The 257,679-nt window shown below is 38.0% G+C and overlaps 6 protein-coding genes and 1 long non-coding RNA gene across 8 annotated transcripts; 3 read left to right on the top strand and 4 right to left on the bottom strand.

Moving 5' to 3' along the window:
• Nucleotides 1-47,911: 47,911 nt before the first annotated feature.
• On the bottom strand, nt 47,912-54,925 carry LOC137279051 (uncharacterized). Its single transcript, XM_067811531.1, has 2 exons — nt 54,775-54,925; nt 47,912-48,321 (listed from the first exon to the last, which is right to left on the bottom strand). Exons 1-2 carry the CDS (start codon nt 54,923-54,925, stop codon nt 47,912-47,914), a joined length of 561 nt encoding a protein of 186 aa, XP_067667632.1.
• Nucleotides 54,926-73,730: 18,805 nt separating this feature from the next.
• Nucleotides 73,731-176,472, bottom strand: LOC137278508 (arf-GAP with SH3 domain, ANK repeat and PH domain-containing protein 2-like). 2 transcript variants are annotated; one of them, XM_067810873.1, is made up of 30 exons: nt 176,233-176,472; nt 165,791-165,863; nt 142,838-142,924; nt 128,351-128,412; nt 123,148-123,272; nt 117,533-117,608; nt 116,258-116,311; nt 113,990-114,075; nt 111,988-112,147; nt 111,745-111,786; nt 109,252-109,431; nt 108,526-108,573; nt 107,013-107,064; nt 106,396-106,444; nt 105,839-106,008; nt 105,478-105,611; nt 100,313-100,401; nt 99,862-100,042; nt 98,881-98,972; nt 96,940-97,126; nt 96,684-96,752; nt 95,983-96,030; nt 91,521-91,686; nt 90,511-90,564; nt 87,010-87,330; nt 86,371-86,413; nt 86,198-86,229; nt 85,828-85,922; nt 84,286-84,417; nt 73,731-82,405 (listed from the first exon to the last, which is right to left on the bottom strand). In XM_067810873.1, the coding sequence occupies exons 1-30, from the start codon at nt 176,350-176,352 to the stop codon at nt 82,328-82,330; spliced, it is 3,105 nt and encodes a 1,034-aa protein (XP_067666974.1). In that variant the 5' UTR covers nt 176,353-176,472; the 3' UTR covers nt 73,731-82,327. The 2 variants fall into 2 exon arrangements, with proteins under 2 accessions (XP_067666974.1, XP_067666975.1); XM_067810874.1 differs by lacking the exon at nt 111,745-111,786.
• A 5,677-nt stretch (nt 176,473-182,149) lies between these two features.
• LOC137278495 (mitochondrial fission factor-like) lies at nt 182,150-188,559 on the bottom strand. Its single transcript, XM_067810850.1, has 4 exons — nt 188,433-188,559; nt 187,574-187,781; nt 186,974-187,172; nt 182,150-186,188 (listed from the first exon to the last, which is right to left on the bottom strand). The coding sequence occupies exons 1-4, from the start codon at nt 188,457-188,459 to the stop codon at nt 185,960-185,962; spliced, it is 663 nt and encodes a 220-aa protein (XP_067666951.1). The 5' UTR covers nt 188,460-188,559; the 3' UTR covers nt 182,150-185,959.
• Nucleotides 188,560-188,815: 256 nt separating this feature from the next.
• LOC137277091 (meiotic recombination protein REC114-like) lies at nt 188,816-196,339 on the top strand. Its single transcript, XM_067808753.1, has 7 exons — nt 188,816-188,937; nt 190,145-190,354; nt 190,580-190,663; nt 190,792-190,875; nt 191,354-191,506; nt 191,780-191,863; nt 196,096-196,339. The coding sequence occupies exons 2-7, from the start codon at nt 190,277-190,279 to the stop codon at nt 196,276-196,278; spliced, it is 666 nt and encodes a 221-aa protein (XP_067664854.1). The 5' UTR covers nt 188,816-188,937; nt 190,145-190,276; the 3' UTR covers nt 196,279-196,339.
• Nucleotides 196,340-203,444: 7,105 nt separating this feature from the next.
• On the top strand, nt 203,445-253,108 carry LOC137278514 (rho GTPase-activating protein 18-like). Its single transcript, XM_067810892.1, has 18 exons — nt 203,445-203,714; nt 223,537-223,687; nt 230,845-230,910; nt 232,059-232,228; nt 232,959-233,112; nt 233,984-234,105; nt 236,502-236,534; nt 241,416-241,578; nt 242,591-242,682; nt 243,399-243,476; nt 243,871-244,030; nt 244,893-244,975; nt 245,295-245,507; nt 249,472-249,537; nt 249,798-249,863; nt 250,635-250,789; nt 251,672-251,787; nt 253,017-253,108. The coding sequence occupies exons 2-18, from the start codon at nt 223,573-223,575 to the stop codon at nt 253,106-253,108; spliced, it is 1,944 nt and encodes a 647-aa protein (XP_067666993.1). The 5' UTR covers nt 203,445-203,714; nt 223,537-223,572.
• Nucleotides 224,443-226,678, top strand: LOC137278520 (uncharacterized). The gene is made up of 3 exons (XR_010956662.1): nt 224,443-224,531; nt 224,849-225,070; nt 226,567-226,678. It is a non-coding gene; the product is annotated as an uncharacterized lncRNA (long non-coding RNA).
• LOC137277246 (uncharacterized) lies at nt 227,662-230,096 on the bottom strand. Its single transcript, XM_067808908.1, has 7 exons — nt 229,992-230,096; nt 229,590-229,690; nt 229,389-229,486; nt 228,901-229,146; nt 228,538-228,709; nt 228,179-228,330; nt 227,662-227,849 (listed from the first exon to the last, which is right to left on the bottom strand). The coding sequence occupies exons 1-7, from the start codon at nt 230,094-230,096 to the stop codon at nt 227,662-227,664; spliced, it is 1,062 nt and encodes a 353-aa protein (XP_067665009.1).
• Nucleotides 253,109-257,679: the final 4,571 nt, after the last annotated feature.

Here is a 257,679-nt window from a genome sequence, read left to right as displayed (position 1 = left end):
AATACTCTAACAGATCATGTTTTTTCGCTTGTTAAGCAGAGGTTTAATTGAAATGGGTGTGGGAACACGTGTTTGTTTTTACAGTAAACTCAAGCTGAAGTGATCCGAAGGCATTTCGTTTGTTAAGAAGCGTACTGTATCTATACAATGTATCAATGCATATCCCGCATACATACGCGAACTGAATGCGAACGGCCTCAGTCTAAGATGTTCAATCTTTACCAAGAAAATGTAATTCCAAATAAAACCTTTATGTCACATGCTCAGTTTTCATTTCAAGAAAATACAAATTAATTCTAAGCCAAATCTAAACTTTTAATGATAAAAACACATTTTAGGAAATTCGGTTGGCAGATGATGCATATAATGAGAGCATCACGTGACCATAAGTCCTTGAATTTGCAACAGAACACGTTGTGTCTTATGTTACTTTTGGTTGTCTACAAACTGGGTTGATTTTTAACAATAATAAAATAATGCATTAAAAATGAAGAAATGCCCCCAAGGCATTCGGTTGTGAGGGAGGCTCGATCTACCCACCCGTATACAACCTTCAACTAGATTTGAATATCTGGTGTTCTGTCCTGTACGTTAACTTTTTCTTCTTAAATGGATTTTTCAGAAGAAATATTTTTAACACAGCAAATTCAGTGTCACTGATGGTAACAAGGAAGTAATCATGTCTGTATCAGTGTTAACCCTTATGCCTAAACTCTGCATAATGTCTCGTTTAAAATGTCGAGCACACCGTGTATCCTCAGTCAGATGGAGGAAATCAAATAATGAATTAATCAAGAATTATGGTCCTTTCCAAAGGGAGATGAGTACGTTCAGTATGTCCCTTCGATTCCCAGTCTAAGTAAACTTAGTCTCAGTGTATTTCGTTACACTCCACCAGTGGTGGAGCATAACGAAAAGTACTGAGGATAAGTTTACTTAGACTGTTCGATTCCCAAAATGCAAAGAGTCTTGTAAGTGTAGCATGTGCGAAACAAAATGAAACTCAAGTCGTCAGTGCGAAGCCAGTGAAACCACATTCTGTCAATGCAGTATTTCTTTCCCACTAACTACAAAACATTGAGCTGAGTTACTGAAATGAGGACAAAGGTGTCTCCCTTCATCTTTGACGGAACAAACCCCTTCACGTAGGCTTAGCAACTTCGTGAATATTTCTTCACCAAACTTGGCACATAGATACTGGAATACTGGTGCCATTTGGTAGTTTTGTATTTCTGAATAAATATTTTTTGCGCTTCCATGTCCACAAGATTGACTTCGAATGAATTTGATGGTAGTGTTCCTTTCCCGGGGCAGAATTGTAAAACCTTACAATACTCCCCTTCCGCTTTGCCATATACACAAACATTGTCACAATCATAACGTTGCACAAAAAATAGATGTTTCTCGATCACATTTCTTTCAAAAGTGACGAGGGTGGTTGGACTTCTTTTTTTAATTTTTGATAGAAAAAAAGTGACGAGGGAGGAACACATTTTTTTCTCTCAGAAATACAGGTTAGAAAGTTTAGAACGTGTTAATGGGTTCTAAATGGCATCGTGTAATCATAGCTTTCGGCCGTGGGAGCCGTGCCAATTTGCACTCATCAGAGGGGTACACAAAGTACGCAGTCTAGACTACCAGTTGTCATTTTTGGAAGTCGCGGTGGCTGAGCGGGCTAGGCGGCTGGCGATTAGGTGCCTGACTCTGAGGGTGCGGGTTCGAATCCCGGATGGGACTCAATCGAAAAAAGTACTAGAATTAGTACTTTACTAAGAAAGTGAAATCCCAAATATGACATATGTTGCGTGTTAATGGGTTGTAGATTCAGTCACACTCGTTCTTACAGACACTCATTCTCATAGAAGACAAATGGATGGTCGTGACGCGGCCAAGTCAAAATTATTTTCTTAAATGGCAATATAATATTGTTACGTACAAATAAATGTGACGCGCCAATGCCCGAGAAACATTTAACTTTTTTCATTTAGCCTAACGAGTAGACTTATCCATGAAGAATATTTTGCGGGGGATGTTGATGACTTAGTAATCTTGTTCTTCTGGTATCACTGTTCAGTTTTAGCTACGTGAATATCATAACCCGCATTTGATACAAGATTTTTCTTCAAGAATGGGATTTGACATTTGAAAACACATCGCAAAAATCGATGCTGATGGTCCCACTTGCAGTCCACCACACGGGCGAACATGAACCAGTCGGTGTTCGTCAACAATGGGTTTGATTATGGTCAAAGGGAGGTAATCGTGATTTTCGGGAGTTCACGCCCTTGCCTGAGCTTCGCACATTGCCTCGGAGAATGAGCTCACACTAGATTGGTACTCTGCTAGTACACACTTGTAGTAGTAGTACACACTTGTAGTGCAGCGATAGCGCAGCGCGGAATAGGGCAGGGGAACCAGTCTAGAGCTCACACACACATGTACACTTAGTGGAAGGGAGATAATAATGAAAATAAATCCAGAATTGTGTCCCTTTTTAAAGGGCGATAACTACAGATAGTAAACCCGGGTTACAGTTATGTCCCTTAGACCACGAACCGTTAGAACCTTAAATCGGATCTTGTCGATAAGATTTAGGGAAGGACTGAGATGTGAACATCCGAACCACAGAAAGCGTCTGTGTTAAGAACACGTGAACTCAGTTCACTTTCCGCTCACTACAAAACAGGAAGAAGAGTTTCCACTTGGGTGACTGGGTTGTCTCCCTTTGACCTTTGCACTATCACTGAGCGGGTAAGATTGCTGATTTAGCATTATACAGTAAATGAAAAAGAAATGCAGATGGCATTTACGTCGATTTAACACCAACACTGATTAAATGTTCATACAAACATGCATTACCCAGACAGTAAAAAATATCGCAACGGACCTTAAACCTGCACAGAAGATATTCTTTGCATAAAGGGCAGTTGAACCGCACAAGGATAACTTGGATCTAAGCACAATATCAGTCGAGGCGGAGTTGTACAAATAACGGAATAACAGAACACAAACTGATACACAATCAAACGTTAAGGTTCGGCAGTACGGGGGATTTAAACACCTCTCCCAAAATGCCCATTGCCACTTGACCCGCGCGAAAAGCCGCACACACTCGTGCACATTATGACAGACTACCAGTCCCTTACCAATTCGTTAACCCGCGAACACGAGGATGGATGTGGCCAACCATGAAATGAAGTTCTGTATACCTTGAGACATTGATCAGCACACATCCAAACTTTATCCCGTACTGACAAGGCCACAGGCCTATAGTACATACAACATTCATACGTATATTTTCTCCCGAGTAATATTTTTACAATTTATTTTCAGATATAATTGTTGGAATATAAACGTTGATAAGTTCTGAAGAAATAAACAGCACACATCCCAGTCGACTTAATCCAAATCAGAGCTTAGCCATTCGATCCCGCCACTCGTCTTTGTATCGACATATCAGTCAAATCAGAGGCTAAACTACCTTGGTTCACTCCTGTCAAGCTGAAGCTCCCGTATAATCCCCCAGGTACAAAACTAGGTATATCACTGACGTACATGGACACTGGAACCGGGACGTGTCAGAATGATCAATAATTATGTACATCCCCAGTTCGTTTGTTTCCAATGCCGTGAATTTGAACATTGACTGGAAGCGAGTACTTCGAGACAGAGATTATGACTTCGGAATAGCAAACAATGAATACACAATGCACAAACACTGACTTGTAAAACACAAATTGAAATAGTATTATATAAACTATCGACATTACTGCAGTAGACAGTTTTGGAACAATACACCGATGCTATCCTGAATCATTCTCTCCTCCACGTGATCATGTAGTTTACACGTCTTGAATCTTGCCCTGTCATCAGGTCAGGATGCAAATCTGTTCCATCTTCCAATAACTTGATTGATGGTGTCACAAAACTGACTTGGATTTGGCCATGAGGAAGGCCATAAAATATCAAAAAGCTATGAAGAAGGCCATAACCTTCAAAATCAGCTAAAAGAGTATAAAGTGTTCATGTCATGGTTGATCATAAATAGAGCATACTTTCTGACTGACTGAGTTATCTTGTTAAGTTACAACGAGTAAAATGATTGTGTGACTAATGTTGAACAAACCTGAAGTTATCATGTATATGATGTACATTCTACGTGCAATTTCTGGACTGTCGACTGAATTCAATAACCCAACTATTGTATATTAACGCTTAAACTGAACAGTTGTTTTGCATATATGCACTGACATGTCTAAACATATTTTTAAAGTTTAATACAGAACGATATGTGCAGCTGCTTCAGTTTTGAACGATGAGCCTATTTGATAAAAACAACCAAAAATTGGTCAAACGTAACAGAAAAAAATAAGATTTAAACAAAATTGGAAATTTTATAGTTTCTAGTTTTATAAACAAGACGATGGTTTCACAATCCGGTTTCAAACACCTTGATACCTCCCACAGCATTATGCACATTGCCAATCTGTTTGGTGTTTCAGATTCCACAGTTTCAAAATTTGTTTATGATGTATCCGGGAAAGTCTTTGAAAATTACAGAACCAAGTGTCTTGTCCGGCCTCCACTTGAAGTCATGCAGGAGTTCGAAGCTAAGAAAGGACTAAAAGGTGTTACTGGATGTCTTCATGGAATTCATATAGCTATATCAGGTCCTAAAGATGATCAGAATTAACAGAAAAGGATTTCATCCAGTGATCTTACAAGGTGTATTTCCGCCATGTTTGTTGTGAGAGAACGCGAAACCTGGTTACGATGATGATTACGAAGTTTCTGAACCCAGTTTTAGGTTTCGTCGTAAACGAGTGCATAGTTTTCCACAAACCAAAACCGGGTTAGCATAAACAAATAGGCCCTAAGGTGCTTTAACATAATTAATAAAAAGTCTATTGAAAGCTCTAAAAATGGTTTGGACTCACTTTTGGCTGGACCGACATTTTACCTTTCAGATTTGAACAATTATCAACTCATCGCACATCAGATATAAATATACAGCAGATGTTGACACTATCTAGAAACACGATGGTCCGCTTCATCTGACCACAGTGAGGTGTTATGGAGGCAGTATCTGTTTTGCACTGGTGCGTCACCAATCATATATGTACTACAATGTGACTGTTCAGACTACGAGCTGATGCAAACCTTGTCAATGAATAGAAGTATCGAAATAATGGACGGTGAGACTTATGGAACACATGAGTGGTACTGTCACCCTCTTGGAATCCATACTAACTACACCCTCTCTTGACTCAAAAGAAAATGATGAAAGGGTGTACTCCTCTACATGTATGCCCTGAAAAATGTGCTTGTTAAGCTAGTTCAGTCCATTTATCAGATTGCTGTTATCGATATCTGCTCTCAGCCAAGTGAAACGCCCATCGACAATGTCGATCCTGAGAATGACTTAAATCGCGATTTGTGATTTCATTTGTGATTCCTTGACCACCACCCACCCCAGATTATTTGCCCTCCGATCTTCCAGCCATTCCTACGTCTGTGCGTACAAGTGTTATTACAAAGATGGAAGATGGAGCCTTGAGGACGCAGTGGGGTGACTGTTCCCTTTATAATTTCTAGGTTCACTTAAATGAAATATCTCAGTCCCCAGTAATGTCCATATTCTCATAACTGAAACAGCTACGTCATCTCTCCATGTCAAGGTTCACGTAAATGAAACATTTTCATCCTCAGTACACGTCGAGATTTCCGACCATCTCCAGTATATGGGCAGTATGTAAAATATAGCTTCTCCCACTGTCCTGGAGTGTCTGTTTTTGTGAAGGACGGTGATATTAAAAAGTATGGATGTCCCTTAGTCACTTGAAATGTGTGGAAAAAACGAAACTTAACTTGGTTTGAACATGTATTTTAAACTTTTGTTGATTTTTTATTGTTTTAGTTAAGACAAGATATTGTTACTGATTTTGATTTTAATAAGAGAAATGCAGTAGAAACGATGTATTGATCAGATATGTAAGACCTCTATTCACTTAAGCTAGACGATCACCCATTCAAAGTGTATTTCTATTATTCTTTCTTTGTATAAATTCGTTGAAATAACTACAGTCAAAATGTGAGATAGAACCTGATCACAGACATAAGGCAGACGCCAATGGTGACTGTTGTATGTAACTGCTCAATCCTTGCTCTAAACGTTGACAACCATTTTACCCTTTTATGGGTATCCGGTCGTTCGCGTTTCTGCATTACGCATCCTTGTATGATTTATTAGAAAACTTATTGTAACCTTGAAAGTACAAATAATCACTGGAACCCTGTAGTTCTGCTCTCTTGTAAAGAATCCTTGGCTTTCGAGTTGAGTAGAGTAGTTTCCCCACACTCAGTAATGCAGGCACCAGGGGGCGTTGAGACATAAGCAACTTCCGGCAAGTGTGAGAGTCTGCGAGAGATGCGAAAAGCGTCTGCTTTTATGACAGGTGAAGGCTGATAAGTACACATTTCATATCACTGATTCTGGATAATTGGAGCTACTTAATCCAGGTAAGTTTTCGGACGTCGTGTTATATACCTATCCATTGTTACTGTGGTAGTATGAAAACATCAATCTTACAACTGATACTGATAGATAATGTGAAACAATACCTAAATTAATGTTTCATTAAACTTGACAAGAACTGTTCGACTGGTTAAGATAAAAGATTCGAATTTTGTGCGTTTACAAATTACGCACAGAATATAAATACCCCCACTCTGAAATATTTACAGATGATATATTCGGCAAAATATGGCTCTCAACTTTGTTATCTTCGACGTGCATACCCTCGTTGTAATACCTAACAAGAGGAAATTTGCCTATCACATGGTAAAAGTTCTCTATGATCAACTCCCTAATTAAATTTTGAGTACTTGCGAATCCTAACGTGTAGTTGATGTTTACAGTTATTTCAGCTCTATAGGTATTTTAACATCTCGGGAGTATTCCATATTATTGTTTACCACACTTAAGTCAGGTTAGGTCAGATCATTGCTAAATATTCAATTACATATGTAGCAACTTGCTGCATTATTAATCAGTTTCTAATAACATCCATTCTAATTAAACCGCCGCTCTATTTTGTGTAGACATATACCATATCGAAATTCACTCTCAGTGTTTGAAATTAAGTAGAAAAGTCATGGTAACCTTTCCTTATCCTTTACGTTTTAAATGAAACCTTTGAAGTCCAAAGGACTCCAGATAAAACCCCATATAAATCAAGGACTACCTGTAATTTAATGAATGACCAACTCATATATTTGCAGCTATAGTGCATGGGTTATAGTGTACACCTTTACAATATGGCCTTTTGTAAATTGGAGAATTGGCTCTGGGGATGGTTGGAATTATTGTGCAGATTTCTAATCAATCATTATCATGGTATAACATTTATGTTGACATACTAGAAATCTTTTTTATATGGTCTAGGGTTCTGAAGTCCTGTTACCCTACCAATTTATTGATAGAGTTTCGTTAGTACTAGAAGTTCAGTATCAATGGAACATTTGTTGTTTTAAAATGTTTTTCACCCAGACCTACACAAAATATCCTATTTTCAGTAGATCATGTTGAATTTAATGCCCATGTATTGACATTTTGAAACTATTGAATATTTTGTAATGCCACTGAAAGATGTTTAGTTCCAGAAACAAACACATCACAGCCAAGGTATTGCAGCACTGTCAATAAACAAAAATAGCTCATCGGAGTTGTGATGACAAGTGATAATTTGGTTATATTGCAAACATGCAGCACTAGATGTCTGCATAATAGGTTTTATTTTGCTTAAACAACATTACAGATATTTTCTAAATGTATTTATTACCCATGTGGTACTTCTTAAAGTTGTTTCATAACTAAGTGTTATTACACGTATGTGTCATAACACCTTCGAGTGATTTGATTGGCTAATATGTGAACTTTGACATTACTGGTACTACTTTCATCACTCATTCCATTCATGATTTTCTTTCAAAAGTTTTCATACCTGAGAGCATGTAAAACAAAAACACTTCTATGGAATTAGATAAAATTTATTTCATTTAGTGTGGTTACTGGCATTATTTTCAATTCTATAATAACTCAAGTTTCTGTAATAAAAAGGAAAATAAAACAATTTATAAAAATAAGTAAACAAATACATCTAGTAGGTCTCTCATAAGTGTAAACAAATATGGCTTCGCCCATAAAAGTTATTGATTTTGTCAAAATTGATGGACTATTGTTTAGAAGAGTTGTGAATATTATCAAGAGATTGAATACCTTCTGCGTGTATGTTGTCAGGACTGCACAGTAACATGCAACATCAGAAGACGAGCAGTGCTCTTGTATCTCTATCAATGGGCAGCACTGTCAACCGCATCCATTCGCGTCCTCCCGCACAAACATACTGTCACTGCCATGCCTCCATGGTTTCTTATGTAGAGGTCAAAAGCACTTCCCAGAATCTGAACACAATAGGCTTGAAATCGTCTTTGTCCGAGGTTGTAGGCTGTGTTTTCAGACCCAATTTTCGGTGGAGTCTTCAACATAAACATCAAATGTCGACAATTGGGAATTCCAAGCCGAGATGAGAAGGCGTCACTGGCATCCTGCGCAAAGCGTTGCCGAATTATTTACAGTAAATCGTCCTCCGATGAAGAACATTAAGCTCAACTATTTGAGACATACAGTTCCCTGTTATTCACATTCATGTTTGCTGTTGAGTTTGCTCCTAATTAAATGCTCCCTATAATCTTCTTCTTTGTGAACACTTCTCAACATGACGACTAGCCCGACAGTGATGGCCGATTGACATTCAGGCAAGATTTAGGTCACATAGTCAAGTTCAAAATATTTACACTTCACAAGTGTTTTGATGAATTACATTATTGCTTTTGAAAACAAATTATCAGCTGAAAAGAATTAAATTTTGATTACGACGTGATTCTGTCTTAATTTGTTTATTTTCTTGTGATAAGGTGCCGTATAGGCATTGCCTCTACGCAGCGTACGTTTACCTGGAGTGAAGGGGTTGACATTCCAATCACCAATATGATGTATTAATCCGTGTTACATGGTTCTATATAGGAAAGCAAAATATTGCTTTATTTTAACGATATTTTCATTTTTTAGAACGTGGATGATAAATAGGATAGAAAATGCTTTCCCCTTTCACATCAAGTTCATGTCCCTTTTTAAATAATTTTGATTTGTCACAAGCTTTAGAAACCAAAATTATTTCAAAAGGGACATCAACTGGATATGAAAGGGGAAGCTTGTTTAATATCCTATAATTATCAGATATGTTAGGTGAACTTGAAATTGTTAAAAAAACAAACAGATGAGTTTGAGTTGTGAAGTGCAACTTAAAAAAAGTGTTATGACATTTTTATGTGTATGATACAAGGGAAGCATTCATGTGCATCATTCATGAATGATTCATGTGATATTTGAGAAGGTAACGATGATAACTGCATAATGAAATGATAACTAGATATATGTGCATCGGATACATTGTAATGCCAAGGGAAAGAATATTCCCTTTGTCAAGGAAAGAGAACACAGTTGGCATTATCCATGATCAAAACGTACTTATGTTCACTATAAATTAATGTATATTTTCATGTCGACTCAAATCAATTAACTATAAATATGTTTGTATGTTTTATGTACATGTACCATATTATGTGCACATGAATGATGAATGCCATAGTCTGTAGTTTTAGACAGTAGGTAACGTTGCTGTATTAAATCCTTTGTTGTCTAAGAATTGTGTTTGCAGTATTACATGAAAAGTTCATTTACAAAACTCAGCTGCATGTGAGTTGTGTAAATGAAATGTTGTTCAGTGTTATGTTATCCATATCTTTCACATATGACAATCTGCTGTTAAAGCTGAATATCCTTCTCTTGTTACAGGTATGCTTCAGAAATATATCCTTATAACAATAGGTAGCAGCACTGTCACATGAGAGGAGCCACTTTCACTTGTATAATTCACCGAAGATAATCACTGAAAGCTTTGGCACCAAGTAGCTAGTTGAAAGGTCAACCAGTGCGTGATCAGATGGAAAAGGTATTCTTATAATGCCAAATTTCTGACAAGTGTTGTCAGCTTGAGTCAGTCGTTGTGTTTTTGGTGTTAAGCAAATTGCAGGATGTTCGATGATGTTAATTGCATGGTATCTTGACAACTATTTCTTTGATCACAATTTGGCCTACTCCATTATCCACCAAACCAGGAAAGGGAGGATCTTAGAACTATTATATAATTGGCAGCTAGAAATATATAAACACAGCAATAATTCTTCTATAACAGACTCCAGCTGTCTTTCATCTTCATCACTTCCATCACACATGCACACCAATTACTCAACATTTAAAGGAGTCACCCATTTTAAGTGATTTATAGCATCTATAATTCTATGCTAGTCAAAAAGTAAACCGTATAACTAGAAAATTGTTTTTGCTATGGCCCTTATTCTATTTATGTGCTGGGAATTAGATTTATTTCTCCATTCACTGTTTCGATGAGTTCTATTTGTCATGATTCAGAGTGTATAGTTTCATCTGAAACCCAACAGGTTAATAAGTTCATGGAAACTTCATAAACTCTTGTGTGTATATACTGATAGAAATGCAACTTTAGAATGTTGATTCTAACTACATCCCAAAGTGAGCAATTTTTAGTATTGTCTGTTTTCATGGCTTTTATGCACTAAGATTAAACAGCCCACATTAGTGTAGATCTGTATTCAATATTGAAATTTCAGTGTGAAAGACAATATCATGGGAGAACCCATATCAATCACAATGTAAATAATTAGTGATTTTAGGGGTCAGTCAATAACAACAAACAAGACTTTTGGACCATCCCTTATTTCTGAAACTGTACTTTGACTGTATTACTCTAGATAATCCAATCTCAAAGCAGACCAACTAACTTGACCCTTAAAATCAGTGTCAAAATGGTACTTGATACAATAGATACCTGAAGGTTGCCAAGACTCTCAGTATTCAGGAGTTATGCATTTCTTTGAATAAAACACCATGCTTAAAATGACAAATGGTTTATCTATGCGCAGGATGGACCAGTGGATGTTTTCAATTAACTGTTCGTCTTTCTTAAACAATAGCCATGTGATCAAAGAAGTAAAAGAGCATGACTACCATTTTGTTTGTAAGCTTTGTTGATTTCATCTTGCAATATTCATTCACAACTAATGTGTTAACATTCATATAGAACTAAATCCTAAATTGAAGTGGCTTGTTACATACTGGAATCCATTTCAGTAGAATGAATAATGTGATTCATTGTGCATCAGTTGTGTCAACAATTTGCTAAATGTGCGTAATTTGATGGTGTTGGTTGTTATCAAGTTCTTGACGAAAACAATTCCAACTTTATGAGTTTACTTACAACTACTGGTGTAATATTCCGCTTCAGTGTATATTGTGATCCACAAGCCTTGAAAATAGTAACTTTATCTTTGTGAAGCTGTCTGCAAACACAGCTGTTCTTTAATGGTTGACATTTCATCCTCACAACTTGTACTATTTGTAGTTTGAAAAAAGATCAAAAGACATTCAGAAAATTACTTGATGGGAATGTTATGTATAAGTAATAAGGATCTCAAATCAAGCAGTTTACCTCTAGCATTTTAGACAGCTGAGCACTGTACTAATGTTCATTTATCACTTAGCATCATCTTTCTGATTCAGAGTTATTATGTGACTGACATTTAACTGTCCTCACTTTGTTTTCACAAGTCTCACTTGCATGTCCTGTAATTGTTTTCATCAATAAATAATGTGTTTAAAAACATTAGACTGATGGCGAGAATGACCCGTTGTGCGAGATGCCAAGAGAGGTAAATCTTGGCATGACTGGAATTTTGTCTTTTATGGACTGCTGTCTATGCAGGTCTTAAATTCCAGTCCATATTTGTCCAGTTTTGGTAAACTGCATTGTATGGTAGGGTACAGATTCTAGCTAAACTATCATGCTTGCTGTCTAGTAATAGCCAGCACTCTGTTGTATACAGAACAGGTTAGGTATTACTGTGTTGAAAGCAACTATGCAATGTTGTTGTTTTGACTGAATGTCTTTGTTGATGTTGATGGGCTTCAAATACATTTTACTATGTTTGTATTAGTTCAGCTTTCATGAAGTGTAAGAAATGTCACTGGACAAACAGTATCATTCACTTGAATGAGGGCTGGAGGGTATGGATATAGTTGTCTTATGTATCCACCATGCAACAATCATTTGAACGGCCCTGATTGTAATCTGTGTTTGTCTGCATAATATACATGTATATACATTTGGGGTCCCACGGTGTCTCAGCTCTCGGCCTGGAGACCGTTGACATACATCATTGAACTGAAATGTTGTGGAAGGTTGAAGTCCACTTAAAGGAGATATGTTGAATATAAACTTCTTAACATATATTAAGTAGTCAAAATAATAATAAAAGTATACTTACTCACTCAGAAAGAAAATTCATAAGTGATTTTATTGCAGCCTAGAAAGCACCTAACAACTGCTCTTATCTCACAACCTGCACATATATGCAGATCATAATTGCAGTATTTGCAGAGCTCAGGCTGTGTCATCATAGTGGAAAGACATCTGCACTTTTATTTTGTATACAGTGCATTTGTCCACATACAATGGAGTGATGTTTCCATTAATTTTAGTGTATAATGGACGTGAGATGGGATGTTGTGTTTGTGGGGATATAACACTATATCCAAAACAGTGCCAACTACCATCTGACATTTCTTCCTACTTCCAAGTGCAAAAACTGATTTAGTAATAACTGGTGTTCCTTAATGCATTTAGAGAGATCCAGACCAAAAAACTAAAGAAACTTGCTTACGAAAATGCAAGAGCAAAACTTTAAAAAGATATTGTACCAGCTAAGTTTGAAAAGAAGTTTTTTAATGACTTGTTGATGGGAAAGATTCTCTGATTATATTGCAATACATGCACTTCTCAACAATAACACAGATAATAACAAATACATTATAGTTTGTGCCTCATAATGTACTCTTTGTGGATAATGACATAGGGGAAAAGATGTCAGTTTTATTGGATATGCATGGTTTCAGTAGGCCACAAATAATGCTTCTGGTTACACTTTCTCAGTAAAGTACAGATTCTGGTACTTTTATTTTGTCCAGGTGGCTGAGCAGATTAGGCAACTGACTTTGTGTGCTGGCAATTAGGTGCCTGAATCTGATTGTGTTGGTTTGGATCCTGAATGAGACTCAACCTAATAAAAGTACCAGAATCTGTACCTTACTGAGAAAGTGTAATCCTCCCAAAAGTGTGTTACATTTTACCTCTTTCTAAATGGCATTGTGTAGTCATTGGAGATACGTTTGTCATCGATCATTATTGATCAGTTGTCAAGACATTTGTCTTTCAGTGCTTTAGAAATGTATGTCTCATTTAACATACTCTTTTTCTGCCTGATATACGTCATACATTTATGCAGCTTGCTGCAAATTGTTATTTTCTGTGGTTTCCATTAGCTGTGAGAAATCGTGACAATATGTGACTGACATTTGTGTACATGTGCTTGATCACGGGCAAGGTTAGGTTTATCAGTTGTTTTGCAGTAGCAGTAAACAGGTTTCTAATTATCTGTCACATGATATGGAGATAAAAGCTTTCATCATGCAGTGGTACAAAAAAAGTACTGATTGATTGATGTCAGTGTGCTGCTTGTGGTACAAAAAAGCACTGATTGATTGATGTCACTGTGCTGCTTGATGAGAAAACAAAGACTCAGGCCTGTGGGCCATGTGTCATATGACATGTATAAGGTGTTTCAGGATTTTTATCAGAGTTTGTTCTTGTGTTTGTGTATAACTGTAAGATGCATGATTATATTTAGCTCACCTGACTGAGAATCACCTAAAATAATGCGTGTTTGTCAGATATTCATCATGTGTTGTGAGCAATAAACATCCTGCACTCAGAAACTGTTAACTAGTAAAGATGAGACTTCACATTAACATTGATATCCTGTATTGTCCAAGAAGTTCAAATCATAATTCAATATGTCCACCTTGGCAGCCATATTTAAAAAATCTGTCTATGGCCATTACACAGCCATTTTTTTTCAAAGCACAGTTGTAGTAATATAAGTGTTGTTGGTAGTGATGTTAAGATGTGTTCTATGTTTGCAACTTTTAGGTTGTAATTGTAAACTTCATAAGCTTGGAAATCACATTACCATTGAAGTTAAGAGATGACGTCTGAATGTGTTCATCCCAAATGGCACATGTGTAGGTAGTAGTTGCTTTGTCCATGGTGTTATAATCAGTGAAAGGGATAATAATTATGTAAACCTGTCATGTCATGAGATGAGGAAAGAGTTAATCTGTGACTTAAAAAGTTACACTTTACAGGTCACGTGCCCTATAAAATTGAAAAATTAAAAAGAACTGCTTGACCATTTAGAATAGAGTAGTAGGTTGTAAGTTTGTCAGATTTGAAACTTCCATCTCATACATTTGTTTATTTCTTGCATCTTGCTTGTGACAACTGAGGAACATCTATGACATTTGATGTCTGGGATTGTATTCCTTAGTCATGACAGGATCCTATGGTAAATCTTGAGTCAGGATACCTATTTTTCCAGGTCATGAACCCATGAGTCAGCACTGCACCAATACTTGTGGTTTTCAGTAAAGTGGAAAATGTGTAACCCAGTGACCATTCTGTCACTGAGAGATGCTTTGATTCTAGTTTCTCCTGTGCAGGTCCCTAGTACCTCTCACTGTAATTATCAAGTTGAATCACTGTAGTCAAGCACTGGTCTACCTGCCCCGAAGTAGATTATTTGCAGGTTGCTGGTAATATAACTGAACTACTGCTCACTGTGGCAAATGTTCGAAGTTAACTCAACCATTCCACTCTGTCCTGGCAAGGACTGCTGCCACTGTTCTTCTGTGACTAAGAACTTTAAAGGAAGCTGTTCAGAAATTCTAAAATCTAAAAATACTCCATAAGCCAGTATTCTGAAATGATATATCTAGACTATGAGTATTGTGTTTGTAACACTGTGATGCATGATGTTCGTCCCAAGTACAAAAATAAGAATTGGAATGTTGGTGCAAAAAAATCCTCACATGTACAGTAGGCGTGAACTTGACATGTTTCGTCATCCTAGATATATTGTAGTATATTCCTAAATAACAAGGTTAATGAAAATATGAAGTCAGATTTTTAATTCATCTCAAAAATAGAAAAACATCACATTCATAAAGTTATGATATTGTTTCTTGCAAATTCACTAAAGGACTAAACGCAAATGATTTCAGGTTCTAAGTTCAACCTTGTTAATTTTTACACCTGTGTTATACATTGTTTTGTCTTTCATATCAGTATTCATATGTCTTGATATCAGTAAGGATACACCTTTTTGGCACCCATGGTTTGGGTTAAGTTTAAAGATACTTGATTCAATCACATACTTTGTGAAACAGTTCATATTTGTGAGACAAACATTGGTCAGTTAATTGCTGTTTTTGTTAAATGATGTCACAAATGGTATTCTTCAAAATGATAGATGTCTTTCCACCCAGGGTAGAATAGGCCTTCAGCTACCTATGCTTGCCATAAAAGATGATTATGCTTATCGTGAGAGGCAGCTAACAGGATTGGGGGGTCAGGCTTGCTGACTTGTTCCCAGTTGTGCAGATTGATGCTCAAGCTGTTGATCATTGGATTGTCTGGTCCAGATGTGAATATTTATTGACCGCCGTCAAATAGCTGGAATATTGCTGAGTGTGGCGTAAAACTAAACTCACTCACTCACACATAGACATCTTTCAGTTGAGACTGAAATATATGAACACTGAAAAATTGGAGATTGTATAAAGCGTGTATGAATAAAAGTTTCATGATCATTCCCTGTGTTGCCATCTACACAACTCTGATATTTCCATGGCAGTCATTCCACGGAAGTTTTTAGTACATGTATTGATATGCTGACTCAAAAGTGTCTATATATTGATAAATATTATGATTATTTAATGTGTGAGTGAATAGACTGTAATAGAACGTAATCACGTGAAACTGCTATTAACTTGATGCGATATGAACATGGGTGATCCATTAAATGTTGAAAGTCGCTCTCCTCAGTTGCCCATCTATACAAGTAAATGTTTTTCTGACTATGAATTATTAATTAACATAATATCAATATTAATAAATTTCTATCCACTCTGTAGTGATTTTTAACAAAAATACCAATAAATTGATATTACAGTATAATGCATCTCCAGTTACCATGGTTGCCTGAAGGCCTGCATTAATTATATATTTGGTAAGGGTCACATGCAAAAATGCTTATTACATTAAGAGTTGCCATAACCACTCAACTCTCTTTCGTGTTACAAATAAGAAGACGTAGTAATCAATTGAGCTGGCTTCATTGCAATAGGATTAATTCAGATCTTTGGCTAAATTTGGTGAAAAGGTGGGACACTTTCTATTTTTGGCTCTTCTTGACAATGGTGGGGCTTAGTACACATTTAGTGTCCACAACATCTAAGCAGCCCATCTACAATAACTGATAAAGTCCCTGCCACCAAATTGAATTTATAGTGGTCAAAGTACTGATTCTCTGTAAATATCCTAACAGAGTCCAGCACTGCAGGAAGATTTAAGGGTTACTGTCAAGCATACATATAGAACCAATAACACTAGCCACGAAGACATCAATAAAGGTCAAGGAGACAATTATAGCCAATTATTACTGGAATTAGTTGAAAGTCCATAATATTATTCTGTTCAAGACAAAAATACCCAGCAAAAACAATTGTTACTTTCCATCACATCTTTTTAACAAAATGAGAAATTGTAACTAATTCATGCTAATTAGATGCATAACTAAATTTGTTGAATTCACCATGTTGATTCAGCATAAAATGTACCTCTAAAATTAAGTGGAACACTTGAAACTTGTCAAGGGGTTTACAAGTGCCTTCTCAGAAGGAGGACATTTTTAGCTGCACAGCTCATGCTAAATACCAATTTATTGATAATGAGACATTACGGAGAAAAACAATGATTTTACAGGAATTAGAAGAATGGTTACTGACAAGGTCTCTTCATTTGCTGACTGTCAAATGAAACAACATTCCAGAACAATTAACACTCAAACAATACATATTTACATGCTTTCACAAACTGTGAAAAATACTACTTTGATTGATTACATAACAGAATTTGGATCTATTATCAGAAGATTTACAAGTTCTACTTTTATACCATATGTGTATTGTTCATTTTAATGCGTTCAGGATCTGAATGTATTGTGCAATCTCAGTGCAATTTTGTGCCATGTGTAAATAATCCATTCATCCATTTTGAAAAGTGCACAACCAAAATAGAATTTCAAGACTACATTATGCTGCAGCAAATATAAACGTTGGCATTTTGACATTCAATGTTTAGTCGTATTGTGACAGGTGAAGGATACAAGAGGAACATAACTAATATTGGTTATTGTGTGTATCATGTGAATTAAGAATAAATAATTATGATAGATCCTTCTGATGAAAGTCAGCACTTGTGTGGAATTCGTAAGCACAAGGAACAACTAGTGGTTAAAGCTATCACTGATCATGCGGTAGACATGGCTTCCATTCCCTACATGGGTACTATGTGTGAAACACATATTGCTAAAAGCGGCACGCACGCACGCAAACATATACAGGTATGTTTGAGGCATTGTAGTAATCTTTTTATGACTTGACTAATAAGCTACATATATCCCATTCCTGTTTAAGCGGTAAACAGTCAGCAAGCCTTACCCATCTGTTGAGTATCAGCAGGTAGTCACCTTTGCCAATTAATGGCAAAGCATTCATCATTGTCCTGAATTATTTAGTTCAGTCAAGGCAGATCTGTATGAGTGCCTGCCGTTCTAAACACCTATGTGCCAGGCTATTGGTACTCAAAGGGAAGATTAGTTTACGTGTATTGTCATGACTGCAGTAGAGATCTGGACTGCTGTTTAAGCCGGTGATATCCATTTCTGCCCTGCTTGAGGCCACTAGTCACTCAGCTCAGGCTTCTTCAAGATCACATGGACTTGAATGTCAGGACTGTACTCTTTCAGTTTTTGTGTGTGAAAGATTGGTTAAGTCACTTACATGGTGAAAGTCTGTGATTGGACTTACCTTCTGTAATTTTTACATCTTAAAAATTGTTATTTGGTTGGACCTGTAAAGCAGAGATTATGTGTCAGGATCATACAATCTCTAGTCTACCACATCGTTAATATACCAATCTCCAATCTACAGTCTCTAAAGGCTTGTGTGCAAAATCTATGAATCATCCTAGGCAGGTGAAGAAGTGGATACGTATTGTTCAGTGAAAGATTGTGTTTGGATATCAGTGTTGTGGTCTGGAGTGACCTGGAATTACTACTGATATGTGAGTAGAACAGCATCAGGTAACATGAACTCAATGTGCATTTGAAGGCCAACAGTAAACGGGTGAATTCCAGCCAGTAAACAGTTCCGTCCCTGCTAAGGTATGTATTGTGCGTGATACTTGCTCTTGAATATCAGGTTACTAGATATATTACAATGTATGTCTGACACAGTGTTAGATCGATATAGAGAAACGAATTTTGCCATGCTACTGAACATATGTCTATACTTGTAAACATACATTATATAAGAAGTATTTGTATTACATCACCTCTCATCTCCTTTCCTTTAGAGTTGGTGTTTGTATTGAAACAGAGGTAAGATTACATTTGACAGCGATTCTCAATTCACTGTCGTTTACAAGTATAAAGTGTAGAAGAAATTGCTGGAATGTTGTAACATTGAAATCTGGTAACCACCATGTGTGGCTCCTGATGATACAGAGCTGGCCGGAGACTATCATTTCAGCATGAGACAGAGGGAAAGCCTTGCTAGAGCAGCATTTAACTGGGTCCATACAATACTAGAAACTAACAGGGGATTGAATTATTGATTGGGACAGCTGTGGGGAATTTCTTAATATAATTCACAATTTCCTTGCATCCATTTCTGAGGCCATAGCATTATGCAGTTCGATCTGAGATTTTTTGTCTAAATAATAATTCCCACCTGTTGTTGAAAATCACTGAACTCTGGTGTACTGTTTGACTGAGGATGAAACTATTGCTTCATACACTACTGTCATGTTTGTAAATATTTGAAAATAATATTTGTGGAAACGAGACAGATTGTGTGTCAGTTGTACATATCCAAGTTACATGGTCAATATTACAAGTTAAACCTGTTACCTATGTCTTCTACGTAAGCCTCTTCGTGTTGGCTTTTGCCAAGGCAGTGGTGTTACCTACTGTACATACAGGAACACAAAGAGGATTACCAGTAATCCCCTACACAGAAACCCCGGCAGTACATGACGCCTTGTGCGTGATCATGCAGGTTGGACACATTCAGGAAGAAAGTATAGTAGCAAAGCAATTGTAGCCATTACCTGTAGGAAAACACAGTACTTATTGTTAAATTTGAGCTGTTGATTATTTTTGTACTTCATCTGCAAAATAAAAGTTTGACCAAAATCCTTGATGTGATTTTTCCAACTGCATGAAAACCAAGATGGTCACCACTATCAAATCCTATAACAAGGATTCTTGCACATATGCCAACACAAATCATACCTGGGTTGCTCTTTCCTCGTTCAGTTTATATGTGTATAAGTATTATGTACATCACAATGCATGATAAAGGACACTATACTGCTTGAGTGAGAGTTGATGCAGTGTTATAAGCAGATGAGCATATTAGCCAAGAGTGCTTGGAACCGACCAAGGTATGAACAAATTTTAAAATTTCAGCAAGACCAAAGGGCTGGTTAGATGCAAAACTCAACCCTGACCCAAACTTACCTGCCTGCATATAAATTAGGTTAGACAAGCGACATAGTTTATCATCCAATTATGATGGATAATCCTCATATGCATGTCAAACTTTTAACCCAGCCATTGAGCAGGTGAATTTGAGAATCTGGCAGTCTGTGTTGAAAATAACCCGTCTTGGGCAGGTAGGTATGTCAGACTCTGTATAGACACACTACAGCTTTTCTTCTTTCAGTTTATAATAGCATTTGATGGGCTCATGTTGATTGAGTGACAGCCAATTACAGTCTAAGTAAACTTATCCTCTGTACTTTTCATTACACGCCATTACTGAGTCTAACAAAATCTTATGGGAGGTCACGTCAGGTAACTTTTGAGATTGACCAATCAGAACACAGCTTACCAAATCTCAAAAGTGGACATTCGCACATACGTTTTGAACTTTTCATCTGGAAAAGGTTTTGTACTTGAACGATTCTGAATGCTATTTAGCATTCGCTCGCTTCCGAATAAAGACAAAATAAAAACATCCATGACATAGACTATGGAAAAGAAAAGCACTGAATGTAAACACTGTGCACACATGATAACAGAAACTGTCCGAAGAATTCCTTTAAGATGCAACATGTTTGAAGGGAGGTTTGAATAATGTTTTGAGGTGTTAGCATAGCTCACTATCATTGATATATTAGCAAGATCAGAGCTTCACATACTTTCACATAAGAAAGACCATGAAGTATGACTTAACAGTTAAGGTGTTTGCTCTTCTCGGCACCACACTTTCTGTTTTTGTTACTATGTTTAAAGCACATTCTTCTTGTTCATTGCAGTAGTGATAAGATATTGAGAGAAAGGTAGACAGTTATATGCTAGATACAACAACACACAGATTTGTGAGACAAACGTCTGTTTCTCAAATTCAAAATAGTAGTGAGTGTTGATTTACGCTGATTTTAGTGGTATTCCATCAGTATCATGTGAGGGGACACCAGATACGGGCTTCACATATTGTACCCATGTTGGGAATCAAACCCTGGCCTTAGGCATGACAAGCAAACGCTTTAACCACTAGGCTGCCCCACTGCCCTAAATTCAAAATAAAATGTTGCACAGGTACATATATAGTAGCATATAGGTTTGTGGTATTATTGTGCATTATTTTCTCTTGTTTCTTCTTATTTAGATTGTTTCCATTACACTGAATTAGAATGCCAGAAACATATGGCTTAGCCTATACAGGACCTGAATCATTGAGGAATTTCTTGCATCTACCCTCAGTGGGGTAGCCTAGCAGAAAAAGCATTCGCTTGTCATGCTGAAGACCTGGTTTCAATTCCCCAAATTGGTTTAACATGTGAAACCCATTACTGGTGTCAACCGTCACATTATTGCTAGAGAATTGCTAAGAGCAGCATAAAACCATACTCCAACGCTCACTTCTACATTTAGCTGAAATATCGTGATGTAACTGAAACACTGTTGGGCCAATGTAATCTCATGCAAGTATTATTGAATATATGGCTCAGGTCAAGTAACCAGTACACCACTCATGTAAGGAAGTATATTCTGCCTGTCATGACAGTACTGTAGACATCCTGTTAATTTAGCACAGTTGAACTATTGTTCATGGGAAATACATTGTAGCACTAGGAACTGATCATTGTAAGTATTCAGGAAATGTTTCACTTAACAAGCAGAGATATAGAGTATATCAAAATTATCATTGTCATGTTGGAATTGTTGGTGGGTTCAAGTTTTATCACATATTGTTGTAAAATGTTTGTATAGTGAGGTGATTGTTTATAATCTCTGACAGACATACCCTGAGTTCCTTGAAATTATTGAGATGTTTTGATCATAAGTTACACAATGTTTATCTTCTCCACTGAATGCCCCCCTATAGGGCCTGATCAAGAATGCAGAAGATGCTTCCTGGTGTTGTGAGCCAGAGTGCACTGCCAGGTCACTGTTGTATCTTAGGTCAGTCATTCCACATGTTATACACACTCACTGAGAGAGTGTTTATAATGATGCTACTCAGTGAGGTCAAAATCATGTCATGGCTCTCAATGACATTGGGATATTGGTAGTTTGGTGAAAGGTGTTCTGGAAAAGAGCAACTAGAAAGTGGGGTATGTTTACACTAAGTTACATTTTTGCAGTGTTTCCTTTAAACAAATATCTGTGGGGTTGTGACGTAGTGTTTAGGTCCGTATAGATAATCTATCATGTATAGACATCAGTTTGGGTGGGTCGGAAGGTTGAAAAGTTCAAGATTATTGAAGGTGTTTTGAAGAGTATTGAACACAGCATGAACCACAGCATGTACAGAAGGGTTTTTGTTTAAAAATCTAGAGCTTAAAAGGTTTTTGAACCTTTTTTATGACAACTGTCTTGTGCTAGCTAAGTGATATCTGGCACTTGATCTGTTGTTCTGAAGATCAGTCATCAATTACATGGAAGATTTCAGTAACGTTTACTAACCTCACTGAAAGTCAGTTAACTGATTAGTTGATAGCCTGTTGGTTTCATGTTAATAGTGTGTCATATAATCTCCTCAGAATCATGCTTACATTCTCACCAATCATAGTGTTCCAGTACTGTCAAGAGGTTTGAGTTCAACTCTTTGTGTCACCACAGTGGAAGCCACTTTCTCAATTTCCATTATTCATTTTCAGAATGGAAGGATGTGTGAAACCCATGTTTCCAGCTGAAACTTTCAAGGAATATTGGTGAAAGTTTAATAAGATTTTCACTATACCCATGATCTGTTCAAAACCAAATATTTTCTACCTTGTTAATGTTAGGCAAGACAAACTTTCAACCTGTTTCCAACAACACTTTTAGTGCTACAGCTATGGTATATCTGTGGTAAGGAAAAGGAGCAAAGGTCACACTGACTTTGTCTTTTGTTTGTTTGCTGTTTTCATTGCTGTCAGCAGACGTCTTTGTCATTGTTGTCATGGATAGCCTGATATATTTCCAAAGCAATTTGTGTACAATGAGGCACAATTGGCAGCCAGGTTGTTAAGCCTGATCACCAGTTCCCTTTTTCATAAACGCATGTTCATGATATGGTACAATCAGCCTTGTACAATTGACTCTGCTTTAACCATATATTGCTTATGAATATGGACAGACTTATCTCTTTCATTCTTTTGGATCCAACAGCTCTCTGAGCATAATGTACTGAGGACCTACACTGACCCAAATCATAACTGAGGTTTTACAATTCATGAATTACTCAAAAAAATCAATTGAGCAGATATTCCATCAACCTTGTGTTAATATTTGTGTAATCAACTTAATACTGTTCTTACCATATTCTGCCTGTCATGAATGTTCATATCAAGATAGCTCCCTGGTGTGCGTCTCACATGTCAAAACTTGTTATAATCATGTCATTAACCAACCACCTACCCTGATAATCTAGCCAATAAAAAATTCATTTTCCAAAGATCAATCACTAAGAAGCCCTTTTTCGCCTCAGTAGTGAACGAGCTATAGTGATAAATGACAGACGTGCAACATTAGCAACCTCTTATGTCGATATGGCTTGTATTCCACCTCTATTACTGGGCTGGGTGTCATAAGGGATTTTCAATGGGGCTGTAATAAGAAAATCACCAAATGATCATGCCAGTGGAAAGCTATCGAAAAATTGTATCAATAACCCAAGCTGGGCAGAATATAGAAAATGAACGTCTGCCTCTCTTTCATGCCATATTTTTATTGGTCTAGAAGTCACATGTAATGTGATAGAGGGGAAATATTATCTATAGGTTAACTGTGACACAAAACTCTTTTTTATGATGTTAGTTTCATAGAATCAATACGTTTTTAATGGCAATAAACCTGTGTATAATACAGTACTTCTGAATAAACTAACCCAAACAACTGAAAAGGTACTGACGATCAAGCATGTGCTTTGACCATAATATTTGTAAACATTATAAGCAAAAGAATTACATAAGTTGAAGTGATATTTTATGAGCTGTAGTGTCACTGAAGACAGTTTGGTTATGACAAGATTCATTTTCACACAATTTGAAAAGATTTCAACATGCAGTTCATGTGTATACAGTCATCCCTCGCAATAACGCGTTTCGCGATACCGCGTGTTCGGTTAAACCACGGGGTAATCAGTGGCTCCCATAAAAAAGGTTGTACTGCGATCACACCCCTACACGATACCCATGGATGAACACCATATGTTTGCCATTAGAGAAATTAAAACCGAAGAACTGGACATGGTTCCTCAAAAGGATCTTGGCATGAAACTAATCTGGGTCTGTTAGAAGATGAGAGTTGCAATTGTAAGATCACCTGGCAGAATAGTATACAGGTCGTTATAATGTTTATCTGGACTGATACATATGAATTGATTCCAATGTCATGCATCGTTGCAATAGTTATTGGATTTCATGATCTAATTGTTGAATATTTACAGGCTGCAATGACAAGGCTGAATTGATGCTGATGTTATTACAACAGCTATCATGGCAGTGTAAAGTTTATATCTCTGTGCAGAGTAAAGTGTTTATGACTCTGACATGGCCATTATTATACATAATACAGACTATATCATGGCAATGTAAAGTGTACCGGTATATGACTCTGACATGACTGTATACATACAGCAATGTCATGGCAGTGTAAAGTGTGTATGACTCTGACATGGCCGTATACATATTTCAGCCAATATCATGGCAATGTAAAGTGCACCAGTATATGACTCTGACATGACTGTATACGTACAGCAGACAATATCATGGCAGTGTAAAGTGTATATGACTCTGACATGACTGTACACATACAACAGACAATATATATAGGTAGTGTTCATATGACAGTGTATATGGTAGCGTATATAGGAGTTATGACATAGAGTGTATAGGTTGGTGTATATGTGATGGTTATATAGGTTAGTGTATACGTGACGGTTATATAGGTTAGTGTATATATGACGGTGTTGAGTTTACTAGTGACACTAATCTTGAGATGCTTGTTCAGGTGTAAATGTCATGAATGTACAACTTGTGAAAACTATTTACAATTATGTCTTGTTAAAAGGCTAACAAGTATACCTGATAATGCCCATCAATAGAATGACATGGGAGTTCACCTACTCTTTCTGTTCTCTGTCAGTAGTATGTATACACGTAACTGATTATCCACACCTGTCAGGGCTGTTTGCTGTGTATTGTCTTCTTGCCAGTGGAACACCATAGTATTTCATAACTACAATATGTTGCTTTGTTTTCTTTGTCTGCTGCCATTGTTGAAAACATGCCTGCAGAAAAACCCTTCAGCAATGCTTTTATGTAGACAGCTTAAAACGTGAATGAAATCTGAACAATGGTTAATGAGCCTACAGCAGGACCAATATTCTTTGTATGAATGTATTGCTGTACATTTATGGATTAGTATTGTGTGAGTATTGTGAACATTGTTGACCCAGGACTTGGTTGCGATACAATCTGATGTTTGCCAAGGTTAGCTGCTACTACAAGTCGGCCATTTTCAGTCTACCTTAAATAAAACCAATTATCTTTCAAAAAGATATTTTTCATGTCAAATTGGGCAATACCCAAACAGCTTCAAAAGCAACAATTATGGCCAACAGGACGGTGGCTGGTGACAATTCCATAGGGGCAGGAGAATGTTGCAGGTTACCATGTATTGATTGCTTTTGCTCAAAACTTGGCTGATTTCTTTTTGATTGTTTTGCACATAGAACATACATTCAGTCAAATACTGATGAGTCAAATGACGATGCCTTGATTATTATGCATAACTCTAAGTACCTGTCTGTTCCAACCATTTTTTCTACCTTTATAGATATGCCTATGTGTCGAATACATCGATAAGTCACATATATTACTTGGCCACCAGTGATTCGACTCATCTTGATTTTACTGTGTACATATTTTTCCAGTTTTGTGAGTGGTGCATAGAGGTTCCGGTCATACTGGCAGTGGAATTTGTGCTGTGTTACATCACTTAGGCATGTCAGGATTCTGTGAGCTGGTTGAAACACCAGATGCACAGATTTGTACTTTGGCAGGTGACTAGTGAAATGAAAGTGGCAAGTCACTCGTACCAGCATGACTTTGGGCTTTCATCCCACATCTGTCCCTTAGTTGATTCTTACATATAATGTTGGCATTACCAGTTGCAAGGTTTGATGCTCATGTCACTCACAGGTATATTGCTGTATTCTTTTCAAACGATAGATATTGCAATATTTTTTCTTAGAACCGGCATATTAGTTAAAGCACATATTTTTTGTGATTATCTTTATGGTTTAAATTAAAATTAAATTAAAATCTACAATACTTTCATTCACAACAGATGTTTTCCTTCATTATTCAATGACAAAACTATATACTGTAAACCTATCAGTTGTGTAAGAAAGGAAATAGAATCAATGACAATGCAACCTAATTTTAAGGTTTCTGTTATCAGAACTATGACGTATACGTTCAGAGACTGCTGGAAATAGGATTGGCATGCACAATTAGTGTCACTCACTGTCAGACACTCAAGGTCCCAATATAACGTATACATATCGCAATACAGTAACATGAATCGCAACATATTGCAATACAATAAATGTGCCAGTACACAGACCTAGCTCTGGTATAGTTGGAATATTGCTGAGTGTGCTGTTAACACACTTACACATCTGCTCTCTCTCTCTCTCTCTCTCTTTCTCTTTCTCTCTCTCACACACACCCTCATTCACTCTCACTCACATTCTGTCACTCACACACACATACTCCATGAAATAACTGAAATGTACTCATTGACAACTAAAAAGTAACAATTATGTTAATTCATTATAAACAATGTCTGTAACTATTTTGAAGACTCACACACGAATGCTCCCAATATTCAAAACTGTATTGACCATTATTGATTGCATGATATAGTTTAATATAAAATATATCTTTGCCTTTTGTTTATTAGAGATTAAGCAGTTATAGTGTCCATGACAGTGACTACAGCATCACATATTTATCAGCAGCACTTAGTGTACATGCAGACATGATTCACAAGGACAATATCACAGACATCTTCCATCACACTCTTCCTCAGTGGGATATGGGATATCAACTGTGGGAAAATTAGTCAGGATAGCTTGGATAGGCTCTTGTTGACATCATAGTCAGGGGTAGTTAAGTTGCTAAATGTAATGATCCAAAATTTGTTTTAATATCTATATGACTAGTGAATCAACTATTAGTATCATGTAATTAATGTTGTTTTCTGTCACACAGTTGAGAAATGCAAAGCATTGATCAATCATGTCATCTAGAAATTGCTGTTGCCAGTCAGTATGTGTACATATTTAGTAACTGCCGAGTCTAACTGGTTCCAACTGTGACATGAGAAACAGATATATCAGTAGCATGTCTGACTCCAAATGTCACTATAATAATGCATTATCAATCACAGGAGGTTTTGTTCCCCTTTTGATGGCAGTGTAATGTTTGTGATGATCAAGAGACTATGACATGACCACACGTCACCTGTCAACGATGCATGTACTGACAGTGGAGGTGGGGTATTGATTCTTCCTTCCATAGACTATCAGTGCATTGAAGTCTTTGTCACACCACTCCATCATGGGATTTCCTCTAAATTTTCCAACTGACTACCTCAAGTGCAGTATTGCAATTTGAGGTTAAAATTATTCAGCGGTTCAATTGTTTTTAAAAGTCACTTTCCACAGGGCAGTAACTTGTCCTAACTGAGTTTCCATTTGCCCTGATTTTTATGACATAATCATGATGATGTAATTATGAAAGAATAAATAAAAACGGTATTTGATGTTAATGTTTACTGGACAATTTTTTGTGAAGTGAGGAATAGCAAAGAAAGATAACTATACTTTATTTTCATTGCGACATTTAATAACTACTTTTTGAGCAGCTATGCAAGAAAATCCAAGTTTTGGAACCATAAGCCGAAATTATGTGGTAGCCCACGAACAAGCAAGATTGCATTATCTAATTGCCCGAAAGTGACTTGTCCTGGGTGTCAGGCGATCAGATATATTAACCCTTGTTATGTAAGAAACGATATTGCAAGTAAGCATGCTTGCTGTATAAGTTGTGTGAACTTTTGTTTTTGTAGTGTAGGTTGAAATTTAATCATTTGTACTTAGCTCTAGATGAAAAGACAACTGACTCGGTGGTCTAAAGTACGCATTGCAGAGTTTTGACTATTAGCACCCATATAGGGATTTGGGGTTCAAATTGGTCCCTAGTTTCCAATGCTTGAACTTCATTTACGATTTGATTACCTCAGCACCGCTACACATGTTGCATTGTGTACAGTAAGGATCACAGGGATTTGTATCGCTTACAGATGGCATTCAAAAGACATATAGGTATATAGAACCTACCCTAGTACTGTATAAAAGGAAAGGGATGTAACGAAGAATCCACCCCCTCCTCGATCAAAGTAACATGTTAAATATGCGAATAACATGCGAAAAATATTTTGCATGGTTTTGTTTCTTTTTGTGGGTAAATTGTGTTGGTGTCCCCTGTCTTGGTTTTGCTGATATATTTCTAAAAGCTACTGAAACCATACTTGATACTTGTGCTCTTTATTGTGTTCACATTATTGTGTTATAGATAATGACCTGAAAGGTGAGCCTTATCTCCAGAATCTTCTTGTTGGAGTCATGTATCAGTAAGTGATAGAGTTCCACCGTTCATTCAGTAGAAAGACTCATGGATAGTCAGTGAAGTCAGCTGGTATTGTTTTTATTAATTTTGTGTCTGATAATTATATTTTGGCATACTGACCTTTCTTAAAATGTGTTTTAATATAGTTCTGGAAATTACTTAATGGATAAGCAATTATTGGTGAATTAGATGAAAGTCTTATCTGTTATTATACATAATGTTATCTGCACAAATGAATGAACCTTACAAACAATACTGATTATCATCATCAGTATAATTACCAAATGGACAAAGATGGCTCTGGAGGTGATGCTTGTCATGAAATAAGATGGAAAAAAACAACTCCAGTGTTATTTAGAATTAACTACCCTCTAGTTATCTGATAGAGAAGTTAGTGTGATCAGTTGAATGCATCTGCTGAGGTTGAAACAAACCTGGTGTGGTGATGCTGATTTCAGTTACATGTTGCATCTGATCTGAAGATTGTCTTGTTTTGGTGCAACGTGAGGCAGAACAGGGTTTAAAATCATGTTCAAGGTTGCTGCACTTATATGCAGACGTGCAGACATTATGCATGAAGAGGCAAGAGATCTTGTGATTGCTTTAATGGTGAAACTGAAAGGGTCTGAGAAGGTTCTCTGGGTCAATGGCAATGGATGCAAAGTTCAAGGACTCCTTGCACCGCCTGGAATTTTAAACAGTTTCAGCAGATTTACAGCATATTGGTTCAACCTATGTTTAACACACTTACTTCATATATGCCATTGTTAATAATTCATTGTCAAGGTTTCACTGAGATGCTGAATTGAGCACCGTTCTATTGCTTAGATGACTGTTTTCACTAGGTGACCCAGATGATGAAGGCGGAAGATGTTGTTGTGAGGATCTTGAGTTGCTACTTCTCTATGGACATCAATGGCTTCAGGTTGAATTACAGTATTTCCACTTGGGGATTGATCTATAACAGTAAAACCATAATTTCTTCATGGCACTGAGTAAGTGTTCTACACTTTATGGAATGACACCAAAAGTTGGTTATTGTCGCCTTTGTGTATCACAATTCCCTAGAGTCAAGTTCCTACATGAAAACAGAGTTATACCTAGAGTTGACTTGTTCAGCTTAGCAGTCTAAGCTCAAAGCATTTGAACAGACTTGCCCCACACAAAGAACCCACACAACTGACAAAAGTCAAGTAATTCTGAATCAATATCTCTCTTACATACATATTGATTTGTCCACAGTTGAAAACACTGCAATCCAATTTAGCCATCAAAGGCTTTCTTGCTGTGGATATTTGATACCAATGCACTCACAGAACCTTATTTATACATACAGGGGAAAAAAAACAGTTCTGATTTAATTGACTAATTCACACAAGTTTGGCTTTTATGTATGTGGTATCTCGATTGATGGTGAAATATAATGGGAAAACTGTTTATTTTTGTTTGTTTGTTTGTTCGTTCGTTCGTTCGTTCGTTTGCACATTCATTTGCACATTCATTTATTTATTTATTTATTTATTTATTTATTTATTTATTTATTTATTTATTTATTTATTTATTTATTTATTTATTTATTTATTGAACAAAAAATGTAAGTGTCAAATGTCAGTGTTAATACCAAATGTAAAATGTCAATGCATGTTATAATGTTGATCTATGCAAGTAAGACTGTCACATTTGAAAATGATAACTTTATGTTCATTTCTCGAGACATTTACAAGGCTGTTTCTTGTCTTTTCATCTGGTGAAAGTCTTATAGGTTCATGCTGACTTACATATTGGCAGCAGATACGGTTTCTTGTAAAAGATAAAAATGAATTAGGATTAGTAATCCTAGTAAATGGAGCACAGGAGACAAAGCTAGCTTGTGGAATGATAAGATGGATGGCAGATATAGATGGTGTGGCCTGATGAGAATAGTGTTGACTGATATAAGAATCTTTGGTAGACATGTGTTAGAAATGCTAAGATACAGAGGACTATAGAACTAATATCCAGCTTAATAAAGGCATCCGTCTCATACCTTATGTCACTGAGCAGCTCAGACATGTAGTGCTGCTAGAAAATTGGTCTTGCAATGAAGTTTTGGGTCTTGAAGTGAAGTTTTTATGTCCTTAAGGTTTTGTTTCCTGCAGCAAGATTAAATATGACACTAACAGCAATTTCCATCATCTCCAGGTTTCTCATTGAACTAGATTCTGTGTTATTGCCTGTAGGCTTGACATGACACCGAAGACAAGGCAGATGGGAGGACATAATTTGGGTAGCAAAGAGAAAACATGAGAAGTCAAAACTTTTCGTGGTTACACTATCCTGTTCTGAAACATGGGTCATTGTCAACAACATGGTTTAAACCTCCAATGTCAAAAATTATTTATAACTTTTCAAATACAAGATACAGTGAGTTGAAATTGAGTATGAATTGAACTAGCAACAGAATCAGATATGATTTTTTTCATGTGGTTTTGACATTTCCATCGAAAGATTTTATTGATATGATGAAAATTAAATATGTTCCAATGTTCCAATTTGAAATGGATTTCCCACTGTGGTTGCACCATAAAGAAATTACATTTCTTCTTGTGTCTCATGTGATTTTTTGTTTCCACAAGCCATGATGGCTGTGACATGGTATTGATGCTGCAGAGAAGTAGCATTCACCAGGATAAACAGACGTGTTCATATGTTCGTGCTCAAAATATCAATATATTTGGAATATTTCATGAATGAGCTTTCACAAATAACTATGTTTATGTTTCTGAAAAAATGCACATTAATGAAATAATAGTCGTCACATTTTGCATATTTTTGTCCAAATTTGACCATGTGGTTTTTCATTTTATGATTTCATCCATACCTTTCAGTAATCTGAACAACTATCAATGACTGTTCCAAATTTGTTTCATTATTTTCATAAATAACACTTTTAGAGATGTTTTTATGTGAAATGCAGAATTTCCCTGTCAGTTTTCAGACGGTCATGCAAATGAGTGACCCCTCTCAATTAGTCACTTGTATACACCATGGAGACCATTGATCTCGCATACACGTTATGTCCACTACTGTTTACACTGAAAATTTTAAATTGAAAAAACCTTTTGTATGTAGTATTGAATCAAGACAGGTGCTACCTTAAAAATGGTTTGTTCTCTTCCAGATGCATACCAGTGTGTAATTACGTTTTGCTGGAAGGAAGTTATACATCAACTGTAGTTCACACCGTTAAATCGTTAAGTCTAAATATGTGAACTTGGCAGGCAAGAGAACCTGTAAATACTCATTAATTAGTGCCTCATTATTGATGTGTTGATTATTGGTTGCCTAGAAAGGAATAAAAACAGTACTGACATAAAATGTTTGGACTAAGATTTGAATTATTTATAATGTTTAAACTTGTTTGTTACAATATTAATGCAAAAAACAGAACTAATTTTAGCTGATAGTATATTTGTGAGACAGAATTTATAGACAGTCGTTTTTGTCCGCAAAAGCTTCCTTAATGATGCTTAGTTTGCTTAGGTGAACTGAAGGAGTGATGTGGAGTCAAGTCTTCTCTCACCTTTACTTGCATTTTTCAGTTGTGTCATGCTTTAAATATTAAAAGTGGACATGCTTCGTCAGTAGCTCCATGTCTTTGAAGTGCAGGCAAAACAAGCACTACCGAGTCCATATGGAAATGTGGTGCCCAACGCTTTGCTTTATAGAATCCTCATTTCAGTGTTAGGATAGGACCAACCTGAAGGATGGCAGAGCTGTAGAGGGTTGAGGACAGATGCTACTATCTGTTGCTGAAACCAGTGGATGCAGTGTGACATTTCAGGCCCCATTTAGTGACTAGATGTCTTCAGTGGTATGATTGCTTTGTGGATCTGTGTTTTATGGTACTGTACCATTAAATGTATGAGTGAGTTAGCTGCTTTTTATGTACCATTTCGGAACAGGAGCTCCACACTGGTGTACACTAGTCAGGAATCAAACTCGGTCCTCTGACATGATGAGTGTGTTTGAATAATAGGCTTAGCAAGTATGTATGGTTGTTGAAGCCGTGCATTAACAATCTGTTAAATATGGAGATATGAACTGAATATATAAATTGTAAATTTAATATATAGATTTTGTGATCACAAGTTCTGAAACCCCCATTATATATTTTGGTAGCATTTCGTATTTTTATGTAAGGAGAGTACCTTCTCTTCGCTGTAGGAAGGAACCCCAATGAAATTTAGTGTTCAGAACCTGAATCGGTGCAAAAAATACAAGACTTGCATCATTTCCAAAACAGTTAATGGCACACAAAGATAAGCTGAGCACCACTCTGACAGTTGACCCATATTAGCAGGTAGCATGCCACCCACTGGCGCTTGCCATTGTGAGCAAAGGTGCAATCAAGTGTAGTGCAGTGGGTGAAGTACATGGCCTGTCTCAGCGCAGAATCAGTTTCATCGTCATGCACTGTGCACATGCACTAGCCTACACCACAAACCAAATGGGTTTGCTCTTTGCCGTGCAGCCTACTTCTTGTAAACGCGTTCTCTATGCCGGTCCAACTTATCCTTGTTTGCCAGTAGGACCAACTTGCTGGTAAAATGTTTTAGTTGAGAAACTGTGATACAGGCTTTCATCGGTTTCAGAAGACTGACAATGAGAGAGTGCATGCAATGATAATACTGCAGTAATGAAGTGTAGGCTGCTGATGGGCAGTGTTTACAACTGTGCTGATGATATGACTGTTTAGCGTGATAAACCCATGTAGTGTGTAAGGGTTCATCTGCACAGATCAAACACTGGTATGGATTCACCTGATTACATTGTGGTAAAGGTATCATTTGGATTTTCTCTTTTTCATATATCTAGAACATTCTCTGATGTTTGCCTGAGATAAACCTGGCTGCACACTGGCTAAAAGCCGCGTCCATGCTGTGTCCATCATACCTGCTCATTTGATAACTCATTTTGCCAGTATGGCTCCAGTGCAGTAGAGTGTAGTGTTCTGTATACAATCAGTATTATTATCTATTTCATTATTCAGTGTTTATGTGAGAAATTTTAGTTTATCCTACATGTAATTTCATCAGGAAAGACCCATGAAGATCAGCATAGAATAGGCCTTCAGCAACCTATGCTTACCATAAAAGGTTTGACACATGTCATCAGTTCCAAACTGTGCAGATCGATGCTCATGCTGTTGATCACTGAATTGTCTGATCCAGACTCTATTATTTACAGACCACCGCAGTATAGCTGGAATATTGCAGAATGTTGAACAAACCTAAACTCAGTCATCAGATGTACTTCTAAGCCCGAGATTTTAACATTTATGTCAAAAATTATCATTTTCAGAATCAAAGTATTTGTAGTTGACAACCAGTTTGAATGTGTCAAATTATGTTAAACAAAGATGGTAGTACATGCTAAAAGTAGTTTTAGTTACAAATATTCTTTCACCACAAACTCATGCCTACAACAGGTTTTCAAAGTCCACTAAATTAATTTTCTAAAGTTTTACACGTCTTTCTGTTGGAACCATACAGTGTTTTAATTTTTTAACACAGAAACCATATAATGTTTTTGTTATTTTGTGCCAGGAACACTGTGAAAGTCTGATATGCTGCTTGCACTTGTGCCAGTGATGGCCTTGTGTGATCACATTGAACATGAACCATTATTATCTTCTTCAGGTGTGGTGAAAAAGAAACATGATTAACAATTTGGTGAAACACCATTTCTTTAACTGGTGACAACTTCTTCTGAACTTGCAAGGTCAAGCTGATCCTGAAATGTTTTATAAGCTCACATGTAAGTAGGCCTTAAACCACAAGATAGCCAGCTTTACACATCTAGCCGAGAATGGGTAGTGCTGAATGATAGGTACATACCTAAGACAATATGGCAAAGAGTTCTATCATCTTGGAGGAATTCATAGAGGCCCAGCTAAAATATAGAACAGTCTCTGGAGAACTCTCAGATATACTGTTTGGAAAGTTGAATATATTATTCATATCTGAACCGTTAGTACATACTTATACCTCATAGTAAATGTTGTTAAAAATTAACCTAAAGTCAACTCATCCTGGAGTGGCAGAATTTAGTAAGGAAAAGATGACATTTCCTCATAGACTACCATTTTCCCCATTTGGATTGGACTCAGTAGCAGAAATTATTTTGTGGACTTGACATCTGGTAGTAAAGTAATAATGATAATAAAAACATATTTATAATGTGCCAGTTCCATACCCTAAGGCATGCTCAAAGCGCTACAGAATATTTACAGTCTGGAGATTTCCAATGCACAAGTGCAGAGTACAAGAATGGTCGGTATCCAAAGGATTTCACTTTGTAGGATGGGATCACCAATAGAAGTTTTTGTGTTTAAGCGCAAGCAGCATGCAGGGACATACTGATATAGGAGTTCAAACAAGTAGGAGGGAGCCAAACCAAGAAGGCATTAAATGTATGTCAGACAGAGGTCAATTTTGGCATGGGTAGCCAGTGCAATCCCAATGTAGCAGCAAGTGATAATATGGAAAATCTTATTTTACCGCTTGATTAATGTTGATATTGTTTTCATGCCAACAGTAGTGATGGTTTAAACATACAACACTCTGTTGTCACAAGTTGTGCAACCATTAATCTAGCAAGACTGCACCTCATACATTGAGTAACGGGAGACCTTGTATGTCAGTATGAAAAGTTGGGGCAAATTGCAAAGTTGGACACAGCACCAGAAGGCTGGTTGTGTGAGCTTCTTTCAGGTAACTTCTGAAGGCAACTCCATGTTGATGATTACACAGTGGACCATTAACTGTTGTTCTTAAAATGAGGCCATTGGCCCTGATCCACATTGCAATCATAATGTTACCACCTCTCATAACTCTGTAGTTTATCACAGGCTTATGAATGTTGTAGCATTGACAAACGTTTTGTGGATCAAGCCGTGGCAACTTTTGTTCAGACACTTCCACCATGACTTGACTACATTGACAGATATGACCACTGGGCGACTAGTTTAAAACTTAATGTAGAGAGACTAGTTGTTTTCTCCCAAAATTTAGACACTAGTCTGAAATGAGTTGCGGACTGGTTTACAATGGCCAATGGTATCTACCACTGAACTGTCTGTGTTACCAGGGAGAGGGCTATGTAGCTTGACTGTTGTTATTCCCTCACAGACAATGCTGCTATGTGTTTCCATGGCCATTGATTTGCTCCAAGATTACTTCCATCGCACCCCAGTTATGCACCACTTGCATAACATAATAGGGCAATAAATATTGCTGTTGTCTGCTTGATTGCCTTCCCTGATCTATCTTGGGAACTATTTGTTTGTTTCCCAATATAATCTGAAAGACCATATCAAAAGCATTGATGTCATTTCTGATCTGAACGTGCCATGGAGAAGCAAACTGTGAAGTACACAGGAGGTACAGATTTTGGCAGATTCCTAAAGTAAGAAAAATTCACCCTGTCACTTAACTATGTTAGAAATTTTAGTGGAAAAGATGTATGTGTGTTTGGTGTGTATGCGAAGTGAAACAGTAAACTGAAAAGCTGTGTAGGTACATAGAACTGTCTGCCTTCTTCTTTTGTAGCTTTTAACACAGGGACATGTGATGTTCACCTCCAGATTTTCCAGCGTAGATAGTGCAGAGTAAACTCTGTGAAAGCATGCCGGGAATGTTTGTGTATACCATGCATTGTGTCAAGGTTCTGCACTGTTCTGGTTGGTGGGGAGACAGTTCATATATCGTCTGATAGTTCAAACATGTTTAGCAGCATTCAGCCTTCATCCATGTCCGTCAATAGATGGACATGTTTTTTCTGTAATCAAATAGAATTTCTTTGCACATGTTGATTTTTCTGGCAAACAGTTTGAATTGAAATGACAAGTGTTGAACAGTGTGAATGTTTGCTAGTGTAATTGTGTTTTTTTTTTCACCAAATCAGTCTTGTGTAGATTGTGTTTGGCTACTTGAACAGGAAACATGTCTGCCTGTTCAACTTCACATGTAATGTTCTTCTCATTTTGTCTTTTGTTAAAATTTTGCTGATTTAAACTTTTCCTGGTATTTCACTAATTGTAAATATAGTAGAGAGCAAAATAAAATAATGTAAAAATGTCAATTTCAATGTTTTCTTAGTTATTGGGAAGACAATGTCACCAATATTGCAAAATATGTGGTGATATTTTACGTCTGCATCTGTAAGTAGATGGAGTTATCTTTCTTCACATGTTGGTCACGTGACCTGTTGCTTTGCAGACGATGACAAAGCACACTCATTGTCACAAGCTGACCTCAAGAGTTAGACTTCATATTTATATGAATCTGGTGTCACATCTGTTAAGCAACTCAACAGATTAACAGGGCTTCATCAGACCACTGTTTACAGAAATTTGCATAGATTAAATGCAGTGAAGGTGTTGAACGGCGCCCAGGATCTGGGCGTCCCAGGGTCTATGAGGCCATTGCACGTCTTGTGTTGTCAGTTTGCAATTAAGGCAGCTTCGTTAGGAACACCTGATATGTCAGAATGGACAGTGAGAGGATCTCAAGAATAGCTGTGTTTTTAAACAATCCCCATAAAAGTGCCAATAATGACTAACTTTCATACAGAGAGAACTCTGGCCTGGTGCAGAGAAATGGAGAATTTTGACTTTCCTCCTATCATTTTTACTGATGAGTCCAAATTTTACTTTTATAGGATTTCTACAAAGAGATGGTCATTAGGTGGGCATAAGGAAAATTGATTTCCAAAGTTTTCCCCCTCAGTAATGGTTTGGGGAGGCATCAGCAAGCTCGGTACAACACCTTTACTGGAAATGTTAGGAAGAATTGACACGGGTGTATATTGTGATATTTTGCAGCCAGGTATCCTAGATTCAGAATTAGGACAATCAGGAATTCCAGTTTATATGCAGCATGACTGTGGAAGAGATCATACGTCAAGGCGTACAAAGGCATGGCTGGATGCAAATCACGTGACCAAAATAGATTTTCTGGCTGCTTCACCGGACTTTAATCTCATAGAAAATGTATGGAATATAATGAAAGACCATGTTGAGACTTGAGCCCCAAAACATTGATGAGTGGAACCGGGTGATTCATGAAACATGGATAAACCTACCACACGACTACATAGATACTCTAATAGAAAGTGTGCCTTAAAGACGTATCCAGCAATGCATTGAGCATAATGGGGTCTACAGATTACTGAGACATTGAAATATTCATTTCAGTGTGTATGACAGAGTGCGGCGTAAAACTGAGCTCGCTAACTCACAATGACCTTTATAAGAATAGGTTTCAACACAAAAATGTATTTAAGCTGTGTTGTTGGTATTAAAAGTATTTTTTAATTTTTCTGTCAAGAGGTTTCTTGAAAAGACAGTGAGATTGTATTTAATCCATGTTCTGCATGGAAATTTTTCTTATGGACACTGCTTGCTGTGCAACATTGGAATGTCAATACAGAGTGAAGTTACAGCGCTGAACATTGATTTCAATCAGTAAAAACCAAGTGACCCATTGCCTACTATCATGGCGATAACAATGAGTCAGATTTAAAAAATGCTGAGCTCATATATATATTTTTCAGATAGGGAGGGTCACTTATTCTTTCAGAAGCCACAGGGCAGTGTAGAGCACTGATAGCAGCATTACGCATGAAATTTGTAGCATTTATGGCTGTCGTGAGAAAATATTGTAATGTAGCCAGTTTTGTTGCTGAAAGAGTGCTGATAACAGCTAGTATTCACCAGGTGTTGCCTCATGCAAGACTTGATGCATGTACAGCCATACAACTTCAAGTAAACACATGGACGATGTTTTGATCAGTAGTGTTTCCTAGGTGATGTTGTTAACTGCTGTGAGGGTGTAAAATAATATGGTGTGTAATTTTTTAGGTGATCTTCTAAGAACACCTTAAATTACTGAGTCTTTCACTCTGTGAGATAGTGACTTAACACTTAAATAGATAGCCCTTTCTGACAAAATTTCTATATGTAAGGGGATGGTAGAGTAGCCCAGTGGATAAAGCATCGTACGTCAAGCTGAAGACCCTGGTTCAATTCCCCACATGGGTACAGTGTGTGAAACCCTCTTTTCTGATGTGCCTTATATTTCAGCCTTGATAGTGCTGAAATATCACTAAAAGCACCGTAATACCATACTCACTGAATGCAGTGTATGAAGTACCAGTTTACAATGCTTCTTTCTGCAAAGGTCAGGTTAAAGGACCTATTAAAATATTAATTTTTAATATGCAGTTTCCTCAGTCAAAGGAAGCATTGTGAAGTGTGTCTACCGTTTGTATTTGTAATGTTAGATTTATAATGACGTAAACTGTATGTTACTGCAGTGATGAAAAGCTTGAAATATTTTTGTTTATGAAAAAACTCAGTGTTCCTCTGTGTGAACACAGTCCAATCACTGGGATCATGATCAGTTTCCTCCTGCTCCTATGACCTGTTACTGCTGCAGGTGCTGGCAGGAAGAATCAGATGGCCTAGGCGAGACAAGTCGCCTCATTAATGACATACACTTGAATCTGCCATTAGGAAGATACACAGTAGGTGACATCAATTGCCAAGCTTTCAAGTAAATTAATTACTGAGAACAGTGTTTGTCAGTTTCTAGGTGGAAGAGGGATGTCCACCCAATCAGGCAGTTCCTATTGATCTTCGCTTGTACTTGTTTTGCCCCGGTGTTGCTGACACTTAAGCTGGAGGTGTTGTATGGAGGAAATTCTCAGATGTCATTTCGTGTCTTACTGCTTTCTTACATCATGTTTGTTAATGATGTTGAGGTGCTCTTAAGACAAGGGTGTTGATATTTGATGAGAAACCTACTGTATCCCTTTCCATATAGTAAGTAGCAACTTAGGTTTGTCAACCCGAAACCTGGGGTTGATTCCCTGCAGGTCATTGCAATCATCCCCACTCAGTGCCAAGCCATTATCCACATGACAGTCATTTCCACTTACCTCTCTGTAGTCAATGGCTTCACAATCATATCCACCATTATTATCTCACTTCTATATTATTTATTGCATAACACTCATCACTGCCTAACCCACAAAACAGCATCTCACCCCTGTATCACCCATCTCATGGCATCCACTGTCCAGTTCACCCCCTAATATTTTCTGAATACACAGCAATTACCACCTTCACTCTACCCATCTATATCTGGTGCTGAGCTCATCTCCACAGCTCATTTCAGGGCATTCATCTCCTTCACCCAGGACCCTACCATCTGTATCTGGTGCCTGTATCTCACAGCAATCATCTTCATGACCGTCAACTCCACCCATCAAAGTCTCTGCTACTTTATGTCACTTATCGTCAGCATTATCAAGCCTACCCATCTCTGTATCACTCACATATCTTTCAGCAATTAACTCCTTCCTTGTCAAGTCCATCCATCCAAATCGCATGCCTGTATTACACTAGTCTTACCCCAGTTATTTTCTTCACTGTCAAATCCACTCTAAAATTCACGGAAAGCATTTTGGTCACATGTTGGGTCCAACAATCTATATATCTCACCACCAAGCATCTCAGATCAAGATGAACACAGGAGTTAATGACAAAATTGCTTATGATATTGATTTGTTTTGAGTTTCTGTGATATGTACTTTGGTGCTTGTCACATCTCAAAATTACATGTTATTGTCAAGTTCTTGAGAGGCATTTAGAAGTCAGTTTTCTAATATACGACAAAATGTATGGATGTCAACTTCTTCTTTATTGTTTTCACAACATTTCTGGGCTAATCCTTGCCTCTTCTTCAGGTAATGAAAACAATAAAGAAGAAGTTGACATCCATACATTTTGTAGTATATGTCATTGCCAGTTCATTGATTCCTTACTTCATGCTGCAGAGACCATAATCTTCAACCTGAAACATCCAGCAGCTAGTTATCTATTACATGCTTAATTGTGAAACATTCACAAGGTCATAATCTGAAAGCTAAGAAGTCAGACCTTAGTTCATGAAGATTTCAAAAACAGTCTTTTTTGCTTTGATAATTGGTATCCAAACTGTGCAAAGCATTGTTGGCATACTGGTAGGGGATTATATTATTGCTTGAGGAGAGTGTGTTAATAAAACAAGGATATTTGGAACACTTGTACTGAGACTTCTAAGAATCAAAGTATCTAATTTCAGCTGCCAGTATCAATGCAAAGAGCAAAGTGAAATATAACTGATATATACCAATCAAAAAAAGGAGGGGGTATTGTATGTACACGATTGATAAAATCCAAATGATGAAGCCATAGAGAAACCAGATGGTAAGACAATTTAAGGGAAAATGAGACAGTTCCTTGCCTTTGGACATGTTTCACCTTTATGGATATGTATTTCTTTTTCTCATATGCATTGGCATTGGCTAATGGTATGCTGGAAAATGAAATATCCCCTACATTTTTAGATGGTATAAGAGATTGGTTGGAACAAAGGAGGATATGCCCTTTATATTTGACTGCAAAAAGTATAATCTATCCTTTCTTTTTATGACAACCCTTTGTGTTGTAATGATATTTGAACAATGTTGACGAGAGCAGTTTAGTCTCTAATTGCCTACATCTTTGTTCGCTTACATCTCCAATCGCCAACAAAAACAAAGCTCACAATTTAGGATAAAAAAATTCACCCCTACTCATAGAATGAAACAGCCTGACCAGGACTGCAGTGATATTGATTGACTGTTGTTATAAGAATATTTATTGGCGTAGGAAGATAAGTATATCCAATATGAATTCCATTCTTAATTTAGATGTAAAGCACTGGTGAATGAATGTTCTTCTTTTAGTGGTGATTAGTTTTATAAATGATCCAACATATCAAAGTATAAGCCACTTGTTTTCAAGTTTTTACTTCCAAGAGATACACGTTTGCTTGGTCGCTGTGTGCAAAGGCAATAAATTTACATGATTTAGAGTATTTTTTTATCTCACTTTTGGTCTAGTGAAAGTTTGGTTTAACTTTTTTAACTGCTCATAGTGTAAATACTCTTCTTTACTATGAGGGAGATAATGTTTTGAGGGTTGTTATTTTCCCCCTTAAAACCAAATGATATACAAATATGCCATACGGACTCTTGTGCCTGTTCACAAAATGTGCATAAAGGTAATTCTCTAATTCCAGTCTTGTGTCAATGAGTATTAGGTGTCAAAGTATTCTGAGTAATCTTGCATTGGAAATATTTCAGATTTACACTCTGCACATCTATTGGACATTAAATGTGTATATCCCAATCATTCTGGGGAAATTATCTCCCAAATATTTCTTCCCAATAAGACATTAAATATCTTTTAATATCAATAAATAAACTCATGTTATACCTATGTATGCCTCTTTTTAGTCTTTCAAATATAGTTTCAAATCATAGGGGTGACATTAGTTCATCATTGTGTAATCTGTGGTCAACAGACCATGAAGTGTTGTTTTAAGAATGCAGGCAAATATAATTAACAAACTGGAGAGAGCCTCCTCATGTGGACTTGAAGTGTTAGTGTAGAGACCTGTATGCTAGCATCTGGTGAGATAAGACTATCTGCCTAGAGAACTTCCAACTATGCAGACTGAATGAAAATGTTACCTAATATTAGTTTGTGTTTTGTATTTTATTTATATATATGCCATCAGGCTTATCAGTAATGACCATGGTTTTGGAATAACACACACAGATTAAACTGAAGTAAAATTGCTGGAGCTACCTGAATTTTTCCAATTGATTTGGATTATTACCTTGACACTCCCGTAAACAACAGCAAGTAAGTGGTGAGCAGCCAAGTGGGAAATATAGTTGACACTTTGCTGTTGATGTTTCTAATCAGTTCAGCTGATATATGGACGCTTATGACCACTTAGAGAACATTTGCATGCCTCCCACAGAGGTTTATGAACAAATTTTATTCCAGAGTTTATTCCAGTCATTGGTTTAGTCTTTTGTTGTAACTGTATGAACATGGTTGGCATTGCAGGGGCAGAATAGTTGTCAGTGTCCTGTCCTAATTGCAAGAGCCAAGTTGGATACGGGTCTAAGATTTACGATGTGTTGCTAGCTGATCGAAAGGTGTTGTGAGGACTGTTGCTCATGGTGTCCACCTCTCCTTTTTAATCATAGTCAGTTATAACATTGCAGATGTTTGAAGACATTCTCAAAGAATACGGGGTGGTGGGTAACCTAATGGTTAAAGCATCTGTTTGTCACAGTAAAGACACAGGGGTCTGATTCCCCACATAGGTACAATATGTAAAAAGCCCATTTCTGGTGTCTCCTGATGTCACTGGAATATTGCTAAAAGCAGCGTAAAGCCACATTATCACACTCACTCACTCACTCACTCACTCACTCAAAATATGCCAAATTTAAACCCGACAGAATTTGATCTGTCAATGTGCTTGTGCAAGGTATCTGAATATGGTCTTTAGAGACAAGATGCAGACAGATACGATAAAAGTGCACCAGTGATTTATGTTCATTAATGATTTAACATTGTATTGATTTATGAACTTCAAACGAAACATATGCAGCAAAAGTACATATTGTAACCACTGTGTACTCAACTACTGTAGTGGATGTTCCAAGATGATTTGTTACAAGATCAAAGACACCTGAGCAGTCCTTTATTTAGTAGTATAGAACTCTTTTTGAGTCATTATAAATGGGCTGATGTCATGATGTATTTTATCTTGAAATGTTTTACTACCACAGTTGTTATCTCATTTCAAAAGTAACACTTCAAGTATCAGTGAGTAATCTCTGCTGAATAGACAAAACTTCTTAACTGCTATGGCTCACTGTGGGAGAAACCACAAAACCTCAACATATACCAATGCCCTTGGCGCTGACGTTGAAGGTTGTGTATGACTTTTGACTGATTAATCGCCATGTGTCTGCAATCCTTTTTAAATTACCCATGTTTTTAAGTTCGGTATCTGTGAGAATTTTGAAGGAGAACAGCGCCCTGACCCAGAGTGGTACGATTGTTGTAACTGTAGTTTGACACAGACATATGAAACTGTAGCGGTATAATGCTTTGTGCTTTGGGACAGAGCAGGTTGTAATTGGGAATTTATATTGGAATTTGGTGGCCTTAACTTCAGTTTGATAGCTCTTGGGTATTTGGCCCAGAATATTCTGTGTGTATATGGGTGGCACAATGTTTGCACATTGCCCCCTAAGGTCTTGATGATACTATATATAACTGTAATACATAATAGGTGATGTCTCCCCACAGGAATTTAGGTTCAGAATTGGTTGCAGTCAACCTGTGTTTGCTGTTTCAAGAGGCTGTGTGGAGTGGTCAGACTCATTGACTGACTTGATGGCAGTTGTCATTGTGTCATGGGACACTGTTTGTGTAATCACTGGATCATCTAGCCCAGTGTTAGGCTGTCATCATATACATGTAAGTCTGCTGAGAGCTTCATGAAGCAATAAGCAAATGAAAACAGAGGGAATGAATACCATTACCAATTTATGGTCAGGATACAGTATAGCTCAGTACCTTCTTGTCCGGCAATGCCATATATTGTGTGTATTGTTCAAGTGAATGCCTTGGGGTGTCTATTAGGATATAAACATCATGTGTTGGCCAATTTCCGGGTGTCATTGAGTATTCGAAGCACGGGAATGCATTTGGAACCGACGGCGTCAGCCGGAGGTTTCAAATGAAATATTCCTGTGCTTCAAATACTCAATAACACCCGGAAATTGGCCAACACATGATGTTTATCGACATTGTAAACACAAAAGTAAACCAAAGGGGTTTTAGTGTCTGCACTCGTTTACATCGAATACGGACACAGCAGTGACGTGTCATCAGCTGGCCGTTTCAGCTGGTTCTCGTAGCATCTGGAGTTGCTCATTTGTGACGTCATTCTAACTTTACGTCACAATATGATTTGAATGACGTCACCACTGTTGATGACACAACAAAACAATTGTTTACGTGTCAATACGCGGTGAATAGTCTTTCAGTTTCCTGGAATCTAATACCATTTAATCATGTTTTTCAACCAATCAGATTACAGAACTCAGTAACTTTTGGTTTACAATGAGAGTTGTCTTATTAATTATGCCCCTGCCTTGATATAGCTGGGGGCAGATAGGGTTACCCTCTGTGTCCATCCATCAGTATGTCCGGCCGTACAAAACAGGGAATGTGCTGTATCCAAATCTCCTCAAAAACTGCTTTATGGAATTCAATGAAATTATGTATGTGACTTTCTTGAGACCCTGATGGTGTGCATCTCATATTTTGTTTTTGTATTTTATTGGTTTTTTTTGTAAGTTTAGAGACATTTGAACTTAGGTACATTTTGCTGAATTTCTCTATAATGATAGTGTAATAGGGGATGAAGTGGGGGTGCACATTACCCACTTCTCCGCAGTAACTACACAGTGGAATTTATTTAGATGACACATGTGCTTTATAGGGACTCTAAAGGTGTGCATCTCATGTTTTGATTTTGTATTTTAATTATTTTTCCAATTTTAATACCGTTTGAACTTGTATAAATTTTGTTGTATTTCCCTCTGAATATAGTGTTGTAGGGGATGAAGTCTGACCACTTCTACACAAAAGCAGCTCAACAGAATTGATCAAGCTTCTAAATGTGTTTCATTGAGACTCTCATACCTTATTCATCCAGATTTTTAATTTTGTCACTTCTACTGATGTTTGAACTTAGTTGAATTTGGTTCTATTTTCATCCTGTTCGTCCCATACAACAGGGATGTACTTTATCCACTTCTCCTCAAAAACCACTGCACAAAACTCAACTTACATATATCTTCTATAATGACTCTAAGGGTGTGCATCTCATAGTTTGTCTTTGTATTTTATTGTTTTTTTATGTTTAGAGACACATGTACTTACATAAATTTTGTGGCATTTCTCTCTGATGATAGTGAAAGAGGGGATTAAGTCTATCCACTTCTTCACAAAAACTGCTCAGCAGAATTGATTAAGCTTATTCATGCGTTTCATTGAGACTCGAGGTGTGCATGTCATAATTGCATAGTTCTATATTGAACTTGTTTAGTAGAAATTGATCACCAGAGCACACTCAGTGTGGGGGAATGCTTCCTATAGCAGCATCCGTGTCCCTAGACATAATTTTGTCTTGTTTTAACAACATTCTAGAAACATGGTGGATATATGTCACACCAGAAACAGTCTTCGCACATTGTTTTCAAGGTGGAGAATCTTTCTCAGACCTGTAATATGAAATGCAAAGACTTTAGCCTGTCCGTCTCCATGATTTACCATGATATAGTATGTACCAGTCAAATGTTTAGTGATGATGTAGTGGCCTTATAAGTCGTGATTTCATAAGCAGTCATAGTGAATCAATGAGTATGCTTTTATGCCGTTTTTAGCAATATTCCAGCAATGTCACAGCAGGAAACACCAGAAATGTGTTTCACACATTGTACCTATGTGTTGAATCGAACCTGGGTGTGACGTACGAATGCAAAGTTATAGAACCAAGTGAGTGCCCCATATGTGATTCGAAATTCAATGTTTGCATGCTGGATACATGGCTAATTCCATAGTTGCCTGTGAAAGCTTGGGATGGCATCATTTAGAGCATTACAGGTGTGGCAAGTTAGTCATGTTAATGCAACACAAGTACATTAGACTCACGTTGGAACTATCCCAGGAGTGCAATTGAAGTTGGCATTAATGTGGCAAGTCAGTTTGTGCCTGTTATCATCTATGGTCTAAAAGCAATGTCATCAAAGGATATGTGGTTATTTAATTATTTACTTTTTTTCCCATTTTAGAATGTGTTGGTATTAGTGAAATTGAAAGTGGGTAATGCCGCAGTGCTCTTAATTCTATGACATTACTGCTTTGTAACCTTGTTGGCTGGATCAAAGCATTAAAGAAATGTGAATGCAAGAAAAAAACAAGGGAAATACTGTAAATTGTCTTATTTCTGTGCCTTTAAATTTTCGCGAGTGATGGTCACTAAATGTTTTCGCACCTTCTTATTTTCGCGAGGTGATCTTGTTACAGGGGCATCTCTGAATGTTTTTACACAACACGCAGGTGTGTGACCATTGAGCAAATAAACAGATTTGCAAAGTGATCTAACAACAAATTAATGTAATTGATTTCAGAATTAATCCTTTTTAATTAGGTGTTAGAGCAATGAAAAAAAGAAATGATTGAGCTGTGTTAATCCAGATTAGCCCAGCGGTGACACACGATTGGGCAATGACACCTGTATTGTTTTGTGTTGTTGACTTACCTGAATAGAGTGAATGATATATCTATATTATCGCATGTTTTTATTCTCGCGTCATGAAGTCTGACGCGAAGTTTGTGAAAATTAAACGGTCGCAAAAATTTGGCTGTTTACAGTATGTAAATACACAAGTTTTGAATCTTATAGCTGACAAACATATGGTAAATGATGTCTTATATATCCCACGAAACAGGGCTTCAGTAAGTACTTGGGAAAGGTCACTTACAGTCTTTACTTTGTTAATTTTAATATGCATGTCATGTATAATAATAGAAAGATGTCCCATTATATAAGTCAGACAATGTAAACAATCTAATGGCTGGAAAATAGCATTGATGTAATTTCATTGGATGATTATTATCCAATGTCATATCAGTGTCATGTCAAAATGACACATTCCTGTTTGCTGCAAATAGATCTCTATTGATTAATATTTCAAACAAATTTCAACAAATGTCACACTGTTTTTGTAGATCAGTGTCATTTTCATGCATAATATTTAGGTCAAATTGTGCATGAAAGATATAATAATGGAAAGTCAAGACAGAGACGAGTGAGTGAGTGAGTTTAGTTTTATGCCGCACTCAGCAATATTCGAGCTATATGGTGGCAGTCCGTAAATAATTGAGTTTGGACCAGACAATCCAAGGATCAACAGCATGAGCATTGACCTGAACCGATGACATGTATCAACCAAGTCAGCGAGCCAAAACACCCGATCCCTTTAGTCGCCTTACGACAAGCATAGTCACCTTTCATGAATGAAACATACAGCTTTATGGATTACAACTTCTTGTTTATTACGTTGAGGGACGTGTCGATGTAGATTCTTACATCGTTTTCAAGCCAAATGTGAATACAACCAAATAGTGAGAAGCTTATATACATGGTCTGTTGTGACAAACAGCGGATTAACATTAACAACAGCATGTGATAGAATAAACAAGTTGGACATAACTGGAGGAGGTCAGTAGGAAGCTAAAACAACAATGAGCACTAGTGATAAGTGGGATGAGTAGTAACAACAAACAGACACAATGCTTAGATAGTCTATGGTTTGATCAGTTCTTCATAGGCCAATGGTATGTAGTATCCTTGGTCTCTATTGATGAAAGGTTTATGGCGGCAGATTTCGATGGCTTCCAACAATTTCCTTTTTGTGAAGTCCTGGTTTTTGGTTGACAGGACTTGGAATTCGTCGGACTTGATGCGATGACTGGGGAATTTTTGTTGATGGTCTGAGAGGGCCGATTTGCTGTCTGCCTTGGCAGTAGAGGATTTGTGTTCTATTATGTGGGTGTCAACAGGGTGGGAGGTTTCACCTATATATGAAACACCACATTCACAGATGATCTTGTAAATCACTCCTTTTGGGGGCTGCATGCTGGAGGATAGGTTACGGCCATTGGCTTGGAGGATGGTCCTGAGGGTTGGTGAGCCAGAGAAGATGGTGTCGATGCCTGCTTGGTGTATAAGGAGTCTGCTATTTTCATGGGAGGTCTTGCCAATGTAAGGAAGGATAATTCTAATAGGGGCGGTTTCTTGCTTGATCAGTTTGGGATTGTCCTGTTACCTTTCATGGCAAGCATGGGTTGCTGGAGGCCTATTCTGCCCCGGACTTTCACGGGTCCAAGACAGAGATGAGCCTATTTATATTATATTTATTTAGTGATGTGATATTAGCTCTTTTTAGCAGAAAAAGGATGCATTATAGGCATTCATGCTAATTGTTAGCATTCATTTGTTGATAAGGATAATTAGCATTATTAAAATTCATGTCATGAAGAACTCATATGAAATATGAATTAGGTTTCATCCTGTAATTACTTTTGTGGAAAAATTAGGACCATAATAGGATGATGTTAATATTGCTTGGTTGTTGACTGTGATCTTTGCTATATGCACCACTATATTTTTTCATTGCAACAGCTAGATGACAAAGATCAAATTAATATCTATGTTAGAAAATACATGCTCTTGATAAACAATCCAGTGGACATTGTTTCATGAATGCTGTCATTGTAATTTGGTGTGATGTAAGACAACTTCCATATGGTTGAAGTACAGCAGGCAGGTCTGTTAACTCATAAGTTCAGTTTGGATCACTGCAGTGCCAAACACTGCCTCAAGGCTCTCGGGACTTCTTAATTAAACTGTCTGGATGTTTAAGGTGAAAACATGGCTCAGAGAGGGTATTCTGGTTTGTGGTAAATTCTACAGTCCTTTTCCCAGAGCTGATTTATATCAAGTGGTACCATTTATTTTGTGTCACAGATGCCTACGTTGTTGGTTCCAGACTGTTACTATGTCATTATGTGGAAATCTGAACTCATCAATATTCAACCTCTGAGACATTACTGCTCCCACCATGGACACAAACAGACAAAAATAGCAGCTTTCAGTTTTATCATGGAGAAATTACACCACCAACCATCTCTCTGCACAGTCGTTACTGGCTGCTGCAGTCTATTTTCAGAATGAGTCTATTTTTACACCCAGTGTAGATTAGCTGGCTGAACACATTGACAATATTTTGAACAATTGTTAGGCTTGTATTGCTGGTGTCACCATCTCAACTTGCTCCCAGCATATAATGATCTGATTACCAATATTCACTCCTCTCTGGCTTGTACCTCATCAGACTGGATGCTCAGGGACCTAGATGGTCGCCACTGTCATGTTCCAATCAGGTTATCGCAGCATGAAATTCCTCTATAATTGACAGGTGAGCTATATTTTATCATGTTTTGCTATTAAAACTGTCAGTCTGCTTTCAATTTAACACACGATATCTTTGAACTATATCAAGCATTAAGTGTCAGTTTGTTTCTATTATGTTCACAGAAAATAGTTTGGATGTTGCCAAACTGTGAAACATTTTATGGTTATTTTGAGTTGAATCAATTCCTGTTGTGTCCTTGTGTTAGTGTTACTGATGGAGCAGGTAGGACTGGGTGATACAGTTAGGACTAGGTAATACAGGTAGGACTGGGTGATACAAGAGGACTGAGTGATACAAGCAGGACGGAGTGATACAGGTAGGACTGGGTGATACAAGAGGACTGAGTGATACAAGAGGACTGGGTGATACAGGTAGGACTGGGTGATACAGGTAGGACTGAGTGATACAGGAGGACAGTGATACAAGTAGGACTGAGTGATACAGGTAGGATTGAGTGATACAGGAGGACTGAGTGATAAGGTAGAACTGGGTGGTACAAGAGGACTTAGTGATACAGGAGGACTGAGTGATACGGGAGGTCTGAGTGATGCAGGTAGGACTGAGTGATACAGGTAGGACAGGGTGATATAAGAGGACTGGCTGATATAAGAGGACTGAGTGATACAGGTAGGACTGAGTGATACAGGTAGGACTGGATGATACAGGAGGACTGAGAGATGCAGGGAGGACTGAGTGATACAGGAGGACTGGGTGATGCAGGTAGGACTGGGTGATACAGGACTGAGTGATGCACGTAGGACTGGGTGATACAGGAGGACAGACTATCCATTTGAGGGTATAATGACTGATTGATTGTAAATATGTATAAGTCTGGTGGATGTTGTCATAGTAACATTAGAGTTCCTGGTGGTGGTTGCATTGATGATTGTAGTGATGGAGGAAATGTGGGTCATGTGACGCTGGTGGAAGTTGTCATAGTAACCTCAGAGTTCGTTGTGGTGGTGGAGGTGTTCAGTGCATTGATGACGGTAGTAGTGGAGGAAACATAGGTCATGTGATGCTGGTCCAGGTTGTCATTATTAAGTAACATAAGAGATCCTGAAAGTGGTGTTGTGGTTTCATCAATGATTGTAGTGATGGAGGAAATGTTGGTCATGTGATACTGGTGGAAGTTGTCATAGTAACATCAGAGTTCCTGATGGTGATGGTAGTATTCAGTGCATCCGTAACCGTAGAAGTGGAGGAAATGTAGGTCATGTTATGCTGGTCCAAGTTGTTGTAGTAACATCAGAGTTCCTGATGGTGGTGGTGGTATATAGTGCATCGATAAGGGTAGAAGTAAAGAAAATGTAGGTCATGTTTTGCTGGTCCAAGTTGTTGTAGTAACATCAGAGTTCCTGATGGTGGTGGTGGTATATAGTGCATCGATAAGGGTAGAAGTAAAGAAAATGTAGGTCATGTTTTGCTGGTCCAAGTTGTTGTAGTAACATCAGAGTTCCTGATGGTGGTGGTGGTATATAGTGCATCGATAAGGGTAGAAGTAAAGACAATGTAGGTCATGTTTTGCTGGTCCAAGTTGTTGTAGTAACATCAGAGTTCCTGATGGTGGGGGTGGTATATAGTGCATCGATAAGGGTAGAAGTAAAGAAAATGTAGGTCATGTTTTGCTGGTCCAAGTTGTTGTAGTAACATCAGAGTTCCTGATGGTGGTGGTGGTATATAGTGCATCGATAAGGGTAGAAGTAAAGACAATGTAGGTCATGTTTTGCTGGTCCAAGTTGTTGTAGTAACATCAGAGTTCCTGATGGTGGGGGTGGTATATAGTGCATCGATAAGGGTAGAAGTAAAGAAAATGTAGGTCATGTTTTGCTGGTGGAAGTTATCATAGTAACATCAGAGTTCCTGATGGTGGTGGTGGTTGCATTGATGATTGTAGTGATGGAGGAAATGTGGGTCATGTGATGCTAGTGGAAGTTGTCATAGTAACATCAGAGTGCCTGGTAACATCAGAGTGCCATTGATGATGGTAATGGAGGGAATGTAGGTCATGTGATACTGGTAAAAGTTGTCATAGTAACATCAGTGTTCGTTGTGGTGGTGAAGGTGTTCAGTACATTGATGACGATAGAAGTAGAGGAAATGTGGGTCATGTATTGCTGGTGGGAGTTGTCATAGTAACATCAGAGCTCCTGATGGTGGTGTTGGTGGTGATGGTTTCATTGATAAACATAGTGATGGAGGGAAGGCGGGTTTTATGATGCTGGTGGAAGTTTTCATGGTAACATCAGAGCTCCTGATGGTGGTGGTGTTCAGTGCATTGACCTTTTAGTAATATCAGCATTCCTAATGGTGGTGGTGATCAGTGCATTGAATGCAGTAGTAGTGGAAGAAATGTAGTTCATATGAAGCTGGTGGAAGTTGTCATAGTAACATTAGAGGACCTTATGGTGGCATCGATGATTGTGGCAGTTGTCTAGAGTTCCTGATGGTGGTGGTGGTGTTCAGTGCATTAAGGAAGGTGGTATTAGTGGTAATAATATATAGTAGGGATAGTAGGGACGTTATAATATGATAGTAGGGATGTAGGTTTCTTGTCATGACTGCAGCAGTTCAAAGTGTAACATTCACGGTTACTGTGTGTTGAATGAACATAGAAACACTGATGCTTTAAACCTGATAAGTTATAGAGTGATGTGCTATGGAAAAATCAATATGGAAGTACAGTGACGCTTCTCCAGCACAACAAAGTGAATGATCCAATAAAGACTGGCTTGTCCAGGTGACACACTTCCTTGTCACTTTGGCTGCAATATATATGCCATGCTTCAGGCAGTTACAAGTGTTTTGTCTGAATGATTGCTGTCTCTTGAGACTTTGTCTCCTTGGTCTGTTAATCTATAATTGTACTTCGAACAATATGTATAAAATGGGACTATCTAATGTTGTTAACATTAACGTTACCAGTTTAGTTTTTTTAAGCATTTCAAGTTTCTCATTGTCAGTGTGAAATGAAATGTTCCAATGTGCATCTCTGTGAAGTGGCTGTTAGGTGAAAGCAACAGATTTGGATCATGACTTGTATTCTAAGATACTGGATAATGGAACCAATTAAGAAAAACCTTCTTTTGAAAATGTAGTCGGTGGCATTGCAAGTTATCATCATGAGGATGAGGATCTTTTTGTCTGATCTTAAGTAATGAATGCTTCATTATTTACTGAAGGTAGTCCATCATTTTCTGATAGATTCCTATGGCATACACACAGTTGTGTAACATTTCTTGCAGTTCTGCCTGATGATCATGGGTTACAGCTGCTGCTTTGCACTGATGTTTCTGGGTCTGTCAGTGCTATACACATGGCTTTCACCTCAGTGGTAAACACCTGAGATGTACCTCACCTCAGGCTTTTCTCGTAACGTCTTCAAGTTGACACCCTAATAGTGTCACATCTGATGATCATGGGTTACAGCTGCTGCTTTGCACTGATGTTTCTGGGTCTGTCAGTGCTATACACATGGCTTTCACCTCAGTGGTAAACACCTGAGATGTACCTCACCTCAGGCTTTTCTCGTAACGTCTTCAAGTTGACACCCTAATAGTGTCACATCTGAAAAACGGTTTGAACTGACATTAAACTCAACTTGCTCATCCTAACATTAGGTACCCTTATCATCCATATACCATTCAGGTGCGTGCTTCCAACTTGAGTTCTATGGAAAAGTGACCAGACAGACCGGGTAGTCAGCCTTGATATCATCGTTAATTTCATGTCATGATATCCTAATGTGGATCATTGCTGACAGTATGGATCACTGGATAGTTTGGTAGGTAATACAATGCAGCAATGAATACACAGATAGAACTAATTGTTGATCGTTAGTAGTTATATTAAATCTGCATCACCTTTGTCTCAGATGACAAGAAGTTCTTGAGGGACTTTGATCAATTCTAATAATATGACCTGTAGAAGGAATGCAAAGTCTGCACAAGTATAAGTGAACAGCTGTGTAAAACTCAACAAAACACTGACTCTGCCATTGATAACCACATGAGGAGGAGCACATTGTTAAACAAGCTATGTGACCATGCTCTCTCTCTTGAGCTAACAAAGAAGCAGTGGAAAAACATCAGAATAAATCAGTATTATGGACTGTTTGTGAACAAGAAATGCTCACGCATAACAATGTAAATCACTATGAACATCTAAATGAGGCATAACATGGTATTGGTTTTTCTCCACAAGGGACAATTTTATGAGGTATTAATGTTGCAAGTAGCTTGTTTCCCCCGAGAGCCTGTGTCTCTCACCCAGGGGATGGGTGAAGGGACGCAATCATCTCCAGTTAAGAATAAGATAATGAAGGATTGCTTCCTGGAATTCATTTCCGTTAACACAAGTGCATTGTCATGTGAGTCTGGTGAGCTTGGCTGGTTTGTGTTGATCCCTTGCTTACACTATAGATATCTGTTTAGTTTACTCAGTAGTGGTGCTGATGGAGATGACAGAAAGGGATGATGTCTGATTAGTGTTCCTCATACATCCAGTTGCTGAAAGCATTGTCAGTTATATGGCTTATTTGCAAGCATTTATTGTCAAGAAACAGAGAAACATATGATCAACTCATATCCTCCAAATAGAAGAGAATTCAGGAGTTGATTTGCCTTTGAGGAATTACATTTCTTAATTTAGATAGTCAAAAGTTTAATCTGTGCTGATCAACTATCAGGTTGATTAGGAACTGTTTGTTATGGCTTCACTTCTACAAATTGTAATGTGGTAGGACTTGGACAAGTGACTGGAGTGCTTTGGTCTGGATAGTCCATTTAGGACTATGGACCTTTTGTTTTTATGTGATTTTCTTACCATGCGTACACTAAAGTTGACTGAACAAATGAGCACAAAGCTGAGTGAAAGGTGGACAAAAGCAACTTATTGTAGAATTTTGATATTGTTGATAAACAATATATATATGTAAAATATATCCCTTAATAGTTTTTCCCAGGCCCCACTATCAAACCATTCCCATGAGACCTTGTGTACCCAGCTTGGCACCTACAGTGTGGAACCAGGCAGGGTGAGGCCAGATTGTATACACCTTTCTGAGTTTAAGGCTTATGAATAATACAGATCATGGTGGGGAGATTACATCTTAAAGGTGTTTCTCAGTGTGACAGAGCTACGCAGATCTTTCTGCAAGACTGCATGTACCTGTAGCTCTGCTTGACTCTACCTGACTGCATGTACTTGTAGCTCTGCTTGACTCTACCTGACTGCATGTACCTGTTGCTCTGCATGACCTTCCCAGGCTGCAAGTACCTGTCACCTGAATCACCTGATGACTGTGTATTCTTGCCCTCATGATTGTGTACGCTTGCCTCCATGATTGTATATGTAGTTGCTCACAATATTGATCACTAGATTGTTAGGTGTAGACTTGATCATTTACAGATTACCATCACATAGCTAGAATATTGCCAAGGGCCATGTATAGCAACGAACGTATAGAGCCACCTAATCTTCATTGGCTTATGTGTTCAAATCTGTCCAAACCCTATAGCAGCTGGTCACAAACTCAATTTATTGATTGATATGAAGACCACTTCACCACATACATACAATAAGTCTGGACCATGTTATTATGAGCTGAGGTAAAAGGTGACTAACGATAATCTTGAAAATCATTATTCTTAGATTAGTAATGTGTTTCTTGAGAAATATGTTGTCACCAGCACCACTGTCTGCCAGATGATTTATGGACATCCTGTGTGTCGATGGATACAGAAAGCCATTTCACTATATCATCGCTCAGTTAGTGTGGGGAGCTCATAGTGAGACAAGTTCTCATTCAGTGATACACTGACGCTCATATGATAATTAGTGTAAGTTGGAAGATGGTTTATTAACAACAGTGATTAAGATTCTGTGTAACTGGAAGAGATTCAATCACTCCGTATCAGGTACATCTGACTTATTCTGTAATCAACATTGATGTTACTAAGATACTAATGAGCTCTGCTGAAGTGTGATTTGTAAGTATGGCACATTATGATTGTTGTATGTTTTCTTTTGGAGGCTTCAGGTTTAATGTTAGCCTATGAGCAAGCTAAATAATACATGTTGTGTAAATGATGACTCTGTTGTTTGCATAATTTCTGGTAGCAATTCTAATCTGCAGCAATATCTTAATCAGAGCTGTTTGCTGATTTTGAATATATCCCATTAGTGCCATATAGCTGGAATATTGCTGAGTGTGACTTGAAAGTGAACTCACTCACTCACTCACTCCAAATAGTATTCACTTTGCTGCTATTGCATTGTTGTGTGTTACATACAGTATCTGAGGCTTTGTTACACATGACCCGTGAATATCCAGGTTAAAACTAATCTTCTGTAACCCATGCTTGTTGTAAGAAGTGACCAACAGTGTTGGGTGGTCAGACTTGTTGATTTGTTTGACACAATTGTCATATCCCAGTTGTATTTAAGTTGATGCTCATGCTGTTGATCACTGGATTGTCTGGTCCAAAATCAATTGTTAACAGACTGCCACCATGTAACTGGAATGTTACAGAGTACGGTGTAAAACTAAACACAGTCACCCTTTCGTTATACATATTGGTGTTCAAATCACACAATAAGACATGCAATAATTAATCAGTTTGTTTTCCATATATTCCCTAGTAAATCAGGTTATTTTGCTGTGACATGTAACATGCTTAAAATGCTCTGAAATGCTGGAGCAGATTTGTGTTGGTTGGTGAGTTCTGTTGAACTGTTGAAGTTCTGTCAATGAGTTCTGCCCGATCTGATATATGATCATGTGGCTTATTTCAATTAATGACCTCAGCACGACTATGACTATTTGTAATTTTCATGTCATTCTGCTTAAGCAAATATAGTTCATCAACCCCTGACAGTGGTGGGGCTCTGTCATCTTCAGATAACTCAAGTTCAATAGCTACTGGGAAGACATGTGACAATTCTGTTTACACATGACATCACATTATATTGCCAATGAAAGTGTGTTCATTCACTGTGCAAATATCAGCATCTATCCCTTTTTAAACATGAGATATGAGTTCAGTGATCTGTATTCCACTCTGATAAACATGAACAATTTCTTTCTATTTCTAGCCTGTGAACCTAAAGATAGCAAAAGTGACTGTCATTTATACACCTGCAACTAAGGAACTAATTCCCATCCAACACTGGGTCATGATAATAAATGAACAGTCTCATTTGAATTAGTAAAGGAAATGATTCATGTTACCAAAGAGAAAATTAAAGTGGCTGTATTCAGTATAAAGACACGCCCAAACCTTTGAAGCCATAATGACTTCATTACTGTTTAAAAATTGAACTGAGACATTGAGTAACAATTCATTCTATATCTTTAATTTGCCATTCTATTCTGGGATTATTTAGCAGATTTTTGACAGTTTCAAAATTGAAAATTTTTTACTCATTTTCCGTCTATATATCCTGCATAATTCAAAATGATGTTTAACTCCGTAATCAACCCATATTCTATACAACACTACTGTGTTTCTCCTACTTTCTATCAAAACTGCATTTTTGTAAGGATTATGCCTCCATAATGTGATTTTCTACTTTCTGTCAACATCAGACTGGGTCACTTTGCTCATGACATTTAAAAGAAAAGAGTAACATCAAGTTCCATCAAAGTAATTAGTTTGATGTGTTCAGAAGATTTCTGATTTCTCTGACTAAAAATAGATAGATCAAGATATATCAATAAACTGTCTCATGTTTCTTGGAACTAACTCCAGGATGGATGATAATCTATTATTTATAGTACTCTGAACAAATGTATTATTTGTAACAGAATGCAGCCCATACACCGTATCAACAAATTCAAATTCATGTTAGATACTATACTATTTTGTCTTGGTTAATGACTTTTATCGCCATTTCCGTGCATATTTCTTGTAAGCATCAACTTGGAAGTTGTTGGTTTGTTGTTTTCCATCACACTCAATATTCCAGCTATGTTGAAAGCAAAGTATAAATAAGGAAGTCTGAACCAGACAGTCCAGTGATCGACAGCATGAGTGAGTGAGTTTAGTTTTATGGCGCCATGAGGTTCGGATTATGCAATTGGGATAAGACGCCATGTTTCAACCAAGTCTGCGAGCCTGATCACCCAATCATAGTAGTCACTATTCACAACAAGCATCAGTTGCTGAGGACCAGTTGTAACCTGAATCTTCACGGGTTAAGCACCAACTAGTTCATCTGTATGTTTGAACTCTTGGTTAACATTGTGGTATTACTGGGGACTGTGAATCCTGACAGTTATCACCCAATTCAGTGTAATCAACACCTCTGTAAAGACAAAAATATATTACCTTTTGTATCAGGAACACAACATTTCAGAGTACATTATTATTAATTTACCACTCATTCATCAAGCGAATGAAAACACTAAGAAACAGATAGCTATATGAGGACATAGGTACGATAGCAACTCCATTATAGCATGTAGGTGAAGGTAGTGAATATCACCTACAGCAGTGATATGGATAGGAATGTTTTTGTTGAGAATTAGATGTACTTTCTACATGTTGAAATAGTCTCAATTACTTCTGAAATGCATAATGATGCTAGGGACTGTACAACCTAAGGTGAGTATAGCCAGAGAGCATTTTTATATAGATTCTAAATATATCACCCACTTTCAAATGGAATGTTAAGTAAGTAAGCACAGCAGATGTAAGGAGCAGTTTAAGAATGTGTCCCGTCTTTAATTACTTTTAGCCTACATAGACTACCTGGTACCTAAAGAAAGGTTTGGAATGGTCGCCACTTCATCAGCCCCATTAAATCTTTACACAATAAGAGAAACTATCAGAGGTGTCATGGACAGGATGCTTGACAATGGTGTAAGAATCCATCAAATGTCACTGGGTGCAATAAACAAGAAGTTATTCCTAAAGTTGTAATTCATAATTGACGGGACTGCTTATTTCTGTGTGATATATGCAATGATAGCAGGAAGGTGGTGAAAATGTGGCGGGTTATATGACCTTTTTTTCTTTGATTATTTCAGTAAAATATCAAGTTATTGGTACATATGACTGTTTGAGGGCAACCTATTTATAATGTCTATGAATAATGCCGAATGTGATGATGGTCGTGTGTTTGAGTAGAATGTACTCAGGCTGTTATGATCATAACACCACTGGCTTTGGCTTGGTTGTATTTCATGTGCAGTTATGAACTTGATTGGTGTGACAGTAGCACGCCACTTTCCTCTTCTGATAATTACACTATGCCAAGCTTGCAACAGTTTAGCTCCATCATGTCAGGTACCAAGGCCATCGTTTGATTAGGAAATAAATATGGCCATCATCTGCTCCATATCTATTGATGACTATACTCTGTATTGTTTGTGTAATGGCAGTTCACAGAGTAATTTTGAGTGTTATCTGAAGTCTTGACATATTCTCCTCCTGTAAGTCATTAATTAGCATATTTGGCTCTTTGCAGACACAGTGTCAAATGGAATAAAGTGTGCTGATATATTGTGTTTCTTCATCAGATCAGACAGAGAAAGTTGAAAGAATGACACATGTCTGGATTGTGCTGTTGTGGTGCTGTTGTCAGGATCACCAAGTGTAGTGTCTATGTAGTCTTTTGTCACCTGCTGCCCTAGTCAGTGTCCACAATGAGTTGGTCTACAGCAACCAATGCTTGTTAGGTCATAAACAGGCATATTATGTGTGTTATATGTTGTCTTCTACCAGATACAATGCTGACTTAGCTCTGTATGTTTTCTTCTACCATGTGCATAGATAAGTGGCTGCTGTATGTTGTGTTATACCAGATGCATAGAGAACTAAGTGCTGTATGTTTTCTTCTACCAGGTGCATAGATAAGTGGCTGCTGTATGTTGTGTTATACCAGATGCATAGAGAACTAAGTGCTGTATGTTTTCTTCTACCAGGTGCATAGATAACTGGCTGCTGTATGTTGTCTTCTACCATGTGCATAGAGAACAGGTGTTGTATGTTGTCTGTTACCAGATGCATAGAGAACTAGTTGCTGGGTGCATTGCTAACTTGGTTTTCTATGTTGTCTTCTACCAGATGCTACACCAATTTGTTTCCATACATCGTCTACTACCATGTGCATAGAGAACAGGTGTTGTATGTTGTCTGTTACCAGATGCATAGAGAACTAGTTGCTGGGTGCATTGCTAACTTGGTTTTCTATGTTGTCTTCTACCAGATGCTACACCAATTTGTTTCCATACATCGTCTACTACCATGTGCATAGAGAACAGGTGTTGTATGTTGTCTGTTACCAGATGCATAGAGAACTAGTTGCTGGGTGCATTGCTAACTTGGTTTTCTATGTTGTCTTCTACCAGATGCTACACCAATTTGTTTCTATACATCGTCTACTACCAGGTGCATAGTGAACTGATTGCTGTGTGCTGTTTTCTACCAGATGCATTGAGAACCTGGTGTTATATGTTGTCTTCTACAAGCCTAGAAAAATTCCTGCTATATATTGTCTTCTACCAGATGCATAGAAAACTTGCTGCAATGTGTATTCCCCTACAAGATGCATATGCTACACTTCTTTCTCTACCTACAGTATCTTGAAACCAGTACCAGCTTTCTGTCTTGCTGTGTATTTGAACACTGTTCTATTGTTCTGCTTTCTATGAACAACTTTATGTATCATCACATGAATGTGACATTTATTGCTCTGTTGATTATGTTCATAGAGAGCAATATAAAGCACGAAACCAAAGAATAGCTGAATGAGGTTTCTGGTGACATACCTCAGCTGATAGTTACATTATCCTGGCTAACAGATCATGTTGCTGTGTGCTGTCTGTTTCCTCTGTCAGGCTGTTCAGCATGATAGCATGGCTGTGTGGGAGTTGAACAACCATTTTATAGCTGAATCTTTGTCTCTGTAATTATTGTTATTGATTTTTTAGCTGCATGGCCTGGGGCTTAATGAATAATGGTAAGGAAACAGAAACTGGATATTGTTTTTTGCAGTGTTGTGACAACGGACACTTCAAGAGGCCAGTGAAATCTTTTATACTACAATAACTCAGCGTCAAAAGTGGGTTTGGGGAATTACTTTGTGATTTACCTTTGTAAATTTTCATAATTGATTTTCAAAATGTTGTTCTACTTTAGCTAAGTAAGATGTTTGTTGAAATTAGTACATTTTCAACATGCCTTTATTGTGGACAAGTCTTAAATTTAGCAGACGCTGATTTTAATTAGGACAGTATGTTTCAAGATGAAAAGGTTCTTACTAAGTTGAGCACAACATATGAAGTATCTCAGGTATTGATTGTGGCATGTTATCCTGTCTATTGTGTGTGCACAACAGTGTTTGAAGTACAATGGCATGTAACCTGCCTCTTGAAATATATTTTCTTGGTGAGTCAATAAATGCTTAGATTTCATGGTTAATTGATTTGTTCATGGAAATCTATGGTTATGGCATGAAAAACAAAGTCAACATGTTATTCTCATGTCTTTCGACAAAAGAAGAAAACCCAGCTTGCTGTAAGAAATGTTTTCTCAGAACATGTACTTATACTCGCTGTGGAAATACTTGTGCAGATTGAATTACATTTTACTCAGTAGAGTACCAGTATTGCTTTACAAGTATCAGATGAGCCACGACCTGACAAATGACCCCAATTTGCATACATGGGTATGCCTTCCAGAGTGTTCCATTTGAAACATGGGAAACAGGTTGTTGTCTAAATATTGCCAAGTTCAATTTCTTCATGCAAATCGTGTAGTGATGGTGTCTTGCTGAACCAAATTGCTCTATAAGACACATGTTAAACAGTAGCGGTATTGATTTCATGCCACTGTCAGCATGTATTGCACTTGCTTAATCGCCATTCGACCTGCAGCATCCAAGTGTATTCATCCAGATTACTTGCCCCGCCTGCTTGCCACAAACGTGTTAACTGCTCTGACTCATCTAATACTCACTGAATTAAGTTAACTAATCACTGCTTTAACAATGTGGGGAAATAGCAGCTATTTGCTTGTGGTAGAGAAGTTTTATATTATATTGTGCAAGAAACACTCTGTAAAAAAACAGTTATTGTGTGCTTGGCTTGGTCTGTAACTGCCAGTTTATAAATGTATAGGAAACAGGTATTGTGTACTTAGCTTGGTTTGTCAGGGGTAGTTTCTAAGTGTATTGGAAACTCTTATTGTGTGTTTGGCTTGGTCTATAACCTGCTTGTCCAAAGTGTATAGGAACAGTTATTGTGTACTTAGTTTGGTTTGTAAGATGTAGTTTCTGAATGTATAGGAAACTGGTATTGTGTATTGGGCTTAGTCTGTAAGGTGTTTCTAGGAAACTGGAATAGTGTGCCTTGCTTGGTCTGTAAGGTGTTTCTAAGTGTATAGGAAACTGGAATAGTGTGCCTTGCTTGGTCTGTAAGCTGCAGTGTGTATAAGGCAGTTGTGATTGGGTGCATGCTTTGGTCTTTATGGATAAGTTCCTGTGGTATTATGTAGGAAACCATACTGTGTGCAGTTAACAGTGATTGTGCTTTACTGTTGGCTTTGATGTTATATCTTCTGATATTGTGTAGGTAACAGACTAACTGTAATTGTGTTTTTCCAGAGTGAGGGACAGCAGGACGAGGTCATGACAGAGATAGAGTGTACTTCCGCGCTGGAGGACTTTGCTTCCACTGGCAGGACAGGTCGAAGGAACGCCGTCCCGGACATACAGAATGACCCCAACGCTGCTGTAGGGGCTACAGATGTCACATTCGAGATGGACAAATTAAAATGTGAAGGTCTGTAAGCATGAGTTTCAATATTGTTACGTTTTGTCATGAAGTTTATTGTAGTGAATGAGTGTCTGTGTTCAGTTTTATGCTGCTTTCAGCAATATTCCAGCAGTACCACAACAGGAAACAGTAGAAATAGGGTTTTACACATTGTACCCATGTAGGGGAGATATGTATTGTACATAATGACTTGCAGCAGATGCTTGAATACAACCAATGAAAGATGGCACATGGACACATGAAAAATGTAACTCTGTTTTTGTCGTTGTAGCATTACATTTTCTGTCATGACGTATGTAATTAGTTTGCAGTAGAATACACATTCTGGTGCAAAAAGGACTCATTTTTTGTGTGTCTCGATATTGACATGAAAAGATTTTTGCCGAAAAATAATAATTCATCATTTTATACCCCCAGTTAGTGATCATCATGTCTGTCTGTCCATTATTCCATTTCCAGAGAGTAACTCATAAATCAGTTAGTATTTCTGAAAATGAGTGTTGTGCACATTTCTGGAACATAACTCCAAAACTGTTGACTATTTCAGACTATTTCATGATAAAAATTGCTGAACTGATCGGCCTAGAGGTGACCTGTGCCTTTAGGTGATTTTTGGATATTTACAATACTGGACAGAATTAATGTTTTCTTCACTGAACTGAAGGTATCCAAGTGGGGCATAAGTAGCCAAACTCCCCAACTGCAACAGCATGAGCATCCATCTGTGCAGTTAGGGAACCAATCCCATTAGTTGCCTCTTACTATAGGCATTGTCGCGTTTAGTGGCAAGCATAGGACGCTGAAGACCTATTCTACCCAAATCCAACCAAATCCAATTAGAGCATGCAGGATATTGACAGGATATTGCAGTTTAAACACAAACCCTACGGAAAACTTAACTGTACCATACAGTGAAACTGGCATCTTGCTGTTCACATTATGGTAGTTTTAGAAAGATTTTGTACAGAAGATAGCATTACCTATTTCAGATGGAAGTCAGCCTCAAGCCAGTACATCGGGCGCCAGTCCACAAGCATCAGCAAGTAGCAACACAGAGGGCGCCACTGCATCTTAGCAGTTGGAGCAGCACAACATGTACATACATCGTCATTTTCCATGTCCAACTGGTCACACTGACACAAACAGATGGAAGGACAGCGTGTATTGTGTCGCTGGACACAGAGGAGGATACTCTTCAGTGCTAAGAAATATACATGGAACAGACTCCATTTACTTCTTGTAAATAGCTGGTATGGACTTCTTTGTACATATGTGGTTGGTGCAGAAATTTGTGTCAACTTTGACAGACAGTTGTCTCAGCCAATAGGATTGCTGCTTCGAGTTTGAATTCGTCCATGTTTCCCATTGCTGTCCAGATATACATATGGAAGTCAGAAATCTCATTTTAAGTTAATTTCATTGGATTGTGCTCAAAACCTGTGGAAGAGGACAGACTATTGTTTTCATCAAGCTAACCAAGTAAGCATGGGAGATTTTAATTTCTGCCATTTGTGGAATAATTAATTTAGCTTCTTTCTTCTGTTTGTGAATATCTACTGAATGGATATATCAAAATATGTGTTTTAGAAGGCTTTAAAGTTCCATTTTGTCGTAAGTTCAACAAGCACATAGTATCATGTGACTGGTATATATCGTAGCTACAGCATGTACTTGTGATGAGTACAGCAGTTATAGTGTAAACCTTTGAGTAGTTTCATCAATGAGTGGCACCTGAAACTAATATATCATCTATTAGATTGCTCCTGTAACTGATATATTATCTATGAAAGTGCTCCTGTAAATGATATATCATCTATGAGTGTGCTCCTGTGACTGATATATCATTTATAAGCATGCTTCTGTTACTGATATATCATCTATGAGTGCACCTGTAACAGATATATCATCTATGAGTGTGCACTTGTGGAATTTCATTTATGAGTGTGCTCCTGTCAGTGATATATCATCTATGGGTGTGCTCCTGTGACAGATATATCATCTATGAGTGAGCTCCTGTAACAGATATATCATCTATGAATGTGCTCCTGTGATATATCATCTATACATGTGATCCTGTGAGTAATATATCATTTATGAGTGTGCTCCTGTTACTGATATATCATCTGTGAGTGTGCTCCTGTAAGTGATATATCATATATGAGCATGCACCTGTAACAGATATATCATCTATGAGTGTGTTCTTGTAACAGATACATCATCTACAAGTGTGCCTCTTTAAGTGATATACCATTTGTGAGTGTGCTCCTGTGATATATCATCTATGAGAGTGCCCCTGTAAGTGATATATCATATATGAGCGTGCACCTGTAACAGATATATCATCTATGAGTGTGTTCCTGTAACAGATACATCATCTACAAGTGTGCCTCTTTAAGTGATATATCATTTGTGAGTGTGCTTCTGTGATATATCATCTATAAGTGTGATCCTGTAAGTGATATATCATCTATCAGTGTGCTCCTACAAGTGATATATCATCATTGAGTATGCACTTGTAACTGATGTATCATCTGTGAGTGTGCACAAGTAAGTGATATATCATCTTTGAGTGTGATGTTCACTTGCCTTTATTTTAAAATGAGGCTACCTATATGTCAGTTGCATTACACTATCAAATACTGTTAGTCTAACAGCCTCTGAGCTAATCTATCACATTCAGCCCCCACCTGAAAACTGCAGCAAATGTTAAGTGCTATATTTCATGGTGCTCCTATTCCTTGAAAACATTCAATCAAAAAATAGATAAAATAATTTTGTCTGCCACGAAGTTAAATATGTTTGTCAAACAAATCATTGTCATAATAGACTTATGTTCCCTCAGTTTTTGGTTTGATTAATTTGTAAAAGCATGCAACCTTTTATGAATTGTTGTTGATATCTGCCCCCTAGTGTAGCTTGTTGCTGTTTTCACTCACTTCCTGCTGGGCGGTCAGAAGCAGTAATCATAATCATATCAATATTGATTCTAAACGACACATGGACTGTATTCAGGCTGGTTGTTTGTGTCAGTGATTTTACAAGTGAGTACATATTGACATTGTAACCAAGTAAATAACGGAGGAAAATAATGTGCTTGAAATCATTTGAAATATGTAGTGTAGGTACAAGAAGTATTCATGTGCGGATAGAATAGCTCTGACTTGCTGTGATAAAGACGGGTGCTCATCTTGGTAACATAATGGCTTGCTGTAGTGTTATGTGGAAGTGGTGATAGCTGTGGAGCAGTATATATACTGCTAATGTTAGCGTCATCAGAGCAGTAACAATATCATCAACACAGCTAAACTGATCATGTCATCTGTAAGGAAGGAATTTATACTCAGCTGACTGAAACTAATATTGTTGAGATAAGCATTGTATGCTAATATCTGTGTGCAGCTCACCCATTCAAAGAATGACAGGCTGGGCTGTTGTAACAACCTGTCACTTGTTAATGTTTCATAGTTTTAATATCTCCAAAACAACAGGACAATGAAAGTGAAACTTGGTGTGGGTGTTGACACTGTGTCTATCATGTTGGCTTGGGAATTGTTGCATGTTCATTCTTACGACTGGAGGGTCTATTCAGTATCAACAGATTTTCAGCCTTCAGTCATATGTTTTTACTGTTATGCTGCTTGTTACAGACTGTCACAGTGTTAGATCTTGATAGCCCAGATATGACCTGTTGATGCCACCTATACTCAGATTCATGAGAATAAATGATCCATCATTGATCTGAAACAAGAAAACAAGGCACTCTACCACAGATACAAATTAGCAATCCTTCTCTAGGTCTCTGATGCTTGCTGATATCTCTAGGTTGAACAGTTATAAGTATAAAGCAACCTCTTAATAAGCCTGATGTTCTTGCCCTCAGGATACATTCAACATTAAACAAGCTCAGGTTTTCAGGCTAGTGCTATGTTGCAAGTCTGGATGAAAACACCACAGAGGATAATACTGACATTGCTGTATAAGGACTTTATTCTGTTTTTGTTCAGGGAATACTCCAGCAAGATTTAGAACCTTCCAGGCTAATCAGTCTGTTGCCCAAGTGTTGTCTAATATACCAACAGTGGACTATTTTTTCTAATTTCCAACAGTAGACCATTCAGTCTGATGTTCGTAGAGTAGACCATTCAGTCTGATGTTCCAAGAGTAGACCATTCAGTCTGATGTTTCAAAAGTAGACCATTCATTGTGATTTCCCAACAGTGGACCATTCAGTCTGATGTCCCAACAGTGCACCATTCAGTCTGTAGTCCCAGGAGCGAACCATTTAATCTGATGTGATATCTGACCGCTATCTTCTCGTTTACCCACCATCTGGGCAAAACACTGACGCAGAATAATCTGCCAGACAATGGATGTCTCTTAAATTTTGCTTCCCATGACATAAGGTTTCTCCATAATGTAATTCCCATAAGGTGTGACAAATACAAAACAATTGTCAGTTCTTTTGCTTGTTCAATTCTGTACAAATAGGTATGTACATGGGTAACATATTCTCTGGTACCGTTCAAAAATAGACATGTTCTCTCAGATGATACAACATCAATCAAAATGGACATTCCCACAGATACTACATTATGACTGTCATTCAACATTTACATGATGGTCTCTGAAGGACGTGTCAAAGTTATCTTTGATGTTAACCGTGGCATGGCAGTTTTTCTGGACTTATTTCCAATGGATGGATGTACCTCTTTCTCTCTTAGTTGTGAACCTATAGTTCTGGAAAATACTGGCCACCCCTACCATTGGGAATGATGTGACTGACTTGATAACCGACCATAGGTATCATTATATACTGATGGTGATGGTAAAGAGTGTTAAGTAAGTTTATTAAGAAGTCGACAACAACAGCACATCATGAACCTCAATTCATGAACGGTATACATCTGGATGAGACTAATTAGTGTCACCCACCAGGACCAAACTTCATGGTGAGCACTGTAATCACTAACCTATGTACACTAAACCTCTTTAATACCTTATCATAGCATTAGGGTGGTGGAATAAGTGAGAACGACCCATCTGAATAGCAGTCCACTAAGACTAGTCATAACAGTCTTAATCTGATGTCTCAGCAGTTAACATTCAATCTTTTGTTGGGACAGACAGACAACCATTCAGCCTGTAGTCATAGATGTTGACCTTTTAAATGTAGATGATCTTATCTCCTGTCAATCTGTCAGATATCCATTGTGATGAAGCAATGAACAGACAGCTGTTGTATGATCATCATTTCAAGCTGAGTAAATTGTACATCTGAACTTAGCACCTCACCTCTGTCATGCTCATAATGCACTTAAATTTCTGTAAAGCTGGAAACTATTGCATTTAAAAATGCACATTTCTGTAGTCACTCATAAATATTATCCAACCACCCTCTACATGATGAAATGTACAATCTCTTACACCGTTGTTTCTTAATTACACAGGGCAGTAGGGTAGCCTAGTAGTTAAGGTGTTCCCTTGTCATGCCAAAGACCAGGGTTCGCTTACTCACATGGGCACATTGTGTGAAGCCAATTTCTACTTTCCTCTGCCATGATATTGCTGGAATGTTGCTAAAAACGGCATAGAACTAAACTCACTGCCTGGGTCCTAATTACACATTGTTTCTCAGACTCGGCAAGAATCAAGAATGTTCACTACCCTGTCACATCTGTTTACATAACACTGAGTAGACCAGGCATACACCTGCTGTATAAGCAAAATGGCAGATAAACATGGTACCAGTACTTACTGTACATTCTCTCCCCACACCACTTCTGGCAAATTAGTAGATTCAGAATTCATGCTAAAAGACAAATGCCCTGTTCAAGTTGTACTATTGTTTGGTCATAATCCCCCGTCTTTCATTCAAACACACAATTGCCTTGTGGACCTGTGTGTGAAATAGGGATCATGTCGCAATGCACACATAAAATTTCAAATCACTGAAGGTGTCACTCCAACCTTGTGTGTCAAGGACAGCACATGCATCCATAGTAAATAACTCCCTGATACTTGGGTAACAGTCATCTCCATTATCTGATCAAGTTGTGTTGCATATCTTTCCGGATAAGGCTTCACCCCATTACAACAATTTCATGCAAAATTTCCAGATTTATAGTTTTGGCCCATTTGAACTGTGGTTAATTCTTAGCATTTTGCCCTAGAAACTGATTCATCAGAACAAAAGTAGAGAGTTCAGTATTACGATTGAACTTTGTCATTTGTATCACAGTCAGTCTGTTTCATATGGGAAGACAGCCCAAGGAGCACAGTTAGTGACAAGGATCAAAATGTGAGATTATCAGAAGATCCTGAAGGATATGACTTCTTGACGTTCGATATGAGCAGACCTTGCATCATTTATATCCATAGTAGACCCTATCCTACCTCCAGGTCCTATGATGATAACTGTAAGGCTGAAACGGTACACCACGGTGTATTCATACTGTGATACTTTGTTTTAGGTTAGGTACAAGCATGTTTGGTTTTCGTACCAAAAACATCATCATACTCATCTTAAGCTCATTATTTTTTTAATGTCATCAGAAATATTCCATATAATTTGATTCAAGAGGACATCTGTAGCTACTGAATATTGTATTTCTATGCCAAAATGCTGTTGTCACCAAACTGATGCTAATTCAATTGGATGAACATGCTTGCGTAAGGGCTCTTATGTTTGGATCCAAATTCCAAGAAGATTTCATCTAAAAAATGTTATTGTTAGTGTTCATAAACTGAACTAAAATATACCAAACCAAGAGCTGAGTACCGCAGTAAGTAAGGAACAATGGCATGGGCATACCGTTGCACCCCTGGATAACCGGATGAAGTACATGGACACTATGCTGGTTTGGCTCTTGTATTGAGGGGTATAAGCAATATACGAATGTAGTAGAAGTGCACCATCCTCAAATCCACACTGTATATATGGAGTTAAGAGTGTAGAACATACACACCTGGGCTCACAGGAAGACACATCAAAGACATTCAGTGCTGTTGTTTGTTACTTGTTTGTTATATCTGTTTCTGTTTTAAATAGAACCAACATGTCATAATGTTTAGTTCGTTTTATCATGTCATGATTTTGAGATCTAGTGGGTGTCTACATAGTTTGTACATTCATAAAAATATGTTGGTATGTATGAGAGTCTTGTTTTAACTGTTTATTTCCTCATGTTCATGTGATTTGTAACATAATACTTACGGTTAATAGCCAGGTGTGTGTTATTCTTACAATTTTTACCATTTGAAATACTGTTCTGTGTGTTCTGTAGTATTTTCCTATGGAATTTGTTTTGATATATGTCATGCCCATATAACATGGCCTCTGTTGCTTCATATGTACGATTAGTTTAAATAATTATCATTATTCTAGTTGTCAGGCCAGGAAAGATTAAGTTGCAAGTTCATTTGCAAGATTTAGTCTCACTGTAGATATGATAACTATTTTATAATAGCTATATTTCATTTAGAACTGACTGTTCTGTTCCAGGTAGAAAAAAATAGGTAACAAATCCACAGTGAGATTACGTCAAGTTTCATAATCTCATGTTAATCTCATTGTTTGTGTATTTGATATCCAGTTGGAAACTTTTGAAAACTGATTTTATGTCATGTTCTTCTGTATAGTGTGTATTGTTTCCGTTTTATAACATAAGGGATTATGGTTAATATTGATATTTTTACAATTTTCTCACTTGGGGTGAATCTATTACAGATGTAGATGTGTCAATGGTTTTGTCGTGTTTTGTTTGCTTTTTTGTGCTCAGGGTATTATAAAGCCATAATGGTTGAAAGCATCATGTAGACTTCATATTTTGTACCTGTTTCATCTGTATAAAGCTTTTGTTGTTCTGGAGATAACCACACAATTTCTCAAACATATTCGTTCTTCTTCCATTTCCCAGTCAGTTGGCTTCAGCTACTTGCTATGTAAAGGCCTTGTTATGCAACAGCTTCAGCGTTATCTCTTCAGTTTGTGAGCATCATGATTTTGTATACTTAACTGAATCAAATTAGTGCCCGAGACTTCACTTGCAACTAGGCATGGTTGGATGAATATTGCTTGTCACGTCACCCTGTTTTTAATGAGCCCATGTAATCTGCTGCATTATTGCCCTGCTGACAGAAACAGGATTTCATTTAGTTTGGTTCATGCTTTGATGGAAATGAAGGGAATCAGACACTATATTTCCTGCCTGACTAGTTCCTGAAGCATTGATTTCAGAAATATATAGAGTTTTAGATATGAATCTCAACTTCTAACCTTGTACCTAGTCATATTCAGCATTAACTGGAGGGCATGAACCGGGACATGAAATCTTCCATGTCTGAATCTGCTTCATCTCAATGATGGTGAGCTTACGTCTGCTGTTAAGTCTGCACAACAGTGGAGGAACAAGGGTGAACCCGAAAAATCTTCAGATTGGACAATAACAATAATAGGTGATTCATGTATCCCAGGTGCTCCTTGTCACTAGAATGAGTTATTGACAAAGGTTTGCTGAGCTGTAACTCAAAGGCAAATACAAGAATATTGCCACCGGGATGCACATAAAATCCTGAAGCACTATGTACAGTGACATTTAATCAGTGTAGAAAATACTTTTCTAGATGCATATTATTTGGGAAGTCCTCAAAATGTACCAGATGTTACTGTGTATCCATTAATCCAAGTGGAGATGTATTTTCTGGAAAGAGTTTCATTTGGAATAACAGGTTTATTTGGAATAACATTGTATTCTCAATGTTAAGTTTGGAGCAAGCGTGTCTGTGTACCTCCCCATGTTTCCCTTGCTGATGGCAGACTGCTGGCTAGTCATGTACCAAGACATTCTGCCACTGCAGCTTTACCAGATTGGTTTAATTGTTTCGTTTATTGGTAGGTCAGAGCTTACACTGTAATGTTTTGACATTTTCATAGTTCAAAATTAAATTTTTTCACAAAGTCTGTTTGTTTTGTGATCATTGAATGTGTGACTTCAGATGGTGAGTATGAATTTACTCTGTATCCTGACCATTTATTGATGTCAACACACATGCTGCTAATGTAAAGGTAATCAAAGTCAACTGTGCATACTTCCTATGTCCAGCCACACTTGTATGCTATTTTCCATGTAAATAATCGAATCTGGACCGTACAGTGATTGACATGATGAGCATCAGTATGAACAGTCAGGATACATTATGTAATTTGAAACCCATTCTGTCTGTCGCTGGACTCATGTTTTATGTGTATTGATCCTGGAGTGCACATTGCTGTAGAGTAGTGTGAGAATCTGGTGGTTTCACATGAGACCCTACAATGTATAGACAGACCTACATCTGAAATCGGAAAAATGAAGCAAATTCCCCATATACCATATTGGAGGACAGTCAGTGATGTGTGGTTTAATATCGCAGCAACGTGACAAATATTATGATCCACACTGTTGTCCATCAGGACACAATGATACATAGGTCAACTTTCATGAAATGATGAGATATAGTCATGTCCAATGATAAGAAATAGACACACTAGGAATGAGCTTCATACACTGTACCCATGTGGGGGAATAAAACCCAGGTCTTTGGTGTGACAAGCGAATGCTTTAATCATGAGGTTACCCCACAGACCCTGTCCACTGATAAGAAATAGACTGCATGTGAAGTTCTCACGGGGAGAATGCTGCAGCTCACTTATCCATCTTTATATGGTAAATTTTCCAAAATCATAGAAATTTGTAATGAGACTTCCAAAATTACACTTCCATTACACTTCCATTACACTTGAGCCTTACATGAATGATCCTTCATGGTCCTGGACCATAGGGTGCACTACAGTCCATTTCACAAAGCAATCTTGATCTTAAATGTCTTAATGCCCATACATCAACATAATGTCTTTCACCACAACTTAGCAAAATAATGCAGTTGTAGTCACATCTAGTGACAAAACACCTTCGACCCCTTACCAAGGTTTTCTTAAAGGTCACATGCAACCAAAAAATCAAACATAATTAAAACACATTCATCACTTATTCATGACTTATTCATGACATACATTGCTGCTTTTAAAAAAACAAATAAACAAAATTATAAGTGTACAATCGCGATTCAAAAGTGCAATATTTTGTACTTGGGCTTACTTCCCCCGAAACGAAGCCCTCGGGAAGACCGAACCCAGTCTTAGCATCTGAATGTGCACTCAAGTGTAACGACGGATTCTGATTGGCTGTTTCATTTGCTGATCTGCTGAGGGTTCATTGTGTGTACAGACAGATGATCTGTTTGATGGGCATTTTAGAAGTATAGCGAGTCACAAGAAAGTAAGATTCTTTATGGATAACAACTTCTTTTTGTGTACTTGATGCGTCGTTTCACTATGGATTCATATACTGTTGTCAAACAAAATCATACACACTAAAACAAGTCGTTATCCATGAAGAATGTATATTGAGATGTTGGGTGTTGAAAATACATGTTCTCCGAATTTGCGCTCGATCCAATCAAAAATGACATCAGTAGAGATGGGAAACTACTGCCTGGCTGGAATCTGTCATTCGTCCAAGTACAAGGCAGGACTTTAAACTGAAGAGTTTGCACCAGTTTCCGTCAGATCCAGTCATCCGAAAAAAGTGAATGTAGTTTGTTTGCAACCCACAGACATAAAAACATATGTGTATCACACGTGCCTAATTACATAATGTGGCAGAGACGGGACTCTGGTGCACGAGTCATAAATCAACTTATTTTCTTTATGTCTTATAGTCTGATATGTGCTAAGTTCAAATTGCACGTGGTCAATGATTGTAGCTGTGTATTGCATGTTGTCTTTAGCAGACAGGCAAGCAGACATATAGGTGTGAATAAACCAGACACTGAGCTCTGTGACAGAGACTGCTTACCACAATCAACAAGCTTTTTTTACGTAACGAGTAGATCATTTACTTGTTTGTGTACACAACCAAGATTAGACTACTGCTCACGACCTCAGACGCTGGGCATGCATACTGTTTCAAGCTCCGCGAACCTATTCACTGCGCATGCGTTATGGACGCAGCGCAGCACAGCTGTTGAAACCAGTTTTCCCCCCAGCACTGGGGGGAATTTAGTGAAACGTTTGAACTCCGATTTCGCGGGCTTTTTTTTCATCGTGTTTTTTTCAACTTTATAGGTTGAATTGGCATTTTTTATGATTTGTTTCGGTAAGTGCATACCGAAAGGTACCAGAATCTGCAAAGTTGTGTTTTACATTGCATGTGACCTTTAAGATGTCTGGATCAATTTTCATGGTCACTTCCATGTTCATTAGGAAAAGCTAGTACATGAACAGGAGTTCCATTATCATTCAATCAAAAACAAAACAAAACACACTTGTGAGTCAGGCAGTTTATTGGTTGATTCTAAGCTAAAATACCTCTAATAGCAGTCTATTCTGGCACAATAACAGATATTCGATACAAATGGCCTTGACTTTGTGCTTGTGGTGTCAGACGACCTTGACCTATTTATTTACATTGTGCAGTAACGGTAAGTTGTGTCATGGCGTGACTGACGATATAATGTACAGTAGGCCAGTCCAAACAGTGGCTAAAACATGGCCTCTCTGTACAAAAAAACACCAACAGCTTCAAGCATTCTGTATTCAGGAGGAAGGAGACACTGTGAAAGTTGGAGGTTTTCTTACCATGGAAAATTATAACATTACTGTCATGATCATACATGTCTTTTAAAAAATCATACTAGTCTTTCATGTGGGTCCCATTTCACAAAGTGATCATAGAACTACGATTGTCGTAAGCCTATGTGGAAGTATAGCAGTTACGATCACCTTTGAGCAAAGATCGCTTTGTGAAATTGGGGCCATGAGATGTTGAGAGGCACTGTCCACCTCTCAGAGGCCCTCCTTTCCCCTGAGTACCATCACATAGCATTGCACAACATCAAACATCATCCATCTTAGAACGTCCTCATCACTAAAATATCAACAATATCACAATCATCAAACATGATGTAGTCAATCTTGGTCCACCTCTTCCATCCTGAATTGAACAGGAGAGCTAACGAAACAGCCTATGCAGTAGAAGGATCATAACCCTTTAAAAGTGCTTTCCTTATGACAAGTGCATCTTATACAAACAATGGACATTACTTACTAAATAATATCCATATCTTCATATTTATGGCCAATAATGAGTTTAGAAAGTGTATTGTAATCTAAATGGTATTGTATTGATAACCATGCAAATACATACAGCTGAATACCCTGTACCCAACTAACCAACCATCAGGTCATTGGAGTCCATATCTACTATCTTTAGACACCACCCCACTGAAACATGATCAATTATGTCCTAGTTGGATGTGAATGTACTGAAATCGAGATGTCAGTAAAATCTACCATAAACTGGTATTTTCAAGTATTAATAGAAAATACAAAGCTGGGGAAATACACATCATGAAGTTGTTTTAAATATAACTTCATAGAAAAACCTGTTCAATGGTTTATGGATTTATTATGAAGGGTTATAAGCTTGGAAGAGAAATATTTTCTCCTTGCTATTCACTTTTTCGAGTGACAATATATTAGTCATTGATGTTCTACAACTATTCCAGAAATTCTCGTACTGTTAACTTTGACATGGAATCTCACAGGTTGCCAGGTACAACATTCTCATGTAACCATAGTAACAACTGTCAACAATATACTCTATATACGAACATGTAACCAGAGCAAAATAGCACATAATGGTTGGCTCACAGCTGCAGTGAAATACAAACACTGACTGTATACGCATTTTAGCACTTAAATGGAAAGAGACTTTCGTCAACTCGCTAATATCTTACAGTAAACATGACCATGTTCAACTATAGTAACAGTAACATACTGAATACTAGTATCTTCATAAATTGAAAACCTACATTCCAAGTTCATGACTATTAATGGTTCTATTCCCCACAACAATCTCTGCACTTGTCACGGGACCTGACCTAGACAAGGTGTTTTAACAACTACCAGCAACATAGTTTTTTAGTTCTGACACATACACGCAGCAAAGATGTTGCATTCTGACATATGTGCTGCTAACACAGATGTTTTAGCACTGACTCAGCATGTACACGTTCCAATGTACATGTAGATGTTCGTGTGTTCTAACACAGGTGTTCTTATACTGACAAATACAAGCAATGGGGTTTCTAACACTAACCAGCAGCAAAGATGATGGTTGCACAGTGATGCAGCAAAGGCATGTTGAAAGACTGACAGCATAGATCTGATGTCATAACACTGACAGTGTCATAGCATACACAAAGATGATTGTCAGGCGATGAGAGAGATCTGTGTGACTGGCACTGTTTCACAGCATTGACCAAAATTGTCTGAATATACTTGCCAGTGTGACAACAGGGACTAAGAAACATGCTATAACACTGTCCAAGATCTTGCACTACAAAGTTATGTACTGTCATTTGGGCTGTAACAATTCATCCAGACCTCAATTTGATTTTCGATATTGTACCTCCAATTCGACCATTTTTGATTCTATTTATCAAACAAGAAAAACATTAGATTTCATTTAACTCTCACAGTAAGCTTTTATCGCATGAAATCCACTATCAAGTTGGTGATATCTACTAATGACAATTTTCACTGGATAATTACCCCATTGTCAACCAATCACAAATTGCCCATTTCGGTGCTCAAAACTGCTTGAGTTTAGTCAAAATTATGTTCTGGCTGTGTGGAAATAATTGAGATAAGTACTGAAATATAGAATCCAAACAGTGCTAATGGTTATCAAAAATCAAAACTAAGGTGTAAGATTTGATGTTCAATGAACTGAACTGAATCGTTGTAGCCCATTATGTAATTGTTTTGTGGAACAGGGTTTCTGGAAAGAGAGAAACAAATTTGCTACCATCTACTTTCTATGCTTACACAATCTGAAGTGCTGTCAGAACTTAGGTGGAACTAGGTGTATTTGTATTAAACCTGAACACTGTTAGTAGACAATTTTGAGTGTAAATGTAGGCTTTTCACTGACTGAAACTTAATGAGACTATTACTGATAAATTACTGATTAATCAGAGTAGACAAACAAGAGAAGCATTTAAGCTGAATGTTGTTTTCATATACGTGTATATACTTTGAACATTGGTCATAATGCCTCCAGTAAAATGCAGCAATATCAAATAACGTACAATGAGTGTAAAATTGATGAATTTAAAAGCTATATTCACATATTTTAGATGCATGGCACCAGTTATATTAGTACTGCAGACATAAAACATAGAGCTATTGCAATGATAGTGCACATATTATGCCAAATGCAATTTTATGAATGAAATCGAATATTTGGGAAATATCATATTGCACTTACTAGCCTGCGGTTTCATTTTAAGCAGTCAGTTAACTTTCATTCTTTCCATCATTGCAGTATTCCACACTTCATACAGAAAATACAAAAACAAATATATGTTTATATAAACAGGCATCAAATCGCCATCATGATGTACTGCTAGAAAGAAGAGGAAATCTTTTATTGCAAGTAGCATAGCTGGAATACTAGCAGTTGAGGAGTAGACAGATGTACACCAACAAATGTTAAGGTTGAAGACTAGCACTGGAACAACTTGAGCAACATCACACGCGACAGCAACACCACATTCACAGAGCAACAATGTACAACAAATTCACTCCAACAACGGACACTCAGCCATCAGAAGTATCTTCCCTGCAACCTTCTAACTTTGTGTAAATGTATGCCCCATGTCCTTCCCCTACCCAAGTGAAAGTGCTTACCCATCAGGCTCGTCTACCTCACTGGTACTTTTCCTGGTTCCCTACCTCATCCCCTTCAAAATACTTACTGATTGGGTTTGTCAAGGTCACCTTGTTTGAAGAATGTCACTGTTCACACTCATATGCAGCTCAGGTTCTATACTCCCCAAGGAGTTGAGAATGTCATCAGCATCAGGCACGCAGGAAGTCCATTTTTCGCATAAGATAGTATAGAGAGTATGCCCTACTTTTTCGTATCAATCATGTGTAAGCCCCAGGTTTTGATTATAATGGCAGCTCCACTCATCATCATCATCATCATCATCATCATCATCATCATCATAATAATCATCATCATGACCGCATCTCTTCCTTAATGTTGTGATGTATTCTCCAGTCCCTTCTACAAAGCAACAATGATGCAAGTAGCTCAATATACACAGAGTATATTGTATGCCATGTTTCTTTAGGGACAAGGGAACATGGTTACTGACTGGAGATCCACAAAAAGGCTGCAGATAAAGACCCATACAGAACAACTTACAGTTGATAGTATATATCCTCTCAGGAGAAGATGTTTCCTGACTACTTCCCTGAGTGAGTGAGTGAGTATGGTTTTCCGCTGCAATATTCCAGCAATATCACAGTGGGAGACACCAGAAATGAGCCTCACACATTGTACCCAAAACCCTGGGTCCTCAGTGTGACAAGCCAACACCTTTACCACTAGGCTACCCCATTGCCCTGATCACTTCCCTGAACATGCATACACAATCCACTGGTAGAACAGAAAGCTGAACACTGACGGTGATGGAGGCATAAGAGGCGTCGTACATCAGAAACATACAATTATCATAGTATGAACACTAAGGCATGCCAGGGCTAGACATTACAACAAACTACTTGGCATATGTACTGCTGCACTTCATGACCCATCTTCAACCATGATATATACCCTTAACTCAATTGTTACCATGGCTTTGTTCTGAACTCCATATGAAACTAACTAAATACAGCCATCCAATCATAATTGGAGAGTGAGTGGATGAGTATGGTTTTATGCCTTATTTAGCCATATCCATGAGTGGATGAGTATGGTTTTATGCGTTATTTAGCCATATCCATGTGAGTGTCTCCACACACTGTACTCACATGGGAATCGTACCCCAGATCTTCAGTATAAGCAGCAAACTCTTCAACCATAGAGCTACCCTACTGCTGCATGAACAGCAGAAATTCAGGGCCAAGAGACCATTCTGACAAAGATTCTGATGTCACTATGGCAACAAATGAGTTCAGGATATATATCTATAGAATGCACATATCCTTTCCTGGATGACTGAGGATGGTAATGACTGCTCTGCAGGACTGCCAGTAATTAGAAAGAATCAAAACACTTATAAAAACATTTCCCCTGATGTCAATCGATGAAAAGACCTAGCAGAAATTGTCAAATACTATCAAAACATTGTTCATGAAGTTAACCAGTCATATGGTCATCAGAAACCATTTATTGTAATGCTGTACATATCAGTGTCTACCATGGGTAATTCTAATACTTCGTAAGGGATTTCATGATATACGTATACTCCAAGAGGGTGATACAGACTGATATGACTGCTCTTCTGAGCAGATAAAGCAGGAATTATAAAGAGATATGTGTTATTTCATGTGGGTATGATAGCTATATACAGTATAAACACAATATTATGTCTGTACAGTTATACACACTACTCAGAGAATACATGAGCCGTTGAAAGCAAAAATAAACTGAAATCAAAAAACTTTTCCACATATTTAACTTTTAATACACAGAAGCCTTGTTAACTCAGAATCATTTATGAAACAGTTGCTTAGAAAAATAGTTTTACACCTCTTTCAGCTACATTCTAGCACTATCTCCAAAGGTAGACACCAAGGTTTTTCTACATTTTATCAGTGCGAGAAATGAAAAAATATCTTTAGAGTAGCAACCGCTACTCTGTTCCATGACTTCCTCATTCAAAAGCTCAAATGACTTAATGGGGCCACAGAACTCATATCATCTTGAGTGTCTACTGTCAGTACAGAATTCGTCTTCAGGAGTAAGTCTGGTGACAATGGTTACAACAAATGTTCATTTACACTACAGTATGCCAGACTGATGTGGGAAAAGAGCTTAGAAGTCCTGGGCATCTGCCACAAATAGTGCTGGCAACTGGGCAACGTCATTACGGGAAATCCTGGACTTGAAACTCTGTCACTGGGACACGATTCAGTGGAGAAAATAGAGTTACATGGAGAACGGTGACCCCAGCTTCAAATGTCCCTGAAGTAGTTCAGTCCCGAGACTCTGAGCTAACAAGGTTTCAATGTACTCTGTATCACAGTGATGATATATGGACTCATTGTCAATACCTCACAGTACCTCCATTACTCAAAAATACATCAGCCAATTAGGATGCAGTAGAACGTATTAACCAACAAATTCAACAACAGTCTGGTTCTGGAGAAACACCACTAAGATCAAGGAGCACTCAGTTTTCATCACACCAATACCACTGGTCTTGTATTACATTTATATCATTTATATTTATTTGACTTTGTAAATTACAATCGAAACGCTTCATCTGCTGACCAAATTTGACACGTCATCTGTACTACACTACACTTCGGCCCAGGGTAGTTCCAGGCGATGAAGGACACTGTCAGTTAGGGATGAGTGATAATACCAGTTAACCGGTATATTGCAGTTTGAACTTCACAATATATTGCGGTATGCTTTTCGCAAACCGGTTCACCCAATATGATCGATAATTTTGGTGACCATGATTGATAAACATTGTGATGTAGTCATAAATATTAATAACATTTGTATTTACTTTATATTATTATACATTAATAGTTTTGAGAGCAACGATTGGACATACAATTGCATTTGCATGACTTTTAAACAATATGAATAAAAAATAATTTGGTACCAGCACTTCCTAATTGTGGGGATAAACAAACCAAAATGGAGGACGCCCAACATTAGAGTGAAGTCTTCAAGCTGGAAATATTTTCAACTTCTCAACAATCACATCTGAGTCTTAAGAGAGGCCAGTGGCATTGTTTCAACAGAAAGGAAACAATAAATTCATCACCTTAAACTCTGTGATGCACTTACACAATATCTTCTCTTGGTTGTCAATATATTGCAATACATATTGCAATGTGCCAACACATATCACTAAGTATTGCAATACAAAGATTATGGCAATACCCAACTCTGTCAAAACAGACCATGAGGCACTGACAATAGTATGAGATAAATTCTACACTCTCTGTCCATGGTAGGACACAAATGCCACCAAGCCCTATACACTCTCAAGCTGCTTACAAAATTGTTGTCATTGCTGAAAACACCACTCTACTATACAATAAGAGTTTATATACAATACATGTACTTATTAACACTATGAAACACAGACAGTAACTGTGAGCTCAGTAATGCATGTATTCAAATTCCAATTTCATTATAAATTCATGCTACAAAATTAAACTTTACTATAAAGATTACTGCTAATTAGAACATGGTAAAATGGAATCAACTACTGTATAAAACATAGTGATAACATTCACTTGAACACTAAAAAATTATTTCCATGTTAAATATCATAGTGGCACATATTGTTTGAGTTGACTGAAAGAGTCGTTTTAGGTCACAAATATTGTCTCAGCTACATCCTCCAAGGTAAATGAGATACTAGCATACATACAACTAGTCTACAATAGCACCATCACACATTACTAGTTTTATCTTGCATTGTTCATACAAACAATTAAACATTTTATTCCATTCAATTTAAACTGCTATTTTTATCTTGCACTGTTCATTCAAAAAATGAAATAGTTTGTTCCACTCAATTTCAACCGATTTTTTAACAGGGCTGTAATGATGACCAGGCTGTCATACTTTCTGGCAATATGCTTCATTAAGTTGTACACTGTAAAACAAAATCAAGGCTAGACATTTGTTTGTTAGTCCAAGACATGTAATAATCTCAATGGACTAGTTGTTTTTTCTCAATTATACTTGTTTTACATGGCCACTGTAATACCCAACTGCTAACAAGTTGGATCTCAGCAAGATGTCTACCATCGAAGTATTGTAGTATCATCTGGAATTTAAAAAACATTGACAAAACTATCACTTTCTGAATACACAGATGGACACTATAGTTTTACTTTGTTTAGTTTTTAGATCTTTAGTAATTTAATACTTCACCCAGACATGACAAAAATACTTCTGAGCATCAAATTTCATGCATCGTGTTACACTGTACCTCAAGTTCAATGCTTATCATTGCAGACCTGTTGAAAAACACTTCCTCAGCAAACAAGGACTTAATTATAACTTCAAATACAAATCAGTTCACAGAGACAATCCAGGTATTTGTTTTACTATTTTGTAGCATAACTAGACATCTTGCGTATATTAGACATCTGCTGAACAGACAAGCATAAAGGACTGTAACTGTTTTGAAGACAAGAATTCTCGTCCAGACACATTCTAGCTGGAGTCATCACAAGTGCTACATTTCTACATCTTTGGTTTATTCACACATACTGTGGACTGAATAACTTGAAAAACGCTACTAATCAGGACACTTCTTTTATATTTGTGCTGAATATGTGCAGGACATCTTTGACAACTGGGATATAAATTTTAAAGGAATGTTCCATTCTTTCAATAACTTTGACAAAAAGAAAACAAAAAAAACCAAACATGTACACTATTATTCCACTTAATCAATGCAACGTACCTACCAATTTTGGAATATGCAAAATCTAGTTTAGAACAGTTGACTGAAGTAAGTGGCCACATTTTAAGTCATGAGTGTAAACTTCTAACGGGTACTATGTTCGAAACTATCTATGTCCTAGCAAAAATTTAGGTCCATGAACAGTTGAATACAGAGTTTCAGTATCCTATTAGAGAACCTCTCAGTATACTGCTACAATATCAGATTTGTTTGCACAGTTTCAGTATCCTACCACAATGCTACACCTCAATATTAACATTGTAACTCATCACTAAACTCTCAAATGACTGTTCCTAGTTGTGTAGATAAGCTGTGGGAGTTATCTCCCCTGGTCTGTGTCTGGCAGTAGGGGGTGCTGTATTGCATGTGTATGTGCATATTGGAGCCTAGTTGTCAGTTAACGTCATCCCTCCGGAATCATGTTCACAAAGCTAACTGGAAACAGTCCTCGACGCCCGGGATGGCCTTCAACCTCGCCTTCCTGGAAGCAAGGAAGGTTAACAATATATGGATGAACAACTTCTTTCTTGCTCTGTCACTCAGAGCAACAAACGTTTTAGACAGAGTTCAACTAAAGTGAAAAACATGACTAGGTTAAAAATGAATTTTGGTAAGTCCGCACCTATCCTCCTTAAATTTTAACAATGAGAAAAACTTAGTGGCATATTTAGAAGTAGAATATGTCTTTGATATGTCCAGATCATCAGATGAGGAATACAGTCATCCCTCGCCATAACGCGGGTCTTAGGGTCCATGGATGACCCCCTGTGTTATTGGACATGCAGATATAGTACATATTGTTATCGGATTAGTATATAATGCATGTTTTCTGCAAACACGGGTCTCGGAGTCGATGGATTACGAGACTTAATCTGTTCAAGATTGCTAATAATAATGTGAAAAAAAACAACAAAAACCTGGACCCTCACTAATGTGGTAAGCGGAAGTTGTACACGTATGGAATGTGGTAATGCCATTCACTAACGGTGTTTCGGTTGTTTCTGTCAACAGTGTTAATGAATAAAATTGGGATTGAATTTAACCAAATAAAATGTGGTTTATGACACCATACATCCTCAGATGACTGTGTTTTACCACGCTATAGCGCAGTATGTTGCATCACAACAAACATTGTAAGTACTAGTCGTAACTCGACTGATAGCATGTCTTGTCTTGCATAAGTTACCACTACGATGTTGGTATGATTATTATTAAGAAAGCCCTGTATGTTTTGAGCATCTGAAACACAATGGATATGTACGATAAACACTGTCAGTTGCCATCCACACTGAATTTCACTAGTTTACATAATTTATCAGAGCACAAACAGCGGATTTGTTGATGAACTATTTTCGATTACGTGGAGGAATATGATCGCAGTTCAACAAATTTTTATGTAAGCCACAGATTACCCCGTGGTTTAACCAAATCTGCAGTATCGCCAAGCGCGTTGTTGCGAGGGATGACTGTATATATTTAGGTGATATGGTTTGACTGGAACTAAATTTAAAGGGGCATATGCGTGGAAGTCTTTCCTGAATTTTTAAGCAACACCATGATGACTTCATATACCAAATTTTACTACGATACTAAATCTTACTGTCATATAACATTTTCAGGAAACAATCATTATTAAGCACATAGCTTCTATTATTTTCAGTGTCAAGTATACAAACAATATTTCAGTGAGGATATTTCAGTGCTTTTTTCTCAGCAATATACAATCCACATCACATCAGTTCAAATATAGAAGTCTGAGCACGGCCAATCAGATTATCTGTCAGAGCAACACTCTGGAGTATCAAAGTGTATCCATGAGCACCTGATCCTCGGTGACTCCATTGTACCACGTCCTCACGTTACAGTGTCTGCTGTAATAGGTGATCTGATAACCTGTATGGACCAAACTTTGATAGTTTGTGGCTTGAACTTCATACTCATGATGGCAGAACAACTGCGTGATTCATGTGAGTGTGTGTGCATATATGTCTCTCTGTGTACATGAGTGAGTGTGTGAATTTTGTTTTACACCACTTTTAGCATTATCCTACCAATATCACTGCGTTGGACAGGATATCATACAAAGTATACAGAATCTGAGACAACCAGTTCTTGGTTTCTAGCCAAAACTCCTGGCAAGGTAAAAATGTGCCATCTGTAAGTGAATCTTCAAGATCTAGATTCTACGTCCAATCAACCCTGTTCTTGTCATCAGAGATTACTTTTCATCATAAACAATGGTATGAAAACTCTAACATCAAACACTGGTGTGTCCAGTAGTTATTACTTAATATCATTATATAATACCTTGATATTGTTAAATGAAACAGTTCAAAGTCAGCACCAAAACCACATACTTACCCACCACTCTTCCTCTTCCTCCTTCAACACCACAATTATCTCCCCTTCTTTGAAAGTCAGTTCATCATCATTGTCAGCATCACAGTCATACAGAGCCCGACATCGTCTGCGGCCAATGGAGGACTTCCGTGTCTGCAACATTGTAACATTATCTCTGAAAGGAACAATTCTCAGGGAGGCATCCAAAGAATACATAAAAGCATATTAAACGAACAAGAAAAGAGTCTCATTCCCTTTACTCAAGCTAAGAGTGCTGTTACCCTGAGTGAAGTAGAGGCCAGGGCTCTTATTCTTGAAACGTTTGCAACCATAGGAATTCTTAACAGTGATAAAAGCCAATGTGTTCAGAATGGGCTTAAGTAGTTGATAGGGCTAAGAACGTTTCAAGAATAGCCAGCCAGGGCTTGAAACTGTTTTTAGCTAACATCACAGAGATACATTGATCACAGGTCCAGAATAAGTCAGGTTGATTAGAACAGAGACCTGTGGATGCTTGTGTAGCAGCCACAAAATTTCCAAGTCCCGTGCTGGGATTCGAACGACAGACCTTCTGATCCGAAGTCGGACGCCTTGTCCACATGACCAAAGAGGTTAACCCCATCAGCAAGCTGACAAGGTAAGGATGTCATCTGTGGGATGACTCCACGCCCTGCTACATACTCCCCCGTCAACAGAAGGCACGTCCCGGGCCGCATAGTTGGGTACTGAGGCTTATTTTGTTCAAATATGATATGAACGTGCTCAGCCCCACGTTGGGCGCCAATGTAGCGGCCACAAAATTTCCGAGTCCCGTGCTGGGATTCGAGCGACGGACCTTCTGATCCGAAGTCGGACGCCTTGTCCACATGAGCAAAGAGGTTAACCCCGTAAGCAAGCTGACAAGGTAAGGATGTCATCTGTGGGATGACTCCACGCCCTGCTACACTTGCATGGCCAAGGTTCACATACTCTGTGTCTCAAAGCTGCCCACACACTTGTCTGGAACCCCAACAATTACAACTGAGCGAGTTTAGTTTTACTCCACACTCAGCAATATTCCAGCTATACGGTGGTCCCACAGTTACAAATAGTAGAATTGTTGATAATTGTAGAACTAATATTGCCTTCATAAAATGCCAACACACTCTTTCTGACTTGCAAACATGGACCTGTTCCCAATTATCTACATGTAAGTGGGCTGCATAAAATGAGAAGTAGGCTGAATGTACCTATAGTTTTTGGTTGGGGGCAGGTGGGACTCCTAGTCTTTGGTTGGGGACTGGTGGAACTCACCTGGAGTCTTTGGTTGGGGACAGGCAGGAGTCACCTTGAGTCTTTGCTTGGGGACAGGTGGTACTCACCTTGAGTCTTTGCTTGGGGACAGGCAGGAGTCACATTGAGTCTTTGTTTGGGGACAGGTGGAACTCACCTTGAGTCTTTGCTTGGGGTCAGGCAGGACTCACCTTTAGTCTTTGGTTAGGAACAGGTGGAACTCACTTTGAGTCTGGGGTTGGGGACAGGTGGGACTCACCTTGTCTTTGGTTGGGAATAGGTAGGACTCACCTTGAGTCTGGGGTTGGGGACAGGTGGTGGTGCAGTATCCCTACTCTCAGTCTCAGGTGGATCAATTGAATGGCTTCTACTGAATCGTGCCTCATCTGCAATGATTCATATTTGTCATCATTCATCAACCACCTGCAAATCACCTGTCTTATAGAAATACTGAGAAATCAGGTGGACCTTGGACCTAACAAACTCAAACAAGAGAAAGTTCCCAAACAACCAGTTTATGTTAACAGCCATTGCTCAACATAGCTCCATTTGAGAAGAAGGTAATGAGAATGACCACAGTTCATCCAGTGTCAAGAGTAATGTCAGCATAAACATGGTTGATGTCTTTCACAGAATCATGTAGGACTACCTCCCTTCTTACCTCTCTGTCGATTCTGTGGTTTGGAAGGCCCACTGTAAAAGTAGAAAACAGATTGAAATTAGCCATTTGGAAAACTCAGAATCCAGTTAAGGCTTGGTGTTTTATATTTGCAAAGATATTTTGTCCAAGTGTAATTGAATGTTGTTGCTGATATTTTCACCATTGTGACTCACCCCTTGTCACCATCTGTGGGCATGGGCAGCACCAGCTTGGCACCTGCAGCAAATAATATTAATATGGCATTACATTGAGGAAAATATTGATGCAAATGTGATCAACATATACTGAAGGTAGCTCAGTGTGCTTATAAAATACCCAGCTTGGACTGACTGATGGTAGGGCAGGTTTCCAACCCTGACAAAAGCAATGAAGACTGACAATGTTCATAATGGCAACCACGATTTGAATCAAAGTTGTCATCAAAAGATACCAGTTCTTTACATTATGTAAAACCACAACCTACAAATTACTGAACAAGCACTTAGGTTAATCAACAAAGCCTTCTAATCATCATCATGTATCCCTAATAAGAGAACTGAAAATCCCTATAAAGAACAAAACCATCCCATCCATAGTATAGCCAGAGAGAGATGCTATGATGTCAACGTCAAGGGAAATAACTCTATACTCCACTGGCATACCACCAGGGATAGTTCTGAGTGATTAAAATTTCATTTTCATTTCTTTATGTCCAATTCTACAAATTACTAAACAACCACTTAGGCTGACCAACAAATCTATTCCACCTATTGTCAGGAATGTTTGATAAATACTGGTAACATTTGCTCCCTGATGCGGTCCTCCTTGCTCACCTGCAGGAATATTGATGGTGTTCCTGAAGTCAGGAGGGGCTGGTCTTGGAGGAGGGTCAGACGCAGTGCGTTTGTGTACAAGATAGGATGCATCTGGCTCTGACCGGTTCCTCACGTGACCCGGAGCTGCTGACGTTGGGGGAGGTGGAGGCGGAGGTTTCTTACTCCGGGGCGGCAGTGGTGGCAGGTTGGGCCGACTCTGAGGCAGTGGCGGGTCATGTGACTGCTGTATAGGGGGAGTAGTCGAGGAGGAAGAAGATGAGGTGCTTGTTCCGTTCTGATTCGACCCGCCCTGGCTGTTTGGAGCATTCAGTCCAGGAACTAAAGCAGATTCAAAACTGTTAAAGTTACAAAAGCTACAATTTCCAGTCATATAACATTACACTATGTGATTACTGTTTCGCATCACTGCTTATACCTTAAAAAGTTCTTCCCACGCTGATCTCATTACACTTTGCAATAGAAGTAAGAGCCCAATATGAACCTATCCACTGAGGTAGAGCTATTCCTTTTGTCCTGTATGTTACCTTGTCTATTCTAGAAAATGTCAAGCTATATCTCCAGGATAATACCTGATGTCAAATTTAACACTAACATTGTTTACATAAGCACCTCTTTTTCTGAATCTTTTAACCACTAGGACTCATTCCACAAAACGAAAAAGGACAGTTCACTCCAGCATCCTTTAACACAGGCTTACAAATCTCATGGGACTTAAAACCTGTGAAGACTCATTAGAATTGGTCTTCAGCAACCCATGTCCACTGTAAAAGGTGGCAAGAGTGGTTGATCACTGGATTGTCTGGTCCAGAATTGATTGATTACAGACTACCACCACATAGCTGGTGTACTGCTGAATGCGGAGTAAAACAACAAACCAGCCAACCAATCTTCGTACATCATGGAACATTGCCCCGGGCACTTGCAGTGACTAAAGTATTTCTCACAAGGAGTATCATGCACTCTAACTGAACAGCTCCTCCAACAATGCATATGCTCCAAGAGAGCTCTACACTATGGTAACTTAGTGCACAGGAATCTTAAGTTTAAATCGATGAAATTAAGTCTTGCTAATTATCACAGACTGACCCACATAATTTGTCGAGACATTGGAAGTGATAAGTCATCTGAAAGCATAATCTCAGAATTTCAACCTTACCCTTTCTCTTATATTTCAACAAAAGCACACCATCATCAGCAAGTATATATGCTTAAATAATCTTGGTATGACCGTGGCCAGTCCCTACTGAATCATATTCAGATGTCTGATCCAACTAACACAATTTGAACACATTTGCACACACGTGCATGCACATACATACACACACATTTGACATTCCACACAGTCATAAAATCACAAAAATTAACACATGTAATAACACTTTTGTATATTTTCATGAAACATAATTTGTATACAGAAAATATATAAAACACAAAAGTTCCAAATTAAGCATACCATAAAGACAATGACAAGTAAGAAACTGAAACAAAGGTGGAACTGAGTCAGGATAGACTGTCACTGATACTGGCTCTGTCTTCCTTTATCTGAAACTAAGATGTCACCTTCAAGGTGGCTGATACATACTTGTGAACTTCAAGTTCACTTTGTGACAATTGGGACTAAAAGCTGGGTTGTGATTTATGATGAGATATAGTGGAATACTGATATACTCTCTATATCTACTGGGTAATAGAGATTTGATGATATTCCTATGAGAGTGAGGGTGGATCTATACTCAATTCAGCAAGATCTCACAAGACAAAGGACTTCTTTTATTGCATGTGAATAATTGAACCAGGTAATTCTGTGTCGTGAGGGAACACCCAATCTTAAAGACCAACTGACACTGGAAAACACATGATCAGAATCAGTTTGGACAGTCACAAACACAAAGGACAGTAGACAGCAGGACAAGTGACTAAACGGAACAAAACTATATCATAAAAACCACATAAGGTTGGCAGATGTAAGACACCCAAACACAGACAAATACCAACCACCATGTTCACTTGTGTGAAATGAAACAGTTGAAGATACAAAGAAACGCTTCACAATAACACATAATTAAATCTGCTCCCAAGTACACATCATCACAATCACATCCACCTTGGAAGAACACAAATAATTGTTGAGACAGATAAACACATCACTACACAGTACCCACTCATCCAAATGAAAACAGTTCTCAGTACAGATAAACACATCACCATAAACACATCCACTTGGTGGAACAAAGACAGTCCACGATGCAAACAATTAAAACTGTATCCATTCAGAAGAATGAAAATGGTTCTGGACACAAATGCTTCACAACATCCATATTTGAAATGTTGCCTAGCAACTTGAATGCTGGGAGTGACTAGCATGCAGGTAGAATGTTAGTAAGTACTTACCATGGAATCGGAACACTTCTGGCAGCCATAACAGAAAGGGTTAGTATAGTGATGGGTGGAGGGCAGATGTTAAAACTCATCAAGACCTAGACTGACAACACCGATCTATACAACCAGATAACATCTAGCTCATCTACACAATGCTCATTGATATCATTCTGCCTGCTTTGAAAGGAACCTCTGAAACTGTCATGCAAAAACATGATGACACTAGGGTCATGCTACCAATGCAACAGTCTAATTCAGTGTGATCCAGCGATGGCGTTAGTGTTCAGCAGCGGCTGGCTTGAAACAATCACAGATCTAAGGTGTGGAGAGTTGACCACAAAAGCCATACAAAGTATCACATAGTGGAGAAAGTAAATTTCCTTTTCAGAGTGATTTGAACACCTTGAGGTTATCTAAGTGAGCAAATGAGTTTAATTTTATGCCGATATTAGCAATATCACAGCGGGCGACACCAGAAATGGGCGACACCAGAAATGGGCTACACATTGTACCCATGTGGGGATTCAAACCCGTGTCCAGCTTTCACCATTAGGCTACTCACCGCCCCTTATCCAAGTGAATCAGTTACAACATACATAATCATCATACAAACATGCGCTTTCTGTTCTAAACACATCAAAAGAAAGAGCAGGATTATTGGTGAACAATGTCAATGCAATGGTTTGACCACAGGAGATTTGTCTAAGGAAAGTGTACACAACATAAAGCTATACCACAGTGACTACATGTATGTTAATATATCATGGAATAATATGGGGAAATGGTTGTTAAGGATCACAGGACGCTTCATGCTCAGCAGGGATGTGACAATGTTATGTTGCTACCAGATCATGCCTGACAGGCAATCACAGCAACATTTGTGCAACACTCAAAACAATTAGGAGAATTGCAAATTTGCATTTTTACTAACTTGAATTCAGATATTCCCTTGCAGATCATGCCAAACACTGAAAGCTTCTTCTAACAAGATGCTTCAAGATCAGACAAAGAGTGGTGAAGATAACATGGAGCATGGCAGGTCAAGGTCATACCCTTGACAATACAGGTCAAGGTCATGCCTAGGTCAGTAAGGGTCGAGGTCATGCCTAGATCACTTACCTGACTTGACCTTGTTGTTATTGTGGCGATATTTACTAGGCATAGTGATATACTCTACAATAAATAGAGAGTAAGCAATTTGTCTGTGCCTTACAACAATTATTCAGCTCATGTATATATACCAACAGTAGAAGGGAATATAAGATGATAGTAACTGCAGTGTAATACATGTATGTAAGTATAACAGTTGGGAGAGCAGATGTAGTATAATGAATGTTGATATACCAACACCACAATGGAACACGAGGTGACATCTAAAACACTGATAACAACATGGTGACTACAACTACACTGGTTGACACAAAGGATGATGGACAAAGTGTTGTTGCACAACAGTCACATGCTATACAATGAAATCATATTTTCTGAATTCCTGGACAAGGCATCCTTACGGGTTTGACAGCCATGAGTTTATGCCTGATGTACAGGGGTCTGTGCATTGAACTAAACACGTTCCTGTTTGTTACTCTGAAACAACTTCTCTACTGAACTGTCTAAGTAAGGCTTCAAGCTATCTATAGTAGTATCCCAGCATGTATTTGAAGGACAACCAACAACTTGAATCACATATAGGAAGATCTTGCGAATCAGAGAACTGGTCCTATAACTAATTTCGATGCCCTTAGTCAGTATAATTAGCACATTGAACAGGTTTTCATTTCCATGATCAACTGTAGACAACTACCAAGTTGGTGAAACACAGCAGAACAGATCTGACACTGACATACATTTACAAATTGGGTAAATGTAGGATTCAAAGTCAGTCAGCAGATCCTGGCAAAGCAAAGGACAGACTTTGTTGTTCCACAAATGAATGAGCCAGCATATGTGCAACAAACAATATTGTTGAGAATGTTTTCCATTCAACATGACAAGGCAGTGATAGGAGTAAGTATTCTATCATACTAATATGGCCAAACAGCAGGGGCTGTTACACTTAAACTGGTGATACTGTTTCCTACAACTGAAGGCATATAGACAAGGCATATATAAATGTAGTCCAGACTCACTCTTTGGTTTGTTGACAGCTGGTGGTGGCGGAGGAGGCAACTTGCCACTCTCAGAATCTAACCGGTCCCGGGATGAGTGGCTATCTTTGCTTCCAAATAATCCCGAGTCTGGGAGGACAATAAGACTAGGTGGCCTTGACCTTGGTTTCTGCTTGTCCGGTGTTCCCTGAAAGAGTGAGGTAATTAATTCCATTAGAAAACCAATGTGGACACTAATCTTTGACTGTTGCTCACATTCTGTGTTATTTGGCATAATGTAAGCCAACAGTGAAAATATAAGCCATCTACTTTTACAAAATGTCCAACTGAAGCCCTGAAAAATTATCTCATAAAACAGTGAGTCAACAATATTCCAACTACACTTTGGTGGCCTACAAATACATATTTCTGGAGCAGATACACCAGTGGCAGACACATAGGTACTTGCTACAACCTAAAAAGTTAATTTTATTCCAGTTATATGATGGCAGTCTGTAAATAATCTGCACACTTATCATGCCTGTGTCAGTATGAAATAAACTCAACAATGTGTGGGTGTTATGGTTACACAGTGGCAAAAGATGCTGTCAACAAATTACATGACCTGTGAGAGGAACAATGCACTGAACTGCACCAGACAGAAGAGGACACACATGACAGGAGAGCTCACCCAAACATTACATGTGTCTCTGCATCTGACTTGACAGTCCCTTATACTTGGTTGCCAAGACTCGAACTCACATACAGATGAATTATATAGGATTGAGCAGACAATCCGGTGATAGATATGATCAGTAAATCTGATAAACTGATCCATTCAGTCAGCTTTTGTGACATCATGCGACCTAGGGACCAAGTTAAACCTCACATCCCCTAGGGCTTATGGTCAAGCTGGTTAGAACACTATACGCCTGTACACATAGTTTGCCAGATGAAATATATGCAGTAAAACCAACCAATAAGTTACAGCAAAGCAATACAAAAATAACTTGTGCACTACTAAAAACACAACACCACAAACTGAGCAGGTGAACTTGAAGACATGAACATTATGTCATGCTGTGCTGACAGCTGATAGAGCGCATGCTGCAGCAACAGTCACTGGTGAACAGGTAGCCATCTTGCTGACTTGTCGTTACCAATTCTAACCAAGGCCCTGTTCCTCAAAGCAATTGTAACACTATGAGGATTGCAACTCCCATACTTCAACATAGACTTATAACTGTCATAGTATTACAATCACTTTGAGAAGTGGAGCCCAGTGCACAAACACCAGTCGGTCATTTGTCAGGCATTGATTTTGTGATAATCCAAACATCAGCAGATCATGACATGATAAAGTGAAACCTCTGTCAAAATGGCACTGAAAGGATGGTGATTTGATGGTGTGAGTTGGGGTGGATGGACTGAAAGGTCAATGAGGTATGAGTGAGTTCATAGCAAGCTATGACCAAACCAGTTTTAGTGCTTGTTTTATGGACCCACTTTTTTCAAGAATGCGAAAAAAAATAATTAATTTTACCCGCTCAAAAACACTGACCAAAAATGTAATCTTACAAGACCTTTTCTTAATTGTTTTTTCCTTCATATACACTTCATAAATTGACAAAACTGAATACTTTTAGTATTTTAATAAAATATTACTTTGACAGATGATCATTTTCCCTCCTGCCTTTAGGTTTTCTGAGAACAAAAATCTGTAAAACAAGAAATAAAATTGGTCTGGCCTACGAGAAGATGAATGTGAATGGATGATGATGAACTTAAATTTATGGGCATGGGTGAGTGGATGGGAATGGACGAGTTGGATGAGTGTGATGGGAGTTGTCTGGTAGATGGGAGTGGGTGAGTGGATGGATGTGAGTGAGTGTGATGGGAGTTGTCTGGTAGATGGGAGTGGGTGAGTGGATGGATGTGGGTGAGAGGGATGGGAGTTGTCTGGTAGATAGGAGCAGGTGAGTGGATGGATGTGGATGAGTGTGATGGGAGTTGTCTGATAGATAGGAGCAGGTGAGTGGATGGATGTGAGTGAGTGTGATGGGAGTTGTCTGGTAGATGGGAGCAGGTGAGGGGATGGATGTGAGTGAGTGTGATGGGAGTTGTCTGGTAGATGGGAGTGGGTGAGTGGATGGATGTGGGTGAGTGAGATGGGAGTTGTCTGGTAGATAGGAGCAGGTGAGGGGATGGATGTGAGTGAGATCGGAGTTGTCTGGTAGATAGGAGCAGGTGAGTGGATGGATGTGAGTGAGTGTGATGGGAGTTGTCTGGTAGATGGGAGTAGGTGAGTGGATGGATGTGGATGAGTGAGATGGGAGTTGTCTGGTAGATAGGAGCAGGTGAGTGGATGGATGTGAGTGAGATCAGAGTTGTCTGGTAGATAGGAGCAGGTGAGTGGATGGATGTGAGTGAGATCGGAGTTGTCTGGTAGATGGGAGTGGGTGAGTGGATGGATGTGAGTGAGATCGGAGTTGTCTGGTAGATGGGAGTGGGTGAGTGGACGGATGTAGGTGAAATGGGAGTAGTCTGGTAGATAGGAGAGGGCGAGTGGACGGATGTGAGTGAGATGGGAGTAGTCTGGTAGATGGGAGTGGATGAGTGGACGGATGTAGGTGAGATCGGAGTTGTCTGGTAGATGGGAGTGGGTGAGTGGACAGATGTGAGTGAGATGGGAGTTGTCTGGTAGATGGGAGTGGGTGAGTGGACTGATGTAGGTGAGATGGGAGTTGTCTGGTAGATGTTAGTGGGCGAGTGGACGGATGTGAGTGAGATGTGAGTTGTCTGGTAGATAGGAGTGGGCGAGTGGATGGATGTGAGTGAGATGGGAATTGTCTGGTAGATGAGACCGGGTGAATGGTTGCATGTGGGTGAGTGGGATGGGAGTTGTCTGGTAAATGGGAGCGGGTGAGTGGATGGATGTGGGTGAGTGTGATGGGAGTTGTTCGGTAGATAGGAGTGGGTGGATAAATGGAAGAGGGTGGGGTAGATGGGAAAGACGGGTAGAAGTAAGCTATATTGGATTAGGAGAGTTAGGGTAGTGGAGGGTAGATCAACCACAAGGTTGGATGGAATATGAAAGAGATCAGGGAGGGCAGTGCAACAATGAATAGGGAATGAGGGTGGATGGACTGGTGGGCAGGTGGAAAAGTCTGTTGGGGTCAGTAAGCTGGGTAAATTGAGAATGGGGGCTAAAACTCCCCTTTACAAACACACTGAATTGACAACACCTCTCTAAGTCACTGTCTGCTGCATCAGACACAACAGGTACATTCTTCACAGTGTCTGCCCTCTTAAAGAATGAGCATACTTGCTTAACAGATTCTGCCCATTATTTTCTAGGTGCAGTGATAGACATATCCAAGAAGAAACATGCAAAAGTTGTCCCTGCAATGAACTCAACTTGTAAGAACATCTGAATAATAAACAAAACAAAATGCCAAGAATGAGAGCATCCCAAACTGTACCGTGAAAACATTCCAGTCTCCAACAATTTCAACACAACACAGTAAAACAGCTTCCCATTCAGCTTACCAGAATATAATGAGAATTACTCTGTATTGAGCTTTTCTGAAACGTCAAGTTCATTGTTGATGGAGGCTTTGTTAAAATTTGTTAAAATCACAATTCATTGTATATTTATCATAAATTCCAAAAAATTAACTTTCTTTAACATTCAAAATATCAGATGAAATATGAAATTCTATTGCTCTCAAAGTTTTGTCAGATGAAAATATTAAATTCCTTGGTTTCAAAACTACAAATCAGAAACGGAGACCATTCATGTCATACACATAAAAAGTAAAATATCTGGCAATTTGACAAAACATCTGCAATGTTCAGAATCAATATAGCAAAATACACGGGCAAAATGCAACATGGTTTCAATTTCTGATCACATGTATGGCAGATCTGGATCTCACAGAATCACTTTCTCACCACATGTAAGGCAGATCTGTAAAGTAATCTTGAAACATTCCTCAGACTGACCAAACTACACCGAGTGTATCATCTTCTAGATGTATCAGTTATTCACTAAACAAGCAGGGCCAACAGTTAACATTATCAAAGTTACATGAGGTGAAGAATTTTTCACCCATATCAACTGTGATTTCTTTTCAAGAAAACCTTTGTAATATTTTACCATCAATTAAGGGAATCATAACCTCAAAACAACAGACTCCACTGAAACCATTAGAGCATATTGGTACCAAGGACTTTATTGCTCCTTGTTCCATTGACACACAACTAAACAGTTTGCTAAGTTGCACACATAATGTACCACAACTGCTGTTACTAAATATTCACTAAAACAAAATTCTTCCTCCTCTGAGAAAACATAATTATATCCTTTTTCAGACATTGAAAGAATTAGCCCATAAGAGTGTATTCATCATGTTCATAATAATCAACATTATTTCCCTTATAATATTCTGATGAAGGAAGACAGTTAAGACTGACTTTAAGGCAATCCTTGCTAACTACTTACATCCAAATCATCATCACTGTAGTCACCATAGTCGTACAGTCGCTCCTCCTGGAAGCAAACACAGGCTGTCATTAGGCTGATAAAGGAAAAGTAAGTTTCCCTTAACAAGACACCACTTGTACACCTTAAGATGGTACTCACAACCTCACTAAGGCAGACAGACAGTTTCAGTAATGTCACTGACTGTCTGCCTTAGTGAGGGAGTGAGTACATTCTTTGGCCATATTTAGCAATAAATGCTTGAGCTAGTGAAGTTACTGAATACTAGAGGGTATACTTCACTCCACTTTTAGCAACATTCCAGCATCACAGTAGTGGCCAAAAATGGATACCTGAGTGGTATCAAAGTCTTACCTTTGATGTGAAGGAAGTGATGTCAGAACTACACCTTTGGTACAGTGATTTTTTTCTAGTATGATAGGTGACAATTGAAAATTAGGAATGCATGAGTGAGTTAAAGTTCATAATCTCAGTGGTATATTTTATCTGACCTAAAATAGTTGAAAATACATGATAAAGGCACAACTGTTGATAAAGGACAGTAAAACACAGTATCAAGACATAAAATTATCATATCTCTCTCAAATAGGATTTCAGATTTGGACAATACAATATCAGGAATAATGTCTACAATATCAGGAATAATGTCTACAATATCAGGAATAATGTCTACAATATCAGGAATAATGTCTAAGCCTCACATTCATTAGATCCCAGTCCACATTGACGTAAAGAAATTGGTCCTTTTTGGCTGTCAGGGCTGACTTCAGCTGCAAAACAAGACTGACAATTATCAATATCAAATATATGTAATCTGTACAGCACTTAGGAAATGTATAATCACAATTACAATTATTGAAATCAACAACTACAATTAGGCCAAAAAAAATTACACTACTAAAAGATTTCATTAAATGAAATGCCTATTTCACTTGGAAAGACATTTTATCTCCCTACCAGTTCAGCACAATGGTGGTTGTTGTGCTCCTTAGCTAAATCCATTGCTGTCTTGCCAGATTTGTTCTCAATATTGGCAAGGTCTGGTCGAGTCCTCAGCAGAAGCTTGAGACATTCTGTTCTGTCCAGTTCGGCACAGAGATGCAGAGCCGTGTTTCCTCCACGAGTCCGCTTCTCCAGAGAGCCTCTGTCAGACAAGGAGTGATCAACATTTGCAGTTATTCTCAAACGACAGTATTTCTGTCAAACATATGGTTGTCATTTACAGATATTCTCAAACCAGAGAACATCTGTCAAACAAGAAGAGGTCGACATTTACTGTTATTCTCAAACCAGAGAGTTTGAATCAAACAAAGAGTGGTTGTCATATACAGTTATGCTCAAACCAGAGAGCCTCTCTCAAATAAGGAGAGGACAGCATTAATAGTTATTTCAAAACCAGAGCGTCTTTGACAAAGAGTGGTCATCATATATGGTTATTCTCAAACCAAAGCATCTGTCAGCCTCTGTCTCTGAATTGGTGACGGGGGTGGGTGGAGGTTGGGGGGAAAGACCAATGGAGTTCTGTTCGTTCAGTGCCTATCCACTTACACTGCATGATTCTGCACAATGAAGTCTTCAATGGGCAGGGTCTGGACTGATAAGGTTTCCTTGTACACAAACCTGTACCTACACACTTACATTGCACTATTCTGTATAATGAAGTCTACAATGGGTAGGGTCTGGGCTGATAAGGTTTCCTTGTACACAAACCTGTACCTACACACTTACATTGCATGATTCTGCACAATGAAGTCTACAATGGGTAGGGTCTGGACTGATAAGGTTTCCTTGTACACAAACCTGTACCTACACACTTACATTGCACTATTCTGTATGATGAAGTCTACAATGGGTAGGGTCTGGACTGATAAGGTTTCCTTGTACACAAACCTGTACCTACACACTTACATTGCACTATTCTGTATAATGAAGTCTACAATGGGTAGGGTCTGGACTGATAAGGTTTCCTTGTACACAAACCTGTACCTACACACTTACATTGCACTATTCTGCACAATGAAGTCTACAATGGGTAGGGTCTGGACTGATAAGGTTTCCTTGTACACAAACCTGTACCTACACACTTACATTGCACTATTCTGCACAATGAAGTCTACAATGGGTAGGGTCTGGACTGATAAGGTTTCCTTGTACACAAACCTGTACCTACACACTTACATTGCACTATTCTGTATGATGAAGTCTACAATGGGTAGGGTCTGGACTGATAAGGTTTCCTTGTACACAAACCTGTACCTACACACTTACATTGCACTATTCTGTATGATGAAGTCTACAATGGGTAGGGTCTGGACTGATAAGGTTTCCTTGTACACAAACCTGTACCTACACACTTACATTGCACTATTCTGCACAATGAAGTCTACAATGGGTAGGGTCTGGACTGATAAGGTTTCCTTGTACACAAACCTGTACCTACACACTTACATTGCACTATTCTGTATAATGAAGTCTACAATGGGTAGGGTCTGGACTGATAAGGTTTCCTTGTACACAAACCTGTACCTACACACTTACATTGCACTATTCTGTATGATGAAGTCTACAATGGGTAGGGTCTGGACTGATAAGGTTTCCTTGTACACAAACCTGTACCTACACACTTACATTGCACTATTCTGCACAATGAAGTCTACAATGGGTAGGGTCTGGACTGATAAGGTTTCCTTGTACACAAACCTGTACCTACACACTTACATTGCACTATTCTGCACAATGAAGTCTACAATGGGTAGGGTCTGGACTGATAAGGTTTCCTTGTACACAAACCTGTACCTACACACTTACATTGCACTATTCTGCACAATGAAGTCTACAATGGGTAGGGTCTGGACTGATAAGGTTTCCTTGTACACAAACCTGTACCTACACACTTACATTGCACTATTCTGTATGATGAAGTCTACAATGGGCAGGGATGATCCATCCTCTTCTATTATTGCCAGATGTAGTGCTGTCTCATCATTCTCCTGCAACACAAACATGACCATCACAGAAGGAATGACTCACTGCAACTAATTCCTGTCTTCACCATGGCGACATACATCACTACCTCAAGGTAAAGAGTGCAGACGACAAAAACAACTACTGAAGAGGAAGAAACTAACTGTTTGTGGGTAGGATAGAGGAAAACAAAACAGTGGTTACATCTTTGGTCCAAGGTTTTAATTCTCATTCATTTTAACAGTTTATATCTGACTCTTCTGTGAAAATGTATAAGTGTCTAAAACACTAAGTTTGACTGTACAACATAATTTTCCACTAAACCCTCAAAGCCCCCATATTTCAGCATAGATTTACATCAATAAGTGTACTAAGATAACTTCAAGGGATGGGTCTCATGTCACAGTGTTCACAATAAACGCAAATCAGAAAACACAAATAAATCTACACTTTATGCATGATATTTTCTATCTGCATGTTCTGTACCCAAAGCATTTTGTGCTCTGGGACCAAGTGATTGCAAAAACATATTTTTCCCCCCAAGGAACAGCAAATGAAGTAACGCTGCTCTTAGCTAAATTGAGTTGCAAATGATGACAACAAACTGTTCTCTAAAATGGAAGGAAATCAAATCTAAATTTCAAAATTTTGACAGGGTGACCCTACACCCCCTGGAGACCTCCCTGTTTTCTGCCTTGGGCCTACACCTGCAGTGCATGCACACGCAAGATTCTTGGGGCTATAAGTTTTAGCAATGTAAAGCCTTTTTTCCTACCGCGAACACTGTATCAGGGATTTAACATTGATCTACAAGAATGGCAACAAACATCTAAAGATGACAAATGTTTTCTTAATCAATGAACAATGAGACCATACCATCATTTTGACACAAACCAATAACAAGACAACACTCACCATGTCTGGGAGGACAGCCATGAGATCGAGGTCTTCAGCATAGACCTGCAACAGGGCTAAGATGTCCTTGGACAAGATGGCCTGTCGCAGGTCCTGCTTGAGGTCATCCTTGTCTGTACACGTGATTATTGCATACCGATGGTGCTCGTACTTGGCTCGTATGAAGTCCCGTCTATCATCCCTAGGGAGGCAGACATGGATATCCACAGTAATGGAAACTGATAAAAAATACTACTGCAATTGCAATCATCATCAGTTTCTGCCAGAGAACTGTTATTATTTTGTTCAACCAATCTATTCAATCATTTCTGAAAATGTGTATCTTTCAGAATTTTCAATATAAAGAACCTGTCTTCATCATGACTTGAACTTAATTGCTCTGTGAAATTGCCTGCCTGCCTGTCTGTCTGTCTATACATATCTTCATGAAACAATAGCTGGTAATACTCACATATGACTAGAAGGTTTTGGTTTTTGAGAAGGGTCAAGAGTGGCTTCCATAATATCATTGAAGTTGGAGTTTCCTACTACTCTTGCAAGCTGAAAAAAACCCCAAGAATTGTCATAGTAACACAGGTATTTGTCCAAGGAAGAGGAAGAAACTAATTGTCCAATAAACACTAATGCCTTATGATTGTTATGCTCTGTTTACAGACACATCAGCCATTCAAACAGACAAGACAAAAATGTGAGTAATTCTTACTAATGCGAGTGACTAACATCAGGTAAACAGCAATTAGTAATAATTAAACAATAGTAAAGTTATTGGTCTAACAAATTTGAAGTGAAATATAAAAATAAATAATAAAATAAATGTAATTTTCTGAATAAAATTGATATTTTATACTTATCCTGACTCGTGCTTATTGCTTCTCTCCTCTTCCCTGGCAAAGGTAGTGGAATACCTGAAATCCCTTGAAGTTCCCTTCTAAAAGAACCAGACGTAAAATACACTCACCCACATGTAGCCTCCCCTTTTCCCGGTCAGCTGACCAACCATGCTTGTTACTCTCTCCTTGTAAATCGCCCGACATGAGAATTATAGGAATTCAGCGTGCCTGTGAGGGGTGGCTGGGAGGGCTTTCGTCAAGAGTCAGGATAAGTATAAAATCTCAATTTTATTCAGAAAACTACATATTTTTCCTCATCCTGATTCATGCTTATTGCTTACAGAATCAGGCCACGCTGGATTCTCCTGGCTGTCAAAACTACGTCCAATAATTCCTCCCCCCTCCCATGGGAACTTGTAACGGTGATAATTCGGTCCAACTCTTCTAATATTCATTGTAGTTTCTGGTAGGGGGGGGGGTCATATCCAGTCGAACTTGTCTTCAGCAGAAGGCTTCATTGACTGGAATGTGGTGACATCGAAAGTAACTAGTGTCCTGCTAGTTTCTGATGCAACCAAATGTCAAGATATTGTAATCAAGACTAGTTGCGACCCTTCTTCGTGTACAAGTATCTTCATTACGAGTACAGGTTCCTAAATCACTCATGCTAGTCTGTTCAAGACGTGCGCATGGGCTTTCCACCATTATACTGAGCAGAGCATCTGGCTTCCACAAGTCACATGATAAAACGGCTGAGTGAACTCAGCGCCTTTGGGGAACTGTTAGTTGCTGAGCAACAACAAGAGGCCCAAACTGATGAATGCCACAGGCGTCCTCTGTGGCTATGTTTCGTAGATTATGGTTGGCAAACACCGTGTTTGACTTCCAAAAGCAGCCCTCCATTATAGTTGATAGTGAGCAATTCCCATGCAGCGCTAGTGTAGAGGCCAAGGCTCTAACTTCGCATGAGTTGGAGACTCGCGGAGGTTCCAATCCTGCTGCTTTACAAGCTCTCAATATAACAGCTCTGATCTACACTGAGATAAGTGTTGTGGGATACTTCCGTAGGTGTCTCAGTGGATATAGGGATAAACAGGTTCTTGAAATGTTGCCTTCTAGACTTGGTACGTAGGATGTATATCTTCAGTGCTCTGACTGGACATAATGATAAATCTTGAGTATCATGAGGTTGCAGAATTGAAGATAATACCGGTATGTGGAATTGTCTATCCAGTTGACCTGGCAGTTGATTTACGCAATAAAATATCATCGTAGACCTGGATGAGGTGCCTGCTGATGATTTGGATCAAAGCTCATGCGGTTGAAGTCTAGAGCATAAATTTGTGACATGCATGCAGCTGTAGCTAAGGCAAGTGAAAAAACAGAGTCCTCTGAGTTAGCATGAGGTCCGATCAATTAGTTTGTTCGCATCACTTGTGAGATGTTGAAGCATGATGTTTAGATCCAATGCTGTTGATCTTCCAACTTGAAGGAGTGTAGGAAGGCAAGTAGCTCGGGTACTTTGCTCAGTTTGGTTCCCATTTCAATGGTAACGACTGAGCTGAGAGCTGCCAAGTATGTAGATAATGTAGAGCCTTTCAGACTTCTGGAATGTCGCAAGTGAAATAAATATTCTGCTATCTGCTGATATGTTGCCTTCAGCTGTCTCAGTAGTCATGAGGTCCAAGTATTGAAGACAAGGCCAGTATGCGGAACTGTCTGTCCGGCTGACCTGGCAGCAGTCTGATGTTCTCTATGACTCTTAGTAGCAGCACTGGAGGGGGAAATGCAAATGCGTTTAGTCCTTCCCACTAGATGTTGAGCGTACCTGATGCCAAAGTTAACAGATCTGGTACCGGTGACACAAACGTTGCTGTCTGTTAGTTGAACCTTGTTGCAAATAAGTCTATTTGCAGTGATCCGAACCTCCAGCTGATTAGTTGAAACGTCTCTCGATGCAGCATATACTCTTGGTGATAGACGAAGAGGGCGAGATAAGGCATCTGCCATGATGTTGCAGGCTCCTGGTATGTGAGATACTTTTATTTGGAGATTAAGACTCAGAGATTCACTTCTCAAAAATCATAGATATCGCTGGAAACATCAAAGCATGTCTTCCTTCTTTATCCTATAAGTGTTGGGTTAGTTGGATTCCTTGGATGGTGAGACTAAGTCCAAACCATTCATGATCTCCTCCCATGAGAGTGATGCATTCGATGGATGTCGATGATCCTTCTTATGTGAGTCCAGGTCTGAAGGGACAACGAGTGCTGGAGGTGCCTTCGACAAGCTGGGGAGACTGATGAAGATCTTCTTCATTGTGGATCTGAGAAGTGCGGGCGCACTCACACAAGTGCACTTGCCCATGCGTGTGCACTCACGTGAGCGCACTCGGCTGTGCAGGTGCTCTCACTCAACGTAGGTGGATCTCTCTCCGGACTGCGACGGGATGATAAGGATGACGGTGACGATCCTCCTGAGCAGGTGCATGCATACGCCTCCTCTTCATCCTCTGGAGTGAGTGCAGATCTAGTTGAATGCTCACACTGCGCAGCAGTCGACGAAGTTGTGGAGATTGTAGTCTTCGTTCTTCTTCAACGTGAACTCCAAATTCATTTTGCATGAAGGCGTCTGCGTCAAATGGCTGTGTTGAGTGCAGTCACGGCAAAGATGTCTACTGTGATGACCAAGGCTGCTGACGAAGTCTACGATGTCTGACAATAGTGAGCGGTGACGATGTAGTCTGCTGAGGACTGTAGTCTTCGTTCTTCTTCAATAAGCTTCCAAGCTCAAGTTGCATGAAGGCGTCTGCGTGCATGAATGGCAGCTCATCGTAGATATGTCGTTACTGCAGAGGGACGATCTCGTCACCACAGGACTTTGCAGATACCTTCATCTTCCCTGACAATAGTGATCTAGACTTCTTAGGCTGCGACGGCCCCATTCCCGATGAAGTACTCTTCTGTGGTCTAGGGGACAACACTCTAGACCCAAGGTATAACCCTGGGAACACGCCTGACTGGTAACGGGAATGAAATTCAGCAGTTAATGAAAAAACAGTTACCTGAAGCAAAATCATCCAATTAGACATGACTAATGAAGGTCGGCGTTGCCTGTCCCTCGCATGCCTTTGAAAAAACTGAATTTATATTTATAAGTTATACATTTATAAATTCTGAACAGATAAATTTCTGTAAAATTCACAGCAAATAGTGGAAGAACATAAGGGCTTATACGCCGGAGAAACTAAAAGCGGGTCATCAGCTGACAGCCATAATTTACATTGTAAACAGGATTTCATCAACAGAGTCTCGGTTGATGAAATATGTGCTATATCAACACACATAAACCAAATACCGCATACGACATAAATATAATTAAAGGACCAAAATAGTTGAAAAACTTATCGCCATAGTGGAGACTACAGGTAACTCCAGCCGCCCTCCTCAGGTGCTAAGGACAGAGTGACAAGCATGGTCGGTCAGCTGACCGTTTGAGCAGAAGAAGGGGAGGCTACACATGGGTGAGTGTGCTTTGTGTCCACTTCTTTTAGGTCCGATTCTTTTAGAAGGGAACTTCAAGGGATTTCAGGTATTCCACTACCAGTCTAAGTTAACTTATCCTCAGTACTTTTCATTACACGCCACTACTGAGTCTAACAAAAGCGTATGGGAGGTCACATCACGTAACCTTTGAGATTGACCACAATCAGAACACAGTTTACTAAATCGCAAAAGTGCTCATTCACACATACCTTTTGAACTTTTAACTCGAAAAGGTTCGTACCCAAACGATTCCGAATGCTATTTAGCTTACACTCGCTTCCGCGTGATGCACACGGCGTACATACAACCATGACAACGGTGAGTAAACAGTCACTGAAAATAGTGTTTTGGGCAATATTCAAGGATGTTATCCTGTGGAAATATTAGCTAATTGTAACCATGTCAACTGAAACCCCAAAGCGTAAATACTGCAGGTCAAATAACTGTGTTATATGCGGATTTTTGTTTGTGGAGAGATCTGTGTTGGTGACTTGAATATTTTGAAAGTCCCTCCGATCCCTAAATAGTAACCATTGTCCATTTGGATAAATCTATTTAACCGTCTCGCGTTTGACTGGATGGTCATTGGTCGCTCAAAGGTTACCTGATGCGACTTTCTACTGGGTTTTGTTAGTCTCAGTGGTGGAGTGTAACGAAATACACTGGGACTAAGTTTACTTAGACTGTTCCACTACCTTCGTCAGGGAAGAGGAAATAAGCAATAAGCATGAGTCAGGATAAGGAAAAGTATACACATTTGCACTGGATCTTTCCTATAGATATGGAAAGTGTTAAAACATTCAATTCACAGATATAGATTGAAGAAAAATTCCCACTGATTTTAATGTTCAAAATATATAAACTGATTCAAAATCTGTAAAGTCCTGGTTTGCTATTCTCAAAATGTCCATAGCCCTACAAAGTCCATTCTTAACACATTGTCTATGATCAAGTTTAGAATTCTTTGGGTTACGAACACTTCGAGAATAACGATCCTGGCCAAATGGAAATGAGCCCACTAGTATTGAGAAAAATACACCAAATGAACAAAGAGATACAAAACAGTAAGTCAAATCGCCAACTCTACAGCTTTGAGAAAAATACACCAAAATACATCAAGTCTGCTTGTTTATGACAAGAATGTGGAGCAAACAAAATGGTCATTACATGTCACACATTGTGATTCACTAATCCAATCATCCAGAGTACTGTAGTAAGGTAAAGGATTAGAAATATCCTACCAGTAGCTGAGAGGTTCCTAGTTCATCTATGACAATGCTCTGTGTGCGGGAGACATGGACGCCCATCTGGCGGTGAATGCCACAACACTCAAGGCAAATCAACACCCCAAGGTTTGTTGACAACCATTCCGGGTCTGAAAATTTCAGTAATTGAGTTGATAAGATAAGTACAGATGGGGGCAACCTGAAATTAAACTGTAGATCTCACAGTGTATAATGCTAAGAGCACTACCTCTGCTACATCAGGGTCAATATTCTTATGATCTGACTAACATCATACTGCATGTTTGTAGACATTTAGCAGATAATACTGCATGTAGTGCTAACTGTACAATGCCTGGTACTGCTACAAGAGAGGTACCTGGTGCTCCACAATCACAGCAATACTTGTTCCCCGGTAGTCGCTTGACTCGGTCAATAATACTGTTGGTGAGCTCTCGAACATTCTGATTGAGAGACGGGGAATTGCTACTGTCCTGGAATGCCTTCAGTAAAACCTCCTCCTTCGCATTATTTAATACTGAAATCCAGCTGAAACAATACACAAAGGGGCTGACTCACACTCTAATCTGTGATCCAAAGTTCTGTGAATCTGTGAGAGTTGACATGAATAGAGTAGAAATGATCTCATAATCAGTAATTTCAACATTTACTAATGCTTAACAACCAAAATCCTGATGCAAAATTTAATTTCAACATAACATTAGGACAAGCATACATGTAATTTGCTGGTAACTGATGATTAACAGGTGAGTGGTGTTTTGTTAATACCCTTATGATAAAACTCTAGGAAGCTAACTTCAAATACAGAAAACCTCAAGAGCCCTCAGAATGCCATAAATTTCTACTAATGAAGAGGATTATTTTCATGCATATTGAGGTAATGCTTTTTAATCGGACAAAAAAAATGGTACGTACGCCTCCATATCCTTAACATCATCTGCTTGGAAGTGATATGTGCGATTATCTGGAACAGAAAAACATAATGTATGTGATACATCATTGCTCTATAAAGGGCCAATGGACTGTATGTCTACTCACATGTTAAATATACCAAAAGAAAGATAGGAACATGTGCAGACAGAGGAATTCAACAGTTAATAAACCAAACATCCTGCATTAACAATTAATGGACAAACTAACACATGACAGGTGAGATTATCAGAGTAAATTATATCCCTCGCACCATACACAATGTCTTGCATACTGCACTTCCTTGTTAGTTACGGACTGTGGTTCCCCAAACTTCCTCCTAGTGATGTCATTGATACATATAAACTGAACCCAGGAATCCCACCCCCAATATTGTGACACAGGTCTATTCCTCCTGGGCTAGGTTCTACTGTCCCCAAGGAATCAACATCCAATATTGTGACACAGATTTATTCCTACTGGGCTGGGTTCTACTGTCCCCAAGGAATCAACACCCAATATTGTCACATCGATTTATTCCTACTGGGCTGGGTTCTGCTGTCCCGAAGGAATCAAGCCCCCAATATTGTCACACAGATTCATTCCTACTGGGTTCTACTTACTGGAAGAGGAGACGAGGTCAAAACACTTCTTCCCTGGGTCATCATGAACAAGCTGTGAACATGTAACAGGAAGTGATGTCAATTGAGACATACCAGATTTTATTGTTGTCAGGTGAAGGTGTTTTATCTAGTTATGAAATCATGCAGATAAAAACTGCTAAATTCCAAAAATATGCTTTAAAGTTTCTTTGGTGAAGGGTTATTTAATAAACATTGGGGTTATCTGAAATTTGATGTACAAAGTTCATAAGAGGTTTTGTTGAGGGTTTGGTAGAAACTTCTATGTGGTTGAGGTGCATCTAAATTATGCCCCTCTGTGGAATATTTACATTACCAAGGAAGTGGCCTCAATTTCATATTGTGTGTAATGTGACCAGAGATTAAGTCTCTGATTGGGTTCGAGTTCATTTTGGGATATTAATACACTGAGTGTCCAAGGACATGACACTTGGCATCCAGCCCTTGACCAGGACAGAACCGCACAGCAACAACATTGTTACTTGACACAGGTTAGTTTTAGTTTGATATTCTTTTATTTAAATATACTTAAGATAGACACTGTCATTTACAATGTTTAAATAGAATTTAGGAAACATTACAAAAAAATTAGCAAATTATTTTCAAAATAACAAGTACCTGAAGTATTTGCATGAGTGTATGCCTTGCAGTGGTATGAATTTGGCAAATGTTATTTGCTGGTGCCAAACAGGGTAGAATCTAAACTGCCATTCCTTTCCACAGATGGGTAAGGTTTATTTGCTTATTTTCTTAAATACACAATTTATTTTTCTCAGTTTATTGTGTGAATGTTGTGACCGAGTGTATTGTAATACATGGCTATTTTAATTCAATTTATGCAACCTGTATGTTAGCCCATGTTATACAACATTTTCAAGAATGATATATTTTGATGTTTATATTGATATTGTCAAATGCTACAGGATGGGTTTTGTTGACGGAATCCATGTGGATTCATAACTGAAAGTCTACCAAGAAATAAATGTCCTCACTCCTACCAGCGTTGGTTGTTATATGAAGAGCTGGTCACAAACACACAATCACAGATGTAGTACTCCAACACACAAGGCTTTAGTCCAAATCACAACATTTATTTTCAACTGCTATGACAAACAGCCATTTCAAAGTGTCTGCTGAGTGGTGCTCGCCTCTAAATGTATGAGTCCAGTCATAAACATAAGTCACAAGTGCCAAGAATAAACATCATTTAATACTCACTATTTCAACAAGTTCTAAAACTGACAAGAGGCATGTACAAGAAGCGCTCTTGAACAGACACATCAATGTTAACAATGCATGCCCAAAGAATCAAGCTAGTAACCAAAGTGTTTAACTTAGCTTACAAACTTATGCAAGTAAGTTGGCAAAGCATATTAACATATCAGCAAGGTATGCAGTGTCGTTCACTACACTTGAATCTAACAGTCTGCGAGTCCATCCTCAGAACAAACTGCACATGATTACTCTACATATTCTAATGTCAGAAGTAGCTCACCTTTACTTGGCAGGTAAGGAGATTCAACTTCACCGGATCTTTATTTTCCTGGAAATGATAAATTCTTCTTTTTATAATTCTCACTGCAACTGATTGTTACGGAGTATATGTCATGGAACAACCAAAATGTTTCAAGAAAATAAAAATCAGAGTTTGACTATGCCAGCATCCCATTTATATAAGTTCAGTTTCTTCTACAAGTCAGAGTTCATGGGACCTACGGTATCCAAACCAGTTGGCTTCTGGGCTTTGGTGTGAAGCACATCGTTTCTGTTTGAATGAAATTTCATTGGAAAAATGCCGCACCCAGCAATATTTAAGTCTGGACCAGATAAACGGGTACTTATGATTATGAAGAAACAGTTCATGCAAATGGATAACAAGGGCTTGATTAACAAAGTCTAATAGTCTGACGTATCAACAACTGTTGTCAGCTGTCAAAATGGGGGACCTGTTCTCCCCAACAGTTACAAGTGAAAAAGTTTTTATTTCATGCCTATTTTAGCAATATTCCAGCAATATCACAGCAGGAGGCACCAGACAAGGGCTTCAAAATTGTAGCCATGTGGGGAACTGAACACAGGTTTTTATGGTGACGAGCCAATGGTTTAATCACTAGGCTACTCCACTGCCCCCCTCCCAACAGTTATAAGGGAACTCAAGTATTTTAACACTCGCTTGACGCACGAGCTGCATTTCTCCTTAATTTGGGATCCCCATACTCACGTCATGATGGCTGATGAACAAGAGTCCCTCCTTGATGATACAGCGGCGCTTCTGCCACACTCGACGCATGCGACCCTCACTCTTCTTGAGCAGGTAGCCGGTCTTCTCACTGCCATGTATTTTGTTTCCCTGCAGCTGGTGGAGACTGTAGCCAGGTGTAGACGAGTTGGTCGTCGATGGCTGCACACAGTATATAACAGGTGGTTGATACAAAGCTTTATTGTAGATAATTACTCCAATACGTCACTGATCATATGAACCAGAGATGACAACCCAAAAGTGTTGCAAATAGTACTTTCAACAATCAAAATTAGTAGGTTGAACAAAAAATTAGCATAGCATTCAACTAAATACTTAGACTCATTCTAAGAAAGACATCATGACACTATCAAAAGTGAAGATTAAATTTCACATACCTCAAACAGATTTAAAAATTATCAGCATTACCTTTCTCTGCCATCTCTATTTGGCAAAAATGTATTTAATCTATAAAAATATGTTTTAGCCTGTATATCCAAATTTTAATTTTCTTCAGATTTCGTACAATTTCTAGTTCAATCACATTGGTGTAGTACTAGGCTAAAATTCACAGTGACTAAGATAAAATCATAAAGTTTGGCATCTCTATATCAACCAGTGACTCCAACAATAACACCCCCAAACTATGTCAGTAGCCACAAGCACACAGAACAACACATGAATGGTGATATCCATAAATAGATTGGTAATCCTAATTCCCTACTCATCATGTGAAGAAAGTTGAAGTTGTATGTCAAGTTAGAAACGAGGCATTTGACTGGTTATTACTGCATACAGACATCAGCATTTTCACTGAGGCAATATGACTTAATTCAGTCTTTCTTTCTGTAGCACATGCCTTGGATTCTCTCCATACTGTCAAACTGTGTCATCCTATCAAATTCTTATTGTTCAAATTAATTCTTCTATTAGCATATAAAACACTGATAAGAATTTTTCAAGGGAAACTAATATTTTCATGAAGAACATAACTGAACTCATCAACAAGAATGACTTTCATTTTTAACTGATGGAAAAAAAATAATTCATATGCAAACTATGATCTTGCAATAGACAATTACTATGAAAAACAGACGCAAACAAATAAAACTGTTTCATGAAAGTTCTCACTTTGTTGTTTGACTTCTGTCACTGATTGTGTGCGAGTGAGTGAGTTTAGTTTGATGCCCCTTTTTATCAATATTCCAGCAATATCACAGCTTGGGGACACCAGAAATGGGTTTCACACATTGTTTCCATGGAATTGAACTTGTGTCATTGGTGTGATGAGTGAACACTTAGCCACTAAGCTACGCCACCATGCCTTTAAATCAATAAAACAAAACCACAATCTTGATCTGATAGGAAACATGCATGTCTGTGTCCTTCCAATGTTTCATTCTGTTTTTGTTGGTTGATACATCAATCAGCTATATTTCAGCCATGTGAGAGAACTGTGAAAGTAACCATGACATGACCAGAAAATCCAGTGACACAATTGCAATACAATGACATAATCTACCAAGTTTGGACAATTACACTTTACACAAATGATGTTCTTACAATTCAAGATGACAAGTGGAAGCAAACCATGCACAATTTCTTGAAAGAATCTCAAAAATGAGAATGAATTATCATGCCATGAAGAAAATCTAGATTCTGACAGCAGAAAGGTGGAAACCAAGCAAACACTACATCATAAGAAGATCTGTACTTGACTTCATTAACTGATGCACAAATGATGCACAACAATATTTCTTGAATGTTGTACATACGTAAGAAAAGATACTAGACAGATTAAGAAATACAAGTCTAACAAGCTAAGGTTGAAACAATTCACCAGTTCATCTAGTCACAAAATGCAAGAATACGAAGTGCCATTCATTTTGTATATTACATTTGTCTGACTGAAGGTTCACCAACTGTTACCAAGTCAAAAACAATTTCACAGGTGAACATACGCACAAAATGTTATCTCATGAAAACAGTTTTCCTGCTATGCTCAAATTGTGACATGTTCTCTCTTTACAGTATATAGAGACATATCATGACTTCTGTGAATTGTTTCATCCCTAAGAGACAGATGACAACATCCGAGCATCATATACCCAGCCTCCTCCTGACAACCGGTGGTGAGCATGCTTGAAATACGGAAACATTTGGGTCAGTCTAACACTAGGTGTCATTGTGTTACTCATGGAAATATTCAGCACTTCTTGCAAAGTTAGGAATCTCTATTGAAACTTGACCTGATTAACACATCAAACTGTGAAAACAAATAGAACCCTAGCAATGTTCTACATGTAGCCATAGTGCTAAGTCTATGTTTATCCTTAGGATATGATCATGTTAGCGCTAAGACAGCTTTGGACCCAGCTTTCAAATCAAGATCCACTAAGTCTACAATAATGTCTAAGGGTTATGGTAGATCTTTTTCTTTGTTTAGTACTACACATAGATTGTTCACAATCTTACCTCAATAACTGAGTTCTCATATATCACCGAATCACAGTGCTGCTAAAATATACCAATTTTGGTTGTAGAATTACCAAAATAACATTTAAATTCTAGAAGTGTTTAACATTGTCTCAAACAGTTCACTCAAGATCAATACATATTCTCAACAAGACACTCTCATGAGTAGCCATTCTGAACACTTTCAGCAAAAGGAATTATGATCTAATAAGAACATTGCTATCAGTATTTGACATTGGCTACCTCTTTGTATGATGACATGGAGCTTTTGAGAGCATCCCGAAGCTCAATCAGCTGCTTGCGCTCATTGTCTTGTCTCTGCTTGATTTTCTTGAGTTGTGTGACGAGCTCCTCAATGAAGCCATGGAAGTGATTAATGGTCTTCAGACCATCCTGGAAGAAACTGAACACAAGCATGGTGAATAACTGTGTGGGTGATTGGCACTATTGTTAGCAACACTGCGTCTGTATCTCATGGCCTGTAATATCACACACTACATGGTACAAGTCCCTGATCATCTACAATTACTTTACTACAGCATGGTACAAGTTCCTCATTGTCTATGATTACTTAACTACAGCATGGTACAAGTCCCTCATTGTCTATGATTACTTTACTACAGCATGGCACAAGTCCCTCACTGTCTATGATTACTTTACTACAGCATGGTACAAGTCCTTCATTGTCTATGATTACTTTACTACAGCATGGCACAAGTCCCTCACTGTCTATGATTACTTTACTACAGCATGGCACAAGTCCCTCATTGTCTATGATTACTTTACTACAGCATGGTACAAGTCCCTCATTGTCTATGATTACTTTACTACAACATGGCACAAGTCCCTCACTGTCTATGATTACTTCACTACAGCATGGTACAAGTCCCTTATTGTCTATGATTACTTTACTACAGCATGGCACAAGTCCCTCACTGTCTATGATTACTTCACTACAGCATGGTACAAGTCCCTCATTGTCTATGATTACTTTACTACAGCATGGTACAAGACCCTTATTGTCTATGATTACTTTACTACAGCATGGTACAAGTCCCTCATTATCTATGATTACTTTACTACAGCATGGTACAAGTCCCTCATTGTCTATGATTACTTTACTACAGCATGGCACAAGTCCCTCACTGTCTATGATTACTTCACTACAGCATGGTACAAGTCCCTCATTATCTATGATTACTTTACTACAGCATGGCACAAGTCCCTCAGTGTCTATGATTACTTTACTACAGCATGGTACAAGTCCCTCATTGTCTATGATTACTTTACTACAGCATGGTACAAGTCCCTCATTGTCTATGATCACTTTACTACAGCATGGTACAAGTCCCTCATTATCTATGATTACTTTACTACAGCATGGTACAAGTCCCTCACTGTCTATGATTACTTCACTACAGCATGGTACAAGTCCCTCATTATCTATGATTACTTTACTACAGCATGGTACAAGTCCCTCATTGTCTATGATCACTTTACTACAGCATGGTACAAGTCCCTCATTATCTATGATTACTTTACTACAGCATGGCACAAGTCCCTCACTGTCTATGATTACTTCACTACAGCATGGTACAAGTCCCTCATTATCTATGATTACTTTACTACAGCATGGTACAAGTTCCTCATTGTCTATGATTACTTTACTACAGCATGGTACAAGTTCCTCATTGTCTATGATTACTTTACTACAGCATGGTACAAGTCCCTCATTATCTATGATTACTTTACTACAACATGGCACAAGTCCCTCACTGTCTATGATTACTTCACTACAGCATGGTACAAGTCCCTCATTGTCTATGATTACTTCACTACAGCATGGTACAAGACCCTTATTGTCTATGATTACTTTACTACAGCATGGTATAAGTTCCTCATTGTCTATGATTACTTCACTACAGCATGGTACAAGTCCCTCATTGTCTATTATTACTTTACTACAGCATGGTACAAGTTCCTCATTGTCTATGATTACTTTACTACAGCATGGTACAAGTTCCTCATTGTCTATGATTACTTTACTACAGCATGGTACAAGTCCCTCATTATCTATGATTACTTTACTACAACATGGCACAAGTCCCTCAGTGTCTATGATTACTTTACTACAGCATGGTACAAGACCCTTATTGTCTATGATTACTTTACTACAGCATGGCACAAGTCCCTTATTGCTTATGATTACTTCACTACTTCATAATCCCTCATTGTCTACACTTACTTTGCCTGAGCATGGTAAAACTCCACCAAGTACTGTAACAAGTCCACGCCCTTCTTGGTGCGGATCTCATTAATCTTGATAAGATACTGAAAAAAAATAACGTTAAATATCACGATCTTATTCCTTATGATCTGATTGGTTATATATTCATGGACAACATGCTTATATTAATACTGAACAAAATAAATGATAAAATGAATATATAAACCAAGTACTACATACAGTAAATACATATATATCAATATGACCATTGTTAACCACAATGGATTATGTACATTCATAATCAATCACTGCAGGAGAAGACAGAAGGTGATCAATCAACAAGCACGATCAATCATGGGACATCAGTTGAAGGTAGGGATCAGGTGGCAGATACTCTCTGCTGACAGTCTGTGATATACACTGTAACCTTGCTAGTCCAGAAATCCTATGTCCCAAACGATGGGCCCAAAATGAATGGCCTGATGGGCATTTTCAGAAGTTGTAGACTTAAGCTCGTTGATAGCAAGTTCTTATTTATAATGTCTTTTAGCGGCATTTATAAGTTGTAATAGATGGCCTAGATATTTGATTTATTTCACTTCTTTATTCTTTTCAACACACTGTTTCGGGGTCATTCCAGGTCAAGTTTCGTGTGGCCATGATGACAGTCCCATGGACAAAGAAAACTGATACAGTAATCATTCATATAACCCTTGTGTGCATCTGTTTTCTATGAAAATGCTTAAAGGTCACATGCAACCAAAAAATCAAACATACTTAAAACACATTTATCACTTATTCATGACATACATTGCTGCTTTTAAAAAAAAAAATAAACAAAATTATAAGCGTACAATCGCAATTCAAAAGTGCAATATTTTGTACTTGGGCTTACTTGCCCCGAAACGAAGCCTTCGGGAGACTGAACCCAGTCATAGCGGGTGGATATGCACTCAAGTGTAACGACGGCTTCCGATTGGCTGTTTCAATTGCTGATATGCTGAGGGTTCATTGTACAGAAAGATGATCCGTTTGATGGGCATTTTAGAAGTATAGCGAGTCACAAGAAAGTAAGATTCTTTATGGATAACAGCTTCTTTTTGTGTACTTGATTCGTCGTTTCAGTATGGATTCATATACTGTTGTCAAACACTAAAAGAAGTCATTATCCATGAAGAATGTATATAGAGATGTTGGGTTTGGAAAATACATGTTCTCTGAAATTGCGCTCGATCCACTAAAAAACCACTGCGTAACTGGAATCTGTCATTCGTCCAAGTACAAAGCAGAACTTGAAACTGTGACAAGAGTTTGCACCAGTTTCCGTCAGATCCAGTCAACCGAAAACAATGAATGTAGTTTGTTTGCAACCCAAGACATAAAAACATGTCATGTGTATCACACATGCCTAATTACATAATGTGGCAGACATGGGACTCGGGTGCACGAGTCATAAATCAACTTGTTTTCTTTATGTCGTATAGTCTGATAGGTGTTAAGTTCAAATTGCACGTGGTCAATGATTGAAGCTGTGTATTGCATGTTGTCTTCAGCAGACAGGCAGACAGACATATAGGTGTTAATAAACCAGACACTGAGCTTTCTCTGTCACAGAGACTGCTTACCACAATCAACAAGTTGTTTTACGTGACGAGTAGATTATTTACTTGTTTGTGTACACAAGATTAGACTACTGCTCATGACCTCAGACTCTGGGCATGCATACTGTTTCAAGCTCCGCGAACCTATCCACTGCGCATGTGTTATGGACGCAGCGCAGCACAGTTGTTGAAACCAGTTTTCCCCCCAGCGCTGGGGGGAATTTAGTAAAACGTTTGAACTCCGATTTCGTGGGCTTTTTTTTCATCGCGTTTTTTTCAACTTTATAGGTTGAATTGGCATTTTTTATGATTTGTTTCGGTAAGTGCATACCGAAAGGTACCAGAATCTGCAAAGTTGTGTTTTACGCTGCATGTGACCTTTAATATATATCAGTCTGTTGTGGTTGCAACCATAGAAACTGCTTACAGTCTATTGCAGAAGTTTCCAGGGGGCACATAAAGGAAAAGAGTGATCAATACAGCAAATACAATATGTGTTTATGCAGAAGATCTCACATGGAGTTTGGTTTTATGTGACTCCACTGTACACATAATTCTGCCACTAACTCCTCACTCATTGTAAACCAACATGGTCATGGGAGTTTCAGAACCATGCTATAGTCCATTCTCTGTTTTTGTATAACAGTAAGACCTGGACAATAGGTGGAAGTGAAAGACAGCTTACCTCGCACATGTGGAGCTGGAAGATCTTCCTCTCTTTCTCCATCTCATCAGCAATCTGCACACAGGAAGGTTATATGCAACTTTCAGATGAAAAGAAATACAATGAAAACTTTTCAACAAAGTAAAATAGAAACCTACTGTTTTCTTAGGCTGCACCTTACTTTTGACTTTCAATGACCATTATCACTATCTCGATTCAACATTAGAATACCTACTTAAAGTATTTCTACACAGTCAGAACAAAATTTTGACAAGAATTGGGATGTACAGATGCGGCTGAATACATAGTCCCCCATTCCGCATTGAGGTGGGGGACAACACTCAGTATTTGGTTAGAAGTCAGAGGTTCTTTTAACAGTATATTTACTTTGAGAGAGATATAGATAGATATAGATATAGGATATTTATACAGCGCACATATCCATGCACTAGTGCATGCTCAAGGGGCTGGTATTTTTCCCTCGATCACTGGAGAATGATTTGCACACTGGATGTCTATCACATAAATGCGAGAAATTAAGGATGCCAACTTCTCTATTTAAAAAAAAAAAGATGCTAGAATTAACAAAATCTCGCTTTCATGTGTATCACTTTTAAATGCCGTTACAAATACTTCGTCTAGCATGTTTATTTGATCAGTTTGTTGGATACATTCCACACTATGTCAGCTAGATGAAATGTTCCAACATAAAAGAAGTGGTGCCAAACAATACACTTCCTGGATCCACAAAAGGAAAAGGTCCACGCTAATGGCTGTTCAGTCAGCCACTGAGCATGTCTCTCTATGTGTTTCTGTACATAAACAAAACTGGCCTGGCATTTCATTAACAAATTGGTTAAAGAAAAGCAGGTGTGTAAAGTTGGCAACAAGTCTTTTCAAGGATTTGCATAGGTTTATAGGTTTAAATAAAAGTTGGCAACAGATAAAGACAGCTAACTGTTGTGGAGAGATCACTCAAGTTGAATGCTGGCAATAGATCATCTGATCGATATGATCTCTTTGAATAAATTATAAAGTTGGGGTCAAGTTAAATGTAGGGAAAAGATTGGTTTGATCGCTTGTAATATGTTTAAAATAGCTGTCTATTTGAATGTTATGAATAGATCATGTTTTTTATTTGATACCAATTGATAACTCAAGAAAGTTGTTAAAGTGAGGAACAAGTCATGCAATCAGTACAATGTGCGAATCTCAGTGTGTTCCTTAGATATACTCAAAATGAGATGAACAAGACACCAACAAACTGTGACAGACACAGGTGATCAGACCACACACCTCTGCCCCCGAGACCTCCGTCCGGATCATTCCCGCTTCCTTGGCTTGCTGCTTCTTTTCCTTCTCAATCTTGGAACTAAAACATAAATATTCGTACACTATAGCCACGCAGTCTCTCTTGGTGGGGTGAGTGAGTGAGTGAGTGCGTGAGTGCATGACTGCGTAAGTGAGTGAGCAAGTGAATGAGTTGGCTTACTTATACGCAAATTTCCAGTAATATCACAGGGTACAGCAGAAATGGACTTAACAGTATACCCAGGTCTTGAGAGTGTCAAGCGAACACTTAAACCACTTGGCCACCTCTCTTGCTCACCATCACATTTGGGCACTGAGTCCTCACTTTCATTAAACAAAGGCCTTTCTCCTCACTAGAAAAATATACTCAAAGACAATCATTTCAAATTCTTATTAAACATGTGATATTTCAAACCAAACTATGAATGTACAAGAGTTAGCAGTTTGTAGCAAGCCCAAAATACCTAATATCGTAATGAGACATCCATTTTCAAAAAATCTACTTTACATAATTACCTAAAAGCAGAATGCTGCCACCAACATGGAAATACACACAATGCAGCCACTCTCAAATGCTCCCCTAAATAGTTTTAATCTGAATATCTCCCTGACTGAACAAGATTATGCACCTTTTTCACAGATTGTCTCAAAGCTTTCCTGGACTGCTAGCTGTGGCCTTCAAAGCACTTCATGTTACACACTCTTACATAACACCAGTAGACTGCTTCTAACCCTGCCTCATTTCACTGACAGAACCATTCATACATATTTAACTCCCCTGACTGACCAGCTTCACGTGCCTGCTGACTGCCAGTCTCCTCATCATTCACAGCCCGCTTGTAGGAATAATCCCCTCTACCACAACATGGTAATACATTTATGATCACATCCAAGATTGTAGTTTATGATCAATAGTTAATTGACATTGACACACATGGCATATTATAGGAATTTCATTTTGAAAACTGTTTGAGGCAACAGCTCAAATTACATGACCAGAAACATGACAGAATATTCCCATAAGATTTCATCTCTTTGCAAAAATTGCTCACTCTTTTTATTTCAGTACCATCAATTCAGAAATTGGAACACGTGAAAAAAGAAGATGTGATTGTAATCATCAGTGGTAATCTCATGACAAAAACAGATGCTTACTGGCAATAAGCCACACACAAAGTCATTATCAAGGGTTTTCTAGTCCTTAATCTCCCGACAACAGTTGTCAAATTTACTCTTTCATTACATGTACACCAGATTTTGATATGATCAGAGAGGTAATAAGTAAAGTTTACAAACTCGCGAGAACACATGCCATTTCTTCTTGTAATTTTACCAAATTTGTTGGATTCCGGTGTGATTGCCATCAATTGTTTGATTGATATTTACATACAAACTGTATTTTTTCCTACAATGTAATCTGATATAATATGCTTGTCAGTGTGAGATATCACCAAAATCTGCACAGTTTGGTTGTCATTTGATGTTATGATATTGTACCTAAAAAGATGAATAAAAAAATATAGTATATAAAAAAAATAATATAGAATAACTAGGCTGACTGTCTGCCTTAGTATATCAATGTCTTTTATAAAATAGAATTTACTACATGTTAGTCAAATGACCTTAAAATAAAATCTGGTCTGACCATGACAAACCATCCAACAACCATCAACAGCAATCTGAATCATGTATACCAATACTTTCATAAAAATGTATGCATCAAATTGTGTAAATACTAAGATTTCTAAAGCCACTTGGGCAATTTTCAATGATTTTTCAAGACTGACACTGAACGAAGGGTTGCAAGCCTGCATGAACCTTTGCATAAACCATGTGAGTCATTCCTTCATAAGTATGTGCATTATGTACATAAGACCCTGTGTTACAACCATCTCCCATCATGAATGTGTGTAATATATAGATGAGACCCTGTGGTACAACCATCTCCCATCATGAATGTGTGTAATATATAGATGAGACCCTGTGGTACAACCCTCTCACTTCTGAATGTGTGTAATATATAGATGAGACCCTGTGGTACAACCCTCTCCCTTCTTGAATGTGTGTAATATATAGATAAGACCCTGTGGTACAACCCTCTCCCTTCTGAATGTGTGTAATATGTAGATGAGACCCTGTGGTACAACCCTCTCCCTTCTTGAATGTGTGTAATATATAGATGAGACCCTGTGGTACAACCCTCTCCCTTCTTGAATGCGTGTAATATATAGATGAGACCCTGTGGTACAACCCTCTCACTTCTGAATGTGTGTAATATATAGATGAGACCCTGTGGTACAACCCTCTCCCTTCTTGAATGCGTGTAATATATAGATGAGACCCTGTGGTACAACCCTCTCCCTTCTTGAATGTGTGTAATATGTAGATGAGACGTAATATATAGATGAGACCCTGTGGTACAACCCTCTCCCTTCTTGAATGCGTGTAATATATAGATGAGACCCTGTGGTACAACCCTCTCCCTTCTTGAATGCGTGTAATATGTAGATCAGACATAATATATAGATGAGACCCTGTGGTACAACCCTCTCCCTTCTTGAATGCGTGTAATATATAGATGAGACCCTGTGGTACAACCCTCTCCCTTCTTGAATGCGTGTAATATGTAGATGAGACGTAATATATAGATGAGACCCTGTGGTACAACCCTCTCCCTTCTTGAATGCGTGTAATATATAGATGAGACCCTGTGGTACAACCCTCTCCCTTCTTGAATGTGTGTAATATGTAGATGAGACGTAATATATAGATGAGACCCTATGGTACAACCCTCTCCCTTCTTGAATGCGTGTAATATTAGATGAGACCCTGTGGTACAACCCTCTCCCTTCTTGAATGCGTGTAATATATAGATGAGACCCTGTGGTACAACCCTCTCCCTTCTTGAATGCGTGTAATATACAGATGAGACCCTGTGATGCAACCCTCTCCCTTCTTGAATGTGTGTAATATACAGATGAGACCCTGTGATGAGGACAAACAGGTGACGCATTCTGCCAGCAACACACAATTTAGTCCCTGAGGTTGCAAGATTCCTTTCAAGGACATATGTAACAGATAAAGGTGAGCCCCACAGCTTATGGAGGCACTACCTCACAATAACACTTTTCTTCCATATGCTAGTCTGAAATCAATATCAGTGTGATTGGCAAATCACTATTGTATAATCCTTCTCTATGATCATCTGCATTGAGCCGTAATGAATTAAACCTGAAGTGAGCAGAAAGCAGTTTGAACTTGAATTGTGCTGTATGATCACTGAATCAATGTGAGCAGACTAGATTCTCTGCGTCTGTGTAGTGGCAATTAACCTTGCCAGGTCGATGAGATCAATAATCAAAATGGTGCATGTCTGTGCCTTCAGTATTAAGTAAACGTCTTGTTGCACCACTCCCGTCGCAGAAACTAATGACAATCATTCTGAGCTTCAACTGATCACCACTAATGTTTGAGTTTTGTCAGTATTAATTTCAAAAGACACTGTTGTAATGACAATGATGACTGTTCTGTACTGCAGTGAGAGCAAACTATGGTCAGGGTTGGCAGGAAGACAGCATGGGCCTGAAGACATAGGATATAGTAAATTCTCATCAAAATATCTTCACTACCTGTGGATCATCTGACATGCATAAGGATCTACATACAGCCATAGAGGAACACCTTCACAACCATGGGTATTCTGACATGTATAAGGATCTAGGTACAGCCATAGAGGAATACCTTCACAACCATGGGTATTCTGACATGTATAAGGATCTAGGTACAGTCATGGAGGAATACCTTCACTACCCATGGGTATTCTGACATGTATACAGATCTAGGTACAGTCATGGAGGAATACCTTCACTACCATGGGTCTTCTGACATGTATAAGGATCTAGGTACAGTCATAGAGGAATACCTTCACAACCATGGGTCTTCTGACATGTATAAGGATCTAGGTACAGTCATAGAGGAATACCTTCACAACCTGTGGGTCTTCTGACATGTGTGAGGATCTAGGTACAGTCATAGAGGAACATCTTCACAACCATGGGTCTTCTGACATGTATAAGGATCTAGGTACAGTCATAGAGGAACATCTTCACAACCATGGGTATTCTGACATGTATAAGGATCTAGGTACAGTCATAGAGGAACATCTTCACAACCATGGGTCTTCTGACATGTATAAGGATCTAGGTACAGTCATAGAGGAACATCTTCACAACCATGGGTATTCTGACATGTATAAGGACCTAGGTACAGTCATAGAGGAACATCTTCACAACCATGGGTATTCTGACATGTATAAGGATCTAGGTACAGTCATGGAGGAACACCTTCACAACCATGGGTCTTCTGACATGTATAAGGATCTAGGTACAGTCATGGAGGAATACCTTCACTACCCATGGGTATTCTGACATGTATAAGGATCTAGGTACAGTCATGGAGGAATACCTTCACTACCATGGGTCTTCTGACATGTATAAGGATCTAGGTACAGTCATAGAGGAATACCTTCACAACCATGGGTCTTCTGACATGTATAAGGATCTAGGTACAGTCATAGAGGAACATCTTCACAACCATGGGTATTCTGACATGTATAAGGATCTAGGTACAGTCATGGAGGAACATCTTCACAACCTGTGGGTCTTCTGACATGTGTAAGGATCTAGGTACAGTCACAGAGGAACATCTTCACTACCTGTGGGTCTTCTGACATGCATAAGGATCTTGGTACAGTCACACAAGAACTTCTTGACCAGTCTAAGAATACTCTATGCTGTATTTAGTACCATGATACTGAACGACAAAGTATCTTTACCATCAATGAGTTTTTGACACACTTCAAGTTCTGGAAGCATGCCAGCAAATGGTGCAATTGACAATCTTTCGCGGGATAATAATGCAAACAACAGTAATTTCAAAGGCAGCCTTTCATGACTTAATTGACATGGTGTCAATCTTGGGAACTCCTGCCATAATGTTAATTGCTTGGAAACTTGTAACAAAAAGTTGAAAGCTATGTTGCAAATATTCCCTTGAAAGGCAGAGAGAGTTGGAATGTATTTACATATAAAAAGGTGTTAAACTGTCATCAGAGTTCTATCATTCCACTAAACAGCAGTCAGTAATGATCAAGTCCTACACAAGCAGCCTCCCAGAAAACATTTATAGTTGGTCCAACACTGGCCCAACGTTTGCCACTGTTGGGCCAACTATGAATGCTATCTGGGCTGTAAATGATGAAGCATCTGACCAAGATTTATTCTATCAGCATGGTTAACAGATGGCAAACACATATTTACTGAGTCACTTCAAAAAGCAGCAACATGAATACTCTTGTACATACTGTAAATAGATATTTTTGTATGCATGACTTCATTATACAAAGGCTGGTAAAACTCTAGGCTGATAACATCAGCAATGATCCAAATCTCATGACATGACACTATCCATGACTGATATGGTGGATTACCCCCAGGAGAGGACAAAACAGTACACCATCAGCTGATATTGTGCATTACCCAGTATCTGAACAGGAAGCTTATCCTCTCAAACATCTACTTCCATTTCAGACAGATACTTACAACTTGGCCTCATATTCCTTCCAGGCCTTGTCAAATGGTTTCTTCAAATCACCTTTGACCCCTTTCAGGTCACCCTTCAGGAACTGATCCAGTGGAAACAGCATGATGTTGTGGAGGGACTGCATCTGGAATAAGGGTCAAGGTCAATTTTAAAATCTGCAAATGCAGCATATCCATCAATACTTATCTAGAGGGCAGGAAAGAAGAAGATCTGGGCCATGTTTCACAAAGCTCTCGTAAGCGTAAGATCTTGTAGCTTTTCTCATAGCATCCGTAGCTCCTGTGTTACAGTACAGGAGGTACAATGGTTACGAGAAAACTTACGAGATCGTAGGCTTATGAGAGTTCTGTGAAAAGGGCCTCAGGTCATCAGCAACGTTTGCTGGTGTCCCGGCCACAAAATTTCCGAGAGACCGATCGACTCTCAATTAATTGGATGTCATTGTATCCCAGGAGTGAGGATCAATGATCATGATTGGTAACAAACAAACTAATCACTCACTGCATAATTATCGGTAACAAAAAAAAAGCCCACAACAACATATCTAATTACATTAATATCCAACATCTTAAACATCCTTGTCAAAGCAGCTACCAAACCAATGTATCCGAAGTCACAATAAAGTGAATGTGCGAAAGTGTTAATTTTTCTATTATTTCTGCCAACATTACATTATTACAAAATTCAAATAATTTGGAGAACAACCTATTTTTTCATGACTCATGAAAAATTAATTTGGGGTTTTCTCTACTGTTGTTTCAGTAGTCTATATGATATGGATTGATTCTATATAATGAACCAAATCAATTCCTCCGCCTTATTAAGCAAACACCTTAACCATCAGACTACCCTTCTGCTCACATCACAAAATGAAGATAATATATTGTGTACTTGTGTATGAGACACGCCAAATAGACTCAGGCCAGACTAACTCAGCTAGCCTTGCTCCAAGACTGTATACAGTGCAAAGCCCATGGATGTATAGTAATTCTACCATTTGAATAGCAAGTCTAGATAAGCGGACAGAATACAGACACAATTTGTTTTAAGAAATTATCATTAACACTATTATTTATTACCCTGGAGCCTTGTGCGAGTCCTTAAGTCAGACAGCGCCATAAGCAATCATGGGCGCCTATAAACTATGGTGGGTGTTATCACTTTAATTATAACAGATGATGCCTGGCTGGCTGGAAAAGGTTCCTCACATCCAAACACACCAAACCCAAACAAGCACAAATGACTGACACATTATTTATTTTCCTGGACAGTTTAGGAATGTTCAGTGATAACTGTATGTGTGAGTCTGGTAGTCATCTATCCCAAGGCCAGACCAATGTTATTTCTTGTTTTACAGATCCACTGGTTGTTTGTTTTAAGGAATATAAATATTTTAAATAAACAAATGTAAATAAATATTCCCAACTAAAAAATAAAATCCAAATGTTTTTATTATCCAAAAATGTAAACATACTTAGCTTATTTTTATTTAGTATTTAAAAGGAGTATTACTTTGATTGGGATTTCTACCTTTTTCACCCTCCTGCCTTAAGCTTTTCTGAGGACAAAAATCTGTAAAACAAGAAATAAAATTGGTCTGGGTTTAGGTTCCATTGAATTCATCTTGAAATAATATTGGGTATGCTTTAAAGAGGTTGGATACCATTGTTTATGCGCACAGCAATTGGATTTTTTCAAAACAAAAGAAATGAACATATTACTAGTTATTCATAAGTGAGTGAGTGAGTTTAGTTTTACATCACACACAGTACTATTCCACTAAATCCCTATATTGCAGAGGCCTCTAAATTATTGTCTGGACCAGACAATTCACTGATCAACAACATGAGTATCGATCTGCACAACTGGGAACCAATGACATGTACCAACCAAGTCAGTCTGTCTGACCACCTGATCCCATTTGTTACCTCTTACAAGCATGGGTTACTGAAAGCCAGTATTCTAACCTGGACCGTCATGGGTAGTTATTTATAAAGGATTATGAGACTCTTAATGGTACTGGATGGAACATTTGGCTACATAAAATATGCTCAAACAATTGATGAGGTGCTACTGTAGATGATGTTGTGACCTGTTAATTTGTCATCTATTATAGTGGAGTAAATGCATTCATTTTTAAAGTTCAAATGTGCTTCAGAGAAACTTATGTCGTGCTACTGATGATAATTTGGTTATGACTTGTTGAGCAAATATTTGTTTGAGTTTATGACTTTGTCTCTTATGACATACTTTCCTACCCAAATCTAAGACTTTTTCAACCATGCCTGTTTTTCTTATGGCTTTCTTACATTCCGTGATCTGAGCTGGTTGCTATTTCCAGCTCCAAATATACGACAAATACAACATAATCTTAATTCCTTCAGATAATCCAGTGTCATGCAAAAACAAATTAGAAATCATCTTGTCTGGAGATGTGCAATTGCAAATTTGACATCTTCTCTGACAAAGTTGTTTGTTCTTGTCCATTCACTCAAAGTGATACAATGTCTTCCTACTGCCCAAAATAAAAAAATTAACAGTGTAGCCTGTAGATAAGACGACTCCCTCCTATGGACTGCTGTTTTTGGTCTTCAAAATTCAGCTTATCTATAAAGGTATATGATACATAGGTTTTTTTTAGATTTTGGCTTGATGTCACACAGAACAGGTTTTCTCAGTTTGTTAGTCTGACAGGTCACACCTGTAATCATAATCAAGGTAAACCAGAATGGAAAACAAGACCATTGTTTCCGACAAGCAAGGGACACAACTCTGAACTGTATTATTTTACACAAATGGGCCGCCTGTGCCCTCTATGTTTGAGTGTGAGCACATGAGAGATAGAGTGAAAACAACTGATCTCCTTTACATGGATGGCAGGAAGCAGCTGGAGCAGAGTGTGACTGTACAGGAAGTTATAGCAAGTCCACTTTCATCTGTCATGTATCATGACTGCTCATATCCATCATCACTTTAGCCTTGGTTCTTCATGCAGTTCATACACAAGCCTGGAGAAGACTTCATCACAGAATGGATGACTATTTATTCAAGTTTGTCTTATCATCTGTGTTAAGATATTAGCGCTGTTCAGGCATGACCTGGGTCACCTCGACATAACCTGGGTCATAAAGACATTGCCTGTGTCATTAGGATATTTCCTGGGTATATAGACCTTACCTTTGTCATTAAAACATTACCTGGGTCATCTAGACATTACCTGAGTCACCAAGACATTGCCTGTGTAATCAAGACATACCTGTGTCAATATGACACTGCTTGGGTCATCAAAACATTACCTGTGTCATCAAGACATTACCTTGTCATAAGACATTAAATCTGTCATCAAAACAATACCTGTGTAATTAAGACACTGCCTGGGTCATCAAGACATTACATGAGTCATCCAGACATTACCTGCGTCACGTAGACATTACCAGTGTCATTAGATATTTCCAAGGTCATTAAAATATTACCTGTGTCATCGAGATATTGCCTGGGTCAGTAAAACATTACCTAGGTCATCATTGCTGGTGTCACTGAAACATGACATGGGCCAACAAGTCATTACCTGGCTAACTATGACATTGCCAGCCTCGTTAGGATAATTCCTGGGTCATTAAAACATTACCAGGGCCATGAAAACATTACTTGTGTCACCTATTTATTGCCTTTGTCTTTAAGGCACTATCTGTGTCAGCTAGACATTACCTTGGTCATTTAATATTACCTTGGTCACCTAGACATTGCCTTGGTCATTAAGGCATTATCTGGGTCACCTAGATATTACCTTGGTCACCTAGACATTACCTTTGTCTTTAAGGCATTACCTGGGTCACCTAAATATTACCTTGGTCACCTAGACATTACCTTTGTCTTTAAGGCATTATCTGGGTCACCTAGATATTACCTTGGTCACCTAGGCATTACCTTTGTCTTTAAGGCATTATCTGGGTCACCTAGACATTACCTGGGTCACCTAGATATTACCTGGGTCACCTAGATATTACCTTGGTCACCTAGACATTACCTTTGTCTTTAAGGCATTATCTGGGTCATCTAGACATTACCTTGGTCACCTAGACATTACCTTTGTCTTTAAGGCATTACCTGGGTCACCTAGATATTACCTTGGTCACCTAGACATTGCCTTTGTCTTTAAGGCATTATCTGGGTCACCTAGACATTACCTTGGCCATTAAGGCATCATCTAGGCCACCTAGACATTACCTTGGCCATTAAGATATCATCTGGGTCACCTAGACATTACCTTGGTCATTAAGGCATTATCTGGGTCACCTAGACATTACCTTTGTCTTTAAGGCATTACCTGGGTCACCTAGATATTACCTTGGTCACCTAGACATTACCTTTGTCTTTAAGGCATTATCTGGGTCACCTAGACATTACCTTGGCCATTAAGGCATTATCTGGGTCACCTAGACATTACCTTTGTCTTTAAGGTATTATCTGGGTCACCAAGACATTACCTTAGTCATTATCTGGGTCACCTATACATTACTTTGGTCACCTCGAAATTTCCTTGGTCATTAAGGCACTATCTGGGGCACCTATACATTACCTTGGTCACCTCGAAATTTCCTTGGTCAGTAAGGCACTATCTGGGTCACCTAGACATTACCTTGGTCATTAAGACATTATCTGGGTCACCTAGACATTGCCTTGGTCACCTCGAAATTTCCTTGGTCATTAAGGCACTATCTGGGTCACCTAGACATTGCCTTGGTCATTAAGACATTATCTGGGTCACCTCGACATTGCCTTAATCATTAAGACATTATCTGGGTCACCTAGACATTACCTTGGCCACCTCGACATGACCTTGGACATTAAGGCATTATCTGGGGCACCTATACATTACCTTGGTCACCTCGAAATTTCCTTGGTCAGTAAGGCACTATCTGGGTCACCTAGACATTACCTTGGTCATTAAGACATTATCTGGGTCACCTAGACATTACTTTGGCCACCTCGACATGACCTTGGACATTAAAGCATTATCTGGGTCACCTAAACATTGCCTTAGTCTTTAAAGCATTATCTTGGCCAGAAAGACATTACCTGGCTTAAGTTTGTTTAGTGCCACTTCAGAGAGTTGATTGCAGAATCTTCTCAATATATGATAATATTTCATACTGTTTGTTTCCTATCATATACTGTTTAATCACACATTTACAAACTCACCAAATTTTTCATCATGGATGCCAGTTCTTTGGTGACATGAGAAAACTTCATGAAGGCCGCACCTGTGGGACATAAACACATAGGAATGAGAAACAGGGCTAACACTTCGCAAGACTTCGTTCCATCAATAGCCAGTAGTTGGGGACGACGTAACATTTGTCACAAGGTATATTATCTATAACTCAGAGTTGATAGCCGTGCTGTTAAAGTTCTGTTGGAAATAGGAAAAATATGATTTTTCACATTCATCTCAACAGTTTATTTTGTTGATATAAGAAAGTGTGAATTACCTGCTTAACTAAGTTCAGCCTGACTACATTTCCAGTGGTAGAGAGAAATGAGCAAGGGCCTAAGCGACTTGGAACAGACCATGACTCTATGAAAATTAGAGTGCGATCACATTACATTACTAAGGGCACTTTTTAAATGTCCATTTTGAAATTAGACATGGCTTCATTATAAAAGATAGCTGGCGTAAAAAATAATAACTGAAACTATGAAGGATGTTACAACTGGAAGGAGGGGCACATCTCAAAAACTGAGCCAAGACAGGTGAAGCAGACAATGGTTGCGGTCAGGCTCAGGGATAGAGATATCAGCTGAGATATGATAATTCCATAGGGTTATTATAGCAGGGAAGTACACGTCATGTCCCAACATATATATACACCATTATCCACTCCTGTTGAGCACACATTAAAAGGCAAAAAATGTTTGTGAGAGGACCCCTTGTGCCAGTAGCATGCATTTCATGCCAGGTAAGTTGGCAATCCATCACCATACTTGGTTGAGCGACCTATTTGCCATCTATAGTCTATAGTTTTTCAACAGCTATTCAAATTTTTTCTAAGTTTTGTCCAATTTTATGAGTAGACATGCTTTTTGGGATATCCTCTTACACATCCCACTGAATGTCCAGATAGGCCAAAGTGAGATATTTCGACATAATTTGATGGATACAGAGGAACAGCCCCAAACCAGTCTTTTTTCTATTTCCGACATTGCTTTAGTTATTCTAACTTATAGACATGCAGGTGAGAAACTCCTTCAAAGCTTTGCTGACCACTTGAAGAGAAATCATTCTTATTGATAAAGTGTTGCAAATACAGTGAGTGAGTGAGTTTAGTTTTACGCCGTTTTTTAGCAACGTTCCAGCAATATTGTGGAGGAACACCATAAAACACTTTGTACCCATGTGGGGAATCGAACCCGGGCTTTCGGCGTGATAAGTGAATGCTTTAACCACTAGGCTACCCCACTGCCCAATTGCAAATACAGTGTACAACAATGCACTAATAGCATCTTGTGTTGCTGAATCAAAATCAAGGAAAAACAAGAGTAAATCAGTATGAGGCATGTTCCTATACATTTTTCACACAAACTAGTATTGTTGCTAGCATGCACGGTTGAAGGATTTGTTTCATATGAAGCACGAATAGACTGTACATTTAGCACATTTCACTGTCTAAAGAGTGAAGGAAAATATGTCAAGCACATTTCTTCATCTGAAGGCAGTTCTTGATTAGCTGACAATAAAACGGGCAAGGTTTCAGTTGCAATTTTCACTGAACGATATCACTGATTCAGCAATATTGTTTAGTCTGTGTATGTTACTGATTACATAAGGCAGTCTGTGAAGGGAAAGGCAAGTTGAATCTATGAGTGAGTGAAATAGTTATGCACCACTTTCAGCAATATTCCAGCAATATCACAGCACAGGACACCAGAAATGGGCATCATACATGGTACCCATGTGGGGAATTAAACCTGGGTCTTCGGCATGACGAGTGAATGCTTTAAGCACAAGGCTACCCCTACCATGCCATTGAACATCAACATGGAGATGACACAGCATCAACCATCAACAACGATGTTGACATTCACATTTCTTCTTTGTGTAACACTTTTTACTGCCACTGAAAGATTCTGACTTCAATATGTAGTTGGGCTGATCAGAACCTCTTTCCACAAAGCACATAACACAAAGGTAAGTAAGTCGCTAAGGTAACCTTAGTGCTATGTTAAAGAATGGGACTTAAGGTTAAGCTTAGTAGAGGTTTTTTCGTGAAAGGTGACCCACACCATGAAAACATATGAAAACATGAGCCTGCCTCAGAAAGCATAGAATGCCAAATATTTAATGTGCCTTGGCCTGATCTATGTACAACATGTGAGTGGAAAAAGGTACTCTGACCACCAATAAACCAAGATGATGTTTATTCTTACTGGCCAGTGAAGTAAACACCACCATTCCTAACCAGACCAAACCCTTCATACATGGTCAGTCTGGAAAGTCTGGGTGAGGAAGCTGATGATTATCATGTCTACAACCTGACACCACTATTCCACTGAGAATGATACATCAAAATATGATAGATTACTTACTGACCGTCTTAGAAGGCTACAAATGACACTGGGCCTAGATTTTCGCAGCTCTCTTAGTGCTAAGATAGTCATAAGTTAGTGTTAACGTATGGCACTTACGACTATCTTAGCGCTGAGAGCTTAAAAAATATAGGCCCTAGTCTATAATGAGTGAGCGAGTTTAGTTTTACACCCTCAACAATATTCCAACTACATGGAGTCGGTCTATGAATAATCCAGTCTGGACCAGACAATCCAGTGATCAACAGCATGAGCATGGTTCTGCACAACTGGGAAACAATGACATTAGTATCAACCAAGACAGCGAGGACAATCCTGTTGGACACCTCTTACGACAAGACATAGTCGCTTTTTATGGCAAGCATGGGTTGTTGTAGGCCTGTTTAATTTAATATTGTCAAATTAAAACAATTTGTTTGTTATAAAGTATATGGTAGCTTCCCAGAGGGCTGATAATATCAAGGAGTGAGAAACTACAGATTCTATACCCCAGGAAAACAAATATCCCATGCTACCTTCACAAACAAATACAGCAGACAGCCCTCATTGTGGAAACAGAGTATGCATACATTTAAACTTACTTCCTTCTAAATATTAATGTCTTGAGATGAAGGATATCTATTGACACTTTGTGTTGATACAAAATGTATGGGCTGCATGGCAGTGAGCGCTGAATACCTACTATTTCAACATAACCAAGAATGTCTGCTGCACTGGGGTCAACACAATCACCTGCACTGATACCCTGCCATTGTACCATACACTTTATACAATCTACATGTACAAAATTCCTGGAGGATTAAAACCTGGATTTTGTTAGCTGTGATCTTTTCCATAAATATCCACTAACTCAACACCAATCTGCAAAAACCTCCCAGCAACAGAAAAAGAGAGTAGAACAGTGAACCCAAACAATGCTGCACCAATATTTTCAACAAAAGCACAAAAATATATTGCAGCAAGGAAAATCTGGATATCATTTTACATTGGCCATTTCCAATGAATACAAATTCTGCTGCACAACCATATGTGACCTTGTCCTCGGAGCTTTCTTTCACTTCCTTGTCATAAACCAGCTTCGCTAATTAATCAGGGTGAAAGTGCACTGGCTTAATTACCCACACCAATAAAAGGTAGCTCACTGAGCCTGTAACAGTAGCCGAACCACATCCGAGTGATACACAGGGAAATTCATTCATACTTTTTAAAATTGGTAAGCATTCACAGGCCTTTTTTCATAGGGCAAAAATATGAACTCAATTGAAAAAAAAAATATTTCTGTATGACATAAAAAATTTTGAGGAGGAGAATTTATCAAATTGCTTAGCAATCTGTCAAAATTGTTTACAAATAACTTCAGATTAATATATGTTATGTTTTTCATAATTTCTTTCAATTGTAAATTTCCCCAGATTGTCCTGTGATATCAATCCTAACACAAGTGTATACATTATTCATTGGTAAGTTAATATTGCATCAGGAACTTTGCAGGTATTATTTGATATCAAATGCTATAAAACCACGCTGATCAATGTCATTGGGCATGATATCTAAAAATGATGTCTTTGTAAGCAATGACTGCAGAATATTCTTCAAAGTATGGAACTACACACAGTTTACTGTATATGCATCTCCTACATATTTGATATACCTTGATCTCATCAAAGCAATATCTTTTGAAGGATTCTTTTATTAGAAATGTACTAATCATTTACTGAATGGTTAATTGTGCTAGTTTAGTTCTATGCTGCTTTTAGCAATATTCCAACAAACTCATGGAGGGAACACCTGAAATGGGCTTCCCACATTGTACCCAGGTGGGGAGTTGAACCAGGATCTTTGCCTTGACAAGCAAACGCTTTACCACTAGGTTACCCCACCACCCCTGCACCATTCCAGCAATATCACAGCTGGGACAAGGCTACATACTGACCCAGAGTACAGTCATAGGTGAAATATGGAGAAGAGTTTAATGTGAGTTTAATGTACCCCACTGCCAACAGCAACTCATTTGGTACTTTGTGGTAGTATTTCTTTATCTTGAAAAACATTGAATCAAGCATGATGCTCAGAAATTAATGATGTTTAGCGAATGCTAATCGCTGCAAAATATAGAGATGGCTATGAAAAGTTTTGCCTCATATTCCAATAAATAAATTTTGACAAAACATCAAAATGTAGTCCCTATGAATATTAAGATGGGGAATTACCATTCGGTGATTTTACTAAGACAATAGCTAAGAAATGCAGCATGATGAAAGACTTATAATGTTTGATTCATACAGGTTGGCTGAAGTGTATGATCCCATACCCATGATTCATACAGTCCAAAATTAACACTGAGGTGTTCAGTAAGATCAATATGTTGATCACTGGTCCATGAACAAGATATGTAATATAATGGAGATATTAACATCAAAAACAGGTTGTGGAGGGTCTAAGAACATGGACTGCCATGTCTTCTCGTCAAATGGCATCAAAAATGTGGAAAAAGCACTAGAGGATGGAGGGTCATTCTGGTACATGAACAAAATATGTAATATAATGGAGATATTAACATCCAAAACAGGTTATGGAGGGTCTAGTGAGTGAGTGAGTTTAGTTTTACGCTGCCTTCAGCAATATTCCAGCTATATGGCGGCGGTCTGTAAGTAATCGAGTCTGGACCAGACAATCCAGTGATCAACAAGAGCATCGATCTGCACAATTGGGAACCAATGACATATGTCAACCAAGTCGGCGAGTCTGACCACCCGATCCCGTTAGTCGCCTCAGCTCAGTCACTTATGGAGGGTCTAAGAACATGTCTTCTTGTCAATGGCATCAAAACATGGTAAAAGCACTAGAGGATGTATTCGAACAGAAGACACGTAGGAAGATATGACATCAGTAACCTCTATGGGAAGAGAATGATCAAGGGTATGGACAGTGAAAATTGTTTTCATCAAATAATATTGGGGCAATTTTAATTTCATCTACCACTTGCCATTTAACACAATTAGCAAGTTTACAGTTCTGTCTTCATACAGAAAAATGATGCTTTCTCCCCAGAGACTGGGTCCAAATTATAGCAATTACAGCACTGACCACAAACAAAATGTAATTACACGCTACAAGGTTTGGTAAATATTACAAAGTGCCACAGTTTCATTCTCTGCCTGGAAATACCTCCGACTACAGCAGACAATCAGTGGATCTCTCATTAAGGTCCGATCCACTGCTGACATATCTCTATAAATCATGCATGAAATAGGCCACAGGAGAAAGGTATTGACTGCTTCAGTGACAGGCTCTCACTCTGCTGCCTGGGGCTGGACACACACACAGTGGTGGAGCTTCATACCAGGAATTCCTTCACAGATCAATCCATGCTGCTTGTACAATCTTAGTATTGTCCACTCGTATCAGTGTGCCTTCAGATTCATAACAATATCTATTTCATTATTTTCAACAGAGAGACAAACACAGCTCTCATTTTGTGAACCCTAAGGGCACTGTGATTCAGCATGGTTTCTGCAAAATAACAGTATGACACTTTGTTTACATTGTGGTTAGACTACAATGTTTTTCAGATGAAAATGTACATAAAAGAAGCATTGGCTTTCAATGTCTTCATGGATGCTGAAATATGTCTTAATGTTTCTGCAAAATAACAAAATGACACTTTGTTTAACATGTAATGTGCTTACTGTACAACCATTTTTCAGATGAAATCTTACAATTAACAAATATTGTGTTTATGGCTCTAAGTATTTTCATGAATGCTGAACAATGGATGTTTGTAACTTATAATTGATCATCTCATATTACAAATATATTATTCGAAACACCAGAGCAGCATTTGAGCAATGTAACTTTTCTTTCCATATAATATTCTCATACATGTTTAGAATGATGTGCAATAACGACATGAACTTATATCTTCCCATTTTGTTTTGGGGTCATCAGTTAATGAAATATTAATACTACAGTTAACCATAATTAGTTTATACTTGTTATTGTAAGACTAGACACATATCACACTGCATTTCTAGGTTTATTTCCTTCCCCAAGTGTGATAACATCTGTGTGTGGATGAAAATGTATTGACCAATGGTACATCAGTATTAACATATTTCCTATGAATCTGGGTTAAGGATGCCTGGAGGGATCATATACAGAAAAGATTCATTAGGCGTTGTTTTCAGTATGAGAGACATGAAGGGAATCTTAGATGATTGGCAGTTGTCCTTGGAGACAGACATTGATTACCAGGAAAGAGTTGATATTCATGTTTTAGAGTGATTGAGTGAGTTTGGAAACACATTGATTAGCCGGAAAGACTTGATATTCATGTTTTAGAGTGAGTGAGTTTGCATACAGACACTGATTACCAGGAAATAGTTGATATTCAGGTTTTAGAGTCAAATAATAGTGAGTGAGCAAGCGTGTGAGTGAGGTTTTACATAGCTATTATCAATATGGAAGAATACGAAATGGACTAGTGTCAGTGTAACCCAAACAGGGAACTAACATGGATCTTCAGGTGGACCAGCAGACACCCAACAACTAGGCTAGTCCACCACCATCTCTCAAGTAACAGCTGACAGCGCATAATGCATCAGCACAAGAGTGAAACTACCAATGTGGTTTGTAGTTGTTGCCAGTAACTGTTGGCATGACTCTGGAGCAGGTCACCTGGTCATACAACATATACAAGAATATCTTCAAATCTAGATCAGCTGAATCAATTCATGAAGTAATTTTCCTTAGCATATCAAAGGTTCAAAACACTTTTCTAAGTACAACATGAAATAAAACTATGTCATAAACCCCTCTATCATATAAAATCTTTTCCCACAATGCAACACTTTCAGGAAGTTGTCTTATCAGAGAGAGGTAGCTGAAACTTTAGAAGTATGTTTATAAAGCCCCACAGCAAAATCACTGCTTAGTGCAACTTTTTTAATTTGCCCCCAGACCTGTTGACTTTACGCAAAAGGTTGTGCCAAACATTGGCTCAGAATCCTTTAATTTCCTCGGCAAGTAGAATGAGTAATGTGACATTTAATTTAAAACACACTGCTGCTATCAGATGTGATGGTCTACATGTATATGCACTTTCTAGCTGACTCAAAAAGGGGCCATCTCAAAGTTTCTGTTGTATCATACATTTATGGTCACAGGCCAAATTTTCTAGATATAACAAGTTATACACAAATAACATCTATCAGATTTCCTACATGTGATGTTTGTAGTTTCCCATCAAATGATTTTTCCTAACTTTTCACTGAAACTTTAAAACTAACTATTGTTCAAACAACAGGGCTAAAAAAAATCTGCTTGCAGCTGAAGGAAATATATGTGAGTTCACAACTATGAGATGACTCATATCTAAACTAAGGTCACCAAAACCTGTTGCCAGCTGTAGACAGGTTAAAATGTTAGTTGAATATATCACTCAGCAATACTCCAGTATGGCAGGTGTCTGTAAATAACATACCCTGTACCAGACAATCCAGTGATTGACTTCATGAGCTTCAGTACAAGCAATCAAATTCTTGGGGTTTCTTGGATTTATTTGTTTCAGGGCCTGTATGACAGACAGGTCACCTCTGACAACAAGGAGATGTTGCTGGGAACCATTCTGACATGGAAAGGATGCCAATGACTAGGTTTTCATACTGCAGTCAACAATATTCAAGCCATATCACTAATGCCTGTAATAATTATATTCATGGCAGGTAAACTCATGGTTGAGACTTTTGTAATCATTCACACCGCCAGATGAGGAAAAAAACAACAACAAAGATGTAACCATCTTATCAAATTATCCGACAAATGTGTGTGTGTGTTTATCTGTGTCTGTGTGTGTTTGGGTATGTGCTTTGCTCTCTCCCCATGCACTGTAATTGGCCAGATGCTTCCTAGAAGAATAAATAATATGTCAGCTCCTTGTATCATTGACTGTGGTGCCAGTTGGGTCATCAGTGGTGCCATCAGGTGGGTCGCCATTTGTAGCACCAGTTGTGACTGGGCAACATACATCAATAACAGTGTACAAAATTTTGGGAACTGGCCTAGGGTCCTCAGTCAGGGCTCCAGATAATTTGTCAATGTCAGGAGTATGTTCTCGTTATTTTTTTCAAAACAGGAGTACTAGAAACGTACATTTAGAGGAGTGAATTGAATTTAGTGTCATATCAGTTATCTTGTGTTTCATTTTACACATGCACCACAACATTGCTACTCTTGTGTAAACAGGTCAATAAACAATAAAACAATATATTTTCAGAAAAGAGCATCTGTAAATGATTACAGGACCAAACATCATTGCCTACGTGCGTATATCTGCTACAATTTCTAAATTATTTCCAACCATATCATGCATATTTTTTATCCGTACAATGGCGTACATACACCAATATGGCAGTCATCTGCAGCGATGCTCAATGTTCGCTACTTCCAACATTCAGGATCAGGATCTGGCCCACTGAACTTTCATTCTCACCAATTAGTAATTACACATCATTAACAACTGCAGTAAACGGGGGTCATTATGAATTCAAAGGGATTACAAATTACGGAATGCTATAATCATTGTTATACACATTTCCACCAAAATATGCAGCTAGTGTTCACAACCAAAAACTTGCTTGTCACAGGTCCCAGTTCATTATAAGCAGGTTTGCTATACATACATCATGTACTGTAGTCAAGTCTGAGTGTCTACTAACTTATGACAGCCAATGATGAGTTTAAAATATCTTAAAAGATAACTGGACAGACAATGTTTGAGGCAAGCTGACTGAAAGTCCTAATAAGGATATAAATAGAGAAATAGGTCTCCATTTATTAATAGGTTTTGGAATGTATGTTATAACTGTTCTATTCACAAAGTAAGTCACTGTGGGCCAAGGTAACTTAATGCTGTAAAATGTAACATTGAAAGTATTTCTTTCATTAGTATCATTAAGATAAGTCTTATGTATTCCATATCAAAATTGTTGACGAAGTCTTGTGTACAAGACTTATACAGGGCAATAACACTATCAAGGCCCTTTCACATTCCTCATCTTTGGATCACACGGCAAACAGATGACAGAGAATTTCTTCTTTCTATATAAATTCATGATTTCTTTTCGTTTCGCTGTTTCGTCTAGACCTCAGCAATTAGCTGAAACTAATGTACTGTAGCATTTACTCCCATGCATTATTGATCCATCTTTCTAAAATAAAGTGTAATGTACCTTCAGGAATGTTTTTGTCTTAAATAACAATGGAGGAGGAAAAAAAGACATGAGGAAGGTTCAGACACAAGTTTAAAGACACGTCAAGCCTGTATGAATATACGTATGTATGTGGCAAGAATTTGGATGTGTGATGCATGTGCAATATACACTTTTATCCATATCAAATGTTTTACTGTGATATTTTCATCGTGCCATCATGTACCGATTATTAGCATGTGACGCAGTAATAAAATATCTTTCTTCTTCTGTAAAGATGGGTCACTGTACACATGACAGTTCCAGTATGTGTAAAACAAAATTCAGCAACATACCTGGTGCCTACTCATCATTCAATTGATTTCCTCCTCTAGTTCATTTTTGGATTTACATTTGTTCAAAAGACACAATTAAACAACCAGATTTATTGAGATAGACCCTGACTCAAGCTCCATATTAAATATTCCTACACATACACTTCGAGATTTACAACCTGAAGTTCACAAGACCATTGTGAACTGTCATGAGAGATGTCTCGGTTCTCCACCACCAGACTCCATTGTGGAAATCAGTTAAACTGCCATGGATATCGTTCAGTTGAATACTGTGAATAAAATTGATTTGTGACTATTGCTGAAGTTAATAGCAAGATAACATACAGTCTGCTTATCAGTGAAGGAACTAGTTTCATGGCTGCATGGTCATGAATGCCTGTAGCATTTAGATCAGGATAAGAGTCAGGACACATCTACAATATCAAAATTAATCTGTCTCACTGTCCCTGAACCAAATTATTTTCCCAACTGCCAAGCCCTCTTTGCAATGCTAAAACCCTAAAGGAAGAAAGTCTAGACTTCCCCAGGTTCAGGCTCTGAATCTCTGGTCTCTCAAGGGCTCTTTTTAACTTGAATGGGTTTGTTTGTTACTATCAAAATTAAATATATTCAGAGACTAAGCATTAGTCGATATCAAAATGTATTACTATTGAACTACACCAGATCATCAGAACAATGCCATGGAGTGGAAGGGGAAGAAGAGCTAAAGAGAGAGAAGAGAGAGGTGATGAGCACTGATGATGCTGGTTTCCCACACTGGGAAGAAACACAAACTGCAGTATTGTGCTGGGAAACCAACACACATCATCAGGATGAACAAGAATTCACATCCAGGAGCAAAAGTCATATCATCTCAGGAACAGCACACCTCACTGCAATGCAACAGACGTCTGGGCCACCCATGCAGTCAGTGACATCTGACATTCAGTTGGTGACACCTGACACTGATGGAACCCTGCTTTGTGGACATATTTACAAGCAGTTCAAACAAACAAAAAGGTAATATTTCCAGCATATTCATGAAAGGAGTGAAACACTAATTATTATATAAATGCATAATATGTTAGATAATTTGGTACATAATTGTCTAAAATTGTTAACAAGCCCACACACATCAGTGTGTTGAAGTTGGATGAGGAGGTCCTTGTCAAGATTCAAATGCTACAAGTATTAAATGCCTGACACCAGAAAGTACCCAACGTACTCAGCAGCAAATATTTTCCATGAAATGTGCAGTAAATGTCGGTAAACAATCCTTAACTGGAATAAAAAGTGCACTACTCATGTTATTCAAGTACCCTCATTGTACACTGCATTGTATTACATTTTTGCAGAGCATGTAAAATTAAAATGAGTAATTTTGCAATGATATAAAATTATTATTTTATCATGGGACAAACTGCAAAACAAAATACATTTCCAAGGGCACTTTGTTTGGAAACGTAGACACAACACTGCAAACTATCACAATAAACTCCACAATTCTTTCCATGAATCCCCTGCCTTAATTCGTAAAGGGGTCGAACACTTGTGTCATTGTCTGTGATCATTGTGAATGATCAAAGTGAGTGAGTGAGTGAGTGAGTGTGCGAGTAAGTGAGCGAGCAAAGTGTGATGTGCAACCTGTTCACACAGTCTCAAACATAGTTCCTAAATTTAACACCAATGGCCCCTCGAACATATGCAGGCAAATCCCTAAAAATTGACTATAATTCACATCATATGATCATGAAGCTGTATCATGAAGCCTGACAAACTTCACACACTAGGTCATGACGACCTGAGTGATGTTCGCAAAGCCTGACCACCTAATCCTGTCTAGTGACAAGATGAGATAATGTTAACCTATTGTAATCCAGAAACCACAACAGCTTTTAATTCATCTGTGTATTTTTTCCCTCTCTGAGCATCTGAAAGAACCATTACCCATTTAGCCATTTAACATTTAACTAGCCGTGGGCTAGTCAAGTTCTTCAATAATTCAACTGATGTGAGCTAGAAATTGAGCAAACTAATATTTATTATCTGTACAGCCAATGATTAAGATACTCCTTGAAATGTCACAGTTATCTGTGTAATCAAATTTAGATTCATTGCAGGATTTGTTACCAATGGTAAAGATCATACAGTGGCATCAAGCAACACAGAGATATATTTTATTGTAGAAATAATATATTTATCTAAGACATAAAACTGAATTGGAACCTTATCTTGCTGATGTTTGAGCTACAGCCTCAGGCGCACAACAGGTTTTTGAAAACAATCAGCAGAACTACACATAACAAAAAAAACATTTGGCTGATTTGATAAAAAATATCTATCTATAAACTATAAAATTTAATCAGGTCATTGATGAGATATGCATGTTATTCAACAACATTAGCCTAGTATTCTCCAATTCTTCCCAAACCAAGATGAAACATGACCTTTTACAGATAATACAAAGTCAGCTTATTATCCTGAACGGGGCTTCGAAAATCCCATATCCTGACGCCCGGGACAAGTCAGTTTTCATTTCGGGCAATAAAATAATGGCATCTTACTTGTCCATGGACTACTAGATAATTTCCACTTACGGTTTCAAACTGCAAATAAACTTGGAGTTTTCTTAGATAAAGTTTGAATCATTTCCATGGAAGTCATGAAAAACATAAATGCCATATATCTGTAAACAGCAAAAGGCACCACTTCAAGATCTGTCTCATATATCTGCCAAGATCTGTTGCAAGATATGAAATGGTTTTCTCAAGAAATGAAGCCTATCCCTCCATTTTGAGACTAAGTCAAAACTGTTTCCATGGAAACCAGGATAAAATAAAAATGCAAAAACATTGTAAATAGCAAAAGGCACCACTTTGTAGTCTGCCTCAAATATCTGTCAAGTTTCGCTGTAAGATATTGAATAGTTTTTGAGTTCTGCTCCGGAAACAAAGCCCATCCCTCCATTTTAAGAGTAAGTCAGAAACATTTCCATTGAAACCAGGAAAATGATAACCACAAAAACCTGTACATAGCAAAAGGCACCACTTTGTGGTCTGCCACACATATCTACCAAGTTTTGCAGGAAAATATTGAACATTTTTTTAGTTCTGCTCTGGAAACAAAGCCCATCCCTCCATTTTGAGACTAACACCAAAATGTTTCCATGGAAACCGAGAAAATAATAAATCACAAAAACCTGTATATACCAAAAGGCACCACTTCAGCTTTTGACTGATATATCTACCAAGTTTTGCAGAAAAATATTGAACGGCCTTTGAGTTCTGCTCCGGAAACGAAACACACCTCTCACTTTTGAGACAATGTCCAAAGCATTTCCATGGAAACCGAAAAAATAATAAATCATAAAAACTTGTACATAGCAAAAGGCACCACTTTAGGTTCTGATTCATATATCTATCAAGTTTTGCAGAAAAATATAGAACAGTTTTTGAGTTCTGCTCCGGAAACGAAACACACCTCTCACTTTTGAGACAATGTCCAAAGCATTTCCATGGAAACCGAGAAAATAATAAATCATAAAAACTTGTACATAGCAAAAGGCACCACTTTAGGTTCTGATTCATATATCTATCAAGTTTTGCAGAAAAATATAGAACAGTTTTTGAGTTCTGCTCCGGAAACGAAGACCACCCCACCATAAGACTAACACCAAAATGTTCCATGGAAAAACAAAAAAAAATATAAATGCTCAAAATCTGTAAACAGCAAAAGGCACAACCATAGGCTGAGATTACTATATGTATCAAGTTTGGTAAAACAATATTGAAATGTTTCTGAGTTATGCTCTGGAAACAAAATGATTACAGACGGACGGACGGACGGACGGACGGACGGACGGACGGACGAGGCGTTGACAATATCCCACGCATTACATGCCAGGGGGGATAAATATTTTCAACCCTGCTGAGATCTGCTCCCCAAACTCTGTATCAGACTCCAGTATAATGCCCTGTATTACATGCCTGCCTATCACCACCGGCATCCTGAATCTGATGTTGATACGATGGATGGTTTGACATGTTTTGGACACCAGCCAGGCATCTGTCATATCAATATTTCTGATGCGGGAGTTACAGATCTTCATTTAACCATCAAAACACATAGGCCCTTCACATATAATAAATAGAGGAAATCGAAAGTCATGGATTGTATGTGTACCCATTTTTCAAGAAACAGAAAATGATAAAAAGCATGACGGCTCTATTGTTCATGTCCTTGAGCTGTCAGAAAGCATTGCTCAGTATAGCATTGGGATGGGTTGTTTGGTCATAAGCAAATGATATGTCTGATGTGCACAACTGCCAAGTTGTAGGCAAATGACCACTGAAAAAACAAATTTCCTGTTATTTTTTTTTTTTTTGTGGCCAATAAAAATTCCTTGTATTAAACACGAAGGTCAAAATCATTTTCACATGTTAAGATCTGTTGAGCAACAACACTCACAAGAATCTTGAGCTCTGTGAGAGTAACGTTTGTTATATGGCCACCATCTGTACTGCCTGTATGCTCAAGTACACAACTAATAAAGGAACTGTAAGAAAGGGGAGATTACTCACTGATTTCAGCTTCATTTTCCCGCACTTTGGCATTGTTGCCCAGCCTCTCAAGGTTCTCTGCCATGTATGCTTCATTCTGCACATGCACTGCAAAATACAACATCTTGTTAAAATATGTGATCACTACCCATTTCAGAACAGTCTGAAAATACAGGCCCTGTTTCAAGAAATGATCATACTGTCATGGATGTATGATTTACTTAACCATCCATTCAATGTTCGCATACAGGAAATTGACAGGGGCCTGATGAAGATTGGTGGGGACAGGGCTGCAATGACTTGCCCAGACCCCAGTTAGATTTGATTTTCGATACTGAATCCTCGATAAGGTCATTTTCAATTTGCTTCTTCATACAAGTAAAAACATCAGCCTCTGATTTCATGAAACAAACTTAAGTTTTTACTCATATTTCAAACTGAGTTTGACAATTTGAAACTGCGTCATTTGTAACTCAAATGCATTCTACAAAATACATAATGCCCAAACACCTTAAGCTATATATTCACAAAAATCAAACTGTCTGCTATTTTTTAGGTTAATATCAATTCCAGTAAATTCAGGGATTGAATGTACTTTCTCAAATTTGAGTAAAACCTCGAACTTAAGTCAAAATTCAGACTTAAGTTTGTTTCGAGAAACTGGAGCCAGATTCCATTCAAATTTCAGAGCCTGCTTTCTGAGCATGAACATCTTCATGAAGTTGGCAATGTCTACTTACAACAATTGTCATTGGATAATTAGTCTAGCATCAACCAATCATGTTTGGCTTTATTTAAGCACTCGAATCAATTATTTTGTTGTGTGGAAAAACGAATATTGAAACGAAATATTGAATCGAAATAGTGGTTATGGAAAATTTAATCTAAGGTGGCAGATTTGAATTTTTAAGAAGCTAACCAAACCATACTTTCCCAGGTGGGGAATGGGTGCATAACAAAAAGAAGTAAAATCTGTCATCAGAGATCAAAGACTTTGAAAAGACTGTATTCAATCATGTATGAACATAGCTGAAATGTGGCTGATTGTGGCTTACACACTAACCAATCAAACACATATGAAACTGAAACTACACTGCTTTGTCTACTTCTTGAACTATAACTGAAATACACACAAGAAAATACCAAATGTCTTGTAAAGTTTTACAGGTGATTGGTCTAAATAGCAGATGGTCAGGTTACTATTGTGGTCCATTTATACAGTGAATTCCACTCTATGGACTAACCAACATACACTACAAATAGTGTTGCAATGTGAAAAGAGGATTTAATTCTGTTGACTCAACATGTCCCAGGAGCCTAGAGATGCTATAATATCTGATTAGGCCAGACCAATTTTATTTCTGCCAGTCCTATTTTTTTCAAAATGATAATTTTCCCTGCTCAAAAAACATAATCTCAATGTTTTTATTGGCCAAAAATGTAAAATTAAAGCAAAAAAAGATTAATTTTTCTGCCCTATATAGACTGCATAAATTGCATCACCACCCTCAAAAAAATTATATATAATAATAAAAAGGAATATTATTTGTGACTTTCCCCCCCTTCCGGCCTTTAGGTATTCTGAGGATGAAAATCCATCAGACAAGAAATAACATTGGTCTGGCCTTATCACACAAGTGTGCCATAACTACAATGCCATTCTTACCGTATGATTTGAAAAAATGAGATTTCATTTGCCACGGATCATGAAACTAAACTTCATGGGATGTGCCTGCATATCTATGATGTCACAAATATGTGTGTAGTAATATGTGACATCACAAGCTTGGTGATGCAGTTTTCTCTTGATCACTCAGCTGAATGCATAAGGTCATATAGTTCCCAATAAGTTTTTATATTAGAGCATGTATTGTTGACAACAAATCTTAGCTTACATTTGAAAAATAACAAAAAACTCACATGGATCTTCAGAAACCTTCAATAAACCCTTTGAACAACAAATACACTTTAATGTTCGGTCTGGGAAGTGATGTTGGTATCTTCGTAAGCCTATTAATTTCTATCTTCGCTTTGTAGTCTACTCCATCTATCATAACCAGGCATCCATTATATAATAAATTACAATATTTAAAATCAAATTATTATCAAAGTCTTCGCTGCCAAATGTGTGGCAAAATGAATTGAGTGAGTGAGTAAATATTGAACATCACAACGGCAATATCTCTGCCATATCATGTGTGGCAGAATGGAAGCATTTCACATTCATAATTTCTTTATGTGTAAATGCATGCTGAGACTCTACCATCGCCAGCAATCAAATAACTGAGAGGTCATCTTGGCTGAAGAAAGTATGCTGAATAAAGTCTAGAAACAAAGTTTGATGAATCCTACTAACATATTTATTAGGGCTGTGTATTGGCAAATAAATTGTGTTGCGATATATTGCAATTCAGGCACCCATATTGCGATACGTATTGCTATATATAGGGAACTTAAGCAGCAATGTATATTATAGGTCATGAATAAGTGATAATTGTGTTTTAATTATGTTTGATTTTTTGGTTGCATAGTACCTGTACATGTCACTCCTAGAATTTTCCACATTAGTCCCTAATCATATACCTTATGGTTCTGATAAGAACAATCTCAAAATTAAGTTGCATAGTCTGGGATTCCATTTTCTTTTTTTTATACTATTTTTGTCATTGAATAACGAAGGACAAAATTGTTGTTAATGAAATTTTTCATCAAAACATAAAGATAATCACAAAAAGACTTTATATGTTCTCTACCCAATGTATCGGTTATCAGATATGATATTGCAATATGTATCGTTTGAAAAGCGTACTGCGATATACGGTTAATGCAGTAAAGCCCTAATATATATGCAGACCTGGGGCATGAGATATGACAGGCAGTTTATATCTCAGCACTCATGGACACACTCTGACCAAGCCTGGGTGTTTGCCACAAAATGGTCTTGATGCCATGTATACTAAAAGTGTCTTGAAATAGTATGGGATATACAGCCATGGCTCTATAACACAGATTAGTGGAACAGGGCCAAGTTCTGGTCCAGACAGGAATGTTCCAGTCTTCTGAAACATTAATAAATTAATCTAATGTCTGACTTCTTCATTTTCTATTGACAAATTTTCACATCTGAAAAAACATCTGTAGAAATTTGTATCCACAAAACAATACCGACAGGTCTTAAGCTCTTCTACTAAGCCATTCACAATTAGTAATTATATCCTGACTAACGGTTCAAAGCGTTATACACAAAGGTGAGAAGTTATAGAGGTGGAATGTTGAATTATAGAAGCTGCTGCAGCTTTCAGTTGACCAGAATCAATATCCCATCATGCTAAGCAACATGCAACATGTCATACACATCCATTTTTAATGAGGCAACAAAATAGGTCAGTTTTTCTGTTACACCACATGTCACAGTGGTATCGCCATGGATACATGTCATACGTGTCTGTCTCACAGTCCCTGAACCACATTATTTTCCCCGTCTTCCAAGCCCTATCTGCAGCACCAAAGCCTTAAATGAAGCAAGTCTAGATTTCCTCAGGCTCTGAATCTCTGGTCTCCCGAGGGCTCCTTTTCAATATATATGTGTTCATTTGTTACTATCAAAATTTCATATGTTCAGAGACTAAGCATTAGTCGAGAGAGACAGAAGAAGCTGCTGTCTCGCTGTCTAGCCTTGGTAGGACTGGAATAGATCTGAATCACGTATAGAGAGACCAGTCTTTCACACCTAGTAATAGTGTCTTGTCAATAAATTAGTGTGTAAGACTATTCAGAGGAAAGCAGCTTCTATCAAGTCAAATATATTTTGACCAGACTAGTGACAAAAAAAAAAGCATCAATTATCCTCTACATGTTTTGAACTTAACCCTCTGGATGCCACACTTTGAAGTCCAATAAAATTCTAAATATACCACACACATACATGTACTTCACAGTTTTTCTGTGGAAAATTCCCTGTTTTTTGATACCATCCTCTATTATCTCAGACCAAGTTAAAATGCTTAAAATTGCCTTTTAAATAGGATTCATCGTAAATGTCGCAATTTTTCACACTATAAAAAAATCAAAATTCAGAGCCTCATTTGCTGTATGTTTTGAAATTTGAAAATTGGATAATTACAGGGAGTATTGAATTTCATAAATAGCATATTAATCATCACTGATATCAAGTTTTCATGTAACCAGTAATGATAATTCTGACGCTGCTGAATCCAGGATCGGTTGGGACGTTTTCGAAAATACACTTGCACAAATGCTGACGTGTGCTTTCCGCCATATTGGATAGTGTTTACAAAACCACATTTCGAGAAGGCCATTATCGAGAAACCTATTACATCACGTATATTTCATGGTCAGCTGCGAAAAATGCATCACTGAATTCCCCAAACATCTTAGAATCAAATTACAAATGGTTTTTGTCACCAATACCAACTGTCTGGATTAGTTGCTAATACCAACTGTCTGGATAAAAGGAAACGAAAGATACTGCATATTAACACTAACGCTGTGTTCGAAAGACAGCACTGTTTGAAATGTAAACATATGAAAACTCTGATTTTACACTACATAGCATTTTCGGAAATTTTCCAACATCCAGCCATGTAATTATTGCTTACAATAATATGCTTACAAATTCTATGCTTAGAATTCGCTTAGAATATTCAGGGGTGGAGTATCGTAGCAAGAAATAGCAAAGTAAAAATAGATACAATGCAATCATTTGATAATTCTTATGAAACTGTCAAACTTGAAGTGCAGAATGACGCCATGACTGATGCAAAATGACGCAGAATGACAACGGTACTTCTAGGCATTTCTGGCATTTATGTACAAAAGATCCCTGAATCAAGGAAAGAGTGCTCACAAAATCTGGTGTACCCTTGTCAGCGAAGCCGCCATTTTGAAAGAAATCAGTCATCGGTTGTGATGTCACACGTCAACATTGTTGCACATATTAGGCAATTTCTTTGAGGTGAAGGTCGGTTGAACAAGAGTAAACACAATGCCCATATCATTCCAATTGCACACTCAGTATAGGGATACATTTTTTGTGTACTGTTCAGATATTTTTTCAATAAACTGATTTCAGTATCTACATATATCCATGTTCAACACCATATCATGTGTGGATATAAGGTATGCGTTTTTATCATTTGAAAGCTTTTGATTGTTTGAATAATATTTACATGGGAAATTGACTCAGTAAGTGTACTATACCACATTTCAAGCTTCTACACAAGTGTTAAAAGATCACACGTAGCCATTACTGCAACATGTGCTTTAGTTCCTGTGATGTACAATATTCAGTATGCTGGGATAAATATTGCAGATTCATATGAACAGGTTAATGAACAGGGATTTAATTCCAACTTATAAGTAAAACTGATAATATTAATGAAAATGATTTGTAGATTTTATGAAATGTAGATGCACACATATTTAAAGGCATTGTCTTGTTCATTGCATTGGTTTCCATCGTTTTTATAGACAAAACAATTATGAATATTGACTGACCAGGTTCGAGTTTGTCAAAAACAGTTCATGATTCATTGTTTTAGATAATAAAGTAAATTCAAATTCGATTAAAATATATGTGATGACAGAATATCTAACTCAAACAAAATATACAGGGATCTACATTGCAAGTGAAACAGTTGCGTATGCGAGTGAATTTTCGAAGTGGCGACGAAAAATGATAAAACACTTATGAAATGGAGACTGCTACATTTGGTGTTATTAACTTTCATCCTTAAATATTTTATGTAAAATAACAACACATTACTCTTAAAACAATTACAGCTTTCATTCATCATGATATTCAGTTCATTTCCGTGTTTCTAAAAATAGACATCTAGGTGACAGAAAGGGAGGTAAGCAAATGCAAATGAGAACCCCAGATTCATTGCTCAAGCATACGTGAAACTACTAACCTAGTTTTTACACTCTATATACAGACATCCATGTAAAAAATACGCTAAGGGTTTAGGTTTCCCAGAATTCAATTTGTCTTGGTGAACATGCGTGGTTAACCATGGCAACCAAGAAAACAAACTCCAGACCGATATCGGCCTATTTTTCCAAATCCAAAACAACCAATATCTTGCATGAACAAACTCAAGTTGACAGTGAAAAGAAACAAAATGATAACCAGTCTAATGTTAAAACACAAAAAGAAAGTAAGGCTTCAATTAATGTGCATGAATTCAGACCAATTACAGTGACATTTGGCGAGGTTAAAATTCTACTGAAATAGAATGTCATTCTGAAGCTTTAGATTCTGAATCTCCAGTCCTGCAAAAGTAATCATACATATAAGTGAAACATTTTTCTTATCATTACCACTACAGGGCCTAGCTAGTAAATTTTTCATTTGGCTAGTAAAAAGAAAATATTTGCTAGTCAAAGGTCAAGTAAACAAAAATATGTCAGTAGAGCCCTGATATATACGAAAATTGATTAAATTGTCATGTCTTATTTTGGACAAACCTTATGTCCATATTCTAATAGTTCCATCCTAAAAGAGCGATCTCTTTGTACCTTTCATTGCATACTTATGAAGCGAAATAATTACATAATCATAACAATCCTAAAAGAATATTCAGTGAATATTCAGGTGTTGTGAAATTTTCATTTACGCTAAATTGATGCCAGACAGATGTGTGTGGTGCTCACAATAAGATACACAGTAAAACCATCTAATTGTTGATATATTCAGGACACTATTTCCGTGGTAAAACCATTCATTTTATGTTTTGTCTAAAAGAATTCTGACACAGAAGCCGAGATCTTTCACTAAGTGGAAAGTAGGTTAGATATACAGTAATCAGCGACGTCACAAAATGCAGAAAACATGCCATGACGTCAACTAAAATGCTGCATTATTTCCAGTTATTTCATTACATTTGAAAATGCATCTGTTACTCCGTTAATAATGATGCAAAATTAATCTGAATGCATCTACACAAAAAGGAGAATATGGAAATCACAGAACTATTTTATGTATCTGAAATGGCCATCTAATTTGCTATTACCTGCTTTCGGATGTAGGACATAACGTCATGTCTTCTTACAAACTGTGAAACTACCAAAAGGTATCCTCTCACACTGGGGAACTTAGTACCGGAATAGTTTGGCTCATTGTGAACAAAACATAACCGAAATATACTGTCCGTATCCCAAGCAAATTCTCTCCATGTGAGTTACACTGACATAATGTAAAGCATAGTGGAGTTATGCCCCCTTATCTTTATACGTGCATTACCTCTCTGTCAACGTTTGATGTCATAGAGGAAAATCGATTTTTGATAAGTATTGTGGGTCATTATTTATTTTGTGCACATGACGATATGCATTAGCACATAAATCCCTTTCATGTATACACATGTCATTCAGACATCAGGCTGTATTTTCTTCGCTCACACTTTCCGTTAAGATGAGAAATTAAAAACATCGTAGCAGAGGCTTTTAGTGGTGCAGGGTAAAAAAACAGAAAAATTTACTGTTTTTTAACGCTCACAAAAGTTTTGGACAACATTTAGCAATGTCTCAATTTCTCAAATCCCTGAGGTAGTCGCAGTTACATTTTTATCCAACGGATAGGAAATTAAATATTCTACATTTCTGTGTAATTATATAGCCGTACACAGATCCTGGACCACGCGAGTGCAATACCCGCAAAACATTCACTCTTCAAACCTTACGAAAATGTGCGCCAGAGAAAAAACTCGGCATCCAGGGGGGTTAACCGTCGTAGATAAAAGATTCAAACAAGCCGCCCACGATGTGAGTGAGTGAATATGGTTTTATGCCACTTCTAACAATATTTAAGCAATATCACAGCAGGGGATAAAAGAAATGGGCATCACACATTGTACCCATGTGGAGATACGAACTCGTGCCTTCACGTCATGACAAACGAATGCTCTAAGTACTAGGTTACCCTACCGCCCTACACAATATTAACACATGACTGCATGCTAAGGCACTCAGTATACTGCACAGGCAAACATATACTGGACAAAATAAGTTAGGGATATTGGTATTTTTATGATTGATATTTTCATCAGTGTGTCAATGAATAAATAAATCATGATTCATAATTTCAAAATTTACATATATCCTTATATATTTTGTCCAGTATATGATAAAAGATTCCATACTTCCAGAATTTGGACATTTATCACCTATTATCTCCTCATTCAACTTTTAAGCTTTACATAAACAAGACAAACTACAATTTTATATTACGATTTCAAAATAATTACATAGCACAGACTTGAAGTCTTGGACGCTTCTGAAATACGTTACAAACACACAGATTACCTCAGTGCTTATCAATACTGCATGGAGTCTCAGCAGTCTATCCTATTACTGTCCGATAATCCTGACAGTAATGACTCTCACAGAGAAACATTTATTGTCCAGCCAGCACAGGTCAAGGGCTCTCATGAATTATTTTGAATTCTGAAATATTGATCATGTGACCTCGAGCAGTGTATTAAGGGCTGACACCAATATGTCTGCCACAGCAGACAACTTCCTGTTTATCATCAATGCTGTCTGACCACCTCTAACAACAATTCTTAACACTTTGTAGCAAGTCCACATATCTGTGTTTCATGGATCATATAGAACATTAAAGAAGCATGGTTTGAAAACTGGCATTGAAAACGAGTGAATGAGAGAGTGAACGAGTTAGTTTTACGCTGCACTCAGCAATATTCCAACTATATGGTAGCAGTCTACAAATAATCGAGTCTGGACCAGAAAATCCAGCGATCAACAACATGAGCATCAATTTGTTCAATTGGGAACCGATGACATGTGTCAACCAAGTCAGCAAGTCTGACCACCTGATCCCATTAGTCGCCTCTTACAACAAGCACAGCAGCCTTTTATAGCAAGTATGGGGTGCTGAAGGTCACTCTAACCCAGACCCTCAGAGGTCTGGCATTGAAAACTAGTTTGCGCAACGACTGACCCTTAAGTTGCTGCCATTATGTATGATTGTGTTTATGCAGAGTATAAAACTCAAAAAAAATTCAGCTCACCCACAAGGTTGGTTAGATATAAAACTTGTCAGCAATGACCAAAACATGCCTGCCGACAAAATATCTTCATACATACATGTCTAAATTCTAACCTGACCATTAGGATGGAGAATTTGAGAATCTTGCAGTCTGTGTTGAAAATAACGCATCCCAGGCAGGCAGGTATTTCGAACACTGGTTTATGATTATGTTTATTGTGACATGACTGTCTATAACCCAACAGTATGGATAACTAGTGACATATTGACGTCTGCCTGGTCTGGTCAGGTATGAGTATTGAATAACAAGAGTTCATGTAGTCTGTTGATAGGAATCTCAGTGCTGGGAAGTGGCTAATGAACTCACTCATTGTTAGTTGGGGACATGATAATTGACGTAATTTCAATTTTTTTCAAAGCAAATGAGTATGGCTGCCTATCATATTTCAGCAATATTACAGTGTGACCCAGAACTGGGCTTCACACATTCAATCCAACCCAGGTATTCAAACACTTCCACAACTGGGCTACCCAACTGTTCCATTGTAGAAACAATCCAAAACAAGCTTATGAATACAGGCACATCTAATGACGAGGGGTAAGACAGACTAATAACTAGTCTCTGAAATGAACATTTTTTACTGAAAAAATTCATAGTAAAAAAAAAATATAATAAAATGAAATGGAGCCGTGAGACTTTCTTCATTTTCTAAGGGAATCTAGGCTTACCACATTTTCTAGACTTGCATGGGCCGTCTTGGATATATTTGCACCAGGGTCTGTACGACAGACTAAGGAGGTAGAGTATCCCAGCAGTTAACGCATATGCTCATCATGCTGAAGACCTGGGTTCGATTCCCCATATGGGTCTTATATGTGAAGCTCATTTCCATGATAACTGCTGGAAAATTACTAAAAGCAGCATAAAACCTAACTCACTCACTTACTCACGCATTCACATAACTGAACAATTTGCTGTGATGAGTAACTAAACAATTGGTTTTGACTTTTGAAGCTGTTAAAGCACATTTTCTGTTAATTATTTAACAAATCTCGAAACACTTATCAAAACTGTCAACAATTTCAAGTTTAGGTTGTGAAATTAGGTGAAAAAACTTTTTCAGGATATCCACTGAAAAGGAAATATCTCTTTCCAGACAATCCAAATTGATCTGTGTGCTTTGGCTGGACAGCTGGACCAGGTTGTATTACTTGTAACATGAGTGTCAGAATTATTGAATTACCCTTCTGCTGAAATCCCTCACAATCGATGTCACCGAAACACCTAACTTTTCACACAGGACAACCATTCACTACTCTGGCAAAACCTCAAATCTTAATTCCCTACCTTTCCAAAGACTGAATTCAATTCCCATGACGTAACAGCATCTCGGAGAATCTAAGGTAGGATGGCTACAGTTTGTTTGGATCTGTCAAGTTTCTGTCTGGAGTGGGGTTTATTGGTTGTTCTGACTGTTGCTTGACATCTAAACAAACTCTGTCAGACAACCAGTGGTTACCATCATGATCCTCCTACACACAGGATGTCAAACGTCTTTTTGTTTCTGTTTTGTGACTCTGGACACTGTCTTCTCTTGTAATGGAAATGTGACTTGCTACCCTGCAGCCATGACAGAAATGCCCGAAGTGACCCCCATGTTCAGAATCAGCTGTCAGTACCAGACAACATGCAACACAAGTAGCTTCATGTTTTTATTAACCTGAAATCATGGTAGAAATGGGCACTCAGGAAGACCATTCATATGCAATGATTGATAGCTTGGGAAAAAACTATTGTAACCAACAATTGATTAATAAACCCCAAGTGGATTTTCTCACAAGGAGCAGTTGCAGAGTTGCATAGCTCCCGAATATCACATCCAAATGAATGACAGAACTCAACACACACTGAAAGTGAATCTACATAATGGCTGACTGTAATGCCTGTAATCAGATCTAGAAATCCAAACCTCAGTTTGTGAACACTGAAAGCAGAAAAAGGGTAATCACTTGGCAGGCAGAGCAGAAAGTGGGTAGTCAACTGGCAGGCATAACCGAAAGTGGGTAGTCAACTGGCAGGCAGAGCAGAAAGTCCCAGGGTAGTCAACTGGCAGGAATAACAGAAAGTGGGAAGTCAACTGGCAGGCATAACAGAAAGTAGGTAGTTGACTGGTAGGCATAACCGAAAGTGGGTAGTCAACTGGCAGGCAGAGCAGAAAGTCCCAGGGTAGTCAACTGGCAGGAATAACAGAAAGTGGGAAGTCAACTGGCAGGCATAACAGAAAGTAGGTAGTTGACTGGTAGGCAGAGCAGAAAGTGGGCAGTCAACAAGGAAGCACAGAGGAAGTTTGGTGTCAGCTGGTTAGGAGGGATAAACCCTTTAATGCAGGTCACCATTCCCAGGGAGTAAGACGTTGCTAAAAATAAAGTCAGATAGAAAATCAATAGCGAAAGAACTTGGTCAAGTCTAGAAGTTGATTAAGATGGATCTTATTTTAGCACGATGAGCATGGCCATTGATTCCCCGGGGTACAACACCATGGCTGATGACCCTGTGTCAGGACTTTGTCTTTCCATGTCATGTCAAACAGTTGAATCCTCACTTCAAGGAGCCACAGACATTGACTTGCACCAGACCAACGCCCCAAACTAACGATATTAAACTGACAAGCTTGGCAAACTGTCAATGTGTAATGTAACTTTGACGTCATATGTGTAAGGTTTCATATGACATTATTTCAGGACCAGACAATGATTATCTTTACGTCCTCTAATTATGGTTTATGTCATTGGTGAGTCTGGAAAAGTCTCATCATTAAGGTAATAATTTCTTTTCCAACAAGAATCTGACAAACTAATGCCGTGGACATCATCATCTAATCCGCTCAGTCTGGATCACATTCATTGTAACCAGTGAAATGGGGCAAACTTTGCGAGCATTTAAAGTCAGATTGACATATGCAGACATGAACACTGGTCATTTATGAGCCATTCACCAGAAGAGTTCAGCCCACTGGTCACTGCGTAGTCAGTCTTGAGCAGAAGAGTCCAGAACACTAGTCATTCAGTGGTCAGTCTTGAGCAGAAGTGTCAAGAACACTGGTCATTCAGTGGTCACTCTTGAGCAGGGGGGTCAAGAAGACCCGTCATTCAGTGGTCAGTCTTGAGCAGAAGTGTCAAGAACACTGGTCATTCAGTGGTCACTCTTGAGCAGGGGGGTCAAGAAGACCCGTCATTCAGTGGTCAGTCTTGAGCAGGGGGGTCAAGAAGACCCGTCATTCAGTGGTCAGTCTTGAGCAGGGGGGTCAAGAAGACCCATCATTCAGTGGTCAGTCTTGAGCAGAAGTGTCAAGAACACTGGTCATGCAATGGCTATATCCCCTGCATGCACCTCTATTTTCTAGAATTATTATCTCATAAATAACATTAAAGGTCACATGCAACGTAAAACACAACTTTGCAGATTCTGGTACCTTTCGGTATGCATTTACCGAAACAAATCATAAAAAATGCCAATTCAACCTATAAAGTTGAAAAAAAACGCGATGGAAAAAAAGCCCGCGAAATCGAAGTTCAAACGTTTCACTAAACTCCCTGGTTTCAACAGCTGTGCTGCGCTGCGCCCGTGACGCATGCGCAGTGAATAGGTTCGTGGAGCTTGAAACAGTATGCATGCCCAGCGTCTGAGGTTGTGAGCAGTAGTCTAATCTTGGTTGTGTACACAAACAAGTAAATAATCTTCTCGTTACGTAAAAAAAACTTGTTGATTGTGGTAAGCAGTCTCTGTCACAGAGAAAGCTCAGTGTCTGGTTTATTCACACCTATATGTCTGCTAAAGACAACATGCAATACGCAGCTTCAATAATTGACCACGTGCAATTTGAACTTAACACCTATTAGACTATACGACATAAAGAAAATAAGTTGATTTATGACTGGTGCACCCGAGTCCCGTGTCTGCCACATTATGTAATTAGGCACGTGTGATACACATGACATGTTTTTATGTCTGTGGGTTGCAAACATACTACATTCATTTTTTTCGGATGACTGGATCTGACGGAAACTGGTGCAAACTCTTGTCAGTTTCAAGTCCTGCTTTGTACTTGGACGAATGACAGATTCCAGTCACGCAGTAGTTTACCATCTCTACTGACATGATTTTTGATTGGATCGAGCGCAAATTCAGAGAACATGTATTTTCCAAGCCCAACATCTCTATATACATTCTTCATGGATAACGACTTCTTTTAGTGTATATGATTTTGTATGACAACAGTATATGAATCCATACTGAAACGACGCATCAAGTACACAAAAAGAAGTTGTTATCCATACAGAATCTTACTTTCTTGTGACTGGCTATGCCCATCAAACAGATCATCTTTCTGTACACACAATGAACCCTCAGCATATCAGCAAATGAACTAGCCAATCGGAAGCCGTCGTTACACTTGAGTGCATATCCACCCGCCATGACTGGGTTCGGTCTCCCGAGGGCTTTGTTTCGGGGGAAGTAAGCCCAAGTACAAAATATTGCACTTTTGAATCGCGATTATACGCTTATAATTTTGTTTATTTGTTTTTTTAAAAGCATCAATGTATATTATATGTCATGAATAAGTGATAAATGTGTTTTAATTGTGTTTGATTTTTTGGTTGCATGTGACCTTTAAGAACAAGCTCCATTCACTGTAACCATTTAATCAAAAACCTGTCTTTGGCATGACAAGCAAAAACTTTAATCACTTAGCTATACTCATATCCATTCAATAACACAGGTCTTAAATAATATGGCTTTATAGGGAACAGGATAATGAACCCTCCAGAGCATGGTCTTTTTCACTGATCAGTCAAACGGAACAAACATCAACTCTTTCATGTCTCTTTCATAATTATATATCTGACTCCACAGGCAGAAAGGAAACACATTAAAGTTAACCAAAAGTCAGGAAGTGAAAACAAATAGCAACTAGTCACTCAAACTGAACATGTAAAGTTATACAACTCTCTTCAAGGGAAGACATATTTTCACAAATCAAGGCTGGTTAAAGGCTAATAGACTTTTTTATCTATACTGAGTGAAACTGAGAAACAGACGTAACTCATCCAATATGTAGTGTACTGAACTATTCTCGAGCACTAAACTATTATGACAATAACAAAAGGATGAGATGTCAAATTTAACTGAAGAGTAACTTTGTTTTCATTGGAGATAAGCATAACAACAAATCTCTAAAAAGTCCCTAAACACTTGAATCTGGACCAGATGTAGTGACTGGTATAAGCATCAATCAAAGCAGTTTGGACACAGTGATATGCACCTACCAGTTCAGAAAGTGTGACCACCCAATCCGATTAGTTGCCTTCTACATATGCAATTCAAACCTGGATCATCAATGGGTGAGTTTAGTTTTACGCCACTTTAACCCCCTGGATGCCACAGGGACATATATGTCCTTCCTCTACATCCCTCACTTTCAAGTCCAATAAAATTCTAAATATACCACGCATATATAAATACTTCACAGTTTCGAATTCTGCGGAAAAGTCCCTGTTTCTTGATAGCATCCACTATTATCTCGGACCATGCCTTTCAAAATAGGTTTCATCGTAAATGTTGTCATTTTTCAAACTGTACAAAAACGAGATTCACAGCGTTATTTGCAGTATGTTTTGAAATGTGAAAATCGGATAATTACTGGGTGTAATGACTTTCAAAAATAGCATATTAATCATCACTGATATCAATTTTTATGTAACCAGTGATGATAATTCTGAAACGTAGCCGATGGACCCAGAATCGGTTGGGATGTTTTCAAAAATACACTCTCATGAATGCTGAATTGCGCATTCCGCCATATTGGTTAGTGTTTACAAAATCACGTTTCGAGAAGGCCAGTATTGAGATGCCTATAACATCACGTATATTTCATAGTCAGCTGCGACAAATGCACCACTGAATTCCCCAGACATCTTAGAATCAAATTACAAGTGGTCTTTGTCACCAATACCAACTGTCTAGCTAAAACGAAACTAAAGATAATTAGTATGAAAACGAACGCTATGCTCGAAAAAGACAGCACTTGTTTGAAATGTAAACAAAGAAAAATTCCAATTTTACACTGCATAGCATTTTCAGAAATTTTCCAACATCCAGCCGTCTAATCATTGCTTACAATGGCTCAATACGCTTAGTATATGGAGGGGAAGAATATCGTAGCAAGAAATAGCAAATTAAAAATAGATACAATGAAATAATTTGGTAATTCATAAGAAACTGTCAAACTTTTAGTGCGACGTGACGCCATGACTGATGCAAAATCACGCACCACGACAATGGTACTTATCAGCATTTCTGGCTTCTTCCGTCATTTACAATGTAAACGATAAAAACATATAACAATACGCAGATAGTCAGAATAATTCTGATTACTTACATCTCACATTTATGCACAAAAGATTCCTGAATCAAGGAAAACGTTCTCGCAAAATCCGGTGTACCCTTGTCGGCGAAGCCGCCATTTTGAAAGAAATCGATCATCAGTAGTGATGTCACACGTCAACATTGTTGCACATATTAGGCAATTTCTTTGAGGTGAAGGTCAGTTGAACAAGAGTGAACACAATGCCCATACCATTTCGATTGCACTTTTACTATTGTGATGTATATTTTTCGTATCGTTCAGATTTTTTTTCATGAAACTGATTTCAGTATCTACATATATCCATGTTCAATACCATATTATATGTGGATACAAGGTATGCGTTTTTATTCTTTGAAAGCTTTTGATTGTTTGAATAATATTTACATGGGAAACTGACTCAGTAAGTGTATACCACATTTTAAGCTTCTACACAAGTGTTGGAAGATCACACGTAGCCATTAGTTCCCGTGTACAATATGTACAATATTCAATACGTTGGGACAAATATTGCAGTTTCATATGAACAGGTTGATAAATAGCGATTTAATTCCAACTTATAGGTAAAACTGATAATATTAATGAAAATGATTTGTACATTTTATGAAATGTAGGGGAACACATATTTAAAGGAATTGTCTTGTGTCCTTTTTGTAGACAAAACAATTATGAATATTGATTGACCAGGGGCGAGTTTGTCAAGAATGATTCATTAACATTTTTTTTTCAATAATAAAGTAAATTCAAATTCGATTAAAATATATCTAATGGCAGAATATCTAACAATATTTATACGAAAATTGTTAAAAATATATGAACATGGACAAGCCTTACGTCCATATTCTAATACTTCTGTACTGAAAAGCGATTTCTTTGCACCTTTCATTGCATACTTATGAAGTGAAATAATTTCATAATCATAGGAAGAAAAGTCTATTTCCTAAATGGATATCCAATGAATATTCAGGTGTTGTGAAACTTTCATTTACGCTAAATTGATGCCAGACAGGTGCGCATGCTGCTCACAATAAGACATGTTGTAATACCGTCTAATTATTGATATATTCAGGACACTATTTCAGTGGTAAAACCATTCATTTTATATTTTGGCTAAAAAGTGTTGAATTCTGACACAGAAGCCCAGATCTTTTACACATTGAGTGGAAATTAGGTTATATATATACTTATCAGCAACCAGAGCTTTCTTTTTCCGACGTCACAAAATTCACAAAACATGCCGTGACGTCAACTAAAATGTCGCATTATTTTCAGTTATTTCATTACATTTAAAAATGTGGCTGTTACTCTGTTAATAATGATGCAAAATTAATTAAATTAATTAATTTAATTGAATATTTCTACACAAACAGGAGAATATGGAAATCTAAGAACTAAATTATGTATTGCATAGGGACATCCACATCGCTATTACCTGCTTTTTGATGTAGTACACTAGCATCTTTTCTTACCAATTGTGAAACTACCAAAAGGTATCCTCTCACATTGGGGGAACTTTGTATTGGAATAGTTTGGTTCACTGTGAACAAAACTCTCTCAGCAAATTCTCTCCAAGTGATCTCAGTTACATTGACCTCATGTAAACCATAGCGGAGTTATGCCCCCTTATCTTTATATGTGCATGACCTCTCTGTTGACTTTTGACGTCATAGAAGAAAATCGATTTTTGACATTTATTGCAGGTCATTTTTTATTTTGTGAGTATTAGCACATACATCCATTTCATATACACTTATGTCGTTCAGATATCAAGCTGTATTTTCTTCCCTCACACTTTCCGTAAAGATGCCAAATTAAAAAAATCGTAGGAGAGTGCTTTTATTGGTGCACGATAAAAAACGGAGAAATTTACTGTTTTTCAACACACACAAAAGCTTTGGACAACTTTTAGCCACAGTTATAGTTATACCAACGAATAAGAAATTTCTGTGCAATTGTTTTCGACGTACGCAGATCTAGGACCACGCTAGTGCAAATCTCGCACAACGTTCACTTTTCAAACCTTACGAAAATGCACGCCAGAAAAAAACTCGGCATCCAGGGGGTTAAACAATATTCCAGCAATATCACTGGGGGAACTCCAGAAATGAGCTTCATGCATTGCAACCATATTGGGAATCAAACCTGGTACCACTACCACCTTATCATCAATGGGGTTTCAAGACTAAAATGTTTCCTTAGAGTGAAACAAATTCATTTTAATATGTATATCATACCACAATAAAGTGCCCTAACTCCACACATTGAATTTCATGTTTAAACCAGGTACATAGTACATATTTACTCATGATAATGGGTGTACACAATATTTGGAACATAACAGGAAATGTGTCATGACTGTCTAAAGTCCTGAGCACCACATACACTGAATGAGCTTAACCGTGCAGGATGTGTTAGCTAGCTGAAATCTGATAAAAGTATGCTGACTGATGATAATAATCTGTATTTTGACAATAAAGTCTGCTGAAGGTGATATTAAGGGACATGTTACTGCTTGTAACTTGAATGATTTTATCACAGACTGCAGTGAATTGAAACATGCTTGGTTTTAACCTAAATACTTTAAAGTGCATTTTGTTAAAATCAGTAATGACATGGTCTGACATGAAAACAGTAACAAAAAATGCTGTTCGCTTCCACATGACATATTTAACATACTGCACATCTTTTAGTGTAATCATTCCATGGACAAAGTCTAACTAGCCAAAGTGTTAATTGGTCTCAGTTTGAGAGAGTAAGTGAGTGAAATTAGTTTTTGCGCCTCTTCTAGCAATATTCCAGTAAGAATATGGCAGGGAAATGTTCTTCACATATTGTACCCATGACGGGAATCGAACCTGGGTCTTTGGCATGCCGGGGAATGTTTTAACCACTTGATTACCCCACAAACCCTATCTTGGATGAAAATATGAAAACACTTCTCAAAGGCACCATTCCTGGAATTGTATGGATACAATTTCACATTATCAACTGAACATACTCAGTGTTTTCTGAGGACATGGTATACAATATTATCTAAACAGAACTCGTTAATCATGCATTTTAAGCATATTGTTTTACGCAAGCCATCCTAACATGATATTTAAAATACACGAGAGGAAAGGTCTCATTATCATATAGTTTCAGTCAAATTATAGTTTTTAAGGTATAATTCACTGAAAGTATTTTTAAAAGCAATGTGTGAACATAATTTTTTCAAAACTGTCATTATTTACCACATGCCTTATCATCCTATTTGTCCTTGTGTTTCAGGGCACATTGAGAATCCACTATTGAAGCACTGAGGAAAAAAGGCATAGCAGTGATGGTCGGAGCTTTGTTCGTGTAAGCAACCTCATGTGCATATAAACTGCATTAATGACATATCCATCATACAATAATACCAGATAAGTGTCAGTTTATTTCAATCTCTGATTATCTCCCTTGATAAATGTTTGAAACTTCACAACTAAAGAATTTCTTAGCTTTACAGCACTGTGACCCAGATCTGGGATGAAGCACAAGCAACTGTGACACAATTTGGCAACGCAAACAAGGCCATCAAAGAAATCCAGGACTCAAAAGCATAACATACCAGATGGTTTCAACATAATCCCTGCCCTGCTTATTTCCTTGTTGCGCTTTAAGAGAGATATGACATTGATGGGGCTCAACTGAAGTTATGTGGTAAATTTAACTTTCATCCCACCATAGAAGTGTTGCATACAATATCCAAGAGGATTTAAAGAACACCAAAATGAAGGCATTATCAGACATAATGCTATTAATTCAAACAATTAATTTATCTCAGTCAATGGCCAACCTACATTCTCCTATAGTTCTTATGTCCTCCTATAGTTCTTATGTCCTCCTATAATTCTTATGTTTTATGTCCTCCTATAGTTCTTATGTCCTCTTATAGTTCTTATGTCCTCCTATAGTTCTTATGTCCTCCTACAGTTCTTATGTCCTCCTATAGTTCTTATGGAATAGGACACCTCAAATACCAAGACTGATAACCTGAACTCAGGACAGACTGCTTTTGCTTGCAGTGTTAACTCACATATCACATAGCGCAAGCATAGTAACTGTTTAATTGGTACCACAGTTTAACCAATCAGAATCATGTATTTATCAATCTAAACACTTTAAGATTATGTAGTACCATCGTTGCCTGTCATTTTATTGTCAATACAGCCTGGAAAACACCACAGCCAGCCATTCAGTAGCCAGTTGTGAGAACCATAACATATTCAGCAACCCGTCACAATTATAAACTATGCATAATAAGGTCATATATTGACATAATGCCCAGTTATTTTGTTGTCATTACAAACTTTAAAACAATGGAGTCTGGACCAGTCATATAATGACATATTAAGTAGCTATTGAAGCCATAAAATTCACTCTGCTCTTACAACAAGGACATGATAAATGCATGAGTGTGGCCATTTATGCCATAAAGTGATCACCCTTCCTGGATGCCACAAACCTGAGATAAAGGGATAGAATTTCAGTCAAGATCTTGTATGACTAGCCTGACTTGAGAACAACATTTCATCTGACCTGTTACACCCCAATCTGATGGCTGATGGGAGTTCACACAAATCCCCTGGGGATCTGTGAAGCACACACCTGATCAATTGCTTAACCTGATATATTCATATATTCATAATTATCACATTATTTCCTGAACTGCAAAACATTAACTCATAATACATCATTACCTTAACCCCATGGTTGATTCAATTCTGCCACTGTTACTGCCTGCATGAGAAAGTGAGCTAAATAGAAACAAGAAGACACAGTCATCAATATCCCCCGCATTACCTCCAATTTCAGTCGTGGTCAAACTTGTTGCCATGGAAACACCAAAAATATTTTATTCAGAATTCCAAAACTATCAAAAGGCACCAGTACACCACTAAGATCAATCTATGTGTCAAGTTTGGTGAAGAAATATTGAACGGTTTTAGAGTTCTGCTCCAGAAAAGATACATGTGCACACACAGACGGACAGATGCACAGACAGGGTGCATTTTAACACCCCCCGCAAAACGCATTGCGGGGGATAATTAATTAACACTCGTTTACCTTCTCAAACAATACTGTCACAGTGGCTGCAAATGATCATACTTACTTGGGGTGGAACAGTGATTACATCTGTTCCAAGCAGGTCCAACATTTGCACAAAGGCACTGTTCTTTTAGTGCATGAGTTCCAGTGTTCATTCATGAATGTGTCATTTCCAAATCAGACTAAATTATTTTTGTGGACAAAAGTGTGTTCATGTAAAAACAGTGGCTTATACCGGTTATACTGTTACAGAATTGAGACAACCCTGGGCATGTGAAGTTTATGAACTTGAGTTTTTCTACAACTGTTCACTTGAGTGAGACTTCATTAATTACAGCCGAATTTCGTTTGTTCTAATTGATGCGCCTGTTCTAACAAGGTATTGTCTCACTGAAATATACATTAATCTCATGAGGCAACCCTTCCATGACTTCAAAGTATTGAGTTTGGTGATTCTAACAGAATCTTGTTAAAACCAGATGTTAGTGACCACTGCAGTTAAAAAAATATCAGAAGATATCCTATTACAAGTCACATCAGAAGAACCTTTCATCTGACCAATCAGAGCATTGCTTATATCACAAACACAAGCGTCCAAATGTATTTTCATTCTTGAAACCTAAAATAACATATGACGTTCTAAAAGGAAAATTATTGGTTATCTCACTTCAATGGGATAAATTTTGAAATGGCAGGAACTTTCCATAGCATGCTAGAAATACAGCCATTCAACATTCCAGAATTTTATTTTGTTTCTGTTTTCAAATTTTCAACTGGGGAAAAAAATGTTCACACTGCAGTCTGGAAAAGAATTTGCCATTTTGAAACTAGCACCTCAGGGCATGACAAAGATGTTTTCTAACTGGATTATGTTGACTTCCTCTTCATCATTTCATTGGTCAGTCAACCCAATGAACATTCTTCTGACAAGCCTTGTAATGTGATGTCCTCAAATCTTTGTCTGAATTCTAATACACAGAGCACAATTTTTAACCATGCAGATAATCCAAGGGAAAATGCATTCAGTTTACATGTACCCATACAGGCAACATTTGAGCTAAAAAAAAACCCCTTGGTTTCGCCAGTGTTCAGCATATTTACAATACTGCTGGCGGGATTTAATTTCCTGCATGCACTAAGATACAGGGCAGATAGCAATATACTGAACTTAGAACTTCATAATGCATTTTCTTTGGAAAAGGGATTGAACCCAGATAGCTTTTCATTAAGCCTGAGTGCAGATGTCAAAGAACATGTTCCATCTGTTACTAGTGTTATACCACTCGGCATGTTCAGCGTAACTATCACGTAGATATCACCCTGGTGTGTATTCCCAATGATATATCACACTCATGTATATGACAAGTTCATATCACCTCCAAGTGTTTATTTCCTGTATAGCACACAAATCAGTCAAGCATTCTATAAAAGGCGATTAAAGGGAGCAATAACTGTCAACTCTGATATCTACCCCTAAATTCAAATATATCTCAGGGGGCTACACCAGCATTCTAACAATGGCGTCTGATGATGTCAAAGGCTCCCATAACTCTGTTTTCCTTCGCACAATTTTCAAACTAGCCTATTGAGTTACAGAACGCCAGCCCATTAAACTGCACTCAGCTGCAGTTCTCACCACTGTGCTGTCAAGGTCGAGACAATGCAGTGCTTACACAGAGTTGCTAAGATATGATTTCAATTTGCTCAACTAAAAACAAAAGAAATTCCTGTCTGAAAGCATGTTTTAACACAAGAAGCATGAAGTATAAAGACGACATTTGAACGACATAATGCAAGGTTAATATTTTCAGTCTAGTAAATCCTGAAACTGCACAAACCTGTGTGCTCTGGATGAGGTTGAGAGAAGTGGGTGAGGGGACTTCAAGGCATTTCCATGCAAAGAACATTCATGACTTACTCCACAAAATTCTTTCCTCACTATGATTGCATGTGTGCAAAGTGCTATTAAACAAGCTTTCAAACTTGCTTTTGATACAAACATCACTAATTAGTCCAACTTTAACATATGTTTGGGATTATACTTTCTCAGCAAAGAAAGGATTCTTGTACTTGTAAGTACTAGGCCACATCTAGAATATGAACCCACACTTTCAGAGTGAGTCACACGCATTACTTACAGTCAGTGATCTTACCCTCTCTGTCATCACGGCTTCTAGACTGATTGAAACTTACATTTCATTATTAATCAACACTGGATATCATGGTCACATGATCAATTAACAATAACATTTGACCACTCAGCCATCAATACTTTGTGTCACATTCCACCAAATCCTGACAATCCCACAGCTCTTGTAAGAAACTGGTAATATGGATGATTATTCACTGGCACATCCCATTCCAATTACTAACACCCATAGGAGTCAAGCCTGCAGGCCCAAGTCAGGTCTCCTGTGCATGATGACCGCATTGGTAGGTACTTACTGGATCCTGTGTTGTACAGGGCCTTCACCGACTTCTTCATCTTGGTCAAGCCGCTACGGTCCACGTCCAGGGTCTACAACAATATATAATCAGAGTCACATACAGAGTCTGGGAATCTGTTATGCTTTACATTCATAATCATTTGTATGTCTAATTGTTGTTCATACTGTAGGCAGCAATGTTCCAGCTCTACAAACATCAGCTTGGAAATAACTGGGTCTAGACCAGACAAACCAGTGATTTATGTCAGGAGCAATGTTCCATTCTGCCAGGGTACAATTACATATTAAATACACACAGTTGGGGGGGGGGGGGGGGGGGGGGGCATTATTGATTAACTCACTTTGTATGACAAGCATATGTTGCTTCACTTGATTAGAAACAAGTCTGGACATTAAACCCATCAATCAATGACTGCCTGACTAACAAACAATTTTGATTGCAAAGAGAAGTACCATCAGTATAGCACATTTGATCTAAGTATCCTTCATGCAAATATGAGGGGAAAAACAGATAGCAAAAGTTAAACAGTATTTTACTATGCTCTGTAAGTAAGTCATCTCCTATCAGCACACATTCCAAGTTCAACAAACCTTTAAACCATGTCTGTTATCAGACCTCTGTGGTTTATATCCCACATAATATTAACCCAAAGACATTAATTAAAATGAATGAACTCAACTGAAATATAATCAAATAGAGATTACATGATCAACTCTTGTATAGATTGCAAGGTTACTCGATCAACCAAAGAAACAAATTTATTGGAACAACACCAGAAGATATTGATGTGTGTACTTGATTGATGCAACCACGTGCCTTGTGAATGGAGCTGAGCAAGTAACAAATCACGGGCAGGATTAGATACATGTGAACCAATTGCTTGTTCAGCCACATTGAAAAATTACTGATTGTTACTTTACACAATAATAAAACAGTAACAAGCATTGTCACTAAGGTGACATAATCCCCCGCCGCATATTATCAAATCAAACTGAAAGTGAAGGTTAAGATGAAGTAAAATGTCAACAAAAACTTACTAAAATTACTAAAAAAAACACTCAAAATGAACTGAAGGTCACCAAAATTGACTGGGCCCTGCACTTCCCTAGATAAAGCTTGGTGTTGAATATGAAGAAAATCCAGCGAACGGCAGGGGATAATAATCAAGTCTCGACCACACAATCCAATAAATTCAATAACAACCTATCTACGCCTTTAGAACATGATGATACACTGTCTACAACTTTGAGACTTGGGTACATGCTAACTATTTCAAGAGTAACTGACTCAGAGCATCATCTGACTTTTTGTCGTAAAAGCTGCTATGTTTACCCTTTGTATTGGATCAGGGTGTCACTTTGACCAAAAATGTTGTCTTGGACATTGTAAAATTAGTGAATGTGCTTTGTACTGAACCATAATATAACCATATATAATTCTAAAGTACATTGTTTCAATAAGGGTTCTGGTATTGTTTTCAAGAACTTATATTTCTTGTGAAGAATTTGGTACAACAATTGAGAGAATATTCTTGTGCGTCTCACAGTATGCAATATATGTATTTTTCTGTATCCATTCTGGAGTTTTGTGCTTACTACATGGCTGCATAACACCCTGTTGTAGTATGATTAATCACAGTGTACCATGGTTTTTCAACTTATATCACGTATATGTCATACGACACCATAGAAAACTGGTAAAGGGCCAACCATGTCATTCTCTTGTTCAAACATTGAGTTGAGTGCCTTCTTGCACATCACAGTCGGTAAACATCTCAAAATGCTTATCTATAAAAGTGTGCTAGAAAACGTAGTCCTCATAACTATATGAAAATCCTCTATTTACTTTTGACACTACACCTTGGACATGCAGCTACTATCAGCATGTAATTCACAAGGAAATACGTTCCTGGCAATCCTTCAGACATGTGGAACCAGTGTCTGCTTGTCTACAGTTAGTCAGCTGGAAATTGAATCTTGTCTTGCTCTTAATGTAGCACTAGTTCAGTATCACACAGCAGAGATGACAAGACTTGGTGGCAACTTGTGAGCAAGTGTTTCAACTTATAGTATCAACTGTCAAGCAGTAATTGTATCTGCCACACAACTATCTCCAGTAGCTCGGCCACAAAATGGCATGATGGAATCCCTAACTGATCAAATTTTCCTTAGTGTGAACTATGAATCATATTAGGGAACATTTTACACAGCACTGTTCCTATGTACAAGTCTAACATTAATCATCAATGTTAAAGTGGACACAGGAGTCTGCTTGTAAGGGTACAAAATTTTTGAAAATATCCATTTGTTGGTTTGGTAAGTCTTGTTACTTTTTACCACAGGCTTTCATGTATCAAGTCAAAAAAGGTCTTTCTGAAGATGAAGTTGAAACCTGAGTAATCACAGATTAAAGTCGGTGAAATGTGGGTCAAGTGGGCCAAGGCTGATTCTATTTCAAGAGCCACAGTAAACAGTATTTGGCTCAAAGAAAAAAATCTTAGCAGATTTATTTAATCAGAGGAAAATATTCTTCAAGTAGGCGCACATTTCACCACTTGATGTTGGACAACACCTTTCATTCCTCCTTTTGAAAAAATAAATGGATAAAAAGTTCAACAGTGTCTTCCCTTTGTTTCTCCTGGGTTCACTGGTCATAGATCCAAACCACAGGTTCACACTGACAAGATCACTGATGTACACGTGAGTGAGTGAGTGAGTTTAGTTTTATACCACATGCAGCAATAAGCAATATTCCAGCTATATGGCTGCAGTCCATAAATAATCTAATCAAGTCTGGACCAGACAATCCAGTGATTAACAGCATGAGCATTGACCTGCACAATTGGTAAATGATGACAAATGTCAACCAAGTCAGCAAACCTGATGAACTGATACCGTTACTTGCCTCTTACAACAAGCATAGTCACCTTTTGTGGCGAACATGGGTTGCTGAAAACCTATTCTACCCCAGATCTTCACAGGTCGTACATGTGGTATGAACAGCATGTGAATTTTGTCAACCTCTGCTGTTGTGTATCTCTTATATCAAACCAAGTAGTGTCTATCACGGATACAGCATACAGTATATATCACACCATGAAAGTGTTGACATGTTTGTCACAACTGTTGTATCACTTGTATCTGCATGACACATGCAATTTATATGTTGTTGACGTGTTACTCTAATATGTCAAATGCTACAATGACTTGACAATGACATTGTTGTTTCAGATGTTGTATACATTGAGTATATTTTATATGTTTTAGATTTACAGGTAGAGCTGGCTATTAACAAAGATCATATAGATTGATAATCATCAACTAAACATTGATTGATTATTGATAATACCGGAAGAGTAACTTTAAGCATGTTAAGCAAAAATGTCAAAATATATCAGAAAAGAATCAACAGGTTTTACATCACAGGTGAACAGTGACACATTTATGCACAGATTACAAACAAAAACAGTGTTTTGAATGTTATTTATTTGCCCATGAATAATGATGTAATTCCTGTCAGGCTTGTGTATAGTGTATGTAAATGAATCAAAAAAATATGTAACATATTATCGATGACAATTTTTATTTTGATTACACAATGCCATTTTGAAAGTGGTCAAATGTAACATTTGCCATTACATGTTCATAGTAAAGTACAGATTGTAGTAATATTTTGTTGGGTTGAGTCCAATCCGGGATTCAAACCCACACCCTCAGAGTCAGGCACCTATTGCCAGCACACAAAGTCAGCCGCCTAGCCTGCTCAGCCACCTTGACTTCCACATTTGAGTAACCCAACAAAAGTACTAAAATCTTCTGGTAAAGTGTAACCAAAATATAACGTATGCTAAATTTTCATTTCTATAACTGATAATACTTTTCCCCATCAGCAACATTATCAATTGTTGAGCTTTAATGAGCCCAATTTACAGGTATAGAATATCTCTTGTTCTCCCTCTCTGTGATCATGTAACCTATTTCATAATTGGTCTTACGCTTTTTCAGTGCAGTTAACAGCTTGGGATGAGTGGTTTGATCACTGGCTTCATTAGACCCAACTCTGAGAGGTAAAAGTAATGGATTGCTAGTGTGCCAGCTACAGTCAGATATAATTGTGTATGTCAAACGAAATACCCAGTAGAGCACGGGGAGATGTGTCACACCTGATTGCTACTTCTGGTTCTGTTTACAAGATAAATAAATGTGGTAATCTTAATCCCTGCACATAATGCAATGCCTCGCACATCAAATGGGAACGGAAAAGTTAAATAATCTTGTCTAGTGTTGTTTAATTGCCAATTTAACATCTTCACTAACAAAGCCATTTTTTCTTGTTAGTTCCTCTCAAAGCGATACCTTGCCATTTTCTTACATCCAGAAAAATAGGTCTGACAAAGGTGCATGTAGCCTGTGGAAAACACCTATCCTCTATATGGAATGCATTTTTGGGTACTCAAAATTAAGCTTATCTGCAGTCACATTTGGTATGTTACATTTGATTAAATTGTAAATGGCACTGTGAGTATTCATACCTGTGGTCAGGTGGAATAACAGAAAACTGGTAAAAGCATAAATGCAGTACAATTACATGGCATATCTAGAAAAATATTACCACTGGTTGCCACCCTATTCATTGTGATCTAATATTTTTTAAGAATATGAAGGAATATTTTAATCAATGAAATAGATTATCTTAATTGTCTTTGTGCAACCACGTTAAGTTTGAACTAACACATTTTTTCCAGCTTCAACAGTGTTTTGACAAGGTCCCTCATTGAAAGCCTTCTGGTGGCCACATGAGAGCCCCTCCCCACACCTCCAACCTTAAATCCCTTCCCAAACTGGCATCCAATATTCCCACATCACAGCTAAAACAACATCAACCCATGTTCAGACATCTCAATTACTTCGCTTGCCTATGTTTCCTGAAACTGAGTCCTGTTTATGAAATGAGAAATGCTTTATCTGTCAATCAGTAAGGTCTCTACATGGACTATCATACCTTCCACATCAAACCTCACAACCTCCACATCACACCAAGTGTTCAAAATAAAGAGGTCCTTGGGTCCTTGTGCTTGCTATTGTGGTATTTGAATCAAAATACTTTAGCTTTTAACAGAGTTGTTTTGGCCACTTCCAATCTGTGGCTACTTCCAAGTACTGCACACCATCTACTCATTAACTTGCACAACATTGTGACTGGTGTTTAGACGATTTTTATAAAGCAGTTCCCTATTATAAGAAACATTCTGCAATCAACTTTCAATCATTTTTCAATTTTTCATTCAACAAATCAATTTGAGTCAAAAGAAGATGCCTGCAACCTCAAACTGACAGAAATTTGAAATCTTAAACATGTCAGAAGACCTTGGAGCTGCCATGATTGACAAAGTCATCGATTTGCAGCTCGAATTTACCCAGCAGGGTGTAAAATATCGTCTCTAAGGTTGTGTCACTATCAAAATTGCCTGATACCCTAAATCCCCGAGTCTCACAGCAATAATCAGACACAATGGTGACCCATCCAAGCATTCTTCAACAGCAGTATCATGTTAAAATGAAGTGATCCTTCAGTCACAGCTATCATGTCAGAGTGAGACTTACACTAATATCTCTGAAGTGAAAATATTTTACAGAAATAAAATACAGAAAAATATTAGCTAAATTATCCTCACAAAATATAACAGAATGGAACCAAGAGAGAATGCTCCTTGTTTAAGAAACTACAGTACTGAAGACTTGCCAACAGGTATATGCTTACATGGGCTGTAGTGGACATACTTCACTCATATATAGAGAGAGTGGGTGAGTGAGTGAGTGGGTGGGTGGGTGACTGAGTGAGTGAGTTTGATGCTGTTTTCGCCACTATTCCACAGTCCATGAATTGTTTAATTGCAGAACATGCAGACAGATCTGATCGTGGCTGACTACAGACTCACTGCACCACACAACAAGATGGCAGTTTGTTGTCCAACTAGATCATAAATCCACAGATGGTCCTGGTTTCCATGCTTGTTTGACTAACCTGGTTCGCTACTGGTGAGATAACATTTTGCCCAAGCTGAGCCAATCTTTAAGTGCGTTCAAATGTTTATGTTTTGAATGAGAGAGTAAACACTAATCCATTGAATAGCAGCCAAAGGAATAGAAATCCTCTGAATTTAAGTTGTTTATCAGTACTCTTCTGCGTGAGTAAGTGAAAGATAGAGAGAGTCTGCTATATTACCACCAGCAGATCACTTTTTTCAACCGATAAATGTCTGTTTTATATGGTTTATTCAGCAAAATTTATAAAAGCAGCCAGTAAATAATCAAGTTTAGACTCGGCTATCCAGCGATTGACATCATGTGCATCAATCTATGCAACTGTGATAAAATGACAAACATCAAGACAGGAAGCCTGTCAACTCGATCCCTTTAGAATCCAGTGATTGATATCATGAGCAACAGTCCATACCATTAGGATATAATGACACAAAACCAGTTACCAAGCCTCATCCTACCAATTCATACTGTTGCCTATTACAAACAGTATATATTTGTGATAGCAAGGATGTAACTTTTGTAAGGCTGCATAAAAGGGTGCGTGGTCAAACCAAGCCCTCTCATTGGTCGACACTTGCTATCGTCCGCCCTTTGTGCCAAGATCGTTTAGTTGAGGGTCAAAATTGGCTTTCAGTCTACTTGTAGAAAAAACAGTCAAGAACTGGTAGGTGTCATGAGTGGTGACCGATAGGCCAATCTCCTATGATTATGTTTAGATGAAGTTTCAATCAATTGCATGCGATGGTAGCATAGTGACTGGCAAAGTAGGCGGGTGGGTTAACGGTAGTGTCCAGCCTTGTCTAGATATATTGTACTGTGAAGCGTTTCAAATTAAGGGTCATCTAAAAATTTGGACATTTTTTTTTTAAATCTTGCTTGCAATGCTTGCAATGACACAAGTGCCTGTGCTATGAGCCTGAATCTTAATATCCTTAATGCACACACGATCATATCAACCGTCATGATAACATCAATGTCAAAACATGCTTGTGAAGTATTTCTTTGAAATGTAATCAAGACAGACAGCTGGTTGACCTTTCATATCCAAACTAACCATGGGAAGTTTTCATTTGTCAAGACCTGTAATGATGCCTCACTAGTGCATAATCATGTGGCCTGTTAACTCCATGCACACACTGTCAGTGGTTCAACATGTTCAATGTTCCTACTTCCCCATATGTAAGGTCACCTCAATTATACCAGTCACATTATTTACATAGTTGAAAAATTAACAGCTAATACACTGGCTAATCAGGCTGGACAAAACCAGAGCTATGTGTGTCACTGCTGGCTGGGTACTCTCTCAGAGAGGAAACTGACTCTATGCAGGAAGTTGCTCATACTCAACCTCAAGTCACGCATTTGTCAGGTTTGTGAATAGACACACACACCAATCACATTTTTATACTGCATCATGCTGAAATATATACCTGTTACCATGGTTGCAAGATACTGCCGCTGTTTCTATGTTTTTCCACACATACCCTATTCCTGCTAAATATTTTAAGATATTTTACTTTTAACAGACCATTTTAGAAAATTATTCGAGAGAAAAATATTAAATGATAGACAGATGAATAAATATAGATTATCCTGTTTCTTTTCAAGAATTAATCAATTATTTAATTGTCTATTTGTCTATTAGCATGACTTGATAATGAATCAATGATTTTAAACATGTTAAATGCCTTTGAAAAACATAATCAAACACTGTATAAGTCTGTTGAAACCTTAATCAATGACCGTAAATGCTTAATCAAGACATAACACATAACTGATGTTTATACTTGAATTATTGTTTATAAATCAAGACATGATATTAGAAACAAACTGAATTGTAGAGATGACATAAGACCTACACAGTTTTTTTTCACATTTTTACATCAATACTTTGACACGTACCCTCAAGTATTCATTGCCAGTTCTGTCACTCACCTTTCTCACATAAATCCGTCAAAAAAACTTCCTGGAAAAATCAAGATTTTAAACGTTTAAATTTTGGTAAAAATAAACAGAATTTAAGATCCTTATGTCCTGTAAATTTTTCAATGTGCAAATTCTTTAACATGTAAAATTTTACTCATGTGCCCAAATTCATAAGACCAATAACTGCCTACTGAAAAAATCTTATCATATTTGAAAAGAAGTATCATGTAATTATCACCTAACTAAGATATATTCCTTGATAAGCTGTATAAATGCAGATACCTAAAGGCCACCTTGGGGTTAATACACAAGCTTCACAGTGATGATACATGGCCTGGGCTGGAAGTCAAGCTGTGAGTGTACAATGAAACCTGATAGGCCTAACACTGGGGTGTTACGCCACATATCATGTTCCAGGTTGCAGTTCATATTCTGAACTCCTGACAGGATTATAGACAGCAGTTTCATAGGAACACATGGACAGTATGTGACTATAAACTCACCCAAACTGTAATGCATCAAGACAAACTACATTGCAAACATCCAAGGCATGCCAGGGATCGTGTTTTTTCCTTTTATCAGCAGGTCAACAACACATTTCTTCTATCAAATGGCAAGCCATGATTTCATGTCAAAATCATGATACAACTTATTTGTGTTCCTTAATAGAATGCTAGGCAATAAAATATCTTATCTTTGTTTCAACACTCATAAGAATAATGATGAAGATGATACAGAAAAGCATAAGAATTTTAGAACTGGTACCTTGCATTCTCTTTACAATCATATCTGAATTCCTCTCATTTATTTTTCCAAATATCCTTTTACTGACAATATGGAAAAATCAATTCAGTCATCCGATTATGTGGTAGTGTGTGGTCCTGTGCACAGAGTCAAGGGCCCAGATTTTCGATGCTCTCTTAGCGTTAAGTGAGTGAGCCAGTTTAGTTTCACGCCGCACTCAGCATTATGGCGGCAGTCTGTAAATAATCTAGTCTGGACCAAACAATCCAGTGACCAACAACATGAGCATCGAGCTGCGCAACTGGGAAACAATGACATGTGTCAAGCAAGTCAGCGAACCTGACCACCTGAATCGTAAGTCACCTCTTACAACAAGCATAGTCGCCTTTTATGGCAAGCATGGGTTGCTCAAGGCCCTTTCTACCCCGGGACCTTCACAGGTCCTTAGCGTTAAGATAGTCGTAAGTTAATGTTCATGTATGGCACTTACGACTATCTTACCACTAAGAGAACTTCAAAAATGTAGGTCACAAATCAGCTGAAGTGACATAATGTTGATCACAGAGACCTCGGATGGGTGGCCACACTTGGCAGGTTTACTCCCAAGAGTTACCAAGACTTCAGTCCTTCCCCACAATGAAGCACATGTAACGTGTGGCCTTACTTTAGGCTAGTGAGTTTGTCCAAAAATTGCCTCTGTTGACCCAGCAGAGTGAGTGAGTTTAGCTTTACGTCACACTCAGTAATATTCCAGGTATATGACAGCAATCAGTACATAATTGAGTCTGGGCCAGACAACCCAGTAACCAACGACCCAGCAAAAAATGAGTGCCATTGGATCAAGTCTATGACTATTAACTATCTAGCTCCTCATGGGCAGTTTGGACTATCCTGGTTTATAATGTCCATTATTTCGCCCTTAGAGTACAGAGTGTAGTGATATACATGTATAACAACCATTTGATGACTTGTTTGGTATGTACTACATTCCTTCAACAAATATCCCTCTGATCCTCGATCCACACATTTAATGATACACCTCCATCACTCAGTTGCCACGCTTAAGGACTGCACTACCAGCCAGTAAGTATGTAATGACAATGGGTCAATTATCATGTCATTCAGAATGCTAAACCACACAACTGAGTCCAGACATTTTCTAAGAAACAAAGGGAAAATATTAAATGCTACACTTGTCATGTTTACCGAAAAGTGTTTTATCATAATTCTCATTTCCAAATTTCCATTCTTCTAATTTCCAGTGACATTACCAATTTCCAGAAGCATGTGACAATATGTTTTCACTCTGATGACAGTGATTGTGGTGGGGCATCAGAGTTTGTTTTTCTCATAAAAACAAATGTTAAAAGTCAAACCCTGGGTGCCAATAAACTGTTTACATAATATTGAATTAGGAGTTACAAATGTAATTCACTAAGTTACAGAAATGCAAACGGGCATCTTAAACAATGGGAGGCATCAGTGCAGATATCATATTCCTTAAGGGGCGGTAACTCGTATTTCTTCGTGGTGCAAAATATGAAGATGAATCGGAAAAGCCACAGGTCCGAAAACAAAACAGAAAATATATGCAATGCGTTCCTAACAGTTGTGAAAATTACCTGCCATCACGCAAATAATTCGCAAAATGAATCTAGCATAAAAGATTTCTAAAATGTGGACATCAGTGCCCAGGTTTGGATGTGACACCATCAATAAGCTTACCTCTTCCAATGTTGAAACCGTATGTCGACAGTGACCCATTTTCGACGTGAAGGTGGATGTGGTGGGTGACTTGTAGTCCTCCCATGACTCCTTCACGAAGTCACCGACGTTTATTTGCATTGTCGTGAATTAAAATCCAATCTTAAGTCATCATTGGAGTCTACATCGCCTTTCTACCAGTTGACTGAAATATCAACCACAGGAAGTTCGCTCAGCGATAGCTCGCTGTGTGACACATACTGTTTCCCCGGTAGCTAATAAACGTTTATTTGTCTGCACCGGACTTCAGCGGGAACAGTAATAAGGGATGCTAACGATGATTCTCTACAATCTTATATTACTATCAAAGCACATTTGTCGGTAGTGAACGTTCATTTGAAAATAATTATCTTAGCTCTAATGAACTCAGTTGCACCCATCAAAGAATGCCATTTCGGTGGACTACATGTCTTACCCTCATCATGTGATTTCAGTTACATCATACTGTCAGTCCTTCGAATATTACATGGTATTTTGGCATTACCGAGGTCGTCAAACTGAGGAAAATAAACCCAAATCTACTATCAAACAAAGCTCGGCGACACGCTGTCGTGCATGTAGAACGCAACGTCACAGAAGAAACGTGTCATCATAGCAATTGTGGTGAAGTCAAATCACCATGACAAAGTGATATTTTGCCCTATACCAGCTCATCGTATGAAAATATGAACCCAGATATGTTCTCCCTCGTAGGTAATAACCTGGGGATATTATATTCGTGCCTATGTAATACCATGTTTACGACATGTTGGTATGCCCCTAGCGAGAGCAAGGCATGTACCGATATTTAGGCACGAGTGTCGAAAGCATAGTATGATATGGATATAATATATAATTTTATGACCGAAGTCGTCAAATTGAGCAAAAACAACCGAAATCTACTTTCAAACATAGACTGGTTACCCGCCGTCGCCGCATGCAGAACACAAAGTCATAGAAGAAACATGATGTCATAGAAGAAACGTGACGTCATAGCATTGTCCATGGCGTCAAGTCACCATGACTAAATGTTATATCGCCCTAGGCGAAAAATATGAGCCTCGACATTTTCGCCCTCGTGGGTAATAAATGTTTTAACATCATGTTTGAAAACGTCATTATTGCGTCAATGAACAATACCATGACGTCAACCAGAGTACAGTATTGCACGTAGTGTGTGGACTCAGTCGTTTCCTGCCCAGACAAAGTACCATGATGGCAACTCCAAACGAAATACATGTACATAAAATGCGTGTTCTGTTTTTCCTTAAGTACAAATCGAAAGGAGACGCGTGTGTTGTGAGAGCGCCGCAATGTTTTGACCCTAAAAGTATTCTGAAAAAGAAAGGCAGACGAAAACAGCGTATCCGTACATAATTTGGATTCACACGTTTGTTGTAAGAGCACACCCAGACGATGATCGAGATCACTATCAGAATTCGCTGATTGTATGTTTTCGAATTTTGATGCCACAATGAAACAGCTGAAATCTCTTAACTATAACAGACATATACATAGAACGTCACTTACTCAAGTCACTACCCAATCCATTTCGTCTCCCAACAAAATTAGTAAAATATACGTGGACCAAAAGTTATCGTGTTTGTGGACCAAAAGTTATCGATTAATGAATTTCAAAGATAAGATGTCTTATAATATTCATTAGTTGTGTATTATGCGACATTTAAAAAAAAATATCAATAATCAAACCGAATGTATAACTTAGACCACGAAGAACCTTTTGAGTGCTGACTAAGCTCGAGCACTGTTCACATTTCTTATATAGGATCGCTGACATGGGATTATTTCTATTATCAATTTACGTAAGAGGTGCCCCTCGGTCTATTTTTCAATGTTAAAAAAATAATATTTTGAAATTTTCAAAATAAGCATTTAATGTATTTTTTCTTCGTTGTTCCGCCAGTACATCTCTCTCTCTCTCTCTCTTTGTTTCACAAGACGGTGGACATGTGCGTTGAGTTGTTATGCCCATTTGACTTGCAACGGAATGTTTACGGTATTGTCACGTATACTATCACTCCCTACAAGGTCTTCGGAAAGATAGTTGCATCTGAAATAAATATGTGAAGCTTATGGCAATATTTCTTATATAGGAACATATCTGTAAATGATCGAGTCTGGGTCACATTATCCAGTGAATGACTTCATGTGCACGTATCTGTACAGTTAGGAATACGATGACATGCATCAGACAAGACAGTCAACCCCCTGGACGAACCTCCCGAACCCCTTCTTGGGTCCGCCAATGGACACTATCTATTCGTAGTTTGGTTAACGGTAAATTTCACGATAAGGTCTTATAATCTACTTCGAGTTTGCAGTCAAACAAGACGATGGATTGCTCGAAATTGACAGTCTGTTGTTACCAGCCTAAGGTCTCTTTAATATTTAATATGCTGTGGATATACTTGAACGTGATTTGGCTTCAGAGCCAGAGAACACATGGCACCTGCCATACAGTCTGCAATAAAATCAGCAACTTCGGTAAAACTCCCGTGAACTCGCCGAAGAAGGTTCCACAATTCGTTGCAACGTTCCTTTAGTTCCTACGGACGTCGGTTCTACTCGAAAACGTCGTGTACCTGCATCACTTTGGCGTGCCACAACCACACCCACTTTAAACTGACACGCCCACTCACTCGTGATCATGGTCAGAAGTTACATATACTGAAAGGTGCTACACACAATAATTACTGTCTGTACCAACTCTCAGGTATTCACGAAAAATGGTAGCAACAACTACACAACTTACACAGTCTAATAAAGTAATTAATCATTTTCCGAGAAACAGTTGTAGTACTAACTGCTTTGTTGTCAGAGCACCATCTCACTGTTAAACTTGCATCAAGCCAGAGTGAGAAATCGAATCAACCCGAAGCGTTCGTAAATTTGATAAGATCATAGTTTCAGTCAATTACCCTTTCAACTTGATATCAGTGGTCGGAAAACAGTATTAAGATATATACAGAAACTCAAACTTGCAATAAACATCCATGTGTTCATGACGTTACAGCATATATTTTTGCGATGCTTCAATATTAAAGCGTATGCAACGTATATGTACCACTTGGCTTCGTGTGTTGTATTGAACATAATATGACTCTCATAGCTGGTGGAGTCTGTGTCACCTCTAGGAGACTGCTTTACTGACTCTGACCACAGCTCAACAGACTACCTGATGCATTCTACAGTTGTTGGAGCAGTCGTGTGGCAAATAGTATAATAAATTTGTCTCCCATTCTCAACAGATGTCAAACGACACGAGGGATATTTGAGCTGCCAATTTGATTCCTGCATACTCCAAGTCGTGTCATTTGTATAAGACGTATTTTCGAAGCAAAATTAACAGTAATTATGAGGAAATTGTGTGTACGTGCGTGATATTAATCAACATTTATCTTGACAAATGAGGCAGGTGGAGGAAACTTAATCTATTCATAAACATTTATTTAATCGTAAGTTTGTTGTGGAGCATATTTGTACAGCCAGCACAAATATAGATCCATTGTGTTACTTTAGTTTCCGACGAATCATCTTTAAGTTTCATTCTGTAGAGCTGGGATTATTTTCTCAAATATTACAAACGAGCGTTGTTATAAGGTCAGGTCGTCAAAATACATTATTCCGATTAGACTCGGAATCTAATTGGATCACGGCCAATACGGAACATAAATAAATGTTTGCATGTTTGTTTCTTTGTTGTTTAACTGCCACATTCGACTGGCAGCGTTCCAGCCATGTAACAGCTATATCAAGGTTGTCAGTGAAAGACTGAATCTGCACTACCAATCGTGTTTGATATGATGAGCATCGATACACTCAATCATGATAAATAACATTATTGGATTTGAATACAGATGGGATAACAGAGATCGAATTACCGAGTGGAGAAAATACTATTGATACATAGATGTAAATAAAACAACAATGTGGATACATTTGTACCACAGGCAAACAGATATTTAAGTTTGGTATCACCCCAAATGCGTAGAATACCTCTCTCTCTCTCTCTCTCTCTCTCTCTCTCTCTCTCTCTCTCTGTGTGTGTGTGTGTGTGTGTGTGTGTTTTCGTCAGAGCACCGTGAACCCCACCCTTTGTAAATTCCTGGATCCGCCCATTTCGACTTTTATCCAAATTAACGCAAGAAAGAAAAAAAAACAACGCCGAGCTATTGACTGAATTGTATGCAGAACGACAATGGCAGTCTTCAAACTAATTTACGAAGACAAAGATGAGGACAACTGCTATGCATTTTGTTGCCCCACCTGTTGTGCACGCCAGAGCATAAGACGTATTTCAACACGAGACATAAGCGCTAAAGATATCACAACTCCCATACTTTAACATAGACTTACGATCACCGCAGCGCTAAGAGCACTTTGTGCAATGAAAGTCCTGTTTTCAAGTTGGAAGAAAGGTCGACGGATGGGTTTGTCCGGCTGTGCAAGTTTAAAAGTTGTTTTTATTTTATTTTATGAACGCATGCCGTATACACATTTTACACATGTAAGAGGCGACGGAAACTTTTATGAAATGTTATCAACTCTTAACTAACAACAAACGACAGCGGCAAGGAAGGTAAGCCGGTACAATATGCGTGGATTGTACAAGGGCAAAATAAGTTTCATTAGTGGATAATTGACCTGCTTTCATAATGACTTATTTCTGGGCTTCCCATGTATTTTGAAATAATACAGAAACGGAAGCTATTTCCTGATTAAACGTAAATACTTTCAGATTCGTTAAAAGGTAAAAAAACATCAGATGGGATTGCGAAACAATTGTCTTAACCAGTTTATCATATTAACATACGGAGTACACCATCGCAGATGCGTGCGTTCTTGCGTAAGCTACTCCATGTTTTGAACGCCTACTGTTCCTTCCATTGTTATATTAGGCACACATATAAACGGTAGTTTTTAGCTTCAGGGGTTTCGATCTATGCATTTGGGATACAATGGACAAAGTTAACGAGCCCAGTCGACAAACTGTCGCCTCTTTCAACAGACATGGATTGCTTAAGGCGCCATCGTCAAGGTCATATAAGATTGTGATAGGAATGAAATTGTCAGATACACCAGGGTCGCAGTATACAAGAAAAAACAGTGTCGTCCTTCAGTATCCCTGACACAAGGTTGACCTTCAGTATCCCAGACACAACAGGGTTGACCTGCAGTATCCCAGATACAACATTGTCGACCTGCAGTATCCTACACACAACAGTGTTGACCTGCAGTATTCTACGCAACAGTGTTGACCTGCAGTATCCCAGACACAGCAGTGTCAACCTTCAGTATCCGTTACACAAGGTTGATCTGCACTATCCCAGACACAACAGTGTTGACCTGCAGCATCCCAGACACGACAGTGTCGACCTGCTGTATGCCAAACCATCAGGGATGATCTACAGTATCCCAGATACGATAGTGTTGATCTGCAGTATTCTAGACACAACAGGGAAGACCTTCAGTATCCCAGACACAACAGGGTCCACCTGCAGTATCCCAGAGACAACAGTGTTGACCTGCAGTATTCTACACACAACAGGGTTAACCTGCAGCATCCCAGACACAACCGGCTTGACATGCTGTATCCCAAACCATTAGGGTTGACTTACAGTATTTCTAGACACAACAGTGTTGTCCGGCAGTATTCTACCCACAACAGGATTGACATGCAGTATCCCAGACACAACAGGGTTGACCTGCAGTATCCTAGATACAACAGGGATGACCTTCAGTATCCCAGACACAACAGATTTGACCTGCAGTATCCCAGCCAAAATTGAGTTGATTGGTAGTATCCCAGATATGACCTTATGGAGTGTACTAACAGCACCGACTTTGATACAGCATAATACTAGACACAACAGCAGCAAAGCAGAGACCAATTAGGTTTAATGAAGGCAACAATACATACAAGACAATCACATCAACCAATGCTACTACAGGTGTTGAAAATGTATAAGTTTTCTGACATCTTGTACATGTTCTATGTACAATATATCCAGTGTGGGTCATTTTCACTATTATTGGCCCTTAAATACAATATGATTAAGGAACTAAACTGATAATAATTATGATTTGTTTGTAAAAATTCCATGTTACAATGACACATTTGACTTATCCTCCTCTTAATGTTTTCTACAGATCACAAACATGCTGAAAACAAAACCTTGATACCAAGACACCAAGCCATGGTGCAGCAGTTCATTTGTAATACATTGCAATATATAGCATACACAGCATTTCTGGTCCATGTTGAACTCCAAATGTTTTCAACAGTTATCAGTGGTGTTACCTGTACTTCAAAGGGAGACAACTACAGTAACATGAATGTATGTCTTACCTGTGGAACACAAATCAGCAGAAACATTTGCTGTAATTACGTTCTACAAGTATGGTCATCAATAAAATAATTATCATTCATGTATATATATATATCACTGATTTACAATGGATATACAAATGCAAAAAATGTAAAATTAGGATGTCAGAGATGAAGTATTTTTTTACACTATATATGATTAAGCATGCATACTGAGTCTTCATATGTACATGTGGTTGAGGACATGGCATTTAACACAGCAGGCTGAAACAAAATGCTTCTGCGGTAGGGCGGCTTCATCATACATGACAAAACTACCTATGGAATGATGAATGAATGACTGACACTTCTCATCATACTTTTATGACTAGTATTAAATTAGCAAAATATTTCACTGTCAAAAAATAGAAATAATAGGAAGTGTCTATAAGGCATAAAAAAACATCCACTCACACAAAATATGTAAAGACAAAATCCTACATCCAAAATCTATGATGAAACTGTGGCACATTTTTCTAGACATTAGTCAAGGCAGGATTATCAGTATGGAGTCTCATGGTCATGGTGCTGTTTGGTATCAGACGTTGTCCAATGTTGACTTGGACACAGGGCAGAAACAAACATAATCTACAGAGAACTTTGTAATATTGGCAAGATGTGTCAGAACCAGCTCTATATTATTATTATCATTATAGGATATTTATAATGCACATATCCATGCATATACATCTGAAAAATAAGAGATTTTCAAGACTTGAGTAAACCTTATTGAATAATTTCTATTTACAGCGTGTCATTTCACTGATAGAAAGACAATAGTTATAAAGGTCAGAATTACCACTTCAAATAGAGTAACAGTCATGTGTGTGGTGTTGACAGGTCAAGGATAATACCGAATGAGTCCTGGATATAAACCCAGAAACAGCTGAGAGATGCAACTCCTACAACACATGCACTGTGTTACAATCACTGCAACTGTAGCTGGTCGAGAGTTTTATAGCAAGCACCAAGCAAACTCACTGTTAAGCTTTTTTAAAACATAAGTACAAGATTTAGGTATGCAATGAAAAATAATTGTAGAAAAATAAATACTATGACAACTCTTCTAATATGTTTTGACAAACTGTTTTAGAGGCATTTTAGAAGTTGCTGAGCTGAAGGTGATTGTGAAAATAAAGAAGTTGATCATCCATAAAATTTGTTCCATCACAGAAAACAAATTAAGCAACTGAATATATGTGAATCAAAGCTCTTCTTGCAATCTTAATGCAGAGAAAATGATCTGTATCGATATCAATCTATCTCACTGAGGCAAGGGAGTTGACAAATTATGAAAGTATAGTCCTCATGCCAAACTAAGCTTGAATTAGACAGTGGTAGCAACTAAAAGTTATCTCCCTGTTGTCATCTCATCCAATCAGCACTCAGATTCTACTTTTAATACCACCTGCATTTCCAGTGTAATAATCAGGAGATAATCGTAACAAACTAAGTGAGATGGTTATAATAATATCTGTGAGGAAAAGATTTTTTCACATTCTTCACATATCCTGAAACCTAAATTAAATCAGCTATTACAATATTTATACACTGGATGTCTTCTATGATACCCAATTTTAACTGGACATTGCCTAAACTCTTTCCAGTCTAAATATAACTCTAATTCCAGCCTATTTCGGTATGGGTGGAAAGTGGACTCCTACAGACAGTTAAGTCCCTTGGCTTGGGAAAATGCTATCCTGCGATCCTCCCAGTATATACACCCACTATGGCTAATGACTTTTGTGTCTGGGTGTCTGTGTGTGATAAATAATAATGTAACAAACTCTTTGACGTTGATGAGGTAGTGTGTAGTCCCCTGATGTCTAGATAAATATGCTAGTCATCTGTTATCGTTGGTTCACCTGATAGACCAAGATATGTCCGTATCAGTAGCTAATACATGTACTTCATCAAACATTATGGGGCGACTTTTAGGATTTGAGTATACAGGAGAGACCAGCACCTAGATTTTCAATGCTATCTTAGTGTTAAGATAGTTGTAAGTTAATGTCAATGTATGGCACTTACGACTATCTTAGCCCAAAGACAGCTTTGAAAATCTAGGCCCAGTATTCAATGTTTTGCATGTTCAAAATATTGCATGCTTCCATAATGTTTGATGAAGTTCTAAAGAGGATTCGAGAGAGAAAGAAAGACCAGAATTCTTAAACATTCTGAAGCAAATGTTACACTGAGACCCAGGATATGGGATATTTGGAACCAAACCTCCAGAACAATACTCATTAAAAACAAAATGTGTGAAGGATAAAATTGGTGACATAGCACACTCTCCAATCTGCATATGATGCTTGCATCATAATGATCACAAACTTTCATGCATTCACGCTACAAGAACTAATTATACTAACCAATGACAACAACCAGTGTGCGAAACAGTTTCCAAATTTAGCTTGCCATTTGGGCTAGCTATGCCACAAAATAATTCACTCGCCCAAAATTTGAATGTAGAAACTAAGCCAAAGATTACAAAAAGGTTAAAAAGAAAACAAGAAAAGTATTTTGTTTATGCTGAAATAACTTAAATAAGTCATTATTAAGCTGCTAATATGATGGATATATATCGCCATAATTTGCATGATTTAGAAGTGTATTACAACTTAACAAGTCAGATAGGGTGATAGGGTGACAGACTTTCAAAATGACCCCAAGACAATTCGCTGAGTAAGTAAAGTGACTGAGGATTTACTGGACTGACTGGATTCGTACTAGTCGCAGGCTACAGGGCCAGTGACTATTTCTTCGCACATTGAATACAACCATGCTAATAGAAGACCACAAGTACAACAGAGCATCCCCTGTTTGTTCAAGAGACAGTGGTCTGACTCAAAAAGTCACACACATGGTAAAAGTAACTCGTCAGATATTAAGATACAATGTATTTACCAAAATTATTGCATCTAGAGAGGTCCTGATAAGCAGGGTTCAACTGTACCATAGCTTGATCTTCCAGTAGTGTACCAGCAGTGTCATAGGTTAAAAACATTCCATGTGAATACAAACTACAGAAAACAGCATGACAGCATGATAATGTACAGCATTATCCTGGATAACATGAACACCTGCCATGTTCACAAACACATGTAAAGATATGGTGTGCAGTGATATCAATCATTGTACACATGTCACAAATAGTCTTTCTGAAGTTTACTAGAGTAATGTATCTGGCCCTAAATATATGGGTCCTCCTAGCAGAGTAACTAGTATGTTTCCCACAGGTAAACAGTAAGAAATAATTGAGGAAAATTTAATATCCTGTAATATATCTTAAAGAGTCAGTCTTGGAGGAGGTATCTGGTTTCATCTATTTCTCATGAACCAGAAGAATACTCGAAACAGGAGATAACCGAAAACTGCAGGGTAAAGGAAAAGTTCACGCTGAGATCGCCGCTGGTTGTCCTGCTCCATAACAGCCAGTCGACGGGTCAGTTTAGAAACTTGGGTTCGTAACAGAGTGGCTTCATCTTCTTCGTTGAGGAGCAGTGAGTCATAGGGTGACACTCCGGGAGTGTATGGCACTGGGCCCATTCTGTAATAGAAACAGATTTGACTTTGTTGGTTTCTGATTCGAAACAAATTCTGACGTAATAATGACCACCGTAACATTCTGGTACACCTCTTCTGTTTTGTGTGAAAATGTGATTGAAAACATCAGTCCCTTAGAAACAAGAAGCAGTTTCAACTTTGTTTAGAAATTTGCTCTTTCTAACATGATAGCATTTCCATGTTTTGCATGATTTCACCAGGAAAAGGAAAGGTAGTATGTATGGGAAGAGTGCAACACATACAGCAGGGTAAATGTAACATAACCTTTCTAGGCATGAGTGGGCTATATCAATTACTGCTCATCTGCAGTATTCGAATACTGTACCCATGTGGGGAATCTCAGGCCTTCGGCGTGAAGAATAAACACCTTAACCACTAGACTACCCCAACATCCAAGCAATCATTAAACAAATACCAAATGCATAGTTGTCCACTGACTACACACATCAATAGGTCTTTCACAATGATCTGTGTTCACATAAATACTACAAAAGGCGTGACATTCAAGCATCTACAAATATATCCTTTACAGATAGATACATAAAGGTCTTACAGATTGTAGGTCCTGTCCCCAAACCAAATTTATATCTTCATCACTCCATAAAACAATCTGCTGTAAAATTACCTTGTTCTAAATAGGAAAAAGTAATACAAATCACCTAAGATCACAAGGTGTGTTTGAGACAATACATTGTTAGACATTAGGTTTGAGAACACATGACAAAGATGGAAAATGTAATCATCAGTGAATTGCTCAGTCCTCCTCACCCATTAGTTTCTGGCTTGGCTACCATGTCGGTATGAACTCTTCGCGTTTCCACTTCCTCTACTGTCGGGAATCTTTCCTCTAGGGTCAGTGTTCTGGGTGGGGTGATCAGTCCTACATATGACATGCTCTCACTGTCAGGCGGACGATCAAAGACAAGAGGGCGAAGTGCCTCCTTCATCCCGATGTGTGTATCTCCTCCTGCCATTCATATATGAAAAGCAATTTATTCATAGACAGCTATAATAAATATAGCGGTGTAATATGCTGACATCACTAGTATTCACATCAGGATGTTTTGTTTGTTGTTTAACAACATTATTCAACATACATGAGGTGGTCTGTGAATCAATGAATCTGTGCAAACTGATCTCCCGGTAAGTAACTGCATTAAAGGAACATTAACAATGTCAGTAAGTCTGACCAGCAGATACTGTTATTTGTCTTAAAAAAATTCTTACCTGGATCCAATCTACTCTTACTCAGTGATGAAATCTCAATCAATCGCAAAGACTATTATTAGTACTAATGCCAATGTGTGTAGCTGAGGCTGTATTACAGATGTGAACTACATACAAGCCCTTTTCGTTTTTCTGTCTTACCTGCTAGAACTATCCTTTCCGGAACCATCATGTTTTCCGAGGCAGTGTTCCTAGTTTGTCCTACATGGCCGTTATACGCTCCTCCTACAGCTATCCTGTCCGGCACTTGCATCTTGTTGCTGATATCTGAGATGAAATCTGGATCATAGCTGTTTGACTGGACATCACTGTAGTCTGATGGCAGACTGTGAACATGGGCTTTGTCCATCTTTAAAAAAGATAAATGCAAATTCTTTATTAATTTTTAGTGTTTATAATCATGATAATCATAAGAGATTTCTGACAAATTGTAGTTTTCATGTATGATCTTTCATCTAATCAACAAACAAACACATCCTTAAACATTACATCACTTTTTAGTATGAAATCTGGTACACTAGTAGGTTGAAATAAGCAGGATGAATTTTGTCAAACAAGACCTTGTATAAGGAAGTGATAGGTTTCTTGGTAACTGTTAAGCGGTCACGTAAGGATTAGTCTAGCTGTCCATTTCTCAAGAAAGCTTATTATTTTTGTCAAGTTATCGAAAGCTCAGAACATCTGTGACAATAAGCACTCTCCAAAACAAGGAGTTGGTGAAACAAAAAGTAGAAAACGATACAGGGAAATTACGTTCCGCGTTCATAACACAGGTAAACGGTAAACAGGTAAACATGGAAATATTGTCATAATTACCATACAATAGAAAATGTTTAAGTCTTGGCACTATATCACATTCATGGAATGGGATGAACGCAAAACCAGTATGTGCTGAAAATGAACAAATGATGATCAAAGGTTGCAGCATGAGATAGTAAAGGATATAAGGCTATTCCGCAAAAATATAAATAGTCTGTGATTTTTCGTGTACAACACTTACTCGGGGAGACGATTCTGCACTCTCCATTTTATTTGGTCTAAATTGCAGCCAACAAGTTGATATTTCAGAGATAACAGGTCCTAGCCTCGAATCTATGTCATTTTGACAGGACAGGGAGCTGCCATTTTGAAAGAAAGACCACATAAAATGATGACGTCAGAAAATGTACATTCTTACAAACTGGTGAACATGTACGAGATTTTCCCCACATATTCTGTTGATAATATTTCCAACATATATCCTCTAAAATACATTGATATTACATGTTGACTTTATAACATGCCACTAGTAGTTAAATACTTATCTGTGCCGCATTGTTGAATCTCAAATGACCATACCTTACAATGCTGTCATAAGTTACAATTAGTGTTTAAGAATATATCACAGCGTGTTTACTTCACTGACGATATGTCGAGATCGTCAACTAGAAATCAGGAATAACTGCTGTGTTTTTCCCATTGCATGTCATAGTCAGCTACCGTTATACCCTATTCGAACAGGAACAGTAGGTTATATATGGCACCCGTATAACAAAGACAGTATTGTCAGTTGGTGTATTTGGTTGCACGCTGTGAGCTTACATGCACAGTTCGCTTGGTGTAGTCGAATGTCGTCTGCTAGACTCGTCTGTGATCCTGGGGAGACCATCAGTTTTGTGATCACACATGCAGATAGCTTTGTCTAATATTATGATATATATTTGTAACAGCCCATTATGACTTTAAACATAAATAGTTTGTCACATGGGGAAAAGCATAAGATCAGAGAGATTAAGTCAAAACCTAAATCCTCACACCGCAGTACTGTACTGTCATTCCCTGTTGGTACTGCAGTACCAGTGTTTATTCAAGTCGAACGGCATTCGATGAACACCTATGCGCAAATAGCTCATAGAAGGGAGCAAAAAAAAGTCAGTAATAGTCCATCAATAAAACACGACCATTAAACTTATAGGAACAATAAACACTTGGCTGTGGTATTTATTTTCTGTGCAATGTTACAGACAATATTAATTAGATCGTCCGATGGTACCAAAGATTCGATGTTAGGATATCATATGATTCGATAGTTATACGACTAATTCATTTCATGAAAACGAATTTGTGACCGCAGAAATGCACCCCAGACTCTGTACAGTATATCATGATACCAGAATATAGCTTTAGCTTACTTATTGGTCTTGAATTATAATATTAATGTTACACACGCATGGGCAAAGGAATACGTATTTATAAAGTTAAAATGTGACATAGCAGGAAAAGGTAGTTCTGTAAATACTCTCGTTTTTAAGTTACTAAGAAGTATACTCGAAGTCGAGTGTCAGATATGACAAAGTATGCATGTTGCCCCAAGTCAAAAGATTTAACTTTCCCTATATGGAAAATGGAAGTACACGTTCCAATGATATTTTATATATTTTCTATCGTCGTGTGTGGACAGCTGGCGCAAATTTTCCGATGCCCTCAAACGAATCATTCTGTACAGTCTTAATTAGAAACGAAAGTATCATCCAAAGTGTCAATATGTTACAATTCTACCAGTAGATGTAAATGGTATGTATGTGCTCTTTCATCTGTAAATTCTCATGTATTGAAGAACTGGGGCATGCATAACAATATGTTTTGTTACAGTAGTTATGTATTTACCATATTTATTCTACATGTACCAAATCAGTATCATGTCGATGTTGTTTTTAACCCTTTTATGTGTAGGCACTGGCCACATACCCGCCCAGTGGCTGAGCAGGTTGATAGAAACAAAGAAAGGACCTAGCTGGTATTACCTTGGTATTATAAAGAAAGGACCTGGTATTACCTTGGTATTATTGCATCAAGCTAAAAGACATGCCTGAAGTGTGGAAAATCGAGAAATACGCCAGGTACCTGATAACTTCAAGTGCAATGGGAAAAGGACATTGGCAGGTGAGTTATTCACAAAGGAGTCACAAAGGTGAGGGATCGGTCTAAATGATACAGAATAACCTAACTCATTTTTGGTCATTTTTGTTCAAGAATATGCGATTAGTCCAGTGAAAAAAAACCAAACTATTAATGTGAAGTTCTTAATTATCTGTAGTAATACTTTCTCTGCATGTATCGTTCAGTGACATTCCTTTCTGTGAGACATACGCTTATACCGTTTTTCAGCAATACGACGACAACGACGGTGATCTTGTATTGACTCTAACAGACTCAAGTCACCTTGTCTTGTGTCGGAGCACAACTGTTATGGTAAGATGAACGCACGCCAAGTTTTAGCGATCTTTAGTAGGTCTGCAAGTGGAGAAACAGATCAATCATTTCTTTTGCCTTCATTCTAGTTGTTCATAAGTCTGTATTCGTGATATCTTGCAATGCAGGAGAGCCACAGTTTGTTGACAGCCCGGGCCTGGATGAGGGGAATGACGAAGAGAGATAGCATGCTGCTCATGTATAAAGTGGCAGTAAGCCGTTTTTGGTTCCAATTCCTGCACTCAGTAGTAAATAGACGATATTTCATTACGATTAAACTAAATTATGAACATAGAGTACTGACATTTCATGTCCCCCGCCGTGATATTGCTGGAACATTGCTAAAAGCGGCATATACCTAAACTCACTCACTCACACACTGTTAGAGCTTTGTGCATGTGCCTTGAACACGGTAAAGACGCATTATACATTCACAATCATTATTACGAGACAACATAGTTGTCTGAAGCGTCGTAAAATATTTAACAAGCACTCTTGAACAGAACAAATATAATTTTTTGGGTGAAAGAAAGGTCGCAGGAAATGACAAAGCGAATGCGTTTGTATCTTTACTATCGTGCCACAGATGCTGCGATGTATATTTATATTAGTATTATATTTCATATCAACATATAAGTCATACAGGACCCCGTGATCTTGAAACCATCTATTTATCTGTTCTACTGACAGAATGAAACCAGACGATTTCGATTGAAGTTTTATGCGTGCGATGGGATAACAGCTGAAAGTCAATGTGCAGCTTGTGCAGAGAGACTGTCAAAATTCTTCCCTGTTAAGATGGATAGTCCAACAACAAAAAGTATGGGTGCCACAAGCACAAACGTGAGTAGGAGACTTTCTGCCTTTTGGACATCCTTTTCATGTCCTAGAAAGCCATTTGCCAATAATCAAGGTCCTCTTCTGCTAAGTGCAGACATCGACTGCCATGGGCCTTAAGCAGTGTTAGGCACCCCATTGTGCTCTGCCATGGCGTCTCACACTGGTAAGCATGAGCGACATATCATGAGCAACCCATCTTATAAACCTAAAAGCAATACAGTATAAATGTCTGATGTGTGTTTAAACAACATCTTAATTTTTTTTTGTATGGTGTAGGAGAAGCCGAAGGACCCTGCCCATTCACAGGTTTCTCAGGATGAACTGCTTCAAGGGGAGGTCACCCTCAGTAAAATGGCCAAGGTGAGAAAACTCATAAGGGGTGTCACATGAATGACTGAAATAACAACCAGCAAGCGAGACATTCAAGCTAAGGCAACTACGAGTAACGCATACGCGTACTCATTCTATAAGAAGGTATTTACTCTCGGCCAGGGTCGTCAGATGGTTATTCCGGGAAGATGTCTTATTGACAGAAGAGGAACAATATGTGTGAGTGGCCATCCAATCCCACAGGTCTCCCTTTTCAAGAATGGAAGGCTGCAGTCAAAGTAATGTAGTCTCAGTACTTTCCGTTACACTCCACTACTAAGTGTACTGAAACAAAGTTTACTGAGACTGGGGAGGTTGAAGATCAATTTTAAATCAGATCACTAACGATTACAATCAAACACTGACTGACGAATGTTCACTACTTTGGGTCTCTAACATTGCTACAGGCCCAGTTTTTACAAATAACCCTGCTAGATGGTTAAATATATCCACATCACAAGCACCACTTCACAAGGCAGAAGTCATCAAACAGGACCAGTGCATATTTCCTTGTTTTAGTGTAATATTCCCATGTCGTTATCTATCATCGCATGGTAAGCAGTTTCATTGGCGCATTAATCTAAACCATGCAGTATTAGCTATTATTAACCCCCTGGATGCCGAGTTTTTTTGCAGGCGCACATTTTCATAAAGTTTGAAAAGTGAACGTTGTGCGAGATTTGCGCTCGCGTGGTCCTGGATCTGCGTACGGCTATGAAATTGCACAGACATGTAGGATATTTGATTTCCTATCCGTTGGTATAAATATAATTGCGGCTACCTCAGGGGTTTGAGAAAGAGACACTGCTAAAAGTTGTCCAAAACTTTTGTGTATGTTCAAAAACAGTAAATTTCTCAGTTTTTTATCATGCACCAATAAAAGCACTCTGCTACGATTTTTTTAATTTGGCATCTTTACGGGAAGTGTCAGCGAAGAAAATACAGCTTGATATCTGAACGACATAAGTGTATATGAAATGGATGTATGTGCTAATGCATAACGTCATACTCACAAAATCAAAAATGACCCGCAATAAATGTCAAAAATCGATTTTCTACTATGACGTCAAACGTCGACAGAGAGGTCATGCACGTATAAAGATAAGGGGGCATAACTCAGCTATGGTTTACATTAGGTCAATGTAACTCCGATCACATGGAGAGAATTTGCTGTGGATATGGACAGTATATTTTCGTGATGTTTTGTTCACAGTGAGCCAAACTATTCCAACACAAATTTCCCCAATGTGAGAGGATACCTTTTGGTAGTTTCACAATCTGTAAGAAAAGATGCAAGTGTACTACATCAAAAATCAGGCAATAGCGATTTGGATGTCCCTATCCGATACATATTTTAGTTCTTAGATTCCCATATTCTCCTGTTTGTGTATATGTATTTTTATTAATTTTCCATCATTATTAACGGAGTAACAGCCACATTTTCAAACGTAATGAAATAACTGAAAATAATGCGACATTTTAGTTGACGTCACAGCATGTTTTGTGCATTTTGTGACGTCGGAAAAAGACTACTCTGGTTGCTGATTAGGATATATCTAACACTAGTTTCCACTCAATGTGTAAAAGATCTGGGCTTCTGTGTCAGAATTCAACACTTTTCAGCCAAAATATAAAATGAATGGTATTATCACTGAAATAGTGTCCTGAATATATCAACAATTACACGGTTTTACTACATATCTTATTGTGAGCAGCACGCGCACCTGCCTAGCATCAATTTAGCATAAATGAAAATTTCACAACACCTGAATGTTCATTGAGTATTCATTTAGGAAAAAGACTTTTCTTCTCATGATTATGAAATCAATTCCCTTCATAAGTATGCAATAAAAGGTACAAAGAGATCGATGTTTCAGTAAAGAAGTATTAGAAAATGGACGTAATGCTTGTCCAAATTAAGACTTGACCTGATGTATATATTTTTAACAATTTCCGTATAAATATTGTTTGAGTTAGACATTCTGCCATCAGATATATTTTAATCGCATTTGAATTGACTTTATTATCGAAAAACAATGATAATGAATCATGAAACGTTTTGACAAACTCGCACCTGGTCAATTAATATTGATAATAGTTTTGTCTATAAAAACGACACGAACCAATACAATGAACAAGACAATTCCTTTAAATAGTAGTATGTGTGCCCCTACATTTGATAAAATGTACAAATCATTTTCATTAATATTATCCGTTTTACTTATAAGTTGGAATTAAATCGTTGTTTATTAACCTGTTCATATGAAACTGCAATATTTGTCCCAACGTATTGAATATTGCACATCACGGGAACTAAAGCACATGTTGCAGTAATGGCTACGTGTGATCTTCCAACACTTGTGTAGAGGCTTAAAATGTGGTATAATACTGTAACACTTACTTAGACAGTTTCCCATGTAAATATTATTCAAACAATCAAAAGCTTTCAAAGAATAATAACGGATACCTTATACCCACACATGATATGGTGTTGAATATGGACATATGTAGATACTGAAATCAATTGCATGAAAAAATATCTGAACGATGCGCAAAATATACATCACAATACTAAAAGTGCAATCGGAATGGTGTGGGCATTGTGTTTACTCTTGTTCAACCGACCTTCACCTCAAAGAAATTGCCTAATATGTGCAACAATGTTGACGTATGACATCACTACCGATGACCGATTTCTTTCAAAATGGCGGCTTCGCTGAGAAGGGTACTCAGGATTTTGCGACGACATTTTGCTTGATTCAGGGATCTTTTGTATATAAATGTGAGATGTAAGTAATCAGAATTATTCTGACTATCTGTGTATTGTGATATGTTCTTATCGTTTACATTGTAAATGACGGAAGAAGCCAGAAATGCCGATAAGTACCGTTGTCGTTCTGCGTGATTTTGCGTCAGTCATGGCGTCACGCTGCACTAAAAGTTTGACAGTTTCTTATGAATTACCAAATTATTTCATTGTATCTATTTTCAATTTGCTATTTTTTGCCACGATACTCTTCCCCTGAATATACTAAGCGTATTGAGCTATTGTAAGCAATGATTAGAGGGCTGGATGTTAGGAAATTTCCGAAAATGCTACGCAGTGTAAAACTGGATTTTTTCTTTGTTTACATTTCAGTCAAGCGCTGTCTTTCGAGCACAGCGTTCGTTTTCATACAAAGTATATTTCGTTTCGTTTTGTCTAGACAGTTGGTATTGGTGACAAAGACCATTTGTAATTTGATTCTAAGATATATGGGGAATTCAATGATGCATTTGTCGCAGCTAACTATGAAGTATACATGATGTAATGGGCTTCTCAATACCGGCCTTCTCGAAACGTGATTTTGTAAACACTATCCAATATGGCGGAAAGCGCACTTCGGCGTTCGTGTAAGTGTATTTTCGAAAACATCCCAACCGATTCTGGGTACATCGGTGACGTTTCAGAATTATCATTCCGGGTTACATGAAAACTTGATATCAGTGATCATTAATATGCTATTTTTGAAATTCATTACTCCCAGTAATTATCCGATTTTCACATTTCAAAACATACTGCAAATAACGCTGTGAATCTCGATTTTGTACAGTTTGAAAAATGGCGACATTTACGAAGAAGCCTATTTTGAAAGGCGATTTTAAGCACTTTCGCTTGGTCTGAGATAATAGTGGATGGTATCAAGAAACTGGGAATTTTCCGCAGAATTCAAAACTGTGAAGTATTTATATATGCGTGGTATATTTAGAATTTTATTCGACTTCAAAGTGAGGGGTGAAGAGGAGGGACATATATGTCCCTGTGGCATCCAGGGGGTTAAGAGAAGTGATATTCATTTCCGTGAAGAGGTATTTTGACCCATTCCCAATTCCTCAGCCTGAACATTCTTAATGCTAATTGGTGTCGGATAATTGGCCTAATCACATTAATAGACCTAACAAGACTAGATGATAAAAGTAAAGGAAGATATGAAGACCTTACAACAAGCTTTGTGTGAATGCCATTTTGCTCAAATGCAAATAAAATATTCCAAAGTTAACTATCATACCCGCTGCACCCCACCCATTCCCACTCCCATGCCTCCAAAAAGTCTTATACACTAATTCTACTTTGATATACAGTACAGAAATTGTTTTGGTTTGAAAAAAAAACAAACTCTATGGCGGTGATGGTTGTTAGTAGCACTGCAATCCAAGAGCATATGGTTGCGGTTATGTTCCAGGTGGTGTCAGGACATCTGAAGGCGAGACTACCTGTAGCATACCAGCACTGTGACTTCCCTCCCGAGGAGATGAAGACCATGATCCGACTGTGTCTCACAGACCCCAGCTTCCCCGCTTTCGTACAGCAAGTGGACATACAACTGCAGAAACTCATAGCGGATGACACCTCAAATGTCACCTGAATATCACCTGAACATCAGAACAAAACTTCTCATTAAATAAATTACGAATTTGGCTGAAAAATAGAGCATATTGTGTATGAATGGTGGTATTTACATTTGGAGAAGTTGAAATGATTAAGTGTCGAAAGTAAACGCTGTAACCAGGATGTATCAAGATGCACGTGGTGAAGTCTTGCCATTAGGTGTATCTCAAAGCAATATGTTCCTTTGTTGGTGTACTTGTAACATATGTACATGTTACTGCAGTTCAAGCTCAACATGTGAACACCACCTGATTTTTATTGCGACTACAACAAAACTGACGTTGGCGTAAGCGTGGGCATGAGCATGGGCATGGATGTGGTTTTGAGGCTTAGTTTATCCATTCTCTGACCTGCAGTGGGGGCCTATGCTAAACTTGTCTTTTGAAAATTATAGTCTCTGTACACAGCCTGCATGCATATTTCACGTAGGTTGTGCAGGACTGACTGGGTTCTAGCCCTACTGGCTTCTTGTCTAATCATGTGCTTACTAAATAGAATGAAGCAAATGCCAGACAATATTCCTGGCCACTAGCCAAGATGTTGTTCCAGCCACCTGTGGAGCAGAATAGACCTTAGTGATCAATGCGTTGAAACACTAGTAAAATAAGATGGTTGAATATGGTTGATGTGGTGATTTACCAGCGGCATTGAATGTAACTGGGATTTATGATGGCAGAATCGTGAAATATCTTTACTTTGCTCCCTTGCATTTTAAATATATAATGTACTGTTTTAGACAGTGACTGCCCAGCCATTAAGCTGTGAAAACTTTCAATGGATTTGTTTTCTCCTGCGCTGACTTCCACCACATTGATGATACCACAGTACACCATGGACATCCGCCTCGTGCATATATGCTGGTAAAGCGCTTGTTATTAAATGTTGCTATTCTGTTTTATCTACAGCTTAAGATTTGACACTGAATCATGGTTCTTTTCAGATTGTGTTGACCCAAATATGGAAAGAGCATTACTGAATTAGCGCCGGTGATATTCAGAGTGATTTATACGCGTGAATGAGCACATTATACATATTGCTGTTTGAAATAGTATTGTATACAGCGCCTTGCTCACAACTAATGGAACTAATGTTCCGTAGTATCTTCACTCGTATAGGAAAACTCAAGGGCAAACACCCATAATACAAAATCTACCTTTTGCAGCTCGACCGGAACGGTATTATAGTCACTCGGTTGCCAATATCATAATACGTTTTCAGCCTCAGTGGAGAGTTGTGTGTACAGATTATTTTGTGGCTGGGTAAACGGGTTGATTCGTACAATTACGGGTATAAATGTCTGTACATCAGCAGTGGATATAAGAGGCTGACAGAAGAAGGTACACCCTAAATCTTACAAACTGCTTTGAATACGGATGTATATGATACATGATTACACGATGCCATTTAGAAAGTGGTCAAATGCAACATATGTCATATTTGGGATTTCACTTTCACTGTGGAAGTCGCGGTGGCTGAGCGGGCTAGGCGGCTGACTTTGTGTGCTGGCGATTAGGTGCCTGACTCTGAGGGTGCGGGTTCGAATCCCGGATGGGACTCAACCGAAAAAAGTACTAGCATTTGTACTTTACTAAGAAAGTGAAATCCCAAATATGACATATGTTGTATATGATACATGTCTTTAAACAGAGAACACATCCCGGTGTAGGGTCCTACGAACTTCTTAAACACATTCTTAACTTATTAGCAACTATGGAAGTTAAGAATTCTTAGGGCTATGAAAGTTTCGAGAACAAGAGCCGTAGCCCGTATATTTTTACACGAGATTTGGGATAAAGACTGCCCAATGCAGTTCGTACTAATTGGAATTGGTACTGGACTCTTTTCTGTGTTCATCACATGTAGAGCCCTTATCAGGTAACAAGTACACACATATTTAACAAACACAGATTTTCTATTTTCACAAGAACATAAGAAATGATACATAATTCTTGGTTTGTCACACGTCAGTGGTCAGATTTTGTAACTTTATCAGCATTTCTATATGTCTCGAGACCTATTTTCTCGCCTGATATATCAGTCAATTTTGACAGCTTCGTATTAGACATACAATAACATTCTGTGTATTTGTTCATCTGAACAGGAGTGAGTGAGTGAGTTAATATTTAACGTCACATCGGCAATATTTCAGCCATATCGTAACGGAATATCTGACCAGGAACATATTACTAAACATGGATGCAATAACTGATATAACAGCATGTTCTTGACTGAATATCGTCATACTTGACAAAGAAAAAGGTAAAATATTTTAATCAGCGAAACGTTTGAGAAGTAAACCTGCCTTATCAACATACATAAGCATGTGTGTGCGTGCGTGTGTGTGTCACTCTCGTCAATATTCCAGTCACATGACAGTGGTCCTTAAAGAATCGAGTTTTGACAGACAGTGACAATCCAGTGACTGGTATTGCTCGCAGCTGTATTCTCCTCTGCAAGCTGCAATGGGTGGCTAACAACGCGTTTTTATATATGCACTGAAAGCAATTAAAACGCAATTGGTATTTGTTGTCTTCGAACTTAAAAAAACTGCTTTAAGATTTTTTACTTACGATACAGAGGATGTGGGGATAAAAGGCTTATATTCTTGCCCATTTCGAGGTTGAGTCCTGGAGACTTCCTCTTTCATGAACTTAGATGCTTAAAACTGAACCATTTACATTTATCGTAAACACAGTCACATTCATGAAAAACGGTGTGCACACGTGTTACTTGCGCTCAGGCCCTATAAAAGGAATTGTGAAACTGAATCACGTTGAGAAAATGCCACGCTTGACACAAGATAAGACTCGGGTTCTCGCGATGGTTAGCGGCGTTTCTTCAGGTGTGATGATTGCCAGGCACTGTAATGTGCTTCTATACACCTTTCGTCAACTCCGACAACGTTTTCGGGACACCGGAAGTGATGCATTTTTATATGTCCGCAACCTGGCTTTGACGACAGCTCGACAGGACGGCAATATCCGAGTCTTACACTTCGGTTCAAAACAGCTGATGATAATGCAGGGAGGCCAATTGGGACAAGACAACGTCATGTCTGCGCCAAAACAGTGCTAAGTTGCCTTAACGCGGGTTTAACTACCCTTTGCAGATGGACGTCACAAGTAGAAATTGAATTATTAAGAGAACGGAGATACTATAATGGCACAGTTTTAACTTTGTACAAATAATGAAAAGCAGAGATGCTGGGTGTGTGAATGAGTGAGTGAGTATGAATGACTAACGCCTGTTTTAGCAATATTCCAGCAATATCACGTCAGGTGATGGCAGAGATGTTGAAGCTATACGGTTGTTCTGAACAGGCAGGTAGCGTGTAATATTTGTGAAATGTAGCATGTCACTGTCACACCATTTGACAACGACATTAGTATCTATGTCGAAACGTCGCACTCAGTGAATAAAAGAAGTTGTATATCCATAAATTATGGTCCTCATTCTTAATTGTTAAGAGTTTCGATCGATCTGAATCGGTAACTTTTTTAGTTTTAATCAGCTGTACTCTGCATAGAGCCAGCAGCAGAATTCGCCTCCACCACGGGGATAGGCATGGTGTGATTCAAGATGCATTGCAGACATGAAAGATTTTGAGTAAGTATGTGGAGATTCAGCACAGACGACTTCGTCTTAAGGTCATTTCATCAGTACATATCAGGAGATACAGTACAGATGTGATTTTCTAAAGGTTATTTCATCAGTATGCCCGTTAAGATCCGGGATAGAATAGGTTTTCAGCAACCTTTGCTTGCCACAGAAGGCGACTATGCTTGTAAGAGGCAAGAATCAGTACAGACGTGTTTGTCTGAAGGTTATTGTATCAGTAAATATCTAGAGATTCAGTATTTACTTGTTTGTCTGAAGGTTATTTCATCGGTACATATCTTGAGATTCAGTACAGACGTGTAAGGTTTTTTTCTGGAGTAAATATCTGGAGATTCCCATAGTTGTTAAACAGGTTTCCTCTTGCCAAGTGTTTCAACATTGAGGCACTTGTATGTCTATCAGAGCTTCGTGTCTTTAAGTCATTTATCAACAATCCTGTAAGATCTTTGGAAGAACGAGGCCCTGGAGATATAAAGTAGTTTGAAATGTCAGTCATATGTGTTTCTCAACAAATGATGTTCAGGGTAACAAGTCACATTTTCCGTCCTCTAACCATGCAATCATGCATGCGACACACGGGTCATATAACCCGCGTAAACTAAGTGTCTGGTTCACTTTGTAATAAAACTTGCGTGTGTGATGTTATTGGCTGACAGACGCTGAATTCTTCTTTAATACATTAATAGGTAGTAATATATAATCGTGCGCACACTTTCTGTCCTACACCTGTTGCACGAACACGAAAGTGAACGTTATTTACCTGAACTGTGGGGCATGCGCTATGGAGACAGTGTTTTCCTTACCACTAGTCTTGCCCATGTATTTCGATTTGGGTTGGCGTGGTGGTCATGGACACTCAGAAAACCACTTCGCATGATACTGATACCATTATAAGATTTGTTAAAATACGATGACGTGTGTGTTCTGCGTTCCTTACGTATTTTTAGGGTCGTTTTCTCACATCAATGTTTCTGCCACTTATACATCATGATATTTCTTGTCTCAGTTTATGAAAGAAACGTACGACTTGTAGGGAGAAGTTGTATTTCAGATCGATGTGTTCATTCTTTATAATTCGTGACCTACACCAAACCAACCCGTAAGTGGAATGAAATAAAATCACCAACAAACAAACAAAAAAAAAAAAGAAAGAAAGAAAGGAAAAAAATCAAAACAATGAAAGTTTATCAATGTAAAGAGCAACAGAGCAAGGTTTCAATGTATAGCGGTGATAAGGGTGATTCTTAATAACGATTTAAGAATGTACACGGAAACGTCGGTCCATGCCTTAAACAAGAAGTTGCTATCCATAAAGCTGCAGTATAATTCATTCAAAAAAAAATACTTGCAAGATAGGTTCACGTGGTTCTCTTCTTGTACTATTCTCTTCTTGAATCATGAGGTCTTCAGCACCATGGCTAGCCATAAAAGGCGACTAAAGGGATCGGGGGTCAGACTCGCTGACTTGGTTGACACATGTCATCGGTTCCCAATTGCGTAGATTAACGCTCATGATGTTGATCACTGGATTGTGTGGTCAAGACGCCGTTATTTACAGATCGCCGCCATATAGCTGGAATATTGCTGAGTGCGCCGTAAAATAAACCCACCCTTGTACTTCTCTCGGCTGTAACAGATATTGAGGTACGTATGGGTTTGTAACGCTGAGTGTTTAGGGCTATGATATACGTTTATTAATATGTATATATGAATATTTGAACGCTACATTATGCGCACAGACACTAAACACATGTTTTGAACCATTGCTACACATGCTGCCTTTGTTGCTTGTATTACAGCATGTACACATTGGCGATGTGTCATGTTTGAAATACGTGACTGTAGATAGCCTTCACTACTCATGTCGGTGTATTTATTATGCATGCTAGACTATGTCAATATATATTATATACCATGGGGGGCGCTCCGTACTGAGAAAAAGAAGCCCTTGGGCAGTCTGTCAAGGAGTAGGAAAAGTGGGTGTATGCTTGACAGCAGTACGATGAACGACTCTAACTAAATCCTGACATTGGATGACGGTTTGGATTGACAATGACATCCTCCGTGAATGGGGAAACCGGGTTAGAATTAGTTTCCACCAATGTATATGTTGATCGTAAGAGGCTGATAAATGGGCAGACGGGCTCGGTGACTTGGTCAGTGTCTACGTACCCGTCGGCTTGGCTCATTGCTCATCATATCAACCACTACAGATTTTGATCCACACATAATGGATCATATTTAATGGTTTATTTACAAGGCGACGCCATGCGGCTGTGACATATCAGCGCCACGTCATATTGCTGAGTATGGCTTTAAATAAAGCACACACATACACATGACCGAAAACAAGCACATGCATAGCGTGTTACAAATCGCGATTGTATGTAGTTACTCTATACTTATGACGTTACAGTGGTCATCGTTGCAGAGACTGCAAGAGGATATCGTCATACGGAGATATGCGAAATGTAACATGAACCACCGCCCTCAAAATAGCACTCGGCTTTTGAGACGCAAGGCTGACCCAAAACTATGCAATGAATTTCCAGCGTCAAGCTTCTGGTCACACGTAAAACATGACTTTTGTCAACTATTAAATTGCAAAAAAAGGAAGAAGAGAAAAACAGATCAGAGAGCACAGTAAGGTTAACTGTGATCGCCATGAAATCAGTCGAAGGTTGGATGTTTTTACTGACCTAAAGATTGCCAGGAAATTAAAAACTCCACCAACAAACATTAACATAGCTTTCATGTCGTGAATGGTCAGTCCAATAATTGGGTCCTCAGGCTTCATCGACAGAAGTCGTGTTGTAGGCTGTTCTTGCGATAAAGAAAACATCCTTTTCTGTGTACCTAAATTCTCTTTATGCTACATTCCACCAACAAACAGTAACGTTTCATGTCATGAATAGTCAGTACAGTAAATGAGGCCTCAAACGTCATCGACAAATGTCTTGTGGAAGGTTCTTGCGATACAGAAAACATCTTTTTCTGTGGACCTAAGTTCTCTGTATACTGTGACGCAAAGGGGGCAAATGTATCCGTACATTTACGTCAATCATACAATTACTGCATCACAACAAGCAATCACTAGTCCAGTCATGATCAGACCAGCCAGTCACAACATGCTGTATGAAAATTATCCATACACAGTGAACTGATTCGCAAAAACCTTGGCGTAAGAAACTTACTCCGTTCAATACATAAGTCACGGACTTCTGTGTCATTAATTTTCGGAGAAAAATATCCATATACAGTCAAAAGCCCAGAAACATGGTGTATGCAATCCAAAAGTGGACATCCAAAATATTTTGTCTTAATATACATACACAATCAGTTGCATTGGATGATAAAACATGTGTCTCGAAACATCGTAAGGGAAAAAAATATAAACAATCATTCTGATTAACCGCTTTATAGAACCATGACCTTTGAACTTGTAATCGCCGTACGAGGAAATGACGAGGATAAGAAGATTAATGAAAGTTCAGTTGACGGCCGGTCATTTAATGTCAAGCTGTCGCGAGGGGAGTAATATCCCACCTGAACAGGTAGATTGAGGAAGGTCGGTAATGATGTCAGTCCGGTGCTTTTGAAGTAGTGTAAGTGGTGTTTGATGCTATAACAACACTCGCATTCTCAATAGACAAAAAGCACTTGTTCACACTTTTGATTCGGATACCCGAATTGTGTCATAGCGTTGATCCTTGGACACATTTCGGAAAGAGGATTGTTTTACCTGGCTAAACGGACAACTCCCATGCTTCTGTCCACTGGAAGGAAATCTAACAGGTAGGTACAGTAACATGTCATTTTCCAGTTACATTAAAAATTGACAAACTTGTTTATTACTCTTACCAAGCTGTATGTTAGCAATGCTGTGGTTATCCAACTCGGAGTGCCGCCTCTTGTCTTTATCCAAGACAAACCTGTGATGTTTACTGTCCCGTTATAACGCGACGTTTGGAAGAGCTACGGGGTGATTGACTTAATGTCATGATGATGATCATCAGTATATCAGCGATATCAGCATTTGATTAGACTATAAAAAGGATTGGTCTTAAAACAGAATGTGTTTGTGAGCGATTGTTTTTTGTTGACAACTTCACAGCCGACGATAACGGGATGTCTATACGTACGCTTCCAACACAAGGAATAATAATCGACTAACGCAGCCGCTTCGTACACATATCGGGATATACATGTACATTTACGGTTTCTCTAATATTTTCAAGGTGCTTGATAAAATCTAACGTGGGAGCATGTTTTCCACAATGAAATAACCATCACCTCGCGCATGTTTTGAACATCGAGAAGTTATGATGTTTCAGGGTAGTAAGTGATCTTCTATTACAGGCTTTGACCAGAAAACCAAACGAACGTAATCACGTTTTGTGATGTATACTATAGTTTTGATTAACATGCGAAGGGTTTGTAGAAATCCCGATCTGGATATAGTACAGCAAACCAGAAAGCTTATATTTTCTTCCACTGGCTGATGTGGACAGACATCTTTGATATGGCTCATTATAAGGACATGGGCAGTTAACTGTTGATAGTTCCCTATTGACAGGTGTCCCCTCGTTTTAGTGCGAAAGTTATGAATTTGCCATTAAGTTATCCTCATATTTGTGACATGTTAACACATCTGTTATCTTGTTCTTTTCCTCACTTAGGCGTTTCATGACTTCATGATAATTGTGTTCGTTTTTCATTTTTTTCTTTCATGTCTCCAAGGGCAGATGTGGAATAGTCAATGGTTAAGACATGGTATTGGTAACACTCAGATGTGTACTATGTTATGGGATGATCAGGTCTGTGTCGTATTTCCTTTATGTATAGTTTCACACAGAGTAGAACCCTTGTATCTCAGGTCCTTGCAGGAGCCTCTTGATATGGTGACGTGGCTCCTAATATGGGAACGTTGTGACTCCTAATATGGGGATGCTGTTGCTGAGCTGACCATCATCCCCATACAGTGTTATGGTAGGGTGTTGCATGACTATTCTGTCATCCTAACCCAGAATATTGCCAACACAAAGAAAGTAAAAACATTTTTCTTATTTATGTTGCACTTTCTGCTGACCACAACAATGAAGGAGCGTGCATGACAAACTATGATCATTATTTTCAATCTGCAGTTAAGAGTAAAACTGACTCTTTTCAAAGATTGTCAAAGTAGTAATGATAAAACTTCTGATGCACTAAACAGTATTTCAGCTATATGTTGGTGGGGTGCAAACAACAGAATCTGTAGTAGCTAGACAATCCAGGTGTTGATGTAATGAGCAGTGGCTTGCACAGACATGGTACAATGTCACCAAACCAGGACTCTGCTCAGATGATCCATTACAACAATCATTGCCTGTTTGAGAACAATTCTAACCAGACTAGGGTTGGTGGGGTAGTCTACTGGTTACAGTGTTTGCTCGTCACGCCGAAGACCTGGGTTAATTGGACTCCCCTCATGGGTACAATGTGTGAAGCTCATTTCTGGTGTTCCCCACCATGATTTTGCTGGAATATTGCTAAGACAGGCAACTCCAAAGAGAATATCCCATGCAGAAAGAACCAACCCCAGTAATGTCAGTAGGAACTATAGCTTTTATGATGTCATAAGAATCTCTGTCACAGTTTAGACAGTCTGCCACCAAGTCTCAGTCCCACTTTTATGCAAAAGGCACAAGTATATATCTGTCTTTCAGCTTTTCAGTTAAACAGAAGGGCAATGTCTTTATGTTCAGGATTCTCACTTAATATGAAGCACACACCCTCCCCTCAGTGCTTGGAGTTTAAAACTGCTCTCAGCAGTGTACGTGTTATATGGCCCACGATTAACCATGTCACAAAGCCTGACACATGACGCTGTCCATTAAGTCACCTCTTACAACCAGGGACCGATTCTAATCTTGAATCCCCATAAGAGAGACCTTTTCCTTAAACCACTATTAACTACCCAGTGGGGATTCCCATACAGGGAGGGACCAGTACTTGTCAGCTGACTAGAATGAGTGAACCATTGTCATTCCATCTCATACGGGTTTACAATATTCATGGTCTCAGCACTATATGAAATGAAATAAGTGTACAGTTTAATACAGTATTGTTGTATTTACCATGAAACAAATTAGGTGTATTGACATTGTTACAGTTATTTTCTTTTAGTTTTATATTCTGGTGTCTGCCACCATGATATTGCTGGAATATTGCTGAAAACGGGGTAAATTTAAAACCTCACATTTTCGTTTTATATATTGATAAGGCCCTTTCAATGAGAATCGATGTCTAGGTGTGATTTTTTAGCATTATGATTATAAGCATTGTGGCCTGTCGCAGAGTCTCTGTGAAATATAACTCGTATTTTCCTGTCCGCATAGAGCATTCCGCACTGCTAGAGTTTTTGATGAAGCAAATTTAGACTTGATTCAGGTTTAGAAGTGTCACATATCAGTGCAAATCTAGAATGTGTGGCAAGTATGAATTACCATAGTTTGGGGATCTTTGAAAATGAAGAAAGTCTTTGAGCTTCTTTTTATTTCATTTTATTTGATTTTTTTCTGCAAAATATGTTCTTTTCTGACACTAGCGGTATTCATAACATACTGAGCTTGGCAGTAGTGAAATCCAAGTGTAAAACTTTGTTATATTATGCTTGTCTCAGTGTGTCATCCTGCCCTCCACTCACTTGTGTTTCTCATCACTATGACTACTTGTTTTTCTGGTTCATGCTTGGTACATGTCATCATGATGTATCTAACCACTGGTGAATCTTGTGTAAACCCCTTTTTACTCACTCACTTCAAATATAACACTCCTTCAGTCTGTTCATATGACTTGCCCCAGTCAACATGAAATCAAATCTCTAACAACTTGAGCAAGGTGAAAGGGATCCTAGTATTCAATTATAAAATTATACAGAGTTCCTTTGATTGTCTCAAAATGGATGTCTTATCAATGAAATACTGGTAAGGCCTAAAAGAAATGTTGTGGTTTTGACTACCCAACAGACCCTTGAATTCTGGTGCGGACCCTGTTTTTTTTAAAGTGGTGTGATTGAAATAAGTTTTCAGATACCATTGTTTTTCCCCAGAACCAACAGACATTGGTCGTTCTGACAGATAGTTAAGATGATGACCTCATGCATGATTGAATAAACAATTTACTTCTAAACAAACTGTTAAAATAAAATAAAAATCCTACCTACCTACACTAGATTTTAGAGACGTTACCAGAACCACAACATTTTTTTATTTGTCGTAATAGAATCAGTATGAATACAATCTTCTTGAATCCAGTGGGCATTAATTTGGTGAAAATTCCAGCATTTATATTTAGAAATGTTCATTCCTTGGAAATCTGTGCTAAATTAGTACTTTGCTTGTGTAAGAACAAAATTGAATCTGGTGGTCAGTTTGGGTGACTTGCCTGAATTTTGTCATTTCTGGTTGGTGAGAAATATTGCTCATGATAGCAGCCATTATTTTCAGACTGGTAGGAGATACCATGGTCAGTTAACTTGACCAATATCCATCATTCCATGCCTCAGCTGTTTGCCATTTAGTGTTGAGAATTCTCTGAAAATGTGAGCTGTTTTGAGAGAGACATATTTGGATTTCAGTATCTTGAAAACATATGTATTGAGAGAATTCCAAATGTGAAAAGGTAACCCTGACAAAGTTGTGAAGTAATATTATGGTGAATACTTTATGCATCCTGTCGTTTCACAGCACCATGACATTGCATCTAAACGGGTATACTGTCAATATTTGCTCTGAAATGTTCTCTTGCTGAGATTGAAATTTCTGAATCAAGGAATGTGTGTCCTGAAATCTTTAGTATCAGAATGGTATTAAAGTAGAGGATCTGTATTAATGAGATTATAACATATCAAACTGTGACATTTTTACATGTTTAAAAGTCTGTGAGTTATTATAATACACAATACACCAAAAGTGTTCTTTTTCAAAATCTTTTTCAAAATCGTTTTGGAGTAATATGTTTTCATAGCACCAAATAATTCTGTGACCATGGCAAATACTCATGACTCATGAGATATTAAATTACAAAATGGTGGGCACAGTTTCCTACAACAGTAGAGGATTTTAGTACACTCCATTGTAACACAGGAAACAGGTACCCCCTCACTATACCACATATCTTGAGCTTCTTCAGTAAGCTTCTTATCTGCTTACTGCTGCAGAGTCTGCTTGACCTGTGAGAAGACAGCTTCCTCTGTTCCTAGGAATCTAGTCATGTCCAGCCCATCTCCATCCCAGACACACACCCTGGTGTCATAGAAAGGTCCATTGTTTGAAACTGGCATAATAGTTTTCAAAGTCTTATATATTATTAAGCTTGTTTATATTTGTGCTTCATCTTTGAGATATATGTTTTCATTCATTAGTGATTAACCATGATTAAAATTTATGTGGATGAATCAGATGGAGAGATAGTCATATTCATAAATATAATCTCTGCTGACATCATCATCAGACAGGAGTACATGAGATGAAGATGATAGCTGATGTATTTAGTTTACAAGTCGTCAGTGGTATGTTGACAGAGTGAATTACCTTGTCATGTAACATTAGTATAATCTGTAAATATAGCATTATGCTGTATTAAGTTTTCAAAATTTGGTGTCAGGTCATCTAGAAAATATGTCAAGATGTTTGGTAAATGTCAGTGACCAAATGTTGTTGCAAGTGTTGCCCAAACCTCCATGTTCTTCCAATTGTTCTAAAATCAAGGCCCCTCTGTTTTAGGATAGGAGAAGTTCTGCAGGGTATGCTGCCATGATGATGGTCAAATGAGCTTTGATCATGGTCATAGGTCATGTTTAAATATTTAAATGTGTAATTTTCTTCAACTTAAGCTGATATAATTATTTATTTTTATTTGGCAGATAGGTTGCACTGAATGGAATGCATTACAGTAAGACACGTGGTTCATCATTGTTCATATTGTTCTTGGTGTTGATTGTGCATTGTGAGGAGTTTTCTACTGTTGTATGTTTTCTTTTGCCCACATGGGAACAAAAGGTATGAAGTCCATTTCAGGTGTCCCTTGCCGTAATCTTGCTGGAATATTGCTGAAAGTGTTTTAAAACTATATTTCATATCATGTTTGGCCTGAATCTGCTGCTGAGATAAATGATCTGTTGCAGTAAATCTTGATGATTCAGGCCTTTGACAGTTTTTTAGGATGACAGTATATTATGTAATAATATTGTTATCCTTGTTGTAAGGATAACAATACGTCAGTTGTCCCTAGTTGTGACGATAACGGTTTGTCAGTTTCTCCTGGTCATAAGATGACAGTATATCAATTTTTCTTAGCCATAAGGATGATAGTATATACGTTTTTCCAAGTTGTTAGGATGGCATTACATTACTCTATCCTTGTTGTAAGATGACAGTATATCAGACCCATGAAGATCTGGGATAGTATAGGTCTTCTAGCAACCCATGCTTGCCAGAAAAGGTGACTATGCTTGTTGTAAAAGAGGAGTAACAGGATCGTTAGGTCAGACTCGCTGACTTAGTTGACACATGCCATCAATGCTCATGCTGTTGATCACTTGATTGTCTGGATTAGCTAGAATATTGCTGAGTGTGGGGTAAAACTAAACTCACTCACTTATTCAGGATATCAGTTTTCCACAGTTGTAAGGATGGCAGTATAACAGTTTTCCACAGTTGTGAGGATGACAGTATATCTGTTTTCCCACAGTTGTGAGAATGACAGTATAACAGTTTTACCTAGTTGTAAGGATGACAGTATAACAGTTTTCCCACAGTTGTGAGAATGACAGTATAACAGTTTTCCCACAGTTGTGAGAATGACAGTATAACAGTTTTCCCACAGTTGTGAGAATGACAGTATAACAGTTTTCCACAGTTGTATGGATAACAGTGTAACAGTTTTCCACAGTTGTGAGAATGACATTATAATAGTTTTCCACAGTTGTAAGGATGACAGTACATCAGTTTTTCCCTAGTTGTAAGGATGACAGTATAACAGTTTTCCCTAGTTGTAAGGATGACAGTATAACAGTTATCCACAGTTGTGAGGATGACAGTATAACAGTTTACCCTATGAGTTGTGAGGATGACTGTACCACTTTCTCCTAGTTGTGAAGAAGAGCACATACTATTTCCTTCTACTTGTGAGCATGGTGAGGATGCCAGTATATCAGTTTTTTCTAGTGATATAGGGTGATATAATAAATCTGTAATTAGTCATCCTTATTGCAATCCTTATAACATGTTTCTAGAATCAGAGAATCAATGAAATTTAGTAAATGTACACCTGAAGACACTTAAACATTTTTCAACCTAATTGATGTTCAACTTGTCATATGTGTCAACCTAACCAAATAAATGTCAATCTGATCACTGCAGTGATGGATTGATACCGGAATTATTCCTTTCCTGAAGTTGGCATCCACTTAAGTGATTCTGCAGGTCGATGATTTATCTATCCTCATGCATCATGCCTGCTGGCCATATCACATTTTATCTGATTTATAATTCACCTGAAAGCCTGATGGTACCATACCTGATGGTAACTCTTCAACCACATTTGACCCAAAAACTGAACAGGGCATTTTAGTATGTATGTGAAAATAGGGTCTCTTTAAGATAATAATAATATGGGTGGTACTCAATATGTTTAGTCTGGTGTGATATTGTGTTATCTATGAGGTAGGTGATGGACGATATGTATCAGCCAGTCCTCTGTATCTCAAGGGCTCACATTTAATCTCAGGTAACACGTACATCCATAATCTCATGTTTTCCGATCAAAAATTCTCTGTTCCAGATATGCACATTAGTATAAATTTGTATACTTATATATACCCAAGATACTGTATGCTTTGAGGAGGAACATGAGTTTGTGGCAAGAAGATGTTGTTCAAATTCAGTTAATAGAGGGAAAATGCTGTTTCATTTGAGGAGCAATTTGGGTAATTCCAAGAAATTCTAGTTAAATTTCAGGATCAATTTCAGTTAATTCAGGGTATTTGGGGTAATTTCGAGTAATTCTAGTTTAATTTCAGGAGCAATTTCAGGTAATAGAGGGAAAATGCTGTCAGTTTTAAGGACCAATTTGAGGTAATTCAGAGAGGTAAGTGCTCAATGTAAAGAGCAACTTTGAGGTAATGGAGGAAAACCATTGCTTGTTTTGAGGACCAACTTGAGTTACTTCAGAAAAGAACTTACATTCATGTTTAGGCAACTTTAAGATAGTCAGAGGGAAAATGCAGTATGATTTCAGAACCAATGTGAGGTAATGGGTGGAAATAACCTGGCTGGATGTGGGTAACATTCAGTGGCATCATGTGTGACTATAACTTCAATAATCCATCAGCCGTACTCAAGCTTCATTCAAGAAGCCTACAGATCACCTAAATCTGAACCCGGTAAACCAGTGATTGAAACTCTGACATTGGGTATGGTGATAGAGCCTAACAGACCAGGAAGACCCCATTTCTTTAGCTCTTGCAACAAATGTAAGGTACAGTACCTACTCTGTCCAGGGTATCCAAACGGTGGGGGTCAGTATTGAAGTAATAAAGTACCCTCTTTGGAATATGTGAAAAGAAGTTAACTCGCAGCCATGCTTACACTGTATTTTAGGTATGGCTGTGTTGCTTGTGAGCATGTATACATCTTCCGTGACCTTGGTTTCAGGATGTAAGTGTAGGGGTTGTGTGTATGTAAGGGATTAGAAGACTGTTTGACCACTACCTTGTGTGGACACTGGCCATGCTCTCTGTCCACAAGCACAGATCAACTCAGGAATGTACACAGTCTTATTCATGTCTAGAGCGGCAGTCACAAGCTAAATTTAGTGTGGAGCTTTTCAGTGTATCTGAATAAGAGCTCTTTCCAGATCAACAATATAACAGATTTAACTTTTCCATTATCATGAATAAACATAATGCAATGCGTAGACGTAAATGCAAACTTGACTTCATTTGCCTTGCACATCGTGCTACAGTGAGAATGTTACAATACAACTGTGCTCATCCATTAAACATGTAACTGCACAGCAATCATCCAGAAGTGTGAAATATTTGTCTTTTTATGTTTGGGCCAGTACAACCATATGCTAATTTATTTTCACAATCATGTGTACGTATTTGGTGCAACAATGATTTTTCACTATAAACAGCAACAAGTCTTACTTTTCCTTTGGCAAACTGTGTACAAGACAAGTACCATTCCCTTTTTGTCAGCCAAGTTTTATCGTATTGGCCTTACACTTGTGAATGAGACATTGATCACTTAACTTAATACCCAGTTAATGCCATCATTACAAATATCAGTGAGTGGTCTTCACTGACTTGAACGTTGTGTAAACTGTTTTCCCAGCAAACTGTTTTGTGTCATCAGGATTAGTAGGAAGAAGGTGAATTTTCTTATAATATCAAAATGGCAAGTATAAATGTTAACTCTCAGTAACATAAATTTTAGGGGAGGTCAGTCACATTGTATTTGCTTCTCCATAAAAATATTCATCCCCCCATAAATTATGAACGATCCTTAATGAGCAACGATGTTTTGTCCTTGTTCATAGGATAGCATATTATTGCAGTAAGCATAATTGGTGTGTTGGTGTGTCAGTGAGCATTATTGGTGTGTTGGTGTGTCAGTGAGCATTATTGGTGTGTTGGTGTGTCAGTGAGCATTATTGGTGTGTTGGTGTGTCAGTGAGCATAATTGGTGTGTTGGTGTGTCAGTGAGCATTATTGGTGTGTCGGTGTGTCAGTGAGCATTATTTAATGGTGAGAAAGTGATCATGATAACTTACAAAATGATACACATATTAAAGGTGAAATCTTGATATTATTGCAATGGACATGTGTCGTCCATGTGATTGTTTAAGGTTGTCACCTTATCATGCCTCAAACAGGACCACGTCCAAATGCCAGATGGCTGATTGAGGCTTAATGATGGGTGTATTAATGACCTATTAATCATGATCCATAAATTCAGATTTATAATGTGTAAGTTTGCATGTACATGAAATATATTCTTTCTCAGCTTGTGATTATCACAGGACAGCTAAACCAGCAAATAACGCACTAAGGAAAGTAACTCAATTTTTTTACCCAACAGTTCTAATGCTATGAATGAAAATATATCATCAAAACCAGGTTATAACTGGATCAAATTGTGTAACATTCTAAACTCACATGTCAGAAAATGATCAACATTCTTAGGCTCTTAGTTTCAAAAGTTGGTGACACTTGTATCTAAATATACAAGGAACACAACAAGACCTAGCATCTTGTACAGACCTAACATTCTGCCAAATAACCCAACAGTTTTCTCATTGTTGGGTGTTTCCTTTCTGACAGCTAGAAGGTACTCTGTTAAAGAGTAAGCACACATGTCATATACAGCAGAGTAAAATGGATTTTGACTTTGGAAGGTAACTGATGTCTTTTTCATGTGTTATGAGAAATTGTTGTCTTGTGAAGTATTGTGATAGAACAGCCAGAATGTTGACTGTCCTGCTGACAAATATTCCACTGTTTGAACAAACTGGGAATCATGTTTAACTTGTGAAAATAGGTGGGAAACATCAACAGCCATTTCTGAAGTCCTTACCACTTGTATCCCAGGTGTACTTCAGAAATCAAGGTCAGTGTTATGGCATGTTTAACAGACGCTTGTCACATTGATCAACATACTTGTTAAACTTTCCTATAATTCATTTCCTATTCTTGTATATTTTAACATCAAAGTGAACACAAAAGTTTCTTGTATATCAGCGTTTATGACATATATATATATAATGCTAAATATTGATATATTAAGGATTGTTAAATGTTTTTATCGTGTTGTATAAATCAATATATTTATCGTGTGTTGAAGATGTGGTTATCTGTATATGATTAGCTTATGATATCTCAGTGAACTATTTCTGTCTTTCTATCTGTCTATTACCATGGTTGTAACTCCCATCTTCAGACATCCCAAATCCTATTTTCATATGCTTATATAGGATTACTGTCCCAACAAAAACGGCATTTTGTGAACCTTTCTTGACAGTCAAGTGATATGTTTAACCTGAAGATAATGAGTGAGTGAGTTGAGTTTTATGCCACACTCACCAAATGTCCAGTTACATGGCGGTTGTCTGTAAATAATCGAGTATGGACCAGACAGTCCAGTGACCAACAGCATGAACATCGATCTGAGCATTTGGGAATCGATGACCTGTGTAAACCAAGTCAGTGAGTCTGACCACACAATTCTGTTGGTTGCCTCTTAAGACAAGCATGGTTAACTCAAGATCAGTACTCTAGCAGGGACATCAATGGGTAACCAGTAGATATCGTTAGCCAGTCAGGGAACTACTTTGTCGAGCCATATGGCACTTAGTTTCAGCCTGTGAGCCTTTGTTCCAGACTATGCTATAAATATCTTGACAGTGTTCCTGGTTCAAACTTTGAAAGTGAACAAATAAGCAATGAATGTCAAATAGATCCCCCAGAGTGTATGGGAGTACTTTCCTAGGGCTATGCAAACTTTTCTCGATTGAAATGTTTATCTTACTGAAGCAAGAGGCAGATGAAGATTTTGACAGATTCAGTTGTACAACCTATAACTGCCTTTCAGTATACCTAGTGTTAATCTGCTTGCATGATGAGAGAGAACATTCTGACTATCACTTTCCTTATGTGGTAATCGACTCCGATTGGACAGTGGAAAAGTTGTTCTGTCATCTGCAATGACGTCAGATATGTGTTTAGTTGATATTGAGAACTAAGACCTGATTTTAGCAAAATTGTCTGATGATCGAAGGTTCAGTTTTTCTGATTGTCAAAGGTTTAGTTTCCCAGATGATCAAAGGTTTAGTTTCTGTCATGATCAAAGGTTCAGTTTCCCAGATTGTCAAAGGTTCAGTTTCTGTCATGATTAAAAGTTCAGTTTCCATCATGATCAAAGGTTCATTTCCCGTCATGATCAAAGGTTTGGTTTATCAGATTGTCAAAGGTTCTGTTTCCCAGACTGTCAAATCTTCATATACCCCAGTAATGTGTATGGGTTGTTTTAACTAAGTTCACTCAACTACCTCTTTTGTTATTATTGATGTTTGTCAGAAGTGATCAGGACTTAGTTATGAGAATGATAACATGGCCCTTTATCATGTTTATCTGCCCCATTTCTGTTATAAGCTGAAATGTATTGATCAGCATTATTGTTGGTATGCTTATGTCAGGTCAGGGAGATAAAGCATCCATCGTATCTTTTCCATGTCACATTATGAACTAGTAGACATTCTAGTGTGTCCAGTAGTGTTGACATAGGCCATGGGTGACAACAATACGCAGATCTTTTACTGTAGAGTCACGCCGCACCAGGAAACAATTCATGATATGATTTATTGATACTCTTGGGACTGAAATCAAACAAAATCCTTGCAAAAGTGCCAATATTTTGAGAGATGAAAGCACGTCTGGTGTTGGCCTGCTGGCAGAGGGCCATGTAAGTTCGACAGTCATCCGACACCTTCATCCCAACAAGTGACATGTTCACTGACTGCAGCTTAGCTGATGTTTGTCAGGCATCACCAGTCAACACACCAACATTGTGAGGTGGAGACTAGTTGCTCAGATGCATTGTGAGGTGGAGAGTGGTTGCTGAGACACTTTGAGGTGGAGACTGGTTGTTGAGACAGCCAGCTGCACCGAAGTTGGTGTCAGTGTTTGGGGAGTTAATAGAATCCTGATTCAGTGATCACCAAAGTAAGATTTTGTCCAAGAAAATACTGGGAGCAAGCAGTATGATGTACCTGAATTTTGTGAAAAAATGGTGTCATGATGAGGACATTGTTCAGATCCTGTAACAGAGTGGGTTATGTTTTTTGCCTGTCTTAGCAATATTCCAGCAATACCACGGTAGGGGACACCAGTAATGGACTTTACACGATGTACCCATCGAACATGGGGCATCGGACCGGGCCGACGTCATGACGAGCAAACACTTTAACAACTAGGCTACCCCACTATCTCCTGACAATTATGAAGATGAGCAATGAAATGCATGAAGTACACAGCAAACACTCTTTACTTAAGGCACATGTTTATCAGTCAGAAGTGAAATTATCAAACGCTTTGTCGAGCATCATCAACTTCTATGCAGTTTTCAACCGTCAACCGGAGCATGTTTCATGTTAACATGAAAATTTTTACTGAAAGTGATGTTCTGTCTATAGATCAAATATATACTACTGTTGTGTATAATCCTCCTGTGTATTTTACTCATAACAGAATAAGCGTACAATCTTTGGATTGTGGCACTGTGTTTTCACATCATGAATTAGTTTTTACCCCGGGACTCCCCATACTTGGAATGAGAACTATTTGTTGTTGGTGCCAAGCCTTTCATGTCAGACTTTCTGTCTGCATCTTATCCTATGCTTCTACATGTGATATAACGACCCTTGTTAAAAATGATAGGAAAGTGCAAATTTCGTGCGAAACTTTGATAAATGGATTTGACTTTTTCATTTCATGGCACACTTAGTTTTGCTTGGGGAATGTATTAGACCTGGGTCCTCAGAGTGAGGAGTGAATGCTTTAACCACAAAGTACCCCACCACCCTTCCTGTATAAGAAAATATTGTTTAACCTGTTAACATTAAAAGTTATGATTACATGATGCCATTTAGAAAGTGGTCAAATGCAACATATGTCATATTTGGGATTTCACTTTCTCAGTAAAGTACAAATTCTAGTACTTATTTGGTTGAGTCCCATCCCGGACTCCATGGTCATGGTGGCTGAGTGGGCTAGGCGGCTGACAAACATGTCAGTACATTTTCAAACATTCAGTGGCCAGTGTTCATGACATATATTCATAATTCAAGTCGTTTGTAAATTGTGTTCAAATTCTTCTAATTCAGACTTATATTTGACTTTTAAGAATGCTTGGTTTACAAATCCACTTAAGAAATAAAAATCTATCTAAAATTGCGAACGCAGTCTAATTTTTAGCACTGCTAGTGCTAAGGGTGAAACGTCATGCAAATATTCCATAAAACTGTTAGACTAACATGGCTGAGTTCATTAACACTGCAGCATCAGTGAGGTAGCCCAGTGGTTAAAGTGTCTGCTTGTCACAGGTCCTGTTCCCCACATGGTTACAGTGTGTGAACCCCATCCCTGCTGTTATCAACCGTGATATTGCTGGAATATTGTTAAAAGCAGAGTAAAACCTCACTCACTCACTCACTCACTCACTCACTCACTCACTCACTCACTCACTCACTCACTCACTCACTCACTCACTCACTCACTCACTCACTCACTCACTCACTCACTCACTCACTCACTCACTCACTCACTCACTCACTCACTCTTGATAACATATTCAGATATTTTCCTTAGGACATCAGTGGGCTGAGTCAGAATAGATCTGCTACAGCTTAGTGCATCTGGCCTTGATTGATTGTTTATCCTAGCCTGTTGTTTAGGATTGCTGCTCAAAGTATGAATCAAACTATGACTTGCCTGTTTCAGACCAAAACATTGCTGGAATATTTTGAGATATGAAACATCTGCATAACTTTCTGAAAAACAATGTACTTTATTAATTTCACACCTAACAAACAAGATTTACATAACAGTATTTTTAATGAAAGGAAATAAAACAATGAATGTGTTGGGGAGGGAATCCTTACCTCTGTTGAGTCAACTCAGATTCTGCAGCCCGCTGTGACTGTCTTGCATGTCTTAAGTTTCAGACTTGGCATTAGATATTAATTGTGTGCATTAACTGTTCAAAGAGGAGTCATTCAGATAGAGCCAAAATTATAGCCAGAATGTTTGCATTATATATGAAAGTATTCCACCTTCATTTGTAGGGAAAGACACAGTGTCAGCTGATCTCTTGAGGTTCTTGATGGATATTCCAGACTGAATGTATGCGTAGACACTGCATTCATGCTGTATACTCTGAAGCAGTCACACTGTTGGAGGGTGTAGCTGTTGTATGCAGATGATGTTTGATGTGGACCCTCATACTGTTTGTATGTTTCAGATGGCAGTCTGACTCAGGCTAACCTAGTTTGGTGTGTGTTGATACACGATTGTAGACGACTGTTGGGTAGTACTGGGTCAGTGTGGACAGTGTGTTGACTCTGCATCAGGGTACTTGACATCTGAGCTGTCAGGGTTGTATCTGTTCTTAGCCAGGTCAATTATGAAATAATGCCAGGTGGACCTACACTTTGCCCTGAAACATTGCCAGGTCGACCTACACAGTGCCTGGAAATATTGCCAGGTCAACTTACACCCTGCCTTGAAACATTGCCAGGTCAACCTATACACTGTCTTGAAACATTGCCAGATTGACCTACATGTTGGCTTGAAACAATGCCAGGTTGACCTACATACTGCCTTGAAAAAATGCCAGATTGACCTACATACTGCCTAGAAACATTGCCAAGTTGACCTGCACACTGCCTTGAAACATTGATAGGTTCACTTACACATCGCCTTGAAACAATGCCAGGTTGACCTACACACTGCCTTGAAACATTGCTAGGTTGACCAACACACTTCCTTGAAACATTCTCAGATCAACCTACACACTGCCTTGAAACATTGCCTAGTCAAATGTTAAGCACAAGGACAGAAACATTTGGATAACATGATGCAAATCCTTTTTCATAACTGCCAGATATTAGCAGTCTCAGTCAGTAATAACCACTATTGCTTACATAAGGATTAACAAAATGTGTGCGACATGCAGCCTCTATATGCCATGTTTACATAGATCGTCATAAACTGAAGTATATGGATTACAGATTGTTATTATGTTTACATACACCTGATTTCCCCAGTAAAAACTATTTTTCAATCCTCCCAGGTACTGGTTGTATGTTGATCTGCTAGGTTGTAGTCAGCTTTAACACTCTGCGTAGCTCATGAAACCCAGAGCAGAACTTGAGTCAACACGGCAATGTGACAACAACACCTTCAGCCAGACTAAGCCAACATAAGCTTGACCAGTCGTCATTTGTCAGGGACGACTGACTTGGGTCTCATTTGTTTTTGCGTCTTTTTCACCCCAAAATAAATGAAAATACAATGGTTCGATTGAGTGTATACAGTGGCATTGACTGGGGGATGTTAGATCAGCTTTCAGCGCAAGGCAAGAAATGTGGGATTATCTCAGAGCGAAGTGTAAGTGTTGACACTAGGTTTTATGTTGTTTGAATATGTTATAAGAAACTTACACACATTGAACTGTTTTGCAACATATTCAGAGGAAAGAATTAATCTTTTTATGTGGAAGTGAAAATGTTATTCTCACCATTTGGATAGCATGGATAGGTGAACGCTTGCAGGATGAATGGGAGATGGCAACATTGTGTTGTTGTACGACCATACCCAGTATTTCATTGATGTTTATGTCAATAATCAGATAATATAGTCTGGGCCAGACACCAACAACAAACAGCACAGTTATTGAGTAAACATCAGGTTCACCTGTGCATAGCCCATTAAGGGTAGACCAACATAAATTTGGTTTAATCAATGAGAGATTTAGATAAAGATGTCAGTAGCACTTTCAGCTTTTTCAGTGTGTGAAGGATGTCGTTTGGTAAGTAGTATGTGTAACTGCACTGTCTGTGGGATAAGTAAATTAAGCATTGGTATCTGCTTCAGTCAGTGAAAGATCTAATCAGGTAAATAGTACGGAAAATTACATCTGGATCTGGTTTTATGTTCGCATTCTTTAAAGGTTACATGCAACCAAAAAATCAAACATAATTAAAACACATTTATCACTTATTCATGACATATAATAAACATTGCAGCTTTTAAAAAAACAAATAAACAAAATTATAAGCGTACAATCACGATTCAAAAGTGCAATATTTTGTACTTGGGCTTACTTCCCCCGAAACGAAGGCCTCGGGAGACTGAACCCAGTCGTAGCGGGTGGATATGTACTCAACTGTAACGATGGCTTCCGATTGGCTGTTTCATCTGCTGATATGCTGAGGGTTTTGAGGGTACAGAAAGATAATCTGTTTGATTGGCATTTTAGAAGTATAGCCAGTCACAAGAAAGTAAGATTCTTTATGGATAACAACTTCTTTTTGTGTACTTGATGCGTCGTTTCAGTATGGATTCATATACTGTTGTCAAACAAAATCATATACACCAAAAAAAGTCATTATCCATGGAGAATGTATATAGAGATGTTGGGTTTGGAAAATACATGTTCTCTGAATTTGCGCTCAATCCAATCAAAAATCATGTCAGTAGAGATGGTAAACTAGTGCGTGGCTGGAATCTGTCCAAGTACAAAGCAGGACTTGAAACTGACAAGAGTTTGCACCAGTTTCCGTCAGATCCAGTCATCCGAAAAAAATGAATGTAGTTTGATTGCAACCCACAGACATAAAAACATGTCATGTGTATCACACGTGCCTAATTACATAATGTGGCAGACACGGGACTCGGGTGCACAAGTCATAAATCAACTTATTTTCTTTATGTCGTATAGTCTGATATGTGCTAAGTTCAAATTGCACGTGGTCAATGATTGTAGCTGTGTATTGTATGTTGTCTTTAGCAGACAGGCAGACAGACATATAGGTGTGAATAAACCAGACACTGAGCTTTCTCTGTGACAGAGTCTGCTTACCGCAATCAACAAGTTTTTTTACATAACGAGTAGATTATTTACTTGTTTGTGTACACAACCAAGATTAGACTACTGGTCACGACCTAAGACGCTGGGCATGCATACTATTTCAAGCTCCATGAACCTATTCACTGCGCATGCGTTATGGACGCAGCGCAGCACAGCTGCTGAAACCAGTTTTCCCCCCAGCGCTGGGGGGAATTTAGTGAAATGTTTGAACTCCGATTTCACGGGCTTTTCTTTCATCGCGTTTTTTTTCAACTTTATAGGTTGAATTGGCATTTTTTATGATTTGTTTCGGTAAGTGCATACCGAAATGTACCAGAATCTGCAAAGTTGTGTTTTACGTTGCATGTGACCTTTAAACAACAAGCCACCCTTGAGATCGGGCTATTAAGCACATGGCAAGCAATTTTTACTTCTCTTTAATAAACTGTGGAATCGGAGAACTGAAACGGAATGTTTTTCCATTTGGGTACAAATTATGGATTCACAATTAAACGAAATATGTGACAAATAGGTGAGAGATTTAGTTTGGTAAATGGTACTTGCATCTTCTCCAATCAGTGAGATATATATATGTAGGGTGAATTAGTATATATCTGCTTGAATCGATGAGAGATATCATCAGGTAAATGATACATGATGTTGCTTCAGTCAGTGGCATATGCAGTTGGGTAATAGTGTTTACATCTGTTACAATCAGTGAGAAATGTTATCACGTGTAAGCATATGCAGGACCTCTCGGGGGGAGTTGTCAGGTCCTCTGTACACTAATTGTAGCTATAAAAAAATGTACCTAGGTAAATGTAGTTGATGCAGGCATTTAGTGAGAAGTGGCTCATTTAACAGCACTCATCACTTTTGCCTTGATTTCATAATCATTTATTGACATGGAAAGAAAGCATGGTTACTTAGTTTCTGATGTAGTTACTTGACTTGCCAAACTGAAATAGAACCATTGCATGTCATCGATTGAGATAATATGAATATTTCATTGTTCAACACACATGACATATTTGATTGGGTCACTTTGCCTTTTGCATTTTATACATTCTAAGACGCACACAGACGTCATACCGGTCATGATGAACTAACCTTATATGAAGCTACAGGTGGAGCTGTGGGATCCGGTGGACAAGCTGACTCAAAATACCAGGCTAGTGATCCAGTGAGGTTTAGGTAGCTGGATCGAGCCCACCTGTGACCGGGTGTAAAAACATTGGAGTCAACTTTGTGTGCAGACTCTTCCTGGGTTGTCACAACCCCTAGTGTGCAGTACACAACCTAACAGAAACCACAAATCTGTTGGTATATGACCAGATGGTGTGAATTGGGTACCTCGTTGGGATGAGAGAGCCGAGGATCGAGGGAAACAAAAACTAGTGCCTTTAGCAAGCAATAGTTGCATAGATATGTGTGCTATATAATTATTCTGTAATAATACAGAACAAGTTAGTTGTAGTTGAATGTTAACATGCAATACTGATTAAAGTGATTGTTGAGTAACTGTCTCTGACTGAGTGAACTTGTACATGATGTAGTTCACACATCCACATACGTGAACATTTATTACTACATTGTCCCCAGACATTTACATCATCATCATATGCATAATGCATGACCATACACTGCTGTTTCCATGACAACATCCACACATTGTCCAACAGTGCTAGGATGGTTGCATGTCATGACAATAGCATACAGCATGCTCCGTAGATGTTGGCCTAACTTTTACAATGAGCATTGATTGGGATTAACCAGTGTAGAAACAGTGGCTGCCTGAAGAATACTGTCTTGTGGCTGAAGAATACTGTCTTGTGGCTGAAGAATACTGTCTTGTGCCTGAAGAATACTGTCTTGTGCCTGAAGAATACTGTCTTGTTATGTGTATGATAATTAGTACTGCTTTGTTATTCACTCTAGCCTTGTCCAGGTAAACACTTGGATGCCAACATCATACAATATCAAAGCAGCTTGTCATTCATAAATAATATTAAGTCAATAAACATGATGATTACTGTTTATTTGTATTGACCAGCAAAAGTATTACATATAAACAATCATGTTTTAACACCATGTGCTTGCTGATGTCAGTTAATTAACATGGTTGAAAACATCAATAAGGTGCAAATCCTTATAAACATATAAACCTTATTACAAAATAGTAACAATAGAGTCTCTTCTTTTCACTCTGTAATAGGTGAGGTTTGGGTGTCTCTCAGATCATGTTTCTAGTGTTACTGAGGTGTAAGTAGTAGAAGGTGTACAGGTGTATGCAGTACAACATATATAGGTGCATACAGTGGAGTATGAAAAGGTGAATCTAGCTGATCATCTTCAGATGAATTCATAAGATTGTGTACAGGTGAAAGTAGTCAATCATGTACAGATGAATTCTATAGAATGTGTACAGGTGAATTCAGTACAATTTGTACAGGTGAATTCACTAGATTGTGTAAGATTTATTCTGTAGAATGTGTACAAGTGAATCCAAGAGATCGTGAAATAAGTGAATTCATGAGATTGTGCAACAGGCGTATTCCTGAGATTATGGACAGATGAATTCAGTAGATTGTTAAACAGGTATATTCATGAGATTGTGTACAGGTGAATTCAGCAGATTGCAAAACAGATGAATTCATGAGCTTGTGTGTAATTAAATCCAGTAGATTGTGAAACAGGTTAATTTTCATGAGATTGTGAAACAGGTGAATTCTGTAGATTGTAGACAGATGGATCCAATTGATCTTGTAAAGGTCAGTTCTTCAGAATGTGTGCAGGTGAATCCAGTAGATTGTCAACATGTTAATTCATTTAATTTTTTACGTATTTGTGTAAAAATGCAATTCTAGGAGAAAAAGAATCAAGGAGATTGTGTACAGGTTCCTGTCACAGATAGCGTACAGGATAATTTCTTGGTGTTGCAGATGGAGCAATCTATAGGGGTGTGGCTGTGACCCAGAATGGCAAGTAATCATGGCAGTTCAGAGCCATTAGAAGACTACTGGAAGGAATTCGATGACATTGAAAGCAATAAAGGATCCGATGAGGAGGAGGAGCTATCCAAAACCCCAGATGGTAAATGTTCAAATTGTCTCTTTGGTCAAGGTGTTTAATTTCAGAATACCTAACAGTTGTATCAAGTTGCCTTCCATTCAAAATCTGTGAGCCACAAAAAATATTCCTTGCAAATGACAGGGCAGTGTTGTTATATTATGTAAGTTAAGATTCAGGACTGAAAATGAGGTTTCCTGAATTTCCCTCCTTTTGTACTGCGTCATTATTTTCTTGATCTTTAAAAATGTATGTATACTATTGTATGCTGCTGACCTACACCCTTTTATTTATATCCTAACACATGGGACAAAACAACACTGCAATGCCCCAGACATGTTTAAATATTGATTATCAATGATAACAAACAATAGATATAGCCTAAAAACAATTTTGGATATTAATATGATGAAGAGTGAGTTACTTTACTCTTAAAGGAGAATACGAACGTTTTGTGTTTTTTGCAATAATGGAAGGAAGCACCCTAAAAACACTTACCGTAATCAAAATTTCAAAAAAATATGTAAAATTAGCAATTGACGCGTGAAAAACGCTCTCGAATTTCCGCCTATTACGGAAAGACCCGACAGTTAATGAGCAGCGGCGGGTATCACGTGACATGACGTCAAATGTGCCTGTCGCCGATTGCTACCTCTATGGTTTGGAATGACAAGTTGGCTGTGATCATGGATTCAGAAGCAGTAAGAGATGTTCCCGATGTTGTTTTTGACCTGGATGTCAGGCCATATCAATATGAGCCAATTTTGGAGCATGGAATAGAAAATTCCAGTGGTAATGAAGAGGAAGAGTCCAGTGAAACGGAGGCACCACTTGATGTCAACATCGGAAGACTCGGGAACACAGACTGGTAAGTTCGTCATATAAACAATTATCGAATAATCGGTTTTATTGACTCGGTTAATACTGTTTTCATGTACCAGGTTTTGATATACCGACGTACTTAATTCCTGCCAAGGAGTAGTTTTATTTATCTGATCGCAGTAACGTTTTATGCGCTCAGCTCTTTAGTACGTTTCGTCATTCATAGTTATCGTCATGTAAAACACGGTTTAGGGAATGTTTGTGTATAACATTTTAAACAGTAAGCACATTTTTTGTTAATTGTGTGAAGTGTGTATGGCCGGCGATCGGCACAAATAATTCTCACTTAATATAATATTTTAGGTGTGACTGTGGCGAATGCATCCCGATGCCAACTGGTCTTGAGAGTAAATGTTGCCAGGAGATTCAGCAAACAGAACGCATGTGCGACGAAGAATCTGTGCAGTGTATCACTGAACATCCATATTTTGTGGACAATTGTCTTAGGAGAGGAGTGGTGTGGGTATCATTACTGGAGTTTGCTCAGCAGGATGGACCACTTGACGACAACGAGCCAATACATGAGTAAGTAAGTAAGTGTGTGTGTGTGTGTGTGTGCGTGTGTGCGTGTGTATGTATGTATGTATGTATGTATGTATGTATGGATGTATGGATGCATGCATGTCAGACATGGGGTAATTGTAATTTGTAATTGAAATTGAATGTAATTAATTACAAAAATCTGTGTAATTGCATGTAATTTGTAATTGATAATTAAATATGTCTTTTTTAATTTTAATTTAATTAATATCTCAAAGTAATTGAAATTTTCTATTACACGAAATTACACCTTAACGTTACGTTTTTCTAATTTTGAAGGTTATCAGGCAACCCATGCAGTAATTTTCTGTACAATAACGAGAACAAAGTGTTTTTTTTAATTAGAAGCTTGTTGTTTGTACATACTCTAGCAGGTGTTTTGAAAGAGATTTGAATGTCTTCCACCCTTTACATTATAAATGTACACAACACTGTCAAAAGAACATCAGTCAAATAGTTAGTCTTAGTTAATTAAAAACATGTTTGAAATAGATTCCAGCTAGGTTAGTATAGACATAATTACGACTGCCATTAACTTATGCCATGTGAATGGCATTAAACTATCATCATCTGCACTGGTATGAAACAAAGGGAATCAGTAATGCATGACTGAATGTAGTTCAGTATTTGAGGAAGTGGGGGATTAACTATACTGTTTGTCAAGTTCCTATCAAAATGGCATCTTTGTTTATTTCTCATAGGATATGGCACTAAAATATCTTACTGAAACTTTAGTCCTATTTTTATAATCATGAAATTCAGGAAGGCATAAATATAACTTGACAAATATTTCAGTATGTTAATATGGATTATAAGTTTGTCATTTGAGCGAAATTTATCAGGACTTCCAACTAATGGACACAGGATAAAAAAAACAACAGACTGAACCATGTTTAAAGTTTAGAAATTAAACAGTCAAAATTTTTATAATTTAATTTCTGGACATTAAAAATGTGAACCGGATTTGGGGACTGACTGATATGAGCAAGAAAAATTCATGCATTAATGCTTCAAAAATAGGTATCATGACACAGGACTTTGTCAATTAAAGAAATACAGTAAAAAATATTTTTAGAATTTTTTTTTTTGTAATTGTAATTAATTACTTTTGTAATTAAATTAATTACTTTTTAAATTAAAGTGTAATTTTAATTGTGGAAAATGAATATAACTGTAATATAATTTATTACATTTCAAAGTAATTGAACCCATGTATGTATGTATGTGTGCGTGTAAACAGCCATAAATTCTGATGCACAAGTAAACTACATATGTGTCACAGGGGACAATATAATTCAAAAAGATAATTAATTTATTATAATGAATTATTTGATGTAAAGATGGAAATGGGAAATCATAGAAATGTGAAAACAACACCAATATTGGAGCATCTTGTCTCAATTCATCGATTACTATTAAAATACAAGTTTGCGATGGTATCTATTTAATAAAATGATGATCTCAGCTTCCTTCAATTGCAGGGCATACAGATACTGTTCATATCGTCGCTTCTCCAGATTGGTGTACCATACGCTTCCTAAGAAATGTAGGAAGGTTCATCCTTCCTGTGTTGTGAAAAAAATTAGGGAGGCATTTCCAGCAGAATCAGACACATACACTGGCTTCAAGTATGCAAGACCTTGACAATCTTCAATGTTTTCACTCAACAATTTCAAATCTGTTATGAAATACATTTGGAAGAATGAGCTGAGTCAGATGGCTTCCAGTTTATCAAGACTGTTTTGTCAGTTAAATAAGCTGTGACTGTTTACCCTAATAGATTACTTTATTGTATTAATTCCATGTCATATTCAGGAGTGGAAATAGTGTATTGCCCAACATTCCAGGCCAGTGTTTCTTTGTTTCTAATGTGCAAACTTCACTATCAGGGCAAGTGATTTTACATGTGCCACTGTACACTAGCAATTTTTTTTTTAGTTCACTAGCAATTTCCACCCCTGGGGATAATGTTTTTCACCCACCACATGTCAATGGTTTTGCATCATGCCTTCCAACACAGAGATATTCACCAATGCCTAATAGTATTACCTGTATGAATGTATTATAGAGCTATGAAGTGCAAATAACACAAAAGTCAATTCGTAAAAGTCACAAATTTTATTTACCGGTACTTCATAACCTTGTCATTTTTTGGTTGGATGACCTCTTGTCGTCTGATGAATAACAACAAAAGAGATCACTTTGTTTCACTCAGACTACGTATAAAGCAGGAATTTCCTGAACAAAATATGTCAGGGATATTAGTATTTTTACAATTGATATTTCATCAGTGAGTCAATATTCATAATTAAAAAAAATTCCAAACATCCCGAACTAATTTTGTGTATTTGACGACTGATTTCATATTTCATGTAAATAAACCTATCTATGATGACCAGTGGTATCTTTTTCTATCTAAACTACACCTTAGGTATTCGTAAAACATGTGATATACTATGCTCCAAGGAACTAGACAGCAAGTAACGACAAGGTCTCAGATGCTCCATTCAAAATTACAACAGTAGTGCAACTGACAGAGTCTCGAAGTCTGTTGCAAGGCTTATCTCAAGTATACTCTACTTCGGCATCAAGAATCTTGACTTTTGTTGGGTGACCAAGTCTTTCTTAACAACGGGTTTAAAGCTCTTGGTAAGTGGCAAAGGTGTACTGTGGAATTGCTTGTCTGCATCTTTCCTCGCTGATGTGTAGTTTGGCAAAGCTTTTCTTCTTTCTATTACAGCCCGCTGCAGGTCTTCCGCATAGTCTGCATGATACAAAATAGCAATTAATAATTATAATACAAACAATTTAAAAACTATAGACAACACAACACAGGCTTCATTTTCACTGTACTCATGCACAAATGTATTTTGGTGCAAAAGATCAAGGGAACATATCGGATGCTGAGAAAGTGAGTTTAGTTTTTACCTGCCCTCAGCAATATTCCAGCTGTATGGCAGCAGATCACATTTTGAAAAAGCACTACATCAACAGTGAGAGTTAAAATTCAACAGAAATATGATATGAAACAAAAACAATACTGTTACACCAGTCTTAATTTTGCATGTGAAAAATCTGCAGTTCTAGACTTACTGAAAGTAACTTGTTGTTTCACAGGTTTAACTACAGCTTCCTCTCCTTTCTTTGATTTGGGATACATCATCTTCCATCTTGAATTGCCCACCTGATCTGTTGCTTGTTCGCGGTTTCCATTTTTATTGAAATGGAGAGCAGCAAGGAACATTCTGAAATATTTAAAGTTGGCGTGATAAGTGAAAAATATATGTCACTGCTATGGTTATTGAACTCACTTCTACAAAGTGTAAACCAAGCATTGCAGCTGAGATCAAGAACACTCCACACTTATTAGTGGCATCTGTAATGTATATATTGTAGAAATTATTGGAGCAATTATTATGAATGTCTGCAGAGGGGTTCTATGCATATCTCACCTTGCCATCATTGCAGCATAAAAGTAGTGGGTATTCTTCGGCGCAAAGTGATTCACCACACTGTGAAAAACCTCCAATGCAAAAGTCTGATACACTGGAGACAGGTTTGGCAAATCTCTCACCAGGTAACCACTGCTGACAACCTCCATGAAAGCTTTGTATGGTTTAGAACCTATAAAAACAAAATTGCTACTGATAATGTCTTCATTTATGTTGTCATAGTTAATGTCAAGTGTACCTTTATGGTAGTCTGGCATACTAACGGTAAATTAATGCCTAACTGTGTATAAATAATGAAAAGAACTTGTTCATTGGTCACGTATGAAATGCTAATAATATTAAGAAACATTTGAAAAGGCGAACCTTCTTTCAACCATAGCCTTTCCTCAGTCAAGGGTCCATGCTCACACTGCTTGAACTTGGACGAGTGTCCTTCATGTTTGTTAGCAACATGATTTATCACTGACAGCCATTTGTCCACTTTCAAATCTGGATCATCTTTACATGAAGCAGCTACCCAGTACATATGGTTTGTAGTTGACTTGATCCAAGGACGAACTGCAGCACATCCAGGCTTTTTGGCTGCTGCTTCCAATTTCTTCCCAACTCCTGGCATCAATTGGAATAAGTAAAATGTAATTTAGTGGTAGACAACAGTGTTCATATGCAGTCAGTTCACATCAGATTTCACATATTTACAATTAGCCAACTCATTTTTATCTGAATGCCAGCAAATAGTAATTGATGTACATCAATAATCTGTATTATGAACAGATGAACACAAAATATGTTATGTATATTGAGTTGCTTTCCTCATTACAAATGACCTATGTTATTATTTAATTCCTTACCTTTGGTTACATGCCATACATCAAAGTAATGTTCCTTGTCCTTATGCTGCTCTCTCATGTATTTCTTCACTGAGACATGGCGAAATAGTCTGAGTTTTCTGGTTGACAAAATGTGAACTTTTGTTCACATATGAAGCAGACGGTCCAGTGAGTATGTCATTAGTTGATGTAGAATCTTGTCCTGGAAACTCTTCATGTTGCCTTACGTGTTCTATTTCATAAGGTTCATTTCTGTCTCTATCAAAGGCATTCGGTGGATTCGTTTCAATGGTTTGTTCATCATTCAAGATATCTTTCAGGATCTGCAAAAGATAGACAAAAAACACTCAAGATGTTCATAAAAAGCACAACATTAAATATCATCATATTTATGAACAATTTACTGTATTGTTTCAACTACTTAATTTTACCTAAGTAGCTAAACTCTTCATACATACCAGTAAATGTAAGGTCTTAAAAACTACCCCTACTTTAATGACAAAGTAGTTTACTGGAAGGAATATAATTATGATATATCATTCAGTTAAAGTGATCCGAACACAGAACTGCATTTATGCTTGGTTTCCAGTTTTTCTCACCACGTTGACACCTATGAATCCAAACCTTTCTCCTGTCTAAATCGGTCTTTTCACTTGGAAATCTGAAGAAATGTTGGTTCTTCCCATTATTTGATGACGCAGTACACCCCCAGGCGACGCAGTACACCATTGTACCACTTAAAAACAGGACAGACACGAGACGATTCTTACTTCTTAAGCGCTTGATCTTTGGCAATATGGCGGACTGTAGTCACATATGACGTCACGGGCGGAAAGGTCACGTGAGCACTCGCGAAATATGCATAATCGCCGGAGCTCACAATCACTGAAACTGATTTCGCGATTAAAACAAAAGTATGCGAATTTTCAAGTTGAAAATTTCTGAATATGTTTATGATTACTATATCTTTCAGTCACCGAATTATTGCAATTCACTCGTATTCTCCTTTAACCATTTTTGATGTTCTTAACCTTGTCTAAAATGTGTACCCCGTGAAGGTCCCAGGGTAGAATAGGCCTTCAGCAACCCATGCTTGCCATAAAAGGCGACTCAGCTTGTCTTAAGAGGCGACTAACGGGATCGGGTGGTCAGACTCGCTGACTTGGTTGGCACATGTCATCGGTTCCCAATTGCGCAGATCGATGCTCATGTTGCTGATCACTGGATTGTCTGGTCCAGACTCGATTATTTACAGACGGCCGCCATATAGCTGGAATATTGCTGAGTGCGGCGTAAAACTAAACTCACTCACTCACTCATTCACTCTAAAATGTGTTTTGTTACTGATAGTAACAGTGTTAAGACTATGCTGTATGGAAAGATTATTTAACTGTATTCCACCTTTCTTTCATGCTTAACTGTATCTGGGAATGCTGGAGTTGTGAGTGTGTCACTGTGGATGGTATTGGTGTTTCAGAAGGGGAGCAAGAAGCAGAATGGCTCCATCGGGCAGGGTATGGATTTGTTGCAAGGAAACTACATGGTAAGTAACCATGGTAACTAGATGTTACTTGATGTTACACATGATTACTAGTGTTATGGTTAACCTTGGTTAGCCATGACATCTAGTCTGTTAGTAACTAGCCCTTAACCTAGGTTAGCCATGACATCTAGTCTGTTAGTAACTAGCCCTTAACCTAGGTTAGCCATGACATCTAGTCTGTTAGTAACTAGCCCTTAACCTAGGTTAGCCATGACATCTAGTCTGTCAGTAACTAGCCCTTAACCTAGGTTAGCCATGACATCTAGTCTGTCAGTAACTAGCCCTTAACCTAGGTTAGCCATGACATCTAGTCTGTCAGTAACTAGCCCTTAACCTAGGTTAGCCATGACATCTAGTCTGTCAGTAACTAGCCCTTAACCTAGGTTAGCCATGACATCTAGTCTGTCAGTAACTAGCCCTTAACCTAGGTTAGCCATGACATCTAGTCTGTCAGTAACTAGCCCTTAACCTAGGTTAGCCATGACATCTAGTCTGTCAGTAACTAGCCCTTAACCTAGGTTAGCCATGACATCTAGTCTGTCAGTAACTAGCCCTTAACCTAGGTTAGCCATGACATCTAGTCTGTCAGTAACTAGCCCTTAACCTAGGTTAGCCATGACATCTAGTCTGTTAGTAACTAGCCCTTAACCTAGGTTAGCCATGACATCTAGTCTGTCAGTAACTAGCCCTTAACCTAGGTTAGCCATGACATATAGTCTGCTAATAACTAGCCCTTAACCTAGGTTAGCCATAACATCTAGTCTGTCAGTAACTATCCCTTTGTGACCCAGGGGTGGCTATGATATATTTTCTGGTAGTCAATAAACTTTACCCATGCCTAGACTTGAACACTAGCCAGTGAGTGTTAGTAACTGGTCCTTACCCAGGGCTATTGATGGCTACTGGATGGTGATGGTCAGGCTGAGAGTGATTGACAGGAATGCATGTCTTTGTACCCTGTTTTTGCCAGGTTCAGATTATTCATGGATTGTTTTCATCTACCTGGAATATTGCTGTATGAGAACTTGATGGAGGTGATGAGAACTTAATGGAGGGGTTAGACATCAAAACCTTAATGTGTATATGAACTCAAGATATCTCTGCACTCCTCCATCTTACATAATTGTTGTTTTGATACTGTGTTGCAGAGGGCAAGGAGCTGAGTGATGATGATCTGGAGGGTTTGACAGATGAGTTGTCTGCCCCCCAGGCGGAGGCGGTGCGGAAACGTATTGACACATTGACCACCACAATGAGGAAGAAACAGAAACAGAACAAGATCCATGTGAAGGATATCTTCACTAACAAGGATGTTGGGGTAAGACAGTCTCAATACACTCAGTTAGAATGGATACCACCTGGGTGGTTCTGCACTTAGACCAACTCTGTTGCATCACTTTCTGAAAGTACTTGAATGGCATGATACCCTCTGGTTCATCAACTCTGAAGACAGAGGTGGTTCAGTGGACTGCCATTCATCCTCCATGAACCTATGTGTTCTAGTGTGTGTTCTGTCAAATAGATCCGGCAGGATCTACTACTATTTATCAGCACTATAACCTTATGAATTGGCTTCACCAAAGTGATAAATGTCTTGTGTTGGTTAATGTTTGTGGGAAATGAGGGATTCATGATGTACAATTTCATTAGAACGAAACTGAACTTACCCACAGTTGGGTATTTTAAATGCCTTTTCCTTAAAAGATACCGTATGTTGTATACTGGTTGTGTTACCAATATGAGTATAAGCCATACCCACTCACATACACTCTATGTACTACTGGTTCTTGTACTGCTGCCATGGCATTGAGGATAGAGCATCTGCCTAAAGACAGGAAGTCCACTGGTTTGATCCATGGTCACACAGAAACAATACAAAAAGACAATACATGTTGTTACCCTGCCTGGGGCTGTAATGCATCTTGAATGCAGTGATAAATCCCTTTTCTTGTCAGGGACTGATTTGTTTTGTAGTGTGAAAGTTCTTGCTGAAAACATCTTTGGATCAGTCAGGTATTATAGATTTGACATTTTACTCGCATTTTAAGCAACCAGCAAGTCCAACACTTGAACGTATGCCAATCAGGAGAGAAAGCACCAAAAACCGAGAACGAGCATCCTTTCTGAGGAGTGGTCATTACTCCATGTCTGGCGCCCCCACAGACGAAGTCCAGACTTACGCCAACCTTGAGACAATCCGTGGTAAGCCAGCCACTCATGACATTGGAGTAGATTAGTCAGATGTAACACATGTGGGATGTAGAGGATCTGTTGAACAGAACTCTATTGTACATCACGTTACACCAACAGTGTAGGGGGTACAAGAATGCTCATCTCCTAGTGTCATATTTTGATAATTCATGCACTGTTGAGTTTTATGGGGGTTACTAACAGATCAGTTGTGTCACCTGTATCTCTGCCTTTCAGGTCTAAATAAAGTGTTGTGGTTCCAGTTACCTCTCTGACCCTTGAATTCTGGTGCTGACTCTATTTTATTTGAGTGGTTTGAATAAAATAAGCTTTCGGGTATAATTGTTTTTCCATGGCACTGATGGACATAGGTCATCCTGATAGAGAGTGGACATGATAGCCACTAACTTGATTGAATAAACATTACACATTGATAAATACGTCATTCGTTTGTACTTTACTTTTAAAATAAAATGTAAAAAAAATAGATCCTACTTACGTACCCAAAATTTGAAAGAGGTGTAATCAGAAACACCACATTTTTTTCCATTTGGCCTCATTATCGTCATTTGAAGTGTTGCCATGGCAAGTTGTGACAGAGGAGTGAAGAGATTCTCTGTGCACCGTCGTAATAAAGATAGAAAGTCAACTTCAAGAATAAAAACTTAAAACATTTTGAGATCTGATATAAGTGTAATGTCTCATATTGCTCTCTTCCGATGTAGGTAGTTGACAGCAGAACATTTTAATGAAACCTTTTCCAGTTGACTTGTGTTGGATCATTAATCATAATTAGTTATACTTTAAAAAAAATTTACTTGCTTTATTTTGAAATCTCGATCTAGAAGCTTGAGGTATTAGTCTGTGGTTGTGATGTTGCCAGGTGTTCAGGTGCTGAGCATCAACCCCATGACAACACAGAACAGGATGTCTCGGACTCAGCTGCAGCCAATCGCAGATGCTGATATCTCCATGGACTTCCATCTTGAGGAGAGAGACAACAAGGTGAGGCACATGCTGGGGCTTCAGGGTAGTCTAGTGGGTGAAGTGTCCCCTTGTCTTGCTCAAGACAGGACTTCAGTTCTCCTTAAGATACTGAGCCCATTCTTAGTGTCCTGAAAATTGATGAATATTCTGCCATGTTTGTGCTAATAGCAAATAAAACCTGCGTGGATTTTTCTTAACTTTATTACTGGTTTAGTAGTGCTGAGGGTCACATTTTAATCATGGATATCCCCCTCAGACACAGTTCCCTGATTCCAGGGCAACTTGATCCCGTTTTATCCCCTCAATGCAGAGCACCAGGAAATGGCAAGTCCCATTGTTCCATGTGTTTCAGTGGACACCATATAGCAAACTACAACATCCTATTTGGATATGCCACTCTTGAACTCAAACTTCTTTACTGGCAACACAGGAAATTTCAGCACTCATGTCCACAGCGAAAATGTGAGGCAGAAGAACTTAATTACTTTGAGAATTCAAAGACAATTTGCTGCAAATACTTACAATACTGGTATGCCTTCAAGATGTAATGGTGATTGAAATTTTCCCATTGCCAGAAGAGAGTGTGCCATTTGTCCTGTAGTCCCATAGTCCCACTGTCATCCATGTATTGTTTTTTTCTATAATATTATTTTCTTAGAATAACATAACAATTCTGGCAATACAAATGTTTTCCACACAAAGAGTGATCATGTGGGTTAAAGTCTCCCCAGAATTGTGTGTTTAGATAGTTTCTGATACATTGGAAACAGTACTTAATTTCCTTTAGTCTGTCACATTTTCTAACTGGTCAAAATCTTTAGACCAATTCACAGTAGGTAATTACACAGAATTACATACAGGAATATGAATAGGAAACTTGGTCAGGAAAATATCAATCCATGTGGTTAAGTGGGATAGGTTTACAGTCTGCATTCTGGTGGTCAGCAATGTTTGATTACAGGATTGGTCAGCAATATCTGATTACAGGTGGCAACACGTATAGCCCAGCCAGAACCATCACTTCTGATTATCTATCTTGGTGGCTGAAGAGAAGCAAATGTTATAAATATTTAATGACTGCTAATAATGCATAAAAAACTTCACAGTTGCTGGCTTTGCAAAGAAATGTTAAAATCTCGGTCTAAAAACTGATGTACCAGCACCCAGGAATAGTTATTGTGCTTAAACATATTTTTTTAATGGTCACATGCAACGTAAAACACAACTTTGTAGATTCTTATACCTTTTGGTATGCACTTACTGAAACAAATCTTCAAATATGCCAATTCATCCTATAAAGTTGAAAAAAAAATGTGATTGAAAAAAAAGCCCGCAAAATCGGACTTCAAACGATTCACTAATTTTGCCCCAGCGCTGTGGGAAAGAGTGGTTTCAACAGCTATGCAGTGCGTATAACGAATGTGCATTGAATAGGTTCGCAGAGCTTGAAACAGTATGCCTGCCAGGAGTATGGAGTCTTCAGCAATAGTCTAATCTTGGTTGTGTACACAAAAAAGTAAATTATCTACTTGTTACATTAAAAACCACAAAACATGTCGATTGTGATAAATGGACTCTGTCAAGGAGAAAACTCAATGTCTGGTTTATTGACAATATGCAATGCACAACTTCAAACACTGACCACATGCAATATGAAATTAACACCTATTGGGCTTATAAGCCATGAACAAAGAACCAACTAAGCGTATTGGTGAATGAACCAGTGGCCAGTGAAAAGGCTTTTTTTCACACTTTAGTGCACACCCACCGGCTCTGACTGGCTTCAGTATTGCATCTGCTTATTTTTGAGGGAGGTAAACCCAAGTACAAAATATTGCACTTTTGATTTGTGATTATAGGCTTATAATTTTGTTTGTTTTTTCACCAATGCATTTTATATAACAAGAATAAGTGATAACTGTGTTTTAATTATGTTTAATTTTTTGGTTGCATGTGACCTTTAAAAAATAATAACCAGGGAACTGAAATTCTCTGATAATTGAAAGTGTGGTTACTGTAGATTTTGTATTGGAATATTGCAAGTCTTATGTGTGTGGTTAGATGTAAATGTGGGCAAAATTAATATTGTGCTGTTCATATCTAGATTTTATTTGTGAGTGGTCAGTATGAAATAATAATCTCTAACCATATGGTATGTGGACGTTTGTTTACATTTATAGTCACAGTAGGATACGAATGGTTTATTAATACAAAAACCATCAATAACTGGTGTTTTGTGTGACATATACATCATTGTCTATTTGTTTCTAGGCAGTGATAGTTTCTAATCACAGTCAGTTCATGTGCTTTTCTTTTTCATTTTTTTTTTTGGGGGGGTGATATTTTTTATTCACTTTACTTGGACAATGTGCTTTTTTTGTCTTAATTATGTTGCATGGGTGTGTTTGTTTCAGAGCAATTCTCAAAGGAATCCCCTTGATTTACCTGTGAGTCTCACTGGAGTAGCCCCACTTGGTTTAACTCTTTAGTTCTGAGGGCTAATAAAGTTTTGTCATCCAATGTATCAAAGACATAAGTTTAGTCATTGAAAAGCTTGCAATCAGTTCACAAAAATGATCAGTGTGGAAATACGCATTTAGATGCATTGTGATTTGGAGGATAAATTCTGTTCTTTGATAATAGAAGCTAGTAATTATGAATGGTTGTTACAAATGTGTCTTTGTAATATATTGCATTGACAAAACTTTACTACAGTGCCAAGGCTAAGCATATTAGACATAACACTTTTGTCAGGAGCTCTAGACTATATTGTTGAGCAATGCCGATTTGATGCTTCTCAATATTTGCTTGAAAAAGCTTCTTGCTTAACCTGTGGGTCTTCTGTTACCTCTGCCGTTTTAGCACACTTCACTCACCTTGCTAAACAAGGTCACCAATTGCTGACCCGATCGTGTGGATTTTTCTAGATGTGTGTGTATTTTTGTGGCCTTTCACATTCTATCTGACAGAGCACCACAGAACACAGATGATGTTGCTTGCTGCTTGAAGACCATTTCTGATGTATAAAATGTTGTTTAACGTAACTAATATTTTATTTACTTAATGGAATCAAAATGAAGAAGCACTTAAACATTAGTACCTATGCTTCTCTTTAACTTGGGTGTCATTTGTTACGCTTTCTAAGGACCATTTTGGATTTCTGTGAAAAGTCAGGTTCATGTCTCTGAGGGAGTGTTTAGTTATTATTCCCTGTAACAATGATATCAATATTTTATTCACAAAATCATTGATGAATTTTGTTACGTTATTTATTAGTTAATGGCAAAATGTTCTGAAATCCATTTACAACATACAAGCAACCAAAAAATATAACAAAATAGTGTAATGCATGATAGGTTGGACATAATGATTGAATAGTAATTTTTTTATTGTGATGTGTACTAGAAGTGAATTATTGATATTACAAATTGTCACTGAGAACAAAAATGGGTTTTTGTGTCAGTAATATGTTCTTGATCTTTCATATTACGGTTTTGTCATTAAATGAATTATTCTTGTCATAAAATAGGGAATTAAAATAGTAAACCACATAGATCTTTACATCCAAGATACCAAACACACAGACAGTACTGTTATTGGGGTAGGTACGTCTTCAAACACCTGTTTTTGTTGGTTGAGCATCTTGGCTGTTCATGGTTAAAGGCAGTTAATTTGTGAAAACAGTTCACTGATAAGTAAATCCCATGTACCTCTGCCTGTGGCACAACAGTATTGTCAACAGACAGTGAGGACCCTTCTGGACCCTCCTTCAGTTCCTTGATACATCAGTCCCATGTACTTCTTCCTGTGACAACAATATTGTCAACAGACAGCGAGGACTCCTCTGGACCCTCAGTTCTTCCAGTGCACCAGTGCATGCGTTCTGCACTAGATGTTCACATAGGCCTTTTCCTGTACATTGAGAATATGTCAGTATGATCACTGGAATCATGGGTAAATTCTGCTTGTAATCACATCATGAATGAGTGAGTGAGTGAGTCTAGTTTTACGCCGCGTTTAGCAATATTCCAGCAATATCACGGCGGGGGACACCAGAAAATAGGCTTCACACATTGTACCCACGTGGGGAATCGAACCCGGGTCGTCGGCGTGACGAGCAAACACTTTAACCATTAGGCTACCCCACTGCCCCTACATCATGAGATTCAACTGAAAACTTGTTCCTTTAACTTTGGAGTGACAATGCCACTAGTGAAGCATGTTTCATTTTCTGTATCTTGTATTTGCCTAAATCATGCTACTTAGGTGCATTCATGAAATTATATTTTACAAAATTTTCAAGAATATCTTAAGATCAGTGAACAAAAGGGTCATCATTTGCTAATGGCATTGGGTATCCATGAGAGAACAAGGCTCAAAACAGTTGTGAATATATGGGGAAATCAGAAAATCTAAGTCTGTATTCTCTATTCAGTATGTTTTAAATTTATATTTGAGTCTATATTCTGTAACTGCCAGGTCCAACCAGGCCAGTGTATCTCATGTGGAGATGCTGTCTCTTTCTCTATTCACACAGACTCACACTCTCCTTTATTGACTAATGTGTTAAGTAACAACTAACTAGCAGCTCATGTATTGACTTACATAAGTAGGCTAAGTATACCACTGTCACTTTATCAGGAGCCCAGATCCAATACTTTTGCAAGTGTTCCTTATAAGCACTATTATTACATTTAACCAGAAAAGTTTCATCACATTTTCACATTTCTTGTGTATAATGCACATTGTTTTACTGTAAAACAAGTGTAATATTTAGTTTCATAGCAAATGTTTATGTTGGAAAAGTGTTCATAATGAGCTTTGTTATTTTTTCAACTATTGCACATTATGGTTCATGAACATTTCAGATAGTGTAGCATTGATTTCATGTTGATTTCGTATGTGTTCCCTGCTCAGGCACTGTGTACCACGTCTTTTTTAAAATAAAAAACTTTTTCTTGTAAGTAATTTTTTAGTGACAAATAACTTGCAATGGAGCATGCTTTTTGTTAATATCGTACTGATATACTTAATTTAACCTGGCAGGTGCCTAATGATATCATTCATATGAGAATAATGCATTGCAAGAAGTTTCACTAGTTCAAACTGTTTTGCATTCAAGCTATATTTTCCTATACTGAATTTGAATACAACTGCGTTTGTAGCCTGCACATAGTATAGATGTTTGTGTACTGCTGCTCTGTCTAGATCCATTTGTCACATGTCATAATTCATGCACGGAAACAGCTGCTGCAAAAAGTGACATTCTAGAGTGTGCTGTCCCAAATGTTGCACTGTTTCTTGTACCTCTCAGATCTGATTGTCTGAGAGAGGTCATGTATTCATGTATGAATTTATGGTCTGAGATTAAGTATAGTCTGTGAAAGTGAAATTACGATTGCAGTTGGTAATAATGATTTGAAACTATGATCGTTTGTTAAACAACTTTTATCCTAATCTGAATAAAATTATGAGATATAAATGTGCAACTGGCAAGGTAAAATTATAAGGATTCACAATCATAATTTCACTTTATTTGTTTTCCCTTTTTGTTCATATTGAAATTCGTTGGTATGTTTTCACTGCAAACAGACTATATCTTTAGAAGCTGTCAGTTCCCATTGACAAGAGAGGTTTTAATGCTTTTTCTTTAGGAGGGATATGCTTGTTATTTCACAGCCAAACTGATTAATAAATATAAATATATTTCATATCCCTTTGGAAGGGTGATTAGTATTTTTCAGGGTCCACTTTCAAATCATTTTATTTTCTGTGATACATCCCTGTGTGATGATCTAACAATGCCTCCATTGGGACCACCTTAGCCCAACTTTCTCCCCAACCAGTCAGCATTGAAGATTCCAAATTCTCCGTTTGAATAGACAAAGCATAAAGGCCAACAGTTCTTATGTTTGTATGTGAAGTAAATGTGTTCGCTTCTGTAACACTAGGGATCAACTGTTTATGACATGTAATTCTAATAGAAACAAACAACTACATTTAAATTGGAAAGGGGCCCCAGTGAGATGAGATTCTGAAACTGGAAAATCTGGAGTTATTTTGGCCAAAAGCATTTGGGCATGGTGGATAGGAAAATAGTATGGTTCAGAAACCATGTGAGACAGTCTACCAGCTTTAAATACTAAATCTGTGCAATTTTGTTGTTTTATTTTACATCCCCATTGTTTTTGGGGTTCCTGATAATGGGGAAAACACAAAACAGAGAACTTTTTAAAATATATAAATGGTTTTCTTTGCTTAGAATGAAATTTTAATGAAGCTGAATTGTTTACAAAACTGCCATCAGTAGTAACCCGAGAACACATGCATCCTTTTTATTATCGGGTGTTCAACATTGGCCCAAGATCATCAGTCACAACCAGTCAAGGACTTGTCAGATCTTCATGCACAGCAGAGTAAACAATATGACTCTAATGATATTGGATAAAGGCTTACTTATAAACATGTTACTTAAAGGTGAAACACTGAAATAATATCTATAATTCTGAGATATAAATGTTTGATTTCAGCCTGAATCAAGCATTTCAGCCTTAGCAGTTGTGCTTGTATTGAGATTGAGTTGACTATGCCCTTGATACAGTGTTCCAAGAAGCAAGACCACTATGCTATCACTATGCCAGTCTCGTTACTCATTATATGTACCTACACTCACCGATGTGACAAAATGGTGTCCCGTTGTTGATGCATGCAGTGATCGTAGGGATATGAAAAGGAAAACAAACACAGGTTTCCACAATATACTGGTAATCTTTATTATGTATGGTAATGCTATCACTAAACATACATATATTTTGTGTCCAAGATTTCGCAGCTCTGGTCTCTGTTGATGCAAGGAGTGATCGTTGGGATCACTGACATATATAAAGTAAAACAAACACAGTTTTCCACAAAATACTGGTAAATCTTTATTCCTGGTATGTAGTATTCTCAACAAACATACTTACGTCCAAGATGTCTCAGGTCTGGTCTCAGGCCATGAGCCATCGCAGGGGGTTGGCTTATCTATGAGAGATACAATTTTGACACTGGTTTTGAGGGTCAAATTGGGGGGTTGGCTTACCAACGGGGTCGACTTATACACGGTGATATATGGTACGTATGTATCCTATATATGTAAATAGTATGATATCCCTTATAATCCTTACAAACTAGGATGGGGTAGCTCAGTGGTTAAAGTATAGATAGATGGTGGTAAGCCCATCTTGATAACAGTTTATATGATGATGCACCGTAAGACCTAATTGGACTAGTCAGAGGTGAGCAGTATCTATTTCTGATATATACAAATTTTGCCGGTTGGTTCACAGGCATTCAACATGAAGCATGACCCACTGGGCATTACACGGATCAACGACCTGAGTACTGCAGACCTGGACAGTCTACGAGCCCTTGCCCACATAGAACTTACTGCCCTCTTTGATACGAATGGATTAATGATTGCCAGACCTAAGAAAAAGAAAAAAATTAAAGGTAAGTTCCCCCTCGCACTCTATTGACATATGCCCCAGCGAGCAGCTCAGTATATGGATACTATAGGCGCTATACAAAATGGCTTGTTATTGTGGATATTATTATCAAGTATGCATTAGCAGAAGAGAGATATTTGCCAATATCAAATATATGTGAGTATGGATGATTTAAGAATATATTCATGTTTTGCGGTGTTTTGGAGCTTGTTGAGCTTTTGCCACACTTTCTAGGCCAGATTAAAACAAATTAAATAATCCTTTAAGGTTTGTTTGTGAATTTTGTGAAGAAAAATGCTCCATTAGAACTGGGGGATGTAACTTCTCATCTTGGGTACATCGAAATGAATAAATCTCTTTTGTCGTTGGTTCAAGATAACAAGTGATCATAGTGATTAGACAATCTTAACTTGCAATGTTAGCATAGACAGTTATAGTGCTTAGACTTTGACACATAGAGTTCATTCATGTGGTACATTTTGTGGAACATGGTGATTCAGAGACTGGACAGGGAGAGGTCTTGTATTCTAGATTCCATTTTTCTGCCTGATGCAGCATGGTGATGGAGTGTATTGCCTGTAAAAGGAATATCAAAGTCAGGTGTAGGTTTAAATAGTGATAACACCTGCAGCCGCAAAATGAGGCAAAATTTCACTAGGAAACTGTGGGATGTTTATAATATAAGAGAGTGTGTTCTATGCATACTAATCATTAGTATGTAAATTAGTATGAAATATATTTGGATATTTTCATGAACATTCTAAAAATCTGAAACTGGTTTTCTAAAAAAATTACTTTCAGTGAAATTTATTTCTGTGAAAGTAGCATGTGTCTTATGAAAACCAACAGATACTCAGTACATTTACTGCACTGTGAATGTCTACAGGAAAACAGCATTTATGACATAAAAACACAAGTGGTGTGACATCACAACATCTATACTATGCAGCAACTCACCGAACAGATAACTAGCTTTTTTGATATAGGTTGTTACTAAATGTGGTTGTCTATTACAGAACATGGTTTGTTTGGTGTCCCAATCCACATCCTGCTGGAGAATGACCAGCGGAGAGCTCCCAATGCCAAAATACCACTTATATTTCAGGAGGTGGGTTTCAGTTCATGAAATGTCATCTGCTTAAGTTTCATGCTCTCTGCCTTAGACACTATACCTAAGATTTCATGTAGCCTTTAAGAGACTTTCTGCACATTCACATTGTGGTGGTATGTGGTCCTGTGCACAGAGCTCAGTTGAAGTTAAATGACGTAAAAAAAATGAGCTCGGACAATCCTTGGATAGGGGTGACTGTGTATGGTGGCTTGACTCCTGGGAGTTTCTAGGTTGTCATTCCTGCCCATCAACGAAGCGCATGTGATACATGTGGTGTCACCTTAGGCAAGTGAGTTTGTTCGAAATTGCCTCCGTTCACCTAGCAGAAAATGGGTACCCGATTGGATAAAGTCTTGTGACAGCTTGGAATATCCAGGTTTATATGAATCAGTTTCTGATTAAGTGCCACAGACAATTACTTGGTGTTTGGGGACTGCGCAACAGAAGATAATTTATCATTATTATTGCATTTACATTGTCTGGTTGTAAACTACTATTTGGCTAATGCTTAGAGATGATGTAATGAATTCGCACTCTTTCTTATGTTATGTTTCCATCCACCAGCAGAGATAACCCAGTTTGTAAGATTCTCTGTCAAACCTGTCTCCAAATTAGTGGAGAACAGATCAAACTATTGATCACTTTGAAAAATACCTGTTTAAAAGGTTTCAGATCAAAATAGCTGTATATATGTATTTCTGTATATTTTTCAGTTGATTCGTTTTCTAGAAAAGGAAGGCGTCAGAACAGAGGGTATACTTCGGGTGCCTGGAGCGGTATCAAGAATAAAGGTATGGTTTGGGGTGATGCGTTTTTCTTATACTTCAGCTGTTATGTCTCTCCATTTTCATGACTTGAATCAAATGTTTCAAATAGGTGTTTTATATTTCTATGTTGGCTTTACATGTTGACAATAGACAACATCTGGATTTAAACAAATGCATAATGCTATACTTAAATGAAAAAAAGTATAAAATATGTAAATGAGAAGTTGAAAATAAATATAATACAATGTCATTTCAAACTGGATAGATTTTTAATCAAACAGTGATACTTACTTGTAAGATATCAGTCAATATTTTGTACTTTTTGTTGTGCCAGTTAAAACTTAGATTGCTAACTGAATAGAATAGGATTCCTTAGTTTTAACGCACCTGACAGATGTTAGTGAACTTTTTTTTTAAGCACTTACGACATGAATTAGAAGAGAAGTTTTATATGGGAACTTTCCACTGGAAGGATGTTTGGCCCAATGATGCTGCAGCTCTGATGAAGCAGTTTATCCGAGATCTACCAATACCTCTGTTGACCTATGACTACATTGATGCCTTTCCACAAGTCAAGTGTGAGTGTCGTACTTCAGGGGTGATTGTGTTGTTGTACAGGCCTCTCTATGCCTTTCTGAATACTGACGTTCTGTACTTAATCAAGTTGGGACCAAACAATGTCCAGTGATTGACATCATGAGCAGCGATTTGCACCACTGGGATGTGATCAACCAGATCTGAACACCCAATTCCCTAACAACAAACATGGGTTGCTGAAAACCAATCATAGCCTAGATCTTCATTGGTTTCTGATCCTGAACAATGTGACCCATGAAGATAGGGGCTGGAAGTGATATTAGGTAACCTGTATTTGTCGTAAGAGGTGACTAACGGGATCGAGTGGTCAGACTCGCTATCTTGGCTGACACATGCCCTCTGATCTCAATTCATTAATTCCATGCTCATGCTGTTGATCACTGGACTATTTACAGCCAACCCTCCATATAGCTGGAACATTGCTGAGTTTGGCGTAAAACTAAACTCGCTCATTCACTCACCACTATGGGTTCAAGTTTACTGTACATTGCTATTCCCACAACTGCATGTTGCTGTACCCACAACTAGGTGTTGACATGTTTTCATGTGGCCACCATCATGTCATATACCAACCAATTGTGGGTTCTTTTAATTGCACTTTGTTGTGCACTGTAACCTAATAAGACTTGTGACAACACAGAAAGAGACTGCAGACACAGTTCACTTCAAGGTTTTTACACCTGGTGACAGGTGGGCATGATCCCATCACCTCAAGCTTGCTGGATCACTAGCCTGGTGCCTTTGACAACTTGGCCACCAACATCTGCTGTCACAGATGTGACTGTGTTGTAACTTTGTGTTATTGTGTTATAGTGTATTATTGTGCATGTGATTGTGTTACAGCAATCAAGACGACACTGGAGCAGCTAAGATGCCTCAACTTGCTGGTGCTGCTTCTGCCTGATGAACATCGGGAAACTCTCAGGGTCAGTCACTGCATCAACAATATCATATACATCACAACCTGTCTATCTGGTTGGGAAGAAACATGGACTGATGTACCCCCTGCTTTTATGTTCCCTGAACTCCACCATAGACATGTTCCTGATATTGGAGGATTGAATCCCAAATTGTTTCTATATTTGTGAGCAATACCCTTTGGTTTCATTGCATTGCTTTGAACTTTGCCCCAACACTAAGCTTACAGGCTGTGAAATACCCAACACATCTGGTTAGTCACAGTACCAGACTAGATCAATAGACTCGTCTCTTGTGTAGCTGGATTGAATGCTTTTCTCTTTTCAGGTTTTATTAAAATTTCTGCGCAAGATTGTAACCTACAGTAAAGACAACAAGATGTCACTGAGCAATGTTGCAATGATAATGGCCCCTAACTTGTTCCTGGGACCATCTACACGAAACAAGTCAGTGAGCATAGAACAGAAGGAGTTGAGCAAAGCCCATGGAACGTCAAGTATTGTGAAGATGTTGATACATTACCAGGAGGAACTGTGGACGGTACGCTCACTCAACAGAGCAGACCTGTGTATATCTTTTCCAGAAATTATGTCTGATATGCTAATTAATGATAGTAATTAGTCCATTTGCACATAATCCACACCAACAGTGTGTTCATAGTCCAGATAGTTCATTATTACCCCAGATAACCCAGTCTGCCTGCTTGGTGCTAGAAGGTTACAGTCACATGACTTATCCCATCGGGTACCCATTTTCTGCCAGATGAACAGAGGCAATTTGGAACAATTTCTGATTATTATGATTATCCATCAATAAACAGCTATTTGATTATCAGTTACACCAGAGACCATATAATAGAGGGACGGCCCTCTCCAACAGTTTATCATTAAACATCAGCGCTATGGTCTGGCATGTAACTGATACACATCGACACCCTGCTGCTAACTTCCGGTAACCGGAACACATGCGCAGCAGATGCGCAGACATTCGCAAATGAGCACTCTGGTAACCACGTAAACAATATTGCGTAATATCCGGACCGAGAGTTAATTCCTTAGCTGGATTTCACTGGATGCGACTGACAGTCAAAGATTACATGAACAGCTCCAATAAACTGATTACAATAATCGTAATCTCTATCTTGTCTCTCCGAAGATGTCAACTTTTCAATTTTCGCACATGTCAACTGACAAAATCGCTGAAAATGTGTATCGTTCGCGAAATCCGTGCCAGTCATGTAACAGTACTGTTGTCAATATCGCCGATGTTCGCTGAACTTCATCACATAACCTCTAGATTTTCTTTAAGTATCCGTTGCCACTGGTTGGTGGTTCACTAAATGACGCTATTAGTCTCTGATTTTGATTTCATATTAATTTGCGTAACTTTATGAAGCTGATAGTCCCAACGAAACATGATTTCACGTTATCCACGAACGTTACAGTGATGTTTGTTTGAATGCCAGTTTGGGGCTGACAGTGATAATGCTTTCGGAGCCGTACGGAGACATACGCACATTATAATATGTTGTGGTTTTTTTGCAAAGGAAGCTACTCAGAACTACTAAGGCCACGAGGACCATTTTCACAAACATCAATGTACATTACATACAGTAACCGTGTATAGTTGATTTTGTGACCATTTGACCGTTTCTTTCACAGTAGATTGAGAGGGAATGAAACAAAGACTTGAGAACTTGAACTTGTCGTGATATAAAGGTCGTGAAGCATCCCCCAAACACACCACCCGTTGAAATTAATTATTTTCATAGGGTTCATAACTTTAATTTTATCATGACACTTACTATGAAAAATTTGTCACATACCTTTCCGAAAATACCGGAATTGCAACTATACTAATTTTTAAAAATATTAAAACATGAAATGAAAAATAAAAAAAAAGGTACACAACTTCGTCCAGGGATATCTTTAAGAGAATAACCATCAAGCCACACAGTTTCAAACCTGATGAAAAACACAGTTCAAAGGTGTTGCCTCTTGCAAGTGAAGTTCAAATGATGGATGCCTGAAAGATAGTGTATTTGCAACCCTATGATGGATGCATCACAGTCAGGTTCAATACTTGGTCATGATCTGATTCAAATCGTAAAAGCCCTTAGTAGAGATTCCCATGTCACAAACGATTTTATAGTTGAAGACAAAACCAAGTTATCGGGACAGTCAATTTCTTTATTTATTTCATAGTTATTGTGACAATAAAGTTACACTATGTGTTCAATGGTTTTGCCATTGAAGCTCATTATCAAGCTCTCGAGAGGTACTTTGGATCATATATCATCAGATGTGCATACAGGAAGATTTTATTTAGAGTATGCACACCTGTATAGAAGTCAGCAGCCATCACAGACTTATTCACATCTTCGCCCAGTTTTTGCTAAACCGCAGAATTAATGGCAGAACCGCCATCATAATCTGTCTGATCCTGCTGGCATGGGGTGTCCGTGCGTTCATCAGTGAGGTCAATGAAGAATGACTTCCACTGTTTGTCACACAGTGCATCTATTGAACTGGAAAAAGGAGATGAACAATTTTGATATTAAAGAAAAAATAACATGAATTCAGTGCTCTAAATAGTTGTTGAAATTATGTGATAGCTGGATGTCAATGCTCTTTCAAACAAGATCTGTTTACTTACTCTCAAGATGGGAATATTGCACTTAATTAACACTGTATCTTTCCTTACATAAGAAAAGAAGCAATATTAATTCTTGACTATATAAACGTTTTGATATTTCAAACTTTTTTCTGCAGATAACGGATAATACAAATACCTATAGAATAAATAAATACCAATAACTACAAATTATCAACTTTTTATCAACAATTTCATCCAATAAAATGATTTCTTTGGTGTGCACCCTTAGTTAACAGAAACACCATTTTGAGTATATTACTTCCATTATTACTTACCTGCAATCATCAGGAACTGTTCATTGAACTTTCTTTTTCCTGGGTATCTACAAGACAAAATAATAAGTTTATGCTATAATTGGTGTAATGATATAAGTATAAAGTTGAATAAGGTAACTTAAATCATAATTAAACTTCATTAAGAAGAAAAATGATAAAAAAAGAAAAATATATTATTTCATGAAAAATATTTGCTACAAGCATAATCATCACAATGAACAAAAATGGAAATATGTACAATTATTTACAACCCATAAGTGCATGAGACTTTTGAAGAATTGACTAAACATATATTCGGGTCATATTAACAAACAAAATTAGTGTTACATGTCGTCTGTTACATGGTATCTGAAATGTGCAGTGCATGATGCAAATGCGGGTTTACGTAAAAAATCATAAAAAACTACCGATCATAGCCATATAAATTTAGTACCAAGCAAAAGAGGAATTCGCCGTACATGTTCACATACTTATTTTAAAAATGCTGGTAGTAAGCTGTTATTTTGAAAGCGTGCGGAAATCAAGTGTTGTGGAGTAAATATTTCAGAAAACATTCACATTTCATCGTATTGCAGGAGTCAAAATAAGGAATTATACGTCCTCCACAGACTTATAAATACCACTAAACCAAACTTTAGCTAATCTGCTTTTATTACATCCCGGTAACTAAGGACTGGTATTGAAAATTAGTAGCTGTTTTTGAAAATCAAAAACGGGACTTTCGACGATTTTGTACCGCTGCCATTGTCCTCACAGAACAACGATCACACATGACAGCATTCATCAAATACAAAGACATGTATACGCTTTAGCACCACTAAAAACCTCAGATGCACTCTTACAAATATATGTATGTACATGAGAATAAATGAGAAAAACTAAATCTTACCTTTGTAATGAAAATACGCAAAATCTATGACTGAGGTGAACACACGTTCCTCACAGCTTTCGGATAGGCTGCGCAGTACAAGCCGTAGCGCTGATGGTTTCGCGCATTGGCTTGAGGGCCGTCCCTCTATTATATGGTCTCTGGTTACACTAACAAATAATGATGTATATAACTATCTGTGACACTGACAAGTTACATCATGATGCAAAAGTTGACATTGTTCAGGAAGTACTGAAAGTGTTATAGGGATGGCAACATTCCTTGATGATGCAACAGTTTTCATGTCACATAGTAGTGCTGCTATGATATCATATAGCTGGAACATTTGATGCTTTGACAGTCATTGATATCACATTGGAATAAACTAGTATATAACCTAGCCTAGGATACCTTGGTTTTGATGAATATTTCTTCCTCTGATTTAACTCTATGTCAGTTTAAACTTCAGTTTTAGCAGTTAACTAACCAATAACCATTACAGTTTGCACATAGTCAACCAATAAATATGGAGAGTTAAGTTACACTTGAAACAAATGAGAACTAAAATGAATATGATATCACTTGAGTGTGATGTAGTAACTTGAACATAATCTGAGGCATTACTTATGTAACATTGGTATATTTATGGCAAAACAGTCTGAGAGATTTGAGCTCACCATTTTCTGTACTGTGCATCTTCTTGCAGGTGCCCCCATCCTTTGTTAGACAGCTGAGGATTCAAAACGAGGCAGATATTTTGCGGAAGAATAGGGTAGGTAAACAGTATCCAAACATTATTGTAAATAAATTAAGAAAGAGTATAGGTGAAAATAAGTAGCCATGTCTGTTCCATAAATATGAGAAATCTATGTATGGTTTCCTATGTGTTTTGAGTTAGTGTTTATGAATCATTATGAAATGTAACAGTCATATCAGGCAAGTGTATCCTGGCAGAGAATAAATGAAGTTATAGAGGGACACATTCAATTATGTCGACAAGTATTTAATATGTTGTGTGTTATGTGTTTGCAGAAAAGGGGATTTCGTGGTCGCAAGGACAAAGCTGATTTTTACAGAAAGTCAGCTCCAATATCAGAGGTATGGCCACATGACTGATAATATGTCCCCCACATCAACACAACAGCAGCAACTTAGGATGGGTGTTTGATATGGATAGTCATTTTTCTGATGGAGTTGTCCTTAAGTACCTGTTTTGTCTGATATACACCCGTAAAGATCCAGGTTAGAATTGATCTTCAGTAACCCATTCTTGGCATAAGAGGTGACTAATGGGATTGGGTGGTCAGGCTTGCTGATTTAGTTCACACATCATCGGTTCCCAATTGCTTGGGTTGATGCTCATGATGTTGATCACTGAATTGTGTGGTCCTGACGTGATTATTTGCCATACAGCTGGAATATTGCTGAATGCAATGTAAACTAAAATTACTCACTCACTGATTGATATACTTTACCATCGAAGTCAATTACGCTGGCTTAGTAGTTAAAGTGTTGTTTTGTCGCATCAAAGGCCCAGGTTTGAATATCCCAGGTGAGTACATTGTGCCAAGCCAAGTACTATCTGGTGTCCTTGCTGTGATATTAATGGAATATATGTGGAGTAAAATGATACTCACACACTTACCATCAAGTGTACTGTATTGTCTGTGGCCCATCTTCAATATGCGGTACACAGGCAGCATTTGTTTAAATCTCCATTGAAAACTGAAACAGTAATTTTGAGATTTATTGTTATTTCATGCCTAACAGGAATGATCAGTTAGGATCGGGTAACTCTCATATGTGTTCGTTCCATGACCTTGTTGTGGTGGTCCCACTAGTGCTGTAGTTACATGTGTTTGCCATCAGGTGGACCTAGCGGAAGGTGTGATCCTGGTCAAGGCCCCACACTTCACCAAACTCTCCACCAGGATGAAGCTGGATGAAGTGACCACAGCCAGGGACGTTGTGGCCAAGTTCCGCCGGATCGCAGGGCCACACCCAACTGGGGGGCTCGGGGAGAGGTCAGCATGCAGCTTGAATTTTAAGAATAATTGAACCAAAGATTCAGTTTGTGAACTGAAGTACCAAAATGTGGTTTGTGTACCCATAATTTTGTAATTTGATGGTTTGATAGGTATTTCTTGGACAGATGACAAACTTGACACAAGTTATGGATAACAACTTCTTTGACATACTTTCATTGTAATACTTTATACCATACTATTATGGTCAGGTTTCAGTACAGAGCCATACCTATATGTCACTGTGATTATTTCTTCAAGAAGTTGTTATCCATGAATCGTGTCTACTTGAAACAAGTATTATCGTGAACTTTTAGTATCTCCATGCTTTTCACTATGTCATAGCTGGTAGCTCACCAATGCTGAAAGTGAATTCTTAAGATCACATGCTTCTTTAGATCTTCCAGCCATCAGGATTTGATTCATGAATTTCTTCAATTAAAAATGTGAACTTTGTTTAATGGAACACATCTTTGTTATATTACTGTTGTGCAAAAGCAAAGACATTTTTGTAAGTGCATCATTACTCAGAGGCAGGTATACACCATATTTGATGTGGCCTTTACAGAAGTCAAACTAAGAAATGCATTAGAAAAAAAATGAAATCTTAAACTGAATTGTGATTTGTAGAAGTTATACAGGGATCAGTGAAGTTGCTGTTTCATGGAGTTGTCCAGAAGTTCCAGATAAAACCTAGCTGATGACTGGTTTAGGTCCAGATATACCATAGTTGATGATTGGTTTAGGTCCAGATGAAGCATAGTTGATGATTGGTTTAGGTCCAGATGAACCATAGTTAATGATTGGTTTAGGTCCAGATAACCTGTGGTTGATGATTGGTTAGTGGCTTGTGTTGTAGTATATGAAGGCTTTTTGTTGTAGTTTCTCATCTCGGGACCATCACAGTCATGCATTGCACAGCAAGAGTTTCCGGAATCCTGACAATGCTCTGTTTGCAGATGACAATGCATACCTGTTTGAGGTTGGAGGCAATATAGGTAAAACTTCAGCATGTGTACATATTGAATCCACATGAAATATTGCTGAAAGTGGTGTAAAACCATGTAAACTCCTTTGTAGTAAGCCTTGTTTTTGTCAAGTAAACATCTTAACATGTGTCTGTTATGTGGGCTTGAAGACCTAATATTTACGTAGCAGTCCAGTTTGCTATGAAATATACTTATCTTTAAATATCCCAAGTTGTCATGTGTTAGAAATAAGGTGCTAGCAAGTGTTCCTGACACTGTATGAAGTTTGAGGAATATGAGACTTCCTGTTTCCACTCATCTGGTTTAAATACTGATGAATATGCAAAGAACCTGCTGGGATTAGATGAGACTCTTGCCCCAGTTTAACACTGTAGGGTTCATCTGGGCACATCAGTTTTATTCAGTTAGGCCAGACGAATTTTATTTCTTGTTTCACCGATTTTGTAAAGCAAAAACCTAAGTGCAGGAAATTTGAAAAAATTAAAAATAAAATCACTGGTCGAAGCATAAACCCATATGAGTCTCCATGTTATCTGTTTTTGGTTTGTTTATATCAACTAAAAATATAGTCTTAAAAAAATGGGAGATATACAGGATTGAGTCAGTGTTGATACAATAATAATGGATGTTTAGAGAATGCATCACCGCCCAGATTTCATTGAAACCAAAGCTGTTCGTCCAGTTATCTCCCTTGTTAGGTGACTGGAGTATGACATGAAAATTTCAGGTTTACAATTTTCAGTCAGTAGTGTGTGATTTGACTCTGAAAACCCTGACCATGCACAGATGCAAGAAAATTATTGGAAAAAATGGTCTACAGTGGTTTATCAACGTGCCTGAAAAATCTCAAGGTTCATAATGACACCCCATGAATGTGTAGGAGTGCACGTTGTGCACTTAATTTCTATGCTTACTGTTTGTGTGTGGTGAGGATGTGAAATGATGCTGCATACACAAGATAAATGTCATAATTGTAACGTTCCTGAATGGGTTTTCTTTCTACCAGACTTCAAAGTTCAGGTTCCCCTACTTTTTTTTAAGAGTATAACTTGAGTTAAGGTTTCAAAATGATTTCAAGAGTATTACACATATAAAACATTAACATTAGGGTTTAGTATTTTCAAATTAATTTTTCTTGTTGTGTTCTTATTCTTGAAAAAATATGACCATTGGATCGGTAAAAAAAGAAGTACAGCTGGTCTGGCCATAAAGTAATGGGATCCTTTTTTTGTTGCCAGGTGAACGGTGTCTTGATCCCCACACTCGGATGATGAGCCTCTTGCGGATTAACCCACATGCAGAATGGGTCATTAAAGTGCATCATAGATAGTTCAAGTCATTTGAGCAGATAAACTGTATTCACAGTGTCAAGGCCAGTTGGATGAAACTTCAGTTGGATGAAAGAGTCAACCAATGTGTGACAATTAATTTTCAGCACATAACTTCATAATGTCAAGGCTGATGATGACAGGGTCAGGTGAAGACAGGTTCATCTCAGAGTAGAAAAGGTCAAGGTCAGACAAGGGAAAATCAAGGTCACTAGCAGGAAAGGTTACTCCATTTACTGTGTTGAGATGTTCCCCATCATAAACAGTCATAGAGGATTGTTTGATTGACATTCTAGAAGTTTGTGAGTGTGTCATAAGTGATGGAGGAGTCCACAGAGAAGATCCACAGACTGAGATGCAAGTCTTCTGATGAGGCTTGATGCTTCTGAGAGAATATTCTCCACGACAACACCTCTGTAACAGACACTCAGCATGCAATGAGTCCAATATTTCACTTGTATCAAGAAACTTATGATTGTAAACTTGGCATGCTGCTGAGACTTATAACTTATGTTGAGATATATATAACATAGTTGTATATATGTATTGTTTATGTTAAGCAAGAAAACAGCAATATTCTCAGCAATGGGTTGTATAAAGGTTGATGTGTATAATTGTGAACATTGAAAAGAATTGTTGCTCATGAAATCTACAAAATATTTTTTATCATCTGAAGCCAAAAGTTTTGCAAGCCAGAATCTTGTCTTATCTGTGTTGTTTCTGCCTTACTGGAAGGCAGGTTAGTACAAAGTCAAAGTTTTAGATAGTTCTCTGTACCTGAACTTTACTGCATGGGTTTATATTCACTGTGTTCCTCCATCAGCCATGAATACCTACAACTGTACATGGGATTATTTTCAATCAGTGTGAGTGAATGTATTTTAAGGCCGCTTTTAGCAATATTTCAGTAACATCACTACAGGGCACATCAGAAATGGGCTTCACACATTCTACCAGTGGTTAAAAAATCCCACTGCCCGATGCCCGGGACAAGTCAGCTTTCATTTTGGACAATCAAATAATTGTATCTTACTTGACACTGGGCAACTAGATAATTTCCACTAATGGTTTCAAACTGCAAATAAACTTTGATTTCTCTCGGACTTCATATCTGCTCAAAATGTAGCCATGAAATTAAACAATGATAATAAAGTAGATTAAGAAGGATTTCTTTGCTATTTATCACTTTTCTATAAATAGTCCAGCAAATATTAACATCAAATACCATGTTGATTTATTCTTTCATAATTACATCATCATGTTTATGTCATAAAATCAGGGAAAGTGGAAAATTAGTCAGGACAACTTACTTTCTTAAAGTCACTTACCTTGTGGCATGTGGCTTTTAAACAAATTTGGAACCCGTGATTGTACCCATGTGGGCAACCGAACCCAGATCTTTTGCTGTGACAAGTGAACCCTTTATCCACTTGGGTATACCACCGCCCTCCCTCAACATAAGTCAAATGAGACAGATAACCTGAATATTGAGTTTGTGGAAATGGGTCGGTTCATGTACAGATTACACTTTCATCAGTCTTATTTTCTGTTGGTAATTTATGACATTATATCACTTCTTGTGAACGAACATGAGAAAATGACTTTGTCAGTAAAGACCTCAAATTTGCAAGTAAACATCACAAGACAGGATTATTTTCCATTTTAGATGTAATATATTTCTGCTAAGCATTGCATTATATGCAGAGATTAAGACTGAGTGTGCATGTCTCATAAATACAGAATAGAAATCAGCTGTCCTACTTGCATGAACTTCACGTTTGGGGCAAACTGTTGCCTTACATGCTCTACACAAATAACTTATGTTTGTGTTCTTGGTGATGTAGGGACATAGTGAATGCTAATCTGTGAACTACTGATGAGAAATCCAGTTGTGGCAGAGATATTAAGATTTTTCTCTTTGTTAAATATAGATATATTTTTGTCATTTCTATTTAGCAGTTCAAGAAAGTTTTTAGAAGCAATGTAGGTATGATATTTCCATATAGGGCATAGTTTATAGGGTAATTTCCTTAGCCATTGTTCTCTGGTGTTCCAGGTGGAATACTGAAAGATATTTTAAACATAATCATAAATTAATAATATGTGTATCTTCTCATCAGTGCCCTTGCTTGATATCTTCAGGGTATTCATTCCGATAAATATCCACTATACCCTGGATGCAATTATGGCTCTGATAATTTTATAACCTCCCTTTGCTGGCTCCACATTCTCACCGTAACCAATCAACTAAGGCTAGTGATTGCAGCTGCAGCTGTGAATTTTTGTTCGCAGTGAGATTTTTGGGTAAATCATACAAACTGACAGGTCTGAATCTTTAAAAAAATATATATGCAAGAACTTCTAGAACTTCTACATCTTTCAGAGTACACCTGCATCATTTGTGTTGCCAAGTTTAATCGGTTAGATCAGTTTGAAGTGATATGTGATTGGCATGCTCAACTTCCCAGTATAAACATCTGATTGGATGAAAAGCCAGCCAAGGGAGGTAATAAATTCATTGGGCTGAGCTGTAGATGTGTCAAGGGTATAGTGGAGATTTATGGAACGTATACCCTGGAGATATCGAGGATGACTGATTATTGCCAGCCAGTTTCTTATTTTGAGCTACAAATAAGAGAAGTCTGATAAATGTGTATTTGCTAACGAGAACATTATAAATACCTTTGTACTTGGTGTAGATACTCTTTGTTACATCCCAGTAGTAGGTCTGTACGTCTGTACATCAAGGTTCTGGCTGGGTTGGTTATGCCTGTATTTTCTCGAGTCAGTCAGAAGTAATGGTAGCAACTCATAACATTAACACAGAGCAGAGTGCCTAAACCTGGATCATGTAGAAATGGATGCATCAACAGGCTACTGAGGTATGATAGGGTCATAGTGCAAGCAGGTCATCTGTTACAAGCACTTGGGTCATACTGTGTTATTAAAAATATGTTTTTTGATTAAAAAAAAATCGCATAACTGAACTATTTTTCTTCCTTTAAGCTAATCCAAACGTATTTCAGCTTTGAAACTTACGAAAGGTCAGCTGAAACATTTGATTAGAAACTTTTCATTTTGGCTACCAACCCATGTGTTTTAAATCAATTTGTAAACCAAATTAAGTATGAAATAAAATGCCAGTCTGAATTAAACCTTAAACCTGGATTTACTAGCATTGTGTTTAGGACAAAAATGAAAATGCCAATTGTACTACAGAAGACATTGCTGACTGGCAGGGGCATGTCCTACCAGCTCAGTCTATAGTCCTTAGATTTGTACCTTGATGCTGGTTTCTCTTTCTGGGGTAGATGTGGCTTGGTTCAGTTTGTTATCCAGGTAAAACTCACTTAAACACATTGTTTGTGTGTTACACATTGTGTATCTGTATGTTATAAAATGTATCTGACTGTATCGATATTGCACGTTTTGTATGTTACACAATATGTGTGTGTGTGTGCTTCACAGTAAGTATGTATGTAACACATTATGTATGTTACACAGTGTATATGTGATTTACGATATGCATATGCATTTAGCTTAATGGACCAAGAGTAGGATATTAATGGAGAGTGGTACGTGTATTTAGATGGTTAGATTGGTGTGACTGTGTGTGTTTAAGTGTGTATAACTTGCTGCTTGGAAGCCATGGTGTATTTCCGGTGCTACCTAGAGATGCTGGTACAGTAATTGACATCCCCTTCAACTAGGTACCATCTTTACCTCACAGCCTCCACACAACTAACTGATACATGCTGTCCACCTTCCTCAACATTCTAATCCCTCCACTTCCTTCCCATCAGTTCCCAACCCATCCTAAAAGCCACCCAACCCACTCAAAGGTCACCCTACACTTTCAAGAATTCTCCACCCCGCTGTGACAGTCCCCCACCCCTCCCATCAGGTACTCACTCCTCAAGCAGGGACCATGATCCCACCTGTAGGTATATATGTTCCCTTAATCTGTACCTAGAAGTAGCAACTCAGTCAACATTGATGCCTGTAACACTGAATACATTTGTTAGTGCAGTGTAGAAACAATTTTGAATACAAACTGAAAACAATACTACATGCCAATTTCACACAGTACAATATTACCTTCAGTGTAGGGTACAGAATTGAAGTGTTATGTACAATGCCTGATACCGTGTTGGGTACAATGTTTGTACAGATGGCATATATTGGTGTCTGAATGTATGTATTATTGCTACACTGTATGTCAGATCCGAGAGAAACGAGAGATGTATGTATTGTGTTACATGTTAGTGTCCATTCCAGAAAAGGTGTGCATATAGGCAAGAGAAACATGTTATTATTTCCTTGACACTTCCACCTGTCAGTTGCTTTGTTGAATTTACATGTTTGTTCCTCTTGCAATGAAATTGTATATTTTCAGATGTTTAGAAACTTGTTGATATGGTCCCAAAGTGTGCTTGCTACAAATTCACTTTGTTAATATATTGCACCTGTTGTTATATTTGTTGATCAATCAAATTAATTATTTGAAAATCTGGTTGACACAGATCTCATACCAGAGTGTATGGCATGAACAGTAGGGAAATTCACAGGGCTT

This window comes from Haliotis asinina, chromosome 3 (genome assembly GCF_037392515.1).
Source record: "Haliotis asinina isolate JCU_RB_2024 chromosome 3, JCU_Hal_asi_v2, whole genome shotgun sequence".
Classification (NCBI taxonomy): domain Eukaryota; kingdom Metazoa; phylum Mollusca; class Gastropoda; order Lepetellida; family Haliotidae; genus Haliotis; species Haliotis asinina.
Note: the sequence above shows the minus strand (reverse complement) of the source record. Positions and strands in the feature narration are given on the sequence as shown.

What these genes read in the sequence shown, in the direction of transcription:
- LOC137279051 (XM_067811531.1), bottom strand. Translation starts at nt 54,925, where the DNA reads ATGGAGGCAAGCGTACACAATCATGAGGGCAAGAATACACAGTCATCA. An exon ending in CTACAAGTACATGCAGTCAG is followed by an intron (nt 48,322 to 54,774) that starts GTAGAGTCAAGC and finishes TACACCAAGCAG; the next exon opens with GCATCGACACCATCTTCTCT.
- LOC137278508 (XM_067810873.1), bottom strand. Translation starts at nt 176,352, where the DNA reads ATGCAAATAAACGTCGGTGACTTCGTGAAGGAGTCATGGGAGGACTAC. An exon ending in GGAAAATGAAGCTGAAATCA is followed by an intron (nt 128,413 to 142,837) that starts GTGAGTAATCTC and finishes TATGTCCCACAG; the next exon opens with GTGCGGCCTTCATGAAGTTT. An exon ending in TCCCCAACCCCAGACTCAAG is followed by an intron (nt 84,418 to 85,827) that starts GTGAGTCCTACC and finishes ACAATGTTGCAG; the next exon opens with ACACGGAAGTCCTCCATTGG.
- LOC137278495 (XM_067810850.1), bottom strand. Translation starts at nt 188,459, where the DNA reads ATGGAGAGTGCAGAATCGTCTCCCCGA. An exon ending in GGAAAGGATAGTTCTAGCAG is followed by an intron (nt 187,173 to 187,573) that starts GTAAGACAGAAA and finishes TATGAATGGCAG; the next exon opens with GAGGAGATACACACATCGGG. An exon ending in GCCAAGCCAGAAACTAATGG is followed by an intron (nt 186,189 to 186,973) that starts GTGAGGAGGACT and finishes TTTCTATTACAG; the next exon opens with AATGGGCCCAGTGCCATACA.
- LOC137277091 (XM_067808753.1), top strand. Translation starts at nt 190,277, where the DNA reads ATGCCTGAAGTGTGGAAAATCGAGAAATACGCCAGGTACCTGATAACT. An exon ending in GTCGGAGCACAACTGTTATG is followed by an intron (nt 190,664 to 190,791) that starts GTAAGATGAACG and finishes CTTGCAATGCAG; the next exon opens with GAGAGCCACAGTTTGTTGAC. An exon ending in TGCTCATGTATAAAGTGGCA is followed by an intron (nt 190,876 to 191,353) that starts GTAAGCCGTTTT and finishes TTCTACTGACAG; the next exon opens with AATGAAACCAGACGATTTCG.
- LOC137278514 (XM_067810892.1), top strand. Translation starts at nt 223,573, where the DNA reads ATGGCAAGTAATCATGGCAGTTCAGAGCCATTAGAAGACTACTGGAAG. An exon ending in AACATCGGGAAACTCTCAGG is followed by an intron (nt 244,976 to 245,294) that starts GTCAGTCACTGC and finishes TTCTCTTTTCAG; the next exon opens with GTTTTATTAAAATTTCTGCG. An exon ending in AGTCAGCTCCAATATCAGAG is followed by an intron (nt 249,864 to 250,634) that starts GTATGGCCACAT and finishes GTTTGCCATCAG; the next exon opens with GTGGACCTAGCGGAAGGTGT.
- LOC137277246 (XM_067808908.1), bottom strand. Translation starts at nt 230,096, where the DNA reads ATGGTGTACTGCGTCGCCTGGGGGTGTACTGCGTCATCAAATAATGGG. An exon ending in CCGATTTAGACAGGAGAAAG is followed by an intron (nt 229,691 to 229,991) that starts GTTTGGATTCAT and finishes TATCTTTTGCAG; the next exon opens with ATCCTGAAAGATATCTTGAA. An exon ending in AAGGCTATGGTTGAAAGAAG is followed by an intron (nt 228,710 to 228,900) that starts GTTCGCCTTTTC and finishes TTGTTTTTATAG; the next exon opens with GTTCTAAACCATACAAAGCT.